General features: G+C 53.3%; 5 protein-coding genes and 2 long non-coding RNA genes across 11 annotated transcripts in view; 3 read left to right on the top strand and 4 right to left on the bottom strand.

Annotated features, from left to right (window-relative positions):
• Positions 1-25560: 25560 nt before the first annotated feature.
• On the bottom strand, positions 25561-117510 carry NCKAP1L (NCK associated protein 1 like). 3 transcript variants are annotated; one of them, XM_065576410.1, is made up of 31 exons: positions 117209-117510; positions 95963-96073; positions 95225-95317; positions 93734-93790; positions 92495-92637; positions 92018-92108; positions 83138-83275; positions 82565-82613; positions 80734-80890; positions 79467-79523; positions 78573-78669; positions 77315-77424; positions 75527-75659; positions 75224-75305; positions 74010-74068; positions 72516-72661; positions 71289-71421; positions 70746-70865; positions 69491-69630; positions 68459-68590; positions 67596-67814; positions 66835-66965; positions 65599-65696; positions 63694-63787; positions 62542-62624; positions 61714-61794; positions 40520-40613; positions 39241-39357; positions 37861-37970; positions 29365-29454; positions 25561-26513 (listed from the first exon to the last, which is right to left on the bottom strand). In XM_065576410.1, exons 1-31 carry the CDS (start codon positions 117308-117310, stop codon positions 26388-26390), a joined length of 3393 nt encoding a protein of 1130 aa, XP_065432482.1. In that variant the 5' UTR covers positions 117311-117510; the 3' UTR covers positions 25561-26387. The 3 variants fall into 3 exon arrangements, with proteins under 3 accessions (XP_065432482.1, XP_065432481.1, XP_042714861.2); XM_065576409.1 differs by lacking the exon at positions 117209-117510 and adding an exon at positions 114557-115783; XM_042858927.2 differs by lacking the exon at positions 117209-117510 and having other exon boundaries at positions 95920-96007.
• On the top strand, positions 107008-143976 carry LOC101942172 (gametocyte-specific factor 1-like). 2 transcript variants are annotated; one of them, XM_042844776.2, is made up of 7 exons: positions 107008-107161; positions 130773-130870; positions 132984-133110; positions 134713-134802; positions 140337-140412; positions 142837-142931; positions 143822-143976. In XM_042844776.2, the coding sequence occupies exons 2-7, from the start codon at positions 130778-130780 to the stop codon at positions 143830-143832; spliced, it is 492 nt and encodes a 163-aa protein (XP_042700710.1). In that variant the 5' UTR covers positions 107008-107161; positions 130773-130777; the 3' UTR covers positions 143833-143976. The 2 variants fall into 2 exon arrangements, with proteins under 2 accessions (XP_042700710.1, XP_042700711.1); XM_042844777.2 differs by lacking the exon at positions 107008-107161 and adding an exon at positions 124758-124907 and having other exon boundaries at positions 143822-143975.
• A 45833-nt stretch (positions 143977-189809) lies between these two features.
• On the bottom strand, positions 189810-195990 carry LOC135977171 (uncharacterized). 2 transcript variants are annotated; one of them, XR_010594514.1, is made up of 2 exons: positions 195848-195990; positions 189810-192187 (listed from the first exon to the last, which is right to left on the bottom strand). It is a non-coding gene; the product is annotated as an uncharacterized LOC135977171 (long non-coding RNA). The 2 variants fall into 2 exon arrangements; XR_010594513.1 differs by having other exon boundaries at positions 195756-195915.
• A 21796-nt stretch (positions 195991-217786) lies between these two features.
• Positions 217787-221902, bottom strand: LOC101939817 (zinc finger protein 501-like). Its single transcript, XM_065576493.1, has 2 exons — positions 221854-221902; positions 217787-219186 (listed from the first exon to the last, which is right to left on the bottom strand). The coding sequence occupies exons 1-2, from the start codon at positions 221900-221902 to the stop codon at positions 217787-217789; spliced, it is 1449 nt and encodes a 482-aa protein (XP_065432565.1).
• Positions 221903-231880: 9978 nt separating this feature from the next.
• Positions 231881-254344, top strand: LOC135977182 (patatin-like phospholipase domain-containing protein 6). The gene is made up of 3 exons (XM_065576492.1): positions 231881-232156; positions 250254-250433; positions 252685-254344. Exons 1-3 carry the CDS (start codon positions 231881-231883, stop codon positions 252958-252960), a joined length of 732 nt encoding a protein of 243 aa, XP_065432564.1. The 3' UTR covers positions 252961-254344.
• Positions 254345-262141: 7797 nt separating this feature from the next.
• LOC135977079 (uncharacterized) lies at positions 262142-264104 on the top strand. Its single transcript, XR_010594431.1, has 4 exons — positions 262142-262306; positions 262404-262461; positions 262574-262643; positions 263112-264104. It is a non-coding gene; the product is annotated as an uncharacterized LOC135977079 (long non-coding RNA).
• A 2510-nt stretch (positions 264105-266614) lies between these two features.
• Positions 266615-269074, bottom strand: part of LOC135977135 (maestro heat-like repeat-containing protein family member 2B) — a 20821-nt gene continuing 18361 nt past the window's right edge. The window contains exon 12 of the mRNA XM_065576322.1: positions 266615-269074. This exon is cut by the window's right edge and continues 3234 nt beyond it. The gene's annotated coding sequence lies outside the window, so the exon portion shown is untranslated.

Raw genomic sequence — 269074 nt, 5'->3', positions numbered from 1 at the left:
CAAAATGTTTTTTAAGTACATCAGAAGCAGGAAGCCTGCTAAACAACTAGTGGGGCCCCTTGATGATCGAGATACAAAAGGAGCGCTTAAACTATACATACAATATGATAGGGGCTAATTTAGCTACAAGATGTCAGGAAAAAGATCTTGGAGTCATCATGGATAGTTCTCTGAAAATGTCCACGCAGTGTGCAGAGGCGGTCAAAAAAGCAAACAGGATGTTAGGAATCATTAAAAAGGGGATAGAGAATAAGACTGAGAATATATTATTGCCCTTATATAAATCGATGGTACGCCCTCATCTCGAATACTGCGTACAGATGTGGTCTCCTCATCTCAAAAAAGATATACTGGCACTAGAAAAGGTTCAGAAAAGGGCAACTAAAATGATTAAGGGTTTGGAACGGGTCCCATATGAGGAGAGATTAAAGAGGCTAGGACTCTTCAGCTTGGAAAAGAGGAGACTAAGGGGGGATATGATAGAGGTATATAAAATCATGAGTGATGTGGAGAAAGTGGATAAGGAAAAGTTATTTACTTATTCCCATAATACAAGAACTAGGGGTCATCAAATGAAATTAATAGGCAGCAGGTTTAAAACAAATAAAGGAAGTCTTCTTCACGCAGTGCACAGTCAACTTGTGGAACTCCTTACCTGAGGAGGTTGTGAAGGCTAGGACTATAACAGAGTTTAAAAGAGAACTGGATAAATTCATGGTGGTTAAGTCCATTAATGGCTATTAGCCAGGACGGGTAAGGAATGGTGTCCCTAGCCTCTGTCTGTCAGAGGGTGGAGATGGATGGCAGGAGAGAGATCACTTGATCATTGCCTGTTAGGTTCACTCCCTCTGTCGGTAGACAGGATACTGGGCTAGATGGACCTTTGGTCTGACCCGGTATGGCCTTTCTTATGTTCTTATGTTCTTATGCCTCCACTCTGCCCCAAGCCCCGGTTCTGCAGCTCCCATTGGTTGGGAACCGCGGCCAATGGGATCTGCGGGGGCGGTGCCTGCAGGTAAAGGCAGCAGGTGGAGCTAGGAGCTGAGGGAGGGGAGTTCCTGTCGTCCTTCCAGGGAGGCCTCCCCCCAGGTAAGCACCACCCTGCACCCCTATTCCCAGCCCTGAGCTCTCCCACACCCAGACTCCTGCTGCTGGGGGGCAGGAGGGCTTGAGACTGCCCTAGCAGCAGCTGGTGTGACTGGCCCAGGGGCTGCCCGAGCTGCTCAGGCAGCTCAGCTCCCAGGCCATCCGCACGGGCTGCTGCAGAAGTCACGGAGGTCACGTAAAGCTACGGAATCCGTGACCTCCGTGACAAACACGGAGCCTTAATCATCACCCCCAATCAGCTTCTCCTTGGGCACTAATTAGCCTCCGAGTGATCTGTGTGCAGGCTCAGGGACTCACTCCCTGCACTGTCACACCCCTGGATGGAGCCCAAGAGCTTGTGTTTGACTAACGCATCTTCCAGCAGGGCCTCCAGCCTGGATCTGAAGGGAGCAAGAGGTGGAGTCTCCAGCCCTTCCCTCGGGAGTTTGTGCCATTGTTAATCACCCTCCCTGTTACAAAATTGCACCCTATTTCCAGTACAATTTGCCTGGCTATAGCTGCCAGCCATTGGCAGCTGTTCTGCATTTCTCTGCTGGATTTCAGAGCCCTTTAGTACCTGGGGTTGCCTCCCCAGGAACGCACTTGTACGTCGCAAGATTCTTTGCACTAAACTGAACAGATTGAGCTCGTTAAATCTTGTTCCAACTTTTCAACATCGTCTTAAAAATGGGGACACCAGGCCTGGCCGCAGTATCCAGTATCTGCACCGCCAAGGCCATGCACAGAGGTGAAATCACCTCCCTGCTCCTCCTCGTTGCTCCCCTGGACTAGCCTCCAAGGACTGCACTGGCCTCTTTTCCCACAGCCCCGCACTGGGAGCTCCTGTTTACAGTGACTGCTTTCCATGGCACAGGCCACGGGTTCCGAGACGGGTGACCTTGCCTTGCCTGGACTAAAGGGCATTGTCTTAGAAAGGGCCCAGCTAAGCTTATCAAGTGATCCGGAGCGCTCCATGAGACTGTCCTGTCCTCCTCATCACTGCCCACTCTGCCAATCTTTGTGTTAATCAGCCGTGATTGTATGTTGACATCCAGGTCGCTGAGGGAAGGGCTGGAAGATTTTCAACACTACTGCGCAGGGCCGGCTCTAGGATTTTTGCCGCCCCAAGCAAAATCAATTTTGGCCGCCCCCCCCATTTTTTTCTTACCCCACCCTCCGGCCCCGCTTCAACTCCGCCCCTTCCCCAAATCCCCAGCCCTGCCTCCTCCCCCCAGACTCTCAAGCGTAGGAGGGAGGGGGAGAAGCGGCGCGCGCGCCGCAGCCACTCGGAGTCTCCCCCTCCCTTCCAGGTTTGAGAGCCTGGGAGGGAGGGCGAGCGGCGGCACGCAAATCAGCTGTTTTGTGCGCCGCAGCTGCTCAGGATCTCCCCCTCCCTCCCAGGCTCTCAAACCTGGGAGGGAGGGGGAGCAGCGGCGCGCGAATCAGCTGTTTCGCGCACCGTGGCCGCTCGGGATCTCCCCCTCCCTCCCAGGTTTGAGAGCCTGGGAGGGAGGGCGAGCAGCGGCACGCGAATCAGCTGTTTCGCACGCCGTGGCAGCAGCAGCGGAAGTGAGCTAGGGCGGCCAGGGCACATTTTTAGGGGCGGCAGGGGCAGCATTCTGGTGCCGGCCATGCCGCCCCTAAAAATGTGCCGCCCCAAGCGCCAGCTTGTTTTGCTGGTGCCTAGAGTCGGCCCTGCTACTACGGGGGTGAGAACGGACTTTTTTGCTTTGTTTTTTAATGAAAGCTGGGAGTCAGCACAATCTGTGTGCCTCATGATGCCATCAAGCAGGCCTGATTCTGCGCACGCATGATTCAGGACCTGGTACTGAAGGCTGTTACTTCCACGGAGTACCACGTACATAAGGAGAAGCTGCATTGAAGCCGGTCACCACTGTGTGAGGCAGGAAGCGTGCAATGCAATTCACCCATTTTTTGGAGGCAAACAAGATCATGGTAGTTCTCTTGGCCATGTCCTGGCCAGTGCACTGTGATTTATTGTGGGCAGTTCACCCGAGACGTCAGTCAGTGTTTGCACAGGGCCCCGAGGCCATCACTCACACAAGAAGCTGTAGTTGAAACTGACAAACTGATTGTTTCTTATCAGGGGGTAGCCCTGTTAGTCTGTATCCACAAAAACAACAAGGAGTCTGGTGGCACCTTAAAGATTAACAGATTTATTTGGGCATAAACTCTTGTGGGTAAAAAACCCACTTCTTCTGATGCATGGAGTGAAAATCCCTGATGAGGCCCTAATGAGGCCATGGCACACCTGGTGGCTGACAGAGACAAACACCTACAAGATCTTTATCAAGCATTCTTAAAACTACAGTACCCACCTGGGGAAGTGAGGAAACAGATTGACAGAGCGAGACGGGTACCCAGAAGTCACCTACTACAGGACAGGCCCAACAAGGACAATAACAGAACACCACTGGCCATCACATACAGCCCCCAGCTAAAACCTCTCCAGCTCATCATCCACGATCTACAACCTATCCTGGAAAACGATCCCTCACTCTCACAGACCTTGGGAGGCAGGCCAGTCCTCGCTTACAGACAGCCCCCCAACCTGAAGCAAATACTCACCAGCAACTTCACACCACACCACAGAAACACTAATGCAGGAACCAACCCCTGTAGCAAATCTCATTGCCTACTCTGTCCCCATATCTACTCTAGTGACACCATCAGAAGACCCAACCACTTCAGCCACAACATCAGGGACTCATTCACCTGCACATCTACTAATGTGATATATGCCAGCATGTGCCAGCAATGCCCATCTGCCATGTACATTGGCCAAACCGGACAGTCTCTACTTAAAAGAATAAATGGACACAAATCGGACATCAGGAATGGTAACATACAAAAGCCAGTATGAGAACACTTCAATCTTCCTGGACGTTCTATAACAGATTTAAAAGTAGCCATACTTGAACAAAAAAACTTCAGAAACAGACTTCAAAGAGAAACTGCAGAAATAAAATCCGTTTGCTAATTTAACACCATTAATTTGGGCTTGACTAGGGACTGGGAGTGGCTGGCTTACTACAAAAGCAGCTTTGCCTCTCCTGGAATTGACACCTCCTCATCAATTATTGGAAGTGGACTACATCCACCCTGATTGAATTGGCCCTGTCAACACTGGTTCTCCACTTGTGAGGTAACTCCCTTCTCTTCATTTGTCAGTATATAATGCCTGCAACTGTAATTTTTGCTCCATGCACAGGCGCCAACTTTTTTCGGCGCCGGTGGGTACTCGTGCCCCTCCCGCCCCCAGCCCCGCCCCGACTTCACCCCTGCCCCAAAGTCCCCACCCCAACTCCGCCCCTCCCTGCCTCTATTGGATCCCTCCCCAAATCCCCTCCCCGGCCCTGCCTCCTCCCCCAAGCACGCCGCGTTCACCCTCCTACCCCCTCCCTCCCAGGCTTGCAACACGAAACAGCTGTTTTGTGGCGCCAAGTGCTGGGAGGGAGGGGGGAGAAGCAGGACGCAGCGGCGCACTTAGGGTAGGAGCTGGAGGCTGAGCGGAGGCAGAGGTGAGCTGGGGTGGCGTGGGGAGCTGCCGGTGGGTGCAAAGCGCCCACCAATTTTTCCCCATGGGTGCTCCAGCCCCGGAGCACCCACAGAGTCAGCGCCTATGGCTCTGTGCATCTGAAGAAGTGGGTTTTTTTACCCATGAAAGCTTATGCCCAAATAAATCTGTTAGTCTTTGAGGTGCCACCAGACTCATTGTTTTAATTGTTTCTTGTTACTTGTCGAACTGCCCCACCCCAGTTCACCCTCCATCCCTGGATCCTAACAGGCGCTTTGCTTTTCTACCCCTCCAGTGCAGTGTGGGCAACCCTGGCAAATCCCTTTGGTGTCTGCAATACCCAGCACAATGATGCAGAATCTGGCCATGCATCACAGCAACCTGGCCTCCTCTCATGTTGTCAAAAGCCCATTCAGCCAGGAGGACCTGAGAAGAATCCAGGACCTTCAATGCGGGAGACAAAGGGAAATCCCAGTGGGCACTCAATGTTTTTTCATTGTTTAAGTCAGTATCTGTCACTCTGAGATGAAAATGGATCTGCACTTAGTATGTTTCTCTCTTGCTGCGGCACCTGGCTCCCCTGCATCAGCCAGTTCCAGCACGTGTAAATGGGACTGCAACTGGAAAGTTCCCAATTCCCAGTGCATGGCCATGCAAAGCAGCAGTGTGGTGTAGGGTGTGACTGTGTGGGGTGGGCTGGCAGAGAGGATGCTGCCAACTGGGTGAGTTGTTTTCTCTCCATCCCAGAGACTTTGTATTTGTTCTTTATTTGTTGTTTTTTCTGACTCTGAACGAAAAGGGAAGGATGGGGCAGTGGTTCTGGCACTAGCCTGGGATTTAGGAGGGCTGGATTCAGTTCTCAGCTCTGCTACTGACTTCCTGTATGACCTTGGGAAAGTCACCGAGGCCCAGATCGTCACAAGCTCTGGGCCTTGGTCTCTCTGTTCCCAATACACAAAGGTACGTAGTTGCCACTGCGATCTGCAGAACTCCCACTCGGCTCCCCTAGCTCTATAGGCACCTTAACTCACTCAGTGGCTCTGTACTTGCACTGCCAGCTCCTGGGTGCCAATCGTCTGTCTCCCAACATGCACACTGTTGCCTTACTAGGCACATGGGCGCTCTGATTGGCTGGCCATTTTTGCTCTACTGATGATTGGCAGCCTATTTTTTTCTCTGCTCTTATTGGCCAGTCATTTTTACTCTGCTGATGATTGGCTGTTTTTTTTTCTGGCTCTGCTGATTGGCTGGTGGGGGGCAGAGGGTGGTGCACTGAAAACTTTTTCTGCCCTTCTGGCCAACAGGATGGCCAGGGTGGGCACCCCTCTGCCTAGCTGGCATGCAGGCCCCGATCCAGTAGGCACGCTGAGGGACTGCTCTACTCCACACACTGCAGGGGAGACAGAAGCACCCTCCCCTATATCTTAGCCCTGTGGTTAGGGCACTCCCGCAGGAGACCCCCCCCCATTCCAGCCCCCCTCTGCCTGATGTGGAGAAGGGATTGGAAGAGGGAGCAGCCACCTCTCAGCCGAGGGCGCAGACCACAGAGCTGTACTGTCACTCTCATGCCTTCTGTAGCCTAACTGGTCATTACAGCGGCCAGGTATACACGACAGACTGAGATCAGTAGAACTACGTTGCTCAGGGGCATGAAAAATCCCCTCCCGTGAGCCACGTTGCTACACAGACCTAACCCCCTGCGTAGACAGCAGGAGAGCACCTCTTGTGGACAGAGCTGCTGCCTCTCGGGGAGGTGGAGTAACTGCGCCGACGGGAGGAGCTCATAGGCACGTCGGCACTAAAGCCCCTCTGCGCCGCCGTGGCGCTGTATGTGAAGACGAGCCCTCAGTCGAATGGAAGAACTTCGGCCTTGGGGGTGAGCCTGAGCGAGCCCCACATCACACTAGCCCACGGCCCTGTGGGCTGCATGTACAACAGGGAGGTGGCCGACCCCTTTTCCGATCCCTCCTCCTCGTCAGCCAGGGGCTTGGACTGGGGATCTGCGGGGCGAACACTCTGACCGCTGGGCTAAGGGTTACCAAGGCAGTGCCCACTGCCCCAATTCGTGGACCACTGGCAGAGAGAGGTGCCTATCTCTGCGAAAGGGGCGGGGCGTAGCATACACCACTCCCACCAGCCAGATCGGCGGCTCCCCACGTGATGTGCTGGTGTGCGCGATGCATCCAAAGGTGCCTCTTTCCACCATGCATTGTACAGGGAGCCTGGGTGCCCAGCTCAGCACTGTGAATCCAGCAGGGTCCTGTGATTTTCTAGACCCTAAAGTCAGGTGCTGCAATGAGCTTCCCAACTCCTGAGTCCCTTTGTGGAGCCGGGCTGCTGTGCCTTAGGGTATGTCTACACTGCGGAGACTGTCCCGGCATAGCCCGTAGTGCAGACACAGCCTGCACAGTCACTGTAGGAACGCCACCTCCCGAGTGTAGGATTGCCAACTTTCTAATCGTACAAAACCGAACACCCTAGCACCGCCCCTTCCCCTTCACCAAAGGCAAGTTATGCCTGACCAATCTGATTGCCTTCTATAATGAAATAACTGGCTCTGTGGATATGGGGAAATTGGTGGGCGTGATATATCTTGACTTTAGCAAAGCTTTTGATACGGTCTCCCACAGTATTCCTGCCAGCAAGTTAAAGAAATATGGATTGGATGAATGAACTCTAAGGTGGATAGAAAGCTGTCTAGATCGTCGGGCTCAACGGGTAGTGATCAATGGCTCAATGTCTAGTTGGCAGCCAGTATCAAGCGGAGTGCCCCAGGGGTCTGTCCTGGGACCGGTTTTGTTCAACATCTTCATGATAGATACGCTGGCGGGTAGGGATAAGGTCCACAGTGACCTAGACAAATTGGAGGATTGGGCCAAAAGAAATCTGATGAGGTTCAACAAGGACAAGTGCAGAGTCCTGCACGTAGGACAGAAGAATCCCATGCACCGCTACAGGCTGGGGACCGACTGGCTAAGCGGCAGTTCTGTAGAAAAGGACCTGGGGATTACAGTGGAGGAGAAGCTGGATTAGAGACGCTGGATATGAGTCAGCAGTGTGCCTTTGTTGCTGTCATAACTATAAAGGGAAGGGTAACAGCCCTCCTGTGTACAGAACTATAAAATCCCTCCTGGCCAGAGACTCCAAAATCCTTTTACCGGTAAAGGGTTAAGAAGCTCAGGTAACCTGCCTGACATCTGACCCAAAGGACCAATAAGGGGACAAGATACTTTCAAATCTTGGTGGGGGGAAGGCTTTTGTTTGTGCTCTTTGTTTTGGGGGTTGTTCGCTCTTGGGACTGATAGGGACCAGACATCAATCCAGGCTCTCCAAATCTTTCTGAACAAGTCTCTCATATTTCAAACTTGTAAGTAAACAGCCAGGCAAGGCGTGTTAGTTGTTATCTTTGTTTTCTCAACTTGTAAATGTACCTTTTACTAGGGTGTTTACCTCTGTTTGCTGTAACTTTGAACCTAAGGCTAGAGGGAGGTCCTCTGGGCTCTTTAAGTTTGATTACCCTGTAAAGTTATTTTCCATCCTGATTTTACAGAGATGATTTTTATCTTTTCTTTAATTAAAAGCCTTCTTTTTAAAAACCTGATTGATTTTCCTTGTTTTTAGATCCAAGGGGGTTGGATCTTGATCCACCAGGAGTTGGTGGAAGGGAGGAGGGGGAATGGTTAATTTCTCCTTGTTTTAAGATCCAAGGGGTTTGGATCTGTATTCACCAGGGAATTGGTGAAGAGTCTCTCAAGGCTACCCGGGGAAGGGAATTAGCATCGAGAGTGGTGGCAGCGGACCAGATCTAAGCTGGTAGTTAAGCTTAGAAGTTTTCATGCAGGCCCCCACATTTGTACCCTAGAGTTCAAAGTGGAGAAGCAGCCTTGACAGTTGCCAAGAAGGCTAACGGCATATTGGGCTGTATTAGTAAAATCATTGCCAGCAGATCGAGGGAAGTGATTATTCCCCTCTATTCAGCACTGGTGAGGCCACATCTGGAGTATTGCATCCAGTTTTGGGCCCCCACTACAGAAAGGATGTGGAGAAATTGGAGACAGTCCAGCGGAGGGTAACGAAAATGATTAGGGGGCTGAGGCATATGACTTACGAGGAGAGGCTGAGTGAACTGGGCTTATTTAGTCTGCAGAAGAGAAGAGTGAGGGAGGATTTGATAGGAGCCTTCAACTACGTGAAGGGGGTTCCAAAGAGGATGGAGCTCGGCTGTTCTCAGTGGTGGTAGATACCAGAACAAGGAGCAATGGTCTCAAGTTGCAGTGCGCGAGGTCTAGGTTGGATATTAGAAAAAACTAATGTGAGGTTGCACTTCATATGTTTTATGGAAATATGCTTATTAGTGTGAATATGATGTAACTGGAATATGCTTTATGCAAAAGGTCTCTTGTAAGGTATCATAACAAAGGTTATAACCTACTGAATATATTCCTTCTATTTGTATGTATGTATCATTCTTGTATCTGAAGCTAGAAATATGAACTATAACTCTGAGGTCCTATTGTAATTATGCAAAATGTGGGCTATTGACTAGAACAATTGGTTGTGAATGGGTTTATTTACCTGCAAGCCTTCCTGTGTAAGTGTGGGCCAGCCCTTGGGTAATGAAGAATGAGGTCTCACAGGACATGTGACCATGTCACATGATACTGGAATCCATCTTAAATCTGATACTTTTCCATTTAGCCTGCTGCTAGTGTGTCTGGCTCAACAAGGCAGGTTCTGGAAGTCCCAAGCTGGCAGGGAAAACGGGCTCAGAGGTAAATTCAGCACATCAGGTGACAGTCCCAAGGGGGTCTCTGTGACCAAACCCGTCACAAGTGTTTCATTAGGAGGGCGGTGAAGCACTGGAATGGGTTCCTTAGGGAGATGGTGGAATCTTCTTCCTTAGAGGTTTTTAAGGCCCAGCTTGACAAAGCCTTGGCTGGGATGATTTAGTTGGGGTTGGTCCTGCTTTGAGCAGGGGGTTGGACTCGATGAGCTCTTGAGGTCTCTTCCAACCCTAATCTTCTATGAGTCTAGGCCCCGCCCCAACCCCTGCCCCGAGGCCCCAACCCTGCTCACTACATTCCCCCTCCCTCAGTGGCTTGCTGTCCCTCACCCTCACTCACTTTCGCTGGGCTGGGGCAGGTGGTTATGTGAGGGGGTGAGGGCTTCGGCTGGGGGTGTGGGCTCTGGGGCAGGGGTTTGGGGTTTGGGGGAATGAGGGGTTTGGGGTGCAGGAGGGGGCTCCAGGCTGGGAGGTGGGGCTGAGGGATTCAGAATGTGGGAGGAGGCTGCGGGTTGAGGCAGGAGGTTGGGGTGCAGGAGGGGGTTGGGGTCAGGGCTTGGGATGTGGGCTCTGGGGTGGGGCCAGGGATGAGGGGTTTGGAGTACAGGAGAGGGCCCCAGGTTTCGGGGGATCAGGGCTGGGGAAGGGGGGTTGGGTGTGGGCTTACCTCATGCAGCTCCTGGTCGGTGGTGCAGCGGGGCTAAGACAGGCTGCCTACCTGTCTTGGCACCGCAGCCAGCAGGTCCAGTGCCTAGGTGGGGGTCCAGGAGACTCCGTGCGCTGCTCTTGCCAGCAGGCATCGCTCCCCCAGCTCCCATTGGTCAGTTCCTGGTCAATGGGAGTGCGGAGCCGGTGCTCTGGGTGGGGGCAGCCCGCGGAGCCCCATGGCCTCCCCGCCCAGGAGCAAGACCTGCTGGCCACTTCCAGGGTGCAGTGCGGAGCCAGGACAGGTAGGGACTAGCCTGCCTTAACCCTGCAGCACCGCCGATTGGACTTTTAATGCCCCTGTCGGCAGCGCTGACCGGAGCCGCCAGGGTCCCTTTTTGGCCGGGCGTTCCAGTTGAAAACCAGACACCTGATCAAGCTACCTGAGTGAAGAGTTGCTATGTCGAAGGGAGCCGTCTCCAGCATGGCTGTGCCTGCGCTGGAGGGTTTGTCAGCAGAGCGACATTGGTCACAGATGTGGTTCTTTCACACGCCGACCAATGTAACTGTGCCAATATAACTTTCAAGTGTAGACCAGGCCTTAGTTTCTGTGACATACCCGGGTGCTGTCCAGACCCGAGGGGCTGTGTTTCTCCTACCCTGCAGCCATCCGTGTCTTACAACACCTGTGCCACTCACAGACAGCCTTCCAGCATGCAGGTCACACCCGGAATGTCTGTGTGAACCGCAGCCTGCCAGTCACACTTGGGTTACCTGGGTCTCACCAGCCTGGGTTAGACTGCAGGGTGACCCCAACACACCCCCAGGCTCAGATTTTGCCCCAGCAATGTATGTGCTGTACTACCCAGCCCTCTCCTGGACAATACACACATTTATGCCAGTTTATTAGCTCAAATAGTTATTCAGACACTTCAATTTAAACACACTGGATTAGATAAAACAGTAAAAAAAAAAGCTGATTAATGACAAAGAGAGAGATTTTAAGTGAGTACAAGTAATGAGCCATAAAAGTCAGAAATAGTTTCAAGAAAAGCAAGATAAAACATTTACTAACACCTAACTTAATGAACTATATTAGATTGAAGCAAAGCTTCTCATCACATGCTCCAGCCGATTACTGACCAAACTCTCTGTCCAGGACCCCTCCTCCAGAGTCCAGTGCCTGCTTCCTTTGTCTCATCAGGTGCAGTGAATGTGATGGGCGGGGGTGTGTGTGCCTTGGGGTGCTTGTCCCTCCTTTTTATAGTTTCAGTCCCCCTCTTGGAAAACATTTCCAGCTGGGCACCAGGAGACAAAGAGTCTATGTGGAAGGATGTTCCCTGCTGCTTTTTCTCACCTGTTTGCACTTCCTTTGTTTCCCTTCTTGCTTGATGACTCTGGTTACTGCTAAATGCAAATTAAGGTAAGCACACATTCCTTTGTGTAGGACAGGCCTGTTTGCCAACTTCTGTTTGGGCAGCAATGTAGGGTTTGTAGTTTGTTTTACTAACACCAGACAGGGGACTCTTATAATTTCACGTACAGTGTTGCCACACATATTTTACCAGGACAATACTGACCAGCAAATTATGAGTTTTCAAATGATACCTTACAAGGCATACCATGTGTGACGCTGTATGGAATCTGGGGGACACTTTAGGATATTATGAATACCAATATTGTAAAATGGCAATGAGTTGTGCCAGGTGTGCCGTGTGGGGTATCTGCGAAGATGTTGTGATTTGCCAAGTATGATAATCTCGTTTATATGTTTGTTTCATCCTTGTATTATGAGTTATAGATATGTAGGGTATATCTGTATTTCCAACTTGTGCTGTGCATCTGGGTGACACTATGGTTACCATATTTAACAAATAAAAAAAGAGGACCCTCCACGGGGCCCTGGCCCTGCCCTTTTCCCACCCCAACCCCACCCCAACTCCGCCCCTTCCCCGCCCCAATCCCGCCATAACTCCGCCCCCTCCTCCCTCCCACTCCCAGCCACACGAAAAGGGCTGCCCGAGCGCTACCAGCTTCACGGTTTGCCGGGCAGCCCCCAGACCCTGTGCCCCCGGCCGGCGCTTCCCCAGCGCAGCTGGAGCCCGGGAGGGGAAGCGCCCAGCCGGGGGCACAGGGTCTGGAGGCTGCCCGGCAAACCGTGAAGCAGGTAGAGCTTGGGCTTCAGGCAGCCCCTATGCCTCCGGACCCTGCGCCCCCGGCCGGGCACTTCCCCTCCCGGGCTCCGGCAGCGCAGGGTCCGGAGGCCTGGGGGCTGCCCAAAGCCCGTAGCGCTCAGCTCTTAAACAGAGCTGAAGAGTCAGGGGAGGAGCAGAGCCGCCGCGGCCAGAGGCTCTGCTCCTCCCCTGACTCTTTGGCTCTGTTTAAGAGCCGAGCTGCCCGAGCGCTACTGGCTTTGGGCAGCCCCCATACCTCTGGACCCTGCGCCGCCGGAGCCCGGGAGGGGAAGTGCCCGGCCGGCGGCTGGGATCCGGAGGCAAGGGGGCTGCCTGAAGCCCATAGCGCTCGGGCAGCTCGGCTCTTAAACAGAGCCGAAGAGTCAGGGGAGGAGCAGAGCAGTCGCGGGAAGGGAAGTGCCCGGCCGGCATTTTCCCGGACATGTTCGGCTTTTTGGCAATTCCCCCCAGACGGGGGTTTGATTGCCGAAAAGCCGGACATGTCCGGGAAAAACCGGACGTATGGTAACCCTAGGTGACACCCACAGGTAGATTGGCATCAACACTGCCTAGCCTGCTTGATGGATCATCAAGGGACATCAACGGTACAATGAACCCATTGAAAGGGTCAGGGATACACCTTATGACTCCGCAAGGCATGCAGGGACCTGCCTATGGCCAGAACTCTGAGGCTTCCAGGTCATGTGCTGGGCAGCTTGTGTTTGGAACAAAGGAAACACAGGCCACATGGCCAAAGACTATAAAAGGCAGCTGCATCTTCTCCATTTTGTCTTCATTCCTGCTTCTTTCCTCTGGAGTAACCTTTCTACACAGGAAGCTCTGAACAAAGGGCTGAACGACCCATCCAAGCTGTGGATGTGTTCCAGAGGGACTTTCAAACCAGCAAACTCACCAGTACTGCTAGGAACCTGATATATGGACTTTGAAATCTTTGTATGTATGTGACTGCTTTATCATTTAACATCTCTCTTCTTGTTCTTTCTTTTTTCATTCTAATAAACCTTTCGTTTTAGACACAAAAGGATTGGCTGGCAGCGAGGTATTTTGGGTAAGATCCAAACCTATACTGACCCGGTAACATGGCAGACCATTTTGTAGATCTGAGCAGAGTTTTTTAAATAACTTCTCAATGTACTGGACCTATGTGCTGATTGGGAGCCAGAGAACTGGAATGCAATAAGAGGGCTACGTGATTTCTTTTTTGCTTCTTGTTAACCAGTGTGGGGGATCAGAAGCACAGTTTGTGACTGGTTGGGGAGTTTAACTTCAGTGTTACCCACCAGTCTTGGGAGTATCTGCTCTCCTTTTTGTAGCCTGCCCTGAAGTTGGCATTTCTAGTGAGAGCTGCCCTAGGCACACCAGGTCACACCTTGTACAAAAATTATTGCAACAGTGTGTAAAGTGTGACTACAAGAGTATATTAGTATAGTAAAGTGTAGGGTGTGACTACAGGGGCATATTATTACAGTAGAGTGTAAGATGTGGCTACAGGGGTGTATTTTACAATAGTGTGTAAGGTGTGAATACAGGGGTGTATTATAATAGGGTGTGAACACAGACTATATTATTACAGTAACATGCAGGGTGTGAACACCGGGGTGTATTATTACAGTAGTGTGCAGGGTGTGAATAAAGGGGTGTATTACAGTAGTGTGCAGGGTGTGAATACAGGTTGTATTATTACAGTAACATGCACGGTGTGAATACAGGGGTGTATTGTTACAATAGTGTGTAGGGTGTGAATACAGGGGTGTATAATTGCAGTAGTGTGTAGGGTGTGAATACAGGGTGTATGCTGTCATAGGCCTGGTCTACACTAGGCGTTTATGTCGAAGTTAGCGCCGTTACATCGAATTAACCCTGCACCCGTCCACACCGCGAAGCTATTTAGTTCGACATAGAGGTCTCTTTAATTCGACTTCTGTACTCCTCCCCGACAAGGGGAGTAGCGCTAAATTCGACATGGCCATGTCGAATTAGGCTAGGTGTGGATGGAAATCGACGCTAATAGCTCCGGGAGCTATCCCACAGTGTACCACTCTGTTGACGCTCTGGACAGCAGTCCGAGCTCGGATGCTCTGACCAGCCACACAGGAAAAGCCCCGGGAAAATTTGAATTTGAATTCCTTTTCCTGTCTGGGCAGTTTGAATCTCATTTCCTGTCTGGACATCGTGGCGAGCTCAGCAGCACTGGCAACGATGCAGAGCTCTCCAGCAGTGATGGCCGTGCAATCTCAGAATAGAAAGAGGGCCCCAGCATGGACTGATCGGGAAGTCTTGGATCTGATCGCTGTGTGGGGCGATGAGTCCGTGCTTTCCGAGCTGCGCTCCAAGAAACGGAATGCAAAGATCTACGAGAAGATCTCTAAAGACATGATAGAGAGAGGATACAGCCGGGATGCAACGCAGTGCCGCGTGAAAATCAAGGAGCTGAGACAAGGCTACCAGAAGACCAAAGAGGCAAACGGACGCTCCGGATCGCATCCCCAGACATCCCGTTTCTACGAGGCACTGCATTCCATCCTAGGTGCGGCCGCCACCACTACCCCACCACTGACCGTGGACTCTGAGGATGTATTGTCCACGGCCGGTTCCTCGGACATGTTAGCGGACGGGGAAGATGAGGAAGGAGATGAGGAGGACGAGGCAATCGACAGCGCTTACAACGCTGATTTCCCCGACAGCCAGGATCTCTTCATCACCCTTACTGAGATCCCCTACCAACCGTCCCCAGCCGTTAACCCGGACACAGAATCTGGGGAAGGATCAGCCAGTAAGTGTTTTAAACATCTAAACATTTATTTTTAACAGAACAGGAATATTAAGAATAACAACAATGGGTTTCTCATGATTAGTTTGCCCTAGACGCTTAACGTTTCAGTCCTGGGCAGTGCAACTATTGAAAAAAAATCTAACAATGTCCGGTTTAGCATGATTGTTCTGCCCAAGCCGCTCTACTGTTTAGTCACTGCCAATGCAGCTAGAGTAAAATGCGGTCTATATGTCCGGGGATAGAGCAGAAATCCTCCTGGGACATCTCGAGGAAGCTCTCCTGGAGGTAATTGGAAAGCCGTTGCATCAGGTTCCTGGGGAGAGCAGCCTTATAGTGTCCTCCGTAGTATGACACGTTGCCGCGCCACGAGACAATCAAGTACTCAGGGATCATTGCTCTGCACAGCAGGGCGGCATACGGCCCTGGTCTTTGGAGGCTTTCCCGGAGCATTCTTTCTTTCTCGCTGTCTGAGATCCTCATGAGGGTGATGTCGCTCATGGTGACCTGCTTTGAATTAGGTAGGGGAATGTTAGTGTTGGGACTGCTTGCCCGTTCCTTTACAGAACTGTAACCGCTGGTTTGCAGCCACGCGGTGGAGGCAGGAGAGGGGCAGCCTACAGGGATCGTTCCCGGGGACAGCCGCGAGGGGGTGGGACAGGGGCAGAGTTCCTGCTTGCCGGATTGCTGGCAGCAGGGACTGACATTGCTTTCAATGTGAAATGAGGCCAATGCTAATATTAAAGTTTTAAGCTGCCACAAGTCTACGGCTTACCATGTCTGCCTGCAACAGAAATTCCGGTGTCCTGCCCCGCTTCTCAAATTAGCTGTGCAAGACCCCAGGCACTGAATGCGAAGGCCGAGAATTCAACCTTGTGCTGAGTGCGCATGTGATAGGTGCTGTGCATGGTCTTGTTCACAGAGAAAGACTATGTTCTTTGTTCACAACTACATTTATCTTTCTGAGGAATTCACTCCCTTTTTCCCATTCCCACAGCCACATCTGCGACTGTCTCACAACCTAGCCTGGCATCACACTCCCAGAGGCTAGCACAGGTTAGGCGTAGGAAGAAGAGGACACGGGAGGACATGTTCTCGGAGCTTATGGCCTGCTCCCGAGCCCAGGCAGCACAGCAGACCCAGTGGCGGGAGAACTTGTCCCAAATGCACCAAGCAAACATGGATCGGGAGGAGAGGTGGCGGCAGGAAGACCAGCAGGCGACTCAAACGCTGCTTGGACTACTGAGGGAGCAAACGGACACGCTCCGGCGCCTTGTGGATGTTCTGCAGGAACGGAGGCAGGAGGACAGAGCCCCGCTGCAGTCTATCTCTAACCGCCCTCCCCCGCCACCAAGTCCCATACCCCCCTCACCGAAGGTGCAAAGAAGGAGGGGCGGCAGAGTCCGTGCCAACTCTCACTCCACCCCTGCAGAGAGCTCTAGTAGTAGAAGGCTCTCATTCCCCAAAATTTGACAAGTTATTTCCTTCCCGCCTCACACAAGCCCCCATCCAAGTTTCACCTCCCAGTTCCATGTGTAGTTGATAATAAAAAATACGTTTCTGTTAATTACTGTTTCCATCATGTTCTTTTGGAGGAGGGGGGGAAGGGGGTTGGTAATTGGACAGGACAGTCACCTTTGGCAGGGTACATAGGCGGGGGCAGGTCCAGCAGCAGGGCACATACACAGTGCAGTGACTAGTTACCCTGGTCAGTCTGGGAGGTGGTTTTCATGTTATGTGGTGGGGGGTGGGTTGCTCTGTGACTTTGTGGCGGGGGAGGGCACTTACAGATCTTAAGCGGCGGTCCTTATCCTGGATCACAGAGCCACGCAGCAGGGGATCTGTAACCGTCCTCCCCCTGCCACAAAGTCACATCGCCCCCCCATACACACAGTCCCGATCAGGAGGGGTGACAGGCTCCGTTGAAACAACCAGTCCACCACAGCGGAGCCTGTCAATCCTGGAGTTTAGAAGCTGCATTCGCGTCACTACACTACACCCGCTCCCCACCACAGTCTACGTCCCAGGTTTAAAACATTCCCGCGAAAACAGTAATAAAGACAACGGTGTTCATTAACAAAGTAGAAGTGATTTTATTTCTAAACGTGTGTTGGAAGGGGGTGAAGGGGGTATGTAACTGGATAGGATAGTCAACATTAACTGGGTAAAGAAACGGGGGCAGGTTCAGCTTCTCTGTACACTAACTTAAAAGTCACAGGTTACCCTGCTCAGTCAGGAACCTAGCTTTCAAAGCCTCCCGGATGCACAGCGCGTCCCGCTGGTCTCTTCTAATCACCCGGCTGTCTGGCTGGGCGTAATCAGAAGCCAGGCTATTTGCCTCAACCTCCCACCCCGCCATAAAGGTCTCCCCCTTGCTCTCACAGAGATTGTGGAGCACACAGCAAGCTGCTATAACAATGGGGATATTGGTTTCGCTGAGATCACAGCGAGTCAGTAAGCTTCTCCATCTCCCCTTGAGACGGCCAAAAGCACACTCCACCACCATTCTGCACTTGCTCAGCCGGTAGTTGAAGAGTTCTTTTTCACTGTCCAGGGCGCCAGTATAGGGCTTCATGAGCCAGGGCATTAGCGGGTAGGCTGGGTCCCCGAGGATGACTATAGGCATCTCCACATCCCCAACAGTTATTTTGTGGTCCGGGAAGTAAATACCTTGCTGCAGCCGTCTAAACAGACCAGAGTTCCTGAAAACACGAGCGTCATGAACCTTGCCCGGCCATCCGACGTAGATGTTCGTAAAACGTCCCCTGTGGTCCACCAGTGCTTGCAGCACCATGGAAAAGTAGCCCTTTCTGTTAATGTACTGGCTGGCCTGGTGGTCCGGTGCCAGGATAGGGATGTGAGTTCCATCTATGGCCCCACCGCAGTTTGGGAATCCCATCGCTGCGAAGCCATCTATGATCACCTCCACGTTTCCCAGGGTCACTACCTTTGACAGCAGTACATCAACGATTGCCTTGGCTACTTGCATCACAACCACCCCCACGGTAGATTTGCCCACGCCAAAGTGGTTCACGACTGACTATGGTGAGGGCTATGGCCACTCGCTTCTGGACAGTCAGGGCTGCTCGCATCCGGGTGTCCTTGCGCTTCAGGGCAGGGGACAGCAACTCACAAAGTTCAAGGAAAGTTCCCTTCCGCATGCGAAAGTTTCGCAGCCACTGGGATTCATCCCAGACCTGCAGCACTATGCGGTCCCACCAGTCCGTGCTTGTTTCCCGGGCCCAGAATCGCCGTTCCACGGCATCAACATGACCCATTGCCACCGTGATGTCCTCGGCGCTGGGTCCCGTGCTTTCTGAGAGGTCTGTGCTACTCTCAGACTTCAGGCCCTCACCGCGGTGCCGTAGCCTCCTCGCCTGACTTATCTGCATCTGCCTCAGGGAAAGGTGGATGATAAGCTGCGAGGCGTTGAGAGCGGCCACAACTGCAGCGATGGTCGCAGCGGGCTCCATGCTCGCAGTGCTGTGGTGTCCGCGATGTCACTGACTAGAAAAGTGCGCGAACTGATTTCCCGCCGGCGCTTTCAGGGAGGGAGGGCGGGAGTGATGGACGGATGACGACAATTACCCAAAAGCACCCTCGACACATTTTTTTTACCCAGAAGGCATTTGCGGCTCCACCCAGAATTCCAATGGGCAGCGGGGACTGCGGGAACTGTGGGATAGCTGGCCACAGTGCACCGCTTCCAATGTCGACGCTTTCCCCGTTACTGTGGACTCACAAAGTCGAATTACTGTCCTTAGTGTGGACACACACGTTCGACTTTGCAATATCGATTCCAAAAATTCGATTTAAGTAAAATCGAACTACTCTCGTAGTGTAGACATACCCATAGTTTCCCCAGCTGTGAAAGGAGGATAGTAGCTTTGCCTCACACAGATATTGGGAGGGATTGTGACGTGCTGAAGTACTACAGTAATGGGGGTCAGATACATCCCACCGTGAGAAAGTGGGGGGTAAATATAGACCAAACCAAGGCAAATACCAAGTCCCTTTGAGAGGGAGCATGGTGTGTGGGTCCCTCCACAAGGCCCAGACCAGCCAGCATTGGGGGCGCCTCCCCGGGACTGGTGCCTGGCAGAAGGATGGTTTCAGGCTGTGCACTGAAGAGAACGGGGTTCAGTTCCTGCTGCTGCCACCACAGAATCTGTAGCTGACATTTTCCAAAGTGTTCAGCGCCCCTGGCTCTCGGCGGGGGTCAGGGGCATCTCCAGTGCACCCAGCAGGAGGGGTGAGTTTAACACTGCCTGAGACAGCTCAAGAGCATGGTACAAATCTCAGGGCAGGCTGTTAGGAAGCAGGGCACAACCCCAAACTGGCTGTGAGTGCTATACTGAGATTTCACCAACCAGCCGTCACAGCCAGTCCCCCTGGGTACTCCCATCTATCTCGCCACCCAGAGGCTCTACGTGAGATTAATGCTGCAGCAGCTCACAAGTGTTCAGTAAAGTCTAAACACTAAACACATTCTTATCGCACTAATACCTGTTGTAACAACACTAGCATACAGGTGAGCCGGCCGAGTTCCAGCTAGGGGTTTGTCAGTGTTCAACTCAGCCACAGGGCCTCTGGAATGAGCTGGCGCCTGATCTGCCACCATCACACTGAGCACTTTGGGAAATCTGTCCGCTATGCTCTGTGCCTCAGTTTGCCCATCTGTAAATGGGGACTAGCATGATCCTGCCCCAGGGGGGCGCCTATGCAGAAGACACTATTGCTGTGTGAAAGGCTCAGGTACTTGGTGGCGCAGTTGGAGTTAATCTGGGCTGGGCTGCAGATCAGGAACTGTTTTTATCGAATGGATTTGTAAAGCGGCGAATGCGCCAGAGCTGAGTGCTCAGCGGGGCCGAGCGACTGTGGGAGAAACAAACACGTTAATTAATTAAAGCCAATAAATCTTGGAAGCGCTCGCCTGCCTTCCCATCACCACGCTCGGCACCACCTGCCAGACAACAAACTAGGCTTTAATGAGCAAAGCAGCACTACACTCCCCATGGGCCATCAGCCTTACACAGCTGTAAGCCCGGGAGGGTGGGGGGCTGCGGATGGGGGAAGTGGGGCTATAGCAGCACCGTGACCCCAGGGTTAAGTCCGATGGTGTCGTTGCTGGGCACTGCTTGGTTTGTGTCATACAGATGGGGGTTCCTTTGTGTCAGTTCTGGCTCCACGACTCAGCGCCGGGGGGATGGTGGGGGCGGGGGGGTGAGGAAATACCCCTGTTTAATGGCCCATTCTTGCACCTGTCTGGTTCCCCACGCTCAGTGGCCCAGGAGGAGCTGCGCCCATTAGCTGCGCCCATTAGCTGCACCCAGACCGGGGGGACAGTCACACCCAGGCTGATGTATCGGCAGCGTTGCTGAGCGGTCTGGCCTGGCTCGAGGGGCCGGGCTGTCTATGTCACTGAGGGTTCGGGCTGCAAGAGTCCAGTGGATGCTGGCCAGGCTGTCACCCCTCCCCCAGTCGGGCCACGGAGCCTGTGGGCAAAACGCAGAATTACAGGTGCCCCAACACTGCACCTGGTCTCAGAGTGGGATGCTCTGAAATCCAAACTATTGACTGGAGAGGCAGTGAGTAGAGTGGGGGGCTGGGAGCCAGGACTCCTGGGTTCTCTCCCCAGCTCTGGGTAGGGGAGTGGAGTTTAATGGATTAGAGCAGAGGGGGCCGAGGCACCAGGACTGGGTTCTGTTCCTAGCTTGGGACAAGTCACTTCACTTCTCTGCTCATATGTAAAATGGGGCAATGATGCCAAATCCCTGCCTGGCTGAAGCAGTAACACCGAGACTTGTATAGTGAGCGCACGACCCCTCCGCACAACTGGCAGGAGTTGTGGCTCCCCCTCTCCTTCCGTCCCGCCAGTGTCCTGGCCAGATTCCTTCCCTCAAACCCCCTGCAGTTTCTCCTGGATGTGGGGCTCTTCTTCACTTCCTGTCCTAAACTACCTAGCGGTGGTGGTGTGCTCATTTAAACAGCTGCTGCACCCCACCCCAGAGATGGCTGCATGTCAGTGGTGGGAAGGCGTTTCCTGTGAAGGGCACAGGGCAGTGTTTGGTCAAACAGTGCTGGGAAAATGCCAGCGCAGTAGTATTAGTGCATGAACGACGGGCCAGATCCTTTGCCCTTGGGCCCCGATCTGAGCGCAGCTGCCCTGATTTACATCTGTGCTGGCCTCATCTCTGTCGAACCCTCAAATCAGACACATCCACGTCACCCAGCCACTGCTGCAGGGGAAGCTGCCGGAGCCCGGGGTGCTGTGGGGACCAAGAGGCTCGGTGCAGCCAGTAGCAGGGGTTTCAGAGAAAGGATGAAATGAGCCAGTGCTAACAGCAAACCCCAGCCGGGACTGGAGCCGGGTATCTCCCTGAGCCTGCGCCGAGGAGGAGGCTGCGGGTGGCTCTGGTCAGTGGGGAGCCTGGGTCCGGCTGCATGCAGAAGCGTGTTTGTCAATTTCAGAACCATCCGAGTGCCAGATTCTGACTCGTTAGGGCCCGACTTCCCACCCTGCTTGGGGCCTGCTTGGCCTCCCTCCTCCTAAGGAGAGGGGGCTTGGATGCCCCGCTGACGGGCCCTGCCAGCTGCAGCCTCAGCCCAAGGAGCTGGGGAGAGCTTGGGGGGATAGTGACTGGGGAGGTTGGGGATGGGTGGGAAGGGACAGGCGGGGCTGAGGTAGGGGTGGCGGAGCCAGGGGCCGCTTGCTAGGACCCATTGCGTCAGATCAGTGGTGTGGCACCAATGCCCAGAGCCCCATGCTCTGTGGACACTCCCAGGAGGGAGACTGCCAAGATCCAGCACTTTGGCTTCAAGGTGGAGACAAGCTGTGAGACAGGGACACAGAACAACATAGCTGCTGGGCAGGGCAGGGCCAGGGCCTGGGCTCACTCCCCCACCCAGCTATGGGGTGCGCATCAGAGGCAGCAGGCAGTTAACCTGCAGGACTCGCTGCTGCAGGGGATTCCAGAGGCAGAGTCCCCAAAAAGGGCTGAGGCGTCCCAGGAATGAGGCTATTCCTATTACTGTTAATCCTTACTGGGTGGCCAGCTCTCGCTGGGAGTCTCCCGCTTGGTTGGTGCTTTTCCTAAAGCCTCAGCTCCTGGAGTCATGTGATGATGTGAGACGTGACACTTTCCTTTTGAAAAAAACCCAGCGTCTAGCCCTGCTGCCTGCCTGAGGAGAAAAGCTGGAAAATGTGACCAAGTGTGACAGGTTGGAAGCCAGGAGGCAATGACGGAGCCCCGAAGCCAGGCTCATGATTTTATGGGGGTCAGACTCCTGATTAGGAACATTTGGGGCTGGTGGGACTGTCTGTAGATCAGTCATTTTTACCATTTTTAGGGGTGTTATATGAACACCTAGAGACCCCCGATTGAGAGCAGGGCCCTGGCATGCCAGGTGCTGCACAGACACAGACTGGGAGACAGTCCCTGCCCCAACGGGCTCAGCCTAAATGGATGAAATGGACACAGGGCAGGAGTGGAAACTGAGTCACTGAGTGGGGCAGAGACTTGCCCAAGGCCCCCCAGCAGGTCAGGACAGAGCCAGGAACAGAAAAGATAGTTCCCTTTTTTTGTAACTGGTCTTCGAGATGTGTTGCTCATGTCCACTCCATTGTAGGTGTGTGCTCGCCACATGCACCAGTGCCGGAAGTTTTTCCCTCAGTGGTATCCGTAGGGGACTGGCGCGTATGGTACAGTATAAGGGGCACTGCCGGCTCCCCCCACCCTTAGTTCCTTCTTGCCGGAAACAGCGCTGGAGAGTCCAAAGCGCGGGACAAACAGGTCAAAATCTCCAAAGTTGTGGTGGGACGGAAGTGTCATCCCACCCCAGCGTCCTGTCCTGGGGACGGGGAGCAAGCTCCCCACTTCCAGTTCCTGTTCAGAGGCCTCCAGACCGCCCCCCTGCCCTGGCCACACTCCCAACCTCAGGGCTCCCAGATGTGGCTCATCCATGGCCACTACTTGCACCCCCAGGGTCCCTGGGGGCTTTGCCTTCCGCTCCATCATGAGTCCCACAGCGAAGGTTCCCAGAAACGGGCTCCTCTCACGTGTGTCCATCAGTATCAGGTCTCACAGACTCCCAGCGCTCTGTCACCCGGCTGGGGCGTCAGCAGCACAGACTGAACCCAATAGCTCTGTATTGAAGTGCGCGCGCACGCTGCAGAGCCAGAACTAAGGACCTAGACTCCCTGGTGCAAAGGGTGTCGCAGGCTCCCGGGGCTCTGTATGTGGCGTGGGCACTGGAGGGAAACAGAGTGCTGATCTGCAAGCGCAGGTGACAAAACATCAGGGGCGCCAAAATGGGGGGAGGGGCAGAGCCATGGCCCCATCACTTTTTTACTGTCCGTTAAGGGTGAACGATGGAGGGGAGGGGGCAGAGAGGAGTGGAGAGGAGAGAACGGGGGCGGGAGGGTCTTGTGAGGAAGAGGCAGCATGATGGCAGAGGCGGGTAGAGAAGGGGCGGTGCAAGGGCGGGGCCTTGGGGAAAGGAGTGGGGTGAGGGTGGGGGCTCGTGGAGAAGAGGCAGTGCGAGGGCAGGGTGGTGCAAGGGCAGGGGGTCAGGGGAAGGGGCAGCGCCAGGGCAGGGACTCAGAGAGAAGAAGCAGGGCCTCAGGGGTGTGACATGGGGGCAGGGCCACAGTTCGGAAGCCTCTGCCCCCCCACATCCTGAAAAAGAGCCAGGTGATGATCAATGAAGGTGAAAGCTATGCATTAAATTCTTTGATGCACAGGCCATAATTAACCTGTGGAACTCACCACCACAAGGATTTGTGCTTAGTAGGGTTGGACCACGTGAACGTCCAGTCATGGTGCATAAAGGACTCCTAGCTGAAGTCAGGCATCAGGACCAGACTCACAAACAAGCTCAGCTCCATTGAGACACCTAAAGGAAACAGGTGGATTCTCTAACATGCTCCAGCCATGGTAGTTACTCCTCCGCCATGCCACTACACGGTCTCCCAGGGAGTGGGGCTCTGCTTAGGATCTGGGAAAGCTGGGCAGGTTATTGATAACTGCCCCCAGGAGGCTCTCACCCCTTGCTCTGAGACAGGAGATTGGACTAGCTGGACACCTGGTCTGATCTGGATTGGCCAGCCCCATGCTCCTTTGGCAAGGCAGAGAGGTTCACTGCGGAGGCTGTTGTTGCGGGGCTGGGCCACGGGCAGCGGTGGTGATGGATCGTGTGGGTCTGGGGATCAGGTCCCACGTCAGCAGGGCTCCCAGGGAGCACGTTGGGAGCTGGCTCAGGTGACGCCATCCTCGGTGGAGATTCAATGTGCCAGGAGCCGAGTGTGGCTGGTTTCAGTGCCCCCCTGGCAGGTCCAGGGCCCAAAGGCTAACGAAGGGATCTCCAGCTCACACAGGAATTCTAGGCTTGTGTTGTACAGCAGCTGAGGCTAGACAGTCACAGTGGTCCCTTCTGGCCTTGAGATCTATGAATGAACAACCCCTCGTGCCCCTCTCTGCTTTCACTGGGGATGGGGATGAGCTCACCCTCTCTCCCCCAGGGGAGGATGGGTAAGTCCAGTGCCTCAGTGGGAGGAAAGGTGTGGAGCGGGGCTGCCCTGGGGGGAATCCTGGCCCCCCGAGTGCTGGGCTACCCACACACCCTCAGTCTGGCAGAGAATTCCAAGGTGGAGACTTTTTAATAAATCAAAATCCTTCCTTTTAAATAACCCCCTGAAATGGCTGTGGCCTGGCAGCTCTGGCTCTGGGGACAGGCCCATCTCCGCAGGGCCTGCGCCTGGCAAGGCACAAAGCCACAAAGTGAAGGAGTCTGCACCTTGGCCGTGGCTCCATGGGACCCGCCCAAGTCATAGCTCATCCCAGAGGAGACGGGCCAGCGCCATCCCATCTCTCTGCGCAGGCCTTGGGTCTTCGCTTTCATTGCTGGCAAGCTCAGCTGATGAGCAGTTTCCAGCAACGGAGACAGAACAGCTGGGAAGGGCAGTTAGCTAGTAGGTGGGGCAAACAGGCTCAGAGAGGGGCTGAGACTAACTCAAGTCTGCAGCAGGGCCACAAATAGAACACAGGAGTCCTGCTTCCCGCGCCTATGTTCCAACCCACTAGACTGCACTCCCCTCCCAGAGCTGGGGGTAGAACCCAGGAGTCCTGACTCCCAGCCTCTGGCTCTAACCATTCCACCATGCTACCTCCCTTTGGAAAAGGGATGCATGTTGTCATGCTGCCTGGAGCAGCTTACAACCGGGAGTCCTGAGTCAGGGCAGATTGTCAGAAGCAGGGCAGATACCCCAAGCTGGTGGTATGTTCTGTAATTAGATTTCACCAAGCCAGACAGTAACAAATGTGAACTCCTGGATCGCTGTACCAGCCTTACCATGGAGTCACAGACCGTCCCCTCAGACTCTCCAGTCTGTCTTGCTGCTCAAACAAACTGGACTTTGTGATAAGTTGGTTACTTACACTAAAAACCACATCACATTTAGGTTGCTCCCAGTCCCAAGAGACCGTCTGTCACTTACCCCAGATCGTACTCTAGATTTTACAAGGAAGACAACGCTGGCAGCCAATTCCATAGTAAACTAAAGATTTATTAGCTAAGAAAAGGAAATGAGAGCTACCGAGATGTTAAAGCAGGTGATCTACACGCACAGGTGAGTCACAGCTTGTAATGCCAAAAGGTGGCAGTGATGGAATAAACTTCCAGGTTCCCAAAAGTCTTTTCAGGGTACACAGATTGTCTCTGGGGATTGCTGCTTTGCATCTGCTACACTTCCCTGTCAGAGTCCAAACAGTCCAGAGATGAGAGATCTTTCCTTGAATCCAAACTTCCAGCTTCTCACAGAAAACAAGCTGTCAGGGTCACAACGCATGAGGGCTTTTCCTCTGACAACAGTGAGTGAGGAATGCATTTGGAGGCTTTGGCCTCTGATCATCACACACAATGACCATTTGGTTTGAAATTAGCACTTTTCTGTTAAAGTTTTTTATTAGCATTGCACAAGGCTTCTTTCTCGTTTGATGGCTTGTTTGCTGGGTTATTTAGTTACAGGGGAACACACAACATAAATGTTTGCTACTCTATTACAATGGGATACAGCGACGTGAAAACAATACAAGAAATATCCCACTAGTTTTCATGAAGTTTGAACCCCAGCTACACTCTTATACATTTAACAATCACTTTGATCTACACTGATACACAAGGGAATTGGCCTGGGGCTCTGGCATGAGCTGGCACCTGCTCTGCCGTGTCACACATGGGTATGCAAATATGTACAGCCCTTAGGCCCTATGGCAATATGGGAGCCCGCTCCGCGACCTGGAAGGTGTGCTCATTTGCAATGCATCAGGGAAGGGGTGGGCGAAGGGAGGCTGGGAGCCCAGGCTGCAGCTGTCAGTGGGCAGGGAGTTTGCTCAGCAGGAAAGCCTTGTGCACCTCGCGGTAGGCATTGCGGAGCAGCACGTAAGGGAAGCAGGTCTCCAGCATGTCGACTGTCAGGAAGGACGACTCCTCCACAATCTGAAAGAGACACGCAGAAGAGCATCATCAGGGCCCATCCCCACCGCATGTGTCCCAGTGTGTGGCTCCACAGAGCAGGGGAACTCCAGGCCTTCTGGAGACCTCTGGGTATTTCACAGGGTGGCCAGCAGCGGGATTGGCAGCAATAACAGCAATTGCCCTAGAGAGAGCCACGTGGCTGGGCATGTAGACCTGAGGGACTGGGCACCCTTGCAAGCCAGCAATAAAGGACCAGCTGCAGGGAATGTCAGGGGGAAAGGCTGGGATGGTGGTAAGGGACTGCCTGGGGACTCAGCAGACCTGGGTTCTCCCCTGTCTCCCTGGGGAACTCATCGCTGCTCTGTGCGTCAGTTTCCCCATCTGTACTAGGGGGTGACCTACAGGAGTGAAGAAGGGATAATTCATTAATCTGTGACCCTGCAGGGCAACGGGCTAGAGAGGGGAGCGGTGACTTCCCTGAAGTCAGGGAGCAAGGCAATGGCAGTGCAGGGGATAGAACCCAGGAGTCCTGGCACCCTTTGCATGGAACAGCTAGGCAGGGGAGGCCGCTGTCCATAACTGAGTGTCTTGCCCTCCCCTTTGCTCTGCAGATGTTAAGGCTCCAGCTATGGCAGAAATTCACACTGGCCCTGGAGTAAAAGTGCTTCAGAAAGAAAGAGAACAGTGCTGCCTCTGGGGAATGAGGGGCGGGGAGGGGGCTGTGATGGCTGGACTCAGGGGAAAGCTGGGCCATGTCTCCAGGAGGGTCAAGCACAGCGTTGGCATTCAAAAGGGCCTAGGCTGCTCCTTGGATGGGGCTTCCTTCCGTGAAAGCCCTAGCGGAGCAGGGTGGGCAGACTGGGAGGTGGGCCTGGGATCATAACTGGCAGCTGCCCCTTCCCTCACAGCACACCTAGCCATCGCTCGTGGCTGGGGGATGGGGGTGGGGCATCGAGCCAGGGGCAGAACATCTCCCCAGCAGGGAGAGGATGGGTGAGAGGGGTGCCTCCAACGCCAGCGCTGCGGGAGGGGAGAGGGTGGCCAGGTTTCCTTCTGTATCTAGCGCATGTGGGTCAGGGGAGACGGGCCCAGCACCCTCCATTCACCAGACAAAGGAGCCAGGGACAGGGGTGTAAGAACAATTTGTATTGGTTCCCCAGCACCTCTCGTTCCAGCATTCCAGGCCAGGGATGAGTCCAGGGCCTGTGCCCACTCCGTTATCCCTGCTCCCCAGGCAATGCTGCATGGGGCGGCCCATCCCCTGCAGCCAGCCGGTGGGGACTCAGAGTGGACGTGGCCTGCAGCAGCCACAGAATCCAGCATCCCCTAACCCGGCTGTGGAATTTCCCTCTCACCAGGTGGCAGCCCTGCTGCCGGCTCTGTGCATGCCTGCCTAGGTGCCATAGGCCCATGGGTCTGGCTCAGGAGCCGAGCTAGGCACAGAGCCCATGTGCTGGGCTCAGCAGTGCTCTCCCCAGATGGGGACAATGAGCCCATGCAGCCTCATTCACACGCTCTAGATTGAAACATTTGCATTTAAATTGCTTTGCTGCCAACACCCCTGCTCCCCGAATACCAATCACAGGCAGCGGACGGGGAGCCCTCGCCTTCCTCAGACACAGCCGTCTCCTCCCATCAGGGCAGGAATCAATATCCTTCCAGTGCTAATGGAGACAGATAGCTGGCTGCCCAGTCTGCACGGGGGCTGGGACTGGCTGGCGCAAGGGGGTACAGAGTCTGGTGCCAATAGGGCAGCTCCAGGGGTGGCAGCTGCCTTCTCAGAGACCCCCCTCTCACCGGCACCGTCTGCCCCACACATGACAGGGGAATGACAGATGCATTAAACAGGCACGGAGGGGCTCTCCCCGATGGAGAGCAGCTAAGGAGTGGGGGGCAGGGGAGGCTAGGTGCGTGCTGTGATCTCAGCCCACTGAAGCAGAGGCTGGACCTGGTGATCAAAACTGGCAGGGACTGAAGCCCGGACCCCCTGACAGCAGCTCAGCATCCTCACTGAAGGTAAATCCAAGTAAGGGCCAATGGTACCCGCAGTTCCAAAACCATCCACCAGGGGCCAGTGGCGAGTGCACACACCACAGGCCTGGCAGTGCAGGGGCAAGAGGCAGTAGCTGTATGCGCCATTTGCTGGGCTCTGCCCTAGACGCAGCCTGCCTACCACCTCCTCTCCAAATGCTCAGGGAAGCCCCGGCCTGACAGGGTGACTGTGGAACGCACTGACAGATGGGCGTGGGTACAGTGCCCACTAGTGCTGGCCCCAGGGACTACAGCAGCTTTCCTTGTACAGTGGCAGGGGCTTGTGTGTGGTGCTGGGGGTTCAACCCCCACTGAGTGCCGGAGCGCTCGCCTACACAGGGGGTTGGGGGAGCAAAGAGACAGGAGCTCTGTCCCTCTGTAGAGCCATGCTCTCGCCCCAGAGACAGCGGCTCGGTCCCCAGGAGGGGACAGCAATGGCCCATCACTGGGGCTGGGTGTGAGAACTGGCCCGAAGCAGCTCGCCCTGCTCTGACTCCAGCAGCACTGGAGCCGCTGGAAAGCCCAGGCTGCAGCGGGACAGCCTGAAACCTACCCCAAGGCTGGCAGGGCCTGGGAAGGGAGCCTGTCTCTGCTCTGCTGACTGCTTTTATCCCCTGCCCTGGGAATGAGAGCGGGGGAGGAGGCAGGTGCAGCTGGAAGCTCTGTGGGAGCCCAGCCTCACCTCCAGTCTGGGAGCAGCTCAGCACCGGGCCACCCAAATCCTAGCCAGGCTCCACAGCACCAGGCCCAAAGTGCGTGGCGGGGGTCTCTTAGCCCGAGTGTCTGCCAGAGAGATCTGTCCAGTGCCCCCAGCGCCCGCCCCAGCGCGCAGAAGCCTCACCAGGTGCATCAGCAGGGAGATGGATTCCCGGTTCTTGGAGCGAAGCTTGTCGGTCTCTTGTCCCAGCTGCAGGAGGCTCACGGACGCCAGCTGTGAGGAGGGAGAGAGAGATGAGCTCTCGGGCTCTGCCTATGGTGCCTCAGCAGGGCCTCCAGTTAATGAGGGAAGCAAACCCACAGAGGCCCCTGGGACAATGCCTCTGTGCTGTGGGGAGGAGGTCGGTTGGGGTGAATGGGGCTGAGTGTCTGCGGTGAAGGGCGCCTAGGGCCCCTGAGGGGCTGAACTTTGCTAAACACATCTCAGTAATGAAAACTGGCTCTAAGGATTAAGATCTGTTGGCTTCTCCAGTGCCTGGGGATGGGGCAGGGCAGAGGCCTGCCCCGAGCCGGGGTCCTGGCGGCTCCTATTCCAGCCCCAGCTCGGCACCGAGCCTGAAAACGGGGAAAGCGTTCCTGACTGAAGTAGACACTCACCGGGCGCAGGGAGGCGGCTGTTCACCTGCCCCCTTTCCTGGCCCCTGGGTTGGGGACCAGCTGGGGCAGCTCCGAGCTGCAGGGAGCTGGTGCCAGGCCCTTTTGGGGCTCAGAACTGGAACGTTAGGGAGCTCGCGACAGAGCAAATCTGTGACTTGCCTGCACCAGGATCAATGGGACCAAAGAGACGACTGGGCTGGGAGCCTGTCTCTGACACCAGCCTCAGCTGGGCGGGAGGAGCAAGGTGAAAATGCTCCTGGGGCACCTGGCCTGCTGCCAACAGTCAGGGCCGGCTCTGGCTTTTTTGCCGCCCTAGGCAAAAAAGCCGCCCTCCCCCCCCGCACAGCAGGGGAGGGCGCCGAGCCCGGCCACGGGCCCGCAACCCCCGACCGGCCGGAGCACCAGGGGGAGGGCGGAGAGCCCTACCGGGGCTCTCCGCTCTCCGCGGCGACCAGAGCGCCGGGAGCAGGGCAGAGAGCCCGGCCGGGGCCTTCCGCTCTCCCCGGCGGTGAGCCCCCAGCGGCCAGAGTGCCGGGGGGAGGGCGGAGAGCCCGGCTGGGGCTCTCCACTCTCCCTGGCGGCCAGAACGCCGGGAGCCGGGCCAGAACGCCGGCGGCCAGAGCGCCGGGAGGAGGGCAGAGAGCCCCCGGCGGCCAGAGCGCCGGGGGGAGGGCGGAGAGCCCGACCGGGGCTCTCCGCTCTCCCCGGCGGCCAGAGCGCTGGGAGCAGGGTGGAGAGCCCGGCCTGGGCTCTCCGCTCTCCCCGGCGGTGAGCCCCCGGCGGCCAGAGCGCCGGGGGGAGGGCGGCAAGCCCAGCCGGGGCTCTCCGCTCTCCCTGGCGGCCAGAGTGCCGGGGGGAGGGCGGCGAGCCCGCCGCGGCTCTCTGCTCTCCCCAACTGGCTGAAGCACTGGTGGGAGAGCGGCGAGCCCGCTGCGGCTCTGCTCTCCCCAGCGGCCGGAGCGCCGCGGGGAGGGCGGCGAGCCCAGTTGCAGCCCCGCTCTCGGGCTGGAGCACCCCGCTGCACCGCCCCCCTCCAGGCGCCGCCCCAAGCACATGCTTGGTGGGCTGGTGCCTGGAGCCAGCCCTGCCAACAGTGCATTGGCCAGATCTGCAAAAGGGCTCAGCTCCCATTGTTCGGGGGAGGGGTTCTCCACTGTTCCTAATGGGAGAGATTCATTCTCAGCAGAGGAGGGGGATTCTCCATTGTTCTCAGTGGAGGGGAGGGGGACTCATCACTGTTGGCAGTGAGGGGAGGTGGTTCTCCATTATTCACAGCAGGGGGAGAAGGATTTTCCATTGTTCTCAGTGCACGGGGGAGGGGAATTCTCCATTGTTCTCAATGAGGGAGGAGATTTTCCATTGTTCTCTGTGCAGGGAAGTGGATTCTCCATTGTTCTTAGTGCGGGGGAGGGGGATTCTCCATTGTTTGCAGCAGGGGGAGGGGGAATTCTCCATTGTTCTCAGGAGGAGCTGCTGGGTTCTCAGCACTTTTGACAGTCCCTCCCCACCTGTCCAATCCCATGAGCTGAATCTCAGAAGCGGGTCAGCCTCCCCATGCAGGGCCCAAAGAGCGGGGCAGCCAGAGGCTCCCAGACTCGGGGGATGTTGACACACACCCAGGTGAAAGACTCACACCTCCACTTCCACCCGCCTCGCCAGTCCACATGCGGGATACAACGCCCCCCTGATCCCAGCCAGCCGTGGATTGGGAGGCAAGCCACGACCCGGCCTCCTCGGCCCCTCTCTGCCACTCACACACTGTCAGAATTGCTTCTTCCAGAGACCTGGGCCCCCTCCCAGCTCAGCCCCCTGCGACAGCCTTGGAGCTGCGAGGTTAGTGCTGCCATGTGCTGGGCACTGAAGGAAACACAGGTGCATGGGGCTTGCCATACTTGATCAGAGCAGGATCCCTCTAGCACAGGGGCACCCGCTGCTTCAGAGCAAGGTGTAGCAGCCCCCGTAGTGAGCAATGGTGGAATAACCTTCCTGACCCCGCTCAGCCAGTGCATGGAGTTTGCCCTGAAGCAGGAGGAGATTACAGTCTGAGCCCATGTCTACACTACCGGCACTAAGACGGTGCTGTAGCCAAGCTGCTGTAGTGGCGTATTGTCAACACCTCCTACAGAAGAGAAGGGGTTTTTCCATTGCGCTAGGAGTCCCCACACAGCTAGCTGGCTTGATGGAAACATTCTTCCCTCGACCTGGCTGCATCTCCATTGGGGGGGGTCAGTCACACACCCCTGAGCGTTACAGCTACATCAACCTAACTTTTAAGTGTAGAACAGGCCTAAACAGACAGACTGACAGACCCATCTCCACAAGCAAGCGCCCCTCTGCTCCATGCCGGGATGCTGGGGTAGCTGAGAACAGCGCCCCCTAGTGAGTTGCCTGCACCACTGGCCCCAAGCCATGGGGCATGACAGAACCCCCATCCCTGAAACATTCCCAGATGCAGTGGGCTGTGCACTGCCCAGGGGACAGCGCTGATGATCTAACAGGCTCTGTGATTCTTCATGCTCCTTGTGAAGGACAACCTGGGCTTGGCACCTGTCCTTAGCATTATTTATCTCTGCAGATGCCCAGACACATCCCATGCCCTGCATCTGTCTCCAGATCTCTGTGCTGGCCGATGAGGGTGCAGCAGCAGGCAGCGAACGGGCATGCAGAGCACAGATGGTTTGCTTTCCGCTGCCCTGGCAAACAAGCCCCCCGCAGCTGAGAGCTCAGCGCTGCCTGCCCCTGGCATGCTCTCACTACCAGCCAGCTGTGAGGCTCTCCAAGGAGCGGCCTCAGCTCCTCCACCGATGTCTGGGCTTTGCAAAGTGCCTGGATTTCCTCCCTGTAGAAATTGCACATTGATGTTGGGGTCTGCCCCCCGCCACACGAGAATACGCCAACATATCTGATCTCACACGCACCCAGGTCAGTTAGAAGCAGCTCCATTGCAGTAAATGGAGATACACCAGTGCAAGTGAGATCAGGAGCAGGCCTGAGTAACCAGCCCCCCGAACCATGCCAGTCACTCAGTGGCTCGGGCCTGCCAGACCCTTAGCCTAGTGCAACAGTTCTCAAACTGTGGGTCAGGACCTCAAAGTAGGTTGGGGCCCCATTTTAATGGGGTCACCAGGGCTGCTTGCTGGACTTGCTGGAGCCAAAACCCAAGCCCAAGGGCATCATCCCTGGATGGCGGGGCTCAGGTTACAGGCCCCCTGCCTGGGGCAGAAGTCTTTGGGCTTCAGTTTTGGCCCCACCAGGCTTTGGAATCCAGCGGGGCTCGGGTGGGCTCAGGTTCAGTCCCCCCTCCTGGGGTCGTGTAGTGATGTTTGTTGTCAGAAGGGGGTCACGAGGCAATGAAGTTTGAGAACCTGGCCTCGTGGATACAGCACTGCACTAGGACCCAGGAGACTAGGCCTGAAGTCCTGGCTTCCTGCTGGGTTATAGGGTGATCAGACATCCTGTTTTTAAAGGGACAGTCCCATATTTAAGCCCTCCTGCAGGTGTCCTGACTTCTTCTTAAAAATGGGCAAATTGTCCTGTATCTTCTGTCTCCCCCTCTTCCCCACATCAGTACTGGCAGGTCCTGCTGCTGGCCAGATCCCTGCTCACCAGCCACCTGCCCACCAGCGGTGAGTGGGGAGTCCAGTGGCCGATGATGGAGGGGGTGGGGTGCAAGGCTGGTGGCAGGGCAAAGCAACAGCACACAGGGCTGGCTGCTCCCCCTGCTGGTCTGTCAGCGCAGTCCCCGCTGTGTGCCAGCCCCGTCCCCTGTCTTGTTTTTGGCTGGCACTGGCCGCGCACTGTGAGCTGCAGTGGCTGGTGAGTGCAGGCAAGCATCAGCCGGTTACGTGTCACCTCTGCTGCCCACCCATCGGCCCTTTACATGTGCCCCCTTTCGCTGTCCTCTCCCTGCTTTGCCCCTTGCCCACCCCCCCACCGTCCAGCCCTGCTGTTCCTGCATAATCTCCCCCCTGCGGGGCCCGCTGTGCGGAGAACCAGCCCCTGGTCAGAGTGCACAGCTCACCAGCAGCCTGGCCAGCAGGCTCCTTCCTTCCCGCACTGCCGCTGGCTGGGCTGGCACCCTGGGAAAGCCTAAGACCCTCCGGCCCAGGGCGCTGACCAGGAGAAGCGGAGCCCTGCATGTGCCAAAGCCCCGCACAGCGCTGGCACGGGGAAGCCTCTCCACCCCTCAGCTAAGCACACACACACTGCATCTGGGAGCAGCTCCCATCCCTTCCCTCCCGCACAGGGCCGAAAGGCTGCTGCTGGCCACATTCTGCTACGAACCCTGGCAGAAATCTGGGGGGGAAGGGGCATGTGACCCTGCATCCCCCTGCCCCACGTGTTGCCTTGGGAAGACGCCCTCCCATGTGAGAAAGGTGTGTGGGAGTGTGTGTGTGTGTCACCTCTCCCTGTGTGAACCCTAAAGCCTGAAAGATAAGAAGGTACATAAAAAGACTCCAACTGCGCAGTATTTCTTTTTAACAGGGGCTCAGTCAACTTGATGTTAATTTGAACGTTTGTACTGCATAGTTCTGATTGATTGCAGCTGAACTCGCTTGAATACAAGTCATTTTACCAGGTGTCCCATAGTCAGCCTAGGGGAATATGGGCAAAACTCTCTGCCTTGGATTCCCACCTGTAAAATGGGGACTGTGATACTGCCCTCCTTTGCAAGGTACTTCGGAGAGCTAGAAAGGATTGAGACTGAGGTATTATTAGCTGGCAACGGTAGTAGTCTGTTATCCTCTAGGTCAGGGGTCAGCAACGTTTGGCACGCGGCTCGCCAGGGTAAGCACCCTGGCGGGCCAGGCCAGTTTTATTTACTTGCTGACGTGGCAGGTTCAGCCGATCGTGGCCCCCACTGGCCGCGGTTCACTGTCCCGGGCCAATGGGGGCGGCAGGAAGCGGCGCGGGCGAGCGATGTGCTGGCTGCAGCTTCTCGCCGCCCCCATCGGCCTGGGACAGCGAACCGCGGCCAGTGGGGGCCGCGATCGGCCGAACCTGCCGCATCAGCAGGTAAATAAAACTGGCCTGGCCCGCCAGGGTGCTTACCCTGGCGAGCTGCGTGCCAAACGTTGCCGACCCCTGCTCTAGGTGGACCAGGGAAACACTAGGAGAAATGCAGTTTCAGTTCCCTGCTCTGCCAGACTTCCTGCATGACTCTGGTACTTGAGATATGTCCACACTGCAGTTAAACACCCACAGCTGGCCTGTGACAGCTGATGTGGGCTATGAGGTTGTTTAACTGTGGTGTCAAGCGGGGTGGGTCCCAGAGCCTGTGCTCAAGCATGAGCCTGAATATCTACACCACAGTTCAACAGCCCCAGAGCCTGAGCCCGAGTCAGCTGACACAGGCAAGGCACGCAGGCATTTAATAACAGTGTCGACATCTCCTTAGTCTCTCTGTGCCTCAGTTCCCTAGCTGTATGATGGGGATGCTAGCCCTGCCCTGCCCCCACAGGGTGTGTGGGGATCAATACATTAAAGATTGGGAGATGCCCAGATGTTACAGCAATGACTAAGCTAGCCCGATGCACAATTTACAAGTCTGTTACCCTGTGATGCTTCTTCAGTAGGAAGTGAACTGAGAACTAACAACTCGATACACATTGTGGCCATCAGAAGATGCCAGCTTTTGGTTACTACCATCCTAGGCCAGACCAAACCAGCAACTGATCCCTGAGCTCTCGCCAGGGTTTGTGGCTGCAGGTGAAAGTCCACAGAAAGGGACGCTACTGGCTCGTTTTGCGATCTCTGACGTTTCTAATCAACAATGAATCAGGTTCACTCCCTAGCTGGCTGTTTTCCCACAGGCCAAAAATAAGTCTGACGCACAAGCCTTTTCCAGTCCCCCAATTCCTCCGTCAATCACTCACCGTGCACCAGGGAGAACGGCACAGGATTGATTTTCCCTCGTGTCTGGCCTTGGGACTCCAGAATTGCATGGAGCAAGGGCTCAAAAGCATGGAAAGCCTGAAACACTCGGAGAGAAAAGAACCGGGAGGCACTGGGAACCAGGCAGTGGCTTGTCCCTCGCTAAATTCCCCCAGTTTAACAGATGGGCAGCCAAAGCCCTGCCAAGATTGAGCTGTGCAGATAGGAGTAAATTGCAATCTTATCCAATATGCCATTTTATTGCTCTCCAAAGGCTCTCGCTTGTTTCTCTTTCCTCGAAAGGAATTTAAATGCCTCTGAAGAGCTCAAACAAGAACTCCCTGGGGAAGGAATCATTGTTTATTGACAGACTCGGCAGCAGCAGCTCCCTGCTACCCTCCCCTGGGCCATGGTTAATTAGCTTCTGTGATAGTTCAGCAGCGCCTAGAGACCCAAAGAGCAGGGCTGGACAGGTAAACACTGGGAGACAGCCCCTCCCCAAAGACCTTACAGTGGAGAACACAGACACAGGGGAGGGGGCACAGTGGGACAGAGGCAGGTGAAGTGACTTGTCCAAGGTCACACATCAGGTCAGTAGCAGAGCCAGGATTAGAACACAGCTCTTCTCAAATCCTACCCTAGGCCCTTACCCACTAGTCTGAGCCAGAGCCTCCAGCCAGACTTTACCCCGTGTTCAGTCCACAGCCTGTTTGTTCAGGGGGGGAACTGGCTGCCCAGCCAGCCCAGCTGGACTCATTTGAGAACCATCCGCCTGGATTTTAAATGAAGCCACCAACCACTTTGCACTGCCCAGAAGAGTCCCTTCCCCCGCCAGAGTGACTGGACTGCTCCATGCGCTGGGCCATAAACCTTGCTCCGGCTCAACCAGGAATTAGCCCCAGGCAGTGCCAAGGACTGGGCTAGGCAGGAGCTCAGACTACATGGTCACAGGCTCCTTTCTGACCTCACACTGACTCTGTGACGCAGAAGCTGAGCTGATGCCTGGACCTGGCAGATTGGTGCTGACGTCACTGAGAGTTTAGCTGCAGCAAGATTGGGCCCTCCTGTGTCTTGGAAGCTGAGAGAGACGGCACCAGGCTCAAACGTACTTCAAACTCCTTGGTTCACTGACAGGCTGTCACAAGGAGACTCATAGACTTTAAGGCCAGAAGGGACCATCATGATCATCTAGTCTGACCTCCTGCACATTGCAGACCTCAGAACCTCACCCCCGACTCCTGGAATAGACCCGGAACCTCTGGCTGAGTTACTTACATCCTCAAATCAGGATGTAAAGCCTTCAAGTTACAGAGAAACCACTATTTACACTAGTTTACACCTGCAAGTGACCCGTGCCCCATGCTGCAGAGGAAGACGAAACCCCCCACAGCCTCTGCCAATCTGACCTGAGGGGAAATTCCTTCCCAGCCCCAGATATGATGATCTAAGACCAGGGGTTGGCAACCTTTCAGAAGTGGTGTGCCGAGCCTTCGTTTATTCACTCTAATTTAAGGTTTCACGTGCCGGTAATACATTTTAACGTTTTTAGAAGGTCTCTTTCTATAAGTCTATAATATATAACTAAACTCTTGTTGTATGTAAAGTAAATAAGGTTTTTAAAATGTTTAAGAAGCTTCATTTAAAATTAAATTAAAATGCAGAGCCCCAGGCCGGACCAGTGGCCAGGACCCGGGCAGTGTGAGTGCCACTGAAAATCAGCTTGCGTGCCGCCTTCGGCATACGTGCCATAGGTTGCCTACCCCTGTCTTAGACATTCCCATGTGCCTGGGCTGGACCATTTGGAGGATAAACAGACAGTTTCAGGCACAGTCCACCTAGCAGCAAGAGGCAGCTCTGAATTCACTGAGCACATCATAACCCACATCCTGCGAGCACCAGTTCGGCTGGAGAGAACCATTCAGTTCACCCTTGGGCGCAGTACTCCCAATACATCCTCAGGGTCAGTACTCCCAGCATGCCCTCGGGCGCAGTACTCCCAGCATGCTCTAGGGTGCAGTACTCCCAGCATGCCCTCAAGCACAGTACTCCCAGTATGCTCTAGGGCGCAGTACTCCAGCATGCCCCCGGGGGCAGTACACCTGGCGCACAAGCCCGCTGCATGGAATGAGACCCGCCCGCAGCCTCTCACCAGCAGGAACTCCTTGAGGTGCGTCTCGATGTTCTTGCTGTGGATGGTGAAGAGCGCGGCAGACACGTGGATGATGGCTTTGGCCAGGCAGTGGATATTGTTGCTGTAACCTGTGGGGAGAAGGAGACAGGGGGCTTGGCACCCACAGTGCACTGAACTGTGACTGGGCAGGGAGGCTGTGCTTGTCTCCTTACAGCACCCCCAGTGCCCTGCATGATCAACAGCGTGCCGGGTGCTGCACTGCTACAAAGACACCACTCCTGCCTCTAAGGGCCCAATCCTGGGAGCACTTACACACGTGCATCTCAACCCCACTGAAGTCACTGGGGTGACTCCAGCGCTTACGGTCTGAGGAGGTATTGGCAGCAGAGCTAGGGAAGTATTAATGCCATCGGCACAGCGCTGGGGAGACCGCCTCCGGAATACCGGGTGCAGCTGTGGCCACCCTCGTTGATGGGAACGAGGCGCAGAGACAGGCTGCTAGGATGGCCAGGGATGGCGAGCTGATCTTGCAGAGGAGACTGGCTCGGCCTAGCAAGCGAGGAGGAGAGGGAGGGGGCCGCTCTCTGCAAACCCTTCAGGGGGAAATGCCAGGGAGGGGGGAGAGCTATTGAAGCCAAAGGACAAGGCTGGCACAGGAACCCCTGGCCAGGGATAAACGGAGGCTGGAAATGAGAAGCAGGTTTCTAACCGTCGGAGGGAGGTTCAGGAACAGCCCCCCCCAGACAAGAAGCCTCGTGAGTTGGAAGATGGAGCTTGAGCTGTTTAGGAAGAGGATGCTCTGACGGGGCTGCTGGCAATAGCAGGGGTTGGGACACGAGAGTCCTTCCATTCCTGTGTTCCTGGGGCGGAATCAGGGCCTAATGCTGCAAACTGCCCTGCTTGTCACTGATGTGACCTGTGCGAGCAGCCCTGTCCCAGCAGGGAGGCTTGGGCATTTTTCTTTGTTTGTTTCTGTATTTTTCTTGACAAATGAATTATGGAAATAATTAAACATGTCAGCTGGGGCAGGTTCCCTTGAAATGTGAGCCAGGCCCGTGTTCCACAGCTCCGGGACCTCACTGAGCCTTTCCACTAATGCAGGTTGGGGTTGGAGTGCGGAACAACACGTGAAACAAGGGCCCATTTCCTGGGAGTGTGTGTTTTGTAACAAGAACTTCCACAAACTTCCCTGCAGCCTGAGCATTCCCCCCAGCCTTGGGGCCATTCACCCAGGAAAGCAGTGTGGTGGCCTGGGACGCCCCCTGCAGGGCAGGATGGGGATCTAGTCATGGAGCAGTGACTGCAAAAGCACAGACAGCGCCACTGGGCCATTTATCAGCCTGTGTGGCGGGTGAATAGATTCCGGCGTTTGGAAAACAGCCCGTCCCGGCCTCTTACCGTCCATCTCGATGCTGTACACGGAGAAGGGGTCGGAGGCAAGGAGCGGCAGAGATACAGCCATGAAGACCAGCAGCAGACAGGCTGACTTGTACTCCTCCTCAGGGGACGAACTGTCTATCAGGCAGAGAGAGAAGATGTACAACCAAAGATTTCAGTAATAAGCTCGGTTTACGCTCTCCGTTCTTCTTTCCGGCTTGGCTACTCGACAGACTTACAAATATATATATATATAAAATCACCCAGCGGCTGTGACAGGCCAGTAAATTATCTGATAGATGGAGCCAGGTCCCTGCTGCTCCAGAGCTTTGAGTTTTGCTGAACAGAACTGACACTGCTCAGATTCGCTTGAAGCTGCATGTGCACCATGGAAAAAACTACCAAAGTGGTGGGGGAAGGGAGAACTCCCTTGGACGTCCCAGGCTGGTGGGCGATGTGCAGACAACCAGGGGACCAGAGCTACGGGGAGCCCGGCTGTGTCCCTGAAACCTCCCTGGATCAGCTGCAGCACCTGTGACAATGCTACATGTGTTATTAAGGTGTATTTGTCATCCCTGCCCAAATCTTTATTGACTTCGCTCATTGCATGGAGGCAGCTACTGCAGAGCTAGCAAAGGGTTCTGCCTCCAGCGACAGATGCTTCAGGGTAAGGCAATTCCCCCTTATTATGGGCTTCCGCTAATAACAAGCTCTTAATGAAGAGAACCCAAAGGTCACTATCATCATTCCCATTTTACAGAGGGGAAACCCAGGCACAGAGCGGGGCAGTGACTTGATCAAGGTCACCTTAGCACTTGTATCTTCAAAGCACTTGGCTAACTAAGACCTGGTCTCACTGGAAAGGTGTCCTGTTTTGGGTCAGTCAAGTGTGGGGGGTGATATTGTATTGATATAGTCACACTGGCACCAGCCCTGGGGGGAATAACTGTACTGGCATAAAGCCCCTTTAAACTGGAATAACTGCATTCATGCTGGGAGAGGATGTACTGCTTTGACTAGACTGGGATAGTTAAAGCGCTACCACTTTCTAGTGTAGACAAGGCCTACCCCCTCCAGAGCCCCTCCCTTGTGGGAGCTGAGTATTGTTCCAGACACAAACGTCTCTAGCATACGTGTGTGAGAGCTGGGATAGAAGCGTGTGTCATGATTCACAATCACATGTTAAAACATGACTGAATGCGCGAGTGCAGCCAGAACCCAGCGCGGTGTCAGCGCTGGGGGACTGGGCTAGAGGGACCCTGCTGTGACTTAGCCTGGCAGCTCCCAGCCTGGCTCTTACCTGTCTTCAGGTTGGAAAGCGCAGTCACCAGTGCTGGGTCAATGTCGCATGGGATCCCGGCAGCCGTGGCCAGCTCGAAGATGCTCAAGGTGACCTGGGGGAAAGGCCAGGAGAAGGGAGGGTGTCAGCAAGGCTGGAGAACTCCCAGGCTCCCTCGCTTCCACTCCATGTAATGAAACAGCTGCATGTTTATGGGGAAAACACCGCAGCTGGTCAGCAGGCCATGGGTAGCTATCAGCCAGGGAGAAACAAGCCACTTCTGCCGTATATTGGCACAGCCTCCTGTAACAGGCCAGCAGGGGCCACAGACAGACCTGTTGTTCCCCCGGGAGCGTCTCCCTTCCATGCAGAGGAGCTGGGGGCCCAGAGCCCACTGGGATGTGGACACTGGAATGTGTGAGGCACCAGAGGGTGAAGCAAATGGAGCCTGGTGGGGATCAGAAACCCTGTTGCAGGAGGCTGTGGGGCAGCAGTCGGAATTGTCTCCCTGGAAACATGCAGAGCACAGTGGAGAGGAGCAGCAAGCTGGGACCAGCTGCTGAGAGCGCTGCTCTCTGGGATGTCTCGCAGCACAGCAGGGAATTACTGGACCCAAACCATCAAAGGGGTAGCTGTGTTAGTCTGGATCTGTAAAAGCAGCAAAGAGTCCTGTGTCACCTTATAGACTAACAGACGTATTGGAGAATGAGCTTTCGTGGGTGAATACCCACAGCATTTCGTGGGTGAATACAGAATATTCACCCATGAAAGCTCATAGTCTATAAGGTGCCACAGGACTCTTTGCTGGACCCAAACTGTGGCAGTAGTGGCTTGATATTAGCCCCTGCTACAAGCCCCTGGTTTAGACATGATTTACACCAGTGCAGCTGGCTGGACGGCCGAGTCACAAAGGGCTGGCCCCCCAAGTATAGACCTAGGGTTTCAAACAGGAGTGTACATCCCACATCGCACCTGTGCCACCACACTGCTATTTTTAGTGTCCTAGCTCGTAGAAAGCTAGCGCATGTAGATGTCCCTGAGCTGGGAATTACGCCTCGCAGCGGCCATGCAGACCCCGAGGAGTGGACTAAAGATAAGGCACTTGAGACAGGTGCCTGCCCCAGGTCTGACTTTGCCATGCCCTATGTCCAGCCAGGAACCCGTGCCTGGCCTGACCGCGCCATGCCCTGTGTCCAGCCAGGAACCCATGCCTGACCGCGCCATGCCCTGTGTCCAGCTGGGAGCACGTGCCTGGTCTAATGCCGTGCCTAGCTAGCAATGGTTGCATTTACACAGACTCTGCTATTGTAAGAAGCTGCTGTGAAATGGCTCTGGGATCTCCGCGGGAAGGTGCGTCTCATCACAGGTGAGGGCCACTGTGGGGGAGGGGCGCATCAGCGAGCAGGTCGTTCCTCCACCTCTATCAAGTCCAGCGTCAGAGAAGCCACATCCCCATCACAGCATCAGTGTGACACAGACCGAGCCAGGCAGGTATGTCACCCCGATGTCCAACCATCTGCTCAATATCTCCCCAAGGGGGGTTGTGTGTGGTCTCTGCCAAAAGCTAGGAACCAGCAGAGGGCTGTGGCTACGGCCAGATGTTTGTACAGGAAACAGTTCGCGAGACATGCAAAATGTAGACTCTTAGGCTGCAAAGCTGCTGCAGTGAAACCTGTCACCTGAGGTGAGGGGGTGTCTCGGGGCTAATGCCATCCACGCTGAGAGCACTGGACACCCGCGCAGACAGCCCTTGGCTCACTGGCTTCGCGAGGTGAAGACGTCAGCATTTACAAAACCCAACCAACCCAGGAGAATGCTCTGGGCAGAGAGACAATCGGAAGAGCCTGTAACTGTACGAGAGCAGACAAAATGGCACGAGGTGTTATCCACTGCACAGGAGAAACTCTGCCAGCGGGCGTGTAAGGGAGCCCAGCTCTCTGGACTGGACGAGCGCCGCAAGGGGGAGAGAGCCCGTATTAGGACGTCGCTCGTTAACACGCACTGGCTGTGGATCGCATTCCAGGTTTTCTTTTAGCTGTAACCTTGTTTCCAACTCCTTGGACTTGCTTTTGGCTGAATCTGTCTCAAGATCTGTTAAAGAAACTTCCATTTGCTTTTACTAGACCTCCGTCCAAGTGCCTTGTGCTACACAAGGTAACTGAGGTGAGACCTGCGCCCTGGGCCCTATTTCCACGGAGGCAGCGAACCAGTGTACGCTGCGGGTGTCTGGAGGACAAGGGATTGGGCACTCAAGTGTAACAAGGTGGGGTGTCAGCTGCCAGCCGCGGAGGGAAAGAGCAAGATGTTGCCAGCAGCTGGTGGCTGGGGACCATTTCTGCTCGTGGGCGCAAACAGGGCTTTCTCCGCTGAGCAGATTAGTGATTCCCCTCGGACACCTCTGGTAACCCCCAAGTGTCACAATTACCTGCCCCCCAGCCCCAGAGAGAACCCTTTATTCCTCAGGATGGTAAGGGCTGAGGCTGGGAGATAAGAGCCTTAGCACCGAGCATCTTAAACCCAAGTTGTGTTTGCCGCTGGATGGCACCGCCCCCTCCGGCACTCTGACCCAACAGTGTCCTGAACGCCCCTCATGGGCAGCTCCAAACTCTTGGGATTGTGGCTGGGGAGCAGAGTGATCAAATGCACAGCCCCAAGCGGGGAGCCAGGCTGGGCGCTGGCTGCTCCAACAGCCACCAAGCTCTGTGACTCTAGAGAGGGGATTTGGGGCTGGAAAGATGGTGACATTAGGAGCTCAGGAGCTGGCCCCAGGTCTGGACAGAGCACCAGGATATAGCTCCCTGCAGGGACTGCCAGAGCAGATCAGAGCTGGGCCTCCAGCAGGGGCACCAGCTGCTTCAGGAGAAAGTGTGGGAACCCCTGGGGGAGATCAGGGCATAGCCTGCTCATAGGGCAGGGGTGGGCAAACTTTTTGGCCCAAGGGCCACATCTGGGAATAGAAATTGTATGGCGGGCCATTAATGCTCACAAAATTGGGGTTGGAGTGTGGGAGGGGGTGAGGGCTCTGGTTGGGAGTGCAGGCTCTGGGGTGGGGCCAGAAATGAGGAGTTTAAGGTGCAGGAGGGGGCTCTGGGCTGGGAGAGTGGGAGAGTTGTGGGGGGTCAGGGCTCCAGCTGGGGGGTGTGGGCTCTGGGGGGGGGCTGGGGATGAGGAGTTTGGGGTGTAGGAGGGTGCTCCGGGCTGGGACCGAGGGCTTCGGAGGGCAGGAGAGGGATCAGGGCTGGGGCAGGGGGTTTGTGTGCGGGAAGGGGTGCAGGCTCCGGCTGGGGTGAAAGCTCTGGCGTGGGGCTGGGGATGAGGGGTTTGGGGTTCAGGAGGATGCTCCAGGCTGGAATTGAGGGGTTCTGAGGGCGGGAGGGGGATCAGGGCTGCGGCAGGGGGTTGGGGTGTGGAGAGAGGCTCAGGAGTGCAGGCTCCGGGCGGTGCTTATCCCAAGCGGCTCCCGGAAGCAGCGGCATGTCCCCTCTCTGGCTCCTATGCAGAGATACAGCCAGGCAGCTCTGCATGCTGCCCCGTCTGCAGGCACTGCCCCTGCAACTCCCATTGGCTGCAGTTCCCGGCCAATGGGAGCTGCGGGGGCGGCGCTTGGGGTGGGGGCAGCGTGCAGAGCGGAGCCCCATAGCTGACCCTAAACGTAGGAGCCAGAGCGGGACCATGTCGCTGCTTTTGGGAGCCACGTGAAGCGGCCCCCAACCCTGCTCCCCGGCTGGAGTGCCGGAGCAGGGCAAGCCCCAGACCTCACTCCCCAGGGGGAGCTCAAGGGCTGGATTAAAATGGCTGGCGGACTGGATCCGGCCCGCGGGCCGTAGTTTGCCCACACCTGTCATAAGGGCAATGCCTTCAAGATCCTGTTAGTAGTTGTTTTATGCAGGGAGGCTGATAGCCCTTGCACACCTACATGGCCACTCTGTGCAATGGGGCATGTTCTCACTATCCGTACAAATACATGCTCCTTGCTGGAACCCTGCTGAGTTCTTGGGCTCACTGACACCCTGTGGCAGGGAGTTCTACAGGCTAAACGTGCAGTACATATAAGACTATTGCCTGGCTCAGTTTAAACTTGTTTCAGTTTTGTCCAGTGCCACCTTGTTCTGATGTTGATGCCCATACATGCTTTTCTACTCCAGAACCATGGCTCTTGTATTCCTCTTTCCAAGCAGTTCTCCTCTCTTCTAATGTCTTCTACAGCATCCTTTGCACTGAGGGGTCTCCTGCCCGGGCCATTGGCACACAGGACCCTGCTCTGGGCAGCTCCTGGCTGGTCAGCACTCTGAGCTCTCTGTGGGTAGGCAGGGCTGACCAAGGCAGCGGGGCACAACTCGGGGATCTGCTCAGCACTGGCACAGGAGCTCTGCGCCCCGTGGCTGGGGCTGTCTCTCAGCAATGTGTCTAAAGATGCTGAGCGCTTGCACTGTGGCCGCCGCTCTCCCCCCGGCACGGTCTCGGAGCAATGCCTTGGCACTTTGCAGTTCCCATTCCTTCCCTCCAGTCTGAAGGGTGAGCAGTGGGTTGGCTGCTGGGCAGCTCCAGCTGGTGGCTTTGTAAAGGACCAGCTCCGCTGAGGCTGTTTGACTGCCCAGTCCTCAGTGCTTGACTGTCTGGGGGGTGCTGCGATTACTGCACCTACTAAGTTACCCTAAGCTCAATGAGTTCATAAGATGTTACAATCAGGGCCAGCTCTAACTTTTTTGCCGCCCCAAGCAAAAAAAAAAGAGCGCCGCCCCACCGTAACAACCCCCCCAAGCGCTGCGCCGCTGAAACACCCCCCCCGAGCGCTGCACTGCACCGCCCTGCCGAAACACCCCCCCGAGCGCTGCGCCGCCAAAACACCCCCCGCAAGCTCTGCGCTGCCGAAACACCCCCTCAGAGCGCTGCACCGCTGAAACACCCCCCCCGCTGAACACCCTTCCGAGTGCCACACTGCGCCGCCCTGCCGAAACACCCCCCCTGAGCGCCACGCCGCCCTGCCCCACCAAAACAACCCCCCCGAGCGCCGCCCCACCGAAACACCCCCCTGAGCGCCCCGCCCTGCCAAAACAACCCCCCGAGCCCCGCACCACCAAAACACCCCCCCCAAACGCCGTGCCGCCCCGCCGAAACACCCTCCCCGCCTCGAGTGCCGCGCCGCCGAAACAAAACAAACAAACAAACAAAACCCGAGCGCCCACCACCACCCTAAGGTTGGCCGCCCCTTACAAGGTGCCGCCCCAAGCACGTGCTTGGTCGGCTGGTGCCTGGAGCCGGCCCTGGTTACAATAACCACGGAAAATAGATCGACGTGTTTATAACAATGAACGTTGCAACAGAACACAAACAAACCAGTGCTCGGCGTAAATCAAGGACAGCGGGAGTTTGCCTGGGAGCTGTCCGAGAGGAGGTACGCTAAGTGCTGCATTAGGGGGGCTGTGTTGGTGAGTATCTGAGTGCCTGCTGCTGGGACAGTTGGTCAGTTTGACCGTGTGCTTGATTGCTTGCTTGTTTGTTTGAAAAGTGTGAATTGGGAGTGCTTTGTTCCAGGTGGGCCTTGAGTGGGCCTGACTGGTATATAAGGGCAGTCAGCAGCGAACCAGCTGAGCGGCAAACAGCAGAGGCTAACAGCAGGAGTTTGCCTGGGAGTTCGCTTGGGGAGAGCGCACTGAGGCTTTCATCTGCAGGTTTCTCTGAGTAGTTCCTGCAACAGTTGAGGAAGCTCTTAAGAGGACGGTGATATGGAAGGTGAGCGATCAGCTGTTGTAACCTGCACAGGTTGTGCCATGTTTGTCTTTCTTCCACGGGACAGAAGCGACTTTGTCTGTAAAAAGTGCAAGCTGGTCTCCATGTTGGAAAAGAAGGTTCGAGGGCTGGAGAAACGAGTGTCGACTCTGCATTGCATAAGGGAAAATGAAGATTTCCTGGACAGACGTCAGGAGATGCTTCTACAGCCACAATGTTCTGAAGATTCAGAGCAGGCGCAGCAGGGACAGAAGGATTGTGAGGAGGTTTGGCAGCATGTGACCTCCAGAAGGAGAAAGAGGAGCGTCCATGCACCAGCAATGGAGATACAGGTGAGCAATCGTTTCCATGTTCTCTCTACAGGTACTAATGTGGAGAGTGGACTAGATGACCCATCTGAGGGAAGGGGGCAGAAGGAGACTCCACCGATTGGAAGGCAAAAGATGCACTGTCCTAGGGATGGGGGTTCCACGACCACCACTCCCAAGAGGAGGAGGAGGGTGGTGGTGGTCAGGTACTCTCTCCTCAGGGGGACTGAGTCATCTATCTGCCGCCCCGACCGGGAAAACCGAGAGGTCTGCTGCTTGCCAGGAGCTAGGATACACGATGTGACGGAGAGACTGCCGAGACTCATCAAGCCCTCGGATCGCTACCCCTTCCTGCTTCTCCACGTGGGCACCAATGATACTGCCAAGAATGACCTTGAGCGGATCACTGCAGACTACGTGGCTCTGGGAAGAAGGATAAAGGAGTTTGAGGAGCAAGTGGTGTTCTCGTCCATCCTCCCTGTGCAAGGAAAAGGCCGGGGTAAAGACCGTCGAATCGTGGAAGTCAACGAATGGCTACGCAGGTGGTGTCGGAGAGAAGGCTTTGGATTCTTCGACCATGGGATGGTGTTCCAAGAAGGAGTGCTAGGCAGAGACGGGCTCCACCTAACGAAGAGAGGGAAGAGCATCTTCGCCAGCAGGCTGGCTAACCTAGTGAGGAGGGCTTTAAACTAGGTTCACCGGGGGAAGGAGACCAAAGCCCTGAGGTAAGTGGGGAAATGGGATCCTGGGAGGAAGCACAAGCAGGAGAGCACAAGAGGGGAGGACTCCTGTCTCATGCTGAGAAAGAGTGACGATCGATGAGTTATCTTAAATGCCTATACACAAATGCAAGAAGCCTGGGTAACAAGCAGGGAGAACTGGAAGTCCTGGCACAGTCAGGGAACTATGATGTGATTGGAATAACAGAGACTTGGTGGGATAACTCACATGACTGGAGTACTGTCATGGATGGATATAAACTGTTCAGGAAGGACAGGCAGGGCAGAAAAGGTGGGGGAGTTGCGTTGTATGTAAGAGAGGAGTATGACTGCTCAGAGCTCCGGTATGAAACTGCAGAAAAACCTGAGAGTCTCTGGATAAAGTTGAGAAGTGTGAGCAACAAGGGTGATGTCATGGTTGGAGTCTGCTATAGACCACCAGACCAGGGGGATGAGGTGGACGAGGCTTTCTTCTGGCAACTAGCAGAAGTTCCTAGATCGCAGGCCCTGGTTCTCATGGGAGACTTTAATCACCCTGATATCTGCTGGGAGAGCAATACAGCGGTGCACAGGCAATCCAGGAAATTTTTGGATAGTGTAGGGGACAATTTCCTGGTGCAAGTGCTGGAGGAACCAACTAGGGGCAAAGCTTTTCTTGACCTGCTACTCACAAACAGGGAAGAACTAGTAGGGGAAGCAAAAGTGGATGGGAACCTGGGAGGCAGTGACCATGAGATGGTCGAGTTCAGGATCCTCACACAAGGAAGAAAGGAGAGCAGCAGAATACGGACCCTGGACTTCAGAAAAGCAGACTTTGACTCCCTCAGGGAACAGATGGGCAGGATCCCCTGGGAGAATAACATGAAGGGCAAAGGGGTCCAGGAGAGCTGGCTGTATTTTAACCTTATTGAGGTTGCAGGAACAAACCATCCCGATGTGTAGAAAGAATAGTAAATATGGCAGGCGACCAGCTTGGCTAAACAGTGAAATCCTTGCTGATCTTAAACGCAAAAAAGAAGCTTACAAGAAGTGGAAGATTGGACAAATGACCAGGAAGGAGTATAAAAATATTGCTCAGGCGTGCCGGAGTGAAATCAGGAAGGCCAAATCACACTTGGAGTTGCAGTTAGCAAGAGATGTTAAGAGTAACAAGAAGGGTTTCTTCAGGTATGTTAGCAACAAGAAGAAAATCAAGGAAAGTGTGGGCCCCTTACTGAATGAGGGAGGCAACAGATGACTGGAAAAAGGCTAATGTAGTGCCCATCTTTTAAAAAGGGAAGGAGGAGGATCCGGGGAACTACAGGCCAGTCAGCCTCACCTCAGTCCCTGGAAAAATCATGGAGCAGGTCCTCAAGGAATCAATTATGAAACATTTAGAGGAGAGGAAAGTGATCAGGAACAGTCAGCATGGATTCACGAAGGGGAAGTCATGCCTGACTAACCTAATTGCCTTCTATGATGAGATAACTGGCTCTGTGGATGAGGGGAAAGCAGTGGATGTGTTATTCCTTGACTTTAGCAAAGCTTTTGATATGGTCTCCCACAGTATTCTTGCCGCCAGATACAAGAGTGGTACATTTATACAAATAGGATGATCACACTCAGTAGATTATAAGCTTTGTAATGATACCTTACAAGAGACCTTTTGCATTAAGCATATTCCAGTTACATTATATTCACTTATTAGCATATTTTTATAAAACTATTCCAGTTACGTTATATTCACTTCTTATTATGTTTTTTATAAAACCATAGTCCTCTGAGCCCCGATCCAGAATAATCACCGAACCCTCCGAGTCGTGCTCCCCAAGGAACAGTGCACACCAGCTCAGTGAGCTGAACGGATCACCACTCCGCTTAACACACTGCACTTAGCTACAGCCACAGTGAAAACGAGAAAGAGTTTATTATCAGAGACGCCAATGACAGTAGGTACGAGGACTGGAAACACAGGATTACACATAAAACTTTCTAGAGCCTCAATTTAACCCACAAGACAGGCTGTCTCCTGCAGCCAAGTTTACCTCCAGGGCTTTCAACCAGCATGGCTGGGATCCCCCTTTATCAGATCGACCCTGCTGGCAGCTTCTCGTCACCAGAAGGTCTCTCTACATGCCCAGAAATACCAGAGCAGGACTCTGATCTTCTCCTGAAAACAGGCCCCCATCCCCCACTGTCTACCTCTTCCTGTTCCTTTGCTTCTGAAATCTCTGCAAGCTCTTCATTAGCATTTGACTCACTTCACTAAGAGACTTCTGGTGTGACATACACAATGCACCAGGGCGATCGGGTCTCCCACCAACTGTCTGGAGGAGTTTGTCTCCAAGCATGACTGACCGGCTTTTAACGATAATGCTTAGAGAACATAATTTTCAGCATATACCCAGAACTCCTCACGTATTTTCTGCACGTATGTGACGTCTCGTAAGGATTGATGTGTGTGACACAGGCTGTAAGCAGACACCTTACATGGCTTCTTTTGGTGAACTCCGGGCAACCTTGTCCCTCTATGTCCCCCTCTGCCAGCTGGCATCAAGAGGTCCTTGGGTCACAGGGGCGGGGGGCAGGGTGGTATCTTCTCCAGGAGGGGGAGTGTTGTGGACACACTGAGATAATGGTTATTTATCACTTATGTTACAGCAGTACCTAGAGGCTCAATCAAGACCAGAGCGCCAGGTGCTGCACAGACAGAATGAATGTGAATCGCTGCCCCGAGGACTTTGTGGGCTAAGGAGGGACCTAGCAGCAGTAACAGCACACCAGCTCTGCACTCCATCTGTGGCCAGGCAGCAATATGAGGGCAGCTCTCCACCAGTCTAACAAGCACCAGCTTTCAGTTTCCTATCTGCATCATCCCAGAGTGAGGCGCTGGGGAGGGATTCAAAGCAGGATGAGCTGCTGGCTTTATGGATCTGCTCAGGGAAGGGAGGGTGGAGGGGACTGTGGGGAATCAGGCTAAGGAGGGCGGGGTCTGTCTGACCTTGTGATATGGTAGTAGGTGGTGAGAAGTCGGGGCTAAGCTGTGCGGGGGGGGGGGGAGAGGATTTGCCAGGGTGAGGGGAGACGTCTGTGTTGGAAGAGGGGTGGCCAAGGGAGGGGTGCCGTGGCCGGGGCGATGACCAAGGCAGATGACCTTAGCAGCAGCATTCCAAATGGATGGGGGAGCGTAGGGGAACTGCAGGCATCCAGGCCAGAAGGGGAATGTGGTAGCTGCAGCCTTAGGTGAGAGTTCTGACCAGGTGGGCAGAGAAGGAAAGTCACAGCTTGGCAATGCAGCAGCGAGACGTGAGATGACACAGGAAACGCTGGTCATACATGGCGGAGGGTGAATGGCATAATCTGAACCTGGCCCACGGCAGCTCTGTCTGACAGCATGCGCCTTCTCACCTTGCTTGAGACAACAGCTGGCAGGGAGATGCCTGAAGCTAGTTCTGTCCATGCAACACGTGAGTTACCTGCAGCACCAGAGCAATGGACACCAGAACATTCCAACATCAGCTCTACCTAGGCAATTATCCAGCTCATCAGCCTCATATCGAGCACCTGCTTAACAGCCTCTCCTCCCGCTCCCCTCCTCCCTCCCCCTCCGTGAGGAGGGAACTCCTAGCCCGATTCTACACAGAGGCACAGGATGAATTAAGTGCTTTGCATAAGGTCACATACAGAGTCTATGGCAGGCCTGCACAACACTGTGCAGGTGTTCGCCCCCTGCGGGGGGGGAAGGCAACCTCAGCCCTGCGCGCCGCACTCTGACCGCCCTGACAGTCAGAAGCGCGGCTGCCGGGTTCGCCCCCTGCCGGGGCAGGGGGGCCCGACCTCCCCCACCCCCGGCAGGGGGCGAACCCAGCAGCCGCGCTTCTGACTGTCAGGGCGGTCAGAGCGCGACGCGCGGGGCTGTGAGGTCGCCCCCCCCCCCCCCGCACACGCGTCTCCGTCTCCCGCTCCTCCTGCCTGGCATCCAGCGTCACTTCCGGGGCTGCTGAGGCGGGAAGCGCTGGGCACGAGGCAGAGCCGGTAAGTCCGAGCGAGGGGAGAGGCACCCGGCCTGGGCTCGAGCCGCAGCTCACGGGGGCTGGGGTCAGGGGGATGTCCAGCTCAGAGGGGCTGGGCTCGGAGCTGAGGTCAGGGCTGGGGGGGGGATGGGGTCAGGGGGGTGTCTGGCTCAGAGGGGCTGGGCTTGGAGCTGAGATCAGGGCTGGGGGGGGATGGGGCCAGGGGGTGTCTGGCTCAGAGGGGCTGGGCTCGGAGCTGGGGGTCACGGCTGCTGGGGGATGGGGTCGGGGGGTGCTTAGCTCAGAGGGGCTGGGCTCGTAGCTAGGGGTCAGGGCTACTGGGGGCTGGGGTCAGGGGGTGTCAGGCTCAGAGGGGCTGGCGGTCAGGGGGGTGTCTGGCTCAGAGGGGCTGGACTCGGAGCTGGGGGTCAGGGCTGCTGGGGGATGGGGTCGGGGGCTGCTCAGCTCACAGGGGCTGGGCTCAGAACTAGGGGTCAGGGCTGCGGGGGGATGGGGTCGGGGGGGTGTCTGGCTCAGAGGGGCTGTGCTCGGAGCTGGGGGTCAGGGCTGCTGGGGGATGGGGTCGAGGGGTGCTTAGCTCAGAAGGGCTGGGCTCGGAGCTAGGGATCAGGGCTAGGGGGGCTGGAGGGGGATGGGGATCGGCGGGGCTGGGTGGCGCTGGGGGGGGAGTGGGGCCTGTTTCAGCACGGCCGGGGGGTTTCGGCCCTCAGCTATTTTCTTTGGAGTAATATGGCCCTCGCCGCTTTACGAGTTGTGCAGGCCTGGTCTATGGCTAAACGGGGAATTGGACCCAGATCTCTCAAATCTTAGTCCGAAGCCGTAACCACACAGCCACCCTCCTCCATCCCCTAGGAAACGGTCATTTCACTGCAACATAATCCCCAGACAAATCCCTTGACAGGTTAAAAACAGAAACTAACAAAGAGGAAAGCGCAGTTGAGCATCCAGGAAAAAAAGAAGCTTACAAGAAGTGGAAGATTGGACAAATGACCAGGGAGGAGTATAAAAATATTGCTCAGGCGTGCAGGAGTGAAATCAGGAAGGTCAAATCACACTTGGAGGTGCAGCTAGCAAGAGATGTTAAGCGTAACAAGAAGGATTTCTTCAGGTATGTTAGCAACAAGAAGAAAGTCAAGGAAAGTGTGGGCCCCTTACTGAATGAGGGAGGCAACCTAGTGACCGAGGATGTGGAAAAAGCTAATGTACTCAATGCTTTTTTTGCCTCTGTCTTCAAGAACAAGGTCAGCTCCCAGACTGCTGCACTGGGCAGCACAATATGGGGAGAAGGTGACCAGCCCTCTGTGGAGAAAGAAGTGGTTCGGGACTATTTAGAAAAACTGGACGTGCACAAGTCCATGGGGCCGGATGCGCTGCAACCGAGGATGCTAAAGGAGTTGGCGGATGAGATTGCAGAGTCATTAGCCATTATTTTTGAAAACTCATGGCGATCAGGGGAGATCCCAGATGACTGGGAAAAGGCTAATGTAGTGCCCATCTTTAAAAAAGGGAAGAAGGAGGATCCGGGGAACTACAGGCCAGTCAGCCTCACCTCAGTCCCTGGAAAAACCATGGAGCAGGTCCTCAAGGAATCAATTATGGAACACTTAGAGGAGAGAAAAGTGATCAGGAACAGTCAGCATGGATTCACCAAGGGGAAGTCGTGCCTGACTAACCTAATTACCTTCTATGATGAGATAACTGGCTCTGTGGATGAGGGGAAAGCAGTGGATGTGTTATTCCTTGACTTTAGCAAAGCTTTTGATACGGTCTCCCACAGTATTCTTGCCGCCAAGTTAAAGAAGTATGGGCTGGATGAATGGACTGTAAGGTGGATAGAAAGCTGGCTAGATCGTCGGGCTCAACGGGTAGTGATCAATGGCTCCATGTCTAGTTGGCAGCCGGTTTCAAGCGGAGTGCCCCAAGGGTCGGTCCTGGGGCTAGTTTTGTTTAATATCTTTGTTAATGATCTGGAGGATGGTGTGGACTGCACTCTCAGCAAGTTTGCAGATGACACTAAACTAGGAGGCGTGGTAGATACACTAGAGGGTAGGGATCGGATACAGAGGGACCTAGACAAATTAGAGGATTGGGCGAAAAAAAACCTGATGAGGTTCAACAAGGACAAGTGCAGAGTCCTGCACTTAGGACGGAAGAATCCCATGCACTGCTACAGACTAGGGACCGAATGGCTAGGTAGCAGTTCTGCAGAAAAGGACCTAGGGGTTACAGTGGACGAGAAGCTGTATATGAGTCAACAGTGTGCTCTTGTTGCCAAGAAGGCTAACGGCATTTTGGGCTGTATAAGTAGGGGCATTGCCAGCAGATCGAGGAACGTGATCGTTCCCCTTTATTCAACATTGGTGAGGCCTCATCTGGAATACTGTGTCCAGTTTTGGTCCCCACACTACAAGAAGGATGTGGAAAAATTGGAAAGAGTCCAGCGGAGGGCAACAAAAATGATTAGGGGTCTGGAGCACATGACTTATGAGGAGAGGCTGAGGGAACTGGGATTGTTTAGTCTCCAGAAGAGAAGAATGAGGGGGGATTTGATAGCAGCCTTCAACTACCTGAAGGGGGGTTCCAAAGAGGATGGAGCTTGGCTGTTTCAGTGGTGGCAGATGACAGAACAAGGAGCAATGGTCTCAAGTTGCAGTGGGGGAGGTCCAGGTTGGATATTAGGAAAAACTATTTCACTAGGAGGGTGGTGAAGCACTGGAATGTGTTACCTAGGGAGGTGGTGAAGTCTCCTTCCTTGGAGGTTTTTAAGGCCCAGCTTGACAAAGCCTTGGCGGGGATGATTTAGTTGGGAATTGGTCCTGCTTTGAGCAGGGGGTTGGACTAAATGACCTGATATTCTATGATACTATGAAAGAGAAGAGGGTGCCTGGAATCTGAACAGCTAAGTGCTGGCTGTGACCTCCTATGGAAGAGCCCCGGAGAACGTGGTTGGGTTCTATGGACTGTGAGCTCCTGTGGAAGAGCCCCGAAGACCGCTGTGGGGTTCTATGGGCTGTGAGCTCCTATGGAAAGGCTCCGGAAACCATGGTTGGGTCTATTGGGATTTTATGTGTGCTCACTGAAAGGGCTCTTCAGAGCCTGTAGGATTTCCTAGATAACAAGGTTATCTCGAGGATTTCAGCTCCATTTTACAGTAGGAACACTATTCTCTCAAATCCTACATGGTGGATCATTGTCTATTACACCCTAAAGGAAAAGCAGCACATGGGGAGCGAGAGCCCATCCGACACTAACAATGAGTAGGACTAGTGACCAGCTACATCTCAAGATCACAAAGGTCACGTGGATGGAAACTAAATGGGCAGAGCTAACGTTAGGGCTCTGTGTTCATTATCCCAGATCCCAGCTCTGTGCCCCAGCATAGGACCAGTCCTTTGGAACACTGCATCTGGTCAAACACTTCTTAGCAGCATTAATTAGACCAGGGTAATGGGACATTACACACCAAATAAGAGACATCCCTTAACAAATAGGACAAGTGGCCTCCCTAATTAGAACTAATGTTGGGCATTAAAGGTGATCCTGGCACAGGCAGAGTGCAGCCTTCTGGCCACATGTGGCTGGGAGAGGATTCGAGTCCTTAAAGGATCCCACTGATCCTCCATGTGCTCTGTCCTCGCTGTGGGAAGGAGGCAGGGTCCAGCCTATTCCAGAGGCCTCACCAAGAACACAGGAATCTAGGGCCACGGAGGGCTGGTGAGTCTCATCCGCTGGGAACTCTGGGAATTGATACCTGGAGGACGGCTGCCCTTTATTTGTGATAAGCGTGATAAACGGTCGAGAGGAGCAATTGACATGCCCCCCAGGGTGAGAGGGGATGCCGATCCAGCCCGGATCCAGGAGGGGTGACACCCCTACCCAGCCCAAGGTACCTAGCCCAGCCAAGCTAACCCCCCAAGGATGCAGCCCCGGACCTACTATGGCAGCTGCCCTCAGACTGAGATGTACTGGGGGACTCGGGTCTGCTCTGTAGGGCGTGATGCTGCCCAACTCTGGCTCCCAGCACTAGGCCATTCATGACGCATCACAGCTATCACAGTCGCCGGCTGACGGAACCTCTCCAAGTCCTCTCCAAGCCCCCGTGACATATGGGAGTGTGCCAGAGCGGGAGCCGTCAGTTGTCTCCAGTCCACCAGGTCTTCGAGCCTCTGAATCCCAGCTGTCTGGGGGAAGCAGCGCGAATGGCAGGGCAATAAGTGAAAGTGGGACCCCACCTGCCTCGCGAGGAGGCTCGGCCTGGATCCAAAGAGAGGGGGCAGAGAGGAAATGCCCCCCAGAAGTGACAGCCAAGGCAGTGCCGGTACCAGCTGCATTGCTCTTCTGTGCAAGCCTCCCTCTGGTAACCGGCGTGGCTCTAAGGCATCCGGAAACCTGCTGTCACCCTCATGGCAGTTGCTGAGCTGACAGGCTGTCACTGGATAGGACACACCAGCGGCACTGGAGAGGGCTGTGAATGGCACCGAGAGAGGGAAGGCTCAGCCCAATCAGTGCAGCCCACCAGCCAGCACCTGTCCCAGACACAGGGGCCTGGCTACATTAGGGAAATGGCGCTTTGCTGACACTGGCCAGGTGAGCTGCATTCCGTCCCTCCGCAGCAATGCAACTGGGCACTAGGCTGCCCCAGATTTGCCTATGGCCCAGTGTGACCCGCAGAGCCCCTTCCCAGTAAGAAGGGGAGAGCCTAGCGTGATCTGGCCCTAGGTCCAGCCCTTGGAGGTTCCTCCTCCACCTCCATCTCTGTCAGAGGCAGCCACACTGGCTGCTCCTGGGAGCTGGCTGTTTCTCCGTCTGCATCATGGACCCGAGAGACCTGCCAGGAGCTGGTACCAGAGTGTGGCAGGTAAATCCAGGGCAGGGCTGGGAGCAGGGCTGGCAGTGGGATGGGATGGAGCGGTGCAGCAGTGGTAGGATCCAGAGCTGGTGGGACATGAGTGACTCCCAGTGATCCCACAGCCCTTACTGCTGGGTGGACTGGGTCCCAGGGTCTCAGTCCAGCTTCTAGTGTCCGTGGTGGTGGCCTGTGCCCACTATCTGGCCTCCTGGCTGGGATCTCAGCCTCCCTGCTGGCTGTGAGCAAGCCCTAATCCTCAGGGAGGAGGAGGCTCACTGGAGAGAAGTGGGTGTCCAGGCTCCCCAAGGACAGGGCCCTGAATTCACATCACTCAGATGGGCTTGTTCTTTAGACAGGTAAAGGGAGAGATGCAGGCAGCCCAGAGACAGACAGACTCACCTGACACTGAGAGAGGCAGATGGACAGCCATGACACACACAGAGAGAGACGGACGGACAGCTCCCTTCATGTCTCAGGAGCCGAGCTCATGGTATGGAGCAAGATAATGAGCTCGCACGATCGCTCCTCCCTTTCAGCTGCACCTACAGGAATCTGGGGCCTAGCACTTGTGCCAGGAGGAGGGAGGCAGGACTCCTGGGTTCCATTCCTGGCTCTGCCACTGACTGACTGGCGACCTTGGGCGAGTCACTTCCCCTCCCTCTGTGCTGCAACTTCCCCCACTGTAACATGGGGATAACAAGGGAGTCCCTCCCCGGGGGCTCATTCGCGTCCCCAAGCGCCAGGGTCCCGAAGCCCAGGCTTGTCTGCACTCTGCCGCTGAGCAGCAGGTTGTCCTCGCCCAGCTCAGCTGGAAGCTCGACAGCACCAGATGTGCCACGGCCCCAGCGCATACATCAGAGAGCTGATCCCCCATGTGTGCTCCAGCACAGCCCCTGCCTGGTAGCTGAGCCAGCTGCAAATTCCAGCATGACACAGACCCCTCAGCAGCTTGGCTTCCTTTGCCCCTGTGTTAAGTCCCAAGTCACGCCTGGATGGGGTGGGTTTTCCTGACCTCAACGTCCAGCTCTCAGCCTCAGCCCCCTCAGCGTTATTGCCCCGCGATCTGATAAGGCCCATTTGGCAGTGCTGAGCATTTCATTACTGTCCTTCCACGCCTGCTGGAGGTGAGTAACCCCATTACCATTCTCCTCACCCCTCCATTCTGCTGGGATCCTCCGGTCCTGCTTCTCTGTAATTGCTTTGTGGCTCTGGAGGCATTCGCTCCCTCACTATCGGTGCAAAATGAGTTGCACTCACTCCTTATCTGTGCTGCATTGCTGATAATAAAGCCATTAACTCAGCAATGAAAAATCACCCTGTTTACATCCCTCTCACCCTTCTCCACCCACTGGCTTCACCGGGTGTGCAAATACAGGATCGCTTTGTCCACCACTCTAATTCAGCCACCGCTGGGGTTGAACACAGCAGCAACACAACAGGAGAAGACCCCTGGGCGCACAAGGGAATATTGGTGATGTTGCTGAAATCAACACCCACCCCAGGGCCAAACCCAAACTAAATACCAACCTAGTTACACATCCATGGGTCCAAAATGGAGAATCAGAACATCCCTGGCCCAGCCTGACATCCTAGCCCAGCGTCTCCCTGGAGATCATGGAGCAGAATAACCCAGTTCTCTCCCATTTCCAGCTTGACATTGTTTGAAGATCTGGCCCCAAAGCGCCACGGCACAGTTCTGACCTGCCCAAAAACCCCAGGTGAGCCCAAAGGGGCCAGCATGGCAGCTTGCCGGACCCATCCCACCGTCTCTGAACACGCTCCCGCCTGTAACACGGTGCCCATCCCAGCTGTACAGAGAGGGGCTCCCCGCCAGCTCTGCCCAGCAAACGCAGCCCCAGACGGCCCTGTCTTTAAACCTGCCATAGCACAAGGCAGCACCTAGCCAGACGTCTAATGTGCTGTCTGCTACTGCCCCCTGGGGCTCAAGCAGGGTATGACCGCCCTGACCCAATTACCCAGGTACTGATATTATTCCAGCTCTGCCTGGGCTCTTCCCTGCAGATAACCCCACACTGCCCAGAGACCCAGCTCTCCCTGGGTGTTTCTCAGGCCTGTCCTCTGGCTGGTCCCCATCAATGGCCCTGGGAAGCACAAGCAGTAAAACAGGACAGCACCTAGATGCATCCATCCCTCCTGCCTGTGTTGGCCAAACTCCTGGGGATCCGCGGCGGTGGGGTCCATCACCTCGCACGTGGATCAGGACACGGGGCTGTGTGTCCCAACCCCGCACACCTGGGTCTTGCTCCCAGCAATGCCCCTGTCCACTCCCCACCACTGCTTGGACCCCAGCGTTTGCATGCAGTGTGCTGGCAGATTCATGGCATCTCCCTCTCCAGGTCCCTCAGTCTGGGCTGGGTCTCCTTGCTCTTTCTATCCAAGTGGCTGCTGACACCGTGCTAGTTCTACTGCAGTAGCCAGTTCCTTCCTCGCAGGTTCTCCATGCTCTGAGGGTGCAGCCTATCCCCCTGGGGAACAGCGGAGGGCCTGGCTCTGGCTGAGGAGAGGAGGGATGGATACAGCAGCCCCAGGCATGCTGGGGACAGAGCTGCCAATCCCAGCTGCACCTTCCCCACTGCTCCTGCATGCTCATCCCCCGGAACAGTGCCACAAGCCCAGCTCTCGAAGCACTGGGCCAGCCCAGTCCTGCCTGCACAAGGACACTGGGGGTCAATGGGGGCATGGAGGACAGGACCCAGCCAGCAGCCCCAGGCAGCTCATTCCTATGCTCTATGGTTCTTGGCTCCCCTCCATCTCTCACTGATCATCACCGGCTCCAGCTGCATTAGCCCAGCCCCGTGGTCCATCTGCCAGGTGCAAGCGGCATCCAGACCCAGAGTGACTCATTCCCAGCCCTGCTGAGCACCTCCACATCACAGGCCTCAGCATGACAGACTAGCTCAGCCTGCAGATGGCAGATGTGTGCTGCCATCTCAAGATCCGGTGGCCGGAGCCCCTGTGTGATTTGCCCGAATCCAGCCAGGGTGACAGTCACCCCCACACAGGGTGTGGCGCGGGCCAGCAGGCCACATGGCCAAATTCAATGCCCTCCTCTCGGAGCTGCGAAACCCAGCTTGCTAAATGGAGCTGGAGTGGGGTTCCCAGCCCTCTGTCCATGGTTCTGAAATATGGGCAAGTGCTGGCATGTGCCTCTCTGGCAGCGTGGGCACGTTCATACCCAGCCAGCCCAATGCCTGGCCACCACACACCACTACTTGACTGTCTATGGACTGCTGTACAGTAAATACCTCACTGCACCTCTGCATTCACACCCTGCATCATTAATATACACCCTGCCCAGCATTCACACCCTGAGTCATTAACATACACCCTGACCAGCTCTGCATTCACACCCTGTGTAGTTAACATACACCCTGCCCAGCATTCACACCCTGCGCCATTAACACATGCACTGCCCAGCTCTGCATTTGCACCCTGCATCCACACACACACCCTGCTCTGCTCTGCATTTGCACCCTGCATCAACACACATGCTGCTCTTCTCTGCAGTCACACCCTGTGTGATTTAACACACACCCTGCTCTGCATTCGCACCCTGCATTAACAAACTCCCTGCCCAGCTCTGCATTCACACCTTGTGTCATTAACACATGCACAGCCCAGCTTTGCATTCACACCCTGCATCAAGACACCCATCCTGCTCTGCTCTGCATTCACACCCTGTGTCATTAACACACACCTGCTCTGCTCTGCATTCACACCCTGCATCAACACACATGCTGCTCTGCTCTCCATTCACAATTTGTGTCATTAACACACACGCTGCCCAGCTCTGCATTCACACCCTGCATTATTAACAAACACCTGATCTGCTCCGTCATTACCCTCAGGCCGACCTTTCAACTATCGGTACTAAGGATGGGTCCCATCTAACAGGCATGTCCCCTTGGTTTCCACGAGGACCCCGCAACACCAGCTCCTCTGGGCTGAAAATGGGGCCCAGCCAGGAAAGCACAATTTGAACTGACAGCCACTAAACACAACCCTGTGAGCCGCCACCTTGGGAGGGACCTGCCACGCCAGAACATGCCTGTCCCCCAAAGCCAGCAGGAGCCCACCGTGCTCACACATCATGCCACGCGCCCAGGGACCAGCAGGGCAGCAAGAGCGGTATGGACCAGTCAGTGCCCAATTGTATCTGCACATCCCAGTTCTGCCCACCTAGGAGCCGCCCGCGCTGAGCCCAGGGCAAACTCTGGCTCACAGGGTTAAGTTAATCGAGTCCCACAATGTGCTCCAACCCCAAGAACACAGCCTCTCCACACGACGGAGCATCCCCACACCCTGCCACCCTGGCAGCGCAGCATCCCTGTTCAGAGTAACGGTGCTGGCCGGGCTGGGGGCACAGCGCAGGGCTGAGCACAACACGCCACACGCCTCGGCAGTGCTCGGTGCAGCTCTGCCTAACCCGAGAGAGGCCCCCAGGTGACCGGCACATCAGGCTGCTTGGGCACCCGCTCTCCAGAGGAGACTCCACTCCCACCCAGGGCTGGAGGCCAACGATCCTGCCAGGGCCCCGGACACAAGATTGTCTGCCAGGGCAGCCCTGGGGACTGTAGGCTGAACTGCAACCCACTGATGTCAGGGGAGTTTTGCCACCGAGGCCCATGGGGCCGAGATGACACATTCCCAGAGTGCTGCTCTGTCCATTCACCCTCTGGTAGCAGAGCCCCCCGGGGCTTATGCCCCCAGCACAGCCTCCCAGTGAGGCCCACCCAGCCCTGGCACCGGAGTGGGAGTTGGGGGGTGTCTCCATTTCTTACCCTGGGTCTCTGCACCATTCGAGGCCTGGGTTCCCTCAGGGCAGGGCAGAGGATTCGCGGCGAGCTCTGAGCGCTCCTCCCCTCTGCAGCAGCCCAGAGCAGCTGAGATCACTGGCCCAGGCACAGGCAGCCACTAGCCCCCGGCACTCCCCGCCTGGAGACTGCAGTGATCCGGGGAGGCTGCTGCTGGCTGGGACGATGTGGACACTGCAGCACACTGGGCCCAGGCCCTGCAAGGCGACGGCTCGGACAGACCCAGACCCCCCTCGGTGGCGGACAGGCATCCAGCATCGCCATCTCTGCAGCATGTGCAGGGGCTGAACTCAGGCCCAGAGTTTCCATCATGCTCATGGATAAATATTAACCCAGGTGCTGAGGAGAGATCTGTGGTTCATGCAGCAATACCCCTCACCCATCCTCGGCTGGGTTTGCAGATCCCTGGTGGCTGCTCCTGAGAACCTGAGCCAGACAGCCATATGGGAGCTAGATAGGAGGGTCAAAGCAAGCTGTGCTGTGGGTTGGAGGGGAGCTGGGACTTTTGTCTCCTGGGGGAAGGAGCATCTCCCATGTGGTTGGACAAACCCCCCAGCCCAGGATTAGGGGGCTGTGGGGCCTGGCACGTGCTGCCGCACTCTGGATTCCCAGCTGGGGTAAAGGCCCCTGGCAGGAGGAGGGCCGCCCTGGCCAGTCGCCCCGGGGCCCGGATGTGGACAGCAGCCCAGCCTGTTCTTTGATCTGCCTGCCTAGCCGCAGAGCCCACCCACAGCAGAGAGAAGCACGAGGGTCGTCCCCACCTTTATGTCCGTGTCTGGGGTGACAAAGTCCTTCAGGCACTCGATGGGGCCCATCAGGAACGGGCAGCGGTTGGAGAAGACCTGCAGTGAGGCGAGAGCCAGCCCTTGAGATGGCAATGGATACAGGTCGCCCCCTCTCATGTAGCAGACCTTGGCACCTGCCCCATTGCTCTGCCCTCCCTCTCTGCATAACAGTACCTATGAAGATGCACATAGAGGTGCCAAGCTCCCTTCCTTCTGCCCTTCCACCCCACAGGCTCCAATGGTATTGCACAAACTGTGCCAGGAGCACTTCACCCACCACTGAGATGCAGCCACCGCTGGGGTGGGACATGGCAGCTGTTTAACAACTGCCCAGCAGCCAAGTGCAGGAAGTGAACAATGCAATGCTTGAGGCTCTCCAAGCACCGCACAGGTGTTAGCCAACGAACCCTCCCTACAGTCCCCAGATCGGGGCTGAGGCCAGTTACTGTCCCTGCTTTCCAGAGACCACCTGGGCAGAGCTGGATCAGCTGCAGGAGTGTCTGGCCCCAGAGACCTGTCCTAGGGAGGGATGCTGGACACTCACCACTCCCGCCCAGCCACGTCCCCAGCATAAATGGGGGGGTCAGTGACTCCCCTCCATCGCAGTCCCATAATGCTCCACAAAGAGTGTGAAAGGCCAGCCATCCAGCCCTGCCCCACACAGCTCTGATGCTGCCTCCCGGGCTGGTGCACAGTGGGGGCAGCCAACTCCTCCGCCCTGGCCTTGCATGGCCCCCCCACAAACAGGCCGGCCTAGGCCTTGCTCAGCACCCCTCCCCCTCCCCCCGCCAGGCCGGCACGCACCTCACGCAGCCCACTCTGTGCCATGGAGCGGAAGCTCAGGATCTCCCCGATAATGGTCATTCTTTTCAGCACATTGTCAGCAGCTGGGGGAGAGAGGGGGTGGGGGGTGAATGGCGAGGACACACAGGAGACGGGGCTGCAAAACACACGGGGTACAACATACCCCTGGGACTATGCCTGGGAACTACTTACATTCCACTAGCACCCCTCAGCCCCACCCTCAGCCCCCCTCCTGAGCCCCCAGCTCTGCCAGTGCCCCTCACTCCAACCCTCAGCCCCCGTCCTGAGCTCCCCAGCTCTGCCAGTGCCCAGCACCCCAACCCTCAGCCCCCTCCTGAGCTCCCAATTCTGCCAGTGCCCTTCACCCCAACCCTCAGCCCCCCTCCTGAGCCCCCAGCTCTGCCAGTGCCCCTCACCCCAACCCTCATCCCCCTCCTGAGCACCCAACTCTGCCAGTGCCCATCACCCCAACCCTCAGCCCCCTCCTGAGCCCCCAGCTCTGCCAGTGCCCCTCACCCCAACCCTCAGCCCCCGTCCTGAGCTCCCCAACTCTGCCAGTGCCCATCACCCCAACCCTCAGCCCCCTCCTGAGCCCCCAGCTCTGCCAGTGCCCCTCACCCCAACCCTCAGCCCCCGTCCTGAGCTCCCCAGCTCTGCCAGTGCCCAGCACCCCAACCCTCAGCCCCCTCCTGAGCTCCCAACTCTGCCAGTGCCCTTCACCCCAACCCTCAGCCCCCCTCCTGAGCCCCCAGCTCTGCCAGTGCCCCTCACCCCAACCCTCAGCCCCCTCCTGAGCACCCAACTCTGCCAGTGCCCATCACCCCAACCCTCAGCCCCCTCCTGAGCCCCCAACTCTGCCAGTGCCCCTCACCCCAACCCTCAGCCCCCCTCCTGAGCTCCCCAACTCTGCCAGTGCCCATCACCCCAACCCACAGCCCCTCTCCTGAGCCCCCAGCTCTGCCACTGCCCCTCACCCCAACCCCCAGTCCCGTTCCCCACCCCACCCACTATTCCCCACCTGAGTCTCCTCTCCACTCAGCGCTCATTGCAGCTCAGCCCTGAACTCCATCCTCGGCCGGCCGTGGATTGGGCAGGGGGTTTAATGCAGATGCCAGTGAGGGGGCGATGGGGGTGGAGGGGAATGACACTTACACGACAGCCTGGGCAGCAGTGATACCATCTGTTCAGGTTTGTAGAAGTTGGAGCGGATCTGCACCAGCACGTCCATGTTCTCGGTCACCAGCTTCTGCAACAGAAACAATCACCATGGTAAACGGGGGCCAGCCAGAGCCAGCCAGGCCCAACTCACCCAGAGCCAGAGCCAGCCAGAGCCAGAGCCAGCCAGGCCCAACTCACCCAGAGCCAGAGCCAGCCGGAGCCAGAGCCAGCCAGGCCCAACTCACCCAGAGCCCGACGGACCCAGAGCCAGAGCCAGCCAGGCCCAACTCACCCAGAGCCAGAGCCAGAGCCAGAGCCAGCCAGGTCCAACTCACCCAGAGCCAGAGCCAGCCAGAGCCAGAGCCAGCCAGGCCCAACTCACCCAGAGCCAGAGCCAGCCAGAGCCAGAGCCAGCCAGGCCCAACTCACCCAGAGCCCGACGGACCCAGAGCCAGAGCCAGCCAGGCCCAACTCACCCAGAGCCAGACCCAGCCAGGCCCAACTCACCCAGAGCCAGAGCCAGCCAGAGCCAGAGCCAGCCAGGCCCCACTCACCCAGAGCCCGACGGACCCAGAGCCAGAGCCAGCCAGGCCCAACTCACCCAATGCCAGAACCAGCCAAGCCCAACTCACCCAGAGCCAGACCCAGCCAGAGCCAGAGCCAGCCAGGCCCAACTCACCCAGAGCCAGAGCCAGAGCCAGAGCCAGCCAAGCCCAACTCACCCAGAGCCAGGGGCTGCCTCCATGGGACTCTTCCCTGGTATCAGTCTTTTGCCCAACGTCAGCACCTCCAGCTCTGAAGGGAACTCCTAGACACTGATGTACTAGCCCCATATAACAATCACATGAACCTAGGAGCGGTGGCCCTGTGCTCCCCACAGTTAGCTGGGAGCTGATGGGATATATTCACTGGGGACACAGCAAGTCAGTGACAGGTCTGGCAATAAAACCCAGGAGTCCTGGCTCCCAGCTCCAACCCTGCTCTATCCTGCTAACTCCACACTGGTTCCAGAGAACCCAGGAGTCCTGGCTCCCAGTCCCCCTGCTCTAACCTGCTGCTAACCCCACACCGCCCCCAGAGAACCCAGAAGTCCTAGCTCCCAGACCCCCTGCTCTACCCTGCTAACCCCACACCGCTCCCAGAGAACCCAGGAGTCCTGGCTCCCAGACCCCCTGCTCTACCCCGCTAACCCCACACTGCTCCCAGAGAACCCAGAAGTCCTGGCTCCCAGACCCCCTGCTCTACCCCACTAACTCCACACCGCTCCCAGAGAACCCAGGAGTCCTGGGTCCTCTGCTCTAAGCACTGACTCTAGGGTTACCATATTTTGTGCCTCCAAATGGAGGACACTCCACGGGGCCCCGGCCCCGCCCCCAGCCCCGCCCATGCCCCAACTCCACCCCCTCCCCAAAGTCTCCGCCCCCTCCCCTGCTTCCCACGAACATTTGATTCGCAGGAAGCCTGAAGCAGGTAAGGGGGGTGTGGGGGGAGGAGGCGTGGCCCAGGCTGGCCCCCCCGGCGGCGCCAGCCTGGGTCGGCTCGGGCCCTGGGGTGCTGGGCCCGGGCCCGGCGCACCCCCGGCCGCCCGGCACCGCCGGCCCCCGCCGGCCCGGCGCACCCCCCGGCCGCCTGGCACTGCTGGTCCCCGGCGCCTGGCACACCCCCCGGCCGCCCGGCACCGCCGGCCCCGGGCCAGCCCCCGGCCCAGCGGCGCCGGATTTTCCCGGACATGTTCGGCTTTTTGGGATTTCCCCCCGGACGGGGATTTGAGTCCCAAAAAGCCGGACATGTCCGGGGAAATCCGGACGTATGGTAACCCTAACTGACTCCCGCTGCCTGCCCGTAGCCCTCGGGAGTTGAGTGCAGCCAGCAGTGGCTCCTCCCACCCCAGCCTCCTACCTTCAGCTCCACCACCTGCGAGGTGACGTGCCACATGAGGTTGTCGCTCAGGAACTTCATGCCGTAGGGACCCAGCAGCTCAGCCAGCGCCCGCATCTCTGGGGGAGGGGAGCGGATCATACATGGGGCATTAACTCCTTCTGGCCTGCTTGGGTCACCCACGCCCTCGCACACCCCAGAACGGCATGTCCCAGCATCGGGCCTCCCAGTCCCGAGCCAGCCAGCCCAACTCACTCTGAGCCAGCCATTCCGCCACCGTGCATCCCCATCCCCAGAGCCGTCCAGCCACCGCGCATCCCCTGCCCCGTCCCCAGAGCCGTCCCACCACCGCGCATCCCCATCCCCAGAGCCGTCCTGCCACTGCGCATCCCCATCCCCGGAGCCGTCCCACCACCGCGCATCCCCATCCCCATCGCCGTTCTGCCACCGCGCATCCCCTGCCCCATCCACAGAGCCATTCCGCCACCGCGCATCCCCATCCCCAGAGCCATCCCGCCACCGTGCATCCCCAGCCCCATCCCCAGAACCGTCCCACCACCGCGCATCCCCATCCCCATTGCCGTTCTGCCACCGCGCATCCCCCGCCCCATCCAGAGAGCCATTCCGCCACCGCGCATCCCCATCCCCAGAGCCATCCCGCCACCGTGCATCCCCAGCCCCATCCACAGAGCCATTCCGCCACCGCGCATCCCCATCCCCAGAGCCGTCCCGCCGCCGTGCATCCTCACCCTCAGCCCCAGAGCCAGCCGCCATGCATCCTCAGCCCCATCCCCAGAGCCGTCCTGCCACCGCGCATCCCCAGCTCCATTCCCAGAGCCATCCCGCCACCGTGGGTCCCCACCCTCAGTGCCAGAGCCGGCCGTCACCGTGCATCCACACCCCAGCCCCATCCACAGAGCCATCCGGCCACCGTCCATCCCCATCCTCAGCCCGAGCCAGCCGTACTGCCACTACGCATCCCCATCCCCATCCATAGAGCCGTCCCGCTGCCGTGTGTCCTCACCCCCATCCCCAGAGCAGCCGCCACCGTGCATCCCCGTCCCCGCCCCCAGAGCGAGCCAGCCCACCGCTGTGTGTCTCCAGCCCCCGTCCCCAGAGCCAGCTGTCCTGCTGCCATGCATCCTCACTCCCGTCCCCAGAACCAGCCAGAGCCAGCTGTCCCACCGCCATGCAGCCCCCTCTGCATCCCACCATCGTGCGGCCCCATCATCAGGACATGGAGCTGCCGCGGCTCACCTGAGATGTCTGAGAACTCCTCTGCACTGAAGCTCTGCTCCCCCTCCCTGGGGACACTGATGAAGGCCTGCATGGCGGGGGACAGCACAATGGCCCCAGTGCTGGCCTGGCGCAGCAGCGCCTCCAGGTACCTGCATGGAGCCAAAGAGCATCCACTTACACCAGACAGCCAGGCCCAGCACTGTTCTCCCAGCCTGCTCCTAGTCTGCCCTGCCAGAGCCCAAACTCCCTTGGACTGGTGTGTGAGCATGGGATGGGATTGAGGGGCACTGGCAGAGCTGGGGGGACCCCAGAGCTGGGATAGCAGAGGCCTGTGGGGCAGGACACCTGACAGGGGTTTGTCCAACCAGTTCCTACAAACCTCCAGTGATGGGGATTCCACAACCCCCTCGGAGCCTGCTCCAGAGCCCAGCGACCCCAAGAGTCAGGAAGCTTTTCCCACTATCTAACCAAGAGCTCCCTGGCTGCAAACAGCAGATTCCTTCATGTCCCATCAATGCACATGGAGAACAACTGGGCATCGGCCTTCTTCAGAACAGCCCTGACCGTAGCTAAAGACTGTTGTCAAGTCCTGCCTTGGCCTTCTCTGCTCTACACTCGACATGCCCAAGACTTTCAACCTTTCCTCATAGGTCAGCTTTTCCCACTTCCCCCATCCCTTCAGGCATCTCCCGGGCTCTCCTGCCCCACGGCTTAGGGGTACCCAGGGCTCTCTCCTGCTTGGTGGCCCGGGCCAGGCTGCCCTCAGCCCAGGCACCCACCAGTTGGTGTAGATGGTGGTGAGAGTCTGCTCCCCGCTGGAGTCCAGGGGCTGTGTCTGCTGAAGCAGGACGTTGCGGATGATGCGGCTGGAGTCCATGCACGTGAACTGCCCCAACGACTGGATGAAGGCGAGGTAGGAGCGCAGGCTGGCCAGCACCTCAGAGGGCCGCGCAATCTCCTGCGTAGCCTGGTTGTAGTTGGCCATCCACACAAAAGATCTGTAAGTGGATGGGGGGCTCAGAGGGGGCCCAGCACAGACCCCACCCCGGGTGGATCTGCTGAGCCCACAACCTCCCCCGTGAAAGCACCCAGCCCCCCTCCCGTGTTCCCTGCGAATGGGCATCTCCCAGCACAACTCAGCTCAGAAGCTGGCTGGGGCTTGTGGATGTAACAGCACCAATAGCCGACTCAGTCTCCCTGCCCGAGGGCCATGGACAGGGACATGCCGCGTCCCCCTCCCCACCCGCCCGCCTGAGGGCCATGGGCAGGGACACGCCGCGTCCCCCTCCCCACCCGCCCGCCCAAGGGCCATGGACAGGGACACATCATGTCCCCCTCCCCACCCACCCGAGGGCCATGGACAGAGACATGCTGCGTCCCCTTCCCACCCACCCGCCTGAGGGCCATGGGCAGGGACATGCCGCTCCGCCGTCCCCACCTGCCCAAGGGTTGTGGGCAGGAACGCAACATGTCCCCATCCCCACCCACTGGAGGGCCATGGGCAGGAACACGCCGCACTCCCATCCCTGCCCACCCGAGGCCCACGGGCCATGGGCAGCAACACGCCACACTCCCATCCCTGCCCGCCCGAGGGCCATGGGCAGGGACATGCCGCACTCAGCCAGCCACGGGGCCCACGTACCTGTTGAGCCGCGTCTCCAGGTGGCTGCTGAGGTATTCGGCTGGCGTGACCATGTGCTCGAACACGGTGAAGCTGGGGATGTGGTTGACGCTCAGGGAGAGCTCGCTCAGCATCTGGTGCAGCTTGTCCATGCTGGGGGCAGAGACACCGGCATGGTCACTGCTCGCCGCAAATGGCTGGGCCCCTCCCCCACACCTGGCAGCCCAACGCACACTAGCTCCCAGACCCCAAATGCAGTGGGATCATTCAAATGAATGGGAAAGTGGGCAGCCCGGATGCCTGGGTTCACCCCACCTCTTCTCTGAGGGGCAATAGGCAGTCCAGACACCTGCATTTACCACCCCTTTCTCTCCAAGGGGCGATGGGCAGCCCGGATGCCTGGGTTCACCCCACCTCTTCTCTGAGGGGCAATAGGCAGTCCAGACACCTGCATTTACCACCCCTTTCTCTCCAAGGGGCGATGGGCAGCCCGGATGCCTGGGTTCACAACCCCCTCTGCTCCGAGGGGCAACGGGCAGCCCAGATGCCTGGGTTCACCCCACCTCCGCTCCAAGGGGCGATGGTCCGCCCGGATGCCTGGGTTCACCCCACCTCCATTCCAAGGGGCGACAGGCAGCCCAGATGCCTGGGTTCACCGCCACCTCCGCTCCAAGGGGCAACGGGCAGCCCGGATGCCTGGGTTCACTGCTACCTCCGCTCCGAGGGGCAACGGGCAGCTCAGATGCCTGGGTTCACCGCCACCTCCGCTCCGAGGGGCAATGGGCAGTCCAATGAACCAAGTTATCTTGGGCAGCGGGCAGGCTGGGAGTGCTTATGAAGGGCCAGGTACCAGTATTGCTTCCTGGATCTGAGCCATCAGCCCTTCTGGGGACCCAGAAACTGTCCCCCCACTGCCCCGGTAACTCCAGCCATCTGAGGCATAGGGGGAGGAGCCCTCTGAATGGGGAGAAACACGCCCCCCCCCCCCCCCGCCCCCAGGGATGGCAGAGCAGCTCTAATGCCCCTTGGGAGCTCCCCGTGCTGTGGGCTTACTTGGTCACCACGATCCGGTCCTTCCTCTGGCTCTCGGCCCCCGGCTTGTCCCGCTCCGGCTCCCCCTTCTTGGGGGGCTGCTTCTGGGCCTTCTTGTTCCGGGCCTTGCTGATGGTGGAGGCGCAATGTTTGGGCAGCAGCTTCCCAGGAGATAGAGACGGGGCACTGAGCGAGGGAGGAGCTGGGGGCTTGGTGGGCCAGGATTTGGCGGCCCCCCCAGATGCACATAGGGTCCCCTCCCCCCATACCCCAGTCCTGGTACAGGACACACCCCGGACTGTGACAGCATGGCTGTGCCCCAGGGCGAATCCCGCCTGCCTGGCATCTGGCTCTCCTTGCCACGGAGCCGCTGGCCACACTGATGCCCACCCCCCAACGCCGCCAGGGCTCAGCAAGTAGCAGTCACTGGCCATCTAATTCCCTGGCAAGGCTACACAACTCCACCCACGCCATCTCCAGAGGCCCCAGCACCAAGCAGCCCCATGGGGCTTTGCCAGCCTGGAGAGCAGCCTGCCGAGGGCCGGCCACAGCCTTCAGTCAGCGCATGGATGGTGAGCAATCCTGGTACATGCGACTGCTGCTGTGTGCTCAGCTGGCGCCTCAACAAGGTACCCCACCCAGGACCATGCCACACCCTGTGCCCCTCACCTGCCCACCGAACCCCAGGTTGGAAGCTCCCCCGGCATCCCACCAGTGCCATGCCATGCCCCATAACCCTCCCTTGCTCACTGACGTGCCCCCCAGTCTGGCAGTTCCCCCGGCACCCTCCAGCACTATGCCCATGCCCCTCACCTGCTCACAAAGGGGCCCCCAGGTTGGCAGCTGCCCTGGGCACCGCCCCAAGGGTAGAAGCTCCTCCGGCACCCACCAGCACCATGCTATGCCCCTCACTTGCTCACAGAGGAGCCTCCATGCCCCCAGTCTGGCGGCTGCCCCGGGGAGGGGACCCCCCGACACCATGCCGCACCCTTCACCTGGTTGCAGAGGTGCCCCCAGTCTGGCAGATCCCCCGGGCACCTCCCGGCACCGTGCCATACCCCTCACCTGCTCACAGAGGGGTCCCCACACTGGCAGATCCCCCGGGCACCCCCAGGCACCGGGCCACACCCCTCACCTGCTCACAGAGGGGCCCCCACACTGGCAGATCCCCCGGGCAGCCCACAGCACTGGGCCACACCCCTCACCTGCTCACAGAGGGGCCTCCACATTGGCAGATCCCCCGGGCACCCCCCCGGCACCGTGCCACACCCCTCACCTGCTCACTGAGTTTGCGCTGCTCGGCACACGCGTCCATGATGCAGTTGGCAGCCTGCTTGGCGATCTCCTCTAGGAAGTTGTTGCACAGACCCAGGCTGCAGCTCTTCAGGTGGGGATACTGCGGAGAGAGGCCAGGGACGGCTCACGGCTCTGCCCGCGCCACCTGGCACCTTCCAGCCACAGATCTCAAATGCCAGCCACTGAGCTTCTTACCCCATCGGGGAGGCGACCCTGCCCCTCCCCCATGCATTGTCCTGTGTGTTCCGCGCTTGCTCCTCACCCACGAATCTGCATGCATGCTTGCCCACTCCTCCTCCCCCACAGTTCTCCCCACATGGATCATCATGCACACCCCCTGGCCCTCCCACAGGGGGTTCTCTTCCCCTTTATATTGCCACCCGTGTTCCCATGCCCCCCCCCAATCCCCATGCATGTCCCTCCCACCTCCCCCATGCATCACCATGCATGCCCCCCAGGCTCTTCCCAGGCGGCGCCCCTCCTCATGCATTACCTCCCCTCCCCCAGCTACCGTGGCACGCACCTCCTCTGGACACATGGAGTGGGTGCAGTGAGCAAAGTGGCTGCAGACAAGCGGGAAGGCGATGGTGAAGCGCAGCATGGCCGGCTCCTCCATGGTCAGAGCAAACAGCTTCTCAAAGGGGCGGACGTAGAAACTGTTGGGGTAGAAGGACACATCAGCGCAGGTGGGGCAGGGAGAGTCTGTGTGTGCACATGTCTCTCCATGTAGGTGTGTGCGTTTGATTCCATGTTTGTGTGTGTGTGTGTGTGTGTGTGATTCCATGTACATGTGATTCTGTGTTTGTGTATGTATGCGCGAGTCCATGTACATGTGATTCCGTGTTTGTGTGCATGTGCTCTTCCATGTAGGTGTTTGCATGTGATTGTGTGTGTTTGTGATTCTGTATTTGTGTGTATGTGTGTGATTCCATGTGCATGTGATTCCGTGTTTGTGTGTGTGTGATTCCATGTGTATGTGTGTGATTCTATGTGTGTGTGATTCTGTGCTTGTGTGTGTGTGTGTGATTCCGTGTGCATGTGATTCTATGTTTGTGTATGTATGCATGTACATGTGATTCTGTGTTTGTGTGAGTGTGCACGTGCTTGTCCATGTAGGTATGTGCGTATGATTCTGTGTTTCTGTGTATGTGTGTGATTCCATGTGTGTGTGATTCCGTGTTTGTGTGTGTGTGATTCTGTGTTTGTGTGTATGTGTGTGATTCCGTGTTTGTGTGTGCGTGATTCCGTTTGTGTGTATGTGTGTGATTCCATGTGCGTGTGAGTCCGTGTTTGTGTGTGTGATTCTGTGTTTGTGTGTGTGTGCATGTGATTCCATGTGAGCAGCATCACCCCAACCCCTTCATGTCCCGCTCAGAGGCCTGGATCCCACTGGCTGCTGTGCCCTCTGCAGCTGCCACCTCAGTCCCTCATACCCTGGATCAGAGCCAGGTTCTGGGGGGCGTGGGTCTGAATGGGCCGACCACAGGGCCCGAAGCCAGGCCTTAGCAACGCTGTTGGGCTAGCTGCACCAACTCTCCCCACCCGCCACCTGACTGTCCAGTGCTCCTAGAGCGACCCCTGCCCAGAAAAGCCAGCAAACAGGCCTCACACCACAGCTCCGAGGGCAGCAGATCCTCTCCTGCACCACATGGTGCAACGGGGAAGCTGAGGCACTGATGGGGTTGAGGCAGGCCCAGCACCGGCCCCAGGCAGTGCTGGCCTGCCCGCGCTGGGCGCTGCATATACACACCACAAGGCCGACAGGTCCGAAGTCTCCACTACCAACTCCTCCAGTGAGTCCAGCATCTTGGAGTGGAACATGATGAGGTTCATCACACGGCCCACATCCGGGCTCTCGCGCAGCTGCATGGGGGCCTTGGCCACACTCGTGTAAGCCTAGGGGAGGCAGAGAAGGGGGTGAGAAAGAGCCCAGCCTCAGGGCTTGGGGCTACCACATCACCCCTCCTCCACCATCAGCCCTGCGGCTCCCCCAGTCAAGCAGAGTGACTCTGTTAGCTGCAAGGGCAGGGCGCTGTGCGCTTGGTGCTGCCGGCTGCGGTGTCAAGCCCCGCCCCGCCAGGAGTGGTTCCACCAGCTCCCGCTCCCAGCTGTCTTCCCCATGGGCCTGTGGCTAGGCAGGGGCCGCTCCCAGGGCAGGGGAACCCAGAGCCAGGCCATGGCCCTAGTTAGTGAACAGAAATGGAACAGAGCTGATGTGGATGTGACGGGGGGTAGGGTTGCCAACTGTCTAGTCGCACAAACCTAAATGCTTTTGCCCTGTCCCCTGCCACACCCCTTCTCCGAGGCCCGTCCCCACTCACTCCAGCCCCCCCCCCGCCCATCGCTCGTTCTCCCTCACCCTCACTCACTTTCACCGAGCTGAAGCAGGGCGTTGGGGTGCGGGAGTGGGTGTGGGCTTTGGGCTGGAGGGTGGGGCCGAGGGTTCAGAGTGTGGGAAGGGGCTTCGTGCTGAGCCTGGGGCAGGGTTTGGGGTGCAGGAGAGGGTGTGTTCTTTTAGAGGGAGTTTGAATGCGGGCAGGGGCTGGGGTAGGGGGTTAGGGTGCAGGAGAGGGTGCGGGGTACAGGCTCCAGCCAGACAGCACTTACCTTGTGTGGCTCCTGGAAGTGGTGGCATGTCCGGCAGCAGCTCCTAGGCTCAGGGGCAGCCAGGTGGCTCTGCGCGCTGCCACTGCCTGCAAACACCAACCCTACAGCTCCCATTGTTCCCTGTTCCCAGTCAATGGGAGCTGCAGAGTTGCTGTTCAGGGCGGGGGCAGCGCGCAGAGACCCCCTGGCCTCGCCTCCGCCTAGGGGACACAGGGACATGCCAGCCGCTTCCAGGAGCAGCACGGAGCCAGGGTAGGTAAGGAGCCTGCCTTATCCCCACTGCGCAGCCAACCGGACTTTAGCGGCCTAAAATCTCCCGGATTGGTTCAGTTGCCTCCCGGAGATGGAGCCCGATTCCGGGAGACTCTCAGCCAAACCAGGAGGGCTGGGCTGGGTGCGGGAGGTCAGGGCTTGCCGGTTGCAGTCTGTCAGGGGGCTGAGCAGGGGAGGGGAGGGGTTGCTGGTGCAGGCTTGGCACGGATCTGGCCAGGGGAGGGGTTGTTGTTGCAGGCCTGGCAGTGGGCTGGGCAGGGGAAGTATTGCTGGTGTGTGCCTGGCAGGGGGCTGGGTGGGGTGTGTGCACCCTGGCAGATGCCCAGCCCTTAATGGGGATGCAAACATCTGGCGGGGGAATTACCTGCAGCCGGAACCAGTCCAGGCGAAGCCCCGAGAAGTCAAACTTCTCCTTTTTGTCCACTGCAGGAAAGAGAAGCAGCTTTAGAGAGGTGGCAGTGGCCCCATGGGCAGGGGGGCTCTCCCCTCTGTGCTAGGGTTGCCAACCCTCCAGGATGTGCCTGTAGTCTCCAAGAATTAAAGATTCATCTTTAATTAAAGATTATGTCATGTGATGAAATCTCCAGGAATGCATCCAACCAAAATTGGCAACCCTACTTTCTGTGTTCCTGCCCCCCAGCGGCAGGGGCAGAGACAAGGCCTCGGAGGGGGTGGTGAACCCAGGCATCCAGGCTGCCCACTTTCCCACTCATTTGAATGATCCACTCAAAATGTGCAGCGCCAGTGGCAGTCAAAAAAGCAAACAGAATTTTGAGAATCATTAAGAAAGGGATAGATAATAAGACATAAAATATCATATTGTCTCTATATAAATCCATGGTACACCCACACCTTGAACACTGCATGCAGGTGTGGTCACCCCATCTCAAAAAAGATATATTGGAATTGGAAAGACTACAGAAAAGGGCAACAAAAATGTTTAGGGGTATGGAACAGCTTCCATATGAGGTGCAATTAATAAGACTGGGACTTTTCAGCTTGGAAAAGAGATGACTAAGGGGGGATACGATAGAGGTCTATAAAATCATGACCGGTGTGGAGAAAGTAAATAAGGAAGTGTTATTTACTCCATCTCATAACACAAGAACTAGGGGTTATCAAATGAAATTAATAGGCAAAAATTTAAAACAAACAAAAGGAAGTATTTCTTCACACAACGCACGGTCAACCTGTGGAACTCCTTGCCAGAGGATGTTGTGAAGGCCAAGACTATAACAGGGTTAAAAAAAGAACTAGATAAGTTCATGGAGGACAGGTCCATCAATGGCTATTAGACAGGATGGACAGGGACGGTGTCCCTAGCCTCCGTATGTCAGAACCTGGGAATGGGTGACAGGGGATGGATCACTTGGTGATTACCTGTTCTGTACATTCCCTCTAGAGCACCTGGCATTGGCCACTGTCGGAAGCCAGGATACTGGGCTCCATGGACCTTTGGTCTGACCCAGTATGGCTGTTCTTATGTTCTGGGCTGGAGCTGAGGCCTGGGGCCTGCACACCGCATGGAAGGACCTGCTGCTCTGGGCACAGCAGGGAGCCGTGGGGGCACCTGCGTACCTTGTTTCAGAGTGAGAGACGACAGGGTGCTGACGAAGGACGACATGATTATGGACTCCTCCTCGGGGCAGACGGTCAGATTCTGAAAGAGACGGGCACAGCTTAGTGGGGCTTCTCGCAGGCAGCTGGGCAGGCGCATTCTGGGGTGCGGAGAGCCCATGGCGATGGCAATGTTCCTGCCCAGAGATGGGGCTGGCTAGTGCAGGGCTCCTACACCCCAGGGAATTTTCCCCTCCCAGGGTTGCGTGTCTCACTGTCGGGGTCCTGGCTGCAGCTCAGAGCCCTTCCCCCTGGGTACCGTACCTGGATGATATCGCTGAGCAGCAGGGCGTCGAAGCGAGCCAGGTACTGGACGTGGTAGCGCTGGATCACTGGGCCATGCCTGTGCACGAGGGTACGCAGCTGCTCCATGAGGAAGAGCAGCTCGGCGATGTGACTGCAGGGGTGACACGGGGCTGGGTCAGGCTCCTCTGAGGGAGACAGTGCTACACCCGGGCTCCTGCTGCCAAGAGTCACTGGGGACCCAATCCCACAACCCTCCCCCCCGTATCACCGCGCCTGGGGGTGGGCAAGGCTGGATCCGAATCTGACAGCTCCAGCTGGAAACAGGGTACCCAGGGCAGCCCGTGCCCAGCACGGTGCCATGGGACTCCTGCCACGCCCCCACACAGGTGTCCAGGCAAGTGCTGACCAACCCACCGGCCAAGCGCACGGGACCTTCCCCTCTAGATTCCATGCCCAGAAGGGACCCCTCTGACCACTGAGTCTGAGCTCCTGCGTAGCGCAGGCCACAGGACTTCCCCGAGTTCATTCCTGTTCGAACTCAAGTAGACCTTTTCGAAATTGCCAGTGGTGGAGAACCCCCCGCGCCCCTGGGTAACCTGCTCCAAAGATTTCATTATTTCCAGCCTAGAAATGTGTCTAGCTTCAGCTACCGGCCGCTGGAGCACGTCAGACGTTTGTCTGCTAGACTGAGGAGCCTCCATGCACCGTTTTCAGTTTCCCCGGCTGCAGGTACTAGGGACCGTGATCTAGTCGCCCTTTGACCTGCTCTTTGTAAAGATAATCCGCGGAGCTCCTGCAGGTGTTTCGCTAGAGTATTTTCCAATGCTACAGGGAGTTGCTTTTGCTCTCCTGGAAGCCGTCTGGCCTGCGGTGCTGGGGCTGCCAACTCCCCAACCCCCAGGGCAGGATCCACAGCGTCTCCCCTTCCCCGCAGGGGTCATTTCCCATCTTCCCTCGCTTGCTCTTGGCCCATGTCCCGTCAGGCCGCGCAGGCAGAGCAGGTGCCACTTGGGCCTTGCAGCAGCTGCGCCCCCTTTGCACACCTGTGCTGGGGTATGGGACACGCGCTGCCGGCTGAATTGGGCACAGAGCCACAAATTGCTGCCATGTCACTTGGTTCCATTTCCTACCCCCAAACCAACGCCCCCACGCTGCCGGGCCCTGAGCGGAGACCCCGACCTTCTCTTCTGCCCAGGGGGCCCATGGGTTCAGTGCACCCCACTCAGCATGGGGCCCACACGGCCTCCCATGTTTCACAGCAAACAGTGTCTGTCTCCCCCTCCAAGAGCCAGCCCCCACCCAGTGCCTACCCCCCAAGAGCCAGACACACACCCCCACTGCCTCCCGTCCCCAGAGCCAGACCTGCCCAGTGCCTCCCCCTCTCCACGCCAGACCCACGATGGGCCTATCCCCCCACACACACAGAGCCAGCCCCCACCAATTCCCCCCCACAGAACCAGACCCTCTCAGTGCCTGCCCCCCCCCACAGAGCCAGACTCCCCCAGTGCCTGTCCCCCCCAGCAGAGCCAGGCGCCCTCAGGGTCCCCCAGCCCCAATAGCCAGACTCACCCAGGGACTGTCCTGCCCCCGACAGTCAGACCCACCAGGGCCTGTCACCCCCAGAACCAGACCCACCCAGGGTCTGGCCCGCCCCCAAGATCCAGACCACCCCAAAGCCTGTCTCCACCCCCACCCCACCCCCGACAACCAGACCTCACCTTGGACCACCACCCCTTGCCCAGGACACCCCAGACCCCATCCCCCCAGTGCCCACCCCGCTTCCTGTAAGCCTGGCCCTGCCCTGACCTGTCAACGTAGTCCTCAGGGGTCTTGGTCTTGGTGACATGCTCAGCATGACGTACCAGCCAGTTCACCTCGTCACGGCACAAGGAGAGCGCCATGAAGACGCAGAGAGCCTGGCAGGGCAGAGATTGGTGAAGTCAGCTGCAGGCAGGGACGACTCTGGCCTGGCTGCATGCCGGGCACCTGGGGCTCACAGGCGCCACCACAAACCAGACAGCAAATGGGGGAGGGGCCATCAGAGCCAAATAACCGCCCCCCATGGGCAGCCAGGGGGCAAGGGGTCGTTCAGGGCTACCTGGGATGGAGGGAATCACTTCACAGGGACAACGGAGAGGAAACAAACCTCACAGCATGGCCCCGCAACACAGGCAGGCCCTGGTGGGTAGATTACGTCTGTGTCTGACCATTTCCTCCCTATGACACTGCAGAGGGACAAGGAGGGCTCTGTCGAGAGCTAAGAACTAGCTGATTGTCCTGGTACTGCCAGACCTTGGTACGGGAAATTATGTCCGAGCTGTGGGACGTGTGGGCTATTAGGCTCTGAACCCGTGAGGGAGAAACCTATCACAGGGCAGGAAACAAGCGACAGCCCGGGGCTGAGCCCTCTGCCTCGTTGTCCAGGGAAGATGCACCCTTGAGCCTACCCAAGACAAAGGAACCCCAGGGGAGGTCTTGGCCAAAGGCCTGGGGCTCAGACACGACTGGGACTGAGCAGTGGGGGAGGTCCAGGTTGGATATCAGGAAAAACTATTTCATTAGGAGGGTGGTGAAACACTGGAATGTGTTACCTAGGGAGGTGGTGGAGTCTCCTTCCTTGGAGGTTTTTAAGGCCCGGCTTGACAAAGCCCTGGCTGGGATGATTTAGCTGGGAATTGGTCCTGCTTTGAGCAGGGGGTTGGACTAGATGACCTCTTGAGGTCCCTTCCAACTCTGATATTCTATGATTCTAAGAAATGAGAGGGAGCACGCTGTGTGCTCTGTCCCCATCACAAGCGGGAGACTCGCCAGCTGTCTGGAACTGCTGGAGCTGGAGGAGCACTGCAAGGTCAGACCATTGGGTGAGACCCCTTGTCCACCCGGTCCTGGGACTGCAGGGCAGAGACCGGAGCACTCCCTGTCAGTATGACAGGCAGGATGTGGGGCAGAGGGACACTGGACATCAAAACACATGGCACCACAGTGACCATACATGTTCACATGCATGCACACGCATGCACACAGACACGCTCACTCCCCTTCCAGCCCTTCCCCGTCCCCTCACCTTGGGGCCCAGCAGCCCGGGCTGGTCGCTCAGCAGCGCCTCCAGCTCCCGCACCGCGTTGCGTAGGAAAGCCCGCCGGTTCCGGTGCAGCTGGCCACTGTGCAAGGGGGAGCAGGTGATTGAGCTGGACACTGCACTGCCCACCCCCACGCCAGTCCCATGCCCACCCCACAGCCCGGCCCAGCACCAGGGCGTCTAAGGCTGCTCACTCCACTGTGGATGCAGCTACAGGAAGGCCATGCAGGGGGGTTGCGTGGGGCAGCCGCATCAGGGGAGTAATGAGGGGCAAATATCTCACATCCCTGAAACCAGTCTGGGATAGCAAGGGCCATGGGTCGGGATTGAGGAGCACTGGCAGAGCGGGGGGGAGCCCAGGGCTGGGATAGCAGGGACCGTGGGTCGGGAGTGAGGGTGACTGGTAGGGTGGTGGGGGGCAGGAAGCCCAGGACTGGGACAGCAGGGGCCGCGGGGCAGGACTGGGGGCACTAGTAGGGCAGTGCAGGGGGAGCCCAGGACTGGGATAGCAGGGGTTGTGGGTCGGGATTGAGGGGCACCGGCAGAGCTGGGGGGGAGCCCAGGCCTGGGATAGCAGGGGCCGCGGGTCGGGACTGGGGGCACTGGTAGGGCAGTGGGGGAGGAGCCCAGGGATGCGGTAGCAGGGGCTGCGGGGTGGGACTCAGGGCACTGGTAGGGCGGTGGGGCAGGACTGGAGCAGCACAAGGTGCTGCATGTTACCAGAGGCATGTCGGACGCCTGCCCTGCCCACACTGCAATGGGCACTGGCCAGTGCCAAGGGGACCTCCCCACCACGGGCACTAAACCCCGTCCCCGTGGATCACCCAGGACCCAGGTGCAGTTGGGGATGGGAGGGCTCGAGGCCCAGGCAGCCTGTACCTGTGCGCCACAGCATGCTCCTTGCACTCCTTGATATCAGCCACCCGCTTCCCATACCTGCGGAGGGGACGAGAGTGAGTGCTGATCACCAGGGCAGCCCCCAGCCAGCCCCGAGCTCCGGCACAGCCCTAGCACAGCCCCCAGTGCAGCCCCCTGAAGCAGAGCCCTGGCACAGCTCCCCAACCCACTGGACTCCAGCACAGACTTCACTGCATGTGACAAAGTGGGAATTTTCTGCGATATTTTTATGATGCCTGCACATGCCTCAGTTTCCCCCAGACTGTGCATTGCTACCCCGTGAGGGGGACAAGGGTTAAGTTTGCACTCGGGCTGGCTAAGGGATGAGGTGGGGAGGGAGGCTCGCCTGGCTAGCTGACCCTGAATGGGTCACCAAAATTCTGGCTGAGGCTGACCCATCTCAATGGAAAACCCAGTCACCAGGACAGTGACACCTCGTGCCCAGCGCCCAGTGGGAGGAGCAGCCCCCCCCCCCCCCCCGGAGAGCAGGCCTGGGCGGGGAGAGGTGGGTGCCTGAGTGTTGGCTGCTGGAAGGAACCTCCAGCCCCTGAGAGCTGAGGAAGGGATGAAGTCAGAGAGGGAGACACGAGGCCTGAAAAAGGGGCTCCCAGGGGCCCCGGCCTGGCCAGGTCGGCCTGTGCTTTCCCCTTCAGGTCGCTCTGCTGAGGACTCCAGTGCTGGGCTCCAGGGGACACAGCTGGGCTGGGGGAGGCGGGGGAGGGGTGTCTGGCCCTGAGGAGGGGACCCGGCGGCACCAGGAGCCTGGCTCAGGGAGTTGCTGAGCAGAGCTCCCGGGTGGGGCAGGAGGGCTGGAGCTCCGAGGGTCAGTCTCAGGAGGCTGTGAGGCCCCATGACTGCCCTGAAGGAAGTGAGACCCCCTGGGAGTCCAGCACATTAAAGGGGTCCCTCCAAGGGCCTGTCCCAAAGCTGGGGTGTGGCACCGATCCTGGGATCCGGGACACTGTACTAGTCACTTTGGGCCCTCCCTGCCCTTCCCCTGGGTCTGGTGGGGATCCCCCTCCAACCTCCACCAGCCACCCGCTCCCACCAGCTGACCCCGCCCTCTGCGTCCCTGCCACTGCCCTGCCCTCAGCAGCTATCCTCCGCCTTCCTGCCAGACGCCCCCCTGCCCCTGCCACCTGCCTTCCACCCCCCACCTGCCTTGCCCCAGCAGCCACCCTCCATGTCCATGCCAGCCCCCACCCATGTCAGCACCCCCCCACCCGCTGCCCCCACAGCGCCCCATTACCCTTTCAGACTGCCGAAGAACTCCTCGGTGACCTTGTGGATCTGCAGGGCGTCGTCGCGGATGAGGCTGATGTAGAGCGAACCCTGCAGGCTCAGCTTCCACAGGTCCAGGCACTGCGGGTTCACACTCAGGCAGCCGTGGCACAGGAGGAAGCCAACTGCAGGGAGGGGCAGAGGGGAGGGGTCAGGGGCACAGCAGGAAGGTGAGGAACACAGGGAGTGGGGCAGCAGGGGGCAAGGGGCATGGCAGGGATGCAGAATGTGGCAGGTCAGGGGAAGAGGTGACAGGAGCGAGGGGCACAGGGGCTGGGGCAGCAGGAGTGAGGGGCAGAGGGGCTGGGGCAGAAGGGGGTGAGGGGCCCCAGGGTGGGGCATGGCAGGGATGCAGTAGGTGGCAGGGGGCACAGGGAGGAGGCGGCAGAGGTGAGGGACACAGGGGGTGGGGTGGCAGAGGTGAGGGGCACAGGGGTGGGGTGGCAGGTGCATGGCAGGGCACACGTAGGAAGCGGCAGGGATGAGGGGCACTGAGGCTGGGGCGGCAGGGGGCGAGGGGCCCCAGGGTGGGGCATGGCAGTGATACAGTAGGTGGCAGGGCATGGGGAGGAGGTGGCAGGGCTGAAGGGCACAAGGGTACAGAAGGAGGGGAAGGGGTGCAGCGAGGGGAATGTCAGGGGCGCAAGGGGCACAGAGGAGCTGCCAACCCCAACTCTCCATCCTGCCCCCTCCCATCACCAGGGGGCGAGCAGGCACTGCCAGGCATCCAGAGGTCAGCAGACGCGGGTACTGCTGGGCCAAACGGGGCAGCGATCCCCAGCACTGAGGCCCCAGATTGGGGCTGCTAGTGTGAGGTAATGACCAGGGCTGGGCAGGGCTCTGAGGCCAGGCTCCTGGCTGGGCTGGGCTGGGCTGGGCTCCCAGGCTGGGTTCCTGGGCTCCTGGGTGGGCTGGGCTCTCTCTGGTCTCTGGTGCTTGTGACTTTCAGAGAGGTGGGACCTGCCTGATCCCCCAGGACCAGGCAGGTGATGTGATGCGTGTTAACCCTTCCCTGCCAACTGCCTGCCCACCACACTGGGGGCCTTGTACTGTGAAGGGGGCAGAAAGCACCAGCCTGTGAGTCACTGGGCAGGGCATGAGCACTGGGAGAGAGAGAGACCCCTAGACAGATGGGGGGGGCCATTAATATCAGTGGAGACTTTCCCTTGGATTCTACTGGTTGGTGGGTGGGTGGGTGGATGGATCACTGGATAGATAGGAATGCGTGGGTCCCAGGAAGGGGGATGGGTGTGTATGGGCAGGCAGGGGTGGGGTGGAATGATGGGTGTGTATGGGGATGGGTGTGTATGCAGATGGGTGGTTGGAGAGGTGGGTGCTCATGGGGAACGGGAGGGATGGGTACGTATGGGGATGGGTGCATATGGGGAGGGGTAGGGGTGGGTGTGTATGGGGATGGGTGGGTGCAGGGGTGGGTGTGTATGGGGATGGGTGGGTGGAGGGGTTGGTGCATATGGGGATGGGTGAGTATGGGGATGAGGGGGAGGGGTGGGTGCATAGAGGGGTAGGTATGTATGCGGATGGGTGGGTGCGGATGGGGATGGGGAGGGGTGGGTGGGTGGATGGGTGCGGATGGGGATGGGGAGGGGTGGGTGTGTATGGGGATAGGGAGGGGTGGGTGCATATGGGGATGGGGAGGGATGGTTGTGTATGGGGATGGGGAGGGATGGTTGTGTATGGGGATGGGTGGTGAAGGGGTGGGTGCACATGGGGATGGGTGGATGCCAGGTGGGGGATGGGCCCCCCAGAGGGCCCTTCCCGCCAGGTGCAGCGTGACTCACTCAGTATCCAGCGCTCGATTACCTCCAGCGACAGGTACTCGCAGGCCATCTGGGGAGAGAGGGGCCATTCCTCAGTGTTGCTCTCCATGGCTCTTCCCAGCCACTCACCACCGGGAACGGGCACTGGGGCAGAGCTGCTGTCCTGGCTCTCAACCCTCACAGCCGCCTCAGCCCTGTGAGCTGGCCCAGCCCCTGCCCTCCCATCCCCAGCCCCCATGGCCCAGCACTTGGGATCACCGGGTCATACCTGAATCGCTGCCCGTCCAGATCTTGGCATGGCTGTAGCAAGCAGGACCTGGTGGCTCCCAGCCCCGTCGTCACGGGCACCAAGAGGCACCCTGGCATGGCGGCCTGCCCCCGGCTCCCCACGGACAGGGATCGGCCATGCATGCTGGGAGTCCCTACGCTGCTGGACAAGGGGTTGGGGTCTGCCCCAGCCCCCTGGGATCCCCTCAGCTGGGCGAGCCGGCTGCAGGCAGAGCCATCGTATGGTGTCCTGCGGGCAACACCCCCCTGAGCTCTGCGCTCAGGGCCCCTCCTGATGGCCCCCAGGCCCCAGAAGGCCAGACTCACGACGTCCGAGCTGGCCGGGCTCAGCATGGTGGCCGAGTTGCTGATCAGGCTCAGGAGCTGGTCGCTGCGCCACTGCTCGGCCGACTGGTTCCTCCGGGCAAAGAGGAAATGGAGAGACAGGAGGGCGCTGGTCACGGCCTGGAGGGGGGCAGGGAGCAGTTAGCAGGGGCAGCAGCAGCAATACAACAGCTACAGCTACAACTACACAGCCTTCTAGCAGGAAGGCCAGGAGCCAGAAATGGACCCGTAACCATGTGCTGCTCTCAGGTGAGGATAGTACCACAGGGGTCCTGGGCCAGGCATAAAGCATTATGTGGAGCTAGGTTTGGAGTTGGATGTGGGGCCAGGCCTGCTGAGGCAGGTTCAGACCTCAGTTGCCCCTGGCTGCGAATCTGGAGCGAGCCGGGAGCTGTCCATACCACACCTCCAGTCTCGCACACATTGCCCCACAAGCAGCGTCCGGCCCCTCACACGCACCATCAGCGTAAGCCCACATGCACACCAGGCCAGGCTGGCACAACTGCATGCCGGCTGTGCCTTATTGAATTCCAGGCGGCGGGTGGGCACAAGCCCGTCCGGATCTAAAGACCCCTCCCCAAACCTTACAGGAGGAGCCACTGAACCCAGGGTTCAACTGAGTGCAGGGGATAACTCAGGAAGAACAGAGTCAGGAGTGGGGGTCTGTGAGATTCTATACCTTGGGGGTGAGTCCTGTAACCCCCATATTCCTCATTTTCATATAATCGTATAAAGCACACCTTGTAACAGTATCAGGGGAAAGGTTAGGATCTGCTGAAAGTCATTTTTCTATCCATATATGTGTATCATTAATGCATATGAAGTTATGAGAATTGTGTTGTATGGTGGTCACTAAAACATGCTGTAAGTTGGGGAATCAACCAGACAGTAGCTCCCCAGAAGCAACAGCAAGGAAAGTAACCAATGCCTGGGCGGGGTGTCAATCAACCACCATTGTCCAGCAAGGGAGCTACAATGCAATGATTCACCTGCACAAGGCCACACCAGGGGAATTGCTCAACCTTGCCTGGAGACTCAGCAATGCCCCCAGACATGCCTGGACTTGTGCTCCCCGAGCACATGGACTGAGGGTATAAAACAGACAGAGTGGACAGATAGAGTAGACAGAGGGTATAAAACAGACATACTGGCCTTTCTCCTTCACCCACCTACGCTGCAAGCATCAAGGACACTCTGCAGACTCCAACCGAGGGGACTGGCCCAGATTTCAAGGGGGAAATCTGTATACTATGGACAGGGCTGGCTCTAGGTTTTTTGCCACCTCAAGCAAAAAAATGTTTGGCTGCCCCCAACCCCAGCCCTGGTCTACCCCCCGCAGCCCCTCTGCCGCCCCAGCCCTGGCTCTCCCCCCTGCCACCTGCCTCAGCCCTGGGCTCTCCCGCCCCCCCACCTGCACCCCCTGCCGCCCCAGCCCTGGGCTTTCCCCCCTCCACCCACACCCCCTGCCGCCCCAGCCTGGGCTTTCCCCCCTCCACCCGCACCCCCTGCCGCCCCAGCCCTGGGCTTTCCCCCCTCCACCCGCACCCCCTGCCGCCCCAGCCCTGGGCTTTCCCCCCTCCACCCGCACCCCCTGCCGCCCCAGCCCTGGGCTCTCCCCCCTCCACCCGCACCCCCTGCCACCCCAGCCCTGGGCTCTCCCCCCTCCACCCGCACCCCCTGCCGCCCCAGCCCTGGGCTCTCCCCCCTCCACCCGCACCCCCTGCCGCCCCAGCCCTGGGCTCTCCCCCTCCACCCGCACCCCCTGCCACCCCAGCCCTGGGCTCTCCCCCCTCCACCCGCACCCCCTGCTGCCCCAGCCCTGGGCTCTCCCCTGCCAACTGCACCCTCCTTCCGCCCCAGCCCTGGTCACTGGTAACTCGCTCCCAGGGCGGGTCATTCAGCAGGAATTTTACATGTGCACAGAACACAGACAGGATTGGTTCCCATATGGTTACAGAACTGCAGTAAAGTGGAACAATTTTCAGCTTATGTGATTGGAGGGATATCTGGATGCATATTATAAGACTGTCCTCCATAAATGAGGAAAAGTTGAGGTGCCTTTATTATTCTTTTGTTCCATTCTTTCTTTCTATGGGAATTTGCCAATGCAATATCACTGTCTTCCTTTTAAACAAATAAAAGTAAAAAAAAAATAAAAAAAATAAAATGGCAATGGTTGTTGAAAATAGCAATTCCAGTCCTAATAACCACTGGGAAGCATTTCTTGCTCAATTTTATCCTACTTTTTCTACAGCAAGTTACAGTGGATCAGTATATTTCATTTGGGAGAAATGAAGTAACAGCTGCCCAAATTGAGCTTAAGCACTCCTGAATTTTGAGGTGTTCAAATCTGGAAGGCAGGTGCTGGATTCCCTTTCTGAATATTAGCTATATCTGGAAAGGAAAAGTCAATTTCTGCTTCCATGGCTCAGAAGTGGAAATCCTCCTACGTGCCTGGTACTGTATCTAAAGCTGCCCAGGTCCAGAGCCTCCCCTCCCTTACTTTTCATTTTAAATTCTAGTGGGATCCACGTACCTCCCTTGCCAGGCTTCAGATAGAGAGGTGCAATGTCCATTTAGTCCACCCATTCTTTCTTTGGGGGCTGCAAGGTGAGATCACACCAGTATCCCTAATCCAGGCTGGGGATGTCTTCTGAAGGGGATATCTGGGGCAAAGCCTTCTACTCCTTGGGCATACTTGCTCCCCGTTCACAGTGCCATCCCATTCTAGCAGTGAGCTCTCCATTCACAGCAAGCTGCAGCATGGCTCAGCTACCTCACTCCCTCCCCCTCCCTTTCCTGTTGTAGCAGCCAAGGGAATGCTGGGAAATGTAGTTCTTTCCCTGCTCCAGGGCTGGCTCTATAGGCAGGGAGCTAACCAAGGAACTACAGCTCCCAGGGCCCCCTGTTGGTTCTCAGCTCCCATGCTGGCTCCCTGCCGGCTGCCACCTTTGCAAATGGGCTGCCCCAAGCACTACTTGCTTTGCTGGTGCCTAGAGCTGCCCCTGACTATGGACTGCAATATCCAGTGAGGTGAGAAAAACTGCTTAAACTAGATGTTGCCCAGTCTAATAGGGTTGAGAGTTTAGACTGTGTTTACATTTTCTTTTGGTGACTAACTCTGACTTTTTGCCTATCACTCAAAAGCTACCTTTTACAGTCAATAAATATGTTTAATTATTTATCTTTACCAGTGAGTTTGTATGAAGCGTTGGGCAAATCTGCTCAGGTTTTGACAAAGGCTGGTGTATGTCCACTTTCCATTGATGAAGTGGTGAACCAATTAATAAATCTGCACTGCCCATCTTGAGCAGTGCAAGACGGTATAGTCAATCATAGAATTATTAAATCATAGAATGTCAGGGTTGGAAGGGACCTCAGGAGGTCATCTAGTCCAACCCCCTGCTCAAAGCAGGACCAATCCCCAGACAGATTTTTGCCCCAGATCCGTAAATGGCCTCCTCAAGGATTGAACTCAACCCTGGGTTTAGCAGGCCAATGCTCAAACCACTGAGCTATCCCTCCCCCCACCCCCCAAAAAAATTCAGGCCTCCCCACTACTTAACAAAGCACTCAGTTATTTCAGCTCTTTAGTGAATTCAGCTTGTAGTAGGGGGAGCCCCAGTGCTAGTGCACCATTGGCCCAAGGTGAATTCAGCTCAGCAGCCTGTAACTAGACTCTTAATAGAATCAAGATTAGCTCTGATATTCCACAGTGGAGAGAGGAGGAGGTGCAATTGGTGTTTCAGGCCCTCAAAAGGGACCCATGCCATCAGGTACAAATACCTGTCCCCAGCCTCTCTCCTCGGGTACAGTGCTGGGAGCTGTGGGGATCTGGCTCTGGTGCCTTTCTCTGTGTAATTCGTGAGTGGCTCTGGGAGCACCCATGCAATCTAGCTGTGTGTGGGGCTCCACATGCTGGTGTGCTGAGTGATACCAGCGCCTGGAGGGGTTTGCTGCTGGTCACTAACAAAGCATTGTGAGAGGCAGCCCAGGCTGGAGAGAGTTAAGGGGGCACCGTGGTCCCACAGTCCCAGGGATCCCATCACAGTGGCGCAGCGAGCAGGGTGAAATACACAGCTTGTTGTACTGAGCAAGATTTGCACTTCATACACTGGTGTAAAGATTTTAAGTGAAGGCTTTAAGTATGGTGGCTTAGGAGCGTCAGGAGGAGGCTACTGGTTTGTTATTTTCTGTTTGCTTATTTTGGGCAAGAGAAATAGGGACAGAAAATCAGGAAAATGAGTGAAAGCAATGAAGCGATCGCAAAGGTGGAGCTTTTGAAGCTGCAGGTTGCAGAAAGGGAGAGGGAGCACCAGAGACTACTGGACCTGAAAGAACTGGAGGTAAAGGAGAAGCGGGAAGAAAGGGAAAGAGAGCGGGAAGAAAGAGAGAGAGAGCGAAAACACCAACTGAACCTGCTAGAGAAGCAGAACCAGAACCCACCAGCCCCAGCAATTCCCATCACTCCAAAAATCCACAGTTGAGACCATTTATGTCCTGAATACAATGAGGAAGACAATACTGCTGAATATCTGAGTACTGTTGAAAGGCTGTGTGCACTGCATGAGATCCCTGATGCCAAGAGAGTTCCTACCCTGATTGCAAAATTAACTGGTAAAGCTCTAAATGTATTCAATGAAATGCCTATTGAGGATGCTTTAGACTATTGTAAATTTAAAAACACACCTCTGAAACATATAGAGTTAAATTTAGGAATATTAAGAGGGATATTGGTATAAGTAATGGGGAATATGAGAACAAAATGAAAGATTTGATGGGAAAGTGGGTGAGGGGCAAAGGTGTTACAAGCTTTGAGGGATTGTTGGATCTTGTTGCTCAAGAGCATTTCCTAGGCTGATGTAAAGCAGTGTCTATGGGACAAAGATGTAAAGTCTGTGAATGAGATGACGTCTCTTGCTCATGCCTTTGAACGGACCCAGGTGTCTATTGAAAACAAACCACTAAAAGAGGGTGTTTAAAGCTGGTGGGAAGGGAAGATCCCATTTTATCCCTAGCAAGAGGGAGGGTGACTGGGAGGCTGAGTACTCACCTCCCCAAAACCATTCCTCTAACCCTTGTCCCAAACATCCTGTAAAAGCAGAAGAGCCCAAAAGATGCTATCAATACAAGTCCAATGAGCATCTGAGAAATAAATGCCCTGTGCTAGGAGGAAGGAGGCAACTAATAGCTCATGTTAGTTCTGCTGTCCTCAACAGAGAAACCCCCCAAGCAATTGGAACCTATCATATTGGTTTTGTGAGGTTAGCCTCTGCAGAACCAGAAATGGAGCATGTTAAGGTTATCTAAATTAATGGCAGGGAGTACTTGGGGCAGAGGGATACAGGGGCCCAGATCTCTCTGGTTAAACAGAGTGTGGTCCCAAAGGCCAGTATGTTACCTGATCAAATGGCAGAGATTGTGGGGGTGGGCGAAAGCAGATTCCTCGTACCACTAGCTAAAATACATGTGGTGTGGGAAGATTTGGAAAGTGTTTTGACAGTGGGGGTAGTGAAACACCTCCTAGTCAACCTGCTTCTTGGTAATGATTTTTTCTGTGTTAAGGTTAAGGTATTTGCCTGCAGCAAGAAGGAATTTTATGCTGGGACCCCTGAGGGAAAGGGTAAGGTCTCGGGAACTGCTGAGAGAATGGGAGAGAGTCTCCTTGATTCCTCTGCAGCACGGGGAAGCCACATGCTTCCAGGTGGGAGGGTGGTTGAGACCAACTCCTGCACTGCAGCTGGAGGAAACGCCACCTCAGGAAGGGATGGGGGTGTAATGCCTGCCAGGAGAGAACTATCCAGGTTGTTGGCTGCCAGCAGGTCGCAGCTGAACCAGAGGCAAACCCGGCTCTAGGGAGCATAGAGAAATGGGTCCCAGAGAAGGGGCAGGGATCTCAGAAACCACTGAGGTGGGTGAGGATTCTGGTGGCTCTGTAACACAGGGAAGCAGGGTGCTTCCAAGTATGGGAGGGCCAGAGACTAGCTCCTTTCCAGCAGAAGACAATATCCCCTCAGGTGCAGGGGCAGGAGAGGTGTTGTCAGTGATTAAGGAAACTGTCCCAATTGTTAGCTGGCAGAGTTTTGCAGCTGAACAAGGGAGGAGACCCCTTCCTAGGGAGCACAGAGAAATGTGTCTTGGGAGGGGGCCCAGAGGAAGAGACTGGGGAAGGAATAGTGGGAGTACAGGAATGTCTCCTCACTGGTCACTGGGGAGAGGATGCCCAGGACAGAAGGGCTGAGTCAGTATCTGTGCACCCAGGCACTCAGCCTGTGACCCAGGTTTTGAGAAGGAACTGTGTAACTGACCTCCTGGAGGGGAGCAGTCACACAGCTGACTTCTCAGGGACAGAGAAAGGGGTGGCAGAGCGTACCCCAATCCAGGTCCCAGTTTTTCAGGATGCTATTTCTGATATGTGTTTGAAACGTAACTATCTCTTTAAACCAAGATGCAGCTCCAATGCCTGTGACAGCAGAGGAGTTGAGACCAGGAAATAGCCAGGTGGTAGTTTGTGAGAGTGCAAATGACCCCACTGACAGAGAAGGGGGTATTTTCCCCCAGGCTGGGGAGAGTCAGAGAGCAGTTATGGGAAAGCTGCTGGGAAAAGGTGCATCTGATCAAAGGGTAAACACACCTAGCCCAGAGAGCACAGATCACAGCCCTCTAGGGGGCAGAGAAGGACTCAGTGCTGGGAGGGGGAAACACTGGGTAACTCCAAAAAGGAAACTGGATTTTTTGCATATGTACAGTCCTGGGGTTGGGAGGTAGCCCCCCAAAGGGCCAGCCAGTGTGTAGGATTCACCTGGACCCTTATCTGCCCAGATTCTGAGATATCAAAATCCCAGAAACGTGATTAAATTAAGAGTCCACACAGAGGGGAACGCTGGAGGGAAAGAAAAGCCTGTGATTACATGGGAGAGAGTCAAAGGACACCCTGGGTAATGAACAAACTAATCTCAAACTACACTATCTGAACAGAGGGCGTGGTATCATAAAGATACTTGTAAACACCCGTCTGTGATTAAAAAAAAACAACTTGGTATTAATGTTAAGTTTTGGGATAAGAATTTGGTTATTGACATTAAACCTTATGGCACGGGGGGCTAATCTGTGGCTCCAGAGCCACATGCGGCTCTTCAGAAGTTAATATGCGGCTCCTTGTATAGGCACTGACTCTGGGGCTGGGGCTACAGGCACCAACATTTCAATGTGCCGGGGGGTGCTCACTGCTCAACCCCTGGCTCTGCCACAGGCCCTGCTCCCACTCCACCCCTTCCCGCCCCCTCCCCTCAGCCTGCAGTGCTCTCACTCCTCCCCGCTCACCCCCAGAGCCTCCTGCATGCCATGAAACAGCTGATGGGGAGGCACTGATCGGTGGGGCTGCTGGTGGGTGGGAGGCACTGGGAGGAGGGGGCGGGCTGATCAGGGGCTCCTGATGTATTACTGTGGCTCTTTGGCAATGTACATTGGTAAATTCTGGCTCCTTCTTAGGCTCAGGTTGGCCACCCCTGCCTTATGGTAACGCTAGTTCTCAGTTAATACCTGTGAACAGATTTAAAGCTTATCACAGCAGAGAAACCATAACAAACCTGGTTTGCTGTGTGAATGGGGAAACTGAGGCACGCCACCTCATGGCCTTGATGGCTGGATGCCAAGAGAACTATAACACAAACTGCCTTTGAGTTAGTCAGTGACCAACCCTCCTGCAGTAACCTAAGGGGGGAGGTATGACTTTCTATACCTCCCAGGCTGCAGAGAGCAAAGGGGGCACAGCAGTCCCAAGCTGCACCCTAGGGAGCCCATCACAGGGTCATAGGTTCAAAAGCAGGGATCCAGAGTGGGAAACACCGAGGAGAGTACCGTGGACAGCGCTCACTGCTCCTCAAAGGTGTCTAGGGAGCCAGCAGACACTATCTATAGGAACTCTGCCCGGATGCGTGAGACCAGGGAGGAACAGAAATAGGACCCACAGTCGCAGAGCACCCCCTCGTCTAGCATCCTCCTCCTGGCGTTGTAGACGGGCACTTTGGCCAGCACCAGGAGGAGGTTGCTGAGGAGGTCTCGTGACTTCGTGGGGCTGCGGACAGGGTGTGTGTATATGAAGAGGTGTGGGGAAAACTGCAGCCAGAACCTCAGCAGGGGGTTCTGGAAGAGCCGGAAAAGGGGCTGCAACCTGGTGCATTCCAGATAGGTGGGCGTCAGGGTCTCCCTCACGCTGCAAAATGGACAGGCATCAGGATGGGGGTGAACCGCACCAGGTACACGCCAGTGCTCACGGCTCCATGAAGGAGTGGCCAACCGATGTCCCCAGCAGGCCGAGGGACCAAGGTGGAGTACAGGTTGGCCCACCGGGGTTCCTCGTCCGGCCACTTGGTATCAGCATGTAGAGTCGTTCCCTAGGCACGGTTCAGAACGAACCAGCTGCAGGGCGCGCAGCCGTATCAGGTTGCAAAAAGGAGGGGGCTCGTGGGGCAGGGACCCAATGAAAAGGCCAGGGGTGACGGGCGGGCGGGGGGCACCCTCTCACAGGACCGTGCGTGTGGCCCAGACTCTGCTCTCATGCACAGGGAACAGCAGATATCACGAGTGCCAGCCACCCCCTCCCCCGGTCAACAGCCCCTCACTGTGCCCAGTGGTTATCACTAGTGCCGGCCAACCCTCCCCACAGCCGATCGCTGTGCCCAGTGGTTGTCACTAGTGTCAGCCATCCCCTCCCCCTCCCCACAGCCCCTTGCTGAGCCCAGTGGTTGTCACTAGTGCCAGCCGCCCCCTCCCCACAGCCCCTCGCTGTGCCCAGTGGTTATCACTGATGGTGCCAGCTGCCCCCGCCCCCGAACACAGCCCATCGCCAGCGTCACTCACCTTGGTGTGAGGCCCGAACTCCTCTGTGAGTTTCTTGAGTGGGGCATCGTACTCCAGCACCATCTGTGCCAGCCGGGCATAGCTGGGGTCGCTGCACGGGGGCAGAGATTTGGTTCACGCCCTCATGGCAAACTGCCCCCCAGGGCCTGGGTCACGCACCCCTCGGCAAACTGCCCCCCACTGCCTGGGTTGTGCACCCCACAGCAAACTGCCCCACCCCTCACTAAACTGCAGTGCAATGCCCGGGTCATGCACCTCATGGCAAATGACCTTGCAGGCTCTGCCAGTGCCCCGCACTCCTCTACATGGGCGCTACTTCTGGGATTTATACACTGCCCCCTGGAGCCCTCTGACCCATGCATACCCTGCAGCAGGGAGTCCCACTGGTTAACTCATCCCGTGGCCCGGCCCAGCACTGTATGAACCACTCTCTCCTGCATAACCCCCCTCAGTCCCCTCCCCACAGTTCCCTCTCACCCGCTGCCCTGGATCATCTCGTGGGCGCAGTTGTACATCCCAATCAGGGCTTTGCGGTCCTCGATGCGCGACAGCAACAGGATGACAGACGTGTAGGTCACCACCAGATCCAGGTAGTTCTTGGTGAGGTCGTAGTTCACATGCTGCGGGGGACCGCGTAGTGGGGGGTGTCAGTGACCAACAGTGTGTGTGTGTGTGCATGTGCAAGCGCTGCCCCCTGCTGGAGGGGATGAGCCCTGCTCTGTGTGTCTGCATGTGCAAGGGGGGGGCGTGTGTGTGCTGCCCCCTGCTGGAGGGGATGAGCCCTGCAATGCAATCTCACTGTTGTCTGCAGCGCATGGAGATGGAGGGTCCTGCAGAGAGGAGAGCTGCAAAACCAGCCACGCAGTGGGGACTCGCCCCCAGCCCAGCACCCCCCAGGCTGCTCCTTGCACACAGCCCTGCTGGCTGCCGGTATCGGGCGACATTCCTGGGGGAACAGCAGCCCCCGTGGGGTGGGACGGTGCTTGGTGCATTACGGGCCCACCGGAGATCGGGGCCCCAAGTGCTGCATGGACACAGAGCGAGAGGCCAGCCCTGCCTCTGGTAACTTACCCTCAGGATTATCCCTACTTTGCCAGTGGGCAGCTGGGGCCCAGAGAGGCTGAGAGGAGATGGCAGGTGCTGGAGGCACCGTTGGGGACAGTGCCTAGCCAAGCACCTGAGGATCTAGCCAGAGATCACACCAGGGATCTGTGGCTGAGTTGGGACTCAAAGCCAGATCCCCTGACTCCCAGCCCAGTGCATCATCCCCACAATCTTCCTGCCTCCCCAGGGAAGCAGAGACACCAGCAGTCTGTCCCCCGCTGTGCCCCTGCCCACGAACCACCCCTTGCAGCCCCCTGCCCACGCACCTCCCCCGCAGCCTGCTGTGCCCCTATCCACGAACCGTCCCCGCAGCCTGCTGTGCCCAGCCCACGCACCGCCCCTTGCAGTCCCCTGCCTATGCACCTCCCCCGCAGCCTGCTGTGCCCCGCCCACGCACCGCCCCTTGCCGTCCCCTGCCCCCGCACCTCCCCCGCAGCCCGCTGTGCCCGCCCACGCACTGCCCCTTGCAGCCCCCTGTCCATGCACCTCCCCCGCAGCCTGCTGTGCCCTTCCCACGCACCACCCCTTGCAGCCCCCTGTCCATGCACCACCCCCGCAGCCTGCTGTGCCCCTGCCCACGTGCTGCAGCCAAGGGATCTGCCCGGGACTCACGATGTCGAAGTAGCACTGGCTGGCATCGATGGTGTTCAGCAGCTCGTACACATGGTCCTGCCAAGGGAAGCTGTGTCAGTCGCACCTAAGGGTAGGTCTACACTACCCGCCTGAATTGGCGGGTAGAAATCGATCTCTCGGGGATCGAATTATTACGTCTTGTCGGGACGCAACAATCGATCCCCGAATCGACGCTCTTACTCCACCAGTGGAGGTGGGAGTAAGCGCCATCGACGGGGAGCCGCAGAGGTCGATTTTGCGGCCGTCCTCACAGCGGGGTAAGTTGGCTCCGATACGTCAAATTCAGCTACGCTATTCGCGTAGCTGAATTTGCGTATCTTAAATCAACCCCCCCCTGCAGTGAAGACCTGCCCTTAGAGTCAGGGGCTCAGAGCCCCCAGCTGTGATTCGCCCTCCCCCAGGCCTCAGCCCCAGCAGCCCCACACCGGGCCCGCCATTCCAGGACAGAGGGCTGTGTCAGTAGGGGCAGAGGGCTCCGCTACACACGTACAAGCCCTGGGTACGCTAAGGAGGGCAGGTGGCTTCCTCACCCAAGATTTGGCACCTACAGTAGGGTAAAGAGTCTCCCCAACACCCCCCTTCTGCTCCAGGAGCAACGGGCCCTGATGTAACTGGTGCCCAGGGTGCAGGGATGCAGACACCGGGCCTGGAATGAGCCATGGGGAAGAGCTCACGTGGAAGCTAGGGCCATGGGGCCGGCCACAGCCCCCGCAGCCTCCGTGACACAGGCAGCAGGTTTAAGCAGCACCTGCTCCATCCAACATGAACCGACTCAGATTGCTGCAAAGCAGGTGAGAGCTGGGTCCAGCATCCCCCCACGGGTGCCCATGACCACAGCATCTGGGCATGCAACAGTTTTCAACAGATTTACCCTCCTCAGTCCCGGGTTTACAGTGGCGCCATGGAGCCGGGCCCATGCTCAGAAGGGACCCCGGCCTGCTCCGCTTGCTCTGCGCTCCAGGACCCTACCAGCCGCTGGCTCCCCCCACCCACTACTTGCTCCTCTCGGCCTGCCCGCCAGCTGGCCGAGGGCTCCTCTCTGCTGCCGGCCCCACCCGCCAGCTCCTCTCTGGCCAGACCCCAGTGCACTTCCAGCTCTGAGCAGTCTCTGCTTCGCACCACCTGTGGGACCCCATCTGTCTCCCCAGAGCTGAGCCACCTGGGACAAGTGCAGAAGCCTGCCAGTTTCAGTCAAGTGGGGGGATGTTGGGCAGGGGCTTGCCTGGGCCCCTCCAGGCAAGCGGGTTCTGAGGGAGCCTGGCTGGGGCAGGCCCTGGCCTGGCAGATTGCACCACTCCCAAGGGGCTGCAGCAGTTCTGGCTGTGCCGCTGGCTCAGCTCGGCAGACAGTAGCCTCCCAGCAGGGCCAGTGAGTGCAGCCAGGAGGCATGGCGTGGAGCCTCCATGCTTCCAGCCATTGGCCGACACCCGCCATCTCCCCAGGGCTGTGGGGCCCCCTGCAGGTACTCACCCGGAACTCCATCACGTCCACGAAGGACTGGTAGTAGCTATTGAGCACTTTGATGATCTCTGCCTTCTCCTTGTGCACCGGGCCCAGGTGTTGCTAAAGCAAAGGGCAGACAAGGGGAGCAGATTTTACCCTGACTGGCCATGAGAGGAGCCAGCCGTGCCGCTGAGAACGCAGAGCCCTGCCATGGCACCAGCTACCCAACCCGTCACTGCTGGGGACAGAGATCACTGACACACACAGGGCTGGACGCAGCTGCCCTTGCGCATTCACCCCTGGGCATCTGCAGCCTTCAAGCTGGAGCTGGGTTGAGAACCCCCATGCCGGGGTGGTGCTGTGCGGATCCAAGCACTGCACCGGGGGGGGGACCTGTACAGATCCAAGCACTGCGCCGGCAGTGGTGGGGCTGTATGGATCTGAGCACTGTGCCAGCGGGAGGGAGGGGGACCTGTACAGATCCAAGCACTGCGCCGGCAGTGGTGGGGCTGTATGGATCTGAGCACTGCGCCGCCGGGGGGACCTGTACACATCCGAGCACCGCGCCAGCGGGGGTGGGGGCTATATGGATCCAAGCACCATGCCAGCGTGAGGGGGTGCCTGTAGAGGTCTGAGCACCATGCTGGCGGGGGGGGAGGCTGTATGTATCTGAGTGCCGTGTCAGGGCAGGAAGCTTATACTGATCGAAGTGGGAGCTGTACCATGGGGCAGGGGCTGAGCCTTTGGCTGAGGGAGACTGCTCACCGTGCTGCTCCGTGCGTCCACATTTGGGAACTTCTTGTTGATGTATTTGATGGACGGCTCCATGGTCTTCTCGGTGAAGAAGGGGGGTTTGGACCTGGGGTCTGAGCACGTCTGTAACAGAGAAAGCCCCAGTGTGTCAGCAGGGATGATCCTCCAGGCAGGGCAGGGACAGTTCCAGGGGCTCCTGCTGTCCACAGTCAGAACTGTCCTGCACTCACGCAAACAGGTACCGCCTGACTGCCAGATAAATCTATCCCTTGCCCAATAGTGGTGCTCCTCAATGAGCACCCCCAGCTCCTGCTATCCCAGCCCTGGGCTCCTCTCTCCCCTCCCCACCAGCTCTGTCAATGCCCCTCGACCCTGGCTTGCCGCAGGGGCGCCAGTTAGGAGGGACAGTTTCGGACAGGAGGTGTGCTTTTAACTGCACAGCATGAGTGTGGAATGTGAGTTGGCAGAGGAGACCTGCTGCTCCCAGCCTGTGCCCCTGGGGCAGGGCGTCAGGATTCTGTTTACAAACAGAGGCAGAGTGATTAAGATAAGAAAGGTTTCAGAGTAGCAGCCCTGTTAGTCTGTATCCGCAATAAGAACAGGAGTACTTGTGGCACCTTAGAGACTAACAAATTTATTAGAGCATAAGCTTTCGTGGACGCTTATGCTCTAATAAATTTGTTAGTCTCTAAGGTGCCACAAGTACTCCTGTTCTTTTTAAGATAAGAAAGGGCTGGTAATTAAATTAAGGATCTGGAAGTCCTTAGATGGGGGAGGGGTGTTGGAACAAATTGCAGAGAGTCCAGCGGAGGGCAACAAAAATGATTAGGGGGCTGGGGCACATGACTTACGAGGAGAGGCTGAGGGAACTGGGGTTATTTAGTCTGCAGAAGAGAAGAATGAGGGGGGATTTGATAGCAGCCTTCAACTACCTGAAAAGGGGTTCCACAGAGGATGGAGCTTGGCTGTTCTCAGTGGTGGCAGATGACAGAACTAAGGCATTGGCTACACTGGCGCTGTACAGCGCTGTAACTTGCTGCGCTCAGGGGTGTAAAAACACACACACCCCCGAGCACAGTGAGTGCAGCGCTGCAAAGTGCCAGTGTAATCAGCGCCTGCAGCGCTCGCAGCGCTGCAAGCTATTCTGCTCGGAAAGGTGGAGTACTTGCTCTCACAGCGCTGGCGGCAGCGCTGCAAATTCTCAAGTGTAGCCAACAGGGCTGGCTCTGGCTCTTCTGCCGCCCCAGGCAAAAAAGCCTCCCGGCTCCCCGGTGGGGAGCACCGCAGTGCTGGGGGAGGGTGGCAAGCCCGCCACGGCTCCGCTCTCCCTGGCTGGCCAGAGCGCCGGGGGAGGGCGGCCCCGCTCTCCCCAACTGGCCGGAGTGCCGGGAGGAGGGCGGCGAGCCCGCCACGGTTCTGCTCTCCCCGGCGGCCGGAGCGCCAGGAGGAGGGCAGAGAGCCCGGCCGCGGCCCCGCTCTCCCCAGCTGGCTGGAGCGCCGGGGGAGGGCGGCCCCGCTCTCCCCAGCCGGCCGGAGCGCCGGGGGGTGGCGGTGAGCCCGGCCGCAGCCCCGCTCTCCCCGGCTGGCCGCAGTGCTGGGGGAGGGCGGCAAGCCCGCCACAGCTCCACTCTCCCTGGCTGGCCAGAGCACCGGGGGAGGACAACCCCGCTCTCCCCGACCGGCTGGAGTGCCGGGAAGAGGGCGGCGAGCCCGCCACGGCTCCGCTCTCCTCGGTGGCCGGAGTGCCGGAGGGAGGGCAGCGAGCCCGACCGGCTGGAGCGGCGGGAGGAGAGCCCAGCCGCGGCCCCGCTCTCCCCAGCCGGCCGGAGCGCCGGGGGAGGGCGGCCCCGCTCTCCCCGGCCGGCTGGAGTGCCGGGAGGAAGGCAGAGAGCCCGGCCGCGGCCCCGCTCTCCCCAGGGGAGCGCCGCCCCCATCCAGGTGCTGCCCCAAGCACATGCTTGGAGGGCTGGTGCCTGGAGCCGGCCCTGGTAGCCAAGGCCAAGGAGTAATGGTCTCAAGTTGCAGTGGGGGAGGTCAAGGGTGGATATTAGGAAACACTATTTCACTAAGAGGGTGGTGAAGCAGTGGAATGGGTTACCTAGGGAAGTGGTGGAATCTCCTTCCTTAGAGGTTTTTAAGGTCAGGCTGGGATGATTTAGTTGGGGATTGGTCCTGCTTTGAGCAGGGGGTTGGACTAGATGACCTCCTGAGGTCCCTTCCAACCCTGATCTTCTATGATTCCATGAAGAGAGAACAGGGGATTCAGAAGACACACAGCCAAGCCCTCTAAGCCAAGGTTACATTGAGAAAAGGGGTAGATTTGAGGGTGTAGGTGAAAATAAGGGGCCAATACCCAGGGAAGGGATAGCAGTGGTATAGAGAAGTTCCCACTCTACCTGTGGTACTTATGTGGCCCCATCACCATAGTATCTGAGTGCCTCACAATGTCTAACCTCTTTCTTCTCACAGCCTCACTGAGGTCGAGCAGTGCTGTTATCCCCATTGTACAGGTGGGGCACTGAGGCACACATAGACTAAAGGACAGATTTTCAAAGGTATTAAGCACCTCGTGAGATTCTCAAAAGCACCTGGGTTTGGTGCTTTGTAAACCCCACTAGATGCGTAGCTGCCTCTTTGGGTGCCTAAAAACCTTTGAAATTCTGTCCCTAAGGCACTGGCCTGAGGTCATACAGGAAGTCCATGGGGGGGGGGGGGAAGGCGGCGTAGAACCCAGGTCTCTTAAGGCTAATTCCCTATCCACTGGACCAGCCTAGCTCTGCTCCGTGCTGCAAAAGAGAGGACTCTGATAGATGGGAGCAAAACCAATAAGGCCAGTTTTCTGAGCCTCCTGCAAACAATCCCCGGTGATTGGGAAGGATTCATCGTTGACAGCATGAAAAGCAGCAGGGAGGTCAGGAAGAACATGAGAGGAGATTACTTAGGCTCCAAGGGGTGGCAGGTTCTGCCCCAGGGCTGGGTTGTAGCGCGATGGCTGCTGTGCAATTTTACATTTTAACTGAAAACCATTTTGTTTTGTCATTTTTTTGTTCTGAGTTTGAGAAAAGGAAGGAATGAGTAAGTGTTGTATGAGTATCAGATTATGTCTCAAATTCTTAGGGTTTCAGCTGAATCCAGGCTAATTCCAGAACAAGGAACACAAATTGCATGCACAGAGACCATAAAGTTGACAATTATTGTCATGATTTGTATTATTCATTGGGCCCCATCTGGGTGCTCAGCAATGTTCAGAATATGCCAGAAAATGTAGTTCCTGAGCCAATGTGTATAAAATGTGTAGCCCTGGATAAGATGGCTCAGATATTTAAGTATGAAGTGTGTAGTAGAAAGAGAGCCTGAGACATGAGTCCTTGGATCCGAGACCTGATCTTAGGCCTGAGGCCTGAACTAAAGTGGTATTTAGGCCCTTCTAATATAAAGCAAAGTTAGCAAAAGTCAGGCTGTGAGCAGAAGTCAGGCTCTGCCTGCGTACAGGCTCACAGAACCTGGCAAGACCAGAGCTGGAATTGCAAAAAGCACCCACATGAGAAGTGCTAGGCACAGGACACTCACACAAACACATTCCAGAAGGGTAGTACCAGAACACCCCGATACCAAGTACAAAGAGGTATCTCAGAGTGAGTGTCAGTGGTCAGCCTAGGGGGCAGTGGAAAGTCCACCACTGACTGAGTTGCATCCATGATCACGGGCATATGTGTTTTAGTATCCCCGTACAATCTGCCAGATGTTATTACTGTGCTTTGTCGACAATAAACCTGACCGAGTGTCTATGCTACTATCGGGTCTGTGGTTAATGAGCAGTTCAATGCGGTACTGACTATCTGGCCAGAGCCACTGCAGCACGCAGAGTGAACAACAAGTGTATAAGTTTCAGAGTAACAGCCGTGTTAGTCTGTATCCGCAAAAAGAAGAACAGGAGTACTTGTGGCACCTTAGAGACTAACAAATTTATTAGAGCATAAGCTTTCGTGGACTACAGTCCACGAAAGCTTATGCTCTAATAAATTTGTTAGTCTCTAAGGTGCCACAAGTACTCCTGTTCTTCTTTTAACAAGTGTATAGTTATTCAGCACATGTTAATATCTATGAGTTCCCTGTGGGTCCGGGGACAGAATAGGCCCACTGCTCCTCCTGCATGTCGTAAGAGGTGACTGAAAGGAGCTGCCTGAAGAGGGATGGGCTCCGCCAAGTTAGAAATTTGCCCAAGACACACCATGTGATGAGCAAGTCAACGATGTCCATACCGGATTGATCACAGCCCGGGTTAATAATGACCGTGCCATCCGTCTCCCACCAGGGCAGACGCGACAAGTATACTACTGGTGTAACCCCAATAGAGAGGATCCGTGGAAGAGATAACATCACCATAGACACACGGAATGTAAGGACATTGAGACAAATAGGGAAGTTGAAAGAACTCACGTACGAAATGGAACAATACATCTGGCACCTCCTAGGAATCTCTGAGGTCAGATGGAAGAACTTTGGAGAGATACTAATAGAAGAAGGCCATGTGCTCTATTACATTGGAGAGGACAAACATGTCAATGGCGCAGGATTTCTTGTGCATAAAGATATCAAGAATTCAGTATTAGGATGCCGCCCAATGTCGAGCAGGCTTATTTCCATCCGTCTAAAGGCAGTACTGTTTAATATCACAGTGGTACAAGTCTACGCCCCTACAACAGACTATGACGATGAGCAATTTGAAGATTTTTACAATCAGCTCCAAGACATCATCAAGAAGGTACACAAGAAAGATATCCTGATTATACAAGGAGATTGGAATGCTAAAATGGGTACTGATGCACAGGCAGATTGGCGAGATTATTGTGGCCCTTTCTGTAATGCGGTAACCAATGAGAGAGGATTGAGACTTTTGGAGTTTGCCAGCTATAACAATCTGGTTCTTGTAAACACATTAGTAGCACATAAAGCATCCAGACAATCAACATGGCACGCACCTAATGGTCTACATCACAGCCAGATCGACTACATCATGGTGCAAAACCGATTTCATTCTGGGATTAACAGAGCTAAAACAAGGAGCTTCCCCGATGCTGATACTGGAAGTGATCACAAGCTTGTGATGCTAAATTTTTGGCTGCGGCTAAGGAAAATTGTCAGGCCAAAGTTCACCAGAACCAAGTTTGACTTAGAAAGACTCAGAGACTGAAACATTGCAGAGACATTTCAAACAATGATCGGCAGAAAATTTGCCCCGCTACTTGCTTTAGCGGAAGACATAGAAACAATGACTAACAATTTCAATGCTGTAATGAATGAGGTAGCAATGGACATCCCTGGGAAACATCGTAAGAAGACAAAACCATGGGCTACACTACAAGTGTGATATTAGAAGAGAACTTAAGAGAGACAAGAACAGCACTGAGGGAGCTGATAAATATAGAGGGATTGGCAGAAAGATCAAGAAAGGAATGAAGGTGGCCAAGGACATATGGATTGAAAAACAATGCTCCAAAATTGAAGAGTGTATCAATAATAAAAATAGCAAACGAGCCTTCCAGGTTGTAAAAGATCTGACGAAGGAAAGATGGACCAAAGGTAATGCAATTCAAGATAAAGAAGGGAACAGTCTTACAGAAGAAAGTGACATCATCAATAGATGGACAAACTACTGCTCTGATCTGTACAACCACCAGACAAATGGAGATCCTAGTGTCTTAGACAGTCCAGATTCAACAGGCGAGAATGACTTTCCAGTACAACGTGAAGAAGTACCACAGAACAGATTTTCAACCTTCGTGTTTTATGTGAGAAGTACTTACAACACTAGCAAGACATCTACCACGTCTTTGTTGACTTCAAGAAGGCATTTGACAGAGTATGGCATGAAGCTCTCTGGGCAACCATGAAGAAGTACAATGTTGGTCATAAGCTTATTCTTACCATTAAACAACTGTATGCCAAGGCCAGCAGTGCAGTTCTCATTAATAGCACAATAGGAGCAGGGCCGGCTTTAGCAAGAGCGGGGCCCGATTCCTGGGGGTGTGGCTTGCCCCAAGCCCCGCCCCCAGGAATCGGGCTGCGCTCCGGCCGGAGCTCCAGCCGGGGTCGTGGGGCTTGGGTCTGGCCCGGAGCCGCTCAGCCGAGGCCGGGCTGGAGCTGAGCCAGGGGGCCGGGCCCGAGCCGAACCCGAGCCGGGCTGGACACGGGCCGGACCCGAGCCAAGCCAGGGGGCCGGGCCCGAGCTGAGCTGAGCCAAGCCGCGGGGGCCAGGCCCGAGCTGAGCCGGGCCCGAGCCGAGCCAAGCCGATCCAAGCCAAGCCACGGGGGCCGAGCCAAGCCAAGCCGAGCCAAGCCGAGCCGCGGGGGCCGGGCCCGAGCCGAGTCCGAGCCGAGCCGCGGGGGCCGGGCCCGAGCTGAGCCGCGGGGGCTGGGCCAGGCCAGGCCGGGCCTGAGCCAAGCTGCGGGGCCTGGACCGGACCTGAGCCGAGCCGCGGGGGCCAGGACGGAGCCGAGCAGAGCGGGCCGGGCTGGTACACTCGGCCAGAACCGGGGCCGGCGCCCCAGGGCCGGAGCTGCTGGGGCTGGAGGTGCTCGGCCGGGGCTGGACTGGGCCGCGCCGTGCCGCGCCTCCCCGGAGCGCTTCTCACGTTCCCCTCCCACACCCCTGACTCAGCTTACCAGGTGCTACCTGCCTGCCCCTGCTTCTTTTCAGGCTTCAAGAATAGCTTTCTTTAGGTATAGCTTAAAGGTTACAAGCAAAACAAAAGCACCTGGGGTGAGCACAGAGGAATCCACCAGCCATAACGAAATAAAAGGAATAAACCTAATCGCGTCTTCCTAGACATTTCCTGATCTACTTACATATCTGGGGTTTTAAATCAGTAGTTTCTAGGTATGATACTGATGATTTTTCAAACCTGGCCCAAGCTTCTTGCAGCGTAACTCTGTTCTGTTTGCATCTTCCCGGGAGAACAACAACAGACAGACAAAAGTGGAGTCTTGTTTCAATTTTAAAAAGTTCTAGCCTTCCCATTGGCTCTTTTGGCCAGGTGCCCACTCACTTCCTTTTACCTATGCATAGTAGTGAGACTTTTTAACCCTTTATAGGTAGAGCAATTAGAGAACAGCTACTAAGAGGGATTTTATAGCTACTGGCTGGCTGGATGTCCATAAAAGGGAGTCGTTTGCCCCCCCCCCCCGCCCTTCATTTATCACAACAACATAAGAGTGGTCAGGAATGGACTTCGCGGAGACTCAAGCACTGACACACAATCCTCAGGGGTGGAGACAATTGGTTGATTGCTCATCAATGAGGGTGCCCCAACGACCAATGCAATTATGGGAGTAATGATGATGAATATCTGGGTGGAGGTGCTGATGGCAATAGAAGTTTTACTTCATGAAAGACTAAAATATTTGACCCTCCAACTTTCTTTCAAGAGGAAGAGCTGCCCAGAGCTCATGTGCCTGTTTATTTTCCTTTCCTGCCTATAGTAGCCGTGAGATACCTCAGAAGACTCAATTTTTTTCTCAACTTTAAAATGTGGAATTTTCTTGGTGTTTGATTTTAAATAGGGCTGTCAATTAAATCGCACTTAACTCATGCGATCAACTCAAACAAATTAATTGTGATGAATCACAGTTTTAATCACACTGTTAAACAATCATAGAATACCAATTGAAATTTATTAAATATTTTGGATGTTTTTCTATATTTTCAAATATATTGATTTCAATTACAACACAGAATACAAAGTGTACAGTGCTCACTTAATATTATTATTTTTATTACAAATATTTGCACTGTAAAAATGATAAACAAAAGAAATAGTATTTTTCAATTCACCTCATACAAGTACTGTAGTGCTGTGTGTGACATCCACTGACCACCCTACCAAAACAATCCAGTATGTGACACCCACTCAGCACCTTACCCTAACAATCCAGTGTGTGGCACTCCCTGAGGAGCTTACCAAAACAATATAGTGTGTGACACCCTGTGAGCAAAACAATCCAGTTTGTGACACTCACCGAGAACTCTACCAAAACATCCAGTGTGTGCCACCCACTCAGCACCCTACAATAAGAATTCAGTGTGAGACACCCACTGAGCACCCTACCGCAAATTCCAGTGTGTGACACCCACTGAGCACCCTACCAAGACAATCCAGTGTGTGATGCCCACTGAGCACCCTACCAAGACAATCCAGTGTGTGACGCCCACTGAGCACCCTACCAAGACAATCCAGTGTGTGACGCCCACTGAGCACCCTACCAAAACAATCCAGTGTATGACATCTCCTGAGTATGCTACCAAAACAATCCAGTGTGTGAGACTAACTGAGCTCCCTACTAAAACAATCCTGGCTGTGACAGCCACTGAGCACCTGTGACATTGTGAGTGTAATATAATATCTCATTGAAAGGTGATAGGGCCAGAAAGAGTTAATTAACTCACAGACTGACCTGACCCATCGTGGAACTTTAGAGACTGGTTAGGAAAATATGTAAATGCATAGAGCTTTAACATGCAAGCCTGCAATGTTAGAGACTGAAGGGTAGATGTTTGCTCAGGTCTTGTGATGTAAGCAAACAAGTCTTGTCTATTGCTATAGCTTTGAGTCAAAGATCAAAAAGGAGTATTAACATTTAGGAAGACACTTGAGTGAAATAGTATTATTGTCTATATGTCTCTTTGAAGGTTGTGGTAACCTGTATCTGAACTGTTTAATGGATAAATTATCCTGTGCTAATTCCCATGATGTTTAGGAGAAGGAAAGTTAAGCCTATTGTTTTCTCAGGCCAAAAGGCTGCAGGAAATGTATAAAAACTCTGGGACATGATCCTTCTTCATCTCAGATCTGCTTTGGGTTTCAAGAGGGGGAAACCTTAAGCCATAAGGATTGAGATCCCCAGTCACTGACTGGAGTCACCCTGAATATGGACATTGGACTATAACCTACGAACTATATCTAAAAGGACTTTTGGCAACTACAAGCTCACCTTTGCTATGTATCTGAACCTCAAGAATTTAATTCAAGTCTGTATGTATTGATCTTTTAACCAATACTCTCTCTCTTTTCTTTTTTAATAAATTTTAGCTTAGTTAATAAGAATTGGCTATAAGAGTGTATTTTGGGTAAGATCTAAGTTATAATTGGACCTGGGTGTGTGGCTGATCCTTTGGGATTGGAAGAACCTTTTATTTTATATGATGAGATAAGATTTTCAGTAATCATCATCATATCTGGCATGTGTGTCTGGATGGAGGCTTGAGGCTGGGCATTTTAAGGGAACTGCGTTGTTTGGACTTCTGAGTAACCAGTGAGGTAGTAATACAGGAGCTGTTTAGTGCTGGCTTGGTAAATCTAAGTATTGGAATATCCACCAGCTTTTGGGGTTTGTCTGCCCCGTTTTGTTTGCAGTTCTCCTAGAGTTACCATATTTCAACACTGAAAAAAGAGGACACTCCACAGGGGCCCTGGCCCTGCCCCAACTCCACCCCTTCCCCACCCTTGGCCCCGTCCCTTCACCGCCCCCATTCCAACCCCTTTCCCAAAGTCCCTGCCCCAACTCTTCCCCCTCCTCTGAGCACCCCACATTCCCCCTCCTCCCTCCTGCTCTGATCTTGGTTGGGCGTTGCTAAGTGCTTCCCTGCTCCCCACTCGCCCTGCAGCCTCTGCACCCTCCCTTACCCTGCAGCCTCTGTGACCCTGCTCCCCACTCACCCTGCAGCCCCTGCACCCCCCACCCCTGCACCCCCTGTGACCCCTGCTCCTCACTCGCCCTGCAGCCCCTGCACTGCCCCTGCAGCCTCTGCGCCCCCCGCTGCCCTGCCCCTGCGCCCCCCTACCCCTGCAGCCTCTATGCCCCTGCCTGCCCTGCTCCTCCTCACCCTGCAGCCTCTGCACCCCCCGCGTGCCCTGCTCCCCCGCTCACCAGGCAGCCTCTGCTTGGCGGGGCTTCGGACGCTCAGCAGTGACCGGGGCGGCACAGGTCCCTGCAGCCCCGGCACACGCCGCACTTCGCGCCCCGCGCTGCAGCCTCCTTCCTGCCGCCGCCAAGCACGTTCCCCGGCCTGTCTGTCCCCGCTGGAAACAGCTCCCGCGATGCCGGGGCCGCAGAAAGGGTCCCCCAATGGCCGGGGGGGTCCCCGCCCGCGAGGAAAGCCCAAGCTGCTGGCTGGGCCCAGCCTCCCCGTGGTCCTGTGGGCTCGGCTAGGGTGCGTTGTCCGCCCGGTCTGCGGGGGCAGCAGCGGCCCCTCCGCCACCTTCTGCGGCTGCGCCCCACCCCCTGCCCGAGCTTGCTACAATGCAGCCCAGGCAGCTGGGCTGTGCTGCGGACCCGGCGGGTCATACTGCGGCCAGGCAGACCCTGGCTTATGCCTCCCTATTTTCCCGGACATGTTCGGCTTTTTGGAAATTCCCTCCAGACGGGCATTTGAGGACCAAAAAGCCGGACATGTCTGCGGAAATCCGGACGTATGGTAACCCTAAGTTCTCCCTAATTAAGTGACCTCAGCTGGTTCCCACGGGCAGCATCGTCACAGTGGTGTAGTCGTGCAAGGATCCACAGAACTAGGTAAATTAAGCTTTGGGTCAGAACCCCACGCTATCCAAATTTTGGGATTGAGAGTTTGGTTGGTTAAAGAGCAGTTGCAATGGGTGAGCAAAGAGCATATGAGGGTCTTGACAAAAAAGCCCTGGAAGATTTGTATTCAGAGAAAGGGATAAGCTTTAGAAAGAAAGCTACAAATCAAGAACTGAGAGATCTGCTAATGGCCAGTGATCAGGAGGCAGGAGCACAGCCCTTACCTGAGGCTACAGAAGATGCAGAAAAAATTAGAGTGCAAAAGGCAGCAAATAAACTGCAACTTGAGCATGAACGGAATCTAGCAGATCTTCGACTGCTGGAAAAGCAAAAGATAGCTGAATTAGAAAAAGAAGCTGAAGAAAGGAAGACTAGAGCTCAACAGATGCAACAGGAAACGGCCAGGCTTCAGCTATGAGTATTGGAAGAGCAGAGAAAGTCACCACCCCGTCTGGTGCTCCACTTCCCCACCACCACGAGAAAAACTGGATGAGGATGTGTTCTATTTATAATGATACTGAGGATATAGAGGAGTTTTTGTCTACATTTGAACGCCTCTGCAAGCTCTACCAGATCCCTGATGATCAGTGAATGCCTGTCCTGCTGACCAGACTGACTGGAAAAGCCAGGGAGGTATTTAATGAACTGGGGGAACAAGAAGCCTTGGATTATGAGTGGTTTAAAGATTCTGTGTTAAGGCGATTCAGGGTTACTCCTGATTCTTACAGGGTTAAGTTTAGAAAGTTTAAAACATCTAATGATTGTTCTTTTGTAGAATGTGCTCATAAGCTGATGGGTTTTGTTTAAAAGTGGGTTGTGAGAGCAAAGGCGCATAGGAGTTTTGAAAAACTGCTGGATTTAATAACTTTGGAACAGTTCTTAGATATTATGCCTGACCATTGAGAGCAGCTGTGTGTGATAGGGACCCTGAGTCAGTTCTACAGGCTGCAGAGGTTGCGGATGCCTATGCCCAAAACAGGGCTCGAGAAGGGAATAAACCCCAGGGGAAAATTAATCACCATTCTCCCCAGTTCAAGAGGAGGGAAGGATTTAAAAGTAAAACTAGCCCTGACTCTTCTAAGCGAACTCATGGGGGCCCAGAGGGCAGAAGCTCTCACCCCAAGAATAAACAGGTTACATGCTATCACTGTGCTGTGCTTGGCCACATGAGACCAGATTGCCCGACCCTGAAGGGCAGTCCAAAACCAGCAACCCCAAATGCCACGGTAAATGCTAATCCTGTTATTATAAACTCACAGGCAAGCCACACAGAGCCCAGAGCTGGTGCTCTGTGTGCAAATGCTGTTTCTATTGTCTCTGAAGAATTTGACCTTAAAACTCATATTAAAGCTAAATATGGGGGAAATCATGCAGAGTTTATTAGCAGTGCAGAAGTGAATGGAGTAAGATGTATGGCATGGAGGGACACCACAGCAGCTATTACTCTGGTTAAAGCAAGTCTTGTCAGGAAGGAAGATTATTTGCCAGGTGAAAGTGTAACAGTTATAGCCTTATCTGAGTATTTTGTCAGGGTGCCTTTGGCTAAAATCCACCTTAAATGGAAGGGATTTGAGGGCATCATGATTGTGGGAGTGAAAAACACAATCCCTAAGGATCTTATGATTGGGAATGATATTAAAGCTGTGTTCAGTCAAGTTAACATAAACCATGCACAGGAGAGGATTAATCCTAAGGTTGTGTCTATGGAGGTTTTCTCCAAAAGTTTGTCTTTGGAAAGTAGCTGTTTAGCTGTGAATGAAGTTTCTGAATGTCTATCTAATGTCTCAGAGATAAATCTGGACTTAGAACAAGACAAGGAAGAGGAGGACAAGATTTTGGAGGAGCCTAGGCAGCCTTGTGAGCTGATGGCTTTGTCTAGTCAGCAGTTTGGGAAGGCAAGGATAGTGGGAAATGAGTGTCCCTATACCTTACCTGTTACCTGTGTGGAGAATTGTGACAGTGAAGGAAATGTGCCTATGTCTGTTGGGGGTAATGACTTGCCTATGGAGGAAGCTATGCTGGTCTCCAGGCAGTTGTCTGTGAACAGCCCTGTGTGCTAGGAGATGGGAAATGAGATCCCAAGCTGTGTGTCTGGTAAAGGAGAATGTGTGTCCAGCTCTTCATCTGTGAAGTAGACAGAAGATGCCTTTCAGCCTGTGATGGTTGAGGGTAATGCAGTTATCTCAGAGTTGGTTCTGGATTCAACTAAAGCCCAGTAAGGGAATGGTCCTAAGTTTGTGTCTGCTAGGGAGAATGGCACTGTAACTAGGTTGCATCCAGTTAGTGTCTTAGCAAAATCCCAGAGATCAGACAATTCTGGTGCTTGTATTTTGCCTGTTGCCAATGTGTGGTTGGAAAAGGATGTAGCAACTCTGTCTGACCAGGGTGATATCCTAGCCAGGGCACAAGAAGAGCATAAAGGTGATTTGATTGTGTTACTTACTGACAGTTTGGAAACTTGTAGCAAGAAGAAAAAGATTCCTGAACTTGTGTGTGGCAAAGGGAAGGAGAATGCTTCTAACCTTTTGACTATGAAATCTAGCCGTTGGCCTGAAAGGGGATTGTGTAGAAATCTGCCTGATGAGCCAGAGGTGATCCTGGATGTAACTGAGATCCAGAAAGAGTCTGTTGTTGCTCAGGAAAGTGTTCCTTTAGAGAGCAAGCCCTAGGTGAAGAGGGTAAGGGCAGAATTTCTGTGAGGGATACATTGTTGCTTAGAAAAGCCGCTAGGGAAAGGAGTCCTCATGGTAAACTGTACAAGCAGCTTGCTACAACTGAATGGTGTGCAAGTGAGTTAATCAAGGAAGTTTCAGTTCCTAACAGCCAGAAGTTTTCTGTTGTAAATGGATCCACTGACTTTCCTTTTGAAAGATCCAGTGTGGATAGCTTTGAAAAGGTCTCAGATTGTCTCAATCTGTGAATGTTTTGGTAGGGTGCTCAGTGGGTGTCACATACTGGATTGTTAGGGTTGGATGCTCAGTTGGTGTCACATACTGGATTGTTAGGGCAGGGTGCTGAGTGAATGTCACCCACTGGATTATTTTGGTTGGGGGCTCCATGGGGGTAGGGTGACCAGATAGCAACTGTGAAAAAACGGGACAGAGGGTGGGGGGTAATAGGCGCCTATATAAGAAAAAGTCCCCAAAAACGGGACTGTTCCTTTAAAAACGGGACATCTGGTCATCCTACGTGGGTGTCACACAATGGATTGTTTTGGTAGGGTGCTCAGTGGGTGTCACACACTGGATTTTTCTGGTATGCTCCTCAGGGGATGTCACACACTGGGTTGTTTTGGTAGGGAGCTCAGTGAGTGTGACACACTAGATTGTTTTGGTTTCTTTACCATGAAAGTGCAACTTACAAATGTAGATTTTTTTGTTACTGTTAGGATATAGATATTCAGGCCTGTCTGTAAAGGCCTATACTTTAAGAATTTAGGTGTATTCTTATCACTTAGCTAGTAATAGAGGTATAAAAGAAAGAATCAAAATCACTTTCTGTATGTGTAAGAGCCTTCTCTCACTGTAACGGTCTGAGGCCTGGTTCTTAGGCTAAGGCCTTCAGCTAAGCAGCAGGGGCAGCCATAAACTGGGAAATGTATGGTCACATCCTCACATTCCAAACTAGTCACATGGAAACAAGGTGCTATTGGGCTGTTAGGAATACAATCCTGTTCTGATATTCCTATCCTCTCCAGAGAAAGGAAAGAGCCTAGAAGATATAAAAGGAAACTTAGGTTGATAGTTTTCTGTCTGGTAAGAACTCACTTATCAATAGACACAGCTGGAAAACGCTTATGTCTGTATAGATGTAGTTGTGAAATCCTGACTTCTGTATTGTTTTGTATGTTTATTTGCATGGTCTCTGTCTGGTTCTGTAATTGTTTCTGTCTGCTGTATAATTAATTTTGCTGGGTGTAAACTAATTAAGGTAGTGGGATATAATTGGTTAGCTAATCATGTTACAATATGTTAGGATTGGTTAGGTAAATTTTAGTAGAATGATTGGTTAAGGTATAGCTAAAAATATTACTATATAAATTAGGGGCAAACAGGAAGTAAGTTGGGATTCGAAAATAAGGAAAAAGGAACTTGGATTTAAGCTTGCTGGAAGTTCACCCCAATAAACATCGAATTGTTTGCACCTTCGGACTTCGGGTATTGTTGCTCTCTGTTCATGCGAGAAGGACCAAGGAAGTGTGAGAGTGAAGGAATAAGCTCTCTAACAGTTACATAACTGCACTCAAAACCAAAACAATGTAAAACTTTAGAGCCTACAAGTCGGCTCAGTCCTACTTCTTGTTCAGCCAATCGGTAAGACAAACAAATTTGTTTACATTTACAGGAGATACTGCTGCCTGCTTCTTATTTACAATGTCACCTGAAAGTGAGAACAGGCATTCGCATGGCACTTTTGTAGCTGGCCTTGCAAGGTATTTAAGTGCCAGATATGCTAAACATTCATATGCCCCTTCATGCTTCGGCCACCATTCCAGAGGACATGCTTCCATGCTGATGATGCTTGCTAAAAAAAGAATGCATTAATTAAATTTGTGACTCAACTCCCTGGGGGAGAATTATATGTCTCCTGCTGTTTTACCCGCATTCTGCCATATATTTTGTGTTATAGCAGTCTCGGATGATGACCCAGCACATATTGTTCATTTTAAGAACACTTTAGCTGCAGATTTAGCAAAACGCAAAGAAGGTACCAATGTGAGATTTCTAAAGATAGCTACAGCACTCGACCCAAAGTTTAAGAATCTAAATTGCCTTCCAAAATCAGAGAGGGATGAGGTGTGGAATATGCGATCAGGAGTCTTAAAAGAGCAACACTCACATGCGGAAATTACAGAACCCGAACCTCCAAAAAAGAAAATCAACCTGCTGCTGGTGGCATCTGACTCAGATGATGAAAATGAACATACGTGGGTCTGCACTGCTTTGGGTCATTATTGAGCAGAACCAGTCATCAGCATGGACGCATGTCCTCTCAACAGGGCTGGCTCTGGCTTTTTTGCCGCTCCAAGCAAAAAAAAAACAACCCTGCAGGACGGCTGAGCGGCGAAGCAACAAAAAAACAAAAAATGTGCAGGGAGGCCGGAGACAGGGTGCAAACTTTCGGTGCCACTTACTTGGTGGCTCACGGCTGCCTCCCCCGGCCGCGCTGGCTAGCGGGACTCCCTGCGCTGCAGACGTGCCCCGGGCAGCGGAGTACATGCCCCGGCTAGCGGGGGGCGGGGGGGGGAGCGTGGGGGAAAAGAGAGAAGAGGGGTGGCCAGTGCTTCCTTCAGCCGGGGCACTCGCCATTCGGCCCCTCCTGCCGCGCCGCCTGCAGGTGAATTGAGGGTCAGCGGGGAGGGAAGGACGTGGGCTGCCAGGCTTGCTGCAGACCTGGAACCAGCTAGGGTAGACGGAGCGTGCAGCCTGCTCCCAGCAGGGCGCTCCCCTCCTCCGCGCCACCGCCCCCTACAGGGCGGCCGGAGCGGCGAACCAAAAAAAAAAGGGCGGCCGTGCTACCCTAGGATTGGACGGAATGCCGCCCCTTAGAATCTGCTGCCCCTAGGGTTACCATATTTTGTGCCTCCAAATGGAGGACACTCCAGGGGCCCCGGCCCCGCCCCCAGCCCCGCCCACGCCCCCATGCCCCAACTCCGCCCCCTCCCCAAAAGTCTCCGCCCCCTCCCCTGCTTCCCGCGAACATTTAATTCGCGGGAAGCCTGAAGCAGGTAAGGGGGGGGTGTGGTGGGAGGAGGCGCGGCCCAGGCTGGCCCCCCCGGCGGCTCCAGCCTGGGTCGGCTCGGGCCCTGGGGTGCCGGCCCCGGCCGACCACCCCCGGCCCGCCCAGCACTGCCGGCCCCCGGCGGCCCGGCGCACCCCCCGGCGGCCCGGCCCCGCGACCCCGGCCCGGCTCCGCGGCCCAGCGCACCCCCCGGCGGCCCAGTGCACCCCCCGGCGGCCTGGCCCCGGCCCGGCTCCCGGCCCCGCGACCCCGGACCGGCTCCCGGACCAGCCCCCCGGCCCCGCGGCCCAGCGCACCTCCCGGCGGCCCGGCCCCGCGGGCCCGGACCCCGGCCCGGCCCCGCGACCCGGCCCCGCGCCCAGCCCGGCACTGCGCCCCTGGACCCCGGCCCGGCACCGCGCGCCCGGCCCGGCTCCCGGCCCGGCACCATGCCCCCGGCCCCGCACCGGCCCCGGCCAAAGAGGCCCCGGCCGAGCCCTCCCGATTTTCCCGGACATGCCCGGCTTTTGGGGATTTCCCCCCGGACGGGGATTTGAGCCCCCAAAAGCCGGACATGTCCGGGAAAATCTGGACGTATGGTAACCCTAGCTGCCCCTAGCAAGCACGAGCTTGCTCGGCTGGTGCCTGGAGCAGGCCCTGCCTCTCGAATGGTGGATGAATCTTTAGTGCATCTGGCACGTAAATATCTTGTGACGCCAGCTATAACTGTGCTATGTGAACGCCTGTTCTCACTTTCAGGTGACATTGTAAATAAGAAGCGGGCAGCAGTATCTCCCGAAAATGTAAATAAATTTGTTTGTCTTACTGATTGGCTGAACAAGAAGTAGGACTGAGCGGACTTGTAGGCTCTAAAGTTTTACATTATTTTGTTTTTGCGTGCAGGGTTTTTTTTGTACATAATTCTACGTTTGTAAGTTCAACTTTCACAATAAAGAGATTGCACTCGAGTACTTGTATTAGGTGAATTGAAATACTATTTCTTTTGTTTCTTTTTTACAGTGCAAGTATTTGTAATAAAAAATAAATATAAAGTGAGCACTGTACACTTTGCATTCTGTGTTGTAACTGAAATCAATATATTTGAAAATGTAGAAAAATTCCACAAATATTTAAATAAATGTTATTCTATTATTAACAGCGTGATTAATTGCGATTATTTTTTTTAATTGCTTGACAGCTCTAGTTTTATATATTCTCCTGTGAAAACTGCAACTCAATCACTGTAGTGTTGTGTTTAAGGGCCTTCTGGAAAGTAACTAGCTTTTAAACAGAAGTGAAAGCAGGGTTGCCAACTTTCATGATTTTGTCATGAGTGTCATGATAATTATTGTTTTCCTTAAAGCCCCAGTTCTTCAAGTCAAGTGAATATGTGATTATTTCAGTCTTCTTTGTTAAAGAAAAATGAAGTTTCTAGCCCCCATGGCTGTGGAGGAAGCTTCAAAATATGACCCCAGTGCACCCTAAAGGCTCAAAAAGCAGAAGGCAAATAAAAAGAACACCGCTATTATTTTTACATAATCTCATGATTTTAAAGCCAATCTCTTGATTTTTGGTGAGCCTGATTCATGAGTTTTGAACATTTGGGGTTGGCAATACTGTGAAAGTGACTTGAAAGTGTCACCCCAAGGTGGGTGCAGTATAAATTCACAGGGCCTTGCCCTAGTAGGATGTTTCCAAAGGTTAAAAGGTTAACCAAGCTTAGCGAACTACAAAAAAGTGATAGAAAGTAATCTAGATTTTTCTACAATTGTTTAAATTGTTGTATTCAAGAATAAGAATATATATTAAAATTTTAAAGCTAACCAGTGTCCCTTAGGTGACTTGGCACAAGATGTTGGAACATGTTAGTTATTAGAGCAGGGGCAGGCAAACTTTCTGGCCTGAGGGCCGCATCGGGTTTCGGAAATTGTATGGAGGGCCAGTTAGGGGAGACTGTGCCTCCCCAAACAGCCAGGCATGGCCCGGCCCCTGTCCCCTATCCCCCGCCCCCCGCTTCTCGCCCCTGACGGCACCCCCCGGGACTACTGCCCCATCCAACCCCCCTGTTCCCTGATGGCTCCCCCCAGGACCCCTGCCCTATCCACCACTCCCTGCTACCTGACCGCCCCCAGAACCCCCACACCTGACTGCCCCCGCCGCCCCATCCAACCCCCACTCCTTCCTTACTGCCCCCTAGGATCCCTGCTCACATTTAACCCCCCTGTTCCCAGCCCTCTGACCACCCTGACTCCTATCCACAGCCCAAACTCCCCTGCCCTCTATCTACCCCCCCCGCCCTTCACTTACCGCGCTGCCTGGAGCACCAGTAGCTGGCGGTGCTACAGCTGCACCGCCGGGCTGGAGCCAGCCACGCCACAGCGCAGCACAGAGCACCGGGTCAGGCCGGACTCTACAGCTGCGCTGCCCGGCCACCGGCGCACTGAGGCTGTGGGGGAGGAGGAACATCTGGGGAGGGGCGAGGGACTAGCCTCCCAGGCCAGGAGCTGAGGGGCCGAGCAGGAGGGTCCCATGAGCCGTAGTTTGCCCACCTCTGTATTAGAGCCTAGTGGATCTAATAGTTATTTAGTTTTCTTTCTTTATATGGGAATTAGATACAGTGCTGCTGTCAGCTAATTTCTAAATTAATCTGCAAAAGAACTAGAGTTTTCAGGTGCCTAAGTAGCCCCTGGCATCGTACTTAAAGTTGCCCCCCTCCCTCAACAAAAAAATCTTAAATGGTGCCCCTGGCCTGCAGCCCCTCACTTCTATCCCAGCCCTGGGGAGCAGTGGGTGGATGCAGGGACTGGGCCCGGTGAACTCATGATGCCATTTAACTTTCCATAGGTTGGCTAATGGAAGGAGCTGGTTGGGGTGTCTGTTCATCACTGCCTCGCCTGGGTTGAAACAGAGCTGCTCAACTGTGTGGCATAGACCATGTACTGCAGGGGTAGTCAATTATTTTTTGTCAAGGTCCAAAATTCTTGGTCAAGGTCCAGACTCCAGAGAAACTAATACAAAATAATAATAGTGATAACAATAAGTAAATAAGATTTTGGGCTCCGTTCAAAAGCGTCTGGTGGTCCAGATGTGGCTTGCAGTCTGTTGATTGGCTACCCCTGCCGTACGGCAAGCAGCGATGGAAGAATCCCCTGTGAGAGCTTTCAGGCCTGGTAGGGCTCCCCTGCTGCTGTGGCACACCATGAGTTCAGGATCAGTGGGTTAACTCAATCTGTGTAAACAAAGGGCAGGAACTCCTCCCCCAGCTCTGGGAGGCCCAGCAGGGAGCCCTGGGGAAAACAGTCCTGAATTGGAGCAGGACCAGGACGGGCTGTGATCCATGCACAGGGGATGCTATCACCAGGCCCAGCTGGGAAAGAGGAAGCTGCCAACTGGTCCCACCAGGAAGGGGGCAGGCGGCAGCTGTTTCCGGTTGTGGCTGGAACACCTCCAGGCTCTACCCAGCAGCCTCTTGCCCCAGCTGGGTGCTGACCCCCAGAGCACTGGCACATTACCCAGTCTAACTGCAGCAACCTAGCAACAGCGAGATCAGGTGACCCCCCAAGCCTAGAGAGAAGGCCCCCTCCCCCATGCTAGCCCCCACCCTGATCACTGCCCCAGTAATGCCCAACATTCATCATCCAACAAGGATCCTCAGGCACTTAAAAAAGCTGGATCCGTCTCCTCCCCATGTCACAGATGGGGAAACTGAGGCACGGTGTGTGTGTGTGGGGAAGGGGACAGCCAGTTGGGGCAGAGCCTGGGAGAGAACCAGGAGTCCTATCTCCCACGGCTGCAGTCTGCTAGGCCCATGCTCCCAGCTCCAGCACAAGCTAGGATTTTTGCCTCCATCCATTGCTGGGTGGGAGGGGGAATGTGGGTGTCTGATCAGCATGTTACAATCTTGAGGAACCCAAGAAACTGCTGGAGCCACCAGCCGAGCATAGGATGGGGCAGCCCACAAGGAGAGGCAGGGCCGCCGGGGGGGGGGGGGGGCGCGGCGGCAAGTGAGGCAATTTGCCCCAGGCCCTGGGCCCCGCAGGGGCCCCCACGAGAATATAGTATTCTACAGTATTGCAACTTTTTTTAATGTAAGGGGCCCCCGAAATTGCTTTGCCCCAGGGTCCCTGAATCCTCTGGGCGGCTCTGAGGAAAGGGTTCAGGGTACAGCCAAGCTGGGCTTCGGGGTGAGTTCACTGATTGCCTGTCCATGCTCTGGGCAGGTCACACACTGAGCTGTGATCCTTGGGGATTGGGAGTCACAGCTCCTGTCCCTGCCTCGGCCCTTGCAGCAGGATCTATAGCCAGAGGAGCCTGCCTCCGGGCTGTGCACTGGGTGTGGCTCGCAGGAGATATGAGCCCAAGGGGTGAGCCCTCCTGGAAGCAGCCAGTATCCTGAGGTTTCCACCAGCTGGGACCAAAATCTCAGAGAGCAACTCAGTGGGTTTGAGCCTGAACCTTCGCCCTGCATTGGCCTTGAATTCTCAACTGAACCCCAATCTGAATCCCCCTCCCTTCCCAGGCACCTCAGGAATGAACCCTCAGAGCTGCCCCGAAGGAGCTGTTAGCCCATGGGAGAGTGAAAGAAATCAACTTCCCCTAAGTCCTAGAACATGTCTGGCAGCACTGGGACTCCTGATCACCTCTTCCTGGTCTAACCGTTAGACCCCACTCTCCTCGCTGGGCCAGGAGTAGAACCAGGCATCCTGGCTCCCACGCCCCCTGTTCTAACCACTAGACCCCACTCTCCTCCCTAGGCCAGGATTAGAACCCAGGCATCCTGGCTCCCACGCCGTCTGCTCTAACCACTAGACCCCACTCTCCTCCATGGACCAGGAATGAAGGCATGCTGGCACCCAGCCCCCTGCTCTACTCACTGAAGAACCATCCTTTCCCAATCAAGTCAAAGGTAAGATTGATGCAAACTCAGCCTCCCCCGCCCCGCAGGTCGACCACACCCACCTTCTTGATGTTGTACATGCGGATGAGGACGCCCTTCCCCCTGTCATTGAGGATCGTCAGCTTCTCCGCGAACTTGTGCTGATAGATGGAGGGCAGAGACATCTCTCCAGGTGAGATCTCGCCCCCCTCTGCACCCAATAACCTGCTGGAGGGAGAAGGCCAGGCCTCCCAACGGCTACACACCCGACAGGCACCAAGTCACCAAAATGGCACGTCTGCGTGGGGGGATATGGGGCTGCGTTGCTGCCGCTCCTTCAACTGGTGCTTCCTCTTTGACTGCGGGGGGGGGAGGGGAGGGGAGAGAGGAAGACGGCAGCGATCCCACCATCTGATTGGTCCAGGCACTCGAAGCCACCGCAGAGCTTCACTCCACACCGACACTTCCCCAAGCGCTGACAGCAGCTTCCCCTTTTGGGCCATGGCTTCCTGGGCTGGGCTCAAGGGCGGGGCCTCAGCAGGGCCTCAGTGAATTGTGGCAACCCCATCACACAGAGCAAGTCTGCTCTGCTCTTGCCAAACCCTGGCTGTGTGACGTCCCCTGAACATTCGCCGTCAGCCCTTGGCCAAGCGGGGCCTGAGCCGGACCCAGGGGTGCAGGGCTCACTCCTCAATGCCCCCTGCCATTCATACCAGTGCAAAACAAGTGAAAACACCAACACCCTGATCCAGGGGCAACGGATTCTGCCTAGAAGTGAGGGGGCATGAGGCACTCATTCTCTTTCCCAAAGCCCTGCCCCCCGCCAAGCCAGAATCCAGAGCCAAGCTGGTCCAAGAAGCCCAGACCCCTCCACCTGCCTGAGAGCAGCCCCCAACCTGTGTCCCCACCCCCTGGGCCTCATACCCAGGGCAAGTGAAGGGTCCACGGCTCCCCACAGTTGCCCAGGCTCCCTGGGCTGGGCTCTGCTTCTGACCTGGCTGGGAGGCGGTGCCTTGGGGGGGAAGAGGAGGGGCAGAGGGCCACGCCCCTGGTGAAAAGTGGACAGGACAGGCCTCTTAGTCGTTCACCCCGCCCCCCATTCTGGTGCCCCTGCCCTGATCTGGCTATGCATGACACCCATGTGGCCTGGGCCTGGCCCTGGATGATGGCTTGAAGTACAAGGCCACAGAGAACCAGGGCCATGAGCGGCTGATACAGGACTCGATTAATAACGAACTAAAGGAGGGTTATGTAATTAATGCAAATCAGCATGGGTTTATGGAAAACAGATCCTGTCATACTAACTTGATAGCTTTTTTGATGAGATTACAAGGTTGGTTGATTAAGGTAATAGTGTTGCTGTAACAGACTTACACTTCTGAAAGACATTTGACTTGATGCCCATGACATTTTGATCAAAAAGTAGAACAATATAAAAGCAACATGGCACACATTAAATAATGGTCAATAACGGTAAGTAAATTATAACAATGATGAATAATAAAATAATAATAGTGGTAAATACTGAAAAGGACAGGTCACTGCTACAGAGCGATCTAGATCTTTTGGTGACCGGCGCAAACAAACAATATGAGTTTTAATGCAACTAAATGTAAATGTATACATCTGGGAACAAAGAATGTCGGCCACACTTACACGATGGGGGACTCTATCCTGGGAAGCAGGGACTCTGAAAAAAGATGTGGGGTCAAGGTGGATAATCAGGTGAACATGAGTTACATGAGCTCCCCATGTGACTCTGTGGCCAAAAGAGCTAATGTGATCGTGGGATGCATAAACAGGGGGATCTCATGTAGGAGGAGAGGTTATTGTAGCTCTCTATTTGTCTCTGCTGTGATCACAGCTGAAATACCATGCTGAGTCTGGTGTCCACAATTCAAGAAGGATGTTATTGGAAGGTTCAGAGAAGAGCCACAAGAATGATTAAAGGATTGGAAAACCTGCCTTATAACGATAGACTACAGGAGCTCAATCTATTTAGCTTAATAAAAAGACGGTTAAGGGGTGACTTGATCACAGTCTATATGCATCGACATAGAAAACAAATATTTAATAATGATTTCGTCAATCTAGCAGAGAAAGGTCTGACACGATCCAGTGGCTGGAAAGTGAAACTAGACAAATTCAGACTGGAAATAAGGTGTACATTTTTAACGGTGAGAGTAATTAATCATAGTAACAATTTACCAAGAGGCGTGGTAAATTCTTCGTCACTGACAATTTTTAAATCAAGATAAGATGTTTTTCTGCTAGTTCTGTTGTAGGTATTTTGTGCTATGCAGGAGGTCAGATGAGGTAGATGATCACAATGTTCCCTTCTAGCCTTAGAATCTAAGAGTTCAAAACCCAAACTCAGATTCAGCTGTTGCCCCACAGTCTTCCAATGGGCCAAACCAAACCCCCAGCTCCAAATACCCCAGGGCCTGGGGTGCTTCATAATCCATGCAGCATGAACCCAGTTCGACCCACGTCACCTCTTGAGCCACTAGAGGGACGTAAGATGTTTCCTCTGGAGCCAGAACATTGAGGTGTCAGATCCAACCTGGCCTGTGCTGTGCTAAGAGAACCCAGAACCAGCAGGCCGGGCCTAGGCTGGATCGGCATGGACAACCCTGCTTGTGGTGATTCTGTGAGCGTCTCTCTGGCCTGTCTGCAGGAGGGCAGATTGGATGATGTGAGCAGCCTTGACATCTCTGAGCAGCTCCGGGCACAGGAGTGGAGCTGCTGGGGGGCAGTATAAGGGGTCACTACAGTCACTGCCTCTGTGGGTACTGGCTTCCAAATGGGATGTGTTCACGATTCTCCCACTAGGAGCTTTTAGAAACCCCTTGGCATGATTTGCAAGGCTGGAGGTTTTAACACAGGCAGCAGTTTTGCCAAGTGTGTGAGAGAATGTGCACGTGCACGCAGGCCGAGTTCAGCGAGACATTGATTTCTTCGGTGGCAAACCGAAAAATCCGAAAAAATATTTTTGGTTCATTTCAAAACAACTTTTTTTTGCTTTTCTTATCAAAATGGAGAACTGACAACACTGAATGAAATATTTTGACATTTTCCATTATTTTTCCCAACCAAAACTATTTGCAAATTCAGGCTGAGTTTGCCAAATAGTTTTGGTGCTGTCCCCAAAAATGCATTTTTCTGTGAATTTACTCTTTGAGACAAAATATTTGCCCAGCTCAGTGTGCAGAGCCCAGCACAGTATGGCCTCTAGACAAGACAACTGATAAAGCACAAGGCATCCTGCTCTTCTACTGGATCTGAGCCCATGGCAGCTCCAAACTATGGACTAGGGCGCCTTGTGGCGCTGAGGCAGCTGTTTCAATGCCCATTTTCCCCAAACCTGTGAAAGCCGAGTTTCCCCAGGGGATCACAGACCCAAACGTGACAGCTCTGCCATGTAGCACTAAGAGCCAACTCACAAGGAGCTGCTCCACAGGGAAAACAGTGCAATCTCGACAGGTTTCAGAGTGGTAGCCATGTTAGTCTGTATCAGCAAAAACAACAAGGAGTCCGGTGGCACCTTTGAGACTAACAGATTTATTTGGACATAAGATTCTAGCCCACGAAAGCTTATGCCCAAATAAATTTGTTAGTCTCTAAGGTGCCACAAGGATTCCTCGTTGTTAGTGCAATCTTGGTAATCAAAGCTTCCCACTCCCTTCTCCCATGCTTTGACCAGCACTGAAATAGTTAACGGTGCTGACATTCAAAATCCCAGCACTGGCCTTTGGGTGACCCCACAATGAGATGATGGGGCAGTTCACACCTTTCCCAGCTATGGCTTCAGGCGTTGCAGAGTCAGAGGCCCCTGTCAGGACAGCTCCCTCTCAGTCACCCAAACTCAGGCAGCCGGTGCTGCATCTCTTGAGTCATCTTTTGACAATTTCCTCTGCAACCATAACAGCCAGAGACGGGTCTTTTTAAATGACAGCAGAGATTCTAGGGAACAATTGTGACACCTCCCGGCGCCCTCTAGCTCCTGCTTTGCCCCCCAGCAAGGGGCGCTCCCGCACTTTGGGAAACCTGGAACCCTTCCAAATGAAGGATGGTAGACAAGGGTCCATCCACCACACTACAGATACAATGGATCCAGGGAACCCAGGGGCAAGATGTTTCCAGTCTGTGGGATGGATGGGAGAGCTGCCCGTGAGCTGGCTAAAGAGGGAAACTCTCCCAGGAACAAATGCTTCCGGGGGAACTGACTGGCCTCATGGAGGGTTATGGCCTCTTGTGCAGGTTCTGAGGCCTACCTCACTGCCTCAAGAGCACCCCCTCTGCTAGGACAACAGCCTGTGGATGAGGCCTAATCAGGTTAGAACACCAAGCTCTATCTGGCCTGGGATCTTAACCTGCTCCTAACAGACAGCTCCCTCTCATAATGTGAGCCGCAGAAAGTCATTGCTTTGAGGGTGGGGATCAGTCTAATTCCTAGTGGCCCTGTTGCGGATCCACAGGGTCTATGGCCGGCCTGTAACCTGTCCCTTAGGAGTGACCCTGGTAGTTCCACAGGGCCAAGCCCATGGCTTCCACAACTCGAGAACTCAATCCTTGTCTCTTTCTTTGGCTCCCCACAGAGAAAACAGCCAAGCCAGACCCCTGCCGGAGGCTTGTACTGACATTGTCCGCTTCAGGGCACAGCGCCCTCAGGGAGGATTTGAAGCACCACGATCAGCCTTTCAAAACAGAGCAAGGTTTTTTAGTGAACTGGAACCCAGCATGGGAAGTCCTTAGGTCAGCAGAGAGAAATAAAGTTAAAGACAGAGTCCATCTGGCCAAGCCAGAGCAATCCACCAGCCAAGTGCTCAGGATGCCAGTTCTGATTCTGGCTCTCTATCTCATTCAGTTCGATCCAGGTGAGAGCAAGCCAGCCTCTTCCAAAAGCCAGCTCGGATTCCCTTCCTCCACCTCTTAGTGGAGTTAGTCCTTTGTCTTCAGGCAGAGCCAGGCAGCTTCTCACACTGTAGTGTCAATTGTTCAGTACTTGGGGCTTCTATTGTCTTTTCAGATTCTCTGTTGTTATGGATGGGTTCCCACCAGTTCTTTAAGGACCCATCCTCCCACCCCAGACAGTGACTTAACGCTTTTGCATCCACTGGGTAGCAACGCAAAGTACAGAGGGAAACTACAGTACAGGTAGGAGTCACAAAAATATTACAAGCAACAAAGAGTCCTGTGGCACCTTATAGACTAACAGATGTATTGAAGCATAAGCTTTCGTGGGTGAATACCCACTTCGTCAGACGCATGTAATGGAAATTTCCAGAGGCGGGTATAAATATGCAGGCAAGAATCAGTCTGGAGATAACAAGGTTAGTTCAATCAGGGAGGGTGAGGCCCTCTTCTAGCAGTTGAGGTGTGAACACCAAGGGAGGAGAAACTGCTTTTGTAGTTGGCTAGCCATTCACAGTCTTTGTTTAATCCTGAGCTGATGGTGTCAAATTTGCAAATGAACTGAAGCTCAGCAGTTTCTCTTTGAAGTCTGGTCCTGAAGTTTTTTTTGCTGTGGTGGAATTCTTCCAGCGTCTCCTTCCCATGGGTCCAGATGATGAAGATGTCATCAATGTACCATAGGTAGAGAAGGGGCGTGAGTAGACGAGAGCTGAGGAAGCGTTGTTCCAGGTCAGCCATAAAAATGTTGGCATATTGTGGGGCCATGCGGGTGCCCATAGCGGTGCCACTGGTCTGGAGGTATATATTGTCACCAAATTTGAAATAATTGTGTGTGAGGATTGTGACAGTGTACCCCATAAGGCTTTATGGGGGGGGTGCTTATAAATGTATGTATGACATAACTGGAATATGTTTTGTGCTGCCTGTGCCATGTAATATATCTCCGTAAAAGTTATGGTCTACTATATCTATTCATCCTATTTGTACATGTATATCATTTTCTACTTGAGGTTAAGAATATGGGCTGTATGCTGACTTGGTTACTAAGTAAGCTTTGTGAGGCATTTAGTCAGCTTCTTTAGGAAGGAATTCGCCAGGTTAAGTACCTGATCAGGAAACACTTGGGGAACAATGCATCTTGGAATGCTCCAATCCACATAAGAAGTCTTCCTGGAGACATGCAAGATACCATGTGGACAATGGCTTCGGCCTGTAAAGGCTGAGTCATGCAGGGACATGTGACTTGCCCAGGTGACTCCAGAACTCCATCTTGGAGCTGGACTTTGCATAGGAGGGAGGAGGGGGGTCTCCACCCACAAGAGAGAGTCCATTTAAACCTGTGAGAGACCCCTCCACAGGGTCTTCGGCTGGCTAAAGAAGGAGCCTCTCCACCCCCCCAGGATACTTGAGGGAAACTGAAACAAAGGACAGTAACTACAGGGGGTGTGAGTGATTGCTGGACCCAGACTAAAAGGAGATTAGCCTGTAAAAGGGAGCATTCTGGAACTGGTGAGGAACTTATCTGCATCTAGTTTGATTATACATAGTTTTGCGCATTTTATTTTATTTTGCTTGGTGACTTACTTTGTTCTGTCTGTTACTATTTGGAACCACTTAAATCCTATTTTCTGTATTTAATAAAATCACTTTTTATTTAGTAATTTACTCAGAGTATGTATTAATACCTGGGGGAGCAAACAACTGTGCATATCTCTCTATCAGTGTTATAGAGGGCGAACAATTTATGAGTTTATGCAGGGTAAAACGATTTATCAGGGTTTAGACCCCATTGGGAGTGGGCATCTGAGTGCTAGAGACAAACACACTTCTGTAAGCTGTTTTCAGGTAAACTTGCAGCTTTGGGACAAGTGATCCAGACCCTGGGTCTGTATTGCAGCAGACTGGAGTGTCTGGCTCAGCAAGACAGGGTGCTGGAGTCCTGAGCTGGCAGGGAAAACAGGAGCAGGGGTAGTCTTTGCACATCGGGTGGCAGCTCCCAAGGGGGTTTCTGTGATCCAACCCGTCACAAGGATAAAGTCACAGAGCTCAGCAACCAGTTGTGCTGTGTCATCATCAGGGTTACTGTTCCTGACAGCTTGTATTCCATCTGTGTGTGGGATGTTTGTGTAGAGAGCCTCCACATCCATGGTGGCTAGGATGGTGTTTTCTGGATGATCACCAATACATGTAGTTTTCTCAGGAAATCAGTGGTGTCACAGAAGTAGCTGGGAGTGCTGGTGGTGTAAGATCTGAGTAGAGAGTCCACATATCCGGATAGTCCTTCAGTGAGAGTGCCATCAGAATATCTGCACTTTGCCACGGGCCCTAACTGGCTGCCTGGCTGGCAGTGCCAGGAAAGAGGTGAGGACCGAGCTGAGCCGTTTGCGGGGCAGTGCGAGAATCTTCCATTGCCATTTGCGTGTTGGGAGATAAGGAGATGAATGAGCCTTCAGCACTGACTCTCTAGCACCTCCCACCATCAAGACCACCACACACAGTGGCTTACTGGCCAGTTGATCATGATGTACATCACAAGAACACCTACGGGCCCAACTGAGATTAGGGCCCTGTCATGCCAGGCGCTGCACAGACACAGAGCAAGAGACGTCCCTGCTCCAGGGGCTTCACAGTCTGAATGGACAGGACAGACACAGGGTGGGTGGGGAAACAGAGGGTAAGCAACTTGCCTAAGTCACACAGCAGGCCAGGGAATAGAAGCCAGGTCTGAGAGATAAGGTAGGAATTTCCCCTCACCTGTGCTAAATAAGTGGCCTATAAAAGGAGCTGAACGCTGCTTAATGAGCAGAGCAGCAGTGGCTGGGCTGGCAGGACGGACACAACTTCCAGAGAAGGACGTTCTGTGAGGTGGTGAGTACAGGCAAGACTCTGTGGGAAGAGTTATGGTAGAGTAAAATCAGGGTTTGGTGCTTAAAATTAGCCTGAAAGACACTTAAAAAGATTGTGTCTCTGGGATTCCCTAGTCAGGTATCTGGTTTCTAGCTCCAATGCTGGTCTCTCTTTACTCAGAGGGTTAGGGGCTGGGAGGGGAAGTAGCTGCTGTGGAAACCTCTTCCTGAGAAAACTGGAGGTGGGAGTTGGAAAAAACTAAAGGCAGACCAAGTTTCTGAACTGAGAAGCATTGCAGCTTGAGTTGAGATCCTGGGAAGGGGGGGTAGAGAGCTAGCAAAGGCTCTTATAAAATATTCAGTAGGTGGCTTTCTAGCCCCCTTAGCCTGTTGAAGCTGTGATAACCGCAATACCTAGCTTTTCTACTGAGCCCAAACACTATGCATCTCAAAGTGCTTGGCAACAGCAGCACAATGCTGTCCCCATTTCCTTGCTGTAATGCTGCAGTATGTGTGCTGAGTTTCTTAGCTCTATGAGCCAGTTCCTTGTGCCGACCCTGTAAGGCAGGAGTTCATAGCATGTCAGGGTTGGAAGGGACCTTAGGAGGTCATCTAGTCCAACCCCCTGCTCAAAGCAGGACCAACCCCAACTAAATCATCTCAGCCAGGGCTTTGTCAAGCCAAGCCTTAAAGATTCCACCACCTCCCTAAGTAACCCATTCTAGTAGTGCTTCACCACCCTCCTAGGAAATAGTTTTTCCTAATATCCAACCTAGACCTCCCCCACTGCAACTTGAGACCGTTGCTCCTTGTTCTGTCATCTGCTACCACTGAGAACAGCCGAGCTCCATCCACTTTGGAATCCTCCCTTCAGGTAGTTGAAGGCTGCTATCAAATCCCCCTCACTCTTCTCTTCTGCAGATTAAACAAGTCCAGTTCCCTCAGCTTCTCCTCATAAGTCATGTGCCCCAGCCCCCTAATCATTTTTGTTGCCCTCAGCTGGACTCTCTCCAATTTGTTCACATGCTTTGTGTAGGGGGGGGGGGGGGGGCCCAAAACAGGATGCAGTACTCCAGATGTGGCCTCACCAGTTCTCAACCTTTTCTTTCTGAGGCTCCCACAACATCCTATTAAAAACTCCACAGCCTGCTGTTTTTCTACATATAAAAGCCAGGACCAGCATTAGGGCTTAGCAAGCAGGCAACTGCCCAGGGCCCCATGCCACAGGGGGTCCCATGAAGCTAAGTTGCTCAGGCTTCAGCTTTAGCCCTGGTTGGTGGGGCTTGGAGCCCCTGGCTTCAGCCCCATGCAGTGGAGCTTTGGCTTTCTGGGTGCCGGCAAGCCTAATGCCGCCCCTGCTTGGTGCCCCCCCCCGAAACCTGCTGGTGGCCCCCCAAAGAGTCTGTTCCCCTGGTTGAGAAAGGCACTGGGGGCCTGATTGGCCTTGCCTGGCCCGTTGTGCCATTGCAGACAGGCAGTGAGGTGAAGTGGCTGTGAAATGCCACTAGCCCTGGATGGGCATCGATGGGCATAGCTATAATGGTATAACACTAGACTAGTCCTGCCAGTCAGCTTCCCAGTGTAGCCAAGCAACACTGCTCAAATGGAGCAAAGTTCTCTTGGTGCTTTGCATACACATCAGGGCTGAGCCCCACCCCGTGTCTCTGAAGAATACTCAGGAGTCCTTACCATGCAGAAAGCAGCACTTAGCACTCTGTAAACACTCTCCACTTGGAGACAGACTGGAGACTGAGGCGTGGCCTACACTTAAAACAGCAGTGAAAGTGTTGGAGGAGGTGGCTTTCCTGCAGTGACAGGAGGAGCCCTTCACACAGTGTAGGCTGTTTCTGAGGCCTTGGCTACACTCGGGGGGGGGGGGGGGGTGTTTTTTCACACCCCTGAGCGCAGCAAGTGCAGCGCTGTGAATTGCGAGTGTAGCCAAGGCCTTAATTATGAAGTTACGCCAGCATAATTACAGCACTGTAGCTATGCTACTATGGACCAGTGCTTCTCAACCTATTGTGAGCTGCATATGCAGCCCACAATGTGTTATGTGGGCCACGTCCAATACTACCTGTATGGCCCTGAGGATGTCATATGGGCTGCAGCATTCTGTGCTGATTGGGCTGCAGGTTGAGAGAGACTGCTATAGACCTTGTAGTGTAGATAAGCGCTCGCGCTTCAACAGCTGTCTAGATCCCCAGACGGGTGCCAGCTGAAGTGTCAATATCTCTTGGTGATAACCATGCTCCCAGCCTTGCCCACCTGCTGGTGTGTCTGGGACGGCTCTTTGCCAGCTCCTGCACCGTCCCCATGGCGGGTGGGCAATACTACCAGGGCCTGTGGCTCTTGCCTTGAATCTATGGAGCCTGGTGTCTAGCTAACACCCCAGCTCCTGGAGATGTGACACTGGGAGGATGCTGCTGGTCTTCAGTTACCTAAGGCCTAGCCTTGCTTTAAGGGGGCAGCTGGCCCCTCACTGGGGTTCCTGGGTTGGCCTCTCCCAGTACCCAAGGGAAGGGCCAATGAGAAATCAAGATCCTGAGACTGACAGTCCACAAGACCAATAGGGAGAGGCCAATGCTCTAGGTCAGCCTGATTAACAAGGCAGGTGGGCCAATGAGGGAGTCAAGCTTGGGGTCCTGTCCTCTGTGAGCTGGAGCTGCCTGAGCCAGCGCAGGGCGGAGCTAAGGGGAGAGCAGTGGGCAGAGCTGGGCCAGAGGCAACGCAGGAGGAGCGTTACTGTGCCACCAGTGTCACTGAGTATTGGGGGACTCAGGGCCCTGACCCCCGGCTTCCTGCGATTCACCATGACTCTCAGCCAGCCAGTAAAGCAGAAGGTTTATTTGGATGACAGGAATACAGTCCAAGACAGGTCTTGCAGGCCCAGACAACAGGACCCCCTCAGTTAAGTCCAGCTTGGGGTCCCAGGGCATCCCAGCCCACCCCCCTTTGGGGGGGGGGGGGGTCAGAGCCATCTCTGCCTCCCAGCCATCTCTCCAGCTCGCTTCCAGCACTCTGCCTTCAGCGACCCCTCCCACAGCCTTTGTTCCGTTTCCCAGGCCAAGGAGTCACCTGGCCTCCAACCCCTTCCTGGGCTCCCATGCTACACGCCCAGGTATTCGCCCTCGGGCAGACTCAGACTCCCATCCCCCAATGCAGATTATTCAGCCACACTCCCCTGTCAGCATTCACACACCACAGTAAGAACAGGCCCAGTTCGTCACAACCAGTAACACCAAAGCGGCTGGGGAAAGCGAGGGGGCAGCAGGCCCAGCGCAGGGAAACACCCCCCCCCAGGCGCGAAGCCTCGCAGGCCGGACTTGGAGGTGGGTCGTGGCCAGTAGTGAGCTGGAGCCGGTTTGCGCGAACCGGTTGTTAAATTTAGAAGCTGGTTTAGAACCGGTTGGTAAAAGGGTGGACAAACTCGGGCCCGCGGGACCATCCTGTCCAGCCCGCCTGAGCTCCCAGCTGGGGAGGCTCCCCTTCCCCCCCCCCCCCCTCACAGAGGCCGGCGCCAGCACTCTGGACTGCTCCTGGGCAGCTCCTGCTGCATGGTAAGGGGGTAGGGCTGTGAGCTCCAGCGAGCCGCGCAGCATCCATACACACTGCCCTGAGCAGCATGGTAAGGGGGCTGGGCTGGGGCCAGGAGGAGGGGTTGGATAAAGGCAGGGAGCGGTTGGAGAGGGCGGAGGTTCTGGGGGTGGTGGTCAGGGAATGGGGAACAGGGGGGTTGGGTAGGCGTGGGAGTTCTGGGGGTCTGTCGGGGGTGGTGGTGGATGGGGTTGTTGACGTCACCAGGCATTACCATCACCCTAGGTGACTCAGGAGGGTGGAAAATCACAAGTGTCAATGAAGCCTTCCTGCACTAGGCCTGAACCAAACTCCTTCCATGTTTAAACTCTAATTGACCTCAAAAGCCAGGCGCAAGTGGAATGTGTAAGCAGCCTGCTATCAGTGGTAACCCCCCCCCCCCGCCCTTACCAGTATCAAGCGGTAATAATGAGGCCTGTATACCACTGGCTGAAGGAAAGATAGTAAATCAAAGGAAGGGGACAAGATAGTAATTCAAGGAGACTTGCTAACGAGTTGAATTTATAGCTGCCAACCTAATCTAACTGCTTAAATGTAATTGCTATTTGCCTAGTAATTGTTACCAGGGATGGGAGGGGTAGAGAGAGAGGGGAATGGGTGGGGGGGGGAGAAGGGGAGGGGTAGTGGGGGGGAGGGGAATGAGGCTTGACTGCAAAATGTATAAAAGAAGAAAAGCTGTTTCTGTTAACGTGCTTGATTTGAGACGTGCCAGTCTCCTTGCACCGCTTTGAGATCTCAAATAAACTTTGCTTGCTTCTCCACCTGGTGTGTTCATTGACGCGAAGCACACCGGGCCACGAACCCACTGTTGCTGTCCTCGAGCACACCTGTGCTGGCAACAGGGTCAGGGCAGTCATGGGACAGGGAGCGGGGCAAGTTGGCTAGGGGGCGGGTAGGGTGGGGTTTCTTGGACTTGTACTCTTCGGGTGGCACTTAATAACCGGTTCCCTACCGGGTCTTTGGCAGCACTTCGGTGGCGGGTCCTTCACTCACTCTGGGTTTTCGAAGTGCTGCCAAAGACCCGGTAGGGAACTGGTTATTAACATTCTGGCAGCTCATCACTGGTCATGACCCCAATGGGGGGCAATGCTGGGGAGCAAGGTCTTGCCCCCTAGAGCCTGAGGGTGCATGGCCACCACCAGAGCAAGTGTCTACCCGCAGTGTCATTGCAGCGCAGTGAGGGCCTGGCGAGGAGGCCTGGGATGGGCGAGGAACAGGCTGTGAACTTCCCTGAAGCCACAGAGATGGCTGGTTGTGGTGTCCCTGTGCCACAGGGTGGGGTCCTTGTGTCTTCATCTTTCCATTTCTGCATTATATTTCTTATTGTTCCTTGCTGTGTAATAAATCCTATTCAGTTTGAACCAGGGAAGTGGCTGGTGTGGAGAGAGTGCCCCGGAGGAGGGGCACCCTGGCCTAAAAGACCATGGCAAGACTAGGGGTGAAGCCTCCCAGGGATCTTAGGGCCCAGCTCTGTCAGGGTTACGAGGACTCTGTTGCATGGGAGAGCAGAAAGGGAGGCCTTCAGGTCAGGTGGGCATCCGGGTAAAGGGAGTGGGAGCGAGGACTCAGATCCATTTGCTGTCTGATACCACTGGGGTAGTGCAGCAGCCAGGAAAGTTCCCCACATTTCCCTGCTTGCATTGTGGTTGCAGATAAAATCTGAAAACATGATCCTTAAAGTCTCTGATCCTATCATTTATTACTCTTTAAAATCTCATGGTCTCTGAGTGCTTGGAGGAGGCTGTTACCAGGTGTGATCTCATTGAACTTACCCTCAAGGCCCTGATCCCATCCACATTAAAGTCTATCTTAAAGACCCAGTTTTCCCCTGCAGTTTTCCTCAAGTGTGTGTGTGTGTGTGTCCTTCCCTGTATCACCTGAGACTGTCCTAGTGTCAGGAAAGTTTCCACTGACAACGGGTGCTACTTTAACCCCGATAACACCCCACTCCCCATTTCTTGCCTGTTTCTAACTGGAGGACTAACAATTCCCTGCTTCCATGTGCTGCCAACTGCAACCCTAAGAGCTTACTGGCCAAGCCACAGCCATGCCATGCCTGAGGTCATCACTTGTACCCTCTGGCCAAATTTCTAACACTGGGAACAGAAACAGCCCAAGCGCCACATAAACAGTGCTGGGGCTCCCCTTTGCTCTCTGCTGGGATCAGCTGTGTGTGGAAGGGGAGAACTGGGCCTTCAAGATGGGGGTGCTAGCTGCTGAAGGCATCACCCCTGGCAGTCTACCCCTCCTCCTGGCCTCACTATCTGTGTATCGTGTGCCTTCTGTTGTGCAGGTGTGATGGATCCTGAGCGGCTCATCCCATGCCCCTATGACAAAAACCACCAGATCCGAGCCTCCAGGTTCCCCTACCACTTGGTCAAATGCGGAGAGGTAAGAAGAGCAAGCAGTGGGACAGTCTGAGGTGCCCAGAGAGGAGATGGCCACCTCTCTCTGTTCCCTGCAAACTATTTTCCTCTGCCTCCAGTGCAAACACAAAATGGAAAATGACTGCCTAGGAAGGAGTACTGCAGAAAAGGATCTGGGGGTTATAGTGGATCACAGACTAAATATGAGTCACAATATTTGGTGTTTTTTGCAATAGTATTACATTATTCTGGGATGTAATGGCAGGAGTGTTGTAAGCAAGACAAAAGAAGTAATTCTTCACCTGTACTCAACACTAATAAGGCCCAAGCTGGAGTATTGTCCCGTTCTAGGCCTTGCACTCCAGGAAAGATGTAGACAAATGGGAGACAGTCCAGAGGAGAACAACAAAAGTGACTAAAGGTCTAAAAAATATAACCTACAAGGAATGACTGAAAAAACTGGGTTTGTTTAGTGTAGAGGAAGGCTGGGGGGGGGAGGGGAAGGCAATAGGTCTTGAAGTAGGTAATAGTTGCTATGAAGAGCAGAGTGATAAATTGTTCTCCTTTATCCACTGACAACAGAACAAGAAATCATGGGTTTATATTGCAGCAAGGGAGATTTAGGGATTATCTAGGGAGACTTTTAAGATCTAGCCCATCCCAAGTGTTTATAACACTTGGTCCTGACTCTGTGCAGGGGATGGACTAGATCTACATTTATGTGAAACTCACACTTAAGGCTTATTTTCACTGCCCATTTAACTTGGGTGTTGCCCCTACCCTGGCTCTTGTCCATCCACACAAACCCTCTGGCCCATGTGTGGTGGTGCTTAGCCCATGCTTGAGTAGGCGAGCGTCTGATTGCCTCTCTTGGTAATCTGCACTGAAGATCCAGACTTAACCTGATAGTCCTCTAATGCTATCCCACAATTCACTGGGGGGAACATAGAGCAGCCCAGCTGAGAGCCAGCAGCTACACCTCCTCCCCCTCCTCTGTGCCCCCTCCCCCCTGAAGTCTGAGAGCCTTGCATAAGTAAGTGTGGCCCCAGCAACTTGGGCAGGGCTCTGGTCTGGCTGTTCACCTGAGCTAGGCCAGCTCAAATGCTGATCACCTGAGTTACGTCTTCACTGCAGAGTTAACCCTTGGAGATACCCAGGCTTCAAAAGCTCCTGAACTTAAGGGCAGACTTGGATCCAAGCTGTGTCACTGAGGGGCCCTGGTGCCTTAGTGAGGTTACACTAATGTCCCTTTAGAAAACTCTGGCTGCACAAAAGGACCTGAAATGTGTGGAAATGGTCTCCTGGGACAACAGCCTGCAGAGGGGCCTCCCTGGGTTGGATGCAGGCTCCAAGCTAGCCCAGCTCCATGCCCCGACGTAGGGGACAGGTTGTGGCTGCATTGGGTGTAGCTAGAGTATCTGTGCTATAGCTCTGCTCTGCTGCCCAAGGGCCGTGAGAAGTAGAGCCACATAAGTCAGAGCAGCCCAAAGGTTGCTCTAATTTGCAGCAACAAGGGCAGGAGTGGCTCAGCCCAAGTCTAGGAAGAGCTAAGGTAGCCTGAAGACAGTCCCCCTGTTCTGCTCCCCCACCTCCTCCTGGGCTGGAGCAACCAAGAATCAAATCCAAGAAATTCAGCACTGCTGCAGATGCACCAGGTTTCCTGCACATATCTGTATGTCTACGCAGCAGCTAGGGGAGAGTCTCATGGCCCAGGTAGATGGGCTTACAGTAGTGGGGCTTGAGCTAATACAGTTAAAAATAGCAATGTGGATGGTGTGGCTTGGGCTCTTAAGCCCACTTCACTCTGGAGGTTTGAGAGCCCAAGCACCAGTCCATGCTATAGTGTCCACACTACTATTTTTAGTGTGCTACTTCAAGCACCACTAGCTCAAGTCTCTGTCCAGTCTGGAGGCTTGCTCCCAGCTGCAGCGTGTGGACCTACTGAGTGGTGCTCTCTCATTACGCACTCGACAAGTCAATGATTTGTTTCCAGCTTGCCAGTCTTCTGGCTCTGATGCATCCCTAGAGATCCTCTCAGCTGCCTCACCCTACAAGCAGCTGTGGAAGCAGTGAGCAGAACCCATGACTGTACCTCCCTGCTGTCTCTGCATAGTGGCATCTTGTGGCTTCTCTTCCAGAATAACAAGCAAAGAGCCAAAGAGCTGGCCACGTGCCCCTACAATGCTCGCCACAAAGTCCCAAAGCGAGAGCTCCAGCTGCACATCTCCACCTGCACAGACAACAGGGCGCCAGAGCTATTCAGTGGTAAGCTTGGGGGAGTAGGGGGAGCCGGCAGTAGCACACCTGCTTTAATACATGCCTGTTCCTGCTGACTGACTTGACCTGTCCCAGCCTAGGGAGACTGCAAGGGAGTCTGTTCTAGGGCATTTTGCTCCGGACACCAGCGCAAGCCCCGAGCAATCTGTAGTTCATGTGTGCATCCCCTGCACTCATCACAACTACTGTAGGTGCACTTGGTCTGAGCAAGGCTGAGTGCTGTTGCCCAGCACATCCCTCTGTACCAGCAGATGCTGGCTTAGCTGCACTGGTATAAATTGTGAACATGCAGAGTTTGTGGCTGACATCCCAGCATAGAACAGGCTGGGCTTGTGCTGCTCTTCCTTCATTGACAGATTCTGCAGGAGTTGGCTAGAAATCCCTTTCCTTCCCCAATGCCCATAGCCTGCAGGAGATGAACAGCTGGCTCAGGAAGTAACCTCATGGCTAGCTGGGGGATGTGCTCACTACCTGGCACAACAGGGGGCAGGTCACCTGGCATCACTGAAGAGTCCTGGTCTCTACCCTCTGCTCATTTGGGGCGGGAGCTCTCCTAACATCTCCTGGGGGACGGGGGCTGGCCTGCAAACCTGCATCCAGAGAGCAGAGCACTTGGGGTCAGCATTTCTGAAGTGCCCAACACCAGGCTTGGGGTGTTAGCCATTCAGCAGGGCCCAACTAGGTGCTGAGGAGAGCCAGTGGGGAACTTCAGTGTTTTCTGACACAAATGCTTCATTGATCTCCATGAACACCTCATGGGAAAGGGTTCTTTGGGCTTTGACACACACTGCAACTTGGAAAATCTTAGTCCCATTCTTTGACTCTTGAAATAAGAAAATCCAGTTTTCTGGTTCAAAATGACAGTTTGAAACTAATTGTAGTTAATCAAAATAGTCAAAAACAAAACACTTTCACTCGCACCAAATTGGCGGAGGGGGCTAGCTGATAAACTTGGTGGGGGTTTTGTGTGGTGGCTTTTACTTTTTGTCCTGCTTTTGGATAGGAAACTCACATTTCCTTGGTTTTCCTGTCTCGGCTGTAATGAGAACTCTGGAAATCAGTGTGTGTACTGAGCCCTATAGGGCCGATGGCATCAGCTCTGCGTGAGCCCTGTTTATAGCAGTGGAACCATATCGGGCCCCATTGTGCAATGTCAGGGTGATTGTGGAGAGTTCTCTGGCCTTCCCAACTAGGGTTGTAGGAGCCAACACTTCTCAGCTTGTCAAGCTGTTTGGCTTTTAAAGGCTTCTCCATTCTGTGCATGGCAGGAACTTGAGGGTGGATGAGCTTGTGCTCTGGGGAACAAAGGCTGTCCAGCTGGCTGGAGTGAGCTGGGGCCAGCGCAGGAGAGCAGAGACCCTGGACACACTTCAGTCTGACCTGAGCCTGGCTCTGAGGAGAGTTCAGAGAATCTTCCCCAACTAAGGATCATCTCCAGTTAAATGTGGCCTTTGACCCCCTGTAATGCTGGGCCTCTGGCTAACAGAACTGAGCCATGATCCACTTAGACAATCATGTTTCACTCCTAGATCAGCTACCCTGCTTCTCCTCTTCCTTCCAAGTCCTGTAATGTGTCTCCTCTGCTTGCAGGGACATCAATGACTTTCAGTCCCAAGAAGGAACTGAAAGAGACCCCAAGATCCTGGCAGTGTCCCCCCTGCCAAGAGGACTGGGAGGCAGGTGAGTGTTGGTGAAGAAGCTGTTGTCTCTGTCATTGGCATGTGGTACCTATGCCTCCCAGGACTTGGCTGAGGCTATGGTTACACTACAAGTGCTATAGTGTAGGTACTTACTACAATAGTGGAAGGAGTTTTTCAGTCACTGAAGTTTAATCCACCCCCTCAAGGAGGCAGCTAGATCAGTGGAAGAATTCTTCCATTGACCCACTGGTGTCTATACCAGGGCTTAGGTTGGCTTAGCTACATCTCTCAGTGGGGAAGGGGGGATTTTTTTCACACTCTGAAGCAACCTAGGTGTAGACCAGGCCTTAGAGCATGAAACCACACACCAGGCTCCTTTAGCTTTACCAGTCACTACTATACCTTGTCTACACATGGCAGCTGACTAATGTTCAGTGACAATTCCCTGAGTATTTCAGAATCGGTGACTTCAATTCCAATTTCATTTCCTTCATAAGCGAAGTAATCCTGGAATAAAATCATGCTTTGTTCTAAAACAGCCCCCACCTCATTTGGGCACTATCCCAGAATAGCTACTCTGGTCAACTCCGCCTGTAGATAACCCAGTTTAGACAGCTGTGGGCTTTTGCTTTTAAATAGGATTAAAGGTTTGGTGTTAAATTGTGGTGGCTAGGGTTTCACTCGACCACTTTAGCACATACTAAAGTACAACTGCTTTGTCTTGACTAGTTTATTAAACTAAGCTGTATAATGCAATACTTACCACATTTAAATTTTACCAAGGTGGGTGTGTGGTTAACATGCCAAAATCCTACTGTGGCCAAAGCAAGCTGTAGCTGACAAGGCTGTGTCTGTCTCCACTTGGGGAATTTTGGGGGCACTGACAGGCTTACCCCCTCCCCTTTTTTGCTCCTGCTGAGCTCCCACAGCTTCAATATTGATGGAGTTTGACATCAAGGCTCTGGGGCTGCAGGTTTAATGAATATGGTCACACTTTGTCTCCAGCAGCTGAGGTTACTCCTGTGCCGGGGTCCTGCTGGCTTATCCAAAGCAGTGGGCATCTCTTCCCTGAAGCCCCATAGCATGGACAAGGCCACCTCCCTGCTGCTAAAATCAGTGAGAGCAACCACTGGCTCCTACAGGGCAGGACTGAGCCTCCTGCTGGCTCTTGCACAAGTAGTTAACACATTTCAAGGGACCATTCATGGTGATATGCATCCGAAGAAGTGGGCTGTAGTCCACGAAAGCTTATGCTCTAATAAATTTATTAGTCTCTAAGGTGCCACAAGTACTCCTGTTCTTCTTTATTCATGGTGAAGTGGCCTGTTAACACCCCTCCAGTCATGGGGCGGATTGCAGCTGGGGGGAGGAGTTAGTGGATTATCGATTACTATAATAAACCATAAATCCAGTGTGTGTCTCTTCAGTTAGAAGTCAGCCCCTATACAAGGAGCTGCATATTAACTTCTGAAGAGCCGCATGTGGCTCCAGAGCCAAGGTTGGCCACCCCTGATCTAGACCATCCCTGACAGGTGTTTGTCTAACCTGCTCTTAAGAATGTCCAATGACGGGGATTCCACAACATCACTAGACAACTTTATTCCAGTGCTTAACTGCACTGACAGGAAGCTTCCCCCCGCCCCATGGCTAACCTAAATCTCCCTTACTGCTATTTAAGCCCATTGCTTCTTGTCCTATCTTCAGAGGTTAGAGGACAATTTTCTCCTCCCTCTTCTCCCCCCCTGCCCCCTTGTAACAGTTTTCACGTACATAAAATATTATCTATCTTTCTCCTTGTCTTTTCTTCTCTGGACTAAACAAACCCAATTTTTTTTCAATCTCCCCTTATAAGTAAGGCTATGGTTTAGTCACAGGTATTTTACTAAAAGTCATGGGCCGTGTTTTTTAAAAAAAAAAAAAAAAAGGCGAGAGAGAGAGCGAGAAAATTCCCAGCCTGTGACTTGTACTATACCCCTGACTAAATCTTGGGAGCGCTGGGGGGTGGAGAACCGTAGCCAATGAGAGCTGCTAGGAGCTGAGGGACATGTTTACCTTGGGGGTGCTCCCTGGAAGCAGCAACATCACCCAGAGCAACATCATCCCCTCCTGTGCCCCAGCCCTGAGCCCCCTCCCACACCCAAACTGCTCCTCTTGCTGTTGGGTGGGGGGGCCCAAGACTGACCCAGCAGTGGCTGGTGTGACTGGCTCAGGTGTTGCCTGGGCTGCTCAGGCAGCCCCGGAGCCAGCTGCGCTGGCTGCTGCAGAAGTCATGGAGGTCATGGAAAGTCACGGAATCCATGACCTCTGCCTATGAGTAACGCTGTGAGTTTGTCACAATGTTACCTCTTAATTTTTTTTCCATCCATGTGCAGAATAAATTTGTTATATGCACTGAGGTATGTGGATGTGCACCACCAGTAGAAACACAATCTCTCTAGAGCTATAGATATCTCGATAAATTTACCATAGTGATAATTACTCCAGCAAGGACAGGTTAGGCATTTTAGAACTCACTACTCAAACTACCATTTACTTCAAACCATTTCTCCAGTTTGTCCACACTTTACATTTTAATTGTATCCTCCAAAGCACTTGCAACCCCTCCCAGCTTGGTATCGTCAGCGAACTTTATACATGTGCTCTGTATGCCAGTTGTTTGAAACCAAATATGGATTCCAGTGTGAGGTGGCAGGGTTGTGCAGTTGGGGGAAGGGGGTTACTTCTCTATTGAAGCAGGTTCTCTTGGGGTATTTGGGTGTCCCCTTCCATGATTGGAGCTACTTCTCTGGAGTGTCCTTTGGTGAAGGCAGTTTTGAGTATGTTAAGGTGTATATCCTGGACTTGCTTCTTCAAGCATATTCTGTAGTATCGGAGAAAGCTGGCTAGATTGTCGGGCTCAACAGGTAGTGATCAATGGCTCCATGTCTAGTTAGCAGCCGGTTTCAAGCGGAGTGTGCCAAGGGTCGGTCCTGAGGCTGGTTTTGTTCTATATCTTCATTAATGATGTGGAGGATGGCATGGACTGCACTCTCAGCAAGTTTGCAGATGACACTAAACTGGGAGGAGTGGTAGATACGCTGGAGGGTAGGGATAGGATACAGAGGGACCTAGACAAATTAGAGGATTGGGCCAAAAGAAACCTGATGGGGTTCAACAAGGACAAGTGCAGAGTCCTGCACTTAGGACAGAAGAATCCCATTCACTGTTACAGACTAGGGACCAAATGGCTAGGAAGCAGTCCTGCAGAAAAGGACCTAGGGGTTACAGTGGACGAGAAGCTGGATATGAGTCAACAGGGTGCCCTTGTTGCCAAGAAGGCTAACAGCATTTTGGGCTGTATAAGTAGGGGCATTGCCAGCAGATTGAGGGACGTGATCATTTCCCTCTATTCAACATTAGTGAGGCCTCATCTAGAGTATTGTGTCCAGTTTTGGGCCCCCCACTCCAAGAAGGATGTAGAAAAATTGGAAAGAGCCCAGCGGAGGGCAACAAAAATGATTAGGAGGCTGGAGCACAGATCTTATGAGGAGAGGCTGAGGGAACTGGGATTGTTTAGTCTGCAGAAGAAGAATGAGGGGGGATTTGATAGCTGCTTTCAACTACCTGAAAGGGGGTTCCAAAGAGGATGGATCTAAACTGTTCTCAGTGGTAGCAGACGACAGAACAAGGAGTAATGGTCTCAAGTTGCAGTGGGGGAGGTTTAGGTTGGATATTAGGAAAAACTTCTTCACTAGGAGGGTGGCAAAGCACTGGAATGGGTTACCTAGGGAGGTGGCGGAATCTCCTTCCTTAGAGGTTTTTAAGGTCAGGCTTGACAAAGCCCTGGCTGGGATGATTTAGTTGGGGATTGGTCTTGCTTTGAACAGGGGGTTGGACTAGACCTCCTGAGGTCCCTTCCAACCCTGATATTCTAGGATTTATTTGGGCATAAGCTTTTGTGGATTAACACCCCCAACATACACACTTCCTCAGATGCATAGAGTGAAAATTACAGATGCAGGTATAAATATATTGACATAAGAGAAGGGAGTTACCTCACAAGTGGAGAACCAGTGTTGACAAGGCCAATTCAATCAGGGTGGATGTGGTCCACTCCCAATAATTGATGCTGATCAGGTGGTTCCTCGGTTTCTTTGAAAGTGTGTGGCACAATCTCTCACCATAGTTAGTGTAGTATGGCGATGAATTTTTTTACCTTCAGTCCATTTGGTATGTTGTCCATCTGTTTGCACTTGGAGAGGAAGATGTCTGTCTGTCTATCTGTGAAAAAGCTTATGCCCAAATAAATCTGTTAGTCTTTAAGGTGCCATTGGACTCCTCATTGTTTTTGTGGATACAGACTAACACGGCTACCCCTCTGATACTTGGCACCATGCAAGGCACTGAATTTAGCCGTATGAAGTGGAAATCCATAAACTTCATGGAAAAAACTTGCACAAATACAGACTATGGTGAGAGATTGTGCCACATACACTCAAAGAAACTGAGAAACCACCTGATCAGCATCAGTTATTGGGAGTGGATCACATCCACCCTGATTGACTTAGCCTTTTCAACAGTGGTCTTTAAGGTGCCACTGGACTCCTCACTGGATTTATGGCTTATTCCAACAATCTGTAACCCACTAACATTTCCCCCCAGCTGCCTTCCGAGGGGTTTTAACAAGTCACTTCACCTTGAATGGTCCTTTAGTATAAGTAGTTAGCACATATTCTAAACCATCTGTTCCACCCTGTGTTTTAGCTGTGATGCTCTGAGTACCTTTCCCAGCCCTGAAGAAGAGTTCTTTGTGGTTCCAAAGCTTGCCTCTCTCACCAACTGACATTGATCCACTAAAAGATATCGCCTCGCCTCCCCTCCCCTGTTTCTCTCACATTCTGGGACGGACACTGCTACAACAACACTGCAAACATCTCATGAGTGGTCAGCCTTGTCAGTCTCTTGTAAACAAGTCTATATCCTGCTTCAACCCTCTGTGCCAGGCCCCAGCCCTGTCAATTGCAAGCTTAACTGTTGTGCAGGTATAAAACTTCTCTAGCCTGTTACTGAGGGCCTGAGCATGTAGCCATTTAGGGTATTGGCAGTGCTCCCAAATCCCAAGAGAAAACCCCTTCCAACAGACCAGCTAGCACCCCTGGCATTGTGGTTCCCCTACATGCCCATGCCCCTTATAACTCGGGAGGGCAGCAGGAGCAGGGCTAGCACAGTGGGCATTCATAAGAATGGCAATACTGGGTCAGACCAATGGTCCATCTAGTCCAGTATCTGGTCTTCTGATTGTGGTCAGCGCCAGCTGCTTCAGAGGGAATGAACAGAACAGGGCAACTTTCAAGTGGTCCAGTCCCAGCTTCTAGCAGTTAGAGGCTTAGGATGCCCAGGGCATAGAGTTGCATCTTCCTTCTGAAACACAACTCAGGAGAACTGTGGAACAGGATCTGTTCCAAGTAAGTGGGCTGGTGAGAGAGCAGGGCCAATGGCCTCTAGTTCATGTTATCTATAGGTGTAAAGTCATGGTGTATTAAACCTGTCCAGAAGCCTTTCATTGTGCATTCACACTAAGCTTTTCCTCCTCAGAGGCAGATGAGTCTGGTGCTACTTCTCCTTTTGTTCTTGGCTCCAAGACAAATCACACCTTAAGCACAAGTCAAAGGTAAGAGCTAACTCTCCTCTCACGTCTTCTCAGATCAGGCTGGGTCCCTCACGGGCGTGAATGTCCCAGCTCTACTAGTGATAAGAGCTATGGCACTGGCAGTGCTGCTAACTGGGATAACTTTATTGCAAGTCTCATGATCCTGGGTGGCTTTTTTTGTAAAGCCCCAGCGGCTGGGAAGCGGAATGATTTACAAGTGTCTAGCCCTGCTAGTTGAGAGGAAAGATTGAAAACGTGGACTGTGTAAGCCTAAATGCTCAGTAACCAGCAGGCAAAAAGAAACCAACTCCTAGGATTTCATGGGATTTTGAGGCCTGACTTTTAGGCTGGTTTGTGTTTACCACTTGGAGCTGGCCACACTGTCTGGCCAGCTGGGCTCTTGCCCCTCTAACAGCTCTGTGCACTCCTGCAATAGTCACTCGTGGATACTGCCATTCTAGGTGGGTGACCAGAAATCTAACAGAACTTCCCTAGAAACATCCTTACAATACCCAAGGCTGTAATGGGCCTGCTTCTGCTCATGTTACACCCATGCAATCTGCAGCCCTTAGGCTGTGCAGGTGTAACTGAGGTCAGAACTGGGCCAGTACATGGTTCTGCTGGGCATAAATGGAGCCACCAAGAGAACTGCTTGGAGACTCCTGCCTGAGTTTGCAGGGGTGAGAAAGAACTGATGTGCCCAGGTCTCACAGATAATGTGAACACTGTCACAGGGCAGCTGGCCCCATCTGTGACATGTTTTTCCCCAAGTGGGGAAAATGAAAGTCATGTGACTGGGTCATGTGACCCACCAATCAGGTCTCTGTGATAGGTAAGGAAAAGTCCTGGGGAAGCTGCAGAGAAGAAGGCGGCTCCAGCTGGGTAGGACTGGGAGCAGCCTGCCAAGGCAAGTAAGGCTCCAGGCAGAAAGGCCTGTGAGTGGTGTGATGAGTGGGAAGGAGGCAGTAATCATGTTTGAAATACATTGCTCTGTTTCTGTCCACCCCCCCCACCCCATGCGTGAGGGAGGAAGCCCAACCCAATTTCTGCTCCTTTGAGTCTATCAGGATCCAAAACATCTGTCAGGGCTAGAGTCTATTAAATTCCATTAGCAATTTCACAGACATGCATGGAGCTTCTCCTAGCTTATACCCATGTAACTGAGAGCATTGGGGCTCCTTGGTCCTTAACCCTTCTCATGGCTTAGGGCTTGTCTTCACTTAGAGTGCTACAGCTGTAGTACTTTAGTGAAGATGGGAGGGTGTAGCTAATCCACCTCCCCGAGAGGCGGTAGCTATGTCGATGGCAGAAGCCCTCTTGTCGACACAGCATTGTCTACCTGGGGGGCTAGGGCGGAATAGCTACATGGCTTGGGGGGGTGGGGTACACCTGGCCTCAGACAATGCAGTGTGGCAAGTGAGCAAGCTCTTGAACCCTGGCAGCACAGGGGCACTATGGGCAGGGTATCCAGAGTTCAATGGAATGGAAGCCACACTGTAGCTTTGGGGGTCAAACAGCTGAACACCAGAGATGTGGGGGGCTCTTACTGGAAGTGAAATGTCCCTCTAAGGGAACGCAGGCTGAGTTCCAAAGCAAGACTGGATATGCAGGAGCAGTCAGCTGTTGGCTGTTTCACCCTGAAATCCTTGCTTTGTGAGTGGAACATGTCCAGCTCCTTCCCCCGTTTAAACACATGGCAGCAGGAAATGCTGACTTATGCCAGTTAATGCAAATGTGCTTTCTAAGCAGGGTTCAAGTGGTGGTAGCACCTGGGGACCTCAGATGGGGAGCAGGACCCCGCTGTGCTAGGGGCTGGGCAAACAAGCCAAGACTGCTCATGCCCCAGAGAGCTCATGATCCAGACACCGTGGGCACATTCTGCACAAACCCTCCTGGCCAGGAGTAAAATCCATGCAGGTGTCTGAACAGCTGCTGTTTGCCAAGGTGGGAGGGGGCCATCGTTCACCTGGGCTGAAGGTCCAAGCTCACATGTGGGCTGCATTGGGAAGGTACATGGCAGCTTACAACCAAGGCATTGCCCCTGCTCCTGGGACAAGACTTACTTGTTACCAGGGGTATTGTGGGGAAACAATCCAGTGCACGCTGACGTGGAACAGGATAGAGAGACCCTGCCAGGACTCACTAAGGGAAAGCCCAGCTGGCAGAAGGGGGAACCCTCAAGCACACACAGGTGGCAGATCCAAGGGAATGCCATGGGGTCCTATTCAGCTCTGAAAAGCCAGTTCTAAATAACCTGGACTAAGGTGCATGTGGCAGTGGGGATGGGGCTTATGGAGGCAGGGTCCCGTGATGCAGGCATGTTCCATGCAGAAAGCATGTGGGAGCTGTCTGCAGGGACTATCTAGCAGCCTGACATGGGCTATGCTAACTCGTCATCCTGGTGTATGTGTACTAACTCCTCTCCATTTCTGTCTCATTGTCCAGTCTTGGTGAGAGAGGCCAGGATGGAAACCAGCAAATGCAGGCCGTGAGCACCTCAGCAGCAGCATGGACTCCAAAGGGTCACTCCTGGAGAAATGGTACGAGGCCAGGACACCATGGGAGTGGGACTAAACTGTTATAACTGTCTGGGAGGTAGGGAAGGGTCATGACATAACATCAAGTTTATCACAAGAGCCTGTATGTCCCTGCTGTACTGAGTCAGCCCTGAGTCTTACTGTACTCCTAGCTTGAGCATGTCTTGTACTCTAGGACATTTGCTGTCCGGTCTCTGAAGAGACTAGTTACTAAGGTACTTGCTCAAGGCACACTGCTTTCATGAGCAGAACAATCCCATGGAATGAGGGAGCAGTCGAACTAAGATCCCAAATGAGGGTGGACTCCAACAAAGCTGCTCCCTGCCCAAAGTGAATGTTACTGAACTAGTGTCACTTCCTGAAAGCATGGCGTCCTAGAGGACTTTCCACCACTAGAAACAGGCTGATGTTGCTTTTGAGTCAGAAGCTCTCTGGGGCTATATAGTGCACACTAAAATAGTGCCCTCTTGCATAAGTAACATGTGACCCTAAGGCCTGGTCTGTGTACAGATCTTGTACTGGGGCAATTGGGTCAGTGAGGGGTGAGACTTTTTAGCACTGTAGTCCCCAGTACCACCCCTAGTGTGGTTGTAGTTCTACATGTTTATATCAGTAGAGCTTATTTACCTTCTCGTATAGGAATAGCTATCCCAGGACTAGGACTCCGGTACCAGCATAACTGCCTCAACGCTAGGGTGCATCACTTTAACTGTACTGGTATAGCCGGTGGTTCAACCCTTCGATTTGATGCCTTGGCTTCTGACTCTGAAAACATGGTCATCTTCTGTAACCTTGACATAACTCAATCATGGCATGTGACATTACTGCAGGACCTGCTGTTTATACCTGTCGTCTGTCATCATTCCTGACTCTCTCTCTCGCTCTCTCTGCAGGCTGTCTGTGAGGCTCCTGCTATGGGAAAGAGCAGCCTGGAGAAGAGTTGAAGCTTTTAAACGTGTAGATTTCCCCAATAGCCATTTTAGACATGTTCTTTATGTCCAGACTGAGAAATAAAACCTCCCTTTGTATCAACAGTGTGTTGCGTTCTCTGCTCCCTGAAGAGACCATGTCAATGGCCTGACAGGTGCCCCAGTGCCACTTTAACCCTTCTGAAAAGTGCATTTCCCATCTACTCTTCCTTCCCAACAGAGGTGGCTTGGATGGAATGAACCCTTCATTGCCTTTGAGGAGCGATTAATAAGACTGGGACTTTTCAGCTTGGAAAAGAGACAACTAAGGGGGCACATGATAGAGGTCTATAAAATGATGACTGGTGAGGAGAAAGTGAATAAGGGAGTATTATTTACTCCTTCTCCTAACACAAGAACTAAGGGTAACCAAGTGAAATTACTAGACAGCAGGTTTAAAACAAACAAAAGGAAGCATTTCTTCACATAACGCACAGCCAACGTGTGGAACTCCTTGCCAGAGGATGTTGTGAAGGCCAAGACTATAACAGGGTTCAAAAGAACTAGATAAATTCATGGAGGATAGTTCCACCAATGGCTATTAGCCAGGCCAGGCAGGGATGGCATCCCTAGCTTTTGTTTGCCAGAAGCTGGAAATGGGCAACAGGGGGTGGATCACTTGATTACGTGTTCTGTTCATTCCCTCTGGGACATATGGCATTGGCCATTGTCAGAAGACCGGATACTGGGATAGATGGACCATTGGTCTGACCCAGTATGGCCGTTCTTATGCCTCTTAAGATCTAGTGGCCTCGTATAGCCTAACCTAGTTATCACAGGCCAGGAATTTCACTGTTACCCCCATATCAAGCCTAGTAACCTGTTTGACTAAAGCATCTGCCAAAAGGCCTCCAGCCTGGATTTGAAGACACACACACACACACACACCCCCATGAGAAGGAGAATCCATCCCCTTCCCATGGGAGTTTATTCCAAGGAGTAATCATCACCACTATGAAAAATGTGCCTTATTTGTAATTTGAATCTGTCTGTTTGCTTTCACCTTCAGCTACTGCTTCTTGCTCTAACTTTCTCCCCTCGACTGAAGAGCCCTTTAGATCCCAAGGGAGGTATGCTAAGCTGAACAGCCTGAGCTCCCTGGGTCTCACTGCAAGGCATCTTCTCCAGCCCTTGAGCCATTTCTGTAGCTCTTTTCTGCACCCTACTCCATTTTTTAACACTTATTTAAATTAGGGCTGTGGATTAATTGCAGTTAACTCACGATTAACGCAAACCAATTAATCATGATTAATCGCACTGTTAAACAATAGAATACCAATTGAAACTTATTAAATATTTTGGATGTTTTTCTACACTTTCAAATATATCCATTTCAATTACAACACAATACAAAGTTTCAGAGTAGCAGCCGTGTTAGTCTGTATTCGCAAAAAGAACAGGAGTACTTGTGGCACCTTAGAGACTAACAAATTTATTAGAGCATAAGCTTTCGTGGACTACAGCCCACTTCTTCGGATGCATATAGATACAATACAAAGTGTACAGCACTCACTCTATTATTTTTATTACAATATTTGCACTGTAAAAATGATGAAAATTTTTTTCAATTCACCTCATACAGGTACTGTACTGCAATCTCTTTATCATGAAAGTGCAACTTACAAATGTAATGGGTTTTTTGTTGCATAACTGCACTCATACAAAACAATGAAAAACTTTAGACCCTACAAGTCCACTCAGTCCTACTGCTTGTTCAGCCAATCGCTCAGACAAACAAGAATGTTTACATTTGCAGAATATAATGCTGCCTGCTTCTTGTTTACAATGTTGTCTGAAAGTGAGAAAAGGCATTCACATGGCACTGTTGTAGCTGGCATCGCAAGATATTGCTGTTGGTCCTGCTTTGAGCAGGGGATTGGACTAGATGACCTCCTGAGGTCTCTTCCAACCCTAATATTCTATATTTACAGGCCAGATGCACTAAAAATTCATATGCCCCATCATGCTTAGGCCATCGTTCCAGGGGACATGCCTCCATGCTGATGACGCTCGTTTAAAAAAAAATGCGTTAATTAAATTTGTGACTGAACTCCTTGGGGGAGAATTGTATGTCACCTGCTCTGTGTGGTTTTTTTGCCCACATTCTGCCATATATTTCATGTTAGAGCAGTCTCAGATGATGACCCAGCACATGTTGTTCATTTTAAGAACACTTTCACTGCAAATTCGACAAAAGGCAAAGACGATATCAATGTGAAATTTCTAAATCTAGCTACAGCACTCGACCCAAGATTTAAGAATCTGAGGTGCCATCCAAAATCTGAGGGGTGAGGTGTGCAGCATGCTTTCAGAAGTCTGAAAAGAGCAACACTCTGATGCGGAAACTACAGAACCCAAACCACCAAAAAAGAAAATCAACCTTCTGCTGGTGGAAACTGACTCAGATGATGAAAATGAACATGTATCGGTCCGCTCTGCTTTGGATTGTTATTGAGCAGAACCCATCATCAGCATGGATGCATGTCCTCTGGAATGGTGGTTGAAGCATCAAGGGACACATGACTCTTTAATGCATCTGGCATGTAAATATTTTGTGATGCCGGCTACAACAGTGCCATGCAAAGGCCTGTTCTTGCTTTCAGACGACACTGTAAACCAGAAGCAGGCAGCATTATATTCTGCAAATGTAAACAAATTTGTTTGAGTGATTGGCTGAACAAGTAGTAGGACTGAGTGGACTTGTAAGCTCTAAAGTTTTAATTGTTTTATTTTTTAATGCAGGTTTTTTGGTACATAATTCTACATTTGTAAGTTCAACTTTTATGAGAAAAAGATTGCACTCCAGTACTTGTATTGGGTGAATTGAAAAATACTATCTTTTTTTTTTTTTACAGTGCAAATATTTGTAATCAAAAATATAGTGAGCACTGTACAATTTGTATTGTGTTGTAATTGAAATAAATATATTTGAAAATGTAGAAAACATCCAAAAATATTCAAATAAATAGTATTCCATTATTGTTTGATTAATTCTTTTAATTGCTTGACAGCCCTAATTTAAGTTTTTAAAAAAAGCCAGCTGGCGGTACTGGATGCAGTATTCCCATATCTGTCTCACCAAGGCCAGTTAAAGAGGTAAAATCATCTCACTACTCCCTTTTTTAAACAGACATGGATTATATTAGTCCTCTCTGCTGTAGCATCACACTGGGAGTTCACAAGCGGCTTCTTTTCATCTATGACCTGTAAATCCTCTTCAGCCAGTGCTGTCCAGGATCCAGTCCCCAATTCGGTAGGTATGGCCTGCGTTCCTTGTTCTGAAATGGCTGTTCCTTGCATTTGGCGGTAGTAAAATCAATGTTGTTTGAAGGGGCCCAGCTTAGCCTGTATTTTCAGTCTTCTGAACATATTGTCCCATATCCTCTAACAGTGACTTGCTTTCTTCCTTTGAAGCTAGTTGCAACCCTGCAGAGGCTCTCACTTTTGGATGGTGGTATTGAAACTGTGCTAAAGCCTCTTACAGGTAAACTGTTCCGTGCTCCCCCCTCCCTGCAACAAGACTGTGGATCTATTAATTGGGCTGCATGCAGCATAGTCTACCCCAGTACAAGGTGCATTTGTCACAGGCTGCTGTCCCTTTGCGTGAGAGCTACCACCAGAGGGTTGCATACATCATAGCTTCTGTAGGCTCAGTTAATTGTGAACAGCAGGGATTCCTTGGGTGCTCCCACTTCTTCCCCTACCAGCTCTGTGTCATCCTCTCATTCCCCTGCACTTTAGCAACTCCCTAAAGCCCCACTTAGACAGGGGCTGTATGTACGTCATACCAAGAGTCCCCCATATTCCCTCCATGCTGGAGTCCTTAATTCTTCCCCCATGGCAGGGGTTGTGTGTGCATGCTCCTCCCCTCCCAATTGCATTCAGAAGTTGTGCTCTCTCCAAACAGAGATGCCATCAAGTTGAGTGCAGTGTTGTAGCCATGTTGGTCCTAGGATATTAGAGAGAAGGTGGGTGAGGTGATCTCTCTTACTGGACCAACTTCTGCTGGGGAAAGCTTGTCTCTGGACTCACCACCTTGCATGTAAGGCCTTGCAAAGCGGGCCAAAAATCACTCTGTTGGACTCTTCTGTTGCTTTAGCTATAGGTAAAACTCTAGCCTGTCTACAGGGTGGGTTCCTCTAGCAGTGATCGGCATCACAGGGCTCCCTGTTGTGGGGGCAGATCTCACATAAACAGGGAAGGAAACTGGCTGTAGAAGCAGCCCTGGCTGGGCAGAGTGATGCAATCTTGTTCTGGCATCTCAAGTGGATGGGAGCGTATTGCTGTTTCCTCTAATTTGATTCTTGTCCACACTATCACTATTCCTTTAGCGGATTACTTAGCTTCCCCATGTCAGATCCTGTGGAACCATGTGCTATGCCCTAGGGAACCCCTCAGTGTGCCTGACCCAAAGGGCTCTGTGATGTTCTGTACCTTGTGGGAACACCCTACACCCCCAGGTTCATCCTTTTAATATGATTGTGTGATATCTAATGCAAAGTTTGTCATGTCGGGTGTCTTCAGAAGGCTCATGATGTACTGAGCATTGTTGTTATGGTAATGTTATAGTAATCATTGTTATAGGTTGTAATTTCATGTATATAGTTTTGAGGCTGAAAATGTGTCCTCATGGCTTAAAGCAAGCCCAGGCAAAAACTCCCAAGAGCAGAGAGGCAGTTCACACCTCATCAGGGCATGTATGGGGCAAACCCAGCCCAGCCTCACAGGAACAAATGACACTGGCCTAGGCAGCAACAAAGGATCTGTTGGACTCTCGCGTGAGTCACCCCTCCTTCCTTTGGTCAGTTTGGCACAGCGATGAGGTAATGCTCACCTGACTCTGAAGGGGACAGGGGGACAAAGCGAAGAGGGAAGAAAGAACATGATAAAAGGGAGAGATGTTTGCCATGCTCTTCCTCTCTCTTCCACCTCCATCTACAGACATCACCACCAAGCGACTGAAGCACTGATCAAAGAGGAGAGCCTGGCTGAAAGGGCAACAAGCCAGCCTGTGGTGAGAAGTATGTAAGTTTGTAAGGGCAGTGAAAGTGTGAAGATCGGTTTAGAATGCGTTTTGTTTTTATTTCATTTGACCAAATTTGACTTATGGTTTGATTTATAATCACTTAAAATCTATCTTTGTAGTTAATAAATCTGTTTGTTTATTCCACCTGAAGCAGTGCATTTGGTTTGAAGCATGTCAGACTCCCCTTGGGATAACAAGCCTGGAACATATCAATTTCTTTGTTAAATTGACAAACTCCTATAAGCTCGCAGCGTCCAGCGGACATAACTGAGTCTGGAACCGGAGATATTGGCTAGTGTCATTCGGTTGCATAATCCAAAGAGCAGCTTATATGCCAGAGGCTGTGTGTGAACAGCCCAGGAGTGGGGTTTCTCACAGCAGAGCAGGGTAAGGCTGGCTCCCAGAGTCAAGTATTGGAGTGACCTAGCAGATCACCGGTCCAGATAACACCAAGGGAATGTCACAGGCTCCCACTCTTCCTCAAAGGTAAGTCCTGTGGCCTCAATGCCTCAGACTGAGCCTCTGGACTCCAGCACACCTGCTTCCCACCATGAGCCTTGCCCAAGGAATCCAAGTGAGAGAGACTCCTGCTCAGACTTTGCCCTTGGCAGGGATCATTGCACCTCAGCATGTATTTGTAGTAACACCAGGCAGCCTTTTCAGAAGAGGTTAGAGCTTATTAATCACCTGGAACACAACAGCAGGAAGTCTTATGGTATCACAGTGAAGCAGTGGTAAAGACAGGTCAGAATTCAGGCAGGCTGCTGGCTAGGTACCACCACGACAAGCTCCTCTCTCTGTGTTCCTTTGTCAGTCCCATGACAGCTAGTGTCTCTCTCCAAAGGCCAGCTTAGATCCTAGCCTGCTGTCACCCCTTTTCCATTGTCTTCCTCTTGCAGCTCACGCTGAGCTCACATGTTTCACCCACCACAGGTCCATGGGGCATCCTATTGTCTGTCTGGGTTTCAGCCAGTCCTTAATCTATTCATGTCACTCCAGGCACTTGTGACCCAAGCACCGCATGTCTCCTGCTCTGCTGCAGGAGCATTTTGACCCTTCTGTACCCACTGGGTAGCAACCCCTACTCAAGTAAGTCCGTACCCTGCCCCTCATTCATAAAAATATAACCGAAAATTCCCACTTGGCCACACCTTGCAGCAGTGTCTTCTCTAGCTCAATCTTTTGGTTTTTACTATGTTCAACAGTATCACAAGTGCCTCAAATTGCAGTGAGGTGGTAGCCAGTAGGAGCTGAGGCAGCTAAGCAAGGACCCTTTGCACTGTGCTGACTGGCTGTTTGCTCCAAATGCTTCCACCCACCTCCCCTCTCCACAGCTGCCCACCCCACTTACCCCCTTCTCTTCTGCCCTGTCCTTTCCAGGGAGCTGCTCTCCTCCTCGGTAACTCCCCCATCCCAGGAGAGAAAACATCCTGGCACTAACATGCCATTTGCTCCCATCGCCTTGTTTGTTCTACCCCTTCCCCACCCTGTGTCCTTCTGCTCTGCTTAGAGTGTGAGCTCTTCTGTGTGTGTACAGCACCTTAGGCACTACTGTAATAAACAGGGCAGTTCTCAAACAGAACAGGCCTCAAGGAAATTAACCTGTCTCAGAACGAGGTAGGGAAAGACATAATTTAAGAAAAAAACAGTAGAGGCAGATTTCAGAGTTGTAGCTGTGTTAGTCTGTATGTGTAAAACAACGAGGAGTCCTTGTGGCACCTTAGAGATTAACACATTTATTTGGACATAAGCTTTCGTGGGCTATAACCCACTTCATCAGATGCATGGAGTGGAAAATACAGTAAGCAGGTATAAATATAAGTAGAGGTAGAGAAATCGAATGAAGTGACTGGCATCAAAAGCTCTGTGAAGGCAGCGACAAACCAGGCCTCTAGTGCTCCTTCTAAGGGGTGGATCCTCACCTAGTGTAAATTGAACGGAGGATCTGCCTCAAAGTGGGTGGTGCAAAGATGTATGAGACAAGCACAGCCTCCTTCAGCTGAAAGCTTATAGCAGGGGAAAGGCCTTGAAGGGAAGCTAGCCTCTCAAGCATCCCTGCAAAGAACAGTCATAGGGAGCGCTCAGCTAGGCAGAGGAAGTGGGATTTCAGAGCTGACCCAGCCCCTCCCCCCCTCCCCTTCACAGCTTTTAAAGGCAGAAGGGACTCAGTTTATGTCATCTAGTCTGACCTCCAGATAACACAGGCTGGGGCATTTCATCCAAGAACCCTGGTACTGAGCCCACCAGTGAGGGTACTATTATGGAACCTTAATATAAAATATGAAGATTTCCCCTCTGATGCCCACCAAAAAAATCCCCTTATCTACAACCTAAGCCCCAATTTTCACCAGGGCTTGCCCCCTTGTGGGAAGGGTATGTGTGTGACATTTTTTATTAGAAAAATGTTCCCACCAAAAAATGGTGTTTTTCGTGGGAAAATGTCACATTTTGACAGCCACTGGAAAATTTTAAAATGAAACCAATATTTGTTCCATTTTTAATTGTATTTCCCCCCCCTTATTTTCTCCTTTTTTTCTCAACGGGGGGGGAGGAAAGGAAGGAGGTAAAGAATTTTAAGCTGGGGGAAGTATGATCTTTTCCTTTTCTCCTTTTTTCCCCTCCACTGGAAAAAAATGTATACCTTTATTTGTAGTATTGTAGTACCTAGGACCCTTAGTCATAGAATAACAGGGCTGGATGGGACCGCAGGAGGTCATCTAGTCCAACCCCTTGCTCAAAGCAGGACCAATCCCCAATTTTTGCCCCAGATCCCTAAATGGTCCCCTCAGGGACTGAACTCACAACCCTGGGTTTTGTAGGCCAATCCACAAACCACTGAGCTATTCCTCATACTGTGCCAAGTGCTGTACAAACGCTACAAAGAGACACTCCCTGACCCAAAGAGCTACATTCTTGTGATGCTGGCAAACCAGGTGCCAGCTCATGCCAAGGCCCCTAAGCATCAAATGCACACCTGGAAACCAGTCTGGCTTATCTGTGTTAGTATTGTTAAAATAGATTTATAGAGATGTGTTTGGACTGTATGAAATGCTTGTAAGTTGCTGCCTGCACTAATTTCACTTATCTGTATCCCATGTTACAAGGTAATATTTAAGTATTTGCGCTGTAACTATGAAAGTGTTTGTTTGCTATGAAACTGGAAACCCTCAGTCAGGAGAGAAGCATTACAAAGTGTGAAATACTAGTTTACCACAAGAGGTGTCATCTCCTGTCCAACAAAAGGTCTACAGCCATCAGACAAGCCATTGTGGAACAGCTGTGGACAAAACTTTGTTGATTGTTCCTCTTACACCCACAAAGAGGAGATATGCACAAACGCTTGTCCCATTAGTTAGAACTCTGGGGAAAGGGAATAAAAATGCCTGACCAGAAGGAACTTTATCTCTATGCTTTTTGAACTTGGAGAGGCAAAGACTTCTAAGCATAAGCAAGAGATCCCCAGCTGTTTAGCTTCGCTTAACCCTAAAGGATACACAGAAGCTTCTATAATACACAAGCTCTATTACCTTTAGAACCTAAGACTGTAACTCATGTGTGTGTATGTTTACCTTTTTTAAGCCTGAAAATAACTCAGTTAAGAAAAAGAAATAATAAATCTTTAGGTTTCAGAGTAGCAGCCGTGTTAGTCTGTATCTGCAAAAAGAACAGGAGTACTTGTGGCACCTTAGAGACTAACAAATTTATTAGAGCATAAGCTTTCGTGGACTACAGCCCACTTCTTCGGATGCATACAGAGTGGAATAAATATTGAGAATATATATAACACACATACAGAGAGCATAAACAGGTGGGAGTTGTCTTACCAACTCTGAGAGGCCAATTAAGTAAGAGGGAAAAAAAAATTTGAAATGATAATCAAGCTAGCCCAGTACAGACAGTTTGATAAGAAGTGTGAGAATACTTACAAGGGGAGATAGATTCAATGTTTGTAATGGCTCAGCCATTGCCAGTCCTTATTCAATCCTGAGTTGATTGTGTCTAGTTTGCATATCAATTCCAGCTCAGCAGTCTCAGGTTGGAGTCTGTTTTTGAAGTTTTTCTGTTGTAATATAGCCACCCGCAGGTCTGTCATTGAATGACCAGGCAGGTTAAAGTGTTCTCACACTGGTTTTTGAGTATTATGATTCCTGATGTCAGATTTGTGTCCCTTAATTGGTAGATGTGCAGGTGAACAAGCCTTGTAGGTGCTTGTCTCTATAAGCGGTCCATTTCCTGGACACTACTGTGCTAATAAGCGATGGTCACATCCCTTACTTTACAGTATCCCATTTTACAGAAGGGTAGACATACAGAGAGGCCAGGTGTTTTTAACACAAAGACCTCATGAGACAGTACTCATGCTGAGCTGCCTGGCACTGTGCCGTAATCACTGGACAAACACTCCCACCATGTGGCAGAAAGAAATGTCTTGATGATGAATTATATTTGAGCAGAATCCTAGTTCCATATTTAAACATGATTCTTCTTGAAAGTCTTAGCACTTGTTTATCATTTGCATTTTTAAATTACTGGAGCAGCAGGTGTCATGGAGTGAGATTGAATATTTTGAAACCCAGTGATGCAAAAAGAAAGAGATTACCATGCTTAGAACAACAGGCCCCTGTAATTTTATTTTGAGACAAAACTGTCAGGTTTCTTTTCTCCGGCTTTAGGTTTTATTGAATTGCAATGTGTATCAGAGTCTAAATGCAGAACAGCAGAGAGCAAATCTCTTTATGTCAAGGCCAGTTCTCTGTTCATAGCATTTGTCTAGCTCTTGAGGTGTGATGCCTTTGGAAGGTCAAATCAAGGTCAGAAACCAACCAGGATAACCAATTTCATTTGTGTTAGGCTGGCAATTGCAAAACAAATGCAGGATTAGCTGTGTTAAACTGGCAATTTTTTTTAAAGCTCTACCAATATTTGTTTCATTGTTTCCTTGTCCTCCACTGTCAGCATCCATCTGTTGTCTTGTCCTTAGATTGGAAGCTTTATAGGGCAGGGACTGTCTTTCTGTTCTGGCTTTGTACAGCGGCTAGAACAGTGGGGTCCTGCTTCATGCCTAACACTCTTGGGTACTACTGCAATACTCTCAAATACTAGTATGATTGTATCGCTGTAGTGCCTAGGAGCTCTAGTCTTGGACCAGGAGCCCATAGTGCTAGGTGCTGTACAAACACAGAACAAAAAGATGGCCCCTGCCCCATAGAGCTTCCAATCTGGGAAGTTGGCAGTTCTAGGTCCTAAGCATTTTGGCAGGTGTTAATGGCCACAATGTGGACTAATTCACCTGGCCTCTGTGTATATATGAGGCACCTTATGGATAGGGTTCACCTGGCAGCTGTCTAGTATAAGCAACTACAAGTAGTAGGAAGGCTTATTATTTGTAATGTGGTAGCAAGGAGGAGTCCCAGTCATAGATTTTAAGGTCCAAGGGACCATTGTGACCATTTGGTCTGACCTCCTAGCATAGGTCAGAGAGAACCTCACCCAGTGATTCCTGCATCACACCCATCACTTTTAGATCTTTTAGAAAGATACTTTCTTAGTCTTGATTTAGTCTTCATAGGGGCCAGGCCTTGGCTTTTCTTTCTTATTAAAGGTAACTAGAAAATAACCTAATTAAAAATTAATTAGGTCCATCAATGGCTATTAGACAGGATGGGCAGGGATGGTGGCCCTAGCCTCTGTTTGCCAGAAGCTGGGAATGGGCGACGGGATGGATCAGTTGGTGATTACCTGTTCTGTTTATTCCCCCTGGGGCACCTGGCATTGGCCACTGTCAGAAGACAGGATACTGGGCTAGGTGGACCTTTGGTCTGACCCAGTATGACTGTTCTTATGTTAAAAATTAAGTGGGAAACTCAATGAAAACGAGACACTGCATCTAACTCAACTGATTTCAAAGGTGCTAAACTTGATCATGCCAGTACAAGTGTGATCAGAATCAGGTCCAATATTTTAACCTCTACTGAAAGTCAAAGCTAACGTCACTCGTTTCTGGGCTGGTGAACACTCATTGGGCTTGTTTGCCAAGTGCACAACGGAGCAGATTTGTCAGGCACTGCCGCTTTGAGACAGCCATTACTGAATGTAATGAAGCCTGACATTGGTGTGTTTGTTTAGGAGGCCCTATATCTCCTTCTATAGAAATTCCAATCTGTTTGGGATCGGAACAAATAACATTTATGGGTCAGCGAAGCTCAGTATGAACAATTTCACTGCGATTATCGCAGCTTACAGACTGAAGATGGAACGTCAGTATTTAGATGCGTCTGATGGAGACATGGGGAAGATGCTCCATGCACAGCCTGCATGGAAGGGGTTGTAATAAGCCAGCAGACAGCAGTTTGGGAACTTTACATTTTCCACGGGCAACTTTAAACAAAGCTACAGGAGACACGAGCAGAGCCAGCAGAAAGCAACTAATTTGCATCAAATGAACCAAACTGCAGGAACTATTGTCTTCAAAGTGCATTTGACTCTGAAAAGAGAGACTGTCTAAATTCCATCAAGGGGGATTCATCTCTCTGAGACACCATAGTAAATGTGCTCACCTTGCAAGCAGAGGTTTTCTTCTACTCACCCTGCAAACTAATGCCAGGATCAAAGAGTTAAGCTGGGCTTTTGTCCTCATGCACCATTGTCTGTAATAACTGTTCTGTGGGTCAATTTAAATGACACATGCACTTAGTTAGCACAGTAGTAACTGATTAAGATTATGAGCAATCAGAACATAAAAACGGTCATACTGGGTCAGACCAATGGTCCATCTAGTCCAGTATCCTGTCTTCTGACGGGGGCCAATACCCAGTGCTTCAGAGGGACTGAACAGAACAGGTAATCATCAAATGATCCATCCTGTTGCCCGTTCCCAGCTTCTGGCAAACAGAGGCTAGGGACACTTCAGAGCATGGTTTTGCATCCCTGCTCATCCTGACTAATAGCCATTCATGAATTTATCTAGTTATTTTTTTAAACCCTGTTATAGTCTTGGCCTTCACAACATCCTCTGGCAAGGAATTCCACAGGTTGACTGTGCATTGTGTGAAGAAATACTTCCTTTTGTTGGTTTTAAACCTGCTGCCTATTAATTTCATTTGGTGACCCCTAGTTCTTGTGTTATGAGAAGGATTAAATAACACTTCCTTATTTACTTTCTCCACATCAGTCATGATTTTATAGACCTCTATCATATCCCCCCTTAGTCATCTCTTTTCCAAGCTGAAAAGTCCCAGTCTTATTAATCTCTCCTTTTATATGGAAGTCGTTCCATACCCCTAATCATTTTTCTTGCCCTTTTTTGTACCTTTTCCATTTCCAATATATCTTTTTTTGAGATGGGGCAAATCTGACAGCCTGCCTTAGACCCGCTGCACCACTGACTGGGAGCCGCCCGAGGTAAACCTGTGCCCCAAGCCCCAACCCCCTGCCCCAGCCCTGAGCACTGCCCACAAATCCAGAGCCCCCTCCTGCACCCCAAACCCCTCATCCCTGGCCCCACCCCAGCTCCTGCACTGCCAGTTGGAGCCCTCATGCCCTCTGCACCCCAACCCCTTGCGTCAAGCTGCAGCCCCCTCCTGCATGCTGAATCCCTCGGCCCCACCCCCTAGCCTGGAGCCCCCTCCTACACTCCAAACCTCTCATCCCCAGCCCCACCCCAGTCAGAACCCTCACTCCCTCCTGCACCCCAACTCCCTGCCCCAGCCTGGAGCCCCCTCCCACACCCTAAACCTTTCATTTCTGGCCCCACCCTGGAGCCTGCACCCCCAGTTAGAGCCCGCACCCCCTCCCACACCCCAACCTCCTGCCACAGCTCAGTGACCGTGAGTGAGGGTGGGGAAGAGCGAGCCACCAAGGGAGGGGGAATGTACTGAGTAGGGGGCGGAGTCTCAGGGAGGGGGCAGGGCTAGGGTGTTTGGTTTTGTGTGATTAGAACAGTAGACTCAAACTTTTTTGATCACGCACCCCTATCAGTAAAAAAATTTTTGAGCACGCACTCTCTGCCGCGCCGAAGCAAAAAACAAAAAAAGCCGCTCAGACTCCCGCCTGACGAAGCAAAAAAAAAGCGCTCCTCCTGCCGCACACCCCCAAGGATCCTCTTGCACACCCCCTGGGCTGCACGCACCACACTTTGGTGACCACTGGATTAGAAAATTGGCAACCCTAAGCATACATAGCTCCCTGGTCTTCAAACTGCACTCCCAGCATGCACTGCTCGCCCCCCCCCCCCCCCGCCAGCTGCTGTCCCAGCATACACTGCTCCACCTCTTAGCCATGTTCCCAGCATGCACTGCCCCAATTCAGGGTGCAGTCCCATCATGCACTGCTCTCCCATTCAGGCTGCATTGCATCCCCTGCTGCCACTGCTGTCCCAGCATGCACCGTGACCCCTTAGCCACACTCGCACCTGCCCTCCGAACACGCCCTGCTCCATTCCAAACCCAACCCCAGTGGGTGCTACTAACCCCAGTGCAGAGTGACCCAGCACCTCCCTCACAGCCCACCCCTCCCTGCGCTGCCCGGCTAGCCCCGCCCCTTCAGCTGGGAGGGGTAACTTGAGCAGCCTCATTATGGTGCCCGAAAGGGGGGGTGGGGGTTAGAGCCTCGCTGTGATCTCGCGCTGGCGGAGGGAGGAGTTTCGCAGTGGCTGCTCCGGAGCTCAAGGAGCCGCCTTCGCACTAAGGCCACGCGCTGGTTCAGCGCAAAGTTTGCTGGGTAACGGCTCGTGCCCAGTTCCCCTCAGCACGGCTGGGCCGGGGCCGTGGGGCGTAGCTTCCCCCCCTTTCCTCAGGTGCCCCCAGCCAGGTCGGGGGAGACGCAGGCCGGGTCGTTGGGGGAGCTCGTCTCTCTCGTTAGGTGCCGGTGGTTGGGGGACCACCCCGCTTGTCCCTCCCGTGGGAGGGGCTGGGCTAGGGCCCTGCTGCTGCCGGGTCCGGGGCTGACACCGGCTGCCGTGCCCCTGCCTGGTCCCGGCTGTGCGGGGCGCTGCGAGCCTGCGCCGAGCCGGGGGCTGGTGGGATCGTGTTGCCAGCGCCTCGGCTCGCGGTGTGAGTGCCCGGGTCACTGGCTGCCCACGACTCAGCCTCGCACTGCCCTGCCCCAGACCCCAGGCTATGGTCTGTGCCCCCTTCAGTGTCCTTTGGCTGCCACATGCCCCCCATAGTGCGCTGGGGGCAGATGGGGAAGGACATACCAGTGCCCTCGCTGGGGTGTCCTAGGTCAGACCGTGCCAGTTTGTCAAAGTGCCAATTTGTCAGAATTATTGGTGCTGGTCAGATCTGCAGTTCACCCTTGAGAGAGGGATACACAGCTGACACGCTTGGCCCATGTGTGCCAATTTTATTAGGCATCTCATTTTGGCTTTTTTTTTTTTTTAACCAAAGCATTAGCAACAAAGTTCTTCATACAGATCATGAGCCACAAAGTAGGTGTAAAAGTGTTGACCTGTCAGGCAGGTGGAGGGGCTCAAGGATGGAGCACTGAAGTGTGTATAAGAAAAGATAGCTGAGCTCCCAAAATACATGGCTTAATTTTTCTTGTGATCTGGTTCTTTTAACCCTCTTAAATGTATTGGGCAAAGAGGATGTTTCAGACAAAAATCTTTGAATTTTAGCATCTTGGAGGAAACCTTTCTCTATGGAGCAGAAAAATATGAGGTTTCCGGTACCCTATGTTATACGTGGGCCACCAAGAGTAAGCTTGTATCGTATGCATACATAGCATAGATGTAAAGTCTACTGGCTACTGTCCTGCAGTTGATCTTTGACTCTTAGTAGCTGTGATGGATAAATTGAAATAACTTTTACGTTATTTCCAGTGCCTGGAAATTGAAGCTAGAAAAATTCAGAATGGAAATAAGGTTTATTTTTAACAGTGAGGGTCATTAACCATTGGAAAAATTACCAACCGTTGTGGTAGATTCTCCATCAAATTTTTGAAATCAAGGTTGGATGTCTTTCTAAAAATCTGCTCTAGGTCAAACGGGAATTAATTCAGGGCAGTACTATGCCTTGTGTTATACAGAAGGTCAGCCTAGATCAGTAGTTTTCATTGTTTTTCGTTTGCAGACTCTTAAAAAATTTCAGATGGAGGTGCAGGACCCCTTTGGAAATCCTAGACATAGTCTGTGGACCCCTAGGGGTCTGCGGATCACAGGTTGAAAACTACTCCTAGATTATCATAACTGTCTCTTCTGGCCTTAGAAATCTGTCAATCTCTTCATTTTTGGTCTATAGGGTAGATATTTTGAGGGGGGGAGTAACACTCAGAGACTGGCTCAAAGGGTCCTCCAGCGAAACTTCAGTCAGTGTTCTTTCAGCGTCAGTAAAACGGATTTAGAAGACAACTATGGTAAGTGTTTCTTTGCTGGCTTGTAACATTCATGCAGGGGCCTGGACTAGATGACCTCTGGAGGTCCCTTCCAGTCCTACAATTCTATGATTCTGTTCATGGTTCCTGCAAAGATACAGTGACAGACCGCTTAGATCTTTGAAAGTATTAAAGTATCTTAAACTTGGTTAAAGAAGGGAGTGGCTTGTAGGGAAGTAACTTTCCACTCTAGGCATTAAGTTTGGTGGGTATATGTGTCTGTGTATTAGAGCAGCGGTTCACAAATTCTTTCATTCTGGGACTCAAAATCAGGTGCAGTGGTCTTCTTGCAGTTCAAAACCACACAAACTTTAGAGACAATAAAGGATGATGTGGATCAATATCACAGCAAGAAACCATACCTAGGTTTTGCAAGGTGGGTGTGAGACTGCTTGGCTAATATGTAGTTGCTGGGTGGGTTACTGGGTGTACTGAGACAAATGCTTCTAGGCAGCATATTGGGTGCAGACACACAACACCATGCCCCAACCTTTGTGAGCCAGGAAGGCTGGAGTGGGGGCGTAACTCAGCTGTGTGTGGTTCATTTTATTTATTTAGCGTATGCAATCTGGCCAACCACAGTGTTCTTATCAGTAATGTTCAAGGCATGAAGGCCTCCAGGAAGTTGTCATTTTGCAGTCCTCCACCGTGTGCGTCATGGTTTGTGCGTTTCCACATTGACCTAGTGGACTACGTTCCCCAGCTGCAGCATGACTGCGGTCTGGAGAAATGGACGATCCAACTAACAGATCAGATTTGCTGTGTATGGTACAAACTGGTTACAAAACTACAGTCACGTCTGGTGCAGACAGGGCCTAAATCAGATTCCTGGGGATCATCCCAGTAAAGTGACTGTTCTTATTAAGGCCCTCTCCATGCCACAATTCATAATTGACTTTATTACCAGTGGCTGGCTCCAAAATGTGTTTGGCTACAGACACAACATGGTTAATATCCTGTTAGTACTAGGCTGTCAAACGATTAAACAGTTTAATCGCACAATTAAACAATAATAGAATACCATTTATTTAAATATTTGTGGATGTTTTCTACATTTTCAAATATATTTATTTCAATTACAACACAGAATACAAAGTGTACAGTGCTCACTTATATTTATTTTTTATTACAAATGTTTACACTGTAAAAAACCCAAAAGAAATAGTATTTTTCAATTCATGTAATACAAATAATATAGTGCAATCTCTTTATTATGAAAGTTGAACTTACAGATGTAGAATTATGTACAAAAAATTGCATTCTAAAACAAAACAATGTAAAACTTTAGAGCCTACAAGTACAGTCAGTCTTACTTCTTGTTCAGACAATTGCTAAGATAAACAGGTTTGTTTACATTTGCAGGAGATAATGCTGCCCACTTCTTGTTTACAATGTCACCTGAAAGTGAGAACAGGCGTTCACATGGCACTATTGTAGCCGACGTCGCAAGATATTTACGTGCCAGATGCGCTAAAGATTCATATGTCCCTTCATGCTTCAACCACCATTCCAGAGGACGTGTCCATGCCGATGACAAGTTGGCTCAATAACGATCCAAAGCAGTGTGGCCCAACGCATGTTCACTTTCATAATCTAAGTCAGATGCCACCAGCAGAAGGTTGATTTTCTTTTTTGGTGGTTCGGGTTCTGTAGTTTACACATTGGAGTATTGTTCTTTTAAGACTTCTGAAAGCATGCTCCACACCTCATCCCTCTCAGATTTTGGAAAGCACTTAAGATTCTTAAACCTTGGGTCGAGTGCTGTAGCTATCTTTAGAAATCTCACATTTGTACCTTCTTTGCATTTTGTCAAATCTGTAATTAAAAAGTGTTCTTAAAATGAACATGTGTTGGGTCATCATCCTAGACTGCTATAACATGAAATATCTGACAAAATGTGAATAAAACAGAGAAGGAGATATACAATTCTCCCCCAAGGAGTTCAGTCTCAAATTATTTAATACATTATTTTTTTAACGTGTCATCAGCATGGAAGCATGACCTCTGGAATGGTGGCTGAAGTGTGAAGGGGCATATGAATGTTTAGAATATCTGGCATGTAAATACCTTGCGATGCTGGCTACAAATATGCCATACGAACTCCTGTTCTGACTTTCAGGTGACATTGTAAATAAGAAGCGGGCAGCAGTATCTCCCATAAATGTAAACAAACTTGTTTCTCTTAGCGATTGGTTGAACAAGAAGTAGGACTGAGGGGACTTGTGGGCTCTAAAGTTTTACATTGTTTTGTTTTTGAGTGCAGTTATGTAACACAAATCTAAATTTTTAAGTTGCACTTTCACAATAAAGAGATTGCACTACACTATTTGTATGAGGTGAATTGAAAAATACTATTTATCATTTTTACGGTGCAAAGATTTGTAATAAAAACAATAGTGAGCACTGTACCTTTTGTATTCTGTTGTAATTGAAATCAATATATTTGAAAATGTAGAAAACATCCAAAAACATTTATTACACTTCAATTGGTATACTATTGTGTAACAGTGCGATTAAAACTGCGATTAATCGTGATTAATTTTTTAATTGTGTGGGGTTTTTTTGTTGTTGTTTTTTTTTTAGTTAATCGCATGAGTTAACTGTGATTAATATACAGCCCTAGTTAGTACCATGGTCAGGTAAAGGAGCTGCCCTCTTCAGAGGCCTAGCCTGGAATATGGTGCTGGTTTGATGCATTGGGGACTCCCCCCCACCCCCACCCCCCGCCACAGTAATTCATGGGTGCACAGGCTTGGTGCTCTGGAACCACTAAATGAAGTTCAGGGCTTGTCTACACTACCACTTAAGTTATTGTCATTTGTCGGTCACGGATGTGAAAAAGCCACCCCCCTGAGCAACGCACCACCTGAGCTGTCCACACCAGTGCTAAATCAGCGGGGGACACTCTCCTGCTGTCATAGCTTCCACCTCTTGCTGCGGTGGAGTAATTATGCTGACGGGAGAGCGCTCTCCGGTCAGCATAGTGCGTTTTCACCAGACTCACTACAGCTGTGCAGTAATGTATACTAGCCTTCGGACAAGACCCTCTTGTACTGTGACTACCCCTCAGGGCGCACACTCACTAGGACGAGCCTCCTGGGCTTCAGCTCCTCCTGGGTCTGATCTCTGAGCATTCAGCATCCCTGTTTCACGTCGTAAGCTCCCTGCAGCAAGTCCACCTGACTAGAACACCTGGGGAAACCTTACACGCCCCCCAAAGGGGCCATGCACCCCCGATTTCGCCAGTCAGGAGTGACTCTCTCAGCCAGCGGTGTCAAACAGAAGGGTTTATTAGTCATCTGAAACACAGCATCGAGCAGAATCTTGTTAGCACAGAAAGCAGGAAGTTAAAGCAAAGTCCATCTTGAGGAGACTCAGAGCCCTGGGCTCTCCCCCTGAGTCCCAAACCAGGAGACTGACCAGCTTCCAGCAGCTCACTCTGTCACACCCAGTTGCCCCTCCTCCATCCTGTATGCTGTTGCCCAGGCAAACCGGTCACCTGGCCTCTACCTCTTTGTTCTCTAATTCCTCCGACTGGCTCTTGCAGAGGATGTCTGGGCCCAGGTAGCTAGATGGCACTTGTACCTCCCCTCTTGGGGTATCTGCAAAGCTCTCACACCCTTATCCCACCGCCTAGATACTTGTGCAACACATAGGGAAAATGAGGCGCACACAGTATTCATACAAAGGTTGACAATTCCCACTTTGTCACAAGTAGCCATTTGTCCCAATTACCTGTGTAAGTCTTTCTCAATGGCCTGTCCCTCTGATCTCCCTGTTTAGAAAGGCTGCAAGCTGGTCCCTGGTATCAAAAAGGTTGAAAATCACTGATTTATGTAATCAGTCTGGCCCGTCCCCCTTACTTCCAGCTCTCTAGAAAATACCCCACAGTCTGCTGTCCCTTGTTCCTTTGTGTGCATGCCCTCTGTACACTAATACAAATGTGGGTAAATAGCTTGGAAGGTGTGAGGGGAGACACATTTGTGATGGCAAGAAAGCTGCTGCACGAACACAGACTGAATCCTGAAGAAGAGGTCTGTGTATGCTTGAAAGCTTGTGTCGCTCGCTATCGGAAGTTGGTCCTCACCTACCTTGTCCCTTCTATGTAACTTTTAAGTGATTAAGGTGACTCGTGCTCTCTGAGTCGTAGTGTGGACTAGGAGGGAACATTTTCAAAAAGCATCCAGTTCATATTTAGTAATGCACTTCAGATCAGTGCGTTTACCCCGAAGAAAGGTGATACAGGTTCCTCAGAATACCTAGGTCAGTGACAGGATCCTATTCTCTTCCAACTGTTCACTCATGGGACAGGGTATTTACTTCCCACTTCAGGCCATGGAGCAAATGTGGCCAGCGTTGTATGGATGCCTTCTGGCTGGCCAAAGCAGAAATGAGCTGATGTTGCAGCTAATTCTTGACTTTGCAATCAAGAGCAATGCAGCTGCTAAGCCATCTTTTTTTATATTGCTAATAAGTCTATTCAGTGTTCATCTGTCTGAAACTTTCTCTCTTCTCAGTCTTCTATCCTGGGCTAGAATGCTATATATTTAACAGGAGAAGCTGCTCCTTTCTTTTGTCCTCTCAGTCAGGATCATGTTTTAACCTCTCCAGTGCTAGTGTATCTTAGTTGTGCTGGTATAACTGCATCCACATGTTAAGATGATGTACCAGTATAACTGTATTGGTTAGGAATCACACCCCTAGCCAACATAGCTATAGTAATATAAAAGCCACGCAGAGCAGGCCTGAGCAGTGTGTGTTCTTCCTCTATGTCTTCTTGATCTTTTCTAAGGGTAAAGATTCTTCTTTCAGTGGGGGATAGTAGTTCTCTTCTATGTCCACACTAATTTACCTCTACTGGCAAAGTGCTCCCAATATAGATGTGACCTCAGCTGGAACAAAGAGTAACTTCCCTCCTGTTTCAGGAGGGTTAAATTAACTGCAAAGACTTAAGCTCTAGCGCAGGCAGGAACTTGTTCTCTAGTCTGTCGCTCACTTAATTTAAAAATAAAGTGGCTGAATTATTTAAGGTTTCAAGGCACTTACTCCCCATGTAGGCTTTTGAGGGCAATTTCATCTGTGCATCGATCCATGCCAGTGATGACACTGCAACAGTTTCACTGTGTTTGTTCTGGGGCTGATCTTCAATCAGATAAATTCAGGGTGTTGTTTAAATGTAAAAATGAACAAACATAGCCTGTATCATAAAGGATGCATATGCTTTGCTGTTTCTACACTGCATTTGTGCTCCGGACCTGAGCTGAGTTTTGGCTTTCCTTGTTTAAATTTTTTCAACCTATTTCAGGATGCAGATTGCACAAACCCTTCACTAGTGACTAGAAAACACAAGGGTTAGGATGAATTCAGTGAGATAGCACATACTTTTTCTGTTTCTCTAGAACCACCCTGATATTGCAAAGCAGCTAGCCACATGCCCCTTTAATGCCCGCCATCAGGTTCCCAGAGCTGAGATCAGCCATCATATGTCAAGCTGGGATGACAAAAGCTGCATTGAGCAAGACATTGGTGAGAAAATATTAGATTTCTTTGGCTCTGTAAAATCACTTCTGGAGCTCTTGCGCTAACATCTCTTGCATCTGAAGAAGTGAGGTTCTTACCACGAAAGCTTATGCTCCCAGTACTTCTGTTAGTCTCAAAGGTGCCACAGGACCCTCTGTTGCTTTTTACAGATTCAGACTAACACGGCTACCCCTCTGATACTTGGGCTAACAGCGTTCTAACTTAATTTTTGCTGTTAAAGATAGTTTTAATACTCTATTATTCCATAAGCAACCCTTTACCTGTAGTGCTATGTGATACAGATACAGCAGGAGCCCTTGGAGACTTGAGTTTCATTCATTCTGTGTCCATGCAAATTCTCCTAAGCATCTGAGAGGCAACTGGCTTGCATTACATGTGTTATCTGCCAGAGATTTTAGCATTAAAATGGGAACTGTACATTGTGCCATAAACTGTGTGTGTTGAAATGAGATCTAGTTGGTAATCTGGACCGCTTAGAGCGGAAAGCTAGTGGCCATGAGAGAGGTGGGTAGGGTTACCATTCGTCCGGATTTACCCGGACATGTCCTCCTTTTTGTGCTAAAAATAGCGTCCGGGGGGAATTTGTAAAGCACTCACAATGTCCGGGATTTCCCCCGGGCAGAGCAGAGCGAGCGGCTGGGAGGGCTGCAGGGAAGTCCCGGGCTGGACTCAGGAGCAGCTGTAGAGGAGCCGGATCCGCCCTGCATTCTGAGCCGGCAGCTCCCTTGCAGCCCAGTCCGGCAGCACTGTGCAGGGCCAGACCGGGTTTTGTTGTGCAGGGCCAGGGACCGGGTTTTGTTGTGCTGGGGAGCTCAGCCACGTGTCCGGCTCGGCTGCACAGAGCCCAACACTCTGTTCTGAGCAGCAGGGTAAGGAGGTCAGGGGGCAGGAAGGTTCTGGAGGTGGCAGTCAAGAAACGGGGGGGGGCTTTTTGGGGGGAGTGGAGAAAGTTTTGGGCAGTCAGGGTACAGGTAGGAGGTAGGGTCCTGGGGGGCAGTTGGGGGGGGTCTTAGGAGGGGGCAGTTAGGGGACAAGGAACAGGGAGTCTTAGGTAGGGGGTGGGGTTCTGGAGGGCAGTTAGGAGCCGGGGTCCCAGGAGGGGGCAGTCAGGGGACAAGGAGCAGGGGGGGAGTGTTTGGGAGTTCTGGGGGGGGCTGTCAGGTGGCAGGGGTGGGGAGATGGATCGGAGCAGTCAGGGGACAGGGAGCAGAGGGGTTTAGATGGGTTGGGAGTTCTGGGGGGGGCTGTCAGGGGGTGGGGAGTGGTTGGATGGGGCGTGGGAGTCCCAGGGGTCTGTCTGGGGGTGGGGGTGTGGATAAGGGTTGGGGCAGTCAGGGGACAAGAGGCAGGGAGGCTTAGATAGGGAGTGGAGTCCTGGGGGGCAGTTAGGGGCAGGGGTCCCAGGAGGGGGCAGTCAGGGGACAAGGAACGGGGGGAGGGTTGGGGGTTCTGGGGGGGCGGGAAGTGGGAGGGGCAGGGGCGGGGCTAGGGCGGGGCTCCTCCCGTCCTCTTTTTTTCTTGCTGAAATATGGTAACCCTAGAGGTGGGTCTCCAATGCAGATCTGACCTGATAGTGACCAAAAATCTGTATAGCCTGTCTAGTGGCATGTGTGAAATAAATTGGTCTCAGTCCAGTTCTTAATGGACAAGTGTCTAGATCATAACAATCCTCACTTCTGTTACATCCGACTTGACTATTTTAGCAGAAAAGCCATGACTGGGCCAGGGAGGCTGAATAACTTTCCCAATTGAAGGTGGGTTCCTCCAGTTCAGAGTGGGGCAAGTTGGGGAGGGGACTATGGGGAAGCTTTCCTACCACTGCCCATGCTGTCAGACCTGGGCAGTGAACTCCTCATCAGAGCCGTCACCCCAGCACCTAAATCACTTGGTTATGCGGGTCGTGTTCCAATTTCTCTCCCCACTGATGTCTATGTGGCTATCACTACACTGGAAAACGTACCTGTTCTCTGGCAAAAGTAGAGTTGTACTGAAGCTAGCAATGATGTGCATGTTAATGTAGATGGGGCTTAGAGCATGATAGTAGTGAAAAAACCCTGAGCAGTTTTTTGTGACATGACAATAGAAACACACCTGAATCCTTTCCCAATGCGTATGTTGGAGCAGCTGCACCATTGCTGAAAAATGTGTGCAGAATTGTTTAGCTTTAGAAAAGGCTTAAAACAGGGATTGGCAAATGGGGGGCTGTAACCACCCTGCCAGATCGTTTGCTTTGGCCTGCCAAACATTCTGTGTTGTAGCAAACCTTTCAGAGTTAGGCAATATATAGCCTCTTAAGGTATGGCCCACCAAAGGGTTCTCGTGGATTTTGAGTCCCTTTGCTACCTTCAAGGTGCCCATCCTTGGCCTAAAGAGTTTTGCCCCCAAGACTAGGGGAGTACTGATCATCTTCCAGTGTATGCTGCTCCTCTCCAAAGTCTAGAGCTATTCTGCAGCTAGGTCAAAACATGATTAATGTCCCTAGGGTTACCATATTTCCACAAGCAAAAAAGAGGACACGGGGGGGGTGGGGTGGAGGAGCCCCACTCTAGCCCTGCCCACTCCCTCCCACTTCCCACCCCCTGATTGCCCCCCTCAGAACTCCCAACCCCCCCCCCGCTCCTTGTCCCCTGACTGCCCCCTCCTGGGACCCCTGCCACTAACTGCCCCCAAGGATCTCACCCCCTATCTAAGCCGCCCTGCTTCTTGTCCCCGACTGCCCCCTCCTGAGAACCCACTACGATCCTACCTGTCCCCTGACTGCCCCTACCCTTATCCACATCCCCACCCCATATTCACACCCCTGCCCCCAGACAGACCCCCGGGGACTCCCATGCCCTATCCAACTGCTCCCCGCCCCCTGACAGGACCCCCAGAACTCCTGACCCATCCAACCCCCTCTGCTACCTGCCTGCCTTGACCCCTCTCCACACCTCTGCCCCCCTAATAGCTCCCCCAGAACCCCAGACCCATCTAACCGCCCGCTCCCTGTCCCTGACTGTCCCAACCCCTCTCCACACCCCTGCCCCCCTGACAGCCCCCCCGCAAACTCCCGACCCATCCAACCCCCCTCCCTGTCCCCTGACCAGGGCCGGCTTTAAAGAGCCCAGGAATCGGGCTGCACTCCGGCCGGGGTTGCAGGGCTTGGGGCCAGGCCAGAGGTGCTCAGCCGGGGCTGGTCCGGCGCACTCAGCCGGAACCAGGGCCGGCACTGCTGGGGCCTGAGCTGGGCCACAACCAGGGCCGGCGCTGCTGGGGCCTGAGCCGGGCTGGAGCCGCCAGAGCCGGGGCCGGCGCTGCTGGGGCCCGGGCCGGGGGTGCTCGGCCACAACCGGGGTCGCTGCCCTGGGGCTGGAACCGGGGCCGGAGCTGCTGGGGCCTGAGCTGGGCCGGAGCCGCTGCGGCCGCTGGGCGCCGCTCGGCCCGGGCCGGAGGGAGCCACTCAGTCAGGGCCGCGCCTCCCTGGAGCTCTCCTCCTAGCACTCCCCTGCCCCAGCTTACCTGCTGCTGCTTGCCCCTTCTTCTTTTCAGACTTCCTGCGAAGATCTGATTCGCGGGAAGCAGGGGAGGGGGAGGAGCAGGTGGGCGGAGCGTTTAGGGGAGTGGAGGAGGGGGAAGACAGCTTCGGGGCCGGACAGCATGGTAAGGCTGCAGGGGATGGGGGGAGCCGGGAAGGGGCTTTGGGTGCCCAGCGACACTTGGCCACTGCTTTTCTGTCTATAAATAGCCAACCGGGGGGAAATCCCGGACATTTTTAGATTTTTAAAAATCCCCCCCGGACGGCTATTTATAGACCGAAAAGCCGGACATGTCCGGGGAAATCCGGACATATGGTAGCCCTAAATGTCCCTAAAATAGGATTGTATTTTATCCAAAAAGATTTTCTCACTAAGAATCTTCTTTGCTTTAAGTGAGTCAGTCGAATAACTGCCACAGAGAGAAGATGAGCACTGTCAGCATGTGGCAGCCGTCCCCATGTGACGAAGACTGGGATAAAGGTGAGGAAGTAGGTTGACATAGGGTGGCTGTCAGCCCCTGCTATTCCCTTCTTCTTGCCCCCAAAGAAGTGACATTGACTAAGAGAGAGGTCCCATAGATCCTTCTGCACAGATCATGTGTTGGGACACCCAATTATAATGTCCCTGAACAAATTAAGTTCTCCTGCTTCACAGGCTCTACCGCATGCCTGCTATTCTCTACAAAACATCTGTTGTTTTCCATGTAGTCTGTTGCCCCATCTGTGCTTTGATGAAAGTGGAAATTGATGATTACCTTTACACTTTATATTTCTCAATTAAATGTCTGCTTTGCTGTCACTTACGCCAAGCCTTAGCTAAATTCTCATTCCGTTTTGTAAACCTAGCAGCGTCTCTGCCATATTTCTCATTTTATGTTGCTATGACGCTTGCAGAAGTTACTCAGTACTGAGCCACAGTGATGTCTGTTTCCTTTGGCAGATCTACAGGAGCAAACAAATTCTACGTTCGTTTGGGGCACGTTCAATAGTGGCATAAACAACAGGTAACAAAAGGTGTATTTCTTGTGACAGTGCTTTCCATAGAAGATGTGCTTTCAAACTACTTTTAATTCATGCTGCTGTGTTGATGGGCAGATGCAATTTACTTTATGAATCCTATTTTTGGGTGATAGTGGGGGAGTTCCCACCGGCATGAATCAACATTCCTATGCCTCTGGGTCAGTGTTTCCTGTCTCCTTTTAGTTGCAGATCCATATGAGAGTATAAGAACATACTATTGCTACCAGCTAATGGTTACTCCTCTAATTCTACTGTAGTACTATTAGTGCTGATGGTCCTGGATTCAATCCCCACTGGTTATATATTTTTGGGGGGTTATTAAACACTAAACTGTTATGCTGGGCTTGATAGAAATGCAGACTGATGTCAGCCCTTAGCTAATCTAATCTCTCATGACCTGCTGCAAGTAACTTTTAACAGCCAGGAGATTTTGCAGGCAGTTAGAGCCCTGAGTCAGAAATTATTTTATTTGTGAAGTTTAATCACAATGCAAGTTTGGAAAATGAAGCATAATGTGTTTGGTCATTATCTCTGTCTCACCCCTGAACAACCAAATCATTGTACTATGCCTTACCTGTCTAATCAGAGCCTTCTACAGCCCGTAACAGTGACATAGAATCATAGGACTGAAAGGGACCTCGAGAGGTCATCTAGTCCAGTCCCCTGCACCCACGGCAGGACTAAGTATTATCTAGACAAGTGCTTTTCAAACTGTGGGTCATGACCCAGAACTGGGTCACGGAATGAAGGCACTGGGTTGCGGCGGCTTTGGTCAGCTCTACTGACCGGGCCATTAAAAGTCCCGTCGGGGGTGCTGAGCAGCTAAAGCAGGCTAGTCCCTACCTGTTCTGACACTGCGCTGTGCCCTTGAAGCGGCCAGCAGCAGGTCCGGCTCCTAGGTTGGGGGTGGGGGAGAGCCACGGGGCTCCATGCGCTGCCCCTGCCCTGAGCACCGGCTCTGCATTCCCATTGGCCAATGGGAGCTGGTGGGCGGGGGGCAGTGCCTGTGGGCGATAGCCGCACGGAGCTGCTTGCACGCCTCTGCCTAGGAGCCGGACCTGCTGATGGCCGCTTCCCTTTTTCTTGTAACAACCTTTTTATCTACTTGAAAACTGTTATCATGTCCCTTCTCAGGGTATGTCTACACTACGAAATTAGGTCGAATTTATAGAAGTCGATTTTTTTAGGAAGCGATTTTATACACTCAATTGTGTGTGTCCCCACTAAGCGCATTAAGTCAGCGGAGTACGTCCACAGTACCGTGGCTAGCGTGGACTTTCGGAGTGTTGCACTGTGGGTAGCTATCCCACAGTTCCTGCCATCTCTGCCGCCCATTGGAATTCTGGGGCAAAAACATTGTCGCGGGTGGTTTTGGGTACATGTCGTCAGCTGCCCCTCCCTCCGTGAAAGCAATGGCAGACAATCTTTCCGCGCCTTTTCTCTGCACAGCCGCCATGCCACGGCAAGCGTGCAGCCCGCTCAGCTCAGCTCACCGACACTGCTGCTGTTGTGTACTAGGTGCTGCTGGCAGCAGACGGTGCAGTAGGACTGCTAACCATCGTCATCCACCGTTTCCGCTGCATCTCTGCTCTGCTGCTATTGTGTCAATAGCGAATTTCTCCATGTTGTCTGTCATGGGCTCCGGGTACGCTTCCGCTGCAACTCTGCTCTCCTGCTCTCATGAATCCACCTCACAGGTCCTCTCGTTGTTCTCTATAAATATCTATTCTCATGGCATCCATCATCAGCCACCGCTTCCGTTGCAACTCTGCTCTCCTGCAGACGCCATACCACGGCAAGCCTGGAGCCCGCTCAGATCACCGCGGCAGTTATGAGCATTGTAAACACCTCATGCATTTATCCTGCAGTATGTGCAGAACCAGAACCTGCAAAAGCAGGCGAGGAGGCGGTGACGAGAGTGATGAGGACATGGACACAGACTTCTCTCCAAGTACAGGTCCCGGCAATTTGGACATCCTGGTGGCAATGGGGCAGGCTCATGCCATGGAATGCCAATTCTGGGCCCAGCAAACAAGCACAGACTGGTGGGACCGCATAATGTTGCAGGTCTGGGATGATTCCCAGTGGTTGTGAAACTTTTGCATGTGTAAGGGCATTTTCATGGAACTTTGTGATTTGCTTTCCCCTGCCCTCAAGCGCAAGAATACCAAGATGAGAGCAGCCCTCGCAGTTCAGAAGCAAGTGGCGATAGCCCTCTGGAAGCTTGCAACGCCAGACAGCTACCGGTCAGTCGGGAATCAATTTGGAGTGGGCAAATCTACTGTGGAGGCTGTTGTGATCCAAGTAGCCAACGCAATCTCTGAGCTGCTGCTATCAAGGGTAGTGACTCTGGGAAATGTGCAGGTCATAGTGGATGGCTTTGCTGCAATGGGATTACCTAACTGTGGTGGGGCGATGGAAGGAACGCATATCCCTATCTTGGGACCGGACCACCTTGGCAGCCAGTACCTAAACCGCAAGGGGTACTTTTCAATGGTGCTGCAAGCACTGATGGATCACAAGGGACGTTTCACCAACATCAACGTGGGATGGCCGGGAAAGGTACATGACACTCGCATCTTCAGGAACTCTGGTCTATTTGAACAGCTGCAGGAAGGGACTTACTTCCCAGACCAGAAAATAACCATTGGGAATGTTGAAATGCCTATAGTTATCCTTGGGGAGCCAGGCTACCCCTTAATGCCATGGCTTATGAAGCCATACACCGGCACCCTGGACAGTAGTAAGGAGCAGTTCAACTATAGGGTGAGCAAGTGCAGAATGGTGGTAGAATATGCATTTGGACGTTTAAAAGCTCGGTTAGACCTCAGCGAAACCAGTATTCCCATTGTTGTTGCTGCTTGCTGTGTGTTCCACAGTATCTGTGAGAGTAAGGGGGAGACATTTATGCCGGAGTGGGAGGTTGAGGCAAATTGCCTGGCCGCTGATTACACACAGCCAAACACCAGGGCGGTTAGAAGAGGATAGCAGGGTGCGCTGCGCATCACAGAAGCTTTGAAAACCAGTTTCGTGACTGGCCAGAGTATGGTGTGAGAGTTCTGATTGTTTCTCTTTGATAAAACCCGCCCCCTTGGTTCACTCTACTTCGCTGTAAGCCAGCCCAACCTCTCACCTTCGATCACTGCTTGCAGAGGCAATAAAGTCATTGTTGTTTCAAAATCATGCATTCTTTATTAATTTGTCACACAAATAGGAGGATAACTGCCAAAGTAGCCCGGGAGGGGTAGGGGAGGAGGGAAGGACAAGACCACACTGTATTTCAAAACTTATTGAATGCCAGCTTTCTGTTGCTTGGGCAGTCCTCTGGGGTGGAGTGGTTGGGTGGCCGGGGGCGGGGGGAGTTCTTAGGCGTCTGGGAGAGGAGGCCATGGAACTTGGGAAGGAGGGCAGTTGGTTACATAAGGGCTGCGCTGGCAGTCTGCGCTCCTGCTGCCTTTCCTGCAGCTCAACCGTACGCCGGAGCATATCAGTTTGATCCTCCAGTAGCCTCAGCATTGCATTCTGCCTCCTCTCATCACGCTGCCACCACCTCTCCTCTTGCTCCCGCCACCTTTCTTCTTGCTCGTCCCTCCTGTCCCTGTGTTCATTTTCGGCTTTCCTGGACTCTGCCATTGTTTGCCTCCACGCATTCTGCTGAGCTCTTTCCGTGTGGGAGGACTGCATGAGCTCAGAGAACATTTTCATCGTGAGGGCGTTTTTTTTCGCCTTCTTATCTGCGCTAGCCTCTGGGATGGAGATGATAGAGGGAGCGTTGAAACATTTGCAGCTGCGGGAGGAAAAAAAGGGAGAGTAGTATTTGAAAAGACACATTTTAGAGAACAATGGGTAGCTCTTTCATGGTGAACCAAGCTGTTAACATTATATAGCACATGTGCTTTCGGTACAAGGTCGCATTTTGCCTCTTCTATTGAGGGCCTGCCGGTTTGGTGTGAGAAGATCACACACACAGGGCCAGGCAATGGAATTTGGCTTGCAGGGACCCATGGTAAGCCACAGTCTTTCGGCTTCTTCAACCTTCATAACGTGTGGGAATGGTTTCAAACAGCAGCGCCCTCATTTCCCATACCAAGCACCTGTTGGGTTGGCCATTTAAAATGGGTTGGCCATTTAAAAGGAGGAGCTGTGGTTTTAGGGTTAACGTGCAGCACAAACCCAACTAACACCCCCATGCATGCAGCTCATCATAGAAGCGGCATGTCTGGGGGTCAGACCCGGAGCTGCCATTTGCCTCTTTGTTTTTTGGTAGGGGGGAGGGATAGCTCAGTGGTTTGAGCATTGTCCTGTGAAACCCAATCCTTGAGGGAGCCACTTAAGTATCTGGGGCAAAATCAGTACTTGGTCCTGCTAGTGAAGGCAGGGGGCTGGACTCAATGACCTTTCAAGGTCCCTTCCAGTTCTAGGAGATAGGATATCTCCGTTGATTTTATTTTTTTAATTTTCACGTGGCACTGCTGCTGGTCCCTGTTATAGCCTCTGTCCATCTGGCCTTAGAGATTTTTTTCAAATATTTTGACATTTCGTCTTTTGGAACGGAGTTCTGATAGCATGGATTCATGTCCCCATACAGCAATCAGATCCAGTACTTCCTGTTCGGTCCATGCTGGAGCTCTTCTGCGATTCTGGGACTGCATGGTCACCTCTGCTGATGAGTTTGCCACGCTGGCCAAACAGGAAACAAAATTCAAAAGTTCCCAGGGCTTTTCCTGTGTACCTGGCTAGTGCATCTGAGTTGAAAGCGCTGTTCAGAGCGGTCACATTGGAGCACTCTGGGATAGCTCCCGGAGGCCAATAATGTCGATTTGCGTCCACACTACCCCAAATTCTACCCAGCAAGGTCGATTTCAGTGCTAATCCCCTCGTCGGGGAAGAGTACAGAAATCTATTTTAAGAGCCCTTTAAGTTGACAAAAATGGCTTCGTCGTGTGGATGGGCGCAGGGTTAAATCAATCTGACGCTGCTAAATTTGACCTAAACTCGTAGTGTAGACCAGGGCTCAGTCTTCTCTTCTCCAAACTAAACAAGCCCAATTTTTTCAATCTTAATAATAGAATATCAGGGTTGGAAGAGACCTCAGGAGCTCATCTAGTCCAACCCCCTACTCAAAGCAGGACCAATCCCCAACTAAATCATCTGACCAGGGCTTTGTCAAGCCTTCCCTCATAGGTCATGTTTTCTAGACCTTTAATCATTTTTGTTGCTCTTCTCTGGACTTTCTTTAATTTGTCCACATCTTACCTGAAAATGTGGCACCCAGAATTGGACATTTAATCAGCATGGAGTGGAGCAGAAGAATTACTTCTCACATCTTGCCTACAACACTCCTGCTAATGTATTTCAGAATGATGTTGACTCATATTTAGCTTGCGATCCACTATGACCCCCAGATCCCTTTCTTCAGTACTTCATCATCCTGGGCAGTCATTTCCCATTTTGTATGTGTGCAACTGATAGTGGAGTACTCTGAATTTGTCCTTATTGAATTTCATCCTGTGATGGGTTCCCCTGGGGGTGCCACCTGGAACTGGGGTTCCACTGAGCCCTATAACTCACCAGCCTGGGCTCCCTCTTAGCACTGTGCTGCTGTGACCGGCTATAGACCACTCCCGATCCTACACGCCCACCAACATTCACACAGGCAGGGACACACCCAGCTGTAGTTGCATGCAGGCTTTGGACAGCCACTGCATGAACCAACAATAGAGAGGCTACAGCCAAAATAACCCCCAGGCTGGGACCCCAGAGCTGTACCGTCCTGCCCTGATCAAAACCTCGACCAGTATGAATTTATTACCCAGTTCACCACTCCCTCGATGTGGAGAGGACAATGCATACTTGTGTTAACCACGATGAGATTTTTCCCAAGACACTTTGGTCTCAGGCACACCGGTTTAGATAAAGCAAAAAGCAAGTTTATTAACTACAAAAGATAGATTTTAAGTGATTATAAGTGATAAAAAACAGACCAAAGTGGATTACGTAGTAAATAAACAGAACCGCAAACTAAGCCTAAAATTCTAGAAAGATTGGATATGAATTTGAAGCTTCTCACCCTGGCTAGCGATATAAGCAGGCTTGCAGATTCTTAAGGGACAAGCTACATTTGTTTTGCAGCTTGGATCTCGTACCCCGTTCCAAAACTTTTTCTTTCAGAGCTTCTGTCTGTTGTTGAGTTGTGGGGGAGTGAAGAACTCCCTGCCTTATATAGCTTTTTAATATGGTGGGAACTCTGTTTCAAACTTGGTTTCCAAACCAGTTTGTGGAAAATTTCAGGTACCTAGAATGGAGTCCAGAGACATGTGATCTGGTCACATGCCCTTGCAGAGTCCTTGCAGCCATAACTTACAGGCTGGCCTTCCACAGGAGCGCTAACCTATTCCACAGCCCATTGTCTCTGTTGATGAGCCATTAGCACTCTGGCTTCGTCATTGTTGTATCTGAAAGGCTGGCTGTGGGTGTCTTCCAGAGTAAGCCCATTTGAAATATAACTTCAGATACAAATATGATACATACATGCAAATCATAATTTTTTCCAATGACACCTTACATGACCCATCTTGTACAAAATGCTTCATAATGATGTCATGATCATATCCTAATAATATTACTATTCATAGATTCTAGGACTGGATGGGACCTCGAGAGGTCATCGAGTCCAGTCCCATGCCCTCATGGCAGGACCAAATACTGTCTAGACCATCCCTGATAGACATTTATCTAACCTACTCTTAAATATCTCCAGAGATGGAGATTCCACAACCTCCCTAGGCAATTTATTCCAGTGTTTAACCACCCTGACAGTTAGGAACTTTTTCCTAATGTCCAACCTAAACCTCCCTTGCTGCAGTTTAAGCCCATTGCTTCTTCTTCTATCCTTAGAGGCTAAGGTGAACAAGTTTTCTCCCTCCTCCTTATGACACCCTTTTAGATACCTGAAAACTGCTATCATGTCCCCTCTCAGTCTTCTCTTTTCCAAACTAAACAAACCCAGTTCTTTCAGCCTTCCTTCATAGGTCATGTTCTAGCTCCCGGAGGCCAATACCATCGAATTCCGGCCACACTAACTCTAATTCGAAATGACAATATCGATTTTGGCACTACTCCCCTTGTCGGGGAGGAGTACAGAAATCGATTTTAAGAGCCCTTTATTTCGAAATAAATGGCTTCATTGTGTGGATGGGTGCAGGGTTAATTCGATTTAACGCTGCTAAATTCGAATTAAATTCATAGTGTAGACCAGGCCTTTTAATAATTCTTGTTGCTCTTCTCTGGACCCTCTCCAATTTCTCCACATCTTTCTTGAAATGCGGTGCCCAGAAATGGTGTCATATACTATGACGAATATGGAGTGTAGTGTCGCACGTCCTATTTACTTCAGACCATTTCTCCAGTTTGTCCAGATAGTTTTGAATTTTAATCCTATCCTCCAAAGCACTTACAATCCCTCGCAGCTTGGTATCGTCTGCAAACTTTATAAATGTGCTCTCTATGCCATTATCTAAATCACTGATGAAGATATTGAACAGAACCGGACCCAAAACTGATTCCTGTGAGACCCCACTCAATATGCACTTCCAGCTTGACTGTGAACCACCTACTCTCTGTAAACATTTTTCCATCCAGTTATTCACCCACCTTATAGGAACTCCATCTAGGTTGTATTTCCCTAGTTTGTTTACGAGGAGGTCATGCGAGTCAGTATCAAAAGCCTTATTAAACTTAAGATACACCACACCTACCACTCCCCCTCCCCCATCCACAAGGCTTGTTACTCTGTCAAAGAAAGCTATTAGGTTGGTTTGACACAATTTTGTTCTTGGCAAATCCATGCTGACTGTTACTTATCGCCTTATTATTCTCTAGGATCCTGCAATTTGAGTGCTTAATTATTTTCTCTATCTTCCCAGGAACTGATGTTAAGCTGACTGGTCTGTAATTCCCCAGGTTGCCTTTATTCCCTTTTTTTATAGATTGGTACTATATTTGCCCCTTTTCCAGTCCTCTGGAATCTTTCCTGTCTTCCATGACTTTTCAAAGATAATCTTCCTTTCCAAATGCAAGCAGATGGACATCTTTTCAAAGATAATCGCTTATGGCTCATATATCTCCTCAGTCAGCACCTTGAGTATTTTAGGATGTATTTCATCAGGCCCTGCCCACTTGAAGACCTCTAACTTGTCTAAGTAATTTTTAAAATTTTCTTTCCCTATTCTAGCCTCTGATCCTACCTCATTTTCACTGGCATTCACTATTAGACATCTGCACGTATAGAGACGACTAGGGCTTGTGTGCTGAGATGCCATTTACAGTTGAGGGCAGTGCAATATTTATTTATAATCAAGCTTTAACTCTGATTTTTCTTGCTGTCTTTGTGTTATTTCTTTCTTGTTTGGATGACTGATTAACTGGGGATTTTAGTCAAAAAGTAGATGACATCAACATGTTCTACACTTTTTCTCTAGCATTTGCGAGGAGAAGTAACTGTTCTGATTGCATGTTTAAATTAACATACTCAAATATTTATAGTAAAAGATACTTAGCTAAAAGAAGTACACATGTGTAGGATAACTCTTATTTGATCTCTTTCAACCCTGGGTCCAGTGAAGTAAGGGAACAAAAGAGTAACCTAATGCCAGGCATGAGAGCACCCAAGTCCTTGCCATATAGCCTATCCTGGAAAAGCAGTAAGTGCAAAGGCAGGTGGTCTCCCCCTGCTGTAAGTTGGGACCTACATGTTAGCTCAAAGTGGAACAGGACAACTTTCCTCTGTATTTTTATTCCACGTGTCAGCATTCTCCTACATAAACTGAAGTGCTTTTATTCCCACCATCAGCAAGTGGAGATGGAGAGCTCTGTAACACAGTCCTCCTTAGAAGCAGCTGCATTTCTGTGGTGGATGGAGTGTCTTCTGTGTCCAGGTTTTATTTCGCTATAGGTGGCATTGTGGCAAAGGTGGTCTGGCTCCATGTATTGCCCCCATTACTATAGCATCTGACATCTAAATGTCAGATTATTATTCACCACTATTGGTTGAACAAAAGTCGAGGCTTACAAACAGGTCTGAGTTTGGCACAGTGGAGCTCAACACAGTTGTAGCTCTTCAGGTATAGCTGCTACTGGAGTCAGTGGAAGCTGTACACATGTGTAGCAGCTGTAGCATTCAGTTTGGTTTTGCAAAACCTGATTGAAATCTCATAGCTAGGGTGTGTCTATCCAAGGAAACCTAATAGTATTACTTCCAAGGGGATGTAACCTAAACTGAAAAAGCCATTGTTATTTGGTACGTAGGAAGCTACTCGCATAGCGGTGTAGTAATGTGTACTCCTGAGGGAATTCTGTGCTAAAAAATTAAACATTCTGCATACAATATTTTAAAATTCTGCATATTTTATTTGGTGTGAGTATATTGTTATTTTGACAGTTTCAATTATTTTGGTAATTTATTTCAAAATACCTGTCAGCCAGCAAAAAAAATTCCCCCAGGAGTAGAGTCAAAGAAACTCCTATGACAGCCCAGTTCCTGTTTCTTTGTTAAGCTTTTGTTGGGCACCTGTCTGAGTGTGTCACATGTGTCAGCTGGGCACATCTTGGGAGAAATCTCTGCCCCTCCAGTCTTAGACACCCACACCCCCAGAGTCCAGCTGTGGGGCACCCCCCTAGCCCAGACACCTGCACCCCCTACCGCCAAGAGCCCAGGGATCCAGAGGGAGAAACAGCCTGATGCTGGGTCCCAGGCTTGTACACAGTTTCCTGCATGCCATTTCCTTCCTTCAGGACATGCTGGGAACTGCACCTGTGTGGAACAGTCCAGTTCTCCCTCCCCCTCCCCCTGACAGTGTCATGTATTTGCAAGCTGGAGAGCCAGGCTCTGGTAGGTCCCGCATGTGCTACTGACAGCCAGCAGCTCTGCAGCACCAATTCTGCTGTGAGAGGGAGGAAATGAAATTCTGCGCAAATTCTGTATTGTGTTGTGGCACAAAATTCCCCCTGAAGTAAATGTTGGAAAATTTCCCCTATATAAATGCCTGGGTCTGTGCACAACCGTATCTATGGATGAGTCTATTGTCATTTTTCAGAGTAGCAGCCGTGTTAGTCTGTATCCGCAAAAAGAACAGGAGTACTTGTGGCACCTTAGAGACTAACAAATTTATTAGAGCATAAGCTTTCGTGGACTACAGCCCACTTCTTCGGATGCATACAGAGTGGAATATATATTGAGGAGATATATATACACACATACAGAGAGCATGAACAGGTGGGAGTTGTCTTACCAACTCTGAAAGGCCAATTAAGTAACAGAAAAAAACTTTTGAAGTGATAATCAAGATAGCCCAGTACAGACAGTTTGATAAGAAGTGTGAGAATACTTACAAGGGGAGATAGATTCAATGTTTGTAATGGCTCAGCCATTCCCAGTCCTTATTCAATCCTGAGTTGATTGTATCTAGTTTGCATATCAATTCCAGCTCAGCAGTCTCTCGTTGGAGTCTGTTTTTGAAGTTTTTCTGTTGTAAGATAGCCACCCGCAGGTCTGTCATTGAATGGCCAGACAGGTTAAAGTGTTCTCCCACTGGTTTTTGAGTATTATGATTCCTGATGTCAGATTTGTGTCCATTAATTCTTTTGCGGAGAGACTGTCCGGTTTGGCCAATGTACGTGGCAGAGGGGCATTGCTGGCACATGATGGCATATATCACATTGGTAGATGTGCAGGTGAACGAGCCCCTGATGGTATGGCTGATGTGATTAGGTCCTATGATGATGTCACTTGAATAGATATGTGGACAGAGTTGGCATCGGGCTTTGTTACAAGGATAGGTTCCTGGGTCAGTGGTTTTGTTCAGTGATGTGTGGTTGCTGGTGAGTATTTGCTTTAGGTTGGGGGGTTGTCTGTAAGTGAGGACAGGTCTGTCTCCCAAGATCTGTGAGAGTAAAGGATCATCTTTCAGGATAGGTTGTAGATCTCCGATGATGCGCTGGAGAGGTTTCAGTTGGGGGCTGAAGGTGACAGCTAGTGGTGTTCTGTTATTTTCTTTGTTGGGCCTGTCTTGTAGGAGGTGACTTCTGGGTACTCGTCTGGCTCTGTCAATCTGTTTTTTCACTTCAGCAGGTTGGTATTGTAGTTTTAAGAATGCTTGATAGAGATCTTGTAGGTGCTTGTCTCTATCTGAGGGATTGGAGCAAATGCGGTTATATCTTAGAGCTTGTAGCGCAAGTAGAGTAGGAGACAGGATACTGGGCAAGATGGAACGTAATCTGACCCAGTATGGCAGCTCTTATGTTCTTATGAACTCTTGCCACATCTAACTCTTCACAAGGTTTTGTTCTTTAAAAACGGATTCAGTTGCCCGGTGTCCTAATAGCCCGATCCCCAAAGCATTGAGTTTAGGGTAACTATTATTAAACAGCCTGGTGGTATTCCATGCCATTCGGATCTTAGGGAGGGAGTTTCATGTACTTGCACTATACTTACTTGAAAATCTTTTACCCCTTAGACAGCAACAAGCACTAACTGGAAGGAGGGGTGACCCATTGAGCGTTTGTCTTGGTCCCCTTGTCAAACTGTAGCTGTGACAGACTGGCCATAAAGCTGTCCTGTTCTGGGGATGCCTGAGGCTTGAAAAAAAGCAAGATATTGCAAGAGAATTCCTTTGAAGTGCCAATAGTTTAAACATTATGGGGGATTATGGTCTTTTACTTCTGAGCATATGACAGAGTTTCTGTGATCTGGGCATCTGTTCCCAGCGTGAGCCCCACCAACTACAGAGACTGTCTCCTTGATCTTGGACAAGTTACTTAAGCTCCCCGTGCCTCGGTTTCCCCATCTATAGAATGGAGGGATAGTAATACTTACCCTGCAAGCTAAGTATTACTAGCTATCTGAGAAGATAAACATGTAATTTATGAAGCATCCTCAGATGAAAGGTGATGGAGAAGCACAAAATAGCATTATTAGGGTTTACACTTTGAGTAGGAATTTGCCAGTTTAAAAAAAAGCAGGCCTCCACTTTTGCAGGAGATCCCCATTGAAATACACCCATTACTTGACACCAGCTGTAAATTGCCAGGCAAAAGTGTGAATGAACTGAGGATGCAGCATCGTGGACTCAGTTATTTGCAGTGCAAAATACACTCCGCATAAATGGGGGCTTGGTGTGAAGCTTATTTCTGTAGTTTTAGCACCCTTTAATTTTATCACTGTATTTTGAGCTAGCAGGTCAGGATTCATGTAACTGTAACTCTGAGGTGCTGAGTGATGAATAGTTTCAAAAGCATAATGTCTAAGAGTCTGGCTGTAATACTCTGATTTAAGAAAAATCTGAAAATCGTAATACACTATGCCATGGGGGAGGGAAGCTGAGAGAGAGATGATTAATTCCCAAGGAAATGTGTTTTCCTCAGCTGTTAGGCCTGCAAATTCATGATGATACTATTTATATTGTTATTACAACCAGGATCTCATGGTGCTAAGGGTTGTACAAACAGAGAACAAAAAGACAGTCCCTTCCCCAAAGAGCTTAGAATCCAAGTAAGAATCTGAAAGTCACGCTGGCTTGTGCATTGCCAAGAATTAGAGATTCTGCAGCTGGAACTCAGTTTGACTAATCTGGCTATAAACAAGCCAGCTCTCACTCTCAGCTGTTTTGGCTTTGCAGTGCTAACGAAAGTAGTTTGGTCAGTAAAGTAAGCAGAAAGATAACAAGCAAATGCACATAAGTAGCAGATCAGAGTAAAGGGAACTGTCTAATATCCTCGCTTTTCAAGCCAGTACTATACTTTAAAAATGCCCCATTAAGTCGATCTACTTAGAGCAGCAGTGAAGTTTGCATTTTGCCTTCAAAACACCCCTCTTTTGGATTCATTTTTAACCAAACCTGTTAGGTATAACCAGATGCTTCATCACCTCCCACATGAAAAAGCCAGCCAGCCCAGGATATTGTACCAATTTCACAATAAAACCTGTTGGGTGCATGTGTCTAGGGAGTACAGGATGCATTGTCGGCAGTCCTCTGCCTTTTTTTTTTTTTTTAAATGCAGAGGTGCATGGATGGGAAATTGGTACTTGGAAAAACAACTGCTCATCAGCTTTTGCTACAGTCATCACTGTGGGCTGGTTGGCTGTTTTATGGAATAATAGACCATTTCCAGATGCTGGAAAGTAGGTATCCTGATACATGTGTACTCTCCACCTGGAATCATTGGACAGGTACTGGAACATTTCACAGACAAAACCTGCAATCCGTCTTGTCACTGTATGTGCAGGCCACCTTGGGAGTGTGTGCACCTGTATCTGATTAGATTTTCTAGTCCATTAATCTTGTGAGACGAGGTGTTCTGAGAAGGATACTTGGGAGGAAGGGAGAATGGCTTAGCTCAATGCCTGAAGGTCACAGCATTGATAAAACTCACACTGAAGATGCGTTCAGATGTGTCTGTGTACATTTGGATTGGTTGAGAGTGAGCTGAAGCAGAAGGACTTATTCCAAGTGTGTGATAACGACCCTTAACGTGCCCCAATAGAGCAGCTGGTCATATAAAGCTTTAGCCAGCTTTCTAGCCAAGGTGTGGTGAGGATCCAGTCTAGCAGGGCTTCCCAGAGACCTATAGAATGTACCTGTGCTTCATATTTGATCTTTTCTAATGAATCATTGCACTATGGGCTAATGTACAGGATCAGCCTTGTTCTGCTGGGTAAAGTCTCAGCAGTAAGGACGGTTGCTTGGTTTTCATTCCACTGAAGGTGTTGGAGCTCCAGCCAGACAGGCTGGGTCTATTTTTGGGAAGGAACTAATGCTCCCTAGTATGCTTACAACTGGGGGATGAGGTTAGAGCTGCTATTATTGATTATCTAAAATGTCTTGCTTTTTAATCTAATTGCAGGAGCTGGTAACTGAAGGCCAGAGAAGAGGCTGCTATTGAGTGCTCATCTGTTTCCTTTAGGCCTGGTCTACACTAGCAGGTTATGTCGAATTTAGCAGCGCTAAATCGAATTAACTCTGCACCCGTCCACACAACAAAGCTATTTAGTTCGACATAGAGGTCTCCTAAATTCGACTTCTGTACTCCTCCCCAACGAGGGGAGTAGCGCTAAATTCGACATGGCCATGTCGAATTAGACTAGGTGTGGATGGAAATCGACGCTAATAGCTCCGGGAGCTATCCCATAGTGCACCACTCTGTTGACGCTCTGGACAGCAGTCAGAGCTCAGATGCTCTGACCAGCCCTCAGGAAAAGCCCCGGGAAAATTTGAATTCCTTTTCCTGTCTGGGCAGTTTGAATCTCATTTCCTGTTTGGACATCGTGGCGAGCTCAGCAGCACTGTTAACGATGCAGAGCTCTCCAGCAGAGATGGCCATGCAATCTCAGAATAGAAAGAGGGCCCCGGCATGGACTGATCGGGAAGTCTTGGATCTGATCGCTGTGTGGGGCGATGAGTCCGTGCTTTCCGAGCTGCGATCGAAAAGACGGAATGCAAAGATCTACGAGAAGATCTCCAAAGCAATGACAGAGAGAGGATACAGCCGGGATGCAACGCAGTGCCGCGTGAAAATCAAGGAGCTGAGACAAGGCTACCAGAAGACCAAAGAGGCAAACGGACGCTCCGGATCCCAGCCGCAGACATGCCGTTTCTACGAGGCACTGCATTCCATCCTAGGTGCGGCCGCCACCACTACCCCACCACTGACCGTGGACTCTGAGGATGGGATATTGTCCACGCCCGCTTCCTCTGAGATGGTAGTGGACGGGGAAGAAGAGGAAGGAGATGAGGAGGACGAGGCAGTCAACAGCGCTTACAACGCTGATTTCCCCGACAGCCAGGATCTCTTCATCACCCTCACAGAGATCCCGTACCAACCGTCCCCAGGCGTTAACCCGGACCCAGAATCAGGGGAAGGATCAGCCTGTAAGTGGTTTAAACATGTAAACATTTATTTATAAAAGAATATTAATATTAACTGTGGCTTTTTCATGATTAGATTGTCCTAGGCACTTAAAGTTCTAGTCTTTGGCAGTGCAACTGCTGCAAAAAAAATCTAACAATGTCCGGTATATCTTGATTGGTTTGCCCTAGGCGCTGTACTGTTTAGCCCTTGCCAGTGCAGCTACAGTAAAATTCGGTCAATATATCCGGGGATAGAGCAGAAATCCTCATGGGACATCTCCATGAAGCTCTCCTGGAGGTAATTGGAAAGCCTTTGCATGAGGTTCCTTGGGAGAGCGGCCTTGTTGTGTCCTCCGTAGTATGAAACGTTTCCGCGCCAGGCTACCATCAAGTACTCCGGTATCATTGCCTTGCACAGCATGGCGGCATACGGCCCTGGTCTTTGGAGGCTTTCCCGAAGCATGCGTTCTTTGTCGCTGTCTGAAATACGCATCAGAGTGATGTCGCTCATGGTCACCTGCTTTGAATTAGGGCAATGTTAGTATTGGGACTGCTTCCCTGTTCCTTTACAGAACTGTAACCGCCGGTTTACAGCCATGCGGTGGAGGCGGGAGAGGGGCAGCATAGAGGGATCTTTCCCGGGGACAGCCGCGAGGGGGTGGGACAGGGGCAGAGTTCATGCTTGCCGGATTGCTGGCAGCAGGAACTGGCCAACGCTAGGAGCATTGCTTTGAACGTGAAAGTAGGGCAGTGCTATTATTAAAGTTTTAAGCTGCCACAAGTCTACGGCTTACCATGTCAGCCCGCTACCCAAATTCCGCGGTGCTGTTCCGATTCTGTGATCTGCACTGCAAGACCCCAGGGACTGAATGCGAAGGCCGAAAATTCGACCTTGTCCTGAGTCCGCATGTGATAGGTGCTGTGAATGGTCTTTTTCACAGAGAAAGACTATTTTCTTTGTTCACCCAAAAATTTATCTTTTTGAGGAATTCACTCCCTTTTTCCCATCCCACAGCTGTGGCTGTCTCCCGACCTACCCTGTCATCAGACTCCCAGAGGCTGTCGCAGATTAGGCGTAGACGTAAAAGGACACGGGACGACATGTTCTCAGAACTTATGGGCTGCTCCCGAGCCGAGGCAACCCTGCAGAGTCAGTGGAGGGAGAACATGTCCCAATACCAGCGAGCACACAGCGAACGGGAGGAGAGGTGGCGGCAGGAAAACCAGCAGGCGACTCAAACACTGCTTGGACTAATGAGGGAGCAAACGGACACGCTCCGGCGCCTTGTGGATGTTCTGCAAGACCGGAGGCAGGAGGACAGAGCCCCGCTGCAGTCTATGTGTAACCACCGTCCCCCGCCACAAAGTCCCATACCCCCCTCACCGAAAGTACCAAGAAGGAGGGGCTGCAGAGCCCGTGAAAACTGTCACTCTACCCCTGCAGACTGCTCAAGTGGCAGGAGGCTGTCATTCCCCAAAATTTGATAAGTCCTTTCCTTCCTGCATCACCCAATCCCCCATCCCAGTTTCATCCCCTAACTGTCCATTTGCTAATAAAAAATAAGTTTCTGTTAATTACTGTTTCCATCATGTTTTTTTTAGATGACAGTCTGTTTTAAGGGGGGGAAAGGTGGTTGGTACAGACACAGGGGCAGGTTCAGCAGCAGGTCACACACACAGTGCAGTCACTAGGCACCCTGGTCAGTCTGGGAGGTGGTTTTCATTGTCTGTTGGGGGTGGGGGGCTATGAGATTTTTTTGGCAGTGGCAGGGCGGTTACAGATCTTATGCAGCGGTCCTTATCCTGGATCACAGAGCCACGCAGCAGGGAATCTGTAACCGTCCTCCCCCTGCCACAAAGTCACATAGCCCCCACACACAGAGCCCCGAACAGGAGGGGTGGCAGGCTCCGTTCAAACAATCAGTCCGCCAGTGCGGACCACTGTAGAAGCAGGAGCCTGGCATTCCTCGAGTTTAGAAGCGTCCTTTGCATGAGTACACTACACCCGCTCCCCACCACAGTCTGCGTCCCAGTTTCAACACTTTCCCGTGAAAACAGTAATAAATAAAACGTTGTTCATTAACAAATTTTCAGTGATTTTATTTTTAAATGTGGGTTGGAAGGGGGTGAACGGGGTATGAAACTGGAGAGGATTGTGAACAGTCACTGGGTAAAGAAACGGGGGCAGGTTCAGCTTCTCTGTAAACCAACAAAATTGTCACAGGTTACCCTGCTCACTCAGGAACCTAGCTTTCAAAGCATCCCGGATGCACAGCGCGTCCCGCTGGGCTCTTCTAATCGCACGGCTGTCTGGCTGGGCGTAATCATCAGCCAGGCAATTTGCCTCAACCTCCCACCCCGCCATAAAGGTCTCCCCCTTGCTCTCACAGAGATTGTGGAGCACACAGCAAGCTGCAATAACAATGGGGATATTGGTTTCGCTGAGATCGGAGCGAGTCAATAAGCTTCTCCATCTCCCCTTGAGACGTCCAAAAGCACACTCCACCACCATTCTCCACTTGCTCAGACGGTAGTTGAAGAGTTCCTTTTCACTGTCCAGGGTGCCTGTATAGGGCTTCATGAGCCATGGCATTAGTGGGTAGGCTGGGTCCCCAAGGATCACTATAGGCATCTCGACATCCCCAACAGTTATTTTGTGGTCCGGGAAGTAAGTACCTTCCTGCAGCCGTCTAAACAGACCAGAGTTCCTGAAAACACGAGCGTCATGAACCTTGCCCGGCCATCCGACGTAGATGTTGGTAAAACGTCCCCTGTGGTCCACCAGTGCTTGCAGCACCATGGAAAAGTAGCCCTTTCGATTAATGTACTGTCTGGCCTGGTGGTCCGGTCCCAGGATAGGGATGTGAGTTCCATCTATGGCCCCACCGCAGTTTGGGAATCCCATCGCTGCGAAGCCATCTATGATCACCTCCACGTTTCCCAGGGTCACTACCTTTGACAGCAATACATCAACGATTGCTTTGGCTACTTGCATCACAACAACCCCCACGGTAGATTTGCCTACGCCAAAGTGGTTCGCGACTGACTGGTAGCTGTCTGGCGTGGCAAGTTTCCAGAGGGCTATGGCCATTCGCTTCTGGACAGTCAGGGCTTCTCGCATCCGGGTGTCCTTGCGCTTCAGGGCAGGGGACAGCAACTTACAAAGTTCAAGGAAAGTTCCCTTCCGCATGCGAAAGTTTCTCAGCCACTGGGATTCATCCCAGACTTGCAGCACTATGCGGTCCCACCACTCAGTGCTTGTTTCACGTGCCCACAATCGCCGTTCCACGGCATCAACATGACCCATTGCCACCATGATGTCCACGGCGCGGGGTCCCGGGCTTTGTGACAGGTCTGTGCCACTCTCAGACTTCATGTCCTCATCGCGCTGCCGTAGCCTCCTCGCCCGATTTCTCAACATCTGCCTCTGGAAAAGGTGGCTGATAAGGTGCGAGGTGTTGACAACGGCCATAATTGCAGCGATGGTCGCAGCGGGCTCCATGCTCGCAGTGCTGTGGCGTCCGGGATGTCACTCAGCAGAAAAGTGCGCGAACTGATTGCCCGCCGGCGCTTTCAGGGAGGGAGGGCGGTAGTGACGGTTGGATGACGACAGTTACCCAAAACCACCCTCGAAACATTTTTTCCCCCAGCAGGCATTAGGGGCTCGACCCAGAATTCCAATGGGCAGCGGGGACTGCGGGAACTGTGGGATAGCTGCCCACAGTGCACCGCTTCCAATGTCGACGCTTGCCCCGCTAGTGTGGACTCACACAGTCGAATTACTGTCCTTAGTGTGGAAACACACGTTCGACTTTCTAATATCGATTCCACATATTCGATTTAAGTGACATCGAAGTACTCTCGTAGTGTAGACATACCCTTAGAAATGTGAGGTGCTGGTTAAGAGACTCAAACTAAACTCCCTCTGTGTTGGCTGAACACTCGCAGCCCTAACCTTCCTGCAGAACTCTCCTTCACATATCTGGCTGCTGTCCCAAAATTATCCCAACCAAGGTAATTAGACAGAATGCTGTTAGTTTTTGAGAGTCTCTGGTATCAAAGGTTAACTCCATACACGCTGGTGCCAAGGAGCCAGCAGAGTTCAAACGGTCTGGATCAGCATGCTCTACAAGTTACCTCCTGTAGGGTGTTTGCATAAATCATTGCTGGACTCCTGCATGGCTTTGGATTAAAATGTGTTGTGTCTGTTTACCACCGCATGGTGCTGATGGTACGTTTCTCTCATAGGGATTGCAGTGCCAGGTCAGACCATTGGTCCATGTGAGCCCCCTCACACTGGGGGTAAGCTCTCAAAGTGGTACGTCTCTCCCTGATGAGGTGTTAGGCATCTGAATGTTTGGTTCTCTCGAGAGACATTGAATGTGCATCCGAAGAAGTGGGCTGTAGTCCACGAAAGCTTATGCTCTAATAAATTTGTTAGTCTCTAAGGTGCCACAAGTCCTCCTGTTCTTCTTTTTATTGAATGTGTACTGGTCCTTGTGTGTCCCAGGGTCAGATCAGCCGCAGCCCTAAGGCCTGCCTGTTATGCCCATCCACCTACATGTGAAAAGGAGCTGCCACTCAGACTGTAGATGGTGTATGGGGGAGTCAAAGCAAAAAGCCTTTAAAACAAAATATTTTCATTGCTGTTTTGATTAGGCCTAAAAGTTGATCTGTAAGGGAGCTGGGATGGGGGATTCAGGAAAGTTAGGACTGTGAGTGCTTAGCCAACACAGAGGGAGTTTAGTCTAGTCTCTTGAAATAGCTGCCTTATCAATAAAACAGTTTCACTGTGCCCTCCCACCATGGCACCCTAACACCGTCCACACCTCACATACGTGATGCCCAGTGCATGCTGCTGCTTGAGCACCTCTGGCCTGGCGCCCCCCTCTAGTCTCACTCAGACTCTCTTGTGCAGTGGGGGCTTGCAAATGATTTTTATACTCAGTGGCATTTAGTTCTGAGCAGGGGCGTGTGTGGGTGTCCTTGTGCTTCATGGGGAAGGTGACGGAATGTTAATTTTTATGAGGACAGGGCTGGGGTGTCAGGAGCATTATGCATGCTAGAACGTCCCCCAGTCCAGCACCTGGTGTCAGGTGAGCTGGATAACATTAAAGCATGAGAATATCCTGCCAGATCCTGGTCTGTAGCTCCAGGGTCGGCTTTAGGAAGTGTGGGGCCCGATTCGTGGGGCTTGTACTCACCGGGCAGCACTCTGAGTCTTCATGGGCGGGTCCTTTACTTGCTCTGGGTCTTTGGTGGAAGTGCTGCTGAAGACCCGGAGCGCTGCTGGGAGAGTAAAAATTAAAAAGGCCAGTGGGCGTAGCATGGAGCCCGATTCGGGGGAATCGACCTAAAGCCGGCCCTGCATAGCTCTGTCCCATCTGTGTCTGTCCAGCAGAGCAAAGGGGACAGAGGGCAGCCAGGGATTTCCCTGATATCAAGCTGGCATAACGAGTTTCAAGCTACTGTTAGCCAAATGGGCTCGTTTCCCCCTGGAGCTGCCCAATTACCCCAAGGAGGCACGGGAGTCTAGAAGACAGCTTCAAGTTCTTTATTGATCAGTCAGCTGAGCGGGTGTCCCCCTCGACTCATGCCAGAGGGAGGAACACACCTTACAAGCACAACTGGGCTTCTTTTATACAGAGAGACAAACAACTTAGCGTGTCTAAATTCTGCTAACCTATGCATTGTTTAAATTCAGTTCTAGTAGTAATCAGGATACATCTGTTTAGCTTCCCGTCCTTCACATTCCTTTCCCAGGGTCCGTCCAACCCCCTCCCCTTTTCCATATATCTTCTATACATCCTGTATACGTGGAGCTTCATGCATGGGAAACGACAGTGAGAACTGAGATAAGCATGTTTTTCGGTTTTTGGGCCTAACAAGAGTCCCCCCTAAAAAGCATTTTGAGAGCCTTATGGCCCCCAATCCTCAGCCTTCACCGGCTGGTATAGGGCCATCATTTGTTGGTGTATAATTTGATTAGCCATTCGTCGGACTAATGCAACTACACAGGGAGCAAAGCAAGCTAGGGTTAATAGGGTTGTAATAAAGAGTACAAAGAGAAGAAGGCCTTCTCGGAGCCATCCCAGTTGCGGTAACCAGGACGTGAACCAGTCCATATTCCACCCACCCCATGTTTGGACCGGGACATGGGCTAGCTTCCTCATTTCTTTTGTTAGCTGTTTTACCGCCTTTCCATTATCATCTATTTGTAAACAGCAATTAGATTAGTTTAATTTTGCACAGATTCCCCCTTCTTTTGCCAGCAAATAATCAAGAACTAGATGGTGCTGGTAGAGCACATTCCTCATCTGAGTGGACTGATCGGCCAAAAGATCAAGAGCTGCAGCCGTCTGATTAGTTATTATTTCTAAAATGGCTTGCAGCCTAATTATCCGACTCAAGTTGTAAATGGGCTCCCTTGCCCCTGAGATCCACTCATTAGGATTCCATGTAGCTGGACCATAATGTTTTATAATTCTCTCAGGGGGCCACTCCTGAGCCCCCTATGTTTGGGAGCTTCCGGCGGTCAGGGTGGAATCCACGAACCGCCTTTCTCTAATTAAACCTTAATTCCCAATTTATTTCCCTGCATCTGGGGTAATAGAAAGAACAAGGGTCTTATATATCCAACATAACATATCCCAGACCAATTTGGAGGCAATCTTCAGTAGGCATAGGACCCGCAGATCCAATAATGGCCCTTTAGAGCCCAGGTTCCATTAGCAAAGGGGCCATCCCAGGTTTCCTCATTCTCATCGTCCTCTAGATGGTCAAAATATAAAGGATTACCTGGCCCTAAAGGTCCCCCCACCATTCCATCAGCTGAACTGCAATAATCACATCTCCACGCCCCAGCTCCTGCTTTCCAGACACAATCGCAGCCCCATTTTGGCTGATTGGTGTTAGACCAGAATTGTTTAAAACCCCATACTCTAGTTCCATTCTGATTTTGCCATGCCCATTGAAACCACCGTACCACGTGGTCCTTGCTAGTGGTATTGTCTAGCTGGCAACTCGTGAATAGGGCGTCAAAGAACCCATCCTGTCCTACCGCCCTGCAACCTTCGGCCGTAGGGTAGTATTGTTTGGAGCATTTCACCCAACTATTATTGGTGAGCCTCACATGGGTCTGGTTCCATTGCCCCTGATATTTAGAACAGTCATACAGATGACAATAAGGGTCCCAGCAATCAAACCCTGGGGATAGAGTCCAATCACACTTGCTTTCTCCCAAGTACACTCCCTCCCGCCTTGTCCGATTAAGGCAGAGAATACCCATTCCAGAAGAATACAGTCGCCAGGGGCTACTATCCTCAGTCCAAACCCCCGTTCCATCGTGGACTATACTCAAATTGCTGAGCCACCATTTGGGCTGTACCGGCTGGGCAACCCAAGGCCATTCATTTAATTCCCCTGGGCCTCCGCATACCCAACAGTTACTGAGGTTAATGGATTTTGCTATTGTCTTCCCCCAGCTGTAAAAACCTATTTTCCCAACCATAATAGTGGTGGAAGCACATAAACAAAGATATTAACAATAATTTCATTATCTTTTTCTAAACAGTCCCTTTAGTCCATCCAAGTACTGATACTCCCAGGTGGAGTCTTCACCTGTGCCACCCCGGGCGTCCGGAGCCGGGGCGGGCAGAGGGCTGGTGTCCTCTTCCGCTAGTTTAGTCTCCGGGTTAGGGTTCAGAAATCGCTTTACCCGCGTATGGTGTGTCCATTTGTCACTCCCAAGAACTTTGACTGCAGCTTGGCTGATGAGCGAGACAGTGTGCGGGCCGTCCCACCGTGGTGTAAGGGGGTCACGCTTCCACTTCTTGACGAGGACCTGATCACCGATCTGGAACGGGTACACGGGCTGGTCCAAGGGAAGGGCCTGAAAAGGCACCGCGTCGATGCAGCTGTAACAAAACAGATTGCAACCCAGAGACCTGTTTCCATAAGGAGTCCTTCCCCATTTCCCAGTTTACATCCTCCCGGAACCCCGGGATAAGGATTCGGGGAGGGAACCCAAAGACCAGTTCAAATGGTGAAAGCTTAAGACCCTTAAGTGGGGCCCTTCGAATGCGGGTAAGGGCGAGTGGTAACGCATCAAGCCACTTTAAACTAGACTCTGTGCATAGTTTAGTGAGGGTATCCTTGAGAGTTCTATTCATTCTTTCCACCTGACCCGAACTTTGCGGCCTCCAGGGTGTATGCAACTTCCATTGTATACCGAGTGCCTGGGACACCTGTTGCAAGACTTCAATACAGTCATGTGTGGGGCTGGTCTCATAGGAAACCCAAGGGTCAGGCAATAGGGTAGCTAGGTTGAGGGAGCTAACTGTCCTAAAGGTTAAGTTAGGGGCTAGCAAGGGCCCTACCTCATATCTGGTATGTCGACTGGGATTTAGATGCTTTTCCCCAGCGCCTGTCCCCAGTATTTGAGGCACCCCGTGGGGAACCACAACCTCAGTGTCCCCCCCCCCCAGGGTAAACTTTTCAGCCTCCTGTACAAGGAGAGCGGTTGCTGCAACGGCCCATAAGCAGGCAGGCCACCCCTTGGCGACAGGGTCCAAGACCTTCGAATAGTATCCAATGGGTCGCCAGGTTGGTCCTGACCTTTGGCACAGGACTCCAGCTGCCACCCCTCCTCTTTCATGAACGTATAGGGTGAATGGCTTCCGGGAATCTGTGAGGGCTAGAGTGGGAGGCTGAACCAAGCCTTCTTTAAGCTCTCGAAATGCTTTTTCCATTTTCCTGGTCCATTTCCAGTGGAGCAGACCTTCTTTAGTTAAAGACTCATATAGTGGTCTGGCTTTTCCCCCATAGTCAGGGATCCAGAGTCAACAGAAGCCAGTCAGTCCCAGAAATGCCCTTAGTTCTCGGGGGTTTCGGGGCTGAGGGCTATCAAGTATAACTTGGATTCTTTCTTTGCCCAAACTGCGACTCCCTTGGCAGAGGTGGTATCCAAGGAAGGTGACCTGCTGCTTAACCAACTGAGCTTTTTCCTTTGATACTTTATATCCCTGTACCCCAAGGTGATTGAGGAGATCTACAGTTTGCTCCTTGCAGACTGTCTCTGTTTCAGTACTCAAGAGCAGATCATCGCAGTACTGATCTATGTTACACGCAGGATGGTTAGCCAGGAATGGGGCCAGGTCCCTTTTTAGCTGGCTGCCAAAAATCTCTGGTGCACAGGTGAGTCCCTGTGGGACAACGGTCCAAAGATATTGGGCCCTGTAATGGGTGTCCGGATCCTCCCATTCAAAGGCAAACAGTCTCTGCTATTAACTTGTTAATTTGTCTTAGGTCCTGGACCAACCGATACTGCCCATTAGGCTTAGGCACCCCCATTATTGGAGTATTGTATGGGGACGTGTCTTCCTTTAACCACCTGCACTGCAAGAACTTTTGAATCAGGGGTTTTAACCCGATCCGAGTGGTTAACTTAAGGGGGTATTGTCGAATTCGGACTGGGCTGCTTCCCTCCTTAAGGGAAATATGCACTGGTGTAGCATTCCTGGCTCGGGCCACGCCTCCTTCCTCCGCCCAGACCTTGGGATTTACCCCCCCACCCCCCGGCAGCTGGCTTCCATCACTTCCCTTACATTCCAGGGAGTGATCTCTAGCATTTATGAGAGCCATCTGGTAATTAGAGGCTTGTTGCTTAGGGATTCTGACTTCCATTGTCCCGTTATCGAATGAGATCTCCGCCTGTAATTTAGTGAGGATATCTCGTCCGAGCAGCGCTATGGGGCAGGAGGGACTGCAAACAAACTGATGGGAAATTTGACGGTCCCCTATTTTTACTAGGAGAGGCAAAGTTTTTTTTTTCCAAAGCTGTAGTTTGTCCCTCTATCCCCTGGACTATGGCACGTCCCCGAGCTCTATCTCGGGGAGCCTTATTAAGGGGGAACAAACTAAGAGTGGCCCCAGTATCAATAAGGGCTTCAATTGGGCGGCCCTCCACTTTAATTTTTACCGTGGGATCCAGGCTGGCAGCTTGTGCTGTCAGGAGGGGCCGCTGGGTCCCCCGACCCCCCTATGGGGAAGACTCCTCCCCTGAGCGTCCTGTACTGTTGTAGAGGATGGGAAGGGACGGGGTTTTATCTTTACGTTCCTTTCCCATGGCCTGTCACCGGGGGCATTCATTCTTCCAGTGCCCCTCTTTCCTACAGATAGCGCACAGATTTTGACCCAGGCAGGGGCCCCGCCCCTTCCCCAGTGGCCCTGGCCGTCCCTTAACTTTGTCCCCCCTTTCTTCATATCCTTTCCTTTGGGCCATGGCTAAAACGTGGGCCCCTTTCTTCCGAGAACGGGGGATTCTGTTGCTTCCAATTATATAGATCACTAGTGGTAAAGGGAACATATACCATAGTGAGATTACCCTCAGGGGCTACAGTTTCCTGCAGTGGACACAAATAATTCTGTTGCAGGGGCCACCCTTGCTCCTGGTGTGGTTAGACACCGGGGAGCTCAGAGAGATCGGAGGGGGCTCCCGTTTGGAAAAGTCCTGGTCGCTTGGCTCACCCCTTTCAGTTGAGCCATTATCCTCAGAGGAGGGGGTGGGGATTTCAATTGAGGATACCGGAGCCAGGAGGCCGGGATACAAAGGGGGAGGGGGCATAGGATCAGGGGCAGAGGGAATCACAGCCCGCAGACAAGATTTCTTAACAGGGAAACAGGGTTTCCTAACAGGGGCACGGGCCATTAAGGTTTTAATAGTTTGTGATCTACATTTTTGCAACCATGGGGGATGATTGGCTACAAGGTCCTGCCAAATATCTATATAGGGATATTGGTCCCAATGCCCATCCCAGGTCACAATGCTATGTACTGCTTGTGCAACCCCTGGTTTGAGCGTCCCTCCCTCGGGCCATTCCACCCCGAATGTCATCCATTCAAGAGTACAGAATTTTACAAGCTTGTCTTTACATAATACAATTCCATAATTAGCCTGGCGTCTAAACGCCTTCCAGTTATCCAGCATACATCCCAGGGGTGTCCAGGAGAAGGTGCTTTGTCCGGACCCCATTATGCTTTACCCAGAGTTTTCCGAGACAGAGATATCAAGAGGGGGAAGAGGTATAGATCTAGTTCTAACTCAGATATCCGCTGGGTCACGAGGTTCGGCTGACCTCCCTTGCAATCAAGATATCCTGGTCATCGGGTTTCCCCTTGCAGGAGTCTTGGGGCGGCTGAAGTCAGCTTAAGCCTCAGACCTGTCAGCAGCACTCATTCATCTTTCACACAGATCCTTTAATCAGTTACAATCTCGGTTTCCAACACACCATTAAGAGGAGAAACAAGATTACCCTTCCTATAAACAAGAGTAATCCCTGAGGTTGCTCCAAGTCCCAATAATTGTTAAAAACGGCCCATGGACTTGTGGAGTTAGTTACGTTACTCATTGGCCGTTATTTGCTTACCCTTTAACCAAAAACACAACAACAAGACATTTACAAAGCTACAATAATGTTAACATACCTTCCCGTATACAGGCTGCCTAGGGGATTTCCACTGTCCAACCCACACCTCGGGGGCGTTATTCCTCAAACCCAGGAGGTAAACGCACTTACCGCCCAAAGTGGCCGCATCCGGCAGTCAGACTTCCCCTCCTTCTGAAGTCGTCTTGCTTCCGTGTCCTTCAGAGTTCTCTTCAGAGAGGACGCAGCCGCCCCGGCCGATTGTGACGATCCGAGGCCCGAGCAAAACAACAGCTCGAGGTGGCCACTCCTCGGAATCGCCCTCAGCCGTCGGTCAGTGCCCTCTACAGGGAGAGAAGTCCCGGCGGAGTCGCCATTTGTTAGCCAAATGGGCTCGTTTCCCCCTGGAGCTGCCCAATTACCCCAAGGAGGCACGGGAGTCTAGAAGACGGCTTCAAGTTCTTTATTGATCAGTCAGCTGAGCGGGTGTCCCCCTCGACTCATGCCAGAGGGAGGAACACACCTTACAAGCACAACTGGGCTTCTTTTATACAGAGAGACAAACAACTTAGCGTGTCTAAATTCTGCTAACCTATGCTTTGTTTAAATTCAGTTCTAGTAGTAATCAGGATACATCTGTTTAGCTTCCCGTCCTTCACATTCCTTTCCCAGGGTCCGTCCAACCCCCTCCCCTTTTCCATATATCTTCTATACATCCTGTATACATGCAGCTTCATGCATGGGAAACGACAGTGAGAACTGAGATAAGCATGTTTTTCGGTTTTTGGGCCTAACACTACTGCAAAGAAGTGCAGGAGTGGGCCTCCCCAAAGCATGGTACACTCCAGCCATTCTTGGCCCAAAGAGCAGTCTCAGGAGAACTGCTGTAGTCAGCATAGTTTCAAGTAGTCCTTAGGCTGCATTAATTACGCTAGAAGATATTTCCGTCCCCGGCTGGCTCAGCATCGGCGTGTCAGCCAGACCTAGGATCTGGCCCATCACATTCTAGTCAAATCTGCCTTGTCCTGTTCCCCTCCACTGCACAAAAGAGAAGATTAGATATTCTGAGTAAAGAGCAAAGGTCCCTCCTCACCCTTAGCCTAGCATCACTACTTGATCCTGCACAGGAAGAATAATCCTGCGCTTGACATCCACTTGTCACCATGGAAACAAATATAGGGCTGGTCCTTTGAGGAAGTGAAGTGTGTTTGGTCAGAAGGCAAAAGTCCCCTGCCATTCTGACAAGAAATTAAAATGTTCTCTGGTTAGTGAGCTCTTCATGCACCCATCGTTGCATCCACGACATACTCTCTTGGTAGGGATTTCAGTGTTCCACACCTGGCATTGTGGTTTAGTAGGTCCCACTTGCAAACCCGATGAGAGAAATGTCTGAAAACTTGTGATAACGGGTCAGTAGCACCTTCCCCTCTGTTAGCATCAGCTCTGTTATAAAACTTGTTGGGTAGCTTTTTTAAGTCTTTGCAACTTGAACATACTTCTCTTGAGGGCAGAGTTAAATAGTCAACTTCTTAGCAGCAAAGAAAACTATACATCTTTAATTTGGCCATTAAAACTAGTCTGTGAAAATCCCAGTGCATGCAGAATAACTCTCCCTAACGATTGTATGTAGTGGCAGCATGTCTCTAACCTCCACTCCAGATTGGTACAAAGATTTGTGGAGGCAGGAAGGTGCACAGACCTCAGATACTGAGCATGCCCGTCAGCACCAGGGCAGGAATTGAAACAGCATTGCCTGGAGCTACCTCTGGGATTACCCAAAGGGCTTGATGTTGGCCTTCAGGCTTGTCTACAGTGGGAAAGTTATTGAAATAGCTGCTCCGGATTAACTCCCTGTGTGGACGTTTACTGCTGAATAAGTGTACCCTTTTCTAATTTAGTTTAAAGCTTAATCCACATCCAAAGTGGATTAAGCTAAATGAGAAAAAGGCACTCTGTATTCTAGAACAGAATGTCTACACAGGGCTTAGACAGATGTAGCTATTCTGGGGAAACTTCCATGTGTAGAGACCCTGACTGCTCCTGGTGATGCTAGTGGGAGGCACTGGCTTCAGTGGAGCAGCTAGGCCAAAGCTGCATGTGTCTCAAACTCCCACTCTCTAGTATTAAAGGGCAAGGAAATTCTCAGTTGGGTTTAGGGCAGAGTACCCCATCCCCCCACTATGTGATCATGGAAATAATCCCCTGTTGTCAGTCAGTGCTGTGTCTTGTCCCAGCCTGTCACCCGCAGCACTCATACTGACAAGCTCTGACCTTACCCTGCCTGCCCCACTTTCTGCCCTTTCATCTTAGTAGGGCGTTAGCAACATGTACTTGGGACCTTACAGCTAACTTGTTATCAGAAGCTGGGTTGAGTTTTGATCTAAAAGATCCATGCAATAAATAACCAACATACCCCCCCCCCTTTCAAAGCATACCCAAAAGGGGTCTGGCAGCGTGGGGGCGCCTAACTGAAATAGAAGCAAGCTGTTTATTGACCCTGCCAGCAGGTAGGGGATCTTGGGGGACAACTACTGCACTGGTGGGGTGCAAAATAAACTTTATTAAGAAAACGCAAAAACAGGGAAAATTCAGTAGTGAGGGGTACGGGGTTTGTTAAGGTAGACAATTGGGGAGGGGGTTCTTTTAGTAAATAGGATAGGGGGTTTCAATAGTGGGGTACAATACAGTGGGGTCCAATACAGTTGGTAACACATTTATACTTCAGTGTTAATTGAACAGGTAGCCAACAGTTCCTATGTAAAAGGTGTGTCACAGCAGCATATAACCAACTAACAGTTATGGGTAAAATGTGTTAAATAACCAACAACTCTAGGTAAAAATATGTCACAGTGGTGTAAATGTAAAATGTGAGGTGTGTTAGAGAGAAAAAGGGTAACCAATGGGGTTTTATGCTAGACTTCAGTAATACAATTGAGGTTTGGCAGCAGCAGGAGCAGGGTGAGCACATGGGAGAAGGGATTAAAAGAGAGAGAGAAAGGCAGTGGTAGAGGAGTGAGGTTGGAGGATGGGGGAAGAGGAGCATGTGGTGGAGCAGAGACCAAAGGCAGAGGCGCTGCGGAGGGAGATTTAAACTCAGGGAGACACAGAGAGCAGACAGGCTGCAAGTTTAAACAGCAGAGAGACTGCAACGAGTGACTGGGAGCTCGGGGGGAGACACAGGCAAGCTCAGGGTGGGGGGTTAGGGCAGCGGGAAGACAGACTTAACCACAATTATACAGAACACAGTAAAATCTTATCTATGATCTAACTTAACCAAGACTACACAAATTAGCAAGTAACAGAACACAATGCAACAATTTTTTTAAACCTAACTTACAGAGCACAATACAAACAATTCTTTAAACCTAACTTAACCACAGCTATGCAAAATGAAATTGCAACTTATCTAGACTAAGAACCTGATTCTAATAGGTGCACCTTACACTATGCCACTTCTTTGATCGGGAGGGGGAGCAGTTCCGGAGGGCAGAGTGGTGTGTGCCCAGGGTACAGCCCCGGTGGGGGGGGAGAGGGGTTAACTAGTGGTGGTTGCAGCAGTGGGGTGGCTGCAAGCCGGCAGCCCAGGATACAGTCCAGGAAGGCACAGCCTAGCAGCGGCACAGGCTTATTTCCAGCAGCAAAGGCGCTGCGGAGCAAGAAACAGATTACAAATACAGACCAAGGAGTTAGCTTGGGTCTGTCTGCTGGGGAAACAAGGCCAGCAGCTAGGACAGGGGGAGTTTGCAAGAGGGAGTTCTCATCAATCCCCAGGACAGCAGCAAGCGCAGAGACAGGAACGGCAGTAGCATCGGAGGATGGAGAGAGGACTCGATTCGCTTACAATAATCAGGAGATCTCCAGGCACAAATTTGCTGTTCGTGGGAGGGGAGTTTAAAAACGGGGGTACGCTAAAAACAAACGAGAGCGGGGAGAGGGCCCCCCAAAGACCCCTAGCTGATCAGACCAGGTGGCAAAGCAAGGACCTTCTCCAAGGTCTGATCAGAAAATGTCCGGCTTTAAAGGCAAACTCAGGCAGTTTCCCACCAGTACTTTTGATTGGCTCCTCTTGATACAGGGGAGGAGAGAAGGCAGGGAAAGGCTGCAGGTAAGCACAGGCATGCCTGGGCATGTTCTGAGCCACAGGTATGACTCATATGCTTAATTAGTTGGCCACTTCAGGTCTTGCATTTCTGGGCAGCTCCCCCCACACCGAGCCCGGGCCTGAACAAAGGAACCAAACAAAGAAGCAAGAAGCCCCCTCCCTAGGCAGAGCAATGGCTCCAGTTAGTCTGTACAAGCCATTCCTATGAATAGGGCTGTGATTTTAGTTAGCACAATGGCCGGGAGGGGCGGCCACACAGGACAAACAGAAAGGAGAGGGGGAAAAGGAATGCAGCAGGGGGACAGCTGTAACAGACATTTATAACCTTTTATCTAGTAGGTTGCAGATAAGTTACTGCAACTGCAGGAGTGTTTTTGTTCTTACCCCTCTGAAAGATAAGACCTTAACTTGAAAGGGGACATCTTGGAGAAGAGGAGACCTACTCTGATGTCCCCTCTGCTCCGCCAGAGTTAGGCAAAGCGCTGCTGAACTCTGCACTCAGCTGCTCTTGTCTCTCGAGGTTACAAACTCTCTGCTGCTCTAACACCCACGGGTTTTTTTATTGCATTTTTTTTATTTGTGGGTTTGGATTGTGAGGAATCAATCCCTTTGATTCTTCTCAACCCACTCTCCATGTTCGTTATCCTTAGTTTGGGAGCAGTCAGTTCATTTGGTCTGTCACCCCCACCAAGTACAGCAGTGCTGGAGAGATCCATCTCTGCTAAAACAGAGTTTGAGTGTGTATAGTACACAGGACAGCAGCGTATCCCTGAGCTGTGCTGAAGCCTGGTCCTGTTCAAGGCTTTCGAGTCACTTCAGGAAAGTGTGCTCCAGAATGAAACCAGGCCGTAATCCTTTCTAGCAGGGCCTCTAGCAGTACTGGTGTTGTAGGCAGCCCAAAGATACCTCACTCCCCTATGAGGTGTCAATCTCATGTGAACTCAGAAAAATTGTAGCTGTTTTGCTTAGAAAAGCTGTTCTGTTGTATGTCTTCAGAAGCCCCATGGGCATTGGCTGAGGTTGTAAACTAATGGCCTGGGGAATGCCATAACGAACAGGAGAACCACTTCAAAAAGTGTGGGAAAGTATCTGAAGCTCTTTTGTTTGTCACCCTCAAACTGGCAGCTGGAAGGTGCTTGCCTGTGACCAAGTTTCAGCCTGGACCAAAACTGTGACTGAATCTTAATCCCTTGAAAATAGTGGTTCTTGTTGGCACCCAGATACAGCTGTAACTAGTGGTACGCAGAGGAACTGTGTACAATGGGCCAGATCCTCTTCTAGTGCAAATCGGCTTCAGTGGAGCCACGCCTGTCTACACCGGCTGAGGATCTGGTCCAGAGTATGTAACTCTAAAATGCTGTGGTCTTCCTGAAATGGACCCACCAAAGGCACTTGTACCTGAGCTGGCAACCAGGGCTATGCTGTCAGAGACCACCCAGCACCTTCTGCCTGGTGCAGAAATATAGCCCTTTTCCTAAATCGGAGCCAGATCTGGTGTTTGGACAGTGACTCCTGCAGAGAGACACAGGGCCCAGTTCCTTGGTGCCCTTGCACTTGTGGTAGCTTGTCACAGCAGCTTTGCAGTGGTGGGAGTGACTGTCTCAAGGCACAGGACAGCAGTGAGCTGGGGCAGAATGTCTGTATGCAGGATAAATCAGTGGTGGTCTTCCTTACAAGAAAGCTTCGCCTGACCACCCAGCAACTTGATGCTCCTCCAGGGTTAGAACCAAGGGGAAGTTTGAGAAGCCTGTAGGCAAAAGTTACTTTCTGGTTTCCTTTTAAAAAAAAAATGCATTTGAGCTAAAGTTTTATTTTTGGAAGTGTTCAGGATGGGCTGAAAACCTACAATTTGCTAGTCTGATTATGGGTACACGGGGCCATTAGCAACAGTGTAACTAGCTAATAGCCATTGGGCCACCATTCCTGCACTAGTTAGGTGCAGTTCTGAAAACGGGGTCCCACAACTTGGTACCAGATTTTCAAGACTACCCAGGAGCTCCCATTAAGAAGAATGGAGGCTACTGGGAAACCTGGCCAAACGCGCTCAAACCAGCATTGTGGAGGGAGCTGCTTTGGTTGCATTTTAAGTGCTTTTGGGGACACCGCTGTGTGTTTGTGTGTGTTTGCGTTGCACAGGGCAGTAATGTTACACTGCATAAAGCTAAAACAATGAGCCATGTAGAGAAAAGAGACACAGTTAAGAGTTTAGCTCATTTCTCAGAGGTTAAAATAACCCGAGCTTGAGCTTTTGTTTCGTTTCCCATGTTTTGGAAATGCTGTTCCTAAAAGCTGTCTGTGGCTGTAATTTTGTTTGTATTTCAATAAAACCTGCTTTTTGGGTTGCTCAGACGGCCTTGTCTTCTTACACCACTTTAGCAGGCCATTTTATTTCCTTTTCCTTTGTCTTCCCACACAAAAATGAAGAGAAAAATAACCTTTTTATAGCATCTCTCTCGCTAATCCTATAAGCAGCCCTGTCTGCTCTCAAGAATTCCATCATCTCAGAATAGTAGATTACATTACCTCCAGCACCGACTGGTGAATTCTAGGTTGTAGTGAGATTGGCGTAACAGAGCTGTGTATGCCTTTAACAAGGCTGTGCATTGGAGAATAAAATCTGATTTAAGGAGATAATTGATCCAGTCTAGCAACAGGAAAATGAGCCCTCAGTACTGGCAACCTAGAACAGCACAAATAGATTTTAGGCTATAGGTAACATTTCCAATGCTTAAATTTCTTAAGAGCCTTTGGCCTTGTCGGTGTGGGAAAAGATTTTTTTGGTTTAAGTGAAGGTCTGAATTTTAACCATTCTAGCTGCTTGGGTCTGATGCTTGTGGACATTGAGTTCAGTATCCAGAAGGCCTTGGTTTGGTTTGGTTTGGTTTGGTTTGAGAAGGGATTTAAGCTAAACCACCCCCAGTAAGCCACTCTTCTACTGGACTAAGAGTGCCCCTGCAGGCGGGTTACACCACTGGCATCACTGTTCCTAAACAGCTGCATTGACCTGAGTTCCAATCATGCCCATCACTTATTTCTCAGTTTCCAAAGCGTACAATGTTAGGAAATATAAAATTAAGATTTAAACGTATATTCCATTGTCTCGTAAAAACAGCAAGACTCCTAATTTGTAACAAAACCAACTCCCTCCCCCCACCCTTCGCTTGAACCAAATTACCAATTCTAATGAACCTACTTTTGAGTCTGAAGTGCAATAGCTACAGTATCTTCATCAGTGTGTATAACTTATGGTAAAGTATAACATTGACACTGACCTTACACGTAAACAAAATACCAATCACGATGACTAACCTAATCTTCAGCCTTTGCAGTCTGTAAACCATATCAGTCAGTTTCATGGTATTCCCCTGATAGTCAAGACCTAAATCCCATTTTCAAAAGTGAATGAGAAACTTGATTCTAAGCTCAGTGAAAATCAAAGACGTTCACCATCCTAAGTCAGTTATTGTAAATATGAACCTGTTGCCAGTTTCATGTAAACAGATTGTGATGATCCAAAGTACTGTTCCTTGAACATTTGTCTGTAATTCTTCACACTTCTCTTTTGGAGGCAATTCCTAAAATCTTTCATGAATGAAAGAAAAAATCCTCATAATTTTGAAGCCTGTGATGCAAAATTTAAAACAGAAGGACAACATCAGCTAGGGGAAACTCAGAGCTCTACACTGGAGCGATGGCAATCTATACCCGCAGCCAGCTCTGGCCCAGAGCTAACGAAGAAGGTAATTTAAACCTGGTTGTGCAAAGGCTTATCTAAACGTGCTTTTCTGTAGGCACGTGTGGTCCCATTGAATGGGACTCTGCACATAGCGTTAAATACACGTTTGCAGGCTTACGAGTCAGCCGTGCTTGTCTCACGAGTTTGGCTTTCAGAAGCAGAGAACTATGTTGGGATGGGTTTGTTCTGTGGGGGGTTAGTGCTGTGCCCTTAGAACTTGAGCTGAAGCGAAACAAACACTTCAAGCACCTGCCAGAATTAATCCAGGTAAAAATGTCTGATTTGGGGAGGGGGAAAATAACCTTTTAAATAACCCCTCCCAGGTCCCTGCAGTCCTGGGGTTCTCACAACGCATGTGACTCCTTGTTTATCTTTGCTGCCTGTGACTAAATTTTTTAAAGCACAAACAGTTGCAAGGCCTGCAGCTGTGCTTGTCAGACAGGAGTGTGAAATCCCCTTTATTTATGTGTGGATTTAGAGCAGCCTGGAAGCTGAGCATCCTTCCCACCAGGCTGGAGAAGCATCTCAAACGCCGTTGACCCTTTTATGGCACCTTAAGAAGCAGCATATTTCTGTCAATAGCTTCAGCAAATTGTGTGTTGTCTATTTCATGTGGCTGTGAAATACAGACCGCCTGATGGAAACCTTATTTCAGAATGTCAACGCTGGGCGCTTTGAAGGGCAGGCAGCGTTCGCAGCCCTCACGTTCGCTCCTCTCACACGCGGCAGGCACCCCGCGGGGCCGAGAGTTGCTTTTCTTGCTTTCCGAGGCGCTTTGTGGCTGGAAGGCTGCAATTGAGGCTTTGGCTGTGCAATCTCCTTCTGGGCTTTGCTTGCAGACTTGTTTAAATTGGGTTCTTTGCAGACCTGCTTTTCTCAGCCTCTCTGTTTGTGTTTCAGCCTGAGAGAGGATAAAAGCATATAGCCACTACCTGTTCCACGGTGGAGTGAATAATCCCCACAATGCCCTGCAAGTGCGGGGAGGCTGGCAGGTATGCTTCTTAATTGCAAAAATAAAGTATCAACCCAACTGTTAATTTGGCATTTATCCATAATCAGCGAGCGCTAGGGCAGGCCTGTTCCTGAGGTAAGCTGCAGCTGATGGCCGGAGGGCAAGCTAGAGGCCTTATCCTGTTACTGCAGATACAAGGAGCCAGCAGGGTGTAGGGGGGGGACAGAGTTGAGCCCTGGGGTGGATGTTGCCCCGTGAGCTGAGCCGAGGTCGGATTCTAAGGCAGGGTGGCTGGCTGGGGTCACTAGGTTTGGGGCATGGAAGGATGAGCTTTAGAGTGCCTGGTTTGTTTCTGGGTCCCTGGGGGACTCCCCATTGGCTTTGGCTTGGGAGGGAGGCAAGGTGGCAATTACCTCTCAAGATGCTGCCCTGGTAGGCATGGCCCTGTGGCATCGTGGGACAGGAGACGGGAGTGACCTCTGGAGGGAGGGTTTGAGCCCACCCCTTACACCAGCAACCCTTCCCCAGCCATGGCAGAGCGCAGCCCATCCTGTGGGCACGAGGGGGAGCTGGGATCTGTGTGCCCCTGCGCAGCAGCCTCCCTCAGGGCAAAGCACCCCTGGCTCCTGAGGAAATGGCCTGGCTCCTCGGCCTCAGGCACTGTGCAGCCTGTCTCACCCCACCCCTTTAACACCAGCCCTGGCTATTGGCCATGGTCCCTGCCCCAAGGACAGCACAGTCTGGCATGGTCAGGAGAGGAGGGAGGGGAGAAGAGGAAGAGCCCCCTGCCCTTCCTCCCCCTCCCTCAGTCTCGGGGCTAGTCTACACTGGCAACATTACAGTCTCCCTTGCCGCCCTCGCGGCTGGGAGGATGGGAGGGCGGATGGTCTAGTGGTTAGAGAAGAGGGACAGGGAATCGGGACTCCTGGGTTCTGTTCTCAGTCCTGAGGTGGGAGTAGGGCCTAGTGATTAGAGCAGGAAGGGGGAGGAGCTGAGAGTCAGGACTCCTGGGTTCTATTTCCTGGCTCTGTTGTCTGGGAAGGTGAACACGGCTTCCCACATCAATAACATGGCTCTACAGAGTGCACTGAGCATCCACCACCACCCTGGGATAGGTTCCCGAGGGATTGTCTGCCAGGCTCAGGGGGGCTCCATTCCCCAGTGCCTCCCATCCAGAACCTGCATTTCCAGGTGCCAGGCATGCCTGGAATTCTAACTCTCCCTGGGCCAGGAGCCTCGGACACTGCCAGCAAGAGACGGTGCCCAGGCTGTCTGGGAGAGGCTGGAAAAACTGGCTGACTCAGAGAGGAGATGGATGAAATGGGACCTGCACTGACCCAGCCCCTGCCTTGTTCTGCCCCCCCACCCCCACCCCGTAGCAGGGCAGCACGGGGGCTGGGGCTGGCAGGGTAAGGGGGCAGCAGTGGGTTGGGGGTAGCAGTAGCAGCGTGCACCGCGCTGTGGAGGGGCTGCAGTGCAGCGGTGACTCCAGGACCAGCCCCTGTCCTGGGCTGGCTCCCGATGGGGACGGCTCTGCAGAGTTCTCTCTGGGCTGCAGGCCATGGGGCCGGGCATCCTGCTGGAGAAGGAGAGGGGGGGTTCCCTTGGCATCACTCAGGGTCTCTCCCAGCCCTGCAGGTCGGGGCCATTGTGAGGTGGGCAGCCCAGGGGACCCGCTCCTAGTGGCTGGGCTTTGGTGAAGCATGTGGGAGGGCAGGGCTGGAGGCTCTTTCCAGGGTAGAGCAGTCACATAAACACCTGCCCCGGGGGATGCTGGGATGCTGCCTTCTCCTCGGAGGAGTGGGAAGGGGGCTGTCCCTGCCCCGGTGCCCTGGAGCTGCCTGTTACTACAGCTGTTACCGATATCCCTAGAGACGAGGTGGGAGCCACACAAACCCTGCTTCAGGGCTGGGCACGGCATGCCGTGCATCACAGCAACACGCAAGGTGCCGGGATTGCTCAGAGTGAGCAGTTAGCACATGTTGGAAGGGGGCAGGTGAGATAGAGTGGCCCGTTAGCATAGGACAAAAAGGGGGGCTAGTGGGTTACAGGCTCAATTCCTAACTGCTAGACCAGGGGTGGGCAAACTACGGCCCGTGAGCTGGATCTGGCCCGTCAGGGCTTTGGATCCGGCCTGTGGGATTGCCACTGCCGTGGCACTGCAGGCCCCACACCGCTCCCAGAAGCAGCCAGCACCACGTCCCTGCAGCCCCGGGAGGGGTAGGGGGAGAGGGCTTCGCACGTTGCCCTCGCCTGCAGGGCACCGCCCCACCCCCCCACAACTCCCATTGGCCAGGAACGGAGAACCACAGCCAATGGGTGCTTCGGGAGAAGTACCTGCAGGCAACGGCAGCACACGGAGCCCTCTGCCCTCCATCCCCCCCGGGCCGCAGGGATGTGGGAGCCTGCCTAAGCCCCGTTGTGCACCACTGCCACCCCGGAGCCACTCTACGTAAGCAGCGCCGGGCCAGAGCCTGCACCCCAAACCCTCCTGCACCCTACATCTCAACCCCCTGCCCTGAGCCCCCTGCCGCACCCCTCCTGCACCCCGACCCCCTGCCGCACCCCTCCTGCACCCCAACTCTCTCCCCTGTTCCCCTCCTGCACCCCAACCCCCTGCCCTGAGCCCCCTCCTGCACCCCAACCCCCTGCCCTGAGCCCCCGCCGCACGCCTCCTGCACCCGAACCCCTGCCCTGAGCCTCCTCCTGCACCCTAACCCTCTGCCCTGAGCCCCCTCCTGCACCCTAATCATCTGCCACATCCCTCCTGCACCCCAACCCCCTGCTCCCCAACCCCCTGCCGCACCCCTCCTGCACCCCAACCCCCTGCCCTGAGCCCCCTCCTGCACCCTAATCCTCTGCCACATCCCTCCTGCACCCCAACCCCCTGCCCTGAGCCCCCTCCTGCACCCTAATCCTCTGCCACATCCCTCCTGCACCCCAACCCCCTGCCCTGAGCCACATCATAAACCTCAATCCCTTGCCCTGAGCCCCTTCCTGCACACCACACCCCCTCCTAACCCCGCACTCCCTCGCTCCCACACCCCAACCCCCTGCCCCAGCCCTACATGCAATTTCCCCACCCAGATGTGACCCTCGAGCCAAAAAGTTTACCCACCCCTGTGCTAGACACTGAAAATCATGGGCTAAACAGACACCGGCTCTCTGGCTTATTACAACCACCTGTAACCCACCAGCCCCCTTGTTCTCCTGCACCTGCAGCAGTGTTAACGCACCGCCTCACCTCACATGGTCACTTACAACACGCGCTAATTCCTTACGCTGAACAATCTGTGCACTCGCCCATTGCCATGACGCTGGGAGAACTTCGGACCTGAAGAAGGGCTTGGCGTGGCTCCAGCAGAAGTTGGTCCAATGAAAGATATCTCCCCTCTTCCCTCCCCCCACCCCGGGTCTATATCCTGGGACCCACTCGGCTACAGCTACACTGCAAACACCAAGCCCCCCGGGCATAGGCAGCTGCTCCTTGTCGAATGGCTGTCTGTGAGGGCGCCATGAGGGGACAGGTAGTTATGGTAGCACGCAGGAGCCCCAGTCATGGACCAAGGCCCCATTTTGCAAGGCGTTGTACATTATTCATTAGGTGTATTACGGTAGCGCCCAGGAGTGCCAGTCATGGGTCAGGGTACCATTGTGCTGGGCATAACAAAAAGATGGTGCTTGGCCAGAAGAGCTGACTATCTAATTGTTTAGCTTGGCCATGGAAGGTGCCCAGGAGACAGGCCAGCAGTTCCCTGAGCGGGGCATGCCTTGGAGAGGTTCTTTGTGCAGGACTCAGGATTTGAAGTCTTTGTCGTGTTGTCGTCCCCCACACACAGTAGAGGGTCCCTGGATCCTCTCCAGTCAAGAGGTGCTGGACAGGATCTGTTCTCTTTCTGCACAGGCACAGATCCTTAGTTCAGCTGTGCTCATATCCAGCCTGGCAGAAAGGAAGGGGGATCAGAGCCCTGGCCCATCTAGCCTGCCACCCCACCACGATCGCTGACTGGAGGCTCTGCTAGGAGCACATGGCTAGCTGACCTGAAAGCAGCCTCTAAGCCACTTCCCCGAGGGGTCCTTCCACCAGCCAGTGGGTCCTGGCTCAGGGCACAGCTGTCCCGTCTGAGCCCCACCACTAATCCCCGTCTCTTTCCCTCGCAGAGATCTTCAGCGTTGTCCTTCGCAGCGTGAAGAAGGAAGGAGAATGGAAGGTAAGCAGGCCCATATCTCCCCCCACACACACCGGATCAGACCACTGGGCCCAGTGAGCCAGCCTGGGTGGGGGGAAGAGCAGGAGAGCGCCAAGCATGGGGGCACTATGCACCATTGGGCAGGCAGGTTATTGAGCCCCCAGCATGGACTGGGCTGGGGTGTGTGGAGCGGTGGGCTAGGCTGGTGTGGTAGAGGGAGCACAGGAGACTAGGTTTCCCAGTGGCCAGATCTGGTACGGCGGGATGCTGGGCTGCACGGAGCAATGGGTTCATTCGGCACGGCAGGAAGGCAGTGGAGATGTTGGGCTGATGGCCTACAGGGCTTTCCTAGGAGAACATGGAGACTCCCCTCGTTCCAATTCTCCGTGCCCTGATCCTGGTTCTGTCCGAGAGCTGGGGAGCGGGTATCTGCTGGATCAGAGCAGGGCACTGGGAGCTAGGACTCCTGGGTTCTGTCCCTGCCTCTTGCACTCACCCTGTCACCTGGGCCGAGAGGCTGATATACTCCAGTCTAGGAGGATGGAACTGTGACAAACTGGGACTGTTCTTACTGTGGTCTGTGAATGCTGACAGGGGAGTGTGGCTAGGATAGTCTGCATTGGGGGATGGGAGTCTGCCCGAAGGCGAATACCTGAGCGTGTAACATGAGAACCCAGGAAGGGGTTGGAGGCCAGGTGACACCTTGGCCCGGGAAACTGAACAAAGGCTGTGGGAGGGGTCGCTGAAGGCAGAGTCTTGGAAGCTGGGTGGTGAGATGGCTGGGAGGCAGAGATTGCTCTGACCTCCCAAGGGGGGCTGGGATGCCCTGGGACCCCCAGATGGACCTAACTGAGGGGGGCCCTGTTGTCTGTGCCTGCAAGACCTGTCTTGGACTGTATTCCTGTCATCCAAATAAACCTTCTGCTTTACTGGCTGGCTGAGAGTCATGGTGAATCGCAGGAAGCCGGGGGTGCAGGGCCCTGAGTCCCCCAATACTCTGTGACAACTGGTGGCAGCGGCGGGATCTACTGCACCCCGTGGACGGCGCTTCCTGTAGTAAGTGACTGGGGAGCAGTAAAACGAAGGGGGATTGACGGGGACCAGGCGTGCTGAAGAGTGAGAGAGAGACGGTTATTACCCCTGGGAGTGTGGGACCAGCGAGAAGGACTTTTGCAGTAACAGGGTCCCCCGGGGGGATCGCAGCGAGTGGTCCCAGGGGCGGAGGAGTCTGCAGCTCGACCCTGGCAGAGAGGTGGTGACCTCGAGAAGGGCTGGCACACTAGGGGTCTCCCTGGGAACTGTGGGGAGCTGTGAGCACACAGGCCGGTGAGTGGCCAGCAGGAAGATGTATGCCAAGCGGCTTAAGAGCGACCTGGTGGAGCTGTGCAAGAAGAGGGGGCTGCGCAGTGGGAGGCTCACCAAAGAACAGCTCATTGCCCAGCTGGAGGCGGAAGATCGCGCGAATGAACTGATCCCTGTGTCTCAGGGAAGCAGCCTGGCAAATGCAGCGCAGGCACCAGTGTCTGTCCCAGCTGGGAGTGGTCAGCCGGCTGCTGAGGGCTTCCCGAGACCCCTCCTTCCTATGCCTAGGGGAAGGGTGGGGAGGAGCCCAGCAAATACTGAGGGCGCCGTGACCCCCCCGGCCAGCAGGGGATCCTCCCGGCGAAGCTCGCCGGCCAGCAGAGGATCCTCCCGGCGACGTTCGGCATCCGTGGAGCGGAATTGGCTGGAATGGGAGAAAGAGCTAAAACGGAGAGAGCTGGAGGATCGTGAACAACAGAGGCAGCATGAACGGGAGGAGAATGAGAGACAGAGACAGCATGAAGAGAGACAGAGACAGCATGAAGAGAGACAGCGTCAGCATGAACTGGAACTGGCGAGACTGAAGGGCAGCGAACCCCCGGCTGCGGTGAGTGAGGGGGGACCCAGGACTGCATGGAGCTTTGATAAGTGCATCCTGGCCCCACGCAAGGAGGGGGAGGACATGGATGACTTCCTGGATGTCTTTGAGACGGCCTGTGAGCTGCACCGGGTTGATCCCGCGGACAGACTCCGGGTCCTTACCCCCTTACTGGACCCCAAAGCCGTGGCATTGTACCGCCAACTGGAAGAGGCAGAGAAAGGGGACTACGAACTATTCAAAAAGGCCCTGCTACGTGAGTTTGGGCTGACTCCTGAGATGTACCGGGAAAGGTTCCGGAGTCAGGATAAAACCCCTGAGATCTCATATCTGCAACTAGCCGTCCGCATGGACGGATACGCCAGCAAGTTTAACCTTATTAATATTAATAAAAAACCTTAATAAATGTCATCCAGGAACCATTCTGAATGGCCGGGTGTCCCAGGTTTGTCTCCAACATCTCGTACCAGCCACTCTGCTCGGAGCCGCTCTCGCTGTAGCTCCTCACACAGTCCTTAGCGTGCTCAGCTCAGCCAAGTGCAGGCTTGGTAACGGCCCTGCCTTCCACGAGTCTCTGAATTCACTTCTAAAAGGGGTCCTGACTCCCAGGCTTTTGCCCGCTAGGCCGATGTAGCTGGGCCACCCAGATGATGCTTAGCACAGGGCTCCCCCATGTGATGGGTTCATCACCCCCATTTCACAGAGGAGGAAAGTAAGGCACAGAGCAGGTGAGAGGCTGGCCCAGTGGGTGCCTGAGCCGGTGTTCAGTGCTCCTGGGTCCCAGACCTGTGCTTAGACTAACACCTACCCCCTTGGCACTCACTGGGCAGGCTGGCAAAGGGGATGGGGCAGGACAGCTGTAGTCCCTAGTACGAACAGGCTGCTTCCCCAGCACCTGGCACCAGCCTCAACCCACAAAACAAAGGCCCTGCACCAGCAGCTCCCTCCTGGAGTGCCCAGCCTGGAGCGCCCCCGAGAGGCTCCTGGGAAAAGCTCAGCAAGGAGTCCCCTGTTTGCCTTCTCTGTCTGCCCCCTGCATCAGCCCCCCACCCCTTACCATTATTTTTGAAAACTCATGGCAATCGGGGGAGGTCCCGGATGACTGGGAAAAGGCTAATGTAGTGCCCATCTTTAAAAAAGGGAAGAAAGAGGATCCGGGGAACTACAGGCCAGTCAGCCTCACCTCAGTCCCTGGAAAAATCATGGAGCAGGTCCTCAAGGAATCAATTATGAAACACTTAGAGGAGAGGAAAGTGATCAGGAACAGTCAGCATGGATTCACCAAGGGGAAGTCATGTCTGACTAACCTAATTGCCTTCTATGATGAGATAACTGCTCTGTGGATGAGGGGAAAGCAGTGGATGTGTTATTCCTTGACTTTAGCAAAGCTTTTGGTACAGTCTCGCACAGTATTCTTGCCGCCAAGTTAAAGAAATATGGGCTGGATGAATGGACTGTAAGGTGGATAGTAAGCTGGCTAGATCTTCGGGCTCAACGGGTAGTGATCATTGGCTCCATGTCTAGTTGGCAGCCGGTTTCAAGCGGAGTGCCCCAAGGGTCGGTCCTGGGGCCGGTTTTGTCTAATATCTTTATTAATGGTCTGGAGGATGGTGTGGACTGCACTCTCAGCAAGTTTGCAGATGACACTAAACTGGGAGGCGTGGTAGATACACTAGTGGGTAGGGATCGGATACAGAGGGACCTAGACAAATTAGAGGATTGGGCCGAAAAAAACCTGATGAGGTTCAACAAGGACAAGTGCAGAGTCCTGCACTTAGGACGGGAGAATCCCATGCACTGCTACAGACTAAGGACCAAATGGCTAGGTAGCAGTTCTGGAGAAAAGGACCTAGGGGTCACAGTGGACGAGAAACTGGATATGAGTCAACAGTGTGCTCTTGTTGCCAAGAAGGCTAATGGCATTTTGGGCTGTATAAGTAGGGGCATTGCCAGTAGATCGAGGAACGTGATCGTTCCCCTTTATTCGTCATTGGTGAGGCCTCATCTGGAATACTGTGTCCAGTTTTGGGCCCCACACTACAAGAAGGATGTGGAAAAATTGGAAAGAGTCCAGCGGAGGGCAACACAAATGATTAGGGGTCTGGAGCACATGACTTATGAGGAGAGGCTGAGGGAACTGGGATTGTTTAGTCTCCAGAAGAGAAGAATGAGGGGGGATTTGATAGCTGCTTTCAACTACCTGAGGGGGGATTCCAAAGAGGATGGAGCTCGGCTGTTCTCAGTGGTGGCAGATGACAGAACAAGGAGCAATGGTCTCAGGTTGCAGTGCGGGAGGTCTAGATTGGATATTAGGAAGAACTTTTTCACTAGGAGGGTGGTGAAGCACTGGAGTGTGTTACCTAGGGAGGTGGTGGATTCTCCTTCTTTGGAGGTTTTTAAGGCCCGGCTTGACAAAGCCCTGGCTGGGATGATTTAGTTGGGAATTGGTCCTGCTTTGAGCAGGGGGTTGGACTAGATGACCTCCCGAGGTCCCTTCCAACCCTGATATTCTATGATTCTATGATTCAGGCACTTAGGAGGATTTACACTTCTGAGCCATGGAAGCAGAAATTGACTTTTCTTTTCCAGATTTAGCTAATATTCAGAAAGGGAATCCAGCACCTGCCTTCCAGATTTGAACACCCTCAAAATTCAGGAGTGCTCAAGCTCAATTTGGGCAGCTGTTACTTCATTTCTCCCAAATCAAATATACTGATCCACTGTAACTTGCTGTAGAAAAAGTAGAATAAATTGAGCAAGAAATACTTCCCAGTGGTTAGTAGGACTGGAATTGCTATTTTCAACAACCATTGCTTTTTATTATTATAATTTTTTTTTCTTTTTCAAGTTTTAGTTTTATTTGTTTAAAAGGAAGACAGTGATATTGCATTGGCAAATTCCCCATAGAAACAAAGAATGGAACAAAAGAATAATAAAGGCACCTCAACTTTTCCTCATTTATGTAGGACAGTCTTATAATATGCATCCAGATATCCTCCAATCACACAAGCTGAAAATTGTTCCACTTTACTGCAGTTCTGTAACCATGTGGGAACCAATCCTGTCTGTGTTCTGTGCACATCCAAATTTCCTGCTGAATGACCCGCCCTGGGAGCGAGTAACCAGTGACCCAGGGCTGGGGCGGCAGGAGGGTGCAGGGGGGCAGCCAAAATTTTTTTTTGCTTGGGGCAGCAAAAAACCTAGAGCCGGCCCTGCCCCCCCCCCTTGCCCGCTTGTACTGCCAGAGCCAGAGCCAACTGCTGTCTGCTGCCCCCAGGTCCTAGCATCCCCCATCCACTCATGGGAAGACAGGCTGCCCTTACCCTGCCCTTCCACCCTAGCCCCGAGCCTCTCCAGCGCCCCAAACCCCTCAGCCCCAGCCCTCATCCCCCCGCACCCTAATCCTCTGCCCCAGCCCTGAGCCCCCTCCTGCATCATGAACCCCTCATCCTCAGACCCACAGCCCTCACCCCTGCATCCCCTCCTATCCCCAAACTCCCTCCAAAACCCCCTCCCCACACATCCCCTCCTGCCCTCAAACTCCCTCCCAAAGCCTCCCTTTGCATCGCCTCCCACCCCCAAACTCCATCCCAGAGCCTGCACCCCTCACCCCCTCCTGCACAGCCACCCCCAGCCAGGAGCCTGCACCCAGCACCCCTCCTGCACCCTAATCCCCAGCCCAGGACCTGCACCCCAGACCTCCTCCACCCACCCAACCCCCCTTAGGCAGGTGCGGGGGGTGGGTTCTGTGCACCACCAACATTTCTACAACCCTGCCATCCATGCGAGTGGATAAGGGTCGGGGCAGTCAGGGGACAAGAAGCAGGGGGGGTTGGAGTTCTGAGGGGGGCAGTCAGGGGGTGGGAAGTGGGAGGGCGTGGATGGGGGCAGGGCGGGGCTCCCCCCTGCCCCCCAGTGTTCTCTTTTTTGATTGTGAAAATATGGTAACCCTACTTTCGGACAACTCTCTGATCAGCCCCCGGGACCCCTGGGGCGGCGCCCGGCTCAGCCTCCTCCAGGGGAGGTGTTTGGGAATAACAAGAGTGGGCCTATGGCTCCACTGGCCCCAGCTCAGCCCAGGCCGGCTCCTGCAGGAGAAAGCACGGTGCTCAGGAGCTGCTGTCCCTGCTCTGGGCAGCCTGCGGAGCCGCTGCTGCTGGGGCAGGGGTTGGCTTGTTTTCCCTCAGCCCATGAGTCCTGTCCCACCAAAGGTGGGTGCAGCCCCTGCCAAGCTGTGCGCCCACTGAGCCCTGCACGGTTCCCTTCCCCTCAGGGGCTTCAGCATGTAGGAAACTGGGGTTGGGCCTGGCCCCGCAACTCACTGCAGGGGGAGGTGCCTGGTAGGTCAGAGGAGGCTCCAACTCCATCCTCTGTGCTGCACTGGGGCCTAGCGCCTGTGCTCGGCAGGCTCTGTGCCTGCTCAGGCCCTTCTCCCTCCCTCCCGGCCCCCGCCATGTGGTGCAGGATCAGCTCCCAGCAGATCCATGCTGTGTGGGATTCTTTCCCTTCCGCTGTGCCCACCTGGCTGCAGCTCCCATGGGCCCTGCAGCCTGCATCCAGCAGCTGGGAAGGTGAATCTACCCACCTCCCAGCACTGCAACTGCTCCCAACAGGGGAGCCCCAGCCCCCAGGCCTGAATTCCCAGCAAAGCCCGGGGGGCTGCTCCTGTAGGTGGATTTGGCCCTAGTGCCAGCTCTAGCTGCAGGACGCCCTGGCCTGGGACCGACTGCAGCTCAGGGGGTGCACATCGGCCCAGGCTCTTCGATGAGATCTGCTGGCCAAGCGGTCACTGTCACTTCCCAACCCAAGGACCAGGACCCATGTGGCCCCAGCTTCTGCAATTAACCTTGGTCTAGTAGCAACAAGGAGTTGGCCATGGCTGCTGCTTGGCCTGGCTCTCCTGTCAGCTACTCCCCAGTTACTGCCCTTGGATCACTGCACTGGTGGCCTCCCGTCTTTGCAGCGGCACCTCCCACCTGCTCGAAGGGCTTCCCTCTGGCCCGGACCACTGCACCAGTTACTCCAGCCACCCAGGAGATGCAGCCCAGTCTGGCTCCCAGCAGGGGCCAGTGGGAATCCAGGAGCTGCCCCACGGCTTTGTTCTAGGAAGCCTCCACTATATGGCAAAGCTCAGGCCTGCCCAGAGACCCAAACTGCAGGTCCCCCCCTTACTGCAACCCCCAAGAGCCCCCTCCCCCAGGCACCAGCCCCCTAGCAGAGAGACACCCCTCAGCTGGGCACCCGTGATGCTTACACTAAATCCAGGCCAAGGCACCCATGCAGCATGCAGGCCCCACCACCGGGAATCAATGCTCCAGGAGTTAACGGCCAGGGTGCCGGCTGCCAGTGACCAGGCCCACAGTAGCATGCAGCAGAGCGGGTGCCCCTCCGCCTGCTGCCTAGCAGGGAGCGTTCAGGTCTAGGGAGCTGGAACTAACAGGAGCTGGGGCTCCTAGGAAAGCCAAGACCCAGTCGCTGCCCCTCTCCACCAGACCTGGGCACAGACCCCCTGGCCTTAAGCTGTCTCCCCTCTGCTCATTGTCGGCCCGCATTGCTGACACCAGGCAGTATCTGCCACTCTGCACTGGCTGCCTGGCCATGCTGCTGCAGCCATGTCCCACCCCACAGGTGGCAGATGAGGCGTAAAGCTGATCTGGGGCTCTGGGCCCATAAGCAAGGCCCTGAGTACCAGGCCTGCTGCAGGCCGTTCTGCAGCAGCTTTAGACACTTCCAGGCAGAGGAAATGCAGAGTCTGCTCAGGGGGCCACAGCGTGCTAGTGATTACCAGAGGCAGCTGACGATGGTGTCCTCATGCAGGCTGGTCTCACAGCACAGCAGGATTGTGACCAGAGCCAGCCTAGCCCCATCCCACCTGGCGGCCGGAGAAACTGGGCTGGAAGAGAGGGCACGCTTTGGGACTGCATGCTGAACAGAAACCTCCAGCTGCGGTGCTGTTAGGTAAAAAGCAAGTCCTTACTCACCTCTCCAGCACTCGAGTTCGTGCGGAGTTGGTATGGGGCTCACAATCTGTCAGAGACCAGACACCAATTCGTTGATCAACGGGCTCACACTATCCTTAGCTTGAAAGGCTTCAGAGTAAGTGTGGCAAGTTTATTAGGGGTGAGCATCAATATTTATACACAGAAGTAAACAAAGTGATTAACAGATCATAATGGTCATGCATAATCAATCAAGATTCTACAGGATAAAACAGGTTAAAATGTAAATTAGAAAGAGAAAAGGGGAGATGGCTACTTAAGGGGAGGGGGGTGTCATGAGTAGTTCGCAGGTCAGAGCTTTGATTAAAAGTTCAGACAGAGACATCAAGTCTGGGTTAAGTTTAAGCTCATCAAAAGTTCAGACTCAACAGTGCTGAGAGGCTGGGAAGTGAAAGTTACTGACAGTGCAAAGGATCGTGCCCCGCTGAGATGAGGGAGGCAGCTGGCTCCTCTCAGAGTGACTGGCGCAGACCAGGAAGGTGGCACTGCCCATGTTCACACACAATGTGGTGGCAACAAAAGCCCCCAAAGAGACATTTCTCCAAAATGGAGCCAGGATGCCGCAGCACAAATGAAGCCATAGCAACACCGGGTGCCTGTGCCCAGCTGGCATTCCCCTCCGGGGCGCTTGGTGCAGTCAGGCCATGGGACCCAGTGCCTGCCCACTGCAGACACGACACAGCGCCCCTGGGAATTTCACAGGTTTATTTTCACTTTGTAACAAAACATTTTAGAAAATGCATTAGAAGCTGCTCCCCAACCCGCAGCCCCCCCTGCCGCCCAGCCCCCTGCCCCCCCAGCTGTAGGACAGGTTTTGGCTTGGCTGGGCCACATGTCAGGGCCCAGGTTGTGGGAGCAGCAGCCCAGGCAGCAGCAGCCAGCAAAAGGGGAGAAAAACAGGGTCTGGCACTGCCTGGGCCACAGTCTCCATTCCCTGAGCCCCACCCCTGAACAGGGCCCCACCCTGAAGGAAGCTCTGCCCCCATGTTTGCTACCTGGGGCTGGAGAAACCATGACTGCTGGCAGCAGCTTCACTCACACTCAGTACCTGGATGGGCAACACAGGCCTGGCCCAGCCATCCCCATTCCTGGGCAGTGGATGGGGGAGTGGCCATGCAACAGTGTGGACTCTGGTCAGGGCCAGGCCAGAACCATCCCAGCACTAGGGGTGTGGGAGTCACCGGATGCTGGTGATGTCCTGGGGGCTGTGATGTCACTCAGCAGCATGCACCCGCTGGTGCAGCAGGAGGTTGGAGCTGCGGGTGTAGCCACGACCGCACTGCCTGCAGCGGAAGGGGCGCTCCCCGGCATGGGAGTGCTGGTGGCGAAGGAGGGCTGAGCGGTGGCGGAAGTGGCGCCCACAGTGGGAGCACTCGTGAGGTTTCTCACCCGTGTGCCGTCGGGGGTGCTCCACCAGGCTGGCAAGCTGGGCAAAATGGCACCCACACTGGGTACAGGGATAGGGGCGCTCCCCACTGTGTGCGCGCTGGTGCGCAGCCAGGGCTGAACAGTGCCCAAAGGCTTGGCCACACCGGCCACAGCGGAATGGCTGCTCCCCGCTGTGTGTGTGCCCGTGCTCCCGTAGGTGTGCCAGCTGGGCAAAGCACTGCCCACACTCAGCACAGGTGTGGGGTCGGACGCCTATGTGGCCCCGCTGGTGCCGCAGGAGGTTGGCATGGTCAGCAAAGGCACGGCCGCAGTTAGGGCAGGTGTGGGGGCACTGGCCAGTATGGGCACTGCGCTTGTGCTGGCGCAGGTAGGAACTCTGTGTATAGCTGCGCCCGCACTCCCCACAGCAGTAGGGGCGCTCGCCCGTGTGCACCAGCTGGTGCCGCAGTAACGTGGCACTCAAGGCAAAGGCTTTGCCGCCGACCGGGCAGGGGAAAGGACGTTCACCTGTGTCCGCTAGCCGTTGCCGGAGCAGGTGGGCTCGCTGGCGGAAGCGGCGGGGGCAGTCAGGGCAGGCGTGGGGGTGTTCGATACTGTGTGTCTGCAAGTGCCATGCCAGCGTGGAGCGCAGCCCAAAGCTCTTGCCACAGTGAGCGCAGCCATGGGGGCGCTGGCTGGCGTGGGTGCCCTGCTGGTGCTGCGCCAGGTGGGCACTCTGCCGAAAGCTCTGCCCGCATTCCCCACAGAGGTAGGGACGCTCACCGGTGTGCACTCGCTGATGCACCAGCAGCGCTGAGCTGCCAGCAAAGGCCTTGCCGCACGCCAGGCAGGGGAAGGGGCGCTCACCTGTGTGCATCCGCTGGTGTGTGGCCAGCGCCGTGTGGTCGCAAAAGCCTTCGCTGCAGGTGATGCAGATGTAGGGCCTCTCGCTCGCATGGAGGAGCTGGTGCCTTGTCAGCGTGGCACTCTGCCAGAAGCTCTTCCCACTCTCACTGCATTTAAAGGGCCACCTGATGGTGGGGCCTCTGTGCCGTGCCGGCTCTGCATCAGTGCTACCTCCTGGTACAGCCTCCTCCACCCTAGCACCGCCTCCTGGCACAGCTTCCTCTGCCTCCGCAGCAGGGTCTTTGTGCCACGCTCCCCCCACCAGTTCCACATCAGTTCTGGTGCCGCTCCTTCCCGGTGCAGCATCCTCTGCCCCAGCCACGCTCGCCAGCCTCTCACCTGCAGGAACAAATGGGCAATCAGGCATGAGCCGTGCCCACAGGAGGCCGGCTAGGACAGGTCCCCAACTATGGCAGTCAGAGCCAGAGGCACTCCTCACGTGGCCCCGCCCCTCCCTGGAGCCGATTTCTGAGCTGGGATTGAAGGAGGCGGTCACAGCTTTTTCAGGCTGCTGCAGACTCAAGCAGGAGTCTGCATCACCCAGCTCACGTTCACAAGCTTTTCTTTGCCTCTGTGTGGGCTGGGAATATTATTTGCTTTTTCAGTGAGAGCCAAGACATGGCTCTTGTATGGTTCTGGGGGCCCTGGCGCAGGTGGTGGGATGGGTGCAGTGGTGCACACAAATCAGAGAGAGGGTGGTGACAACTTCTGAGAGGAGCTGGGCCAGGAGGGCTTGCCGGGGTGGCAGTGGGGGGTCCCAGCTGCCCCCACCCCTCTCAGCTGGGATTATTTATCCCTCACCTGTTTGGGGTCCCGACCAGCTTTCATCGTCCTCGCCTTTGCTGAGATCTGGGACTTGCAGCTCTTCCCCTCACTCCATCCAGTATTGGGATTGGGGCCCAATTGGGATTGGGACTGGGTGAGAACAGAGCAAGTGGGATCCAGGTAAATACCCGCCCAGCTTGACGTTCATCTGCCACTCTGGGCTGGCAGGGACGGGACAGCCAGGAAATGCCCCTGGAAACACAGGAGGGTCAATTCAGATGCAAACAATCAGAGTGGAGGGAGACGACCCCACGGGCTCCCCGAGCCGTGGTGCCAGCATGGCCCCAGAGCCGCTCACTAACACAGGGGTATAAAAGACCCCTGCTGGCTTCAGACTTGAACCAAACTGGCTCCGTGCAGCGCCAGGACTGAGCCTCTGAACGGGACTGGTGGGAAACGGCTGGCCTGGCTAATGCCACCCTGTGTGATGAACACCAACTCCGTGCAAAGGAGCAAGCCCGGGAAGCGCCAGTTACCGCAGCCCACATCCCGTGAGCCAACAGCCCGACCAGGGACCCCGCTGCATGGGGCGAAGAGCCAGCAATCCCCTGGGTCACAAGGGGCTGGCAGAGACTCCTGCACTTTCCAGAGCAGACCGCGTACTCAGGCTCTGCAGGGGAAACAGACCACGGCGTTCCCGAAAGAGCCCCAAAGCAGCCTCAGAGCTCACAGCCTGGCCATCAGAGCTCTACAGGGAACAGCTCTGTGGTCTTCTGAGCCAGAGCCCTGAGCGTGCTCCTGCTGGAAACGTTTGACAGCATCACCCCACTGGACTTGACCTAGGGAGGAAGCGCCTCACACTAATGAGGAACCCCCCCTCACTCCACAGCACGTCCAGGGACCCCCGCCACTGGGACAGCGCCCCAACTCCTTGGCACAAGGAGCATCTTCGTTCTGTGCTTGTGCAGGGCCCGGCGCCATAAGGCCTGATCTCCAAGTGGCTGTGAGTGCTACCACTGGCCAAAGAGCAATCGCCATTGCAAAGCAGCCCCTCTCCCGACTCCCCCAATCATAGAATTGGAAGGGACCTCGGGAGGTCATCTAGTGCAGTCCCCTGCACTCATGGCAGGACTAAGCATTATCCCTGACAGGTGTTAATCTAGCCTGCTCCTAAAAAGCTCCAGTGATGGAGATTCCACAGCCTTCCTAGGCAATTTATTCCAGTGCTTAACCACTGTCATAACTATAAAGGGAAGGGTAACAGCTGTCCTGTGTACAGTACTATAAAATCCCTCCTGGCCAGAGACTCCAAAATCCTTTTCCCTGTAAAGGGTTAAGAAGCTCAGGTAACCTGGCTGACACCTGACCCAAAGGACCAATAAGGGGACAAGATACTTTCAAATCTTAGGGTGGGGGGAGGCTTTTGTTTGTGCTCTTTATTTGGGAAGTTGTTCGCTCTTGGGACTGAGAGGGACCAGACATCAATCCAGGTTCTCCAAATCTTTCTGAACAAGTCTCTCATATTTCAAACTTGTAAGTAAACAGCCAGGCAAGGCGTGTTAGTTTATCTTTGTTTTCTCAACTTGTAAATGTACCTTTTGCTAGAGTGTTTATCTCTGTTTGCTGTACTTTGAACCTGAGGCTAGAGGGTGGTCCTCTGAGCTCTTTAAGTTTGATTACCCTGTAAAGTTATTTTTTCCATCCTGATTTTACAGAGAGGATTTTTACCTTTTTCTTTAATTAAAAGCCATCTTTTTAAGAACCTGATTGATTTTTCCTTGTTTTTAGATCCAAGGGGTTTGGATCTTGATCCACCAGAAGTTGGTGGGAGAAAGGAGGGGGGATGGTTAATTTCTCCTTGCTTTAAGATCCAAGGGGTTTGGATCTTGATCCACCAGGAGTTGGTGGGAGAAAGGAGGGGGATGGTTAATTTCTCCTTGTTTTAAGATCCAAGGGGTTTGGATCTGTATTCACCAGGGAATTGGTGGAGTCTCTCAAGGCTACCCAGGGAAGGGAATTAGTTTTGGGAGTGGTGGCAGCGGACCAGATCTAAGCTAGTAGTTAAGCTTAGAAGTTTTCATGCAGGCCCCCACATTTGTACCCTAAAGTTCAAAGTGGGGAAGCAGCCTTGACAACCACTCTGACAGTTAGGAAGTTTTTCCTAATGTCCAACCTAAACCGCCCGTGCTGCAATTTAAGCCCATTGCTTCTTTATCCTCAGGGTTAAGGAGAACAATTTACCTCCCTCCTCCTGGTAACAGCCTTTTATGTACTCGACAAATGGTGGCATGTCCCCCCTCAGTCTTTTCTTCTCCAGACTAAACAAACCCCGTTTTTTTCAATCTTCCCTCATAAGTCATGTTTTTAGACCTTTAATCATTTTTGTTGCTTTTCTCCAATTTGTCCACATCTTTCCTGAAAGGTGGTGCTCAGAACTGGACACAATACTCCAGTTGAGGGCATATCAATGCAGGGCCGCCCAGAGGATTCAGGGGGCCTGGGGCAAAGCGGGAGAGCTGGTACTCACCGGGTGGCGCTCCGAGTCTGCGGCGGCAGCATTTCAGTGGTGGCGGGCCCTTCAGTCACTCCGCGTCTTTGGCAGCACTGAAGGGCCCCCCCGCTGCCAAAATGCCTCTGAAGACCCGGAGCGACTGAAGGGCCCCTGCCGCGGAAGTGCCGCCAAAGACCCAGAGCACCGCTGGGTGAGGAAAGGGATTCTCGACCAGGGACCTGGGGCAAATTGCCTCACTTGCACACACCCCCCCCCCCGGGGCAGTAGAGTGTAAGAATTACTTCTTGAGTCTTGCTTACAACACTCCCGCTAATACATCTCGGAATGATGTTCGCTTTTTTTTTGCAACAGTGTTAAATTGTTGACTCATATTTAGGGCTACCATATGTCCGGATTTCCCCAGACATGTCCGGCTTTTTGGTCTATAAATAGCCATCCAGGGGAATTTCTAAAAATCTAAAAATGTCCGGGATTTCCCCCCCGGTCGGCTATTTATAGACAGAAAAGCAGCGGCCAAGCACCGCTCGGCAGCCAAAGCCCCTTCTCTGCTCCCCCCAGCCCCTGCAGCCTTACCATGCCATCCAGCCCCGCGGCTGTCTTCCCCCTCCTCCCCTCCCCTGAACGCTCCGCCCCCCTGCTCCTCCCCCTCCCCTGCTTCCCGCGAATCAGATCTTCACGGGAAGTCTGAAAAGAAGCAGGGGCAGGCGGGCGGCAGCAGCAGGTAAGCTGGGACGGGGGGGGGGAGGAGAGCTCCGGGGAGGCGCGGCCATGGCCGAGCGGCTCCCTCCGGCCCGGGCCAAGTGGCGCCCTGCAGCCCCAGTGGCTCCGGCCCTGGCCCCAGCAGCTCGGGCCACGGGGCACCGGCCCCGGTTCTGGCCGAACGCGCCAGCCCGGCCGAGCGGTGCCAGCCGAGCATCCCGGGCCCCAGCCGCTCCGGCTCAGGCCATAAGGCAGCGGTCCCGGTTCCGGCCAAGCACCTCCAGCCTGGCTCCAAGCCCCGCGACCCTGGCCGGAGCTCCGGCTGGAGCGCAGCCCGATTCCTGGGCTCTTTAAAGCCGGCCCTGGTGTGACAATGCGGTTCTGGCGGAACCCAACTGAGAGTGCCAACTCAGGACAAATTGCTCAAATAGGGCAGTTACAGCCCAAGGCTGGGGTTTTTTCCACCTCTAAGGCAAACCAAACCAGCCAGACTAAGAGGACTTCAGTCTCACCCCACTGGCTAACTGCAAGTCTCACAAGCAATCTCCTTAGACACTCCAGTTTCCCAGTATTACCACCAGTACCACTCGTTATGGGGACAAATGGTTATGAAAACCAATACCCCAGTAAAAGAAAAAGGTTCTCCTGATCCCAAAGGACCAAGCCCCAGACCCAGGTCAATATACAAATCAGATCTTACCCACAAATCACGCTGTTGCCAATCCTTTAGAATCTAAAATCTAAAGGTTTATTCATAAAAGGAAAAGATAGAGATGAGAGTTAGAATTGGTTAAATGGAATCAATTACATACAGTAATGGCAAAGTTCTTGGTTCAGGCTTGCAGCAGCGATGGAATAAACTGCAGGTTCAAATCAAGTCTCTGGAATACATCCCCCGCTGGGATGGGTCCTCAGTCCTTTGTTCAAAGCTTCAGCTTGTAGCAAAGTTCCTCCAGAGGTATGAAGCAGGATTGAAGACAAGATGGAGATGAGGCATCAGCCTTATATAGTCTTTTCCAGGTGTAAGAACACCTCTTTGTTCTTACTGTGGAAAATTACAACAAAATGGAGTCTGGAGTCACATGGGCCAGTCCCTGCATACTTTGCTGAGTTACAAGGCGTATCTGCCTTCTCTCAATGGGTCCATTGTATAGCTGATGGTCCTTAATGGGCCATCAAGCAGGCTAGGCAGAGCTAACACCAGTTTGTCTGGGATGTCACCCAGCAGCATAGCATAAGTTTGAAATACAGACAGTATAGAGCCAATATTCATAACTTCAACTACAAAAGTGATACACACATATAGACAGCATAATCATAACCAGTAAACCAGAACCTTGTCTTAGACACCCCATTTGATCCCCTTTATACAAGATTTGCGTGCCACTACAGGACCTTGGTTGCAACAATGATCTATATGGTCCCAGATTATATCAATAACGTCACACCCCCAACGCAAAATTGATGCAGGAAGGGATGACACAAACATCACTGACTGCATCCCAAGAGCTCCCCATCCTTGGGTTTATCTCACTATGGCTAGTATCGGGGTTAGGCACTATGGCTTAGCTGGCTAAAGAACAACAGAAATGGTTTATCAAAATTGTGTTCAACAACATGATTGAACCTCTTTACAAACAAGGTAAAACTTGGTTAGAACAATAGTGGATTGGATCTGCTCTTGCAGCATGGTTCCTGTATGTCTCATGTGACCTTGCCAAGAGCTAAAGAAAACAGCTACTTTATCCATACAAGCTCGGGCAAATGTTTGGAACCCAATTAACATCAAATAAATGCAGATATTAATGATGTTCATAGTACAGGAATCTTGGCATTTAGCCATGAAGGCAATATGGTAGTGTGCCTTAGTTTCCCTTCTCATACAGTACATTAGGTCTAGAATGTCTTTTCTCCTGTGAAAAGTTCCAATACTGTTTACAGGCATCAACTGTGAAACATTAGTATAGCAAGGCCTTTTAACATAAAGTGTGTTCTCATGTATTCCTTTTAACATGTTCAAGGGATTTTCCAACAGATTAGGAACATTGTACATTCTTACAGTTCTTGGTAATAGCAACACATCAGTTACAAAATTACCATTAGCATTAACAACAAATCCATTGCAAGTGTCCATCTACAATCATGGTTGTCATGCCACACCTTTGGCTCAATACCATTGGAGTTTGGGCATTTTAGGGTTAACCTGTGGCTTTCCTTTGCAAAATTCAGTTTTCTCTTTCCTCCTTGTCCTGCAGGATCACACCCTGATTTTTCTTGCTTAACAGAATTTACTGGCTGATGGGGTGGGCTCTCTGTGCTAACAGCTATTAGCAAGTCCTTCCCCTCCCAGCCAGACAAGTAATTTGCATTACCACAGACAGAAGCCAGTCCACCAGTTTTCATATCCTTAACTGTTATCATTTCCAAGGCTGGACTCTGTCTTAAAGAGATACCACACAAATCCAAAGAGTCTGAGGGTGAGAGTTTGCTTGCTCTCCCCTGCATCCTCAAGCATTTAGCCATAAAACTGTTCTGCTTTGAAACACCAGTAACCAAATCTGTCCTCAGACCCTGAAGCACAGACTGCTCACTTAAAGAATTAGAATGGAGACATTCCTGTTCCAACACCATTGTCTTCCCAACAAGCTGGCCACACACAGCCACTTGGTTATAGGGCTGCTCAACTTTCTTAACAGCTCTTACTCCATCTGAGACCTTCTCAAAGCTACCCACCCTGGATCTTTCGAAAGGAAAGTCAGTGGATCCATTCACAACAGAAAATTTCTGGCTGTTAGGAACTGAAACTTCCTTGATTAAATTACTCTCACACCCTTCATTTGCAGGGAACTGCTTGCACAAATTACCATGAGGATTCCTTTCCCCAGGAGCTTTTTTAAGCAGCAAATCACCCCTCACAGAAATTCTGCCCTTACCCTCTTCACCTAGGGCTTGCTCTAAAGGAACACTTTCCTGAGCAACAACAGACTTTTTCTGGGTCTTACTTACATCCAGGATCTCCTTTGGCCCATCAGACAGATTTCTACACAATCCCCTTTCAGGCAAACCCATAGACTTCCTAGATGAAAGGTTAGAAACATTTTCCTTTCCTTTGCCACACACAAGTTTAGGAATCCTTTCCTTCTTGCTACAAGTTTCCACACCATCAGTAGATAACACAACCAAATCACCTGCATGCTCTCCGTGTGCCCCAGCTAGGGTATTACCCTGATTAGACAGTGTTGCTACACCCTTTACCAACCACACACTAGCAATAGGCAAAATACAAGCACCAGAATTGTCTGGTCTCTGGGATTTTGCTAAGACACTAACTGGATGCAACTTAGTTACAGTTAGGGTTACCATTCGTCCGGATTTACCCGGACATGTCCTCCTTTTGTGTGCTAAAAATAGCGTCCGGGGGGAATTTGTAAAGCACTCACAATGTCCGGGATTTCCCCCTCCCCGGGCAGAGCAGAGCGAGCGGCTGGGAGGGCTGCAGGAAAGTCCCGGGCTGGACTCCGGAGCAGCTTCCTCCTCCCACCCCCCCCCTGCATTCTGAGCCGGCCGGCAGCTCCTCCTCCTGCAGCTCGGTCCGGCAGCATTGTGCAGGGCCAGGGACCGGGTTTTGTTGTGCTGGGGAGCTCAGCCATGTGTCCGGCTGGCACAGAGCCCAACACCCTGTTCTGAGCAGCAGGGTAAGGGGGGGCAGGAGAAGGGACAGGGAGGTTCTGGAGGGGGCAGTCAAGAAACAGGGGGGGGCTTTTGGAGGGGAGTGGAGAAAGTTTTGGGCAGTCAGGGTACAGGTAGGGGGTAGGGTCCTGGGGGGCAGTTGGGGGGGGGGGTCTTAGGAGGGGGCAGTTAGGGGACAAGGAACAGGGAGTCTTAGGTAGGGGGTGGGGTTCTGGAGGGCAGTTAGGAGCAGGGGTCCCAGGAGGTGGCAGTCAGGGGACAAGGAGCGGGGGGTAGGGGGCTGGGAGTTCTGGGGGGGAGCTGTCATGGGGCAGGAGTGGGGAGAGGGATCGGAGCAGTCAGGGGACAGGGAGCAGAGGGGTTTAGATGGGTTGGGAGTTCTGGGGGGGCTGTCAGGGGGCAGGAGTGTGGAGAGGGATCGGAGCAGTCAGGGGACAGGGAGCAGAGGGGTTTAGATGGGTTGGGAGTTCTGGGGGGGGCTGTCAGGGGGTGGGGAGTGGTTGGATGGGGCGTGGGAGTCCCAGGGGTCTGTCTGGGGGTGGGGGTGTGGATAAGGGTTGGGGCAGTCAGGGGACAAGAGGCAAGGAGGCTTAGATAGGGAGTGGAGTCCCGGGGGGCAGTTAGGGGCAGGGGTCCCAGGAGGGGGCAGTCAGGGGACAAGGAACGGGGGGAGGGTTGGGGGTTCTGGGGGGGCGGGAAGTGGGAGGGGCAGGGGCGGGGCTAGGGCGGGGCTCCTCCCGTCCTCTTTTTTTTATGGTAACCCTAGTTACAGTGCCATTCTCCCCAGCAGACACAGACTTAGGACCATTCCCTTCCTGGGCTTTAGTTGAATTCAGAACCAACTTTGAGACACCTGGTCAGGTGATTGGGGGGTGGGGTTGGGGATTCTGAGGGAGGCAGTCAGGGGGTGGGAAGTGGGAGGGAGTTGATGGGGGCGGGGCAGGGCAGGGGCGGGGCTAGAGCGGGGCTCCTCCCCCCCAGTGTCCTCTTTTTTGCTTGTGGAAATATGCTAACCCTACTCATATTTAGCTTGGGATCTACTCTGACCCCCAACTCCCTTTCTGCACTACTCCTTCCTAGGCAGTCATTTCCCAGTTTGTATGTGTGCAACTGATTGTTCCTTCCTAAGTGGAGTACTTTGCATTTGTTCATATTGAATTTCATCCTATTTACTTTAGACCATTTCTCCCGATCATTTTGAATTTTAATCCTATCTTCCAAAGCACTTGCAACCCCTCTCAGCTTGGTATCATCCACAAACTTTGTAAGTGTACTCTCTATGCCATCATCTAAGTCACTGAAGATATTGAACAGAACCCTAACCCAGAACTGATCCTCCCTAACCCCCAAACACACACACCCCTGCAGACACCGGTCACACGCCACCCGCCCCCCCACCCCTGCACACACACCAGTCACACACGCCCCTCACGTGTACACACAGAGCCCTGCACAGAGAGCAGCCAACCCCCCCACACACCCTGCACAGACATCAATCACACACACACACACTACACACACAGAGCCGTGCAGAGAGCAGCCAACCCCCTACTCCGTACACACCCCTGCACAGCCCTCAATCACACACCCCTCACACAGCCCCCTACACAGACAGGCGTCACCCCCTCCCCCACCAGCACACCATACCAGCTGTCCTGGAGCTGGTGGGGGGCGGGACAGATCCATGGGCGGCAGCTGTGCACCTCCCTGTGTAGTGGCCTGGCTGATGGAGGGCTGCTGCCCGCCACACACGCTGAGCCAGCTGGGGCTCGGGGAACGGACCGGCTGGCTGGACTGGCTGCAGCGTGCCCATAGCTGCCCTGGAGCAGACTCGGAGCCGCTGGGCTGCGCAGCCCCACCCCACTTCCGCCCCCCCTGCCCGTCATGCGCTGCGGGGGCTTGGCCGCCCAGCCACTCCCGCGCTCAGCCCGACCCCCACACAGAGGCCCCTGCTGCTGCGCCCTTCCCTCCCAAACACAAGTATATCAAATGCCCGCCCCGCCGCCAAAGGACCCGGCTTTACCGAGCTCCAGCTGCAGCCCGCGCCCTCCACCCCGCTCGGCTCCAGCCTGGCCTCAGCTGTTTACCAGGGGCCTCGCCCACCGGCGGCCAGGGCTCTGTGCAGCGCGGGGACGTCTAGCGGGCGCACGAAGCAATGCCGGTGAAGGGCTCCCTGCCTCTAACCGTGGCGCTGGCTTCGCTCCTGACACCTCCCCCCCGACCATCCAGTCTGGCACCAGCAGCAGCCCGGCCCAGCTCCTGTGGAAATCACTGCTAGTTTCTAATATCTCAGGGCAAGAGCCTGTGTTCAGAAAGATCACCAGCATCCCGGGCCGGCCTGTGCTGCAAAGCCAAAGAACTCATTAACTGCCTGTTAATGCAATACTCCAATACAGAGCAGCCAGGTGGGAGGTGACAGACTGCCACCCCACATGACCCTTCTTGTATTATGGAGAGAGAAGGCTATGCCACTCCCGGAGCCGAACCTTGATTTCTGGCCTGACAGATGTGTTATCCCATTTTTATTTTGGGTTTACTTTGTCCCTTAACACACAATATGTACATAAAAATCAACAACAAGGAATAGTCGTGGGTTTCAAATCCAGCAATAACTTTTTCACTCACTGTAGAGGGGTGCACTCATGTCTCATGAGCACCCCCCGGTTGAGTGTGGGCCGTGCCTGCACTTCCTCTCCCTAAAGCCCTTCTTGGGCTTGGGTCCTTATCCTTAATCAGTCCTATAGTCTAGTAGTGGTTTCAGCTCTGACAGCAGGCTTTACTCCAGGGCTTCCCCCTGGAGGCAATGTCCTCAGAGGGCGTTTCAGCTCTCCTACTGGGCCACTAAAGAGTTCAGTTCCCCTTCTGAGGGATCTCAAAATCCAGGCCACTTCCCCCAGTGGCTAATGGCAGGTGAGGAAGACCTGGTCCGTTCACTACCCCTGCAGATAGCAGTTGTCCATCATGCCCCTTTATCTACACCACACCACTGCTCTAATTCCCAGGGCCACTTCCCAGTATCCCCATCCCTTCCTCAGCAGCAACCAGCCCAGAGCTCCTTCTTTCCACCAGCACGGCTCTGTCTGAGGTCCGATAGCTCCCACAGCACTCCTCCAACTCTAGTAAGGAACTGATTTCAGAATGGCCCTGCATCTCATCTTATACTATGCTGCTGGGCCCTGATTGGCTGTGTTCCACACAGCCACTCTAGGCAGCTTGAGGGACCCTCTCTGCTGCCCTTTTCTGGGGCAGGGTGTGGCTGTGACGAAGTGGGACTGTTCTTAATCTTTTCCTCAGTTTCCCCTATGCAGTTCTTAAGTATCTAGGTGGTGGGATAAGGGTGTGTGGTTGCTACAGAGCAAAGGGCCAGTGCACATAAATGCCCGACATCTGTCTCCTAGCAACTGATGGCCTGGGCCTCTCCTCTGCAAAGGTGCCAACTGAATGTGTTGGAGACAAAGGCATCAGGTGACCTCCTGGCCCAGGAAAGAGACAAAGCCCAGAGAAGGAGGGTCTGGACAGGGGTTGGAGTTTGGAGCTAGCTGGGGACTGGAAGGGAGGGCAGACGCGGGTCTGTCTCGCTGGGCCCCAGAATGGACCTGGCGGAGGGATCCCGTTCGCTGGACCTACAAGCTCTGTGTTAGACCATGTTCCTGTCATCTAAGAAACCTCTGTTTTACTGGCTGGCTGAGAGTCACGTCTGACTGCGAAGTGGGGGGTGCAGAACCCTTTGGCTTCCCCAGGACCCCGCCTGGGCGGACTCACTGTGGGAAGTGCACGGAGGGCATATGCTGAATGCTCCCAGGAGAGACCCAGGAGGTGAAGACGTGTGAGCTTCTTGCCTTGAAGACAGTCTGCTCCAAGGGAGAGGAGGCTCCCCAAAGTCCTGACTGGCTTTGTGGGGAGCAGTTCCAGAGCATCGCCTGGGGACTCCGTGACAACAGCAAGGCTACAGGGCCTCAGAGGGTCTGGTACACCCTGTCTGGGGACATTATACACTAGTTACAAATGAAGGAGTTTGTTGTTTGGTGAATTAACATTAAGAACATTTATCTAAATTTGTTTCATTGTGTTAATAAAAATAATAAAACACATTATTAAAGTTATGTGTTTTGCGTGTCACACAGCAAAATTCATATGAAGATACTGCTCGGGCATAGCTGGCTCCCAAATAACCATGTTTATTAACTATGTGCAAACATCCAAGGTCTAGCTTAACCTATCCTGCAGTTCTGAGTGATTTCTGATGGCTTCTAAAATATAGACAACAGTGAATAGCCCTACAGTGCTCACAAACTCCTTGTCTTCTAGCCCTAATCCTATCACTATGGGGTCGGATCTCGGAGTCCTTCTTCAAATTCGAGTCTGTCTCGAAGCAGTAGAGTGCTCACAAACTACTTAAAGAAATACTATCCTAGTCCGATATACTACACTAAGTTAAACCAACTAGCATCCTTAGTGGTTTAGGGAGACTCGTACAGCAGCAATGTGGCTTGGTATGCATTAATAGAGTTTGGAAAACTCTTTCATATGGCTAGAATACCTACACCTCCTTTCCTTTTACATTCCCCAAACTCCATCATAGAAATGCCAGCTCTCATGTTTGTGGAAATATACAAAATGACTCTCACTGTCGTATGTTATCCCAACAGCTTTGAAGCTATCATGACACCTTTGCTTTAATACAGGCTACTGTTTATGCAAATAATTTTGATGATTTCTATTGAACTAATCAATAGTTAAAACATTATTTTAAATATTAATGCTACATTCAAGAGTAGTATAAGGGCCCTACCGTCAATCAAACCCTAACCCCGCCCATTGACCCCTTAATCCCCCGCCCCTTGACCCCTTGGTCACTCCCACCTGTCACCGGAAGTCCCGCCCCATGGGGGTGTTACTTCCGGGTCAAGGTGCCACCTGACCGGAAGCAAGGTGTGTCATGTGACCCCCTCTAAGAACTCCCCACACCACCCTCTACCAATCAGGAGGGGTTTCATCCCGATAGGACCGCCCCGAGAGGAGATTTTGACCAATTAGGGTGACTTCCGGGGCGGGGGTGACCCGTCCAGAAGTGGGTTGTGTGACCCCTCTAAGAACTCCCCCCACCACCCTCTACCAATCAGGAGGGGTTTTGTGCCAAAAGGACCGCCCCGAGAGGAGATTTTGACCAATCAGGGTGACTTCCGGGTTGGGTTGACCCCTCCGGAAGTGAGTCATGTGACCCCACTAAGAACTCCTCCCAAGGCCCTCTGCCAATCAGAGTGCAGCACCATTACCCCATAAGTCCCAGCGCCAGACAGAGGAGGCGGCCATCTCTTAGCAAGGACACGTGTTTTCGAAAGTGCGGAAAGGCTGCTGAGAGGAAACATGGACTCCTTCATCACCCCCGTGAGAACTTCGGACATTGCTTTAGCCCCAACCACCTTTGACCTTGTGTGGAGCAGGCGTTACATCAGCCACAGTTCCAAGGAGGACCCTTTGACCCAGCCATTGATGGATACGTCAGAACCTGACCCCAAAACCTTCATGAGACAACCCGATGAACGTGACAGCCTCTCTTTGTCCACCCCCTCAGAGGTGGAAGGCGATCGCAGCTCGGGGGACGCACCGGCGGACAAAGAGAACGGAAAAGACGGCGCTCAGGTAAAATGAATGATTAAGAAGCGGCGGTCGAGGAGGGGTGGGTAATGGGGTAGGAACCGGGGGTTGCGTAAATTAAAAAAAACAAGCAGTGGGGGTGCTTACGCGGTTTCTTTTCTGAAAATCTCTCAACAGGTCGACGATGCCTTTTTAGAGGCCTTTAAGAACTTACACATTGGAAGCCCTGTGGGAGTAAACATATTGTGCATCAGCTGCTTTTGCTCATGCCTGAGACACAGATCTCAAACCGAAGAGGACAAAATGGAAGAATGAACCATCTGAGACTCCCTTATGGTAGGGGTCATGGCATCCATTTTTACAGGTGGCTGTAAAAGGTCGTGTTAAACCAGGCGATTAATAAAACTTATTTAAATGTGTCAATATGAATGTGTTCCCTTTCATACTCGTGGTAGTAAAAGACGGTACCGGTAACAGTCATGTCTACACAGACGGCTCTGTTAAAGAAAATATATTACGCCCCCGGGGAAGTTGGGAGCTTCGGTGGGTCAACCCTCTTTTTCAAGCGGCCAGAAAGCATAGTAAAACTTTAAACAGAAGACGGGTAACAGCATGGCTTTCAGACCAGGATGCTTACACTTTACACAAACCGGCTCGAATACGTTTTAAAAGAAACAAGACCATTGTTTCAGAGGTGGATGCACAGTGGCAGGCAGATTTGGTGGATATGCACCGGTTCTCCAAACACAATAGCGGTTTTAAGTACATCTTAACAGTGATAGACATTCTATCCAAATATGCCTGGGCCTTAGGCCTAAAAGACAAGACGAGTGGTGAGGTATCCAAGGCCTTTAAAGCTATTTTCAGTGAAGGTCGCGTGCCTCAAAAATTACAAACCGATCGGGGGAAAGAATTTTTAAACAAACCTTTAAGTGGATTGTTAAAGCGGCATGGAGTTCACCATTTTGTTACCAATAATGAAGTCAAAGCAGGGGTTGTGGAGCGATTTAACAGAACTTTAAAACTAGGATGTGGAGATATTTTACAGCCCATAACACCTTTCGCTACATTGACGTCTTACCCGACTTTATAAAGAGTTACAACCAGAGCTTTCACAGAACTATACGTACCAGACCCGTTGATGTTAACCCTTCAAATTCTCTGAAGGTATGGAAAACGGTTTACGGAGATGGTTTTAAAATAAAACCGGTTGTTGCCCCTTTTAGAAAAGGTGACCACGTGAGACTATCTAAAACCAAAGGCGCTTTTGAAAAAGGTTATGAACAGACGTTTACCGATGAGATATTCATAGTGGATGAAGCCTTAACCAGGGGCCAGAGACCTGTATACCGCTTAAAAGATTACGAGGGTGAGGCAGGAGTACTTGTGGCACCTTAGAGACTAACAAATTTATTAGAGCATAAGCTTTCGTGGACTACAGCCCACTTCTTTTTACCCTGAAGAATTAAAAAAAGTAAACCCCAAACGAGACAGGATTTACAGGATTGAAAAAGTTCTAGCAGAGAAAGGAAAAGGGAGAAAAAAGCAGCTACTGGTGAAATGGTTGGGGTGGCCTGATAAGTTTAACAGCTGGGTGGAAGCTTCTCAACTCTGTGACATCTAGACACGAACAAACAAAAAACAAAAAACAAAACAAAAAAGATTCCTTCTGCACGGACAGAGAGAGAAAAAAATGAATGACGGCGGGTTTTACATTACTTTGCCCAGCAATGCCAGCTCTGCAGTTTTTCCCCAAAACACCATCTCGAACTTTACAATACGGCTAATTAAGCCCTTGGATCTCCCGGGTGCCTGGGAGGTGGGGTTAGTGGAAATACAATACCCGCACAGCTGGAATTACTATCAACGAAGACACCCTTTCGAAATCACCTTTGGAGCTACAACATGGAATTTCATCCTACGACGAGGTTATTACTCGACCATACCCGAATTACTGGTGCATATGAACAGCAATGTGGCTCGTCATCCCGGACCGCCTGAGGTGGTCATGAACTACGACCCTGTGGGTAGAAAAGTGAGACTTAAATCTACCGACTTTATATAGATTAATCTACACTTTCTATCTAATCTAATGCTGTTCTGGAAAAGGTGGGGAATACAGCTTGTAAGTGTTGAAAGTGCTGCACAACCACCCCAGGCAGGATTTCCAGTGGGGACAGACCCAGGGCTGACCTCAAAAGCTTTTCCGGCACCTACAAACTCGGGCACTGTGCCCAAGCACAGGCAGCAAACGGAGGCCCTTTGAACAGAGTCCCTGTTAACACAACCCCCGGGAGCCAATCTGGGGCTGGGCTGGACGACCACGCTGGGGCCTTGGGAGGAGGATGGGGCAGGGGGAGACAGGCTGGATCAGGAGGAGTCCCACATGGTTAGTGTCCCTCTCGACCAGCAGAGTGGAGTTGAACCTACAGAGTTCTTGGCCCTCCAGTTACCAGAGGGCAGATTGGGGGGGGGGGGGGGTGGAGAGCAACATGGTCCACTCAGCCCCAGGAGCAAAAATAACCCCAGACCCTTAGCAGAGGCTGTGTGGCAAGGTGGCTCAGCGATGGGGAAAGAGATCCAGGGGGTGATTGCTAGGGTTACCATTCGTCCGGATTTACCCGGACATGTCCTCCTTTTGTGTGCTAAAAATAGCGTCCGGGGGGAATTTGTAAAGCACTCACAATGTCCGGGATTTCCCCCTCCCCGGGAAGAGCAGAGCGAGCGGCTGGGAGGGCTGCAGGAAAGTCCCGGGCTGGACTCCGGAGCAGCTTCCTCCTCCCACCCCCCCCTCCCTGCATTCTGAGCCGGCCGGCAGCTCCTCCTCCTGCAGCCCGCTCCGGCAACCCTGTGCAGGGCCAGGGACCGGGTTTTGTGTTGTGCAGGGGAGCTCAGCCATGTATCCGGCTGGCACAGAGCCCAACACCCTGTTCTGAGCAGCAGGGTAAGGGGGGGCAGGAGAAGGGACAGGGAGGTTCTGGAGGGGGCAGTCAAGAAACGGGGGGGGCTTTTGGAGGGGAGTGGAGAAAGTTTTGGGCAGTCAGGGTACAGGTAGGGGGTAGGGTCCTGGGGGGCAGTTGGGGGGGGTCTTAGGAGGGGGCAGTTAGGGGACAAGGAACAGGGAGTCTTAGGTAGGGGGTGGGGTTCTGGAGGGCAGTTAGGAGCAGGGGTCCCAGGACGGGGCAGTCAGGGGACAAGGAGCGGGGGGTAGGGGGCTGGGAGTTCTGGGGGGGAGCTGTCAGGGGGCAGGAGTGGGGAGAGGGATCGGAGCAGTCAGGGGACAGGGAGCAGAGGGGTTTAGATGGGTTGGGAGTTCTGGGGGGGCTGTCAGGGGGCAGGAGTGTGGAGAGGGATCGGAGCAGTCAGGGGACAGGGAGCAGAGGGGTTTAGATGGGTTGGGAGTTCTGGGGGGGGCTGTCAGGGGGTGGGGAGTGGTTGGATGGGGCGTGGGAGTCCCAGGGGTCTGTCTGGGGGTGGGGGTGTGGATAAGGGTTGGGGCAGTCAGGGGACAAGAGGCAAGGAGGCTTAGATAGGGAGTGGAGTCCCGGGGGGCAGTTAGGGGCAGGGGTCCCAGGAGGGGGCAGTCAGGGGACAAGGAACGGGGGGAGGGTTGGGGGTTCTGGGGGGGCGGGAAGTGGGAGGGGCAGGGGCGGGGCTAGGGCGGGGCTCCTCCCGTCCTCTTTTTTGCTTGTTGAAATATGGTAACCCTAGTGATTGCAGAGTAATCAGCCTGGGGCTACAGAGGCCTTGATTGGGGGGTGCTGGTGGGGGTGAGAAGGTGATCTGGGTTGGGGGCACAGTACCTGGGAGGGGTTCTCCCATTTCTTGAGGAAGTCTTCTTTGGCTTTGGCTAGGAACTCCTTCACTGTAAGGGAAACAGAAAGGGAGCAGCGTGAGGAGTCAGGAGTGGTGGTTTCAGGGCAGCAGCCGTATTAGTCTGTATCCTCAAAAAGAACAGGAGTACTTGTGGCACCTTAGAGACTAACAAATTTATTAGAGCATAAGCTTTCGTGGGCTACAACCCACTTCATCTGAAGAAGTGGGTTGTAGCCCACGAAAGCTTATGCTCTAATAAATTTGTTAGTCTCTAAGGTGCCACAAGTACTCCTGTGGGTTGTAGCCCACGAAAGCTTATGCTCTAATAAATTTGTTAGTCTCTAAGGTGCCACAAGTACTCCTGTTCTTTTTGAGGAGTGGTGGGGCACCCAGCCTAATGGACACAGCTCCCCTTTCAGCCCCCCCATCCCCCGCTCAGTGAAGAGGCATGCAGTCACAAAGGGGGATGGCAGTGCCTGATTGGCCACAAAGGGTGGCTCAGCTGGGGATTGGCTAGAGAGAGGTCCATGCAGGGGTGCTCCCAAAACACCCCCACCCCCAGGCCTGCCCCTGGACACACCGAAGAACCCCGTCAGGGAGGGCTAATGCAGCCCCCAGCGCCTACCAAAGGGGCGCACTTGTGCCTCAAACCCCCTGCCCCCGCTGAACATGCCACTCAAGGGTGCCTGTTCCACGCCCCGCAACACACAACCTGCACCCCACAAGGAGACACTCGTACAACCCTCCAGTCAAATGACGTCACGATGCGTGGATCACTTTGCCCTAATGGGAGGATACAGGAGCTACACTGCTGCCAGCAAAAGGGGTGAAGGGGGAGGAGATTCCCCCCTAGCTTAAAGGGCAGAGGCCTGTGTGTAGCCTTCTCTCAACCATGCAGGCAGCAAGCACCAATCACACAGACAGACAGACAGACACACACCTGCAGAAAGCAGCCGGGAAAGTCGCAAACCCCAGTTGGGCTTTGCCCACAAAGGGGTTAAAACAACCAGCCGCAGCCTCCACAGCAGCAGCCCGGGAACAGCAGGTGCCCAGTTCTCTGGCATCAAACCAGGTGATCCTTCCTTCGCCAGCCGGGCTCCCTGTCCTTGCTGCCAGATCCCAGAACCACGGGAGGGGGGACTGATTTCCCAGGACAGCTACTTCAAGAACGGGGAAACCTGGACCAGTGACAACCGCAGCAGGGAGAGGGCTGAGGGTTTGCTTCCTAGATGAAAGGGCAGAAGGGAGCCGGGCGGCAGCTGCCGGGCTCAGTTCCGGCTGGACCGACCATGTAACGCTGCCGGGTTTCAAGCTGTAGTGTTGATGGTGTAGTACGGCCTAGAACCTTGGACAGGTGTCTTTTTAAAATCAAAATATGTAAGGGCAGCGCCAGCCCTCTCCCAGGCACATTTAACAATTAACGTGCAAGAGGAAATGTCCGTCTCCCCGGGGAATCTCTCGGTGGGAGCAGCCGATGGCAGGAGCACACGCACGCTGGGAGATCAGCTCCCTGGGCATCGCTCTATGGGTGATCGGGGGGTGAAAGTTCCACTGTGCCAACCCCAGAGGCGGCTGCCTCAGGCGAGCCCAACGCTGACGCTCCAGCAGATTTCCCCATTTGCGAGTTTCTGATCCCAAAGCGCCCCCTACAGGCCAAGGCCTGCAACCAGCACAGTAAGGCACTCAGCAGGGTAAGCTGCTCCAGGCAGAAAGACATGGCCACATGGTAGATGCCTCCCAGGTTCACACTGTGATGCGGTTGCCAAGAGCTTGTTTGCCAGAGGAAGGACCCTGCCAGCCCTGTGGAGACGCCAAGGAGAAGAGCCTGGCGTGATGCAAGGGGCTCTGCGGGGAGCACGGTAGCGTCAGGGAAGGCAGTAACCATTTCTCAGCTGTGGTGAGCAGTGCTGCACTCAAGGGGGGAAATTCAGGACTCCTGGGTTCTATCCCCAGCTCTGGATCTAGTGGGACAGAGCAGGGGGGACAAGGAGTCCCGACTCCTGAGTTCTCTTCCAAATCTAGGCAAGTCACTTCACCTTCGTCTCAGTTTCTCCATGTGTCAGCAGAGCCGATCCTGCCTCGTCTTTGGGAAGACGCTGTGTCCTTTCCATCCAAAGATCCCAGTCTAAGCACTAAACCACATCAGTTAATATCTTCCCTTAAAGCCATCATCATCCCCAGCCTGCCCCCGCACACCCAACAGACCAGGGCTCATGAGTCAGAAACCAGCCTGGGAACTGACCAGTGCAAAGAGGCCCACAGGTGGCAATGTCACAGCCCATCTGCCCAGCACAGGGCACCCCACAATCACCTCTTCACCACTGCCTGCCCCCTCCACCGGCTTCTGCTGCAGAGAAAGTCACTAAGGGGTTACTGCACCTGCCTCTGAGCCAGCCGGGAGATAGGCGACTGGCACGTGCACAGTGGTATACTGGGCAATCCAGCGTGGCACTGCCCGCAGCCCTGACTCTGCAAACCCTAATGCCACATGTGGAGCGTTACTCATGGGAGGAGAGTTACGCCCGTGTGTCCTTGCAGGATCGGAGCCCAAGTTCCTCACGGAAAACGGATATAAAACAACATAAAAAGCTCAGACGGTGCTTTCACCGAGTCAATGGGCCAGAGGCGCAGGTAGCGTGAATCGCATGGCTGTATTGACTTGAAAACTGCATCACACCAGCCGAGGATCTGGCCCCATTGATGCCAATGGCCCGAGGGTGATTTGCACCAGCCGGGGAGCCGGCCCTGTATCTCCAAGGCTTAACTTTGTTTTCTTAAGTTCCACCAGGCCCAAGGGAGCAGCCGACTGTAGCCCAGCAGCCCTGGCGCGGGCCATCGCCCAGGGGTGCTGATGGGAGCATCCAGCTCGTGCCAAGGTCACCGTTCGCCGCACACTAATCCCAGCGTGCTCTGCCTTGGGGGGGGAAACTCCGACCCGTCCAGCCCTCATCCCAGCCCTTCTGCTTCTCAACTTCACCTTTTCTATTTTGGCTGTCACAAGGAGGAAGCCAGGAACACCTGTGCTCACAGGCAGGTTAGCAAGGCAGCCCAGGGGGCGGCTCAGCCAGGGGAGAGCTTAATCGACCTTCATTACCTGGAGAGTCTTTAAACCACAGGGACTGGCTCAGACCCAAGGTCCATCTAGCCCAGGATCTTCTGACAGCTGCCAGCACCAGCTGCGTTGGAGAAGGTGCAAGACCCCTGTCGAGATGAGATCACCTGCCAGAAGGGAGATGCCTCCTTGCCTCTGGCAGAGGTTGGCTCATGCTCTGAAGAGGGAACGTCAATAGCCTTTCCAGCCACCTTGGTTAGTTTTCTTACCCCTCACTATTATCACTCTGTCCACTTAAATGTCGTATTGGGTTCAGAATCCTGGTCTCTCTCAGAAACACAACATGGTATGACAGTCAGGCGGCAGTGAGTTCCACAGGTTAATAGCACAACAGGACATCTCCTTTGCTCAGTTTTCAATTTACTGACATTTTGGCAAATGCTTGTGCCTTGCCAGGCAGGCTGAGCAGAGGAAGGGTCGTCCAGTGGTTAGAGCGCTTACCCTGGCTGACCTGGGTTTGATTCTCAGCTCCCGCCAGACTCCCTGAGGGTGTGTCTACACTGTAATAAAAGACGTGTGGCTCAACCGCAGCTGGCTCAGGGGCTAAAAACTGCACTGTAGACATTCGGGCTGGAGCCTGGCTCTGAACCCCAGCGAGGAGGGAGAGGTTCCGGGAGGGAGAGAATTTTTTGATGAAAATGTTTTTCCCTCAGAAAGTGCCAATGTGCCAAAGCCGGGGCTGTTTGCAGGATAGGGGGGGTTGGACAAATATCCCCATTTGGGAATCATTGGGAAACCGTTTCCAAGCTGCCCGAACGCCCTGCTCCGACATTTCTCAACGGCTCCACATTAGTTCAAAACCACGTCATTTCACCATCCCAGGGAATTTATACTGAAAAGGTAACAACAAAAATTAAAAGGTCAAAATGAAGGCCAAGCATTCCAGCTGCCCTGCTACCAGGTCGGCTTTCGGATGGCCAGCGTGCAAAGAGTTTGACTTCTCACCCTGATTTAGGGATGGCACTTTTTTTAATATCTCCAAAATCCTCCTAGGACGACGCTAATAAAGCAGGGAGAACAGCACTGCCCCTTCCACATAGATGCGGTGAAGGTAACTGTACTCACATGTGAGGTGCGCAGATACTACAGTCATTAGGACCATATCAACACCCTATACAGAAGCACCCCATATACTTTCTCTATCCCATTCATAGAACATCACCCATGGGATTAGTCACAGGCATTTTGATGGTGCGCCTTCAACCAGAGGCCAAAACACTGCTGAATGAAGGGTAGCTCTCTCTCTCTCACACACACACACACACTTCCTGCTCTGAACGGAAAGGTGATCCCGGTAGCTCCACAACGCACAGAACCACCGCTCGGCTACAGTGCCGCCAAGGCAGGAAAAGGCAGCAGAGCTCCTAACGCCAGTTAAAGGGATGGGAGGGTGGGTCTCAATCAAACTCCCCTGATCTGACCCCTGCGCCACGCCATCCAGGGTTATTTTGTGGCTAAGGTGGAGGAACGGGAGTCAGGACTCTGGGGTCTCTCTCCAGTTCTGAGAGGGAGGTCTGGTGGTCGGAGCAGGAAGGGCTAGGAGCCAGGACGCCTGGGTCCTTTCCCCAGCTCTGAGAAGGGAGTGAGGTCTAGAGGGGAGAGGCTGGAGTCAGGACCTCTGGGTTGTATCCGTGCCTCAATTCCCCATCAGGAAAAGGCAAATGATACTTCCTTTTTCTCAACCTTTTGCCCGTCTTGGTCTATTCAGGCTGCAAGCTCCTGGCGCAGGGACAGCCTCTCACTGCACCTGTGGAGTACCTGGCACTGAGCTCAGCATGGTGCTACCACAGTTCAAAAATCACCGCTGGGCACAGAGTGGGGTCTAGTGGGTTAGAGCAGGGGTGAGGCGGAGGGTCAGAACTCCTTGGTTCTGTTCCCAATCACAGGAGGGCTGTGGGGTCCAAGGGTTAGAGAAGGGCAGAACTACGAGCCAACTGGGACTGGCCTCTGCCACCAACTTGCTCTTTCACCTCAGGCAAATCACTGCACCTGGGAGCCTCAGTCTTCCCCAACCTCCTCCTCCATTTGTGAACGGTCACTGACCCCCCTCCCCCCCCACACACACTCCTACGCACGCTGGGGCCTAACACTGACAGATGCTGCCGGGTGTGGTGACAGCTCCGGGTCTGATCGCAACAGACACCACTGGATGGTCCCGTTTTATACTGTCAGCTGCTCCTCCCCTTTACAGCACCAGCCCCCGATCAGCAAACATTCATTTACTAGCAATTTTTGGGGAGCCGAGACCCACGACCCCTAGGGCTGGTGCTCCCTGAACCAGCAGGACAGGTTGCAGGCAGCGCTACCAGTGGGACTTGCATCCATGCAAAGGGAGAGGGGATCAGCTAACTGTTCTCAGCTTATGACTAGAGAGGCGTGAGGGGAAACAGCAATTAAGAGGGGATGTGTAGGAGTGGGAAGATGAAGGAAGACGGGGGACCCCAACAAAACCACCTCTGCAAATGTGTCCAACACCTGGTTGGAGCGATCAGGGTGCAATACCCCAGGGCAGTGGGCCTCAACCTTTTTTCATTTGCAGACCCCTAAACATTTTTGAATGGTGGTGCAGGCCCGTTTGGATATTTTAGACAGTCTGTGGAGCCCCACAGGTTGAGAACCACTGCCCTAGGGTCCCCACAGCTCCAACTTGCCTCCCGCCCCGGGCATAGGGCCAGAAAGAGACACCTCAGATGTGAATGGAAAGGGCTGTCCTAGACCAATGGTTCTCAATCTCGGACGACTGCTTGTTCAGGGAAAGCCCCTGGCGGGCCAGGCCTGTTTGTTTACCTGCCGTGTCCGCAGGTCCGGCAGATCTCAGCTCCCAGTGGTTCGCTGCTCCAGGCCAATGGGGGGTGCGGGAAGCAGTGGCCATTACGTCCCTCGGCCATTGGCCTGGAGCTGAGAACCTAGGCAGAAGCCTATAGACTGATAATGATCATGATTAATATGTGCTTGATATATGCTCCTGATCGTCTATAAAAAAGATCATAAAGCGTAATGCTTAAAACTAACTTCTGCTTCATGAAGAATGGTTAAATTTCCTTTTTCTAAAGGACATTTAAAAAAGACATTTATAAAATAACATGGTGTAAAGCTATTATTATCACAAATTGCAAATAAAAGCTTTTTACATGAATAAGCATTTTACTTGCTTGGGCGCATTTGCCTCATGGCGCAGAAATCTGAACTCTGCTTCAAAAATTTGAACAGAAGAATTTTTTTGCACACATGGCCTGTCAAAAACTAGAGGGAACATTGCCCGGTACCTCCTAACGCAGCCCCGCCCCCCCCCATGCCCCGCACTCACCATACCCCCGTGCTCCCTCCTCCCCCCACCGTGGCTTGGGCCCCGAACTCTCTTCATCCCTCCCAGAGTCCCGGGACTCCCCCGGCCCCTCCCCCCTCCTCCCCCAGGCAGAGCGCGGGGACTCCCCCGGACCCTCCCCCCTCATCCGCCAGGCACAGCCCAGGGACTCCCCCGGCCGTCCCACCCCCCCACCCCCCGCCAAGCCCCCAGGCACAGCCCAGGGACTGACCCGGCCCCTCCCCACTCATCCCCCAGGCACAGCCCGGGGACTCACCCAGCCCTCTCCACCCCCTTAAAAAAGACATTTATAAAATAACATGGTGTAAAGCTATTATTATCACAAATTGCAAATAAAAACTTTTTACATGAATAAGCATTTTACTTGCTTGGGCGCATTTGCCTCATGGCGCAGAAATCTGAACTCTGCTTCAAAAATTTGAACAGAAGAATTTTTTTGCACACATGGCCTGTCAAAAACTAGAGGGAACATTGCCCGGTACCTCCTAACGCAGCCCCCCCCCCCCCCATGCCCCGCACTCACCATACCCCCGTGCTCCCTCCTCCCCCCACCGCGGCTTGGGCCCCGAACTCTCTTCATCCCTCCCAGGGCCCCGATCCCACCGCCAGGCCTCCCATTCCCCCCATCCTGTGCTCCCCACTCCCAGCTCCCCCCCCGCGGGGCCCCGATCCTCCATTCAGGCCCCGCGCTCTCCCCCCCCCCAGGGGTCTCAATCCTCCCTTCAGGCCCCGCGCTCTCCCCACCCCCCAGGGGCCCCGATCCTCCATCCAGGCCCCGCTCTCTCCCGCCCCGGGCCCCGATCCTCCATCCAGGCCACGCGCTCTCCCCTTCCCCCCACTCCCTGCTCCCCCCAGCACTCGCTGCTCTCCGGCTCGCCGCCCAACTTGGACATGGCCCCATGGCGCATCGCTGCTCCCTCCGGCAGGCGCTGCCCCCAGGCAACTCGCCGAGACCGTTATCGCCTCCCCGCACCCCACGGTGGCGGTTCCTCGAGCCGCCCACGTGCGCCTGCCGCTGCCGCGCGCACAGCCGGCCAATCAGCGCGCGTCACCCGCCTGCCTCCGCCAATCCCCACCTCCTCCCTGGCTGTGCCTGGGGGATGAGGAGGGAGGGGACGGGGGAGTCCCCGGGCTGTGCCTGGGGGATGAGGGGGAGGGGCTAGGGGAGTTCCCGGCTGTGCCTGGGGGATGAGGGGGGAGGGGCCGGGGGAGTCCCCGGGCTGTGCCTGGGGGATGAGGAGGGAGGGGCCGGGGGAGTCCCCGGGCTGTGCCTGGGGGATTGGCGGGGGGGAGGGCTGGGTGAGTCCCCGGGCTCTGCCTGGGGGATGAGGGGGAGGGGCGGGGGAGTCCCCGGGCTGTGCCTGGGGGATGAGGGGGGAAGGGCCGGGTGAGTCCCCGGGCTGTGCCTGGGGGATGAGGGGGGGAGTCCCCGGGCTGAGCCAGGGGGATGTGGGGGAAGGGCCGGGGGAGTCCCCGGGCTGTGCCTGGGGGATGAGGGAGGAGGGGCCAGGTCAGTCCCCCGGCTGTGCCTGGGGGATGAGGGGGGAGGGTGGGGTCAGTCCCCAAGCTGTGCCTGGGGGATAAGGGGGGGGGGGCGGGTCAGTCCCTGGGCTGTGCCTGGGGGATGAGGGGGGAGGGGCCGGGGCAGTACCAGGGCTGTGCCTGGGGGATGAGGGGGGAGGGGCCGGGGGAGTCCCCGGGCTGTGCCTTGGGGATAAGGGGGGAGGGGCCGGGTCAGTCCCCGGGCTGTGCCTGGGGGATGAGGGGGGTGGGGGCGGGTCAGTCCCTGGGCTGTGCCTTGGGGATTGGCGGGGAGAGCTGGGTGAGTCCCCGGGCTGTGCCTGGGGGATGAGGGGGGAGGGGCCTGGGGGATGAGGGGGGAGTCCCTGGGCTGTGCCAGGGAGATGAGGGGGGAGGGGCCGGGGGAGTCCCTGGGCTGTGCCTGGGGGATGAGGGGAGACTCCCTGGGCTGTGCCTGGGGGATGAGGGGGGAGTCCCTGGGCTGTGCCAGGGGGATGTGGGGTAAGGGCCGGGGGAGTCCCCGGGCTGTGCCTGGGGGATGAGGGGGGAGGGGCCGGGTGAGTCCCCGGGCTGTGCCTGGGGGATGAGGGGGGAGTCCCCGGGCTGTGCCAGGGGGATGTGGGGGAAGGGCCGGGGGAGTCCCCGGGCTGTGCCTGGGGGATGAGGGGGGAGGGGCCGGGTCAGTCCCCCGGCTGTGCCTGGGGGATGAGGGGGGAGGGTCGGGTCAGTCCCCGAGCTGTGCCTGGGGGATGAGGGGGGTGGGGGCGGGTCAGTCCCTGGGCTGTGCCTGGGGGATGAGGGGCCGGGAGAGTACCAGGGCTGTGCCTGGGGGATGAGGGGGGAGGGGCCGGGTCAGTCCCCGGGCTGTGCCTTGGGGATGAGGCGGGAGGGGCCGGGTCAGTCCCCGGGCTGTGCCTGAGGGATGAGGGGGGAGGGGCCGGAGGAGTCCCCGGGCTGTGCCTGGGGGATGAGGGGGGAGTCCCTGGGCTGTGCCTGGGGGATGAGCGGGGAGTCCCTGGGCTCTGCAAGGGGATGTGGGGGAAGGGCCGGGGGCGTCCCCGGGTTGTGCCTGGGGGATTGGCGGGGGGTGGGGAGGTCTGGGTGAGTCCCCGGGCTGTTCCTGGGGGATGAGGGGGGAGGGGCCGGGTCAGTCCCTGGGCTGTGCCTGGGGGCTTGGCCGGGCGGGGGGGGGGGGGGACGGCCGGGGAAGTCCCCGGGCTGTGCCTGGCGGATGAGGGGGGAGGGTCCGGGGGAGTCCCCGCGCTCTGCCTGGGGGATGAGGGGGGAGGGGCCGGGTGAGTCCCCGGGCTGTGCCTGGGGGATGAGGGGGGAGGGGCCGGGTGAGTCCCCGGGCTGTGCCTGGGGGATGAGGGGGAGAGTCCCCGGGCTGTGCCAGGGGGATGTGGGGGAAGGGCCGGGGGAGTCCCCGGGCTGTGCCTGGGGGATTAGCGGGGGGGGTGGGGAGGGCTGGGTGAGTCCCCGGGCTGTGCCTGGGGGATGAGGGGGGAGGGTCGGGTCAGTCCCCGGGCTGTGCCTGGGGGATGAGGGAGGTGGGGGCGGGTCAGTCCCTTGTCTGTGCCTGGGGAATTGGCGGGGGCGGGGAGGGCTGGGTGAGTCCCTGGGCTGTGCCTGGGGGAGGAGGGGGGAGGGTGCGGGGGAGTCCCCGGGCTGTGCCTGGGGGATGAGGGGGGAGGGGGCGGGTCAGTCCCTGGGCTGTGCCTGGGGGATGAGGGGGGAGGGGCCGGGTCAGTCCCCGGGCTGTGCCTTGGGGATGAGGCGGGAGGGGCCGGGTCAGTCCCCGGGCTGTGCCTGGGGGATGAGGGGTGAGGGGCCGGAGGAGTCCCCGGGCTGTGCCTGAGGGATGAAGGGGGAGGGGCCGGGGGAGTCCCCGGGCTGTGCCTGGGGGATGAGGGGGGAGTCCCTGGGCTGTGCCTGGGGGATGAGCGGGGAGTCCCTGGGCTCTGCAAGGGGATGTGGGGGAAGGGCCGGGGGCGTCCCCGGGTTGTGCCTGGGGGATTGGCGGGGGGTGGGGAGGTCTGGGTGAGTCCCCGGGCTGTTCCTGGGGGATGAGGGGGGAGGGGCCGGGTCAGTCCCTGGGCTGTGCCTGGGGGCTTGGCCGGGCGGGGGGGGGGGGGGTGGGACGGCCGGGGAAGTCCCCGGGCTGTGCCTGGCGGATGAGGGGGGAGGGTCCGGGGGAGTCCCCGCGCTCTGCCTGGGGGATGAGGGGGGAGGGGCCGGGGGAGTCCCCGGGCTGTGCCTGGGGGATGAGGGGGGAGGGGCCGGGTGAGTCCCCGGGCTGTGCCTGGGGGATGAGGGGGAGAGTCCCCGGGCTGTGCCAGGGGGATGTGGGGGAAGGGCCGGGGGAGTCCCCGGGCTGTGCCTGGGGGATTAGCGGGGGGGTGGGGAGGGCTGGGTGAGTCCCCGGGCTGTGCCTGGGGGATGAGGGGGGAGGGTCGGGTCAGTCCCCGGGCTGTGCCTGGGGGATGAGGGAGGTGGGGGCGGGTCAGTCCCTTGTCTGTGCCTGGGGGATTGGCGGGGGCGGGGGAGGGCTGGGTGAGTCCCTGGGCTGTGCCTGGGGGAGGAGGGGGGAGGGTGCGGGGGAGTCCCCGGGCTGTGCCTGGGGGATGAGGGGGGAGGGGCCGGGGGAGTCCCCGTGCTGTGCCTGGGGGATGAGGTGGGAGTCCCCGGGCTGTTCCAGGGGGATGTGGGGGAAGGGCCGGGGGAGTCCCCGGGCTGTGCCTGGGGGATGAGGGGGGAGTCCCCGGGCTGAGCCAGGGGGATGTGGGGGAAGGGCCGGGGAAGTCCCCGGGCTGTGCCTGGGGGATGAGGGGGGAGGGGCCAGGTCAGTCCCCCGGCTGTGCCTGGGGGATGAGGGGGGAGGGTGGGGTCAGTCCCCGAGCTGTGCCTGGGGGATAAGGGGGGTGGGGGCGGGTCAGTCCCTTGTCTGTTCCTGGGGGATTGGCGGGGGCGGGGGAGGGCGGGGTGAGTTCCCGGGCTGTGCCTGGGGGATGAGGGGGGAGGGTCGGGTCAGTCCCCGGGCTGTGCCTGGGGGATGAGGGAGGTGGGGGCGGGTCAGTCCCTTGTCTGTTCCTGGGGGATTGGCGGGGGCGGGGAAGGGCTGCGTGAGTCCCCGGGCTGTGCCTGGGGGATGAGAGGGGTGGGGGCTGGTCAGTCCCTGGGCTGTGCCTGGGGGATTGGCGGGGAGGGCTGGGTGAGTCCCCGGGCTGTGCCTGGGGGATGAGGGGGGAGGGGCCGCGGGAGTCCCCGGGCTGTGCCTGGGGGATGAGGTGGGAGGGGCCGTGGGAGTCCCCTGGCTGTGCCTGGGGGATGAGGGTGTAGGGGCCAGAGGAGTTCCCAGGCTGTGCCTGAGGGATGAGGGGGGAGGGGCCGGGGGAGTCCCAGGGCTGTGCCTGGGGGATGAGGGGGGAGGGGCCGGAGGAGTCCCCGGTTGTGCCTGGGGGATGAGGGGGGAGGGGCCGGGGGAGTTCCCGGGCTGTGCCTGGGGGAGGAGTAGGGAGGGGCCGGGGGAGTCCCTGGGCTGTGCCTGGGGGATGAGGGGGGAGGGGCCAGGGGAGTCCCCGGGCTGTGCCTGGGGGCTGAGGGGAGAGTCCTTGGGCTGTGCCTGGGGGATGAGGGGGGAGTCCCTGGGCTGTGCCAGGGGGATGTGGGGGAAGGGCCGGGGGAGTCCCCGGGCTGTGCCTGGGGGATTGGCGGGGGGGGGGGGAGGGCTGGGTGAGTCCCCGGGCTGTGCCTGGGGGATGAGGGGGGAGGGGCCGGGTGAGTCCCAGGGCTGTGCCTGGGGCATGAGCGGGGAGGGGCCGGGGGAGTCCCCGGGCTGTGCCTGGGGGATGAGGGGGGAGGGGCCGGGTCAGTCCCCCGGCTGTGCCTGGGGGATGAGGGGGGAGGGTCGGGTCAGTCCCCGAGCTGTGCCTGGGGGATGAGAGGGGTGGGGGCGGGTCAGTCCCTGGGCTGTGCCTGGGGGATGAGGGGGGAGGGGGCGGGTCAGTCCCTGGGCTGTGCCTGGGGGATGAGGGGGGAGGGACCGGGGGAGTCCCCGAGCTGTGCCTTGGGGATAAGGGGGGAGGGGCCGGGTCAGTCCCCGGGCTGTGCCTGGGGGATGAGCGGGGTGGGGGCGGGTCAGTCCCTGGGCTGTGCCTGGGCGATTGGCGGGGAGGGCTGGGTGAGTCCCCGGGCTGTGCCTGGGGGATGAGGAGGGAGGGGCCGGGGGAGTCCCCGGGCTGTGCCTGGGGGATGAGGAGGGAGGGGCCGGGGGAGTCCCCGGGCTGTGCCTGGGGGATGAGGGGGGAGGGGCCGGAGGAGTCCCCGGGCTGTGCCTGGGGGATGAGGGGGGAGGGGCCGGAGGAGTCCCCGGGCTGTGCCTGGGGGATAGGGTGACCAGACAGCAAGTGTGAAAAATCGGGATGGGGGTGGGGGGTAATAAGATCCTATATAAGAAAAAGACCCACAAACCGGGACTGTCCCTATAAAATCGGGACATCTGGTCACCCTACTGGGGGATGAGGGGGGAGGGGCCGGAGGAGTCCCCGGGCTGTGCCTGGGGGTGAGGGGGGAGGGGCCGGGGGAGTCCCCGGGCTGTGCCTGGGGGATGAGAGGGAGGGGCCAGGGGAGTTCCTGGGCTGTGCCTGGGGGATGAGCGGGGAGTCCCTGGGCTGTGCCTAGGGGATGGGGGGGAGTCCCTGGGCTCTGCAGGGGGATGTGGGGGAAGGGCCGGGGGAGTCCCCGGGCTGGGCCTGGGGGATTGGCGGGGGGTGCGGAGGGCTGGGTGAGTCCCCGGGCTGTGCCTGGGGGATGAGGGGGGTTGGGGCGGGTCAGTCACTGGGCTGTGCCTGGGGGATGAGGGGGGAGGGTCGGGTCAGTCCCCGGGCTGTGCCTGGGGGATGAGGGGGGTGGGGGCGGGTCAGTCCCTGGGCTGTGCCCGGGGGATGAGGGGGGAGGGTTGGGTCAGTCCCCGGGCTGTGCCTGGGGGATGAGGGGGGTTGGGGCGGGTCAGTCACTGGGCTGTGCCTGGGGGATGAGGGGGGAGGGTCGGGTCAGTCCCCGGGCTGTGCCTGGGGGATGAGGGGGGTGGGGGCGGGTCAGTCCCTGGGCTGTGCCTGGGGGATGAGGGGGGAGGGGCGGGTCAGTCCCCGGGCTGTGCCTCGGGGATGAGGGGGGTCGGGGCGGGTCAGTCCCTGGGCTGTGCCTGGGGGATGAGGGGGGAGGGGCGGGGGAGTCCCCGGGCTGTGCCTGGGGGATTGGCGGGGGGTGCGGAGGGCTGGGTGAGTCCCCGGGCTTTGCCTGGGGGATGAGGGGGGAGGGGCCGGGTCAGTCCCTGGGCTGTGCCTCGGGGCTTGGCGGCGGGGGGGCGGGGTGGGACGGCCGGGGGAGTCCCCGGGCTGTTCCTGGCGGATGAGGGGGGAGGGTCCGGGGGAGTCCCCGCGCTCTGCCTGGGGGGATTGGGTCGGGCGGGAGGGGGCCGGGGGAGTCCACGGGCTGTGCTTGGGGTGATGAGGGGGGAGGGGGCCGGGGGAGTCCACGGGCTGTGCCTGGGGATGAGAGGGGAGGAGCCGGGGGAGTCCACGGGCTGTGTCTGGGGGATTGGGTCGGGCGGGAGGGTCGGGGTGAGTCCCCGGGCTGTGCCTGGGGGATGAGGGGGGAGGGGCCGTTCAGTCCCCGGGCTGTGCCTGGTGGATGAGGGGGGAGGGCCTGGGGAATCCCCGGGCTGTGCCTGGGGGATGAGGGGGGGAGGGGCCGGGGGAGTCCCTGGGCTGTGCCTGGGGATGAGGGGGGAGGGGGCCGGGGGAGTCCCCGGGCTGTGCCTGGGGGATGTGGGGGAAGGGCCGGGGGAGTCCCCGGGCTGTGCCTGGGGGATGAGGGGGGAGGGGCCGGGTCAGTCCCTGGGCTGTGCCTGGGGGGATGACGGGGAGGGGCCGGGGGAGTCCCCGGGCCTGTGCCTGGGAGCTCCAGCTGCCCTTAGGGAGTCTGGGGATATTCTGGCTCTGGAGGCCGTTGCCTGGGGGACTCCTCATGCCGTCGTTCTCCCTCCTCCGAGCCATAGGTCAGCCAGGCTGTGGCCAGTCCTGCTCTGGGCCTGCACAGCTGCTGCCTCCCAACTTGGCCCTGGGCAGCTCCTGTGCACGGGCTCCGCGGAAGAGCTGGGCTCAGGGCTGGGATGTTTGGTTCCTGGATCTTGGCCCTTGGGGAGGAGGGGTGGCCCAGGGTGGGATGGACAGCTGGGATCCCGGGTGGGGAGGGCTGAGCTGCCCTGTCTGTGCTGGGAGGGGCTGGCCAATCCATCAGCCAGCACAGGGCAGAGAAGGACTGGAGGGGAGCCCCCAGCACGGAGGGCAGCTCTGTGCAGCTCCCAGGTGGTGCAGCCGGACTCAGCCCTGCTAGGGCCCTGCCTGCGAGCCCCTCCGCCCCCATCGCTGGGTGCTCTGCCTGGTCCCTCACTGCTGCTCTCTCCACAGGACCCGTCACTTCTCAACAACCGGGTGCTGCTGCACCACGCCAAGGCTGGGACAGTCATCGCCCGCCAGGGGGACCAGGTAGGTGCCAGGGGGTGCCAGTGCCCAGCAGCCACGGGCTGACACTGGTAGCAGGTGCTCTGAGCTGGTGCTGCTGTTGTCTCTTGGCAGCTGGGGCCTGGTCCCCACTGCCCTGCAGCAGCCCCAGTGTGGAGTGGACAGGACCTGCTGCCTGCTGGGGTGGGGGCACCTCACCCACTCTGCACCGGTGCTGATGGCTGCATGAGCAGCAGGGTCATGGGGCTGCCAAGCTGCCTGGAGAGGCTCACGAACGTGTGTGCCAACGTCAGGGCAGACTGTACAAACCAGGGCACAAACCCCAAACAGGCTCTGTGCTCTGTAAAGATTTCACCAAGTAACAAGCGTGAACTCCTAAAGCACCATAACAGCCTTACCATGAGTCACAGACAGTCCTTGGCTGCACCTGACTCTAGCTTGCCACCCAGGCAAGCCGGCCTTTGTGACAGATGGGCCCTTACACCAAGAATCACAGCAGTATTCAGGTTACTCCCTCACCCAACGGACTAGTCACTTACCCCCGGTCAGTTGTACCTCAGATCTCAAACCACAGACAATGCTTGTAGCCATCCTGTGATACTAACTAAAGATTTATTAAGTAGGGAAAAGAAGTGAGAGTTATTCACTAGGTGAAAGCAGGTAACAGACGCACACAAGTGAGGTACAGTCAGGTTCCAAAAGGCAGTAGAAGCTGCTGTAATGTGCAAGTTCTAGACTAGGGGGGCCGTGAACCCTGGGGGCCGTGAACCCTCAAGGGGTTGCAAGCTTATTACCTGGGAGGTTGTAAGCTGTCAGCCTCCACCCCAAGCCCTGCTTCACCTCCAGCATTTATAATAGTTTGAAATATAAGAAATGTTTTGAATTGATAAGGGGGGTGCACTGATAGGCTTGCTGTGTGAACGGGGTCACCAATACAAACGTTTGAGAACTGCTGCTCTATGCGACCTTCAGGACTAACCCAAGCTAAGTTGCTTGTGGATCCCTTGCTTATGCTTCGAAATCTTGCCCTCCCTGAATGCCAACCCCGGGAGTGATACAGATCTTTCCAGTCAGGCCTTATTTCCTTGCCCCAGAGCTCACACAGATGGAACGAGTGTCGGTCGGTGCTTGGCTCCCCTTCATGGGTGTGTCTGGGGGCGGGGTGTGTGTGGGATCAAGGAAGTTGAGTTACACAATAAGAGGTTTACAATGCAAACGCTTGATGTAACTACACCAGGGGCTCCAGTGATGTGATAAGTGAGATCAGCATCCTACAAGCATTTCAGCATTTCTGAACACCAAACACATTTGCATCAACTTCACATCTATTCTAACAGTGCGAACACACTGGTGAGCCAGCCTGGTTCCCGGCTCTGCGTTTGTCAGTGTTCAGTGAGGCCTGGGGGCCTTGGCATGAGCTGGCACCTGGTCTGCCAGCGTCACAGGGCCTTGCTGCTTCCTCAGTCTCTCATGCTGAGTCCCTCCTTGCGGAGGTCAATGGCACTGTGGCCATAGGTGCTGACTTCTGCTGGCGCCGGTGGGTGCTGCCACCCTCTGCGCCCGGCCCTGTCCCGACTCCACCATTGCCCTGCTCCCTCCCGCCCATGCCCTGTCCCCATTCAAACCCCTTCCCCAAAGTCCCTGCCCTAACTCTGCCCCCTCCCTGCCCCTATTCCAACCCCTTTGCCAAATCCCCTGCCAACCCCCGCCTCCTCCCCTGAGCGCGCCGCATTCCCGCTCCTTCCCCTCCCTCCTGGAGCTTGTTACGCCGCGAAACAGCTGTTTTGTGGTGGCAAGTGCTGGGAAGTAGGTGGAGGAGCAGGGACGCGGCGCACTTAGGGGAGGAGGCAGAGGTGGAGGTGAGATGGGGCGGGGAGGGAAGCTTGGCAGCGCCCTCGCCAGAGGTTCCCTGTGCACCTCCCCCCCCCCCCCGGGGCTACATGCCTATTGGGCAGGTGGGATGGCAGCCCCCTCCTGTTTGTTCCCCCCCCCCCCCCCCCGGGTGCTGGGCCTCAGGCCTAGGAAACATTAAACCCCTGCACAGCTGGAATGGGGAGGGGTTGGTTTCCATGGAGCTGGGGGAATTTATGCTGGGCTGTGGCTCTGCCAAGGTTAGTGTGTGCTCCAGAGAGTTCAGGCTCAGCCGGAGCTGTAGGCTGTCCCCCAGGTCTCCTGGCCGCCTATCTGTGGGTGCGCACCTTGGGGGCAGGCCTGCCCCTCACCCTGGTGCTGGGGCTGATGTTCCTCTCTATCCTCCGCCCCCACCCCCCAACAGGACGTCAGCCTTCACTTCGTGCTGTGGGGCTGCCTGCATGTCTACCAGCGCATGACTGACAAGGCGGAGGATATGTGCCTCTTTCTGCCGCAGCCTGGAGAGATGGTGGGCCAGCTGGCTGTGCTGACCGGGGAGCCCCTCATCTTCACCATCAAGGCCAAGCGTGACTGCACCTTCCTCAAGATCTCCACGTCGGACTTCTACGAGTTGGTGTCCCCCTTCCCCTCCACATCCTGTGGGCAGGGTCTGCCCACCTCCCACCCCACTTCCATCTAGGTTGGTGGCCTGGGTCAGATTGGGGCCAGTGCTCCCTAGAGGGGAAAGGCACCGTGTCCCATTCCCCACCCCCATAAACCAGCCAGTCCCCTGCCCTGGGCTGGATTGGAGCTGCCTCCCCCTAGAGGGGAAAGGCCCCATGTCCCAGACCTCCAATTGTGCACCTGTTGCATGGGCCTGGATTCTCCTGCCCTGGGCTGTGATCTGTCCTGGTGACATGTTTTCTTGGCTGGCTCTGTTCCAGAGGAGGTGGGTGACTCAGGGAGGGGGCGGCTGCAGTCAGCAGCGCACTGGCAGCAACGGGGCCACCTGTGCACTGACGAGCTGCCCGCTCTCTCCCCAGGATCATGCGGGAACAGCCCAGTGTGGTGCTGAGTGTTGCCCATACTGTGGCCGCCCGCATGTCCCCATTCGTGCGCCAGATGGACTTTGCCATCAACTGGATGGCAGTGGAGGCTGCCCGGGCCTTGTACAGGAGAGTGAGGCCTGTGCTGAGGCGGGGGGAGGTGCTTGGAGACCCTGGCTGGGGAACCCCAGCTTCTCCGCCTAGCCCAGGGCACAGCTGGGACCAACTCTCCCTGCTGTGTTTAACCCCTTCCACGCCAGGGTAATGGGCACCCCTGTTACTCTCAGCCTCGTCTATGCCCTTCCTGCAGCAAAAATGACTCAGGCATCCCAGTGCTCTGGGCGGGCGCTGTCCAGGCCAGCAGCCGTGCTGTTTCCAGAGGGGCCCGGCGAGACCTGACCAGCTGCCGCTGACCCCTCCATGGGACTCAGGTTTTCACCTGGGCTGACCTGACTTCAACCCCTTCCTGGCTGCAGGTGTTGGATTGAGAGCAGCCCGGGAGCTCTGGGGATGGGGGTGTCCCAGCCCAGGGTGGGTGCCAGCTGGGGCTGTCAGACTCGCCGCTCATTGCATGTGCTCTTGCAGCCTAGGTGGTAGGGGACGCTCTAGTTCTAGGGCTGGAGGAACCCAGCCCTGGGGAACCTAGGTCCTGCAGGGTAGCTCCATTGGGAGGGGACTTGCAGAAGGAAGTAGAGCTCCATGTGAACACACAAGTGACACAAGCAGCACATTGATAGAATTACAGACCCCCGCCCCTCCCAGAAGAGTAACCCTAATCAATGAGCCTACCCCAAAGTAACGGGCATATCTGGTAACAGCATGCAAAAAGCCTGTCTCCTTCCGCAGGAAAGTTGGATCCCATGTTGGTTAATGCTGCTGGGAGATTGCTTTAGGTGAAAAAACGCTGTAATAATTGATTTTAGCCCGTTAATGTTAAATTTAGATTTTCATTTTATATGTAACCAGTTCTGTTTCCATTATCCTGACTCAGTACCTCTTAAATCTTAATCTTTGATAATAAATTTAGGATTGTTCCACTATACATATATCTCATTGCTGCGAGGTTATAAAAGGTCTGATCCTGAGCTGTACCACTAAGCTGTTTGGATTCTGTTCCCTGGTAATTTCTGTGAGTGTCCTGTGACAGTTACCCGATGCTACTGGGGGACACTTTCAGAGGAGCTTGGGGGCTGCGGTGCAACTACTGTTACCGTGCAAGGCAGAGCAAGGGCTGGCAGAGCCCTGTGGAGATTGGTAGGATGGCTAACAGACCGGTGATGTTATGCTTGACTGGATATCAGCTCCCTGAGAAAATCTTCCTCTCGCCAGATGGGTAAGAAGGTGACTCAGAGCCTGGGCACCCCAAGAAAGCTGCACACATACCCCTGTAACCTGCTTTCCCTCCTCCAGGGGCCTCTTTATCTTAGCCAAACCTCAAATATGTTCAAACCGTGTTCAAATATGTTAAGGACTGTTACAAAGAGGACCCTGATCAACTGTTCTCCATGTGCACTAGAAGTAGGAGAAGTAGGAATCAACTTAATCTGCAGCAAGGGAGATTTAGGTTAGATATTAGGAAAAACTTTCTCACTATAAAGATAGATAAGCTCTGGAATAGGCCTCAAAGGGAGGTTGTGGAATCCCCATCATTGGAGGTTTTTAAGAACCCATTAGACAAAGAGCTGTCAGGGACGGTTTAAGTATAGTGCCAGACGGCATCTTTCTAGGACCCTTCCAGCCCTACATTTCTAGGATTCTCTGAACTGTGGAGTTTAACTGGTGAGCCCCACAGCGAACTGACCCTGCAGCGTTCACCCAGCTCTAGTCCAATGTGAATTATTAACAAGATGAGTTGGTCCCTGATATGGAGAAGTCACAAGACCAGTGAGCACAGCAGGACATACCCTATCAGAGATACCCAATGACAGTCGTTCCCTTGTAGTGCAGTGGGGGAATCCAGGGAATCCAGTGGTTCCTCTCAGATAAAGTTTTGCAGTACACAAATAGGGACTTGGAAAAGCAGAGATGCCTTCCCTTGCCCACTATTCCAGGCACCTATCCTAAGTCTGTAAGTAAACAGACGCAGTTCACAGATAGCCTTCTGACCCAGGAATAGACCAGACAGGAGGGAGGATAACTCACCAGAACACAGTCCATTCCACTTACAACCCAGAATTCATCAGCAACACTGAATTCCCAGAAAAACAAAGATGAGAATATGATTAAGAACCAGACCCCAGATCACTAACTGCAGGGATTAGATCTAGCTTTGTGGGTGTCACAGACTCACAGATCGTGCCCACTCGTGGCCCTGTGCGGTCCGTGCGGGTTAGGGGGGGCACCCCTTTCAGTGAGACAGCCCTTCTCGGGGGTCCACTCTCTCTCAGGGTTAGGCCCCTCCACCTCCTGGAGCCGCACCTCTCTGAGCCTTAGCACGTCTGTCTCTCGCCGTGGGCCCCCTCAGGGAGTCCACTCGCTCTGGACCCTCTGGGGCCTCCCTCCCCCTGAAGGGGATGATGCAACCCTGTTCTCTAGACCATAGTGACTCTCAGCCAGCGTAAAACAGGAGGGTTTATTGAGCATTGAACACAGCACAGGAAACACTCAGGGCCTCAGGCCTGACCTCCCTCAGCCCAGTACATCCCAGTCTCCTTGCATCCAGGTGGGCTCTGCCTGCCCCTCCTCTCCAGCCCCGAGCCCCCCTGCTTCCCAGCTGCATCTGAGATCACCGGCCCCAAGCCCCCCTCTGTCCATTGTCTTCTCTCCAGGTAAACAGGGTCGTCTGGGCCTCCTTTCCTCTCTGCCCTCCTCTGGCTGGAACCGGCTGGTTGGGTCATGGGGTCCTCTCTTCACGGCCCATTGTCCTGGCTAGAACCGGCTGTGACTCCTCATCTGGGTCTCTGGGTCATCAGGTCAGCGGTCGCTGGGGTGTCCATCCTCCAGGCCATCGGCTGGGGTCCCAAGTTCCCTCTCCGGTCCTCTGTAACAACAAACTCCCTCTCCCCTCACCTCGTTAAACCAGTAACACCCAGGGGCACTGAGTCCCACTCCCTCTGCATGCAAACCATTGGAAAACCACGAAAATATAAGAAAATCCCCCATTTCGTCACAGTGGGGATCCTGGAAGAGTGGTTAGAAACCCCAGAGAGGCACTGAACTGAGGTCTTCTTCCATCTCTGCAGAGAAAGGGTAAGGGAGGAAGCCCCCACATCATGGTTACAGTGGACATGCAGGAAGCCCCAATTTCTCTGAAAGAAGAAATCAGGCCTCTGAGCAATTGAAACAGATTCTTCAAACTGTTTAGTAGGAAATGTGGGCACAATAAATCCAAAATCTGGGGTTGGGTTATTTACATATGACGTTGTTTGGGAGATACTTGGCCAGCACCTGAAAAAGAAATGTGAAGAGTCATGAGTATTTGTCCAGTGCTCCTTAATACACATAAACAGAGTGGCGAATACTAGGGAATACCAATATGATAACATGGACCGGGAATAAGCTGCTGGATACGGTATAGAAAGCAAACACCAACACAGGAAACACTACAAGATTAGGGGAACCCATATTACTTAATATAGTCGCTCTTGAATGAGCGGAATGGGTCAATTCAGCAGGGGTCTCTATTGATTTCCTTCCAATATTCAACTGTTACAGGAACATTATCTCCCCATTGAGAGCTATAAGCAATAACATCCCAGACTCCCTCTGCCTTTCGCCCTCCTCTGCTAACTGCTGCCTGGTGAATCCCCACAGGCCCTGAACCCGGGGGACAGTAAACTGGAGAACGAGGTGGTGATGGAGACTAGAAGCCTGACCATTCAGTGACCTTTTTCTGTGAGGTGGAGGATCATAGTAGCTAACTTTGGAGGATGAGTTCTATCTGCTGAGCGCCTTCTCTGAAGGGCAGAGCATCCTTATCTCCCAATAACATCAGTGGGAGTTTGAGAACACTCAGCAACTCATAGGATTGGGCAATACAAATATAAAGGCCTTGGGTGGCTAAAGTTAAGCACTAAAATCTGCAGCTAGATGCCTAAATACTCATTATAGCCACCTGCAGAGGTGCTGATTAAATCTCTATCAGCATTGTGGTGTTTAAAATAGATATTTGAAAAACAAGGGGAATGATGTTTAAAGGCATATTTGTCCTTCGGTTGACATCAGACAACTTTATGCCAGGTGACTGGATTTTCCAAACCTGGATACCTAAACTTTGACTCCTAACAATCACATGTAGGTGCATAAATAGGGGTGGGGTCAGTTGTAAAATCACCTTTTTGCTGCCCTATGTTGCAGTGGAGCAGGACAAAGTAGCCATAAAGCTGCCCTAAGAGGTAGCTAGGAATTCCCCAGCATGTGCAAATCCCTAACACACAGAACTAGCCTATATAGTGTACAGCCAGTGTAGCTGGCTGAATGTCACCAACTCCTAGCTTCCCACCCAAGTATATGGGGTGTGAGCTGGAAACAGAAGATGGCACACACAGTGTGCGTTGTGCTACAGCAACCTCCAGTGCAGCAATGGCTGTTTCAAGACAGCATAATTTAGAACAACCCAGAGTCTAGCTCTCACTCACTCTCACTCATGCTCGTCACCCCAATCGGGGTATGGGCCGCCAACCACAGATCTCCAGAGTCCTCTGTCCTGGGCCATTTGATCTAGCTGGTTCCAGGTATAGCCCATTTTTATGCTATCAGCCTGAAGGTCGCGTCGCCAGGTGTTTCTTGGATGGCCTCTTTTCCGCTTGCCTTGGGGGTTCCACCGCAATGCCTGTCTAGTGATGTTGGTTGGCTGCTTGCGTAGTGTGTCTCCTATCCAGTCCCACCTTCTCCTTCTAATTTCTTCATCTGCTGGAAGTTGACAGGTGCTCTCCAAGAGGTAGATGTTGCTGATGGTGTCTGGCCAGCGGATCTGGAGAATCCTTCTAAGGCAACTATTTATGAAGGTCTGGATCTTCCTGGTGGTTGTTTTAGTTGTCCTCCAGGTTTCAGCTCCATACAATAAAACTGATTTCACGTTGGAGTTGAACAGTCTAATCTTTGTTGCCAAAAAGACAGCTCTCTGGAGCTCCAGACGTTCTTGAGCTGTAAGAAAGCTGCTCTTGCCTTACCGATCCTTGCTTTGATGTCTGCGTCCGTGCCACCCTGTTGGTCGATGATGCTGCCTAGGTAGGTGGAGGACTGCACTTCTTCCAGAGGGCTTCCATTCAGTGTGACTGGGTCATTACTGATGGAGTTAATCTTGAGGATCTTGGTCTTGTCCTTGTGGATGTTGAGGCCAACCTGTGATGACATGGCTGCCACTACGTTGGTCTTCTCTTGCATCTGCTGTTTGCTATGCGAAAGGAGTGCAAGGTCGTCGGCAAAGTCCAGGTCATCAAGCTGAGTCCACATCGTCCACTGGATTCCATTCCTGCGCTCATAAGTGGATGTCTTCATAATCCAATCAATGACAAGGAGAAAGAGAAATGGTGACAATAAGCATCCTTGTCTAACTCCGGTTCGCACCTGGAAGCTGTTCGTAAGCTGCCCTCCATGGATCACTCTACAGTGTATGCCGTCATATAAGTTCTTAATCAAGTTGACCACCTTTGCTGGGATGCCATAGTGCCGAAGGAGCTTCCAGAGAGTCTCTCGATCCACGCTATCGAATGCTTTCTCATAGTCAACAAAGTTGATGTACAACAAGGAGTTCCACTCCATGGACTGCTCGACTATGATGCGGAGTCTAGAGCTCAGGAGTATTTCAGGATCTGGGCCGGTACTTGGCTGTTACTACAGTAATGACCCCTGAGCAAACAGTATAATAAACATGCTTATCACTGAGCTTGTCCAGAGGCTACAAGTCCATCAGAATGACTAGATGTCCTGATGTGTAATAAAAACGCTTTGAGTGATAAAAATCAACCCAGGCTACTTTACAGGGCCTCATCCTTCTTTCACTTACAGCATCTCAGCAGTAGTACAACGGCTAATACTGCCCAGGATTATAGTTGCCTCACTCTTCTTCCAATTTTGAGTGAGTAGTATAAGGGCCCTACTGTCAATCAAACATTAACCCCACACCTTGACCCAATAAGCCCTGCCCTCCGGTCACTGGAAGTCCCACCCCATGGGGGGGTATTACTTCTGGGGTCAAGGCGGACACATGACTAGAAGCAAGGTGTGTCATGTGACCCCTCTAAGAATTCCTCCCTCTGTTCTCTACCAATCAGGAGGGGTTTCAGCCACTGGAGACCACCCCGAGAGGAGATTTGACAATTGGGGGGAATTCTGGGGTGGGGTGACCAGTCCGGAAGTGGTTCATGTGACCCTTCTAAGAACTCCTCCCAACACTCTCTACCAATCGCGATGGGTTTCGGCTGCAGAGGATTGCCCCAAAAGGAGATCTGACCAAAATAGGGCAGGTTCTGGGATGGGGTGAACCACCCAGAAGAGGGTCGTGTGACCCATCTAAGAACTCCTTCCAATGCCCTCTGCCAATCAGAATGCAGCACCATCACCCCATAAGTCCCGGCGCTGGGCAGAGGAGGCCATCTCTTACCAAGAAGACATGTTTTAGAAATTATGGCAAGACTGAGAGGAAACATGGGAGTCCTTTACCACCCCCGTGAGAACTTTGGACTTTGTTTTAACTCTGAGGACCTTTGGACTTGTGTGGAGAAAGCGCTACAGCAGCGACAATTCCGAAGAGGATGAGGGAGCAGCCGAGGGGATTCCTTTGGCCCAGCCATTGATGAATATGCCAGAAGCCGAACCCGAAGCCCAACCGCTCATGAGACACCCCGCTGAGCATGGTGGCCTCTCGTCGTCCATCACCCTGAAGGAGGAAGGTGATCATGGCTTTGGGGAGTCACCGGTGGACAAGGTGAATGGAAAAGATGTCGCGCAGGTAAATGAATGATTAAGAAGTGACGGTCGATGATGGGGTGTAATGGGGTTAGGAACCTGGGGTTGTGTAAATCTAAAAACAAGCAGTGGGAACTTACACTTGTTTCTTGTCTGAAAATCTCTCGACAGCTCGACGATGCCTTTCTAGAGGACTGGAGGCCCTGGTCAGCATTGCATCAAGCAGCGAAGATGAACCCCGAGGATGATGGCTATGAGGAGTTTAGGAGGAGGCTTGGGATAGAACTCACTGAGCCAGTGCCACGTCGTGAGCGTGAAAAAGTTATGCGGACTATTGTACGCATTGCTGTTTATGCCATTCTTAATCACTGTCTTAGGGAGAAGCTTTTTGAAGCTTGTGAGGGCTGTGTCATAGATGCGCCAGCCCAACGGCACCATGACTGTGTGACTTGGACTTCAATGAATGTAAACTGCAAACTCCGGGGCCTGTGTGCTGAGCTGTGTTTGGAAAGCTTATTGAACACTATTATTGCCATAGGTTATGCTATGCAATGTCTGTGCCTAACCCAAGAACAGTTAGCGCAAGGGGTGACCTTGATAAATGCTGTGCAATTCAGTGGAGACCCTGGCCACATTTTAAAGAAAATGCCCAAACTGGAAAATGCCTGCTTACAGCGTTATATTGACCGTCTGGTCCGCAGTAAAAGTGACAGAGTCCTGCTTAAGAAAAAGACTATTTGTAAGAAATCTAAAAGGATTAAGTTAGAGAATGGTGAGGGGACAAACAGGCAATATCAAACTTGGTAGCTGTAAATTTAAAAAAATGTATTGAAAAGGGCTTTGTGACTATCTGTGTTTCTGTTAGAAGGTCTCTGGCCCTTAAGTGAGCTAAAAGTTTTGATGGAACATCTTGGTTTGTTTTCAAGGAGCTGTATGTCTTTTCAATTTAAAAAAAATGGTTTGTGAGAACCTAGCTCGTGTGTCTTTGTGTAAAAGAGACCCATTTACAGCAAAAAGCTGAAATGTATGTTGTGGGAAGGGAAAAAATCCTAAAAATGTGTTCCTGAAGTTCTTTTCCACAACTCACCACCAGATGTCAGGGCAGAGCTCATCCTGACTCTGCTTACACCAGTCAAACAAACAGAGATGGTTCAGACATGTGTTTGAGTACAATAGAGTTGACTCATCTTGTTGAACTGAATAGTTTTAATCACACCCCCACTGAATAGCGAAGGTAATTATGATTACTTACCCATGTTGCCATAGGGATAAATTTGATTGGGGTGCACCCATAGTAAGGGAGGTGGCTAGGCAAGTTCTGATTAATATGAAATGAAATAAAACCTCAGGAATTCGCTATTGGACAGTTTAAATATAACCCCTGGAGTTGGTAGAGCACTATTAGTTAAAATGTCCCAGGAGTTGGCAGAACTCTATTGGGCAGATTAAATATGACCCCAGGAGTTGTTTGAATGCTATGGGTCACTCTTTCTAGCAATTCAATGCCATTAAATGTTTAAAATAATATATTTACCAAAAACAAAAAACAAAAAACCAACCCACACACAAGCATCTAACCCAAAACTGAAATGTTTCGAGGGTTCACAAACCTTCACCATGCTTTAGAACAAGCATTTGCTCTAAACACAATCAAACATTTAAAAGCTCTGGGTGTTTATTATGGTTGTGATACAACCATTTTATTTCAAACCCCCACCCCAAACTTTAAGCATGAAAGAAACATGTTTAAAAAAACAAGCCCCAAAGACATGTACTGATATCTGCAAAGGGTCCCCACTTGGGAATGGGGCAGTTCCACTAAGGATTGGGGATTTACTGTTTAATACTGTAAGAAGGCCCTACAGAAAAATGTATTTTAACTAAACGGAAAAAAATGTAGCCAAAAGCAGCTCAGTTGTGCAGACAGCTTAATTCCCCCACCCTAGATCACAAAAGGGAATGTTAGGGAGGGGGCCTAAAGTCCTTAAGTATCTATTATTTCAGAGTTGTAGCAATCAAATCAACCTGTTAGCTACTATTTTGAAGTCTGTTTGAAAGAAAGGGTTAGGATGGTATAAAAACCTCAGGTATTTTGGAGACTGTCTTTTTCAACAGAAACTCTCTTGAACAGCTGCTGGACTGCAAGAGGAGGTATGCTCCCTGTTTTTAACTCTGAAAATATATATTATATAATATCAGTCGTTGGCCATATTGTCTTAGTAAATAATGATGCCTATGTTTATTGCAGTGTGATCTGTTTAGCATGGAACCAGTAACTTTAAATTGCATTTCATCACCAGGCCAAGGTAAAAACCATTTTAACTGTAGTTTTGCTTAATAACGTCAGGTATTACACAGGTTGTATAGGGATTTGGGGGTAATACTAACAAACATTTTTGCTTGTTCTTTAATCCAAAGGCCCAAACACACATGGGCGGGGGGAAACAGAACAAGTATGTGCCTGCAACACTTTATCCTGTAGTAGAAGGTAACTTTCTGCAATTGGCTTTTAAATGCATGTGGATTTATTGAACAGTATTTTGTTGCAAACTGTGTTTTAAACTGTGTGTGTGTGTGCACGTGTGTAAAACATAGGTGGGTTTTTTTAAGTATATGGCTGCAAACTGATGGTAATGGTGTGTTTCAAACTAAGAGGGTGGTTTTTTTTTCCTGTGCAAAATGGTTTTAAACTGGATTTTAAAAGTTGATTTTAAAAGCAGTTTGGTTTTTATTTTGCAAAATGAGGTGTATTAGAAAAAAATGTGGGTTTGTTGTTTTTTGTTTTAAAGTGGTAGAAAGAAACTCAAAACTCCTGTTTGTTGTACAGCCTGAAATGGATTGTTTTGTTTTAAAGCTATGACTTTTTAAATAGAAAAACACCCAAATAAATATTTTATTCTTAAGTTTACAAGACAGTTTCATGTGATTTATAATAATAATATTGTCTGCTCCACAGTACAGTCAAAACATGAGAGACCCTTAGACCAGAGGGTAAACAAGCTTAAAAGAAAAAGAAAAGAGACGGCTGAAAAGAAAATGTCACCAGTATCAGTGACTGATGGATGGATGAAGCCCAGTAAATATATTGTGTTTATTAGTTTGGTTAATTTATGAGGTTTTGTATTTTAAGTAAATGCAAAGGTGTGGGTGAGAAAGATGGTAAAGTTAAGTTTTGTAATATGTTCCTTCCCCCCCAGTCAGGCATGTGCAGCTCTCCTGACAATGTTATAGTCAGAGCTACAGGGACACCTCCACCAGAACTGCCAAAGAACCAGAAATCTGCTTTGAGACCTTTAACAAGGCAAAACAGCACAAGAGTGCAGATGAAGCATCAGGGCAGTCCAAACCTCATATGCGTCAAACCCAAGGACAAAACAAAAGACTCTGGTAAAAACCAACCATGCAAACACAACTCCAGTTCCTCAGTGACCACCACTACACCAAGCCCTGAGAAAACTGAGCGAAAACGCCCACATTCACAAACCTGCTCTAGGGGTTGTGAACGTGCACAAAAACACACATTCACAAACCCGGAGCACGCGCTCTAGGGGTTGTGAATAAAAAACCCAAGGACTGACAAACCATTCCCTCAACACCATAAGCTCCTCACAGCTCCCCCATAGTCTAGTATTTGGGAAAAGTATGATGGTTCATTCAGAAAACTGATGGACACAGTATCCTCGGGAGTTCTATAAGAACGGTATTCTAAAAACATTTGGGAAAAATATGACGCTTTGTTCAGAATACTGGTGAACGCTGTATCTTCAGGGGGCCTAAAAGGAAGGAGGGCTGGAAACCACATCAAAAATGCAAAAGCTTTGGCGGGTGACTTTTTGAAAAATACTTCAATTTTTCCAAAGGGTGGCTCTGAGCAGGCGTGACTAGTCATGGAAAGGGGCCTGGGTAAAAGGGGCACCCCAAGGCTACACATCAGCTCGGGTGTAAACAAAAGGGGGGACAGCGCTGGGTGGACAAACAAATGGCTGCCAAAAAGTTCCAGGCCAGGATCGCTGTAAAAATTTTAAAAAGGGCTAAAGAAGTAATGAGGGGGAAAAAACAAAAAGAGATGCCCCCTACTGGATGCTCTCAAACTGGCTTGTCAGAAAATGGGGAGGTGGAATCAGACTCTCACGCAGAGTCTGGTTTAGAAAATTCCCCAGAGGGCTCTCTAGATGGGTCCCCATCTACTCCCAATGACCCTCACGGAGGCACCTCGGAGTCTGACTCTCAAATAGCATCTGATGTAGAAAGATGCCACTGATGGTCCCATAGAGGAACCCCCAAGTAACCCTGAAAATGCAGAGGTGTATATGGAGAGAGTGAGATGTTGGCAACATGAATTACCTAGATTTGGGGTGGGGGGGAAGGGTCGGTGTATTGTGCAGAATTTCATTTTGTCAATCTTGAGCGAATAAATTCAGCTCAGCAGGTTGCTGAAGCCATACACAGGGGAATACAGTTAGTGCTCGATGACGTTAATGGTAGGGTAGACCCTGATGATTATGTTCAGCTACGTTTAGAGAACCGTAATTTAACTAACCCTTTGTTTTTGGTCTGAAGAACTAGAGATGAGCTTTCTGCTGAGGATTTCTTAAATCAGACCTCAAAGCTGCTACAGAGCAATAGAGAGTTGCATGTTGATGGGACATTGCGCCTCATTGTGACCGTTGTAAAAACCAGGGGTGGGGGCATTCGTAGAGTATCCTCAGTAGTCAAATCATCCATAAAAAGAGACAATGTTCAGTAGACCTGACTTACACGGGTACCAATCTGTGTTTTGCGGGTGGGCTCTTGGCCTTCATGTCCGACCGTAAACCTAGGGACGTGGAATTGTTAGCCGGGGGCGAGAAAGTTGCATGAGAAACTGGGGTGGTCAGATCAAAAAAAATTATGCTCAGTGACGCAACAATGTTTGAGCAGCATTTAGGAGTCAACATACAGGTGGTGCAGTATGCGGCGAAAGGTGGATGGGACTTTTTAAAAACAGGGGCCCAGTGTACCCCAAGACTTATTTCATCCTGTTGCATGAGCAGCATTACTATGGGTTTTTGGATGTGAAAAAGTTGTTAGTTTTGCCACACGGTGTACAGTCACGACCATTCTTGCAGGTATCGTTGCCGCCTCTGCCTGAGCGTAACATGTTCAGACAGCGTAGGCATGCAGCTGAGGTGTCCTAGCTGTAGACTATATTGTCAGTCCAAAGAGTGTTTAGACAGACACATCGACTGTGCATCAAAAAAACTAGTCAAATGCCTGTCTAAAACTGTGTGTGATAAGTGTCAGTCTTACGTGGGCAGCGGCACAGGTATAAAGGGAGGCGCTGTAAGCAGTGTCAGGCTTTGATCGCTGGTGATGTAGAGGTCACCTCTGTTTTATGGACAGCCTTAGAAAGCCTGAATCCTCAGAAAAGTATATTTTTTTATGATTTTGAATAGATGGAGGAGAATAGGTTGAATAGATGGAGGAGACTGGGTTTCGCTATGTCCCTAAAGCCGGAAAAGTCCTGGGAATTTAAGGACGATGAGTGTCTTTCTATGGTTGTTAAGACCTTTATTGGCAAAGAGTTCCAGGACTACACATTCCTAGCACACAATTCCAAAGGTTACGATGCGTACTTCATCGTTAGACAGTTACTGAAGGAAAAGATGTGCCTAGAACTGATCACTCAGGGTAGTAAACTAATGTGTGTGGAAATTAAGGCCCTGGGCATTCGTTTTATAGACTCTCTTCAAACTTCTTGCCCATGAAGCTTAGCAAGCTCCCGCAGGCGATGGGGTTTGAAGGGTGCAAAGGGTATTTTCCACATTTTTTTAAACACTTGAGAAAATCAAAATTAAGTGGGGCCTATACCCGGGTGTGGAGCACTATGGTGTAGAAAGCATGATGCCCAGGGAAAAAGCAGAGTTTCTCGACTGATATTGGGACCACAGGTATGAGATGTTTGACTTGTAGCAAGAGCTCGCGTACAACTGTCAGCAGGATGTCAAAATTTTGAGACAGGCTTGTATCCTATACAGAAAAGAGATTATGAAAATGACGGAGAAGGGAGATATAGTAGAGATAGAACCTGGTACATTCACTGAGATAAAACTGTGTCTAGATCCATTCCGGTACATAACACTGGCATGTGTCTGCATGGCTATGTACAGGTTTATGTTTCTGGAGCCCAACATGGTAGCTCTTCTCCCTCCAGATAACTATCACAGGCAGAAAAAGAGATATTCGACCCCAGCTATTCAGTGGCGGTCGTATACCTCTCACAAAGAAAATATATAATACGGCATGCTTTACAGGGTGGGGAACTACAGGTAGGCCCCTACTTTTTAGACGGTTATGCCAATGTTGACAGGGTACACACAGCCTTTGAGTTCAACAGTTGTTTTTTTCCCCACGGTTGTGTCACTGTCATTGTGAAAGCACAAAACCCTATGACGGGGACAACTTTTGGGTTTCTTTATTACAAGATGCAGCTCAAGACCGACTGTCTGAAACGACTTGGTTTTGTAGTGAGGACTCTTTAGGAGCACGAGTGGCAGATGATGAAAGAAACAGACAAGAAGCTTGCAGGTTTCTTAAACAGAGCCCAGTTGCGCCAGGTGCCTCTCGTGCCTAGGGATGCTCTTTTTGGGGGGAGGACAAACGCTATCGGCCTATATTACAAACCTAACCCCAAGGAAGAAATCCACTATTATGATTTTACCAGCCTGTACCCGTTCGTAAGCAAAACCCAAGAATACCCTATTGGACACCCCAATATAGTTTATGACAAATTGGGACCCCTTGCAAATTATTTTGGAATTGCAAAAGTTAAAGTGTACCCCCCCATGAGGCTTCTTTTTCCCATTGTTACCTGTCAGAGTAGGTGACAAGCTTATGTTCCCGCTATGCTGAACCTGTGTGGAAACCAAGCAGTGGGAGATGTGCACCCCCCATACTGACAAGGAGAGGGCCATCCTGGGGACTTGGTGCACGGTGGAATTGAACGCGGCCATAGCGAAGGGGTACGCGGTGGCTAAAATATATGAAAACTGGCATTTTAATGAAAAATCTGATGAACTCTTTTCAGAGTACATAAAATTACACCTCCACCAGAAACAAGAGGCTTCAGGGTATCCCAGCTGGTGCACAGACAAAGAAAAACAAAATAAGTACATTAACGATTTCTACCAGAAAGAAGGCGTGCATTTATGCCAACATGAGATCAGGTTTAACACCGCTAAACGCCAAATCGCTAAACTGTTTTAAAATTCTCTGTGGGGTAAATTCAACCAAAGAACAAACCTACCCAACATCAGCATCGTGAGAGACCCTGACCAACTCTTTCAGTACCTGTTTCCCCCCCAACTATGAGGTTTCATCCTGCGAGTTTATCGACAATGAAACAGCGTGCCTGTCTTGGAAACACACAAAAGACCGGTACTCTGTCTCTGGAAATACCAGTGTTTTCATAGCCTGTTTCACCACTGCTTACGCCTGTTTTAGGGGACCTCACAAGCAAGGTCCTGCCAGATCAACACCAAGTTTGTGTTGGCAGGCCTGAAAACATACAGGTATAAGCTGTCGGGAAGAAAGGCCTGCATGAAAGTCAAAGGGATTACCCTGAACATAGCAAACTGTGAAAAGACCAACTTTGACAGTTTGAAAGATCTAGTCCTGGACTATTGCACGAGCCTGCAAGAAAACACCTCAAAAAAGATAGAGGTGCAGCAGCCCTCTATCGTAAAAAACAAAAAATCAGTGGCAAATAGAGACAAAAACCCTTAAGAAAACACAAAGTCATTTACAACAAGAGGGTCCTAGGAGAAGGGTTTAAAACCTTGCCCTACAGCTTTTAAAATAGATATGGAGGTGGAAACACCTCTTTTCTGCAATTCTCGTGGGGCCTAGCAACTGTGGGAAAAGTTACTTTATAAAAAAATGTGTTGGATAATGCCAAACAAACATTGTCTGTTATGCCTGAGAATATTGGATAACATGGCTATCGAAATCATTGCAAGATACGCATGTCTGGGCTTGTTGAAACATGTTTTGAGCAAGGCTAGGCATGCCCAAGAATTTAAATTTAGTTTTTACAAAATTCATCACCATCCAGTTGTTTTGCACTAAAGTCATTAGAATACAATTTTAAAATCCGGTCAAAAGAGAAACCCTTGCTACGATGATGTCAGAAAAACACGCAGTGATAGCCGCAGGCAACAGAGCAGGGGTCTTGTAATTGCCTATTGTGAAACACAAGGTCTGTGGCATTTTTGTTTAAAAATTTCATAATGCTTTTAGGAAACACCACACTGTTTGGGGGGTGCCCGTATGAGTCAAAAAACTCTCCATGGTTACGCTCCGCCAGATACAAGGTGAGCCAGTGTTCACCAGGTTGGTTGTGTGGATGCGTGTTGACCACCAAACCTAAGGGTTTCTGAGACAGCTTGCCGCCAGGGAGCCAATCGCAAAGGAACACATCTAAGAAATTCTTTTTTGTGTAAGGGGCCGTTGATAAGACACGTGAGAGCTGCACAGTGTCCATGTTCACATATAGACAAACAGAACGTTTCTCCACTGATTTATCTCTATGACGTTGTCAAAAACACCATACACGATCATATTGACGGTGACGGTTAAAGCCTTTCCAAAACATATTTCTGCTCTCAGGTTCCCGGTTTTAATCAGGGAATACTGATCGGCGCATTCCTGGTCGGGAGAGGGGTCAAAGGCAAATAAGGTGTAACCCTGTGCAAACTCCTCACGGTCGATTAACAGAGAACGACCTTTCATGTGTTTACCAGCTGTCTGTACCAGATTCATGTATTCTCTCATGCAGCGTCCTGCCTCCAAGTCTGGTTGCAGAGGCTTGGTTGATATCTGTTCACCATCTACATACAAGGCCACAAAATTAATATCATAATGTTTAAAATGAAAGGGATT

Source organism: Chrysemys picta, chromosome 22 (genome assembly GCF_011386835.1).
Source record: "Chrysemys picta bellii isolate R12L10 chromosome 22, ASM1138683v2, whole genome shotgun sequence".
NCBI classification, from domain to species: Eukaryota; Metazoa; Chordata; order Testudines; family Emydidae; genus Chrysemys; species Chrysemys picta.
Note: the sequence above shows the minus strand (reverse complement) of the source record. Positions and strands in the feature narration are given on the sequence as shown.

Coding starts and splice junctions, on each gene's coding strand:
- NCKAP1L (XM_065576409.1), bottom strand. CDS start 114,715: ATGTTCCTCCTCCCCCACAGCCTCAGTGCGCCGGTGGCCGGGCAGCGC. Junction 83,276..92,017: donor AGTTCGGGCCTCACACCAAG/GTGAGTGACGCT, acceptor GCCCCCCTCCAG/GCCGTGACCAGCGCCCTCCT. Junction 26,514..29,364: donor TCTCCCTGCTGATGCACCTG/GTGAGGCTTCTG, acceptor TGTCTCTTTCAG/ATTGTGGAGGAGTCGTCCTT.
- LOC101939817 (XM_065576493.1), bottom strand. CDS start 221,902: ATGCCACCATTTGTCGAGTACATAAAAGGCTGTTACCAGGAGGAGGGA. Junction 219,187..221,853: donor CTGTTACCAGGAGGAGGGAG/GTAAATTGTTCT, acceptor TTGTTCCTGCAG/GTGAGAGGCTGGCGAGCGTG.
- LOC135977182 (XM_065576492.1), top strand. CDS start 231,881: ATGGACTCCTTCATCACCCCCGTGAGAACTTCGGACATTGCTTTAGCC. Junction 232,157..250,253: donor ACGGAAAAGACGGCGCTCAG/GTAAAATGAATG, acceptor TGCAGCTCCCAG/GTGGTGCAGCCGGACTCAGC. Junction 250,434..252,684: donor TCGCCCGCCAGGGGGACCAG/GTAGGTGCCAGG, acceptor ACCCCCCAACAG/GACGTCAGCCTTCACTTCGT.
- LOC101942172 (XM_042844776.2), top strand. CDS start 130,778: ATGGATCCTGAGCGGCTCATCCCATGCCCCTATGACAAAAACCACCAG. Junction 130,871..132,983: donor ACTTGGTCAAATGCGGAGAG/GTAAGAAGAGCA, acceptor CTTCTCTTCCAG/AATAACAAGCAAAGAGCCAA. Junction 134,803..140,336: donor CCAAGAGGACTGGGAGGCAG/GTGAGTGTTGGT, acceptor TTTCCTCCTCAG/AGGCAGATGAGTCTGGTGCT.